The sequence below is a fragment of the Haliotis rubra genome, unplaced genomic scaffold, assembly GCF_003918875.1.
Source record: "Haliotis rubra isolate DU_JTF1 unplaced genomic scaffold, ASM391887v1 Scf624, whole genome shotgun sequence".
NCBI lineage: Eukaryota > Metazoa > Mollusca > Gastropoda > Lepetellida > Haliotidae > Haliotis > Haliotis rubra.
Genome location: NW_025767329.1, coordinates 43,406 through 271,475, shown reverse-complemented (window position 1 = coordinate 271,475; position 228,070 = coordinate 43,406). Strand labels below are relative to the sequence as shown.

General features: G+C 39.6%; 8 protein-coding genes and 1 long non-coding RNA gene across 17 annotated transcripts in view; 4 read left to right on the top strand and 5 right to left on the bottom strand.

Annotated features, from left to right (window-relative positions):
* Positions 1-7,880: 7,880 nt before the first annotated feature.
* LOC124256325 (mucin-17-like) lies at positions 7,881-27,141 on the top strand. Of its 8 annotated transcripts, none has more exons than XM_046690302.1 (9): positions 7,881-7,964; positions 10,677-10,747; positions 15,833-16,213; positions 18,917-19,032; positions 22,366-22,424; positions 22,873-23,024; positions 23,615-23,780; positions 24,731-24,924; positions 26,999-27,141. In XM_046690302.1, exons 2-9 carry the CDS (start codon positions 10,690-10,692, stop codon positions 27,016-27,018), a joined length of 1,146 nt encoding a protein of 381 aa, XP_046546258.1. In that variant the 5' UTR covers positions 7,881-7,964; positions 10,677-10,689; the 3' UTR covers positions 27,019-27,141. The 8 variants fall into 8 exon arrangements, with proteins under 8 accessions (XP_046546258.1, XP_046546264.1, XP_046546262.1 ...); XM_046690308.1 differs by having other exon boundaries at positions 10,677-10,750; positions 16,127-16,213; XM_046690306.1 differs by having other exon boundaries at positions 10,677-10,750; positions 16,097-16,213.
* Positions 27,142-28,547: 1,406 nt separating this feature from the next.
* Positions 28,548-37,992, top strand: LOC124256327. The gene is made up of 5 exons (XM_046690310.1): positions 28,548-28,836; positions 29,194-29,347; positions 33,751-33,992; positions 34,451-34,505; positions 34,925-37,992. Exons 1-4 carry the CDS (start codon positions 28,660-28,662, stop codon positions 34,478-34,480), a joined length of 603 nt encoding a protein of 200 aa, XP_046546266.1. The 5' UTR covers positions 28,548-28,659; the 3' UTR covers positions 34,481-34,505; positions 34,925-37,992.
* A 3,932-nt stretch (positions 37,993-41,924) lies between these two features.
* Positions 41,925-60,596, top strand: LOC124256318. Its single transcript, XM_046690294.1, has 15 exons — positions 41,925-41,944; positions 44,277-44,342; positions 45,440-45,636; positions 46,423-46,476; positions 47,986-48,101; positions 49,860-49,918; positions 51,079-51,158; positions 51,855-52,020; positions 52,421-52,606; positions 53,811-53,955; positions 54,527-54,680; positions 54,949-55,078; positions 56,428-56,821; positions 57,925-57,984; positions 58,547-60,596. The coding sequence occupies exons 1-14, from the start codon at positions 41,925-41,927 to the stop codon at positions 57,952-57,954; spliced, it is 1,797 nt and encodes a 598-aa protein (XP_046546250.1). The 3' UTR covers positions 57,955-57,984; positions 58,547-60,596.
* A 10,771-nt stretch (positions 60,597-71,367) lies between these two features.
* On the bottom strand, positions 71,368-115,270 carry LOC124256316 (TGF-beta receptor type-1-like). The gene is made up of 10 exons (XM_046690293.1): positions 115,146-115,270; positions 90,393-90,519; positions 88,921-89,096; positions 88,075-88,314; positions 86,265-86,495; positions 82,183-82,350; positions 79,754-79,834; positions 76,732-76,929; positions 76,197-76,327; positions 71,368-74,774 (listed from the first exon to the last, which is right to left on the bottom strand). The coding sequence occupies exons 1-10, from the start codon at positions 115,192-115,194 to the stop codon at positions 74,649-74,651; spliced, it is 1,527 nt and encodes a 508-aa protein (XP_046546249.1). The 5' UTR covers positions 115,195-115,270; the 3' UTR covers positions 71,368-74,648.
* Positions 115,271-130,548: 15,278 nt separating this feature from the next.
* Positions 130,549-136,069, bottom strand: LOC124256333 (fibrinogen-like protein 1). Its single transcript, XM_046690317.1, has 4 exons — positions 135,899-136,069; positions 133,831-133,930; positions 131,566-131,900; positions 130,549-130,967 (listed from the first exon to the last, which is right to left on the bottom strand). Exons 1-4 carry the CDS (start codon positions 136,061-136,063, stop codon positions 130,638-130,640), a joined length of 930 nt encoding a protein of 309 aa, XP_046546273.1. The 5' UTR covers positions 136,064-136,069; the 3' UTR covers positions 130,549-130,637.
* An 8,457-nt stretch (positions 136,070-144,526) lies between these two features.
* On the bottom strand, positions 144,527-155,265 carry LOC124256322. Of its 2 annotated transcripts, none has more exons than XM_046690299.1 (5): positions 155,202-155,265; positions 149,867-149,956; positions 147,063-147,230; positions 145,567-145,722; positions 144,527-144,794 (listed from the first exon to the last, which is right to left on the bottom strand). In XM_046690299.1, exons 2-5 carry the CDS (start codon positions 149,943-149,945, stop codon positions 144,640-144,642), a joined length of 558 nt encoding a protein of 185 aa, XP_046546255.1. In that variant the 5' UTR covers positions 149,946-149,956; positions 155,202-155,265; the 3' UTR covers positions 144,527-144,639. The 2 variants fall into 2 exon arrangements, with proteins under 2 accessions (XP_046546255.1, XP_046546254.1); XM_046690298.1 differs by lacking the exon at positions 155,202-155,265 and adding an exon at positions 151,777-151,927.
* An 8,272-nt stretch (positions 155,266-163,537) lies between these two features.
* Positions 163,538-164,749, bottom strand: LOC124256323. Its single transcript, XM_046690300.1, has 2 exons — positions 164,100-164,749; positions 163,538-163,578 (listed from the first exon to the last, which is right to left on the bottom strand). The coding sequence occupies exons 1-2, from the start codon at positions 164,518-164,520 to the stop codon at positions 163,556-163,558; spliced, it is 444 nt and encodes a 147-aa protein (XP_046546256.1). The 5' UTR covers positions 164,521-164,749; the 3' UTR covers positions 163,538-163,555.
* Positions 164,750-184,815: 20,066 nt separating this feature from the next.
* On the top strand, positions 184,816-187,211 carry LOC124256321. Its single transcript, XR_006892874.1, has 3 exons — positions 184,816-184,917; positions 185,012-186,271; positions 186,964-187,211. It is a non-coding gene; the product is annotated as an uncharacterized LOC124256321 (long non-coding RNA).
* Positions 187,212-213,350: 26,139 nt separating this feature from the next.
* Positions 213,351-228,070, bottom strand: part of LOC124256329 — a 17,687-nt gene continuing 2,967 nt past the window's right edge. Inside the window, exons 5-11 of the mRNA XM_046690312.1 lie at positions 227,573-227,653; positions 225,705-225,840; positions 219,211-219,270; positions 218,329-218,388; positions 217,997-218,053; positions 217,483-217,587; positions 213,351-214,806 (exon numbers count right to left, since the gene is read on the bottom strand). Of these exons, the coding sequence (XP_046546268.1) occupies positions 213,875-214,806; positions 217,483-217,587; positions 217,997-218,053; positions 218,329-218,388; positions 219,211-219,270; positions 225,705-225,840; positions 227,573-227,581 (1,359 nt within the window). The 5' untranslated portion in view covers positions 227,582-227,653 and the 3' untranslated portion in view covers positions 213,351-213,874. The remainder of the gene's footprint in view (positions 214,807-217,482; positions 217,588-217,996; positions 218,054-218,328; positions 218,389-219,210; positions 219,271-225,704; positions 225,841-227,572; positions 227,654-228,070) is intronic.

Below are 228,070 nucleotides of genomic sequence, written 5' to 3'. Positions count from 1 at the left end.
CTGGCGTGTCATTTATCCACCAATGAGCGGGTCATTCCCTCAAGGCAAATATTACTCTACACGATCCACTTCAATATTTACAATGAACCTACTCGATAGTGTTGAAATAGGTACGTTTAAGGAAATGATATTGTTTACGCACTGAAGCATTCTGTTTCGTGCATTCTTACCTTGACGAAACTTTCATGTCCAATATTCCATACGTGTAAATCCGACACCCGCATCTCTTTACTTGCGAAATATATTTGTTTTAGTGCCACCGGTCTTATGGTAACACAATTGTGTGTGCAAACATTTGCGCATACAGGGTCAACCGGATTCCTAAATTGTGTTTAAATATATTTCGATGTGGAATCTAGATGGGACTTTATCGCATTGTTGTTCATGTTAATGGTGTTTTTCAGACATTTACATGGCGCTGCAAAACGATATTTGACCTCTTGTTAAATTTGTCCGGTTGTAAAGCGACAATATATTATCCTGTTTAGAATTTCATACAACAAGTATTTAAGGGATTACACAATGTCCTAAACTATTCCTAAACCCCGTGTTGACCGACAAACAAACAGTTGATTTAACTACACGCTGCCGAGAATCTAAAACTGACTTGACTCTATTACAGTTAAACTTTTAAAGAAGTAGAATATGTAGCTGTCTGGCGATTAAAATAGACAAGATAAATATTCTCTTTCAGAATCATACAAGAGTGGTTTGAATGAAATGTATGTCAAGGAACTATTACGTGATCATGATAAGTTGGAACGCTGAGGTAGCTTTGTGGTTAAGCGTTCGCTTGCCACGCCGAGTTCGATTCCCTACATGAGTACAATGTGTGAACCAGATCTAGATTTGTGGTGTCCCACCGCCGGATGTTAATGGAATATTGCTAAAAGCGGCGTAAAACCTTACTCACTCACTCATGATACGTTACGTGTAGCAAAATTGAACCAATCGGGTACCAAAAGTATACAGCAGAAACAATACACAAGCAGTTGACAATACACTGACAACTGGAGGCCAGCCCTGATAAGTTGTTCATTGTTACATATGCATACATATACATGCATATGGTTGTCATTTGCTGGTTTTTATGAGTTTGGATAAGTAAAATACCTGATAAGTAAACAATTTTGGCGAGTCCCTTGAAATTTTACTTATCAGGTTTCCACTGTATCAGTTTGTGCGTGCGTGCGTGTGAGGAAGTCTTATTGGTAAACACCCCCCACCCCACCCCACCCCCTTACATTGCTGGCATATTGATAAATATTCGCGCACTCACGCACTTGCTCGTTTGTCACGTGATTCTCCTCCAGCCACGCCTCTCTCTTTCTACACCAACGTATGTTCCAGACAAACTTGATTTAACTGTTTCTACTTGACAATAAGGTGAGGCAAACAAAGATCTGAAGTGCGTCACAAACATTTCCAGGTGTGCAACAGAAGACAAATGGGGTCAGCTGTCTCCTCGAGCAAAGGCTATGTTATATTTTTGAGAAGACCAGAGTCTTCTCCGCAGCAACGTTTGCAAACCACCTCCGCCACACAAGAACAAGCAACGTTCAACTACAAAAACTGACATGTCCAAGTGTGTGTTGATACAGACCAGTAACCTCTGAACAAGTGTATTAGTGAGTGAGTGAATGGTGCTTTAGGCCGAGGTAAATATCCCAGGTATATCACGGCGGCATGGAGCACGCAAACCAGGGGTTAACAACGATACGTGGATATGATACTCAAGCGGCCGAATGACAGGGAGAATAATGCTCGCGCCATTTCCTTACGTCGAGAAATAGCATATTGTTGTGTCTCAGTGTTCCCTTATTTTGTGTCTAGTCAAGGAAAGGCGGATCATTGTATGGAGTTCATGGTTATTTCATGTAACAAGTTAGGAATGAAGGAATCTGTAATTATAATACACAAAGATTAACCTACGGATTGGTTGACGGCTTTATCTTCCAGATATGGATAGTACAATTGAGATGAGTGAGTGAGTGAGTTCAGTTTAATGCCGCACTCAGCAATATTCCAGCTATATGGCGGCGGTGTGTAAATCATAAAGTCTGGACCAGACAATCCAGTGATCAACAGCATGAGCATCAATCTATGCAATAGGGATTGACATGTGTCAACCAAGTCAGCGAGACTGACCACACGATCCCATCAATCGCGTCTTACGACAAGCATATTTTACTGAAGATCAATTCTAACCCGGATCTTCACGGGTCCGATGCACAGGGAGAATAATGCTCGCGCCATTTCCCTTACGTCGAGAAATAGCATATTGTTGTGTCTCAGTGTTCCCTTATTTTGTGTCTAGTCAAGGAAAGGCGGATCATTGTATGGAGTTCATGGGTTATTTCATGTAACAAGTTAGGAATGAAGGAATCTGTAATTATAATACATAAAGATTAACCTACGGATTGGTTGACGGCTTTATCTTCCAGGTATGGAGAGTACAATTGAGATGAGTGAGTGAGTGAGTTTAGTTTAATGCCGCACTCAGCAATATTCCAGCTATATGGCGGCGGTCTGTAAATAAACGAGTCTGGACCAGACAATCCAGGGATCAACAACATGAGCATCGATCTGCGCAAATGGGAACCGATGACATGTGTCAACCAAGTCAGCGAGCCTGACCACCCGATCTGACCACCGCGATTTGAGAGCGATGTGATAATATTGTTCTAAACCATCGCTAGTAACATGTAGGTCCGGGTTCCATTACCAACATATGTTCGTTTCCCATGCATATGGTGTCCCGACAAAATACGACGTAAAACCTCACTCACTCACTCACTCATTCATTCACAATAACAGGGAGGGATTGGGTGCAGTGCGTCCGTTAAAGTGTGTTCCTTCCAATGAAGATCCCGAGTGTTTAACTGACACACCAATTAAAGAGTGAGTGAGTGAGTTGTGTTTTTTACCCCTATTAGCAATATTCAAGCAATATCACGGCAGGGGACACCAGAAATGGGCCTCACACATTGTACCCTTCTGAGTGACGAGCGAACGCTTTAACCTATAGGCTACCCCACCGCCCCACCAACTAAAGAAACTTACACATTCACACTTACACAAACAGTAAATCAAGGTTGAAACTTATTATTCCACGTACATAGCATGGATCAAGACTCATGATGAAAGGCAACATCTACTGTCTGATTATTTCAGCATATAATAACACCAGATCTGATATACTAGGCAGCAAAAGAAACGTCAGTTTGGAATTTTCCTTCGCAGAAACGGATAACTGTAAATTCATTGAATGTTTTGATTGTATATTTTTGACAACATCTCCAACTTTACCTGAGCAAAGACATTCCTTCCCAAACTCAGAATTGAACCCAGGAAATGGTCTCAAAAATGCAACCTGACCTCGGAGATGGTACGGTGTTCTCCATGTTGTTCATGCAACTCATGCTGCACGTGCTGTTCACAAGGACCAGCCCTATAAAATGCACCCCCAAACCTGGTTGAAACATTCACATTACGACGTCAGCAGGATGCCGCGACTCACGACAACTCAGAGGAACCAGGCGCTAGGAAGACTTGAAGCTGGCCACACTGCACAAGCTGTTGCCAATCACTTCCAGGTCAACGTTCGGACCATCTACAGGCTGCAGCAACATTTCCGGGCCACCAACACCACAAATGATCGCCCCCGTACTGGCAGACCAAGGGTTACCACAAGACGACAAGACCGCCATGTTGTGCGACAGCATGTACAGAATCCCTTCATGCAGGCATCCGAAACAGCACGCCAGACAGTGGGAACACACGGAAGACCAATCAGTACTGATACAGTATGCCGACGTCTTAACAGCGGGAACCTCCATTGCCGTAGACCTTACCGTGGACCTATCCTCACCCCTCGTCATCGGCGTGAACTTTTACAGTTTGCCCTACAACACCAAAACCGGCGAAAACAGGCAATGGAGATCTGTTCTGTTCACAGATCAGAGTCAGTACTGTGTATCAACTGCAGATGGCAGAACAAGAATAGGGGGACGACATGGCCAGCGTTACTCAGACCAATGTGTTATGGAAAGAGACTCATGGGGAGGTGCAAGCATCATGGTATGGGTGGAATAAGCCTGAACCAGAGAGTGGGTCCTGTGGTGTTCCAGAACCTTGGTCCAGGGAGAGGAGGCGGCATCGCAGCGGTGCGCTACATCGACCAAGCTCTCAGACCCCACGTCATACCACATTTCGCACGTCACCGGAACAACATTTTCCAGCATGATAACGCCCGGGTCCATATTGCTAGACCTACACGGAACTTCCTACAGCAGAACGGTGTCAACATTATGCAGTGGCCAGGCCTTAGTCCTGATTTAAACCCAATTGAACATCTTTGGGCTGAAATTCAGAGGAGACTGAATAATGTCATACCAAGGCCGAACACAGCCGATTTATTGCGCCAGGCATTTCTTAGAGTTTGGTTCCAGGTGCCAATGGCCTTCATCAATCGATTGGTGCACTCCATGCATAGACGCTGTGCTGCAGTTATTGCCGCTCGTGGTGGTCACACTAGATACTGAAGTCAAGAGTCTGCATGGACTGCAAACGTTCACGTAATGTCTTGAAATTGTGCTGAGTTATTCATTGATATGTCAAGATATTGTACACAAAAAAAAGTTTTGGTCCGTTGATTATGTCAATTTCTGTAATGATTTGATTACAGTGCCTATCTAATTTTGAACTCGTACTGACGTTTTTTTGCTGCTGAGTATATTTGTGGCCATTTTTCCATATGCTACAAATATTGGAATATGTGTGGTCAAAATGGTTATGTGTAAAAACAAATTTCGAAATTGACGCAATATTAATACTATGTCGATCGGCTATTCAAACCAGATCAATCTTTGTTGTTCTCGACGACGTATAAAACCGAACAGCCTATTTCAACCTCACAGTAGTAGACTTTTTGAATCTAATACTCAAGTATATAAACTTAAATCGATTAATATGTTCATCAGGTATAGGGGCGGTGGGGTAGCCTAGTGGTAAAAGCGTTCGCGCGTCACGCCAGAGACCCGGGTTCGATTCCTCACATGGGTACAATGTGTGAAGCCCATTTCTGGTCTTCGCCGTGATATTGCTGGAATATTGCTAAAAGCGGCGTACAACCAAACTTGCTCACTCATCAGGTATAGCTTTCTTATTTTCTACTGTTTGAACGGCAAGCGGGTAAGATAAACACAAAATGTCACCCCGCCTGCTGCCCAATTTCTTATTGAATCACAACCACAATCACCTTATATACTGTTCTAAGAATAGATTGCAACTCTTATCTGCATTTCTTAGTCAAGGTTACACATTGGGTCACCACCAATCTGGAACAACGTAGAAACACCCTGTATTTATCGATTATTATGTTTGCTCGAACACTTTATCTTCACTCTAAAAAACGTTGAGTAAACAGTGACAAGATATAAAACACTATGAGAGTGAGTGAATGTGGTTTTACGCCGCTTTAAGCAATATTCCAGAAATATCATAGCGGATGGCACCATATATGGGCTTCACCTATTGCACACATGTAGGGAATCGAACCCGGGTCTACGACATGAAAGGCCAACGCTTTAACCACTAGGCTACCCCACCGCCCTGGGAGAAGGGTATGACTACCAAAACTGAGAAAGGAGTGATAAGTACTTTTATAAAGTGGAATTTTAGGCCGCAATAGAATATTTGAAAATACTCTGTAAAAAAATTGCACCAATGGGTTTTTTATCTTTAATTTATGGTGACTTTGCAATCAAGAACGTGTAGAGTAATTCGTGAAAAAAGAATCAACGATAAACTGGTTATCACGGTTAAATACATATGCAATAATGTCCACAAGCAGGAACTACTCGAAAGCGTCATTCATGAATTCAATATCCACAATTTATTGCCAGAGATTGCCAACAACTTCAGATAACTGATTTTCGACATTTGTTTGATTCTGTGAGTGAGTGAGTTGGGTTCAACGCCATTGTAAACCATATTCCATATATATCACTGCGTCACGGTTTAGTGTGGAAGAAACAGCCAAGCGATGCAGGTCTCAAAAGTTAACCATTTTTGTTATGGACCATTGCACGCAATACATCTAATTGCGGAGCCTTAGACGAAATTTGCGAGGAAATACGTGTATAAATCATGTCCAAGGCCTGTGCTTATTTGTCCATACATTTTCAACATGCAATTTTTTGGTTTGGTTTGTTCTTTAACGCTGCACTCAGCAATTTTCCAGCTATATGGCGGCAGTCTGTAAATAATCAAGTCTGAACCAGACAATCAATTGATCAACAGCATGAGCATCGAATCCACGTATTGGAATACGATGACATGTGTCTACCAAGTCAGCGAGCCTGACCACACGATCCCGTTAGTCGCCTCTTCAGACAAGCATGGGTTACTGAAGAAAAAAATCTAACCTGGACCTTCACGTGATCAACATCATGAGCATTGAATCTACTCAATTGGGATACGATGGCAATTGTCAACAAAGTCAGCGAGCCCGACCAGCTGAACCCGTTAGTCGCCTTTTACGACAAGCAAGGGTTACTGAAGAATTCTAACCCGGATTTTCACGGGTTTTCAACATGTGAACTCGAATGTATAGGTTAGAACACGAAAACCTGGTGTCTTATCATTGAAATGGTTGGCATGAATCTGCAGCGCGAAGGGTCTGAGAGCTCTCCATCCTTTTTCCACGGACATCATTTAAAGACCCTAAGCACCAAACATGTTTAAATAACTATGTTTGAATATTAATCATTTTTAAACGATATTCATGAACTTAATATTCAACCATGAATACTCTTTGTGAGTTGCCCGAGCACGTGAAATGTGTTCCCCGAGCCTTTCTCACGTCCACCTCGCTCTTTGAGGCGGCAAGGGTTTATGGAAAGCATGACAAGATGCAATTTCTACATGACCGGCTCCAGCACATACATTTTTCATACTGTAATACATAAAATATTCCACGGAATATTACTGACTGAGTTTGGTTTTACGCCGCTTTTAGCAACATTCCAGTAACATCACCGCGGGGGGACACCAGAAATGGGCTTCACACATTGCACCCATGTGGGGAATCGAACCCGGGTCTTCGGCGTGACGAGCCAACGCTTTAACCACTAGGCTACCCAACCGCCCGTCCACAGAATATTAAATGACACAACACGAATTACCCTCCTAGGCCTTTCAACTTTATCTTCCGGAAGAGAATACAGTTACTACTTGAAGATAAAGTTTAAACGTTAAGCTCGTGTCCATCCATGCATGCACGCACGTACGCACGCACGCACGAACACACACATATGCTATCGCCTGAAGTCAGGGGCAATTTAAAAAAACAATTGGTCCAAACAAGCAATCATACACTAGCATACTGATTGCAAATGCAAAGCACGTGCTTCATACAATGTCTCAAAAGCTAGGAATCTCATGGTCACGTTGGAATTTAAATTTCTACAGTTTTCTCAAATGATTTCAAATGCTACAATACAAAACATTATCTTTTGTAAACATGGCATACGGAAACTTTTAGATAATTGCAAGGTCACAATCAACGACAAAATCAACTAGATTTATCCAAAGAAGGTTTAACACTTAAAGACAAAATCAACAAGACCTATACAAAGTTAGTTACGCAATTTAACGACAAAACAGCTCGACTGAACAAAGGTTTACGAGCAACGCAATATATTATCCAACTTTGTGCCAATTCATCTTTGCACTTAGAACACACATCAGAACAAAACCGAGGTGCAATACCACCGTTGCTTGCATCGAAATGAATTTCGATTTTTTGCTCATACAAGGAAGTATGTCAAACTTCAGACAGTTCGTTTTTACCTCTGAGTTTAATCTAACCTACGCATGATAAATTGTCTTACAGTACTGGTGTTGGAGTGTTAGATAATCATCACGGATTGTTCAGGAACAGCAACGTGCAGAGAATCCAGGTGAGAACGGCACGATATTTTATACTTTTGGTGAAACTATGAATTATATATTTATAATAATGAAACCTCTGCAGCGGGTTTAATAAGCCTTGTCACAGTTGCGTCAATAGTAAGGAACAGGTGTTTAGAATTTTCATGTACAAATCAGGGGAATAAGTGTGACGTTATGATTTATGTCAGGTTAAGTCGAAGTCTGGATATCGTTTCAAAATTCAACCTTCCCTCTTTATTAATAACTCCTTCATATAAAACCTATAAAGAAAGTCGATGAGAATGTCTGTAAGGTATGTGTATGTTCAAGATGAAGTAAGTTCCGAAATCTGTGACTATTAACGTTGAGAATATGTGTAATAACGTTGAGATGATACACGCTCAAGATTGTTTCAAATGTGATGCTTCATAAGAAATATTTCTATTTCACACAGATACAAATAGAGATATGTCCATGTAAAATTTTGGAACCATATCTTGTATCAACTTTTCTTATGACATGTATCATTTATCTTATAAAAAGTGACCATTTTATAATAGTGAGTATACACACACACACACGTGTGTGTGTGTGTGTGTGTGTGTGTGTGTGTGTGTGTGTGTGTGTGCGTGTGTGTGCGTGTGTGTGTGTGTGTGTGTGTGTGTGTGTGTGTGTGTGTGTGTGTGTGTGTGTGTGTGTGTGTGTGTGTGTGTGTGTGTGTGTGTGTGTGTTATAGGTCGATCGACTTTCAAATAGATAAGCCTGAATACAGCTAGGGCAGCCCAACCCTACGTCTAGTACTTAGACGTTATCTCAGTCCTACTTGAAACCCATTTGACAACTGCTTGCTTGTTACGACTTAGCTATAATTCCCCGACAAGTCATCAATTGTCTTCAAGTTACCAACACGTGACAACCACCTGCAAACAGAGGAATGTGAAAATAAATCAGGACAGGTTTGGGAACTATTCTCTCTTTCGTTCAGTTAAAATCATGTCACAATTTACGAGGTAAAGAGGTGATAAATTCAGTTAATTATGTGTGATAGTTTATGTTGTCGATAGGATGAAATGCATTTTGTTCATTCTTATAGATGAATTAAAAATGAATGCATAAAAACTTAAGCCCAACATCGTTGGCTTCACAACAGCGGGAAACTGAATTTTAAATGTTAGATGTCAGGCGCGTAGCGAGCCATTATTTTCGTGTTAGCCCGATAGGTTGCAAAGCTTTATATTTAGATAGTATAGAGGGCTTATCCAACTTTCACAGACAAAATCATGTGTAAGCCCGGGCTTTCTTTTTATAATGGTAGCTACGCCCCTGGATGTCCCAAGTTAAAACAAAACGAAACTCGAAATCTATACGAAATAGAAAATCGGTGTAAAACCAACAAACAGGAAAGAAATGTTGAAACTCTATCAATTGTATTCCGAAATTAACTAAGTTTACAAATCAGTTCAAATCAATAAAAGAGATTACAATACCAGTATAAAATTGTGCAGCAGATGTGAAATCATTACTTTGTGTTAAAAGTCTAAATAGTGTAAACAAAATGCAGAATACAAAGGAAGTGACCTATCACAACCTTCTCACGATGCAACTCACAAAGGTGGATAAATGGATCCTCAAGGAACAATTTAATCGTAAAGAAGCAAAAGAAACGAAAAATTGTAGTTTATTCAGAGTAAGAAACATGGCTGATAACTAGGGGTGAAACGGTAAACCGCGGTATTAGTAGAACCGCAGGAGTTTGCCTTTGCTTCGGTATACCGTAATCCAATCCAAAAATTCGATTTTCGTACCGTCAGTTTATCAATCTTTTGAAAAACATTTTTAACCTTTTCTAAAATGTCCATAAATCGAATCATTTTGTCCAAATTTATCTAGGTTTGGCCCTTGTCAATTTTCTGCATTATGATCATATCTCATATACCGAACTGAAACGGACCGAACCGAAGGTCTTGTTCCGCACTACCGTTTCACCCCTACTGATAACTAGCGTCATTTCACGTGAACAGGTGCGGTCGTTGTCAACACAACTGTTGCTTTTAGGATTGCAACAACTGAATGCATTGATAACGTCGTCTGTAATCAGAAGAAATAGGCAGATGTACAGGCATGCACAAAATGGGTCAACATACGGTTATGTTGTAAACGTCTTTGGTGTGATCAGCATTTCACAGAATCGACACCAGACGTTTGGATCAGTGACATGCAGGATGCCGACAACATTCTCAATACAAAACTACTGTACCTTTGATTAGAAGCACATCGTATAGGGTCAGTGTGCGAAATAGTTTCAAAATTTTGCTAGCCAGTCGGGCTAGCTATGCCTGAAAGTTACTAGCCCTCAAAATAATTCACTAGCTCAAAATTTGAATGTATAAACTAAGCAAAAGATTGCAAAAAAGTAAAATGCCACAAAAAGCTATAAGAAAACACATGTCTGCAATATTGTGTAAATGCTCAAATGAGTCATCATTAAGCTATTAGTATGATGAACATCTTTATAAGACATAATCTTGCATGATTTAAAAGTGGATTATAACTTAACAAGTCGGAGAGTGTGATATAGTTACAAAATGACCCCCTGAAAATTCACTGGCCAGTCGTTCCAGTGACTGCGGAGATGTACTGGCCCGAGTGGATTTTTACTAGCTACGAGCTAACGGGTCAGTGGCTATTTCGCACACTGTTTCGAGTTTGCCTGAGATTAAAACATGTTCATTGTGTTTCAGGAATTCAAGAAGGATGGAGCTCAAACTTGTTTGCGTTTTACTACTGGCTTTTACGCTTTCAGCTGAAGCAGGTATGACTTTCAATAGTAACTGAGAAAATGTATAGATAACTGTCACGATAGATTCTACAAGTATTTCACATACATCTCGTTACTTCTAAATGTGTGTGAAATAATTACCATACTCAATGTGTGGAACATGTGTTGTAATTTATGGGGCATGATCAATGGCCTATAGCTATTTCATTGTTACTTCTATTTAGGACACTATCAGAATATCGAAATATGGGTTGAGGAAATCTATTAATGAACACGTTCGTGATAAAAAAGATATTTGCAATTTGTGTTATCTATTTTAGAATATCACCCGATTTCATAGACCGACATATAGCTGGAATATTGCTGAGTGGCGTTAAACAACTAACCAAAAACTTACCAATCAAAGACTTTGATGGATATCTCTATCATATTTTAGACACCGTTTGGCCATAATTTTCAAAAAGTAATAGGGCATACAGTTGCAGCTAATGAAGGGAATTAATGAAGTCTGATTCCCTGTGATAGCATCTGATATTCTTCACTTTCATTTTTAAAAGTCTCGAGTGAGTGAGTGAGTTTAGTTTTACGCCGCACTAATTAATATTCCAGCTATATGGCGGTGGCCTGTAAATAATCGAATCTCGACCAGACTATTCAGTGATCGACATCATGAGCATCTATCTTCTCTATTTGGATACGATGACATGTGTGAACGACGTCAGCGAGTCTGACCATGCGATTCCGTTAGTCGCCTCTTACGACAGGCATGGGCTACTTAAGATCAATTCTAATCCGGATCTTCACGGGTAAAATCGGTCTTGAATCGGCCACTGATAGTAAAATGACAAAATGAAAAAATTCTAAATCAGCGATGAACACCAGGTGTTCGCAAAGAGGGTAAATATTCATTTTTTGTTTTCAAACATAGATGAATATAGTAATACGATGTTCATAGTAACTAACTGTGTTTCGTATAAATGTGTAAGTGTTATGTTATTGAAAATGCAACATGATATACTCTTAAAAAAAGTAGATGATCTTTTAATTTAAGATTGCAAAACTTGGGAGACATATCGGAGTCAATCAACGTTGAAAAGAGAATAATGAATGTTTTGAGAGTGCATCACCACTTGCACTTTCTTATGACCATATATACATAGTTGTTTGTACAGTAATGGCTCTTGAAAGGTGATTGGTGTATGACGTGAAATTTGCATGTAAACGATTTTCATTTTCACACAAAAAAACCCGGCTAGAAACAAACTCTAACAACTGTGTGATGCAAGACGATTGTCAAAGTAAATGGTCTACAGTGATTTATTGACCCTTCTGAAAACCGTCAAAATCAAATTTGACATCCCATGCACATCCATCCCATGCGTTGTCAACGCTTATACTTCCTATCCAAAGTGAAAGTTCAGGTTCCCCTACTTTTCTTAAGGATAACATATCTGGTTATTCATTGTTTTATCTTTACTAAATCATAACACATGCTCATTCCTGGTTATAGGAGAAAGAGTGACACGCGCTAAAAGAGTTGACAAAGTACATATTGGACGTGACCACCATTTTCGTAGGCACAGGGCAGCAGTGGTGGCGCATATTACACACTGATGACTGAAAATAGTCTTTAGGATGTTAACCCAAAGACTGATCCAGCAGAGTTAGAGTTTACCGGATGGTTCTGATCCCGTCATAGGCACTGTACCATCCTACCCAAGACATGTTCCTATGGTAACAGCCGACCATGACAGTTTCAACTGCAACATTTAAAAATACAGTTGGACAGGAATCTAGAACGTTTAGTTACGGTAACATATAGGTCATTCAAAATGTAATGAGTTGTGACGCCATCTCGTATCTCCATTCCCAAACTGACGACGTTGAATTCGTAATCGTAGCTACACCGTTCTGGACGTGTGTAGACCTTTGCGCGACCATCCACGGTGTCCAGATATAACCTGTACACCAGTACACCTGTACTCATGACGTTGACGTGGAAAAGAATTACGGATATCTCTTGACGTTTGTCCAGGAGTTGTCTAGGAGTTGTCTTAGTGAGTGAGTGAGTTTAGTTTTACGCCGCACTCAACAATATTCCAGCTATATGGCGGCGGTCTGTAAATAATCGAGTCTGGACCAGACAATCCAGTGATCAACAGCATGAGCATCGATCTGCGCAATTGGGAACCGATGACATGTGTCAACCAAGTCAGCGAAACTGACCACCCGATCCCGTTAGTCGCCTCTTACGACAAGATAGTCGCCTTTTTATGGCAAGCACATGGGTTGCTGAAGACCTATTCTACCCCGGATCTTCACGGGTCTGTCTTAGTTGTTAATGTAACAGTTTAGTATCGATTCCGTATGTTCAATAACCAAATATGGTTGTCTTGTTCTCGTGACGTCATACGTTTACGACTTCGTGGACATGTTGCGCTGACGTCTTCAAAGACATATTATTGTGCTCTGATGACCATTAAAATGTCTGGCAACCTCTGCGTCACTCCTCCTTGATGATTTCCAACATTTCGTAGGCGTTTAGTTTCAGCCGTTGCATTGTGTAAGAGTAATTTAACGTTGAATAAAACTAATTTCTTGAGTATCTCCTTGCTAAACAATCAGTGTGTGCTGTTTACATTCAGAAACCACTTGTGTGAATACCGTGCTCGGTGTCCTCCCATTACGCAGACAGGCAGTTCGCAGACGCCTTATAACAACAACATTTACGGTTCAATGAACGGCTTAGCTCCTACCTGTGACCTACACATTATAATGGAATAATCCAAATAAAAACATAAGAAAAAATTGGAGCTATATTATTATCATATTATATTATTATGACAGATGATTGAAAAGACGTTAATTTGAATTTAATTTGCTGCAATAAGAACAGTTGATTTTCATAAACATTTCGGCGGTATCATATTGAAAACATTGTCAAAAAGACATATAAAGTAATAGGAGCATTTCAGAAATTAAAGTTCAGACTAAACAAAACAAAAACAGGTTTTCTTCAGGATTTACTTCCACCTGTCGTAGGCAACCGTACAAGCTATAAGTGAGTGAGTGAGAGTATGGTTTTAAGCCGCTTTTAGCAATATTCCAGCAATATCACGGCGGGGGGACACCAGAAATGGGCTTCACACATTGTACCCATGTGGGGAATCGAACCCAGGTCTCTGGCGTGACGAGCAAACACTTTAACCACTAGGCTACCCCACCGCCCCTATAAGTTAAGAAACTTGTACAAGACTGAGGCATACTCATCATCGTTAATTCCATCAGTCGAATGTAGAATAATCTGTCCTTAGCTATTAGAAATTTTGACTTTGCTGCATCATTTAAATCTTATAGCCAGGGGCGGTGGGGTAGCCTAGTGGTTAAAGCGTTGGCTCGTCACGCCGAAGACCCGGGTTCGATTCCCCACATGGGCACAATGTGTGAAGCCCATTTCTGGTGTCCCCCGCCGTGATATTGCTGGAATATTGCTAAAACCGGCGGAAAACCAAACTCAGTCAGTCAGTAAATCTTATAGTCATATGATAGAAAAATATTATTCACATGGAATAAGGATGTTAAATGTGTTGCACACAAGATTAAGATATATGATGAGTACACTTAATTATGATTTATTTAGAATAAATATAAAGAAACTGATGCATCATATCTCTCAAACAAAACGTTTTCTCAGTCAACTTCTGTTGTACATATCTTATTATTGGGAGAGAGCTTTTCTCAGTTTGATAACTTGTGCCCAATCCTTTTCTTGAATGAATATAATATGTTTCAATCAATAAACACAATAAAACCTTTTAGTGACAAACCTGTTTTAATATTCGATAGTAATTGATAGTAAAAACAAATTTGAGAAGAGAAGACAGATTATTATTTAAACACAACCAAGTTCTATTTAAACTCAAGCAAACCTCCCTGTAACGAACCTGTTTCAGGCTCACCCAACTCTGCTCATTTGACAGTGGACTGTTCCATTATACCCGTAGGTGTTACCCTAATTAACCTTCTACTTCAGAGTCTATCAATCGACTGTCTGTCAGATGGGTGTCTGTCAATTGGGAGATAACCCCGTGCTCCAACACGCAAACAAGCAATTTGTGCTGTAACATCCACGTGCAAATTGAAAACCATGACAAGTCGGTGAGATGTCAGCATGAATATGTATTGAAAGATGTATTTAGTCTATTCAATTTTAGAATATTCTTCTATCATTTTTATAAAGCACAGTTAGTTCCTTCCGTTAGTATATAAATGCCAACGTAAGAGAACCATAACTGCCCTAGATAACGTTCATTTCAGTTCAGACAAATCCGAATCAAAAGTTTAAGTTCAGTGGCAGGAGGCATGCCTTAGCTTTTGAGGTCTATTTTGCTGTATAAGTGGTATTCCATGCAGTTCCTTTTGTTTGCAATGCCATTTGCAAGTCAGCAGAAAAGTAAAGAGAGCAATGATGGATGCCATGATAATCTTTGAATGTTACTAAAGGTGGCTTTGCTGATAATCGTTTTTCAGACGCCATAGTCACGAACGTTGAAAAATCGACGAATCGTTATGTGGAAAATTGTTCTGGTAATTGGACATTTTTACATTTGGAGGTCATTTTGGATTTTCAAGTGGCCCATGCATTATTTATAATATCCATGTTCAGTTTCAAGTATATATCAATTCTGAAAAACATCTCCATATTTTCGCACCTTATCTGCTCCACTAGAATAATATTAAAATAAACTATGTTATTGAAATTTATTTGAAACAAAATATGCATGACGGCCGTAGTAAAGAAGATTTTATTCCGCTTATTACGTTGAATTGATACATATTAATTCAAACTGCATGAATGGTAGTGGTTTGACAAGAGAGAGACCAGTTGGGAAGGGTGCACTCACTGTTTCCCAAAAACCGGGTATTATCACTATTTAACAGAGATTCATAAACGCATGCTTATGGTAAATTTGGAATTGCACAGTGAAATATTCTTTTAGCACAGGTTTCCTAGTATTACTGGGATTATGGAAAAGGTTTTATTGTTTCTATTCGTCCCAAGTTTTCAGGACTTGAAACAGAATAACTTTGAATTAGTTCAATTCTTTTATCAAACAGGTGCCACAACTGAAAGCTCGAGCGCAACACCTTCCACAGAAGGCTCGAGTCCAGCAACTTCCACAACTGAAGGCTCGAGCGCAACACCTTCCATAGAAGGCTCGAGTCCAGCAACATCCACAACTGAAGGCTCGAGCGCACCACCTTCCGCAGAAGGCTCGAGTCCAGCAACTTCCACAACTGAAGACACGAGCGCAACACCTTCCACAACTGAAGACACGAGCGCAACACCTTCCACAACTGAAGACACGAGCACAACACCTTCCACAACTGAAGACACGAGCACAACAACTTCCACAACTGAAGACACGAGCGCAACAACTTCCACAATTGTAGGTTCGAGCGCAACACCTATCAAAACTGGAGTCTCGAAGTCAACAGGTACCACATCTAGAGTAACGAAGGCCCAAAGTACTGCAGCTAGAAAAGGTAACCCTTCTGAGTGTTTTGTTTGATAATGCCCATGGATACGAGGTTCAAGTTCCTGTAGTGAAGGGACATTCAGTTACTACATCCATACATTTCTTGTATTCGCCACATACAGGGAGTCTATTTACAGTAGAAAATAACATTTCATGATGATTTCACCTAAGAACAATATGTCATTATGACACGAGGGTCATTTGGCTACAGTCTTTGCGTCACAAAGGGATATTTCGTGAGGACATACAGTGAGGTAAATCGCTGGACAGTAAACAGCTACTGGAAGAAGTAACAGTAGTCAATACAAAATTTGGCTAAAATATACGACGTTTTAAAATATACTAAAGTGCAAATATACAAATGTTCGGTTTAAAGTTCATTTTGGTACACTGTAGGATATAATCTGGCAATAAGGCCTAGATACATCCTGTTGCTTCAAGGGCACGCCAAACGTCATAAATATGCGCGGATGAAAATTCAGTTTAGTAAGTCACAGACGTATGGTCGAACATGGCCGACACCTATATGTTTTATGCAAGTAGCTTGTCCTGATTCGCTCGAGAACAATCGCGTAGAGTAGACATACGTCGAGAACTCGTATCTTTGGTAACTCCACTTAAGTATCTGTAACCGGAAGTCGCAGTTCGAAATCCAATATACAGACGCGATAGGGTTTCTTGCAATGAGACCAATATCTACCAAGAAAGGTGCATCTGTTGTGGTGTTTAATTGCACTGATTAAATATGGGTGACTATTTCGAGACTTCCCATGTTAGAATTGGTCTTGAGCAACCCATGCTTGTCGTAAGAGGTGACTAAAGAGAGCGGGTGGTCAGGCTCGCTGACGTAGTTGACACATATCGCAATTGTGCAGATCGCAATTCATGGTGTTGATCACTGGATTGTCTGGTCCAGACTCGATTAATTACAGACCGCAGCCATACAGTTGGAATATTGCTGAGTGCGGCGTTAAACAACAAACAAACAAAGTTTAACTTGCTAACACAATAACTTTCACGTTCTCTGCCTTGAATTGTTTTTCTGCAGTCAGTTATTTTGTTGGTGTACTTTCCTGTAATGGTATTTGCTTTTTCATTTAAATCGTGACATTTACCAATATGTCTCCTGATAATGAAACCTTTCTTTCGCTAAGGATAGTAACACAGAATTATTATGGTTCTTGGAATGTAAGTCTTCCGTGAACATTTTATGGACAGTTACATGCGTGGTGACTGAATCTTACTGAACTGACCTGTCCATTTCTTTCATAGCTTCTAATTCCTGCTTTATATGTCGTATTAACTGAACTGTTACATTAGAATGTGAAAGGTAAAGCAAGATGTGCCAGTCATTCACACTTTTCCTGTCTTCATTACTAACTTTTGAGACGCTTATTACTTTTGAATTGTGATTTCATTTGTGCTTTTAAAATTGACGGGTGAGTATGTCGTTAAAACAATTCCGGAAAAACGTTTCACAAATATCCTTAATGCGAGGCTCGCAGAGTTCGTAGAAACACATGCATTCGGTGAAGCAAGAACATTTGCGAGTACAACGATTGTTAACAAATGGTTAAAATGAAATATATTCGTGGATGATTTTCTGGTTGCAGAAACGCCCACTACAGCACCCCAAAAAGACAACAAACCACAACTTGGTAAGTGTTTTTATGAATCGTTCTCTTCAATCAAAACAGTTTGCTCTAACAAACATTTGTGGACGTTTCTTTACACTGAAGTCAATATGCTCAAAAACATTCATTATGACTTATTCATTATTTAAAATATAGAATGTCATATCCCGTCAATATTAAAGTCATACGACCATGTTATGCTTAGTTTACGAATATACTTGCATGTGGCGATTCATCCATCTTTAGCAGAACAAGAACACGAACGGTTCAAATCGTTGGACTGTTGCATTTCTGATCAAATATATAGCAACAGTTGACGAAAGTCTTTTTTTCGTATTTCTTAGACGAAATAAAATACATGGTTTGCAAAATTCGGGATTAGATAACTTCAAAGATTCGTGCATTGGCTTATGGAGGACATTCATTTAAAACGTGCTTATCATCTTCTGGACATTTAGAGAGCAAGTTGAGAAAGCCTTGATTGCAAACATTACAATTACCCCTGAGTACGTTTTAAACACAACATGTAATTACGTCATCTTCTAAATTTCAACCAAGCATGTCTATAATTAAGCACATCAATAGTTTTGACATACGATTCAAACTGAAGTTCTGATTTCATGGCTGATTAAAAATAAACATGGGATTTTTTTATCTGGGAAACGACTGCCACAATCAGGAAATGCGTTGTCTAAAGACAACAAAACGTTTCTTCATTACCAACTTCCTGAGATATCCAAGCATGTCAGAAGCCGTAATCTAACAGCAGATTTGTGATTTGAGATTTGAGATCTCCACTTTAAGTATTTCCTATCGCAGGTGTCAGATAGAATTCGATAACAATATTTAGTACTTATGACATAATATTTTGTAAAGGGTGTATATTTTTCACGTTTATTCAATGCAGGAAGCATACAATGTAGCCCATAATGCAGGCACTGTTCGATTGTTCTGCCGGGCTCCAAACACTATCAACATGGTAGTTCTTTTGTATTTTGATGGTTAATTTTAACTTTCTTTCTCCGCAGAGACAGCGCAGTTCAAGATAGAACTTATGGTAAAAGTGAATGCAAGCTTCGATGATTTGCTGCAGAACGCCTCATCTGAATTGTATAAAAACCACGCCAGCGAGTTCAAGGAAAAGGTACCAATTAGAACATGTGAAGTGATAAGTCATATGCGTTATACACATCTGTAAATTCAATAGCATATTATATTGACCCACAAACAAACCGAATCGGTGTTACCCCTTTATTACCGCGAATGGAATGTTATAACATGGAAAGACAAATGTTTGGATGTATGATTACAATCAACAGTCAAAAACAAACAAAACAAAGGGAGGGATCGTCACAAACATAAGTTCATTCAGTCAGTAGAAAGTGTGTACACGTCGCGCATTGATGCAGGCCTGAAACCTTAGCCTCACTGGGGCCACTTAACATTGATGAAAGTCCAGGAAAGATCTTTCAATATTGGAAGGATTTGGCGGAGTTCCTGGAGCTTTATTGTATCACATTACGTGTTCAGTGGGTGACAAATCAGGGGTTCCTGTATGCCAGTGTAACGCATTCACATTGTTCTGATTAATATATTACCTTACAACTCAAGTTGAAATGTCATTCTAGGGCTGTTCTGTTGCAAAAGGGTAAAACGGCCATTTGTAAAATTTCATTTCGGTACCTCATAGCATCCACGTTCCCCTCAATCACGATCATTGCCGTCCTTGCTGCAGATGTTATCTGACCCAAGATCATAGCATCCCCACCTCCAAAAATATCCCCTTCCAGAAAACATGGCTTGATGTGCGCAGGTAGACACGTGTCCCACCATCAGCTCGGCGAAGAAGGAAACGTGACACATTAGTGAAGAGAACTCATCTCCACTCACGTGCTCCCTATCGCTGTTCCACTGGAAACGTCGATGTCGATGTTCTGGCGTCAGAATCGCCCGTTGGGCTCGGCGTCTGGCACGAATGCCGTGGATGCGTAGACGTTGTCGAACTGTTCTTGCAGACATGGTACGGGCTCTAAGGGTTGTTGACTGGAACCTGTGTCGAAGGTGATTCGTTCAAATATATCGTCTTGACGTTGGGTTGGTTACTGGTGGGCGGCCACTATGAGGACGGTATATAACTTGATGGTGTTGCTGCAAACGTCACCACCAGTGCCAATATGTGTTTCGATGGACGTTGGATCGACGAGCAACAGCACGCTGCGTTGTACCAGACTGTAGCATACTGTAAATCTCATGTAGATCTCCATCTGTCATCTTCTCTAAGGCGTGGCATGTCGAACTTCTTTCAGAACGCTGAATAGTTCTTTCCTGACTTCCACACTTTAAACTGCATTGAGTGAAAACTTCACTCACAAGATTACCATTGAAACAAGTTTTGCCGCTGAGTATATATTGCATTGTCAGGGCCATATACATGGCCTCCATCAGACGTTTTGTAGAATCATTATAATAGAGCAACAAATGTAAGAAACTGATTGTGTTAGATAAGAGTGGGCTAATCCTCGAAACATTACGCGGTGGGGTAGCCTAGTGGTTAAAGCGTTGGCTCGTCACGCCGAAGGCCCGGGTTCGATTTCCCACATGGGCACAATGTGTTAAGCCCATTTCTGGTGTCCCCCGCCGTGATATTGCTGGAATATTGCTAAAAGCGGCGTAAAACTAAACTCAGTCAGTCAGTCAGTCGAAACATTACGTTTTTCTTCTTCGCTGAATACAAATACACTGAAGTATAAAAGTACACACAAAACAGTGAATAGTTTATAAAGTGTTCGATTGTGACTTAGAAGTCCCAAATGTTGTGTATTTGGTTTCCTGAAAGTAATCCCAGGTGTGTACTTTCTTTTGTACGTCAGTTTTAAGCACATCAGTTTTTGCGACATCTTCAGTTTTTGTACGTCAGTTTTAAGCACATCAGTCTTTGCGACATCTTCAGTTTTTGTACGTCAGTTTTAAGCACATCAGTCTTTGCGACATCTTCAGCTTATGTTGGGGGTGAAACTGTACGCTCTTACCACTGTACGTTACGTATCGTGGTACAAGGCTTTCGGTTCGGTCCGTCCTTTCGTTTCGGTATGTGAGATATGATGAAAATGCATAATATTGACAAGAGATTGAAAAAATAACCATAATCTTTGTTATTTTGCATGAACAAAACTGAGTGTCCTTTTTGTGATTGGGTAGAAATGACCGTACAAAAACCGAAAATATTTGGATTGCATTACGATATACCGAACCGAAGGCAAAATACCGCGTTATACCGTTTCACCCCTAGCTTTTGTGCGTTACTTGTAAGCACATCAGTCCTTGCGACATCTTCAGGAATCTATTCTATAACATATGATTTATCTTCCAACTGAAACATTTCATGGAGAGCGAAAAAGATTCTGAGAGTACTAATGGGAAGTACCATCCTAGTCCCGTTGATGACTATATCATTCATCATACGCTAGACAAATACTGACTCAGTTGATAATCATATATATAACTTTTGTAATAAGTCCTATTGTGTTCCTCGCTTGTCTACCCGTGAAGATCGGGGTTAGAATATTGATCTTCAGTAACCCATGCTTGTCGTAAGAGGCGACAAACGGGATCGGGGGTCAGGCTTGCTGACTTGGTTGACACATGTCATCGGTTCCCAATTGCGCAGGACGATGCTCATGCTGTTGATGATTGGATTGTCTGGTCCAGACTCGATTTATTTACAGACCGCCGCCATATAGCTATAATATTGCTGAGTGCGGCGTAAAACGAAACTCACTCACTCAGCCCATGGATAATAGAAACGGTTCACGGATATCAGCAAATGAACTGAGATATCGAGGATATGTAATGGTACCTACAAAATACACTTAATCGCTGAACACCACCCTTAAATGTTATATTCATTGTCATCTAGTTCAAGGTCATTTTATTCTCAGCAGGGGAACATTGTGTTTATGTCACTGCAAGTAATATTCATAAATACCTGCTTTATTTTTTTCTATGTATGGTAAATGTACGCCTTAGTGTTTTCAATTTCAAGAAAAAACTTATTCATGTTGGCATTTCTGAAAGAAACATGACTGTTTTTCAGTGGACACAGTTCAGGAATAAAGCTGAGCATAATAAACACACGTAATGAAACACTTACCGCAAATATATTCGAGGAAACCTTTACACCGATGGCCCAGATTGTGATCATGTCGCGTCGTCTGCTCGAAGAACAACAGCGTATTCAAGGAAAAGCTAACAGTTAAGAGTAGCGTCCCTTGAATAAAATTTCCGCGATGCTACCCGACGTTGGGCCAACGTCGGGCCAACGTACGAAATCCGACTGCGACGTTGCCAACCATTGTCAACGTTGGGCCACCGTCGGAAAGCTATCTGGGACGCCTCTGTAGTTTGGGCCAGTCCCTCATTATTTCTGGTTGAAAACATTGTTTGGTAGATTCTTCTATACATTATACTTTTGTTCTAGATGATGCCAGTGTACGAAAACATACCTGGGTTCTTGTATGTCGAAGTAACTGGGTTCTCGTAAGTATCGCATTTGATTTCTTACAACGTCCTTCACTGCGGAGTAAACATGTATGGGTACGCCTCTCTGCCTTCTGCCGTCGGTAAAAATACCGGTTTCTTTCGTTTATTTATATATGATGATTCCAAGGAAGGTCCGGTGTGGTTGTGACATTATGTACCAAGTGCTGTCAGTGTTCGTTGGCTCTACTAATTCTGAACTGGGAGCCGGAGAGACGGTGTAGTTGGTATCCTATTCGTCAATACAGGTAACCTGACAGTTGACATGTTTAGGACATAGGCTATCTCCGTGTGATTAACACTTTCATCTACACGCCCCAGGTATAAATAACACCCACCATTGAGTTATTCTTGGTTACCGTGAGGTTTGAGAACAAGTTTTGATACTTGTATTGACAATATGTTTTATACCAATGCTTACGTGACACAGAAAATACATATTTTACAGTGAAGGGTCCATTATTGTCCATCACAAGGTAATCATCAAGCCTGATGCAGAAAACGGTAAAGAAGATTTATATAGGATAATCCAAACAAAGATGAATATCTTGACCATTTTCAACCGACCCGTGGAACTCAACGACATCGGCTTCAAATCACGTAGGTTTTTTTCTTCTACACCATACTGTCTTTCTGGTGTACCTTCTCATCTGATCTCACCAACAAGACCTACCTATTCCACGAGGGGCGGTGGGGTAGTCTAGTGATTAAAGCATTAGCTCGTCACACCGAAAACCCGGGTTGGATTCCCCACATGAATACAATGTGTGAAACCCATTTCTAGTGTCCCCCGCCTTGATATTGGTGGAATACTGCTGAAAGCTGTGTAAAACTACATTCACTCACACACTCTACCAACGTTATCCCGACCATTCTTGGTGATACTTAAAAATTACTGTCACTCCTAATTTGATCTGAACTGTAAATACAAAAGCAATTAACTACATGTATTAGTGATATATATTTCTGAATAATTTTAAAAAGAACGTTTTTTTTATAATTTCAATTAGTTAGAATATACTGATCTTTTGAAATGGTGTGATGTTTCCTTTGCTTTAGTACCTTGGAGATCAATTTCTTGAGAGAGAGTGAGCGAGAGAGAGAGCGAGAGAGAGAGAGAGAGAGAAAGAGAGAGAGAGAGAGAGAGATGCATTGAACTCTTTCATACATGTTAATATTGTCTATTTCAGTCTTGGACACTATTAAAGATAATTGCAAAGCTGGAGGTATATGCCTCAAAGGTTTTACGTGTAAAAATGGCAACACTTCAAGTACGACATGTCAATCTCCATGTACACCGGTTGACTGTCACCGGGGTACTTGTTACGTCAACACGGATGGAAAACCTACATGCAAGTACGTAGTTCCCCATAACAACACCTAGCCCTCACATACCTGCAGTATCTCTGAAAACGACGTTAAATACACAAAGAATACAAATACACCTGTGAATACTCTGGATTCAAACGGAATCCCCGTGCGCCATGCTTGTCGAAATAACCGACACAGTGTGGATCGTTGCTCATCCTATCGACCACTGGTTTGCCTGGTCCGGATTCCATTTTTGCAGGTCACTGTGATATAACTGGACATTGCTGAGTGAGGCTAAATAATATTCAAGCATAGCAAATACTAGCATCTCTTGTTCAAATTGGTAACTAAGCTATCATTTTCTTGGATATTTGTATTCATTCAACTACTTATAAAATAATTATTTCTGTTGGCCTTGTTATGCTATTAAGTACTGTGCGGAATTTTACTGTAAAATACGATTAATAGGAATGTCTGGGATTATTATTTCTTTATCGATCACGACGTACAACCATTCAACTATAACAAGGGGCGGTGGGGTACCTTAGTGGTTAAAGCGTTTGCTCGGGTTCGAGTCTCCACATGGGCACAATTTGTGAAGCCCATTTCTGGAGTCCCCCGCCGTGATATTGCTGAAATATTACTAAAGGTGGCGTAAAATCCAATTATAATACTTGGATAGAGTTCAATAAATAATCGGAACAGCGGGTTAAACAAAGGTCTTTTTCTGTTTTTCGTTTTCAAGAGTGTACACGACAATTGAGAAACTATGTCCATCTTCCATCCAAAGTCGGGAACTGCCTACATGTAGTAAGGTTTATCATTTGAAATGAAGTTACACATCATGTAAGGGTAGATAGATTCAAATTAGTGTTACAATCAAAATAGAACTATATTAAACGACATAATCACAACCAGCTATTTAGACAAAGCACACTTATATTCTTATATATATACCTTGTTATAGATTATACGTATAAGGTACATGTTTTCAGATGCAATTCATCGGACGATGTCGTGTACGGTGGTGACAAATGCGACGTACAGGGAACACGAATGTCCATGGGCACGGGGGGACATCGCTGGCATAGCTGGTGGAGTGGGGGGAGGAGCGATCCTGCTGCTCTCCATTGCCCTAGGTTGCATGTGCTGTTCAAGAAGAAAGGGGGAAGAATCCTGAGAAGGATATGTACGTATTGCGACATTTGTTCGAATCCCTGTTCATGGTTCACGATTTGTCAGCACCAAACCTATGGTTTCATCAAAGTTCTAAATATCTTCATTCTGTAATCCTATCGGGCTTCAAACTCTACTCCGCTCCACTCCACCCCATCCCCGACCACAAAACAACCAACCACTCCTAACCCAAAAGATTCGAAGCCTGACCTTCAGGTTGAGGAGCGGATTCCCCGACCAGAAATATATGATAAAAGCAAGAAAATATATCTAATTATAGGATAATTATATAGCGCACATATCCACGCAGCTAGTACAGACGCTGTTTTTTCCCCTCGATCATTGGATGTTAATGTCAATAGCACATCGTATTATCAATCTCAACTCCCTGGTGATCATAGACCTCTTGCAGCCACTAGGCGCACCGAGTTAATGTCACTTTCTCATCCTAATGAGGTACCCATTCACAGCTGGGTGGACTGGGACACATAGTCACAGTACTGTGTCCAAGTTCACTGCACGTTGCTGTACCCGCAACTAGGTGTTTGCATGTATTCATGTGGCCACCATCTGGTCATATACCAACGGATTCGTGGGTTCTTTTAAGTGCACAGGGTTGTGTACTGTACACTACGGGTTGTGACAACACTGAAAGAGTCTGCACACAAAGTTGACTCCAGGTTTTCAAGCTCGTTGAATCACTAGCCTGGCGCCTCAGACAGCTCGCCCACCATTCCCCACAGCTTACATAGACATACATAATAAGCGTTGTCTACCATTTTCAGAGTTATATAGTTCGTGCAATGGACTCCCCAGGATGGTTCCCCTAAGTCGGAGCGCTATAAATAGAGACCTAGACTGATGAATTAATATATATTTATTATTATCAGCAATGCCCCACATGGGTACAATATGTATTTAGCCCATTTTTGGTTTCCTCCGCTGGATGATGCGGGAATATTGCTAAAAGCGGCATAAAACTAGACTCACTCACTAATTTCAATGGTAGTTTGAGGTGAAGTGGTATTCATTTCCCCGAGGATACCGTAGGTCAGTGTTGCTGATAGAGTCGTTGTCCACGCAAACATGTCTTGTGGGACGTCACACAACACGTCATCGCGTTGTCCAAAACCTCACGATGGGGTTTGTTGTTGATTACCTCGCAAAATGAGTTAATTGGGGAACCCGTGAAGATCAGGGGTTGCATTGGTCTTCAGCTACCCATGCCTGTAGTAAGAGTCGACTAATGGTATCATGTGGTCAGGCTCGCTAATTTGGTTGACACATGTCATCGTATCCCTATTGCGTAGAACGATACTCGTAATGTTGATCGCTGGATTGTCTGGTCCAGACTCGAATATGTGGGGGAATTGAACCTGGGTCATCGGCGTGACGAGCCAACGCTTTAACGACTAGGCTACCCCGCCGCCCCTTTTCATAGAGAGTGAAACCGAGTTAAAGTACACTGGCTTTGAATGGCGCTCAAACACTGTTTATACTACTCATTTGTCTTCAGAAACTCCAACATGACAACCGGGAAATAAATTTCTGCACAAAGGTACCATCAATGTATAAACATGCCATGAAACGTCCTTTTGAGTCTGACACGTCACTTCTCATTATACCATTTGTAACTACTCGCCTCTTTCCGTGACCTACAAGAAGTCTTGTACCCCCTATCGTACGCCATTATTGCCAAGAATCGTATATCAAATAGCTCGTAGTAAAACGCATTTCGAAGCATGAAAATGGCGGCACCGTTGAACTTTGAAACTTCGCTAACTATCCAAAGCACACTTTAAACATAAACTTTGAGCTAAAGGATCAGAAACTTTCAACACAGAAACATACTTACAAAGGGAATGACTGTATAGTTGTTTTGTCCACGGGATATAGCTATATAGGATATTCTGCCATGGTTGGACATGCAGAGGTACTAGTACTAGACTATTTTCATCTCCCTGTCCGTTTGCGCTTAGACAGGGCCTAGTCGTAACCATGGCCACGAGAAGGGTACGAGGCGCCATCAGGCTTGCCGGATGACACGAGTAGTTACGAATGCTCATTCTACACCATATCAAATACAGGGCAAACGAAGACGAAGTAGCTCTGTCGGAGCGGATGGAGCGAGATATCTACAGCCACAGACAGCCTGGTCAGTTCAACTACGGTGCGGACATCAAGGACGAGTATCGGTATACCGGTCGGAAGGACGAGGGACGAGGATATGAGGAGGTAGGTTTGTACAGGACGAGGCGGAGAGGAACAATCATCACAAGAATGTTCAGCTATGAAATAATTAACGTGGGAATCAAATGCTTCATCTTCTTTAGGCTTATTAGGATTTAAAAGTGATTTAAAATAGTAAATAAAAACATCAGCTGATATTGGAAAATGTTCGTTTTTTCTTCGAAAAGAGCGTTTTAAAATGTTCCAAAATTCACAGCTGGGTGGACTGGGACATATAGTCACAGTACTTTGTCACAGTTTACTACACGTTGCTGTACCCGCAACTAGGTGTTTGCACATATTCATGTGGCCACCATCTGGTTATTTACCAACGGATTCGCGGGTTCTTTTAAGTGCACAGGGTTGTATACTGTACACTAGGGGTTGTGACAACACTGAAAGAGTCTGCACACAAAGTTGACTCCAGGTTTTTACACCCGGTCACCTCAAGCTCGTTGATTCACTAGCCTGGCGCCTCAGACAGCTCGCCCACCATTCCCCATATCTTACATAGACACACATAATAAGCGTTGTCTACCATTTTCAGAGTTATATAGTTCGTGCAATGGACTCCCCAGTATGGTTCCCCTATAAATAGAGACCTAGACTGATGAATTAATATATACTTATTATTATCAGCAATTCCCCACATGGGTACAATATGTATTTAGCACATTTTTGTTTTCCACCGCTGGATAATGCGGGAATATTGCTAAAAGCGGCGTAAAACTAGACTCACTGACTAACTTCAATGTTTGTTTGAGGTGAAATGGTATTCATTTCCCCGAGGATACCGTAAGTCTGGTCCAGAATCGAATAGGTGGGGAATTCAACCTGGGTCATCGGCGTGACGAGCCAACGCTTTAACCACTAGGTTACCCCACCGCCCCTTTTCATAGAGAGTGAAACCGAGTTAACGTACACTGGCTTTGAATGGCGCTGAAACACTGTTTATACTACTTATTTGTCTTCAGAAACTCCAACATGACAACCGGGAAATTAATTTCTGCACAAAGGTACCATCAATATATAAACATGCCATGAAACGTCCGTTTAAGCGTGACACGTCACTTCTCATTATACCATTCGTAACTACTCGCCTCTTTCCGTGACCTACAAGAAGACTCGTACCCCTATCGTACGCCATTATTGCCAAGAATCGTGGCAAGCCAATCAAATAGCGCGTAGTAAAACGCATTTCGAAGCATAAAATGGCGGCACCGTTGAATTTTGAAACTAGGCTTACTAAGCAAAGCACAATTTAAACATAAACTTTGAGCTAAAGGATCAGAAACGTTCAACACAGAAACATACATACAAAGGGAATGACTGTATAGTTGTTTTGTCCACGGGATGTAGCTATAGGATATTCTGCCATGGTTGGAAATGCAGAGGTACTAGTACTAGACTATTTTCATCTCCCTGTCCGTTTGCGCTTAGACAGGGCCTAGTCGTAACCATGGCCACGAGAAGGGTACGAGGCGCCATCCGGCTTGCCGGATGACACGAGTAGTTACGAATGCTCATTATACACCATATCAAATACAGGGCAAACGAAGACGAAGTAGCTCTGTCGGAGCGGATGGAGCGAGATATCTACAGCCACAGACAGCCTGGTCAGTTCAACTACGGTGCGGACATCAAGGACGAGTATCGGTACACCGGTCGGAAGGACGAGGGACGAGGATACGAGGAGGTAGGTTTGTACAGGACGAGGCGGAGAGGACATTTGAGGCATTGTCGTGTAATCTTCGCGTGAGTGAGTATGGTTTCATGTCGCTTTCAGCAATATTCCAGCAATATCACGTTGGTGGACACCAGAAATGGGCTTTACATTGTACCCATGTGGGTAACCAGTTCCCATATCTCTTCCAGTAAATAGTTGACTTGACTTCGCGTGTGTTTTTCACGAGCTTGTGTTGGACAAGATATGCTTAATTCATGTGATTAATGCTCATCAATTGTCCGTATTATATTATTGACTTTTTTTCATCTTTATTAATGAGTCTAAATATTGTCTAGATGTATAAACAGGGTTATTTCTTCATACCAGTGGCTGATGCATAAGGAAAGATCAGAACACGAGTCAAGTGGTAGAAGAGGAGAGAACGACTTCCGGGCACCCAACTACAGCGGCAACTGGGGACGTAGCCATGGTGACGACAGACGAGGAGACAATGCCAATATGGAACCCGACCCCATGTTTGGTTTGTTATCCTTCTGTCTCCAATTAATGATTATGGAAAAGAAAGAATTCCACAAACATTACCCAATTTGGATTTCAATAGAGCATCTGTGATAAATGAAATGGTTAGATAGATATGTTAACAGGTTCACTGTAAACCTTTCCCGTATTTTTTTACGGTAAACTACTGGCAGCTGGGCTTGCCAATTTTATACCGTAAAAAACACGGTATACCGTAAAAGTAACAACAATCTGTAATAGTATTTACCGTAAAATATAACAGTACACTACTGTAATAATTACCGTAAAATGAGCTCTGCATCTTCCTGTATTTCTACTTACTTTTAAACTTTACTATCAGAATATGTATGGTGAATTCAAAATATATATAACTCGACCCAACCTCAACCTAATTCCATCCAACCTCTGTAATAAGATGCTGCAACCTGATCCATATCTTTGTCAACAAAAGAAGACTCAAAGGACGTTTTAAGCAATTTTATTCAAACAAGAAATACATCTGAGTCCAAGCATAGGACAGACAAGTCACTGTAGGTAATGCATTACTCACCAGCTGAAAGTAGTTCATCTTGGGTGGTTCATTTATGGTGGTTGACATCGCTAAAATATTAAAGAATATAACTGGAGAATGACCCATGCATATGCTTTCATTTGGTGAAAGATGAAAGCAACGGTTCATGGCCGACTTAGGTAAAGTGTAATAAAAAAATAAAACATGTCTGACTGACTGACTGAGTTTGGTTTTACGCCGCTTTTAGCAATATTTCAGCAACATCACGGCGGGGACACCAGAAATGGGCTTCACACATTGTGCCCATGTGGGGATTCGAACCCGGGTCTTCGGCGTGACGAGCCAACGGTTTAACCATTAGGCTACCCCACCGCCCCCAAAAAATAATGAACAAGAAATTATATGTATTTCTTCTCCAGCTATTAAGTCTGCCTTTGTATATAAAATGTATCACCCCCACCCCACCCCACCCCCAAGTCACGTAACTGTTTTTATGATCCAATTCCTCCCCCTTAAGCCCCCATCCAACATGACATGACAGTCCCCAAATTATGATCAAATTGAAGGAAAACGAAACAAAATTTAACCTGAGCCATTTTATTGGCTCTCCTCGTATCAACTGCACTTTTTTATCCACTTCGCGGACATCCACCCCCACCACCGCAGCCCCTACTTTGTATGACCTGGCTAGCTATTCTCGGAACGTTCGTAGCCCTAAGAATTCTTAACTTTGATCGTAGCCAATGTGTTAAGAATGGGCTTAAGAAGTTCGTAGGGCTACGAACGTTTCGAGAATAGCTAGCCAGACCCTTAATGTCAACCGACAAGATCTATCATTATTACAGGATATGTTAACAAAAGACTTTGGCCACTCAGACCTCGATCCATTCAAAACCGGCAAGTTCATTGATGAGCTTGAGAACTTTCACACTCATGACTGTCTTCTTTTTTCCCTTGCAACCTTTTAATCGCCTGTCTGGATTAATGTGGACGAATCATCTGGACATTGAAGAAATGACATTGAATCATTGTTTCTGCAGTATTAAAAAGTCGTTAAAGCTTTTCACATCTCGGTCATGGTAATAGGACTAAGTGAACTAAATTACATTGTTAGGAAAAACAGAAAATCTGCAATCATTCCTTCAGCTTGATACTGGGGGTGGGTGTGTGTGTCAATGAGACAGGTTACATAAACGTTTAACACCTACAAGCAGACAGGACAAGGATATTATCAGTGAATCTAGGCTTCCAAACCATGATAAGTAGAACATGGCTTTTAGGGGACATAGCTCTGTACAACAATTTAAGGTGAATATGCAGAACTGCGCATGCTGCTCTTGCCTTTGAGGGTTTTTTAACCCGACTACCAATACTTCACAAGTTCTATCTGCCGCCAACAATTCAACAGTCTGTTAAGATACACGTATCATTACCTCTCTATGAACTCGAGTGAGGCAGCAGTCTAGTAGTCTATGTTAAACACATAGAAAGCAGCACACAGCATATAAAGTGCACCAATGAAGCTGGTAAGTCACACATCACAGTGTAGTACTGGCCTGAAAATGTCACCTGAAAAAGATGCACTATATATCACAGAGATGATACATTTGAAATAGATCTAACAATATACTGTTTTGTGCAAATTTGTTTTCAACTTTAGACCATTGAGGTTTGACTTTTGGTTTTGCAGAAAGTCTTATTTTGATATCCAAATAAATGAAAGAGAATCGCAAAATTCCTATATATGTGTTGTCAACCTAACATCTGGCAACACTATTGACAAAATGATTTCCTCTGACAACTCTACAGGGCATCTTGGAGCAATGTTACTGACATCACGTACATTACACATCATGGACGACCAGCATGGGGTTCTCTGGAGTGCCCATTGCTTCAACAATCTCAGGTGTTGAGGTTACCTGTAAAGTTAAATTATATGTACATAATAGAATCGTGCCATTCCTGAAAAAGACAGATTGCAGTTGTGTATTAGAGAGTGTAGATCTCGAACCTGTTGAAGACAGTGACCTACAATAGACAATTCTGAGTTTCCTATATGCTTGCATGATATTATGCCAGCAAAGACACACTAACTTGACTAAGCTTGAATAGTATCATACACGCGTGTTTTAAAAAATGCAGGCTCACAAGACATTACCGATATCTGGCTAATACCTACCTACCTACCTACCTACCTACATACATACATACATACATACCTACATACCTACATACCTACCTACCTACATACATACATTTGTATAGCGCCGATATCCAGTACAACTGCTCAAAGGCGCTTTGTTTTCCCTCGATCATTGGATATCCATCACAACGGCACATCGTATTTTTCAATCTCTTGCTCTTGCTGCCTACTAGGCGCACCGAGTTAATGCAGGAATGAGGCATAAAATTTCAATAAGCATTAAACCAATGTTACACTGACCGGGATAAGGGAATACTTAGAGTGCCTCCTCTTCCCTAACAATTTGGTAATTATCCATAAACTACTGGTACAAAAGTACAAAAGGTCCTTTCACAAGTGACGAAACAACATATGGGAACTGTATATTTGGAACATTTTAGATGGAGCTGATAATGGTCAACATAGTGCCTAAGTGTGGAAGTTTCAAAAATACAACATTTGCAACCAAACATAACCCTTGCGCACAACTGTGAAAACTCTAGACGGACAACGCATAGTCCCTGGCAACACTAGACTAAACAGCAGAAACTAACATACTATGCCTGTGATACTCGTATCCATGCCAGTAAACTGTTCAGATGCGGTAGTCAGATCCCTGGTCAGCCTGCCCCGAACAGCCAAAAATACAGCCAAAAGGTTGTTACATCAAGTGTAATTAAATAACGCATGTGTTAAAGGCTGAATTCGTATATATTTCTTCAGAGGAGGAGATATTGGATTTTCGTGTCAGTGAAGCTGTTTTTTCAGTAAATCAATGCTCGAAATCTCCTTAGAGGAAACTATGATAAATTCGGCAATACTCCATTGTATTTTAAGACAAGACAAATCAATGCATCATTTACTTGCATTGTCAGGCGGGAAAATCAAGGCTACAAATATCATTACGGCAAACAGTAAATTAAAGCCATCATCATTTATTTGCATTGTCAGGCAGGGCAAATCAATGCTACAACTCAAACCGAAACATTAGTCCCATTACCCAATTCAGACAATGACATAATTTTCAGCCGATCCGAATTTTCTCGTGTGAAAGTGAAAAGAGACACCACAAACAACTATGGTTACACTGAATTCAAATTCCTTGCTTCATACGAAATTGGTGTTTACAAATTAATGTTATTTTAAAGTTTAATAAAATCGTATTTCTATATTTTATGTCGAGGTTTAGGCACCATGTCGTTAACAAAGACGTCACAGACTGCCCCTGTTTGAATAGGTCGTACAATGATTCACAATTCATCTGGCTCACTGATTACACCTGTTATGTGTCTTTTGCTCATTAAATGTATTTTTGTAACGTACAATGTGATTGATATAATATCAAGTCCGTACCAGACCGCCAAACTTTTCTAGCGACCGAGCCTCGTTTAGAGATTTCCACGATTTCCAGATTTATGTTTGTCATAGCACGCTATACGAGAAAGCACGCAGCACGACGTGTTTGCAAGGGTTAGAAGGAGCATGGTGTTGCAATATACAAGTGATTAGACGTATTAAATAATCCTGATTAATATCTATAGATCCACTTGAATGAGTTGGTCTCAAAATTCTGGACTGGTTATTGTACTAAGATGCGCAATAGGACGGAACCCAGTCAGCAGGAAACGAAACTGCTGTGTAGTCAATGTTTTGACTTGTTCATTACCGCAAACAGAAAATTTAAGCCAGCGTCATTTATTTGTATTCCCAGGCAGGGGTGTGCGGACATCTGGCCTTGGGACCTCCCAGTATTCCTCCCCCGAGGATGTGCCTCCTGATTACGACCAAGATGACAAGCGCCAGATAATTCCCCACCCTCGGGACCAGAGCAGGGAGAACCCCTACACCCGGATGCCCGGTGATCAGCCGCCATCCAGACCACAGTCCAGTCTGCTGAGTAACAGCTACAGCCAAGGCGGCAATGTGTACGAACACATTGACACGGACGAACCGGTGAGTGAGCGAGTGAGTTTAGTTTTACGCCGCTTTTATCACAGCGGGGGACACCATAGATGGGCTTCACACAGTGTACCCATGTGGGGAATCGAACCACGGTCTTCGGCGTGACGAACGAACGCTGTAACCACTAGGCTACCCCACCGGTGAGGCACAACCAGGGTACTCTGAATAGTACACTACGATTAAAACGTTTTGGTTTTGGTTTTTTGTTGTTGTTGGGGTTTTGTTTTGTGTTTGGGGGTGAGTGGGGGTGGGGGTTTGTTATTGTCGTTCTTAAGTTGTTGTTTTGTTAGGGTTGTTTTGGGGGGGATTTGTTTTTTTCTGTTTGCTGTTAAACGAGGCATTCAGCAATATTCCAGCATAATGTATGTCTTTATAGTACAATAAATTGTATTCAATTGACGAAATGTATTATTCCTCTCTGACTTTCGTTACCTGTTGATACATTACAGTATGCCCTCAGGAGACCGAACTATCGCTAACAAGATGGTCAACAATACACTAACGGTAAGAACATACCTCAGTGAAAGCAACAATACGAGTGAGTGAGTCTGACTTCACGCTGTCTCTAGCAATATTCCAGCAACATCACGGCAGTAGACACCAGAAATGGCTTCACACATTGTACCCATGTGGGGAATCGAACCCTGGTTTTCAGCGTGACGAGTGGGAGTCGGCTACCCCATCGACAAAATAGCATCGTTGAAAACTTGCACACTGAGAATTAATCCATAGAATGCTTCCATGTGATCAGTATGCGATAAAATAAGATCAATATATCTTCTGACTCGAATAATATGTCTGGTGTTCTTGTGTTCTTGTTTTTGTTGTTTAACTGTTATTGTTTTTATTTTTGTTGTTATATATATTGTAATGTGTCTGTCACAATGCCATTGTTAAATTCGATGAATTGTTCATGTTTCCAGGCCAAATTACACCAAATGTGAGGATAATTCAGACAAAGATATATTCCGGATGACCTCGCCTTCGAACACAACTTGAGAAATGCGCAGAGGAATGCAGCAAAACTATTGTTCATCAAACGATTATTCCCTAGCAAACATAGGGGCTAAATTATTGGATCGGGAGGTCGTTCTTGCTGATATTGTTGATTGTATGTAATTGAACACCGACCATGAAACTGATCGCTGGTTTGTCTTGTCTGTCGTCTTACAGTTTAAGTCATGGTAAACGTAAACAAAAACTAGAACCTACAATACTGAATGTATGGATGTTTTCCCAATGTAAGGGAGATAACTCGTGTTTAACAATTTGTAACTCCACGAATGGGAACTTGATCATTAGAAAAATAGCATAAACGCTTCAACTAACGAAACGAGAATTATGAGTAGTATAGACAAGATCACACATCTTATAAGTCAGTTTAATATGAATATAATATGTATATAGACATATCTCCTATGTATAGAAACAATAATTTTCCCAAAAATATTATAACAGGAAAGAGCTCCTCCAAAATGTTCCCTGCTTCTTGATATCATTTTATATATATTCTCCTTCATCAAAGCCAACTACAGCCATCTCTTGTCAATATATATGCTTTAAGTAACTTACTCATAGTTTGTTGTACAGCTATCATTTGCCTCTCTGAATGTATGATCATCCACATTAAGATGACAAACATCTGGATGTGATCGATAATCAAGTGTATCTCTCTATTAAATAACAGAATATACCCTCGGCCCTTCGCTTTGAAACCCAGCTACAAGACGTTATCAATAGCGGTCCAATCAGATTACACACAAGAGCGATAGACATTCTGTGGTAGACATGTCATAAGAGATGACGTCACTCCGGGAATGATGATTTTCCGCAATTGAGTTGAGCATCTTACACAGTGGCGATATAATACACAGATTATGCCGGGATGGTTAACTGGCTAAAATTAGAAAAGGAAGCTTATTAAAGCATCCAATCTCATGGATTCAAATAGGGCATGCATATATATAGGGGCTAATTAATTGGATCGGGAGGTCGTTCTCGCTGATATTGTTGATTGTATGTAATTGAACACCGACCATGAAACTGATCGCTGGTTTGTCTTGTCTGTCGTCTTACAGTTTAAGTCATGGTAAACGTAAACAAAAACTAGAACCTACAATACTGAATGTATGGATGTTTTCCCAATGTAAGGGAGATAACTCGTGTTTAACAATTTGTAACTCCACGAATGGGAACTTGATCATTAGAAAAATAGCATAAACGCTTCAACTAACGAAACGAGAATTATGAGAGTATAGACAAGATCACACATCTTATAAGTCAGTTTAATATGAATATAATATGTATATAGACATATCTCCTATGTATAGAAACAATAATTTTCCCAAAAAAAAATATAAAGGAAAGAGCTCCTCCAAAATGTTCCCTGCTTCTTGATATCATTTTATATATATTCTCCTTCATCAAAGCCAACTACAGCCATCTCTTGTCAATATATATGCTTTATGTAACTTACTCATAGTTTGTTGTACAGATATAATTTGCCTCTCTGAATGTATGATCATCCACATTAAGATGACAAACATCTGGATGTGATCGATAATCAAGTGTATCTCTCTATTAAATAACAGAATATACCCTCGGCCCTTCGCTTTGAAACCCAGCTACAAGACGTTATCAATAGCGGTCCAATCAGATTACACACAAGAGCGATAGACATTCTGTGGTAGACATGTCATAAGAGATGACGTCACTCCGGGAATGATGATTTTCCGCAATTGAGTTGAGCATCTTACACAGTGGCGATATAATACACAGATTATGCCGGGATGGTTAGCTGGCTAAAATCAGAAAAGGAAGCTTATTAAAGCATCTAATCTCATGGATTCAAATAGGGCATGCATATATATATGCATGCATACATACATACATGCATAAATGCATGCATACATACATACATACATACATACATACATAAACTATTCTTTTAAACAGTAATGTATGCAACTGACCTATATGCAGGACCTATATGAATAAACAATATGTTAATAACAATACAATGCAAATAAGCACCAAATGTACATGTAAATGAATATATCCACAACAAATGTAAACATCTAGTACTCACGTTTGAAGGAATGCTTCTGATATACTGCAAAGTGATATTTAGCACACAACGAACCCAAGAATTTGCGAAACTGTACATAACTTCGAATGATAAATAACTATATTATGCTGTTTTAATGGATTCCCTTGTTGCAATAAAGAACCGTTTTAACTGTCAAGGTCAGTACTTCCCAGGTCATGCAAGCATTATGCTTCTTTCTCAAATGGGGACGGCATTGCGAATTTGCCGTTATGGAAGAGCACGTGGTGTAAAATACCCGGGAAGTATTGTCGATGTTTGATTTTAAGATCATAAAGAATTCCTTGAATTGTAATATTAAACAATGATTCGTTCTTCGCTGTGATCGTGTTATGTGTAACCAGTGTGTAATGTTTGTGTGGGTTGCTTCATTTGTGTATTCCGTTGTTTATTATACACCTAGTCAAGCAAAGAATGTCAACAATAAGTATAAAAAATATATTTGTTTTTGTAATGAGCTGAATGAGAGTACTTGTCATGTGTATTGGGAATGTAGAGAAAGACAACATTCTGGAATAAACTTGATGTTTGGATGAACAATCATATACAGAACACAATTAAAATAACAAAATACCTTGTTTGGTTTGAAACATTATACATTGATGGATTAATGAATCATATTATCATATCTGCCAAAATTATATCCATTTGCGGGATTAAACAACATGCTCCAGACCTTTAAAGGTATTTGGTTATTTTGACAGCCATTTCAATGTTGAAGAATTCATTGCAATTAAAGATAATAGCCTTCATAATTATGAAAAATTGGCTATCTATCTATCACTAATGGTATGTATTTTTGTATTCTGTGAGTCAAACTCTGAAAATGTGAATTGCTGTGTAACGATGTACTCTTGCGAACAATAAAAACATTTTGAAAAAGTATACTCAGTAAAGGTATTTGATGCAAAGTTATGGTTTTGTCCTTGCTGAAATTAATGTGTTACGACAGCCGTTTTGTTCAACAGGGTTCCATTCCACATTGTTGTCGGGACCCCACAAAGGGGCGGTGGGGTAGCCTAGTGGTTAAAGCGTTCGTTCGTCGCACCGAAGACCCGGGTTCTATTCCTCACATTGGTACAATGTGCGAAGCCCATTTCTGGTGTCCACCGCCGTGATATTGCTGGAATATTGCTAAAAACGGCGTAAAACCAAACTCACTCACTTCAATCGGAGAACGTTTTACAAATCAAATCAACATTCTTATTCCGAACATATGTTCACGACATCACTGACATCAGAGTGAGTGGGTGAGTTTAGTTTTACGTCGCACTCAGCAATATTCCAGCTATATGGCGGCTGTCTGTAAATAATCGAGTCTGGACCAGACAATACAGTGACCAACAGCATGAGCATCGATCTGCGCAATTGGGAACCGATGACATGTGTCAACCAAGTCAGTGAGCCTGACCACCCGATCCCGTTAGTCGCCTCTTACGACAAGCATGGGTTACTGAAGATCAATTTCTAACCCGGATCTTCACGGGTATTACACGGATAAACATGATCGAAGAGGTTAAAGGGATTCTATAAACTCCACAAAGAATATCTTTGAATACGAAAGGCAATGCTTTTGAACTCAAACGACTGAACGTTGAAACAGTGACTGATCACCTCATGTTTTGAAACTCCACCTCACACTAAATAATCCAATCTGGACCAGACAACCCAGTGATCAACAGCATGAGCATTGATCCACGCACATTGCGATACGATGACACGTGTCAACCAAATCTTACAAGAAGTTTGGGTTGGGAACCCGTTATAACCCGGATCTTCACAGGTTAGCTATGCTGGAGAACACCCTGGACCAGACCCGGAAATGTTTGACTTCGAGTTAGATACGAAGACGCAAAGTTCAGCTGTGTTTAGTAGCATATATAGAGACATTCACAAAATATCGACAATTCCCAAACAGCTTTGACTTCATGGCGAAAATACAGTTTCATACTGACCCGTGAAGATCCAGGTTATAATTGATCTTCAGTAACCCATGCTTGTCGTAAGAGCCGACTAACGGGATCGGGAGGTCAGGCTCGCTGACTTGGTTGACACATGTCACCGTATCCCAATTGCGTAGATCGATACTCATGTTGTTGATCACTGGATTGCCTGATCCAGACTCGATTATTTATATCTGGAATATTGACTGAGTGCGGCGTAAAGCTAAACTCCCTTTCATTTTGATATGACACAAACATGACACAATTAAACTCTTACCAAAACATAATGTTATGTCAGTGCTTGAGGGGCAGTGACAAATCCTTATATTTGGGATCAAATTTGAACATGTTTTAAACTAATACGACTCACATAATCACCCCAGCATTCTGTCCGCCATAACGTGACACTTTGAGATAGGACTGAAATACGGTGTGAATCGCCGTTCAACCACTTCACTCTTTTATCCCAATGGATTTACAACTTAGTAAAAAAGTACTAATGGTTTTATCTGTGTCAGAAAGATATTTCTGAATTAATTCTCTGATACCACATTAAAATGTAAGACTTAATTAATTTCTACCGGGAGAAACAATCATGTAGAGGAGGAAAACTTCAAGGGCCAGCTTTTGAGACGGCAAGCAGGTAGTTACATGATGTGAGCACTGCTCTTGATAATATGGTTATAATTCGCAACGCTGTACTCTATATATACTGTACTATGAATAGAACTCCTCTAGTTTTTTTTATAAAGTAACAGTGTCGATATTACAACAAAGCCCCGTGACATCAAAATGTCACGAATACATGTACATATAAGTACATTGCGCTTTTATTAGTTAAAACGTAAACATTGCAATGGAAACGTTTATTGGCCAATAAATTCTTGAGAGGAAAGTGGTCTCGTTCAAGCTAAGCTACAGGTAATATATACTGAGTCAAAAAAGAAACTTCACATTCTTTCTTCAGGGCACTATAAAAGAACAAGAGATGGTAATATGGTTAAATTGTTATTATTTCATTGCTGAGATCTGTGTGATGTACTCGATACACTGACAGTGCCATAATCAGTTCCATTAGGCTACACCGCCGTTCCAATGTCAAGTCACAAGAATAAAAATGCGAAATTTCTCAGTTCAATATCGTGTATGGCCGCCCCGCGCATTCACCACTGCAAAATACCGTCTCCTCATCGACTGCCTGATGCTTGTGAACACGTGGGGATTCTGTGCCATTGCTCTTGCAAGGCAGCGCCAAGTTCCTGCAAATTCTGAGGTTGGTTCCTAAGACCACGAAGCCTTCTCCCAAGTGCATCCCAAACGTGCTCTATTGGATTAATGTCAGGGGACCTCGATGGCCAGTCCATGACGTTGATTCCAGCGTTTTGAAGGAAATTTCGTGTCAACATCGCGGTATATGCGGCCGAGCATTATCATGCTGGACATGTAGACCTGGGCTACATGTCCAGCAGAAGTGGTGCCAGTTTGTTGTAGACGACCTCGCAAGTCATACACAGTACGACGGCTGCATCCCATTGCTCTTGCGACGTCAATAACTGATCTTCCCGCTTGCAACATGCCAACGGCACGTTCACGTTGCACATTTGACAATCGTGGCATTTCAAGTACCGTTAGAACTGTGGTTTAAAAGTGTTTTTTCAATTCTTGAGGCCAATGCATACACGTGCATATGAAGAAAACTTCGATGCGAAGATCACGTGATCGACTGCACGTGCACGTGGCACTAACGTCATTTGCACGACGAATCGATGGGTTTGAGTGGGTTTTGCTAACGTTTTTCTAGAGTCGAAAGATAGGGATCCCATTTCGGATACATAGATGTATCATCAGAGAAAAATTATTCATTATTTTTAAAATTACATTTTGCGAAGTTTCTTTTTTGACTCAGTATATAAAAAGCTTGACCGGATTCACTACGTCGATTGTACTTCGGATAGAAAATCTCGAACATGTTATAAGAAACTGAAGCATATAATCCAAAGCCATTTCCATAACATGGGTGCGTTTGGAAGCCGAGTTCGCGTTCGCTCGTCGCGCCGAAAACCCGGGTTCGATTCCCCACATGGGTACAATGTGTGAAGTCCATTTCCCTTTCCATATAGACAAGGAAACTCTGATTAAAGAAAATCAATTGAACGAAGCCGACTAGATAATGAATTATGTCCTCGTGAATGGCTATCAGAATGTGAGGGTTGTGAAGACCTTCTCTAACCCGGATCTTCACGGGTATTAAAACTGTGACTCATGGGGGATCGTATGAAAACACCCCTCTGAACAAGGAAGTAACGTGACTTTTTTAACCACCTAATTGACCCCTCATTCTTATCATGTATTTCTTGGACGTTTTCGGAAAACAATTGCAGTGGTTATGTGATGAAGGCAACCCGATTGTTCATCGTATACGTAAGTAGGAAATGACAGTTTAAGCTAACGAGCGCCTAGGAGGTTTGCTTGCTTGCTTGCTTGATTGATTGATTGCTTCAACTTGTATACATCACGACTCCGGGTAATTTTCATACAGAGGTAAATAGGTATCAGTTACACATGGAACAAACATGATAATGCCCCGGCACTCACAATTACATTACACTACCCTGAGCACAACATCTCTTCTTCATCTAAACGTTAATTCACCAGAAAAATAGTCTGGCGTGAATCTAGTTATGGCAATTAAATAAATAGATTATCTAAAATAAGTGATGACACCAAGAGTTAAACATGTCCTGCTCTAATAATAATAACAATGATAATAATTCATTTATATAACGCCAAGCATTACTCAAACGGTAACGTGCGTAAAATATGTGTGTGCGTTGTCGATTGGCTATCGCTTTCACATCACGTAAGTACCGTTGCATGAACAACACCCTCTCAAGGTAAGGCCATAAATATTAACGTGTAACCTTTGACAGAATATAAGAACACATATTGCATGATATATTGCCCAGTCCAGGGCGGAAACCTCCAGTGAGTGTTTTATACCCGCATGTTATATCATTTACCTTGATGGGGAGATCGATATACGCATTACAGGCTCCATCTGTGTTAAACTGTGTCTAACTGGTCTACCTGCTCACTGATCCAATACCTGACGACAGAGTTGTTGTCAGAAGGTAAGAACAACGTTATCTTTGATGGTAATATACGTTGCTAGTAGAACACCAGTGCCAATCGATCTACTGCTGGGTTGTCAGTTATATTTGAAAATATTCAACACTGTCTCAAAATTCATGAATCGAGTAACCATGGTCCGGAAATTTATCATCCTGTTAGATTAATTATCCGTTTTGGTAAATAATTCGATGGTATTCTATGGTGTAGAATAAACAGTTTCCCTTAAAAATGAAAACAGTCTTGCAGAGGTACAAACGGGATTTAGTAAATATTCTACCACTGATCACGGTTCACACTCTACAGGACCCGTGAAGATCCGGGTTAGAATACTGATCTTCAGTAACCCATGCTTGTCGTAAGAGGCTAACGGGATCGATGCTCATGCTGTTGATCACTGGATTGTCTGGTCCAGACTCGATTATTTCCAGACCGCCGATATATAGCGGGAATATTGCTGAGTGCGGCGTTAAACTAAAGTCACTCACACTCTACAGCCTAATCGAGTTGTTCAAAGTACGAAAGAGGCAATTGTTGAGCTGTTTTATAGATTATAAAAAGGTTTTTTTATTGTGTACGGAGAAATGGTCTTTGGTGTAAATCATCGGCCGGGGATTAATGGGAAATGAATTAATAGATCAATGCATGATGATATCGTATGCGACTGAGATTTAGAATCGTTGTTATTTTAACGTTGGAGTTAGACAAGGAGGCAGTTTATCGCCAGTCCTTTTTTCCTTGCACTTGAATGATGTAGAATCATACACAATGTTTTGTAGATATTGCCATAGTTTTATTTATACTTCTGTATGCGGACTACACGGCTCCTTTAATCCTGATATGTTAGACCTACAAGCATCAGTTAATCATTTTGAAACATATTGTTAATTGTGCAAATTAAAGATGAAACGAAGATTCCTATTTTCGGTGGTGCCAAAATTGACAAAAGAAGCAAATGCATTTGAATGAAAACTATGTGGACTTTGTGGATACATATAGATATCTTGGTTTTGATATCCAAACCAATAAACAATTTCTAAATCTGTTAATACTCTGTGTGACCAAGCAACAAAACATGTATATTATCTCAGGTAATTTCGCAATCTCACTTTAAAATGCCAACTCTATCTCTTTGACGCTATGGTAAAACCATCACTACTGAATGCATGTGAACTAAATGAAAAATGTAAGGTTAATGTACAGTTTCTCAGATGGGTTTTACCGTTAAAGAAAAGCACACCTTTAACAATGTTCGAATTCTATGGCGAACTTGGTAGAACCCACTTTGCCTAAAATGTTAAGTAAAGTTCTAAAACCTATGGTCAAATCTTATGTCTGGAAAATGTTGCAAACAATCGTTTGTCAACGGACTGATAAATGGTTGTTTTTTATTCAAATTATATGTCTCAAAACCTGTAACTGATACATACTGACAATATTGGAATGCAGATATTTCAAATTCTAGTAAGTGCTAGAAACATTATTAATAAACGTGTTCACAATTTTAGTGAGACCTATGATGACGAATATGGTGCTGACAAATCTAGAACCACAACCAGAGCAAGCAGGGATTCGAACTCACGATCACAGGTTTCTACTACGCCGTAGGGACAGCAGGGAACCTAGTGGTTAAAGCGCTCGCTCGTCACGCCGAAGACCCGGGTTCGAGTACCCACATGGGTACAATGTGTGAAGCTAATTTCTGGTGGCCCCCGATATTGCTGGAATATAGCTAAAAGCGGCGTAAAACTAAACTCACTCACTCACTCTACTGCCCCTTAGGAGACTTGCAACTCCCCAGACTACTGGGCAAGACGTGGGAAACATTAATCTCTTGATCAAAATTACTGTTTTAAACAGACAGTTCCTACATTTTCACCCAAACCGTACATTCGATGTAACTTCAAGAAAACCACATTTAGAAAACATTTTGCAGTTCTGTTAGTCAAAGATACCGTTATCTTATCGTGTGTGTTTTAACGTCTACGTGTCAACATGACCCCCACTGACATTGTAACACTTTATTTATAGTAAACTGGGTGTAGTATTTATCAGTTTAAGGTTTAAAATATTTCACTCAGTTTGCTTTGGTTCCAGAAAGATCTGCAATGCTCGGTTACAAGGATCTGTGTTTCGTGCTTCTGGTGTGTTGCTGTTCAATAGGTAAACTGTTCACTATTCACTGTGTCCTATTCAGGATTATACTGCCTCACAGTCACTGAACCATATTATTTTCCATACAGCCCAGCCCTCCTTGCAATGCTAAAGCTCTAAATTAAGCAAGTCTAGATTTCTTCAGGTTCAGGAATCTCGGGTCACCCTGGGGCTCCTTTTCAATTTGAATGGGTTTATTTGTTACTATGAAAGTTATATATATTCAGAGACTAAGCGTTAGTCTATATTCAGGATATACCATTCACTTTACACTCTGCACTGTTTACTATTACCCTTCTCTGTTCCCTATTTACTGTTAGCATAAATGTTGTTTGTGTTCGTTGTTGTTGTAAAATGGTAGAATTCCCTAATGGCACACCCCACTCCACTCCACTCCACTCCACTCCACTCCACTCCACTCCACTCCACTACACTACACCCCACTCCACTCCACTCCACTACACTACACCCCACTCCACTCCACTCCGCCCTCCAGGTTTAGTTATTAATAAGGCGTGCCCAATAACTACCATTCGCATTGAATATTCATAATTTTCAGCACGAAAGCGGCATTACATCTAACGCACTCACACACCCTCTCCCTGAATCAGGGCGGTGGGGTAGCCTAGTGGTTAAGGCGTTCGTCGTCACGCCGAAGGGGTTCGATTCCCCACATTAGCACAATGTGTGACGCCCATTTCTAGTGTCCCCCGCCGTGATGTTGATGGAATATTGCTAAAAGCGGCGTGAAACTTAACTTACTCACTCACTCTCCCTGAATCAGTTGGCATGTATTACTGTATATTTCAAGTTTACTCAGGGTTGTTCGACCTACCTATAGCTACGCAATCAGAATATATATAGTCAGTTCCTTAGGCTTTTGCTCTGTATATAATTTTAGTGATTTCAAATGGAGTCATGATGATGCAGATCCGTTGTGATGATATGATGTAACATGTACTATTATGCATTTTTGTGGTCACTTACAGACTTTTCCAAATCGTCAACATCGACGGTTATCAATTATTCATCTAGTTATACGGATAACTCGGTAACCGAGTCCTTATCGGTTGGGACAGCGACGCCTGTTATCGATTCCTCAACAGTTCCGGTGGAGACTTCGGTAACCGATTCCTTATCGGTAAGGACAACGACGTCGGTTATCGATTCCTCACCAGTTCCGGCGGAGACCTCGGTAACCGATTCCTTATCGCTTGGGACAGCGACGCCGGTTGTCGATTCCTCAACAATTCCGGTGGAGACTTCAGTAACCGATTCCTTATCGGTGGGGACAGCCACGCCGGTGATTGATTCCTCAACAGTTTCGCGGGAGACTTTGGTAACCGATTCCATAACAGCGTCGTCGGTAGTCGATTCATCGTACAGTCCAACGCCATCCTCGGTAACCGATTCCTCAACTAGTACAACGGAACCAGAGACAACTCAGCGTATGTTTCTCTTTGTTTGTTTGGGTTTTTTTTTTGTTTATTTGTTTTATTTGTTGCTAATACTCCAGATATCTGGCTGAGATATGTAATACTCAAGTCTTGACCGTTTAATCTAGTGATCGATGTCATGAGCCTATATTTACACAGTGGAGATAAGATGACATGAATCAACCAATCAGCGAGCCTGACCTACCGATCCCTTCAGTCGCCTCTTACAACAAGCATGGGCTGTTGCAGACCTACACGGGTCTAGGAAGACCTACACGGGTCACAGCCAGGACCTACACGGGTCTAGGAAATATAAATATATAATAGACTTGTCTTTATCAAAGTACATTGTCGGGGCGTAGGGGTAGCCTAGTGGTTAAAACGTTGGCTCGTCACGCCGAAGACCCGGGTTCGAATCCCCACATGGGTACAATGTGTGAAGCCCATTTCTGGTGTTCCCCGCCGTGATGTTGCTGGAATATTGCTAAAAGCGGCGTAAAACCAAACTCAGTCAGTCAGTCAAAGTACATTGTCATTGTTTACACTTGAGCCGATTACTAATGAAATATATATCCATGTCGAGATGTGAGAACAATGATATCATTGGTTGTCATCATGATTCAACAAAGAGTCACATGACCTTCGTGTTACAGCACCGCCAACAACGCGACCACCGCAGGACATCTCTACCTCCAAACCCAATCTGGGTAAGTGTTTCACCAGAGAGTTAGGACTTGGTTGTTGTTTAACGCCGCACTCAGCAATATTTCAGCTATATGGCGGCGGTCTGTAAATAATCGAGTCTGGACCAGACAATCCAGTGATGAACAGCATGAGCATCGATCTACACAACTGGGATACGATGACATGTGTCAACCCAGTCAGCGAGCCCGACCACCTGATCCCGGTAGTCGCCTCTTACGACAAGCATGGGTTACTGAAGATCAATATTCTAACCCTGATTTTTACGAGTCAGAAAGTAAGGAGTATATGATATACTCTTCAAAAAAAAGACTTGACATGCTGTTTTGGAGTTTACTTACTGAGTGCATATAACTGATTCAAACATGACATCATTGCTCAGTTACAGTAAAGTCATCACTTTACACATTTCCAAAACATGATTATCCAGAAAGTGTTTGGTAAAACTACCGAGGGCTATTAAAGCCACTTGGTAAGAATAAAATGTCCGTCAGTAACTGGTGTGACCACCATGAGCATCGATAACAGCTTGGCAGCGGTGACCCATAGAAGAAAGGGGATGCCGAATGCTGTCTTGAGGATTGTTTTTGAAGTGTTGTGTGCAGTTCTTGTAGTGTCTGAGGTGGCGGATTACGCTGGCGCAAGCGTCGATCAAGAGTATCTCATAAATGTTCAATGGGGGACAAATCCGGTGATCGAGAAAGCCAACAACTGAACATTGCTGGAGGAAAACCTGTGAAACACGTGCAAATTGAGGTCGAGCATTGTCATGCTTCAAAGATCAACCGTTGACGTTGAACTGGTCTTCGGGCAAAAAGTATGGCTCCCCATAACCAATTGCGCACTATTTGGTCGGAGATTCGGCGCAGTCCAGGGATTTGGATTGTTGTGGATGATGCGGCCGTGGTGTTTGAACGAAAATGTTTTAACCGGATGTAGCGATCCTGGGCGGCGGTGGTAACTCCAGGTCGACCTGACCTGGGTCTGTCATTAACACCCCAAGTATTTTTGTATCGGGTCCATAGGTTTGAGATGGTCTGTCTGGACACGCTGAAGTGCCTTGTCACATCATGCTACGATGTCCGTCCTTGTAAACGGCCGATGGGGTTGTGTCGTTCAGCTTCTGTCGGTCTGTTCATTCTCTTGTCGTCTATAGAGGCTTAAAAGCAATGCATGTGGGGTATCATTGATGTGGCTTTTTATAGCCTACAGTCATAGGCTTCAGCTCAGGGTGATACATTATTTCATGATGCTCGTGCATTTCATGTAGGGCGCGTTTTAGCGATTCACTTCAGACGTGAGTGTAGCGTTGCGTTTTTGTTAAACGTTTCTGTTTTTAAACGTTTTGTCGTCGGCACCCATTCCCCACATGCTGGGATTCAGCATGCATTGGTTTGTGTCAAATATTTTTCTACAATTCAAATTTGTCCTATGTCACGTTTGTTTTTTGAAGAGTATATATCGCCCAGCAATAGTCCCTATGTAACTTGTACCCTGTTGTATGTCCTTCACAGATACGGCATTGTTCGAATTAGATATGAAAGTAGAAGTGGATGCGGATTTCCCCCCAGAGCTGATGAACAACACATCGCAAGAGTATGAGAAATGGAATCGCGAGCTTATAATTAAGGTAAAGGTCCCAGTAAGGTGCGAGTGGAATACAGAATTTTAGTATGTTTTATTCCGCGGTAATATTGAACATCCTATATGATCTCCGAACTTTTGTTATCACTGGACCTGTGAGGATCCGGGTTAGAATTGGTCTTCAGCAACCCATGCTTGTCGTAAGAGGCGACAAGCGGGATCGGGTGGTCAGGCTTGCTGACTTGGTTGACACATGTCATCGTATCCCAATTGCGTAAATCGATGCTCATGCTGTTGATCACTGGATCGTCTGGTCCAGACTCGATTATTTACAGACTGAGTGCAGCGAATAGTGCTGGGTGCGGTGTAACACTATACTCACTCACTCACTGTTATCACTGAAAACCAACTGTACATATGTCTGCAATATAGGAACGTGTTAAGCATGAACTTGTGCACTCGTTTATACAGACGTTATTATGATGAATTTATTTTGTTTTTCTGAAAGGTAAATGGAAATCATTACGCAGATAATGATAGTGGGGCCTGGATTAACGAATGACAGGCTTTGGGGGATGTTTCCATGGATATTTGTTGACGTTACCAACATGGCCATCTCGAGGGCATCCGGAAAAAACGAGTTTCTATTTTCAACGTCATTTGAACGCCGCTCTCGGCAATATTCCAGCTATACGGCGGCGGTCTGTAAATAATCGAGTCTGGACCAGACAATCCAGTGATGAACAGCATGAGCTGTTTTCTTTCGATGTTACTTTCATTTTGGGTTACAAGTCCCTGTGCGTCATCAGAAAGCCGGAATATTGCGGCGCTACACAGCAAACAACACGCGCACGCATACATTCTTTATTATATCTTTTCATAAGTCTCCCTACACTCCGAAACCTTTGCCTCGGGGTTTATATGAATGCAATTACTTAAAATCAATGAGTTAATTTCATTTGTTATCCGATTATTTGTAACGCGCATGGGAAGTTAGAGTCGTTTAACCTCGTAGTGTTTATATGTAGCATATAAAAAATGTTGTACAGGGTTCCACACACCGACACAGTCTTAAAGATACAAAATACACACACATCTGTCGACCATGAATGTATCTTTTATCACTTTATATATCCTAGATTTAGCAGATATTCCCATTAACATCATTTCAGTGTGAGAATAACATGCGTAGACCCGAAACGTCCTGCTAAATATAAATCATGAATCTCCATTCCCGATGAAGATCCGGGCTTGAGTTTCTGCAATCCATTCCAGTCGTAAGAGCGAGTAACTGGATTGGGTTGTCAGGTACTTTGATGTGGCTGATACATGTCGCAACCCAATCACTAGACTGTTTCACCCAGGTGAGGTGAGGTGAGGTGAGGTGAAATTGGGTTTAACGTCGTGCTTGAGAATATTTCGCTCATATGACGACGTGCATGCGTGTGTATGTGTATGTGCGGCTGCTTGTACTAGCCCAGACTGAAGCTGGTTTTGTAGTGCTAGCCCACTGAGATACCATGCCGCAGTGAAGCATGAATACCCAACTCAGACACATTATACTGACTCCGAGCCGACCAGTCCTTGTTGTACCCATTAATGCCGAGCGCCAGACAGGGACCAACAAGTACCATATTTTAACGTCTTTTGGTATGACGCGGTCGGGGATCGAACCCGCGACCTTCCGCTCTCCGGGCGGACGCTCTAACCGTTTCATCCAGGTTTCATCCAGGTAGACCCTGTGATATTTATATAGTCTTATAATTGGTGAGTACGGCGTTAAACTGTGTATCTCTTGTTGTAGTTAACACCTGTCTACACACGCATCCCTGGGTTCCTGTACCTGGTCGTAACTGGCTTTACGTAAGTGTGTTGTTTCTCACTGTGACAGACCTTTCTATGATAAAGAAAAATTGCCTTCTGTACACAGCTTTATTAGGGCTTTTCAAACTGTACGGTTTGCATAATGATACTGAACCTAATTTAAAACCCTGTATATTCAGATTCTTGTCAAAGAACTGTTAAACCAGATGGTGGTTCTCTCATTTAACCTGCGAGCTAATGTTGTTTAGTTTCAGTAATACAGACAGTCCCAATAACATCGGACAGTTCTAGTAACACCGCCATTTCTGACTGACTGAGTTTAGTTTTACGCCGCTTTTAGCAATATTCCAGCAATATCACGGCGGGGGACACCAGAAATGGGCTTAACACATTGTGCCCATGTGGGGAATCGAACCCGGGTCTTCGGCGTGAAGAGCCAACGCTTTAACCACTAGGCTACCCCACCGCCCCCCGCCATTTCTAATTACAGTAACAGTCAGTTCTAGTAATACAGTCAGTTCCAGGAACACAGTCAGTTCTAGTAATACAGTCAGTTCCAGGAACATTGGGTTCAAGTAACATTGTCAGTTCCAGTAACACAGTCAGTTCTAGTAATACAGGCAGTTCAAGGAACACGGTCAGTTCTAGTAATACAGTCAGTTCCAGGAACATTGGGTTCAAGTAACATTGTCAGCTCCAGTAACACAGTCAGTTCTAGTAATACAGTCAGTTCAAGGAACACAGTCAGTTCTAGTAATACAGTCAGTTCCAGGAACATTGGGTTCAAGTAACATCGTCGGTTCCAGGAACACAGTCAGTTCTAGTAATACAGTCAGTTCAAGGAACACAGTCAGTTCTAGTAATACAGTCAGTTCCAGGAACATTGGGTTCAAGTAACATCGTCGGTTCCAGGAACACAGTCAGTTCTAGTAATACAGTCAGTTCCAGGAACACAGTCAGTTTTAGTAATACAGTCAGTTCCAGGAACACAGTCAGTTCTAGTAATACAGTCAGTTCAAGGAACATTGGGTTCAAGTAATACAGTCAGTTCCAGGAACATTTGGTTCAAGTAACATTGTCAGTTCCAGGAACACAGTCAGTTCTAGTAATACAGTCAGTTCCAGGAACACAGTCAGTTCTAGTAATACAGTCAGTTCCAGGAACACAGCCATTTCCAGTAACAGTCATTATTATTCCAGAAACGGTACAGTTATTGGCCACTATCAAGTCAACATCCGGGCAAACGAACCGGCCGATGATGTGTTGGATGCCTTCAATGGTACCTTCTTAACCGAGATGAACAACCTGACAATATTAAAAACCAAGTTGAACCGTTTACAGGGACAAACGATATCTCACAAAGTAAGTACCCAATATTTAGTTAGATACTCTTTAGGAACATTCCATTTAGTGAAACTGTTCCAGATTGTGTATCCAATAGTCCACTCGTTTGGTTTTTTCGTGTGAATCACACGAAAAGCGATTGAATCAGAGAGACGTACATTTGCCAGACAGTGTATACTTCCATCACGATAGGGCGTGGGGTAGTCCAGTTGTTAATACGTTAGCTCGTCCAACAGAAGGTCCGGGGTCAATTCCGTACCCTGAGTGTCCCGTCCTGATATATTGCTGAAATATTGCCTAAAGCTGCGTAAACCATTATTTACTTTCAGCAAAAGTACTCGCAGAATTGTAACCATAGATACGTCAGGAACTATCATGTGAGTCGTTATGCTAAATTGGGATATGTATCATTGGGCTCCCAACAGGGTCAGGAATAGAAACAAGGTGCAACATGTCAGAATGACTACTGCAGGTAATAAATAATGGGGAAAATTTATGGATGTCAAAATTTCTAACCTCATCAGGTGAATGGCAGCTGGGATGATGATTTTTGAGATTTTACGTTCTCTTTCCAGTATGATGCCATTTTCTGTTTGCTCGAAAGTAGGATGATTATGTGATCATGTTTCAGTTCAGGAAACCATTGGGGACAAATGCCAAGCGACAGGAATATGCCAGAGAGGTTTTAACTGTTCTGGTGGTAAAAGTGAACAGGTAACGTGCCTGTCAACGTGCCCAGGTGATGCATGTCAACATGGGCAGTGCCACATAAATTCGGACGGAGATCACGTGTGCAAGTAAGCAGAAAGAAATCTTTGCTTGTCCGTGCAGCTGGCAATGATAGAAACATCAGCTGACGTGGCTCTCTCGTTAATATGAATATTATTTAAATATGATTTTCATTTTGGTGTACAACGCCGCACTCAGCAATATTCCAGCTATATGATGGCAGTCTGTAAACAATCAAATCTGGACCACATAATCACGTCATTGACTTCGTAATCAACAGAGTTGGGATAAGTTGACATGCGTCAACCAAATCAGCCAGCCTGGTCCTGTTAGTCGCCTTTTCTGACAAACATGGGTTGCTGAAAAACCAAGAATTGCTGGTATCTATTCATTTAACATCTGTCCGCACTAACAGCCTGGTTTTAGATTCTATTTCGTCATTCCGCATGTAGACGCTATATTTTACAGGTGTGATATATCGGAGGATTTCGTATACAGCGGTGAAAAATGCGATATAAAGACAGAAAAGCTGTCAATGGAGATAGGCGCCATCGCTGGTATAGCTGGAGGTCTTGGAGGGGGAATAATCCTGCTGCTAGTGGTTGCACTGCTGCTGACGTGTTGTTCCAGAAGAAAGAACAAGAACCGAAAGAGGTAGGAACACGTTTTCTCTTTGCATATAACAAATGTTTCGAACATCCAGTTGTTTGTTGTTCCATCTTTGTATGTCATTCATATGGATAATGAGTGAGTGAGTTTAGTTTTACGCCGCTTTTAGCAATATTCCATTATTATCACTGAAACTGACTATGTTACTTGAACCCAATGTTCCTTGAACTGACTGTATTACTAGAATGTGTTCCTGGAACTGCCTGTATTACTAAAACTGACTGTGTTCCTGGAACTGACTGTATTACTACAACTGCCGGTGTTACTGGAACTGACTATGTTACTTGAACCCAATGTTCCTGGAACTGACTGTATTACTAGAATGTGTTCCTGGAACTGACTGTATTACTAAAACTGACTGTGTTCCTGGAACTGACTGTATTACTAAAACTGCCAGTGTTACTGGAACTGACGATGTTACTAGAACCCAAAGTTTCTGGCACTGACTGTATTACTAGAATGAGTGAGTGAGTATGTTCTAACGTCGATTTTAGCAATATTACAGCAATATCACGACGAGGGACACCAGAAATGGGCTTCACACATTGTACTCATGTGGGGAATCAAACCCGGGTCTTCGGCGTGACGAGCGAACGCTTTAACTACTAGGCTACCCCATCGGCCCTCAAATCTGAATAACTGATATTATAAATGGCAAGGTTACGTAAACAGTCTGTCATAAAAATACAATAGGTGATTGAAAATATGCGACTGTATCATGGGTTATTATTTGCTTACGTCGCTCAACACCGATTCATACGTCTATCTGACCCAACCAATCCACATAACTCTACTCTATCGAATCCCTTCCTAACCCAACCGACCCATACAACTCTGCACTATCGAATCCCTACCTATCCCAACCCAACCGATCCTCATAACTCTACTCAAATTAATCCGTACACAACCCACCCATGACACACATCTCACTCATCGCACGAAACTCCTTTCGGCAGGGCTGATGAGAACGCTCACAAAATCTTGACCATATTGTGTATTTAAATCATTTGTAAATTTGTCTTCCGAAAACATATGGAGTGTTTAATATCAAAATAGCCACAGAAACGTCAGTTATAATGTATCGAAATGTTCACATAAGGGGGTATTATAAATGTAAAGAATGCGTAAATACTATCTAAACATTAATAAAGGCTGTTCATCAATCCTAGCTCTGATTTTCCTCCCGCAGACACCACAGTGAGGATGAAATCCACCTGACTGGGTTAGAAGGGGATGTTTGGGGCAGGGACGTGGGGGAGGTCAACCCTGCCGCCGACACGAAGGGGGTGTACGGCTACCGGGGTGTACTTGGTGAACACCAGAGCTACCAATCAGTAAGTATTCACAACGGAACATCTGTTGTATCCAATTCTTTCTTACAACAATGTTTTGGTCAAAGATTTATACTTCTCAGAAGAAGTACCGAACACCGGATTTAATAGGAATATAATTAATCTGTAATGGCGGGATAAGGTGATGTGAAAAATTCGGGATTTTTTAATAGTATTATAGTTTTCTTTTAATCCTTTAATAGTCCGTACGAATTGGTCCAAAAATCGTTCGTAAGGGTATTTGTGACCAAGGCATTAATTAATAGGATTCCTGGAGAAGAGACTGAACTTACGTAGGTTCAAGATATGTACGACCCATCACCACGGGTATGATAAAACAAAAGATCATAAAGAAGAGTCTGGGATTAGAACCCAAGACCAACGCATCCTGGCAATATACATTTATTCACCTTAGACAGCTGGTCCATCCGTTCCCCAACATGATGGGAAGACCAACAAGAAACTACAATAAGGAGACTATACTAGATTTCGCCACCTACGGACGTTGACAGGTTACAGATGATTGGTTTGGTTGAAATGTAGGACTAACTCACGTGTAATCTCGATATAACAGTGGCTGATGCAGCAAGAAAAACCAGAACATAGTTCAAAGGGACAAAGCAGAGCAGACGACTTCCGGCAGGCTAATAATGGCGGCTATCCGGGCAACCGGTACCATGGTAATGAGAGACAAGAGTGGGAGCAGATGGAGCCTGCAGCCTTATTTAGTAAGTTTCATGCTGTTAGTAAGTAACATAACTATGTTTGGAATGTGTATTACGTCACGAAAAGCTTAAATACGTCTTGTCGTACAGGGCGCGGCAGAGAGGTCCTCCTTCCTTACACACAACTGTGTCCGTAAACATACAAGTGATTGTCCAGAAACGGACTGACAAGAAACAATCAGTCAGAATTTATTAATAATAAACGAGACAATATGTTTGAAATTTGTGAAGTGTACACAACCATGAAACGTGTCTCTAAACATGTTTACAGGTCATGCCCTGTCGAAGGGGTCATCTGGCTTGGGGACTGGTCACTACCACGACGACATTTCTCCCGATTATGACAACGATGACGATGACGGATATCAGTTTGTGGATGAGGACAAACATAAGGACAATTGGTAAATGTTCAGCATAGCTTAGTGTCCACTGTGTATTTGTCGCTAATTGATGTACGTTTTCCTAAAGTTGAAATATGTCTTAATAGTCACACATTATTGTAACTTCTTTTGACGACATTAGACGCTGATATGACGAAGAAAACATGTTTATGGATTAGCAACTTCTTGATTGCAATAGAGACCCGAGAAGATCTAGGCTAGAATCCGGCCTTCAGCAACCTATGCTTGTCGTAAGAGGCGACTAAAGGCATCGGTGGTCAGGCTCGCTGACGTGGTTGACACATGTCATCGTATCCCAATTGCGTAGATCGATACTCATGCTGTTAATCACTGGATGTCTGTTACAGACTCGATTATTTACGGACCGCCGCCATAAAGCTGGAATATTGCTGAGTGCGGTGTTAACCAACAACAAAATACTAACTCTCTGGTGAAAAAATTACCAGATTGGGTTTGGATGTCCTGCGGATTGCAATAGATGTGAGGTTTCCGTGGAGGTTCTAACACCGTTACCAAGCAAGTGAAACACTATTATTATACACACTAACAGAATATATACATGACGGATGGTTGACTGAGTTTGGTTTTACGCCGCTTTTAGCAATATTCCAGCAACATCACGGCAGGGAACACCAGAAATTGGCTTCACACATTGTACCCTTGTGGGGATTCGAACCCGGCTCTTCGGCGTGACGAGCCAACGCTTTAACCACTAAGCTACCCCACCGCCCCACATGACGGATGATTGGGTTTATACAGATGAGGAGGTTTCTGTGCAGAGTGATTATATTGCTGATAGTTGCTGTGATTATAGATAACAGGAATGAAGCCTAATAGCGAAACGGGGTGGTCGGGGGTAGCCTAGTGGTTAAAGCGTTCGCTCATCACGCAAAAGACCCGGGTTTAATTCCCTCAATTGGGTACAATCTGTGAAGCCCATTTCTGGTGTACCCCGCCGAGATATTGCTGGAATATTGCTAAAAGTGGCGTAAAACAACTCACTCACTCTAATGGACAGAGTGGTTACTGTTGATTAGCCGTGACTACATGACAATAATCTGTAGGGGTATAATAACCCTGATCTCTGTTGATTGTGGGGTTCAGGCGTTTCATGTCTATTTCCCGTAACAGGTTTCAGATCTTTAGTCTGACCGGTTGGTTTCAAGGATGTTGATGTTGGTTCAAAGGTTGGTATAGTTAGGATGGGTTTGGGTGTGGTCGGAAATGGCTTCTGTAGTCTTTTTTCTGCACGGATGCCTCATGTGCCTTGGTTTTCATGGACGTTTTGAACATCTATTATTGTTGACCGGTGTCGGGTTAAAAGTTCATCACTGTTTTCTATACTTTAGGGATGTGGGGAGTGATCGCCCTATAACCCACTTGCCCCGTGGTCAGAACAAATCAAGTGCGTTCAAGGACGACTATAGCCAGGAAGGTAACAACGCCAGCAGCCAACCAATGAAACCAAAGCCACGCCCCGTCACGGACGACTATAGCCGGATAGGTGACCACGGCAGGGGCCAACCAATGAAACCAAAGCCACGCCCCTTCAAGGACGGCTATAGCCAGGAAGGTCACCGCGGAGGGAATCAACCAATCAAATCCCAGCAACGGCCGTTCAAATACGACTACGGACAGGAAGATCTCGCGGATAATCAGCCAATGCAACTCCAACCTCGTTTGTTGAATGCCGGTTACAAACAAGGACAGTCCGTGTACAGTAACATTGAAACGGACGAGACGGTAAGAGCGATGCTTAGAAGTTCAGAGAAAGCAAAAAAATAAGGTGTTTTCATGGCTGTTAAATGGTCAAACAATCACAACCGTTTATGTTTACATGTATTTTTAGGCGTAAGTTACCTATGTGCTAATTTAGTCCCTAATAGGTTCAACGGATTTAGATGGTATCGTGTTCTTAGATAAACTTTTCTTTTTTAATTGCGAAACAGAATATACTGGACACGCTTTTACAATGACCCGTACATATCAAGGTGGCTAGGATTAAGTTACATAAACGGGTTTCACGTTTTCCCGCAACAAATCTGGCAACTGCTAAGACAAATTCCAACTGCAGAAATTTATTGATCCAAGAATCAAACTATCCAGTTCAATCAGCTGAAGTGATCACAATAAACATCCTTCCACATTCGTAAGAAATCTTACGATGTCGATTGTACAAGTCTGACTATGTCATGAGTATCTGTTTGACGTCAGCAGTATTGCAGTATTCAATCAACAACACAGCTTTCAAATCAGTGGAATATCGGGAAAACTTGTCTACAATCTTTAATTTGGGGAGAATCTGATTGGCTAACGAAGCCTCCGGAACATCCTGTGGTGTTTCATAGCATTGCAATGCGTTGAACTGCGTAGGACAACTTATATCTGGTTATGTGAATGTAGTGTATATTACAAACGATCATAGATTCAAATCGCTATTATTGGTTTGTATTACAAGGGGGTAAGCGCAGTAGTTTGAACACTGAAACAAATGCACGTGCGGAACGTGAAGAGCGTTAACTTAGACCAAACCTACTTGTTCTCGGTGTTTCATTTAATGTGCACACACCCTTGTATTACAAACCAATAATAGCGATTTCAAACTATGATCGTTTGTTAAACAACTTCGATCCTAAGTAGAATAAACCTCTGAGATTTAACTTTTCAGTTGGCGAGGTAAAATTATGAGGATTCGCAATCTTAATTCACTTTATTCGATTTACTTTTTTGTTTACAGTGAAATTCATCGGTACGTTTTCACTGCAAACAGACTGTAACTGATAATAACGTTTGTTTTGCTAAACTGTATTCATTGCGTTCCACTTACCATTAGTTGTTTCTTGCAGTACGCGATCAGAAGACCAACTTTACAGTGAACCTAATAGATATTCCCGGTATACTAAAGGGTGAGCTATTATGTTTTTAAAATATAAGTTTAAGAATGGGGCGGTGGGGTAGCCTGATGCTTAAAGCGTTCGCTCGTCACGCCGAAGACCCGGGTTCGATTCCCCAGATGGGAACAATGTGTGAACCCATTTCTGGTGTCCCCCGCCGTGCTATTGCTGGAATATTGCTAAAAGCGGCGTAAAACCAAACTCACTCACTCACTCAAATACATTTGAAGAACTGTAATCTATCACGACATACTCTCTCATACATTACACATTTGGGTCAGATGTCATATTAAGGAGTTTTGATAAGAAGAAATATCTGGACTCACCATTTATATATGTATTGCTTAAACACCTGGAAAAAAACTCTAGATACTGGGGTCAGTAGAGAGTGATATAAAAAACATTATTGATGTTTTGGGAATAATCAACCATAGAAATATGTCTATCTGTCTATCTATTCATGTTTTGGGAATAATCAACCATAGAAATATGTCTATCTGTCTATCTATCTATTCATGTTTTGGGAATAATCAACCATGACCTCAAAATGTCCATAATCAACTCTGTTTACCAGTCAACGGACAGACCAGGAGTTCCAAAGGAGACTTCCTCGAACACGGACGCTTCAACTGTTATCCACCTCTTGGCGTTTCAACAGAAGTATTGTGGAAAACTAACCGGATCAACATATCCCCGCATTGTGGCAGGACTGTAAGACGAGATACGTTTACTGTGTCGGTAACCATATCCTCTCTGGTAATTTTGTCCATGTACATAAAGTGCAGTGTGGTATATTTGTAACTGGCTGACACAATAACCCCAGTAAAACAAGAAAATTGCTTGTCTCGCTCTGAAACCATACAAAAACATGAAACTGCACCACATATAAAATTCGTATCTACATACGCCAGAACAGTGTGATAGCACTGCATCACATATAATTAGAATACCTAATAATATTCTTACAAATGTTACAAATATTGTAAATAAATAAATCTGTATCATTATACAGTTGACATTCTTATATAGTTACTACGTACGTAATAATACATAGCATACGCCAAAATAGTGTAATCTAATTGCATCACATATAGCTGAAATTCCTAATAATATATCTACATACGACGAGATTAGTTTAATAAAATGTCAACATATATACGACTGTAGTTGAAATACCTTAGAATATACCTGCTGGTGCCACTAATGCTGTAAATACATCTGTGCCACATACAGTTGAAATCCCTCAAAGTATATCTACATACACCAGTAATTGTGTAATAAAACTGAATCACATATAGTTGAAATTCCGAATATATCTAAAAACGCCAGTTATATTGTACGTACGACTCTGTCCCGATATAGTTGACATTCCTAATATTTTATCTACATATGTCAGTAATAGTGTACTAAGATTGTGTCACATATAGCTGAAATTCCAATACTTTTTCTTCACACGCCAAAACAGTGTAATAAAACCGTGTAAACTGACGTATACAAGAAAGTACACCTTTGCTGCTAAGGTTTCAAGAGATCAATGTATACATTTTCAAAAGAATTTTAACACTTTTCGAAATATACTGAGGGAAACAAATAAGGGAACGCCACTTCATGGCAGTGTTCCTTTATATATTTTCAGATTTCCTCCCACAGTGCTATTCAAAGCTGGTGATGAAAAATGGAAAATGTTAACGAAACATTCAGTTGAATTTTCCTGTGTTCCTTTATTTGTTTCTCTCAGTATATTTGCTCTGGGTTTTTGTAGGGGCGGGTGGTTAATCCCCAAACACCAAGTGTGTACTTTCTTATGTAAGTCTTTTAGTTGTTTATAGATATGTATTTTATTAGGACATTCATAAAATATACATTTCAAGCATAAGTGTAATAAAACTGCATCATGTACAGTTGAAATTCGTAATGGCATGCAAAGTACATATCTAGACTTCATCTGTGAAGGAGTGCTTCTCATATTATGCAAAGAAAATATCTATAGTTCAAATTTAAGTGACATTCCATGCAAAGCACATAGCTGGAACTCATGTTTGAAAACGTTAAAGGACATCTGCACCTTTCATGCAATGTAAATGTACAATTTATATTTTAAAGATTGCTTCACGTATCATGCATAGTAAGTGTGAAGAGTGTCTCGTAAAGACAGCCTCACATAATCAGGCAGTGCGTTATTATAGTTTATCGGCATTTTTAACAATTATCTAGCATTATCACGGCGTTGGACACCAGAAATGGGCTTCACCTACTGAACCCACGTAGGAATAGAACCCGGGGTGCCGTTGTACAAAGCGATGTTAGGGCTAAGGTGGTTGTAACTCCTATACCGTAACACAGACTTACGACTGTCGTAGAGCTAAGATGTTTTGTATAAGGGCATCCAGGTCTTCAGCGTAACTCATTAAGTGTAAATGTGTAAATCATATCTTTTACAGATTGCTTCAATTATCATGCATAGTAATGGTGTAAATTATACCTTTTACAGACCGCTTCACGTATCAAGTTTATCATATTTATCTCGGGCTTATCTGTAAAAGTGGTGTGATCTTGGTAAAAGGCTATATTCATGATTTGTTCCATTGATGTAATTTCATTCTGAAATAAATATGTAAATCGCACAAAGATTTGTTAAAATATATGAAATCCTATCTTACCTCTCACTCAAGTTAGTCATCCTGTGGTTCATCATTCAACTCTGTCGGAATCAGCAGTCCACTACGACTGGTTGGCCTTTGTGTGTTTTCCAGGGCTGCCGCACATTGTCTCGACGTCACCCAAAACATGATCACTTACAACTTCCAGCCAACTAGTTGCAGTATCTGACATCTTCAGCCACGCCCATCACACGAGTAGTGTCTGCATCACCCTGTACGTCGCTTGTTTATGTCATGGTCCAATGGCCTTATAACTACCACCCAACGTTTAATGTGATCCATTCTGTGGGCCTTAGTAGGTAATTAGACTGACTGACTGACTGAGTTTGGTTTTACGCCGCTTTTAGCAATATTCCAGCAACATCACGGCGGGGGACACCAGAAATGGGCTTCACACATTGTGCCCATGTGGGGATTCGAACCCGGGTCTTCGGCGTGACGAGCCAACGCTTTAACCATTAGGCTACCCCACCGCCCCCAGTAGGTAATTAGAGGCTGTTGTATTGTTACTGATACGATGTATTTTACTATTCCACTTTCAGTACGGCTTGCAGGAAGTCTGCCTAGTAAGTCCTCCTTAAGTGACATTCGACCGTTTGATGTTTCCCCTATGTACAAACCCATTTGGAAAATATTTGTTCAGCGGGTAAAATCTTTGGGGTGATCCAGAATAAAAAAAACAGCCGCCATTCTTGGTTGGAATGTGTTACGAAGAAACAACAAATACAGGTCTTTCAGTTAACGATTTGAACAGAATGGTCCAAATACTTTCTGGTAACGTTTTGACAAACAGTTCCAACAACACGTGTTTTGAAAATAACCAGATGTGCACGTGCAGCTCGAGAGAGTATCAGCAAGTAACTGAATGGAAGCACGCAAAATTGTGACGAACTGTGGCAATTCTAAAACGCGTCACAAGTTCTGATATCCCGTCGAATGACCAGGCTCCAGTAATTAAACATATACCATAAAAGGTTAGGGGATATTGGATTTACAAGATTGATAAAATGAAAATGATGAAGCCAAGGAGGAAACAGATGATGAAGACAAATTAAGGGAAAATGTGACAATTTATTCCATTCCTGTGGAAATGTTTCATCTGTATGGATATATATTACTTTTTCTCATATGCATTGGCATTGGTATGGAAAAATGGAACATCCCCTACCTTTTTTAATGGTATATTATGAGTGAGTGAATATATGGTTTTACGCCGTTTTTAGCAATATTCCAGCAATATCACGGCAGGGGACACCAGAAATGGGCTTCAGGTATATTATGAAATCAATCTGTATTATTCGGAAGGGTGACACTTCATATCAAATGGGGACAGATATATGAATATTATATGGGAAGTTTGGGATATTTGTTTAGTTCTAGGTGTTCTTTTCTTCTTCTCCGCGACACAACGGTAAGCATATGGAATATATTTTTTACCAGAACGGACAAAACCAATATCCGTCCCAACTTTAAGTAAAGAGTCTGCAAGGGATAACATATCCTTCCCACCCCCAGTCTGGTGTAATTCGGAAGTAGAGTTTAGCTACTTAAGACCTAACGTTCGGTTCGCTGGTATCGTATACCTTCAGTTCAGTGAAGACCGACTGACTGAGTTTGGTTTTACGCCGCTTTTAGCAATATTCCAGCAACATCACGGCAGGGGACACCAGAAATGGGCTTCACACATTGTACCCATGTGGGGATTCGAACCCGGGTCTTCGGCGTGACGAGCCAACGCTTTAACCACCGCCCCAGTTCAGTGAAGAAACCAATAATGTTGTTCAATGAGTTTCAACACCCCTATTCATCAAAAGGCACCACTTCACTGAACTGCACATAGAGCAAGTTTCATAAAAATATTTAAATTTTGGATATTTGTTCCGGAAATGTCCACTAAACCCATTTTCAATCAAGATCAACTCGTTTTCATAAAACAAAAATATTTAAAACACTAATCATCTAAAGGCTCGACTGCAGCAATGCAGTGTAGCCAGTTTCAACAAGAAATAACTAGTGAAGATCAGAGTTAGAATTGATCTTCACTTACCCATGATTGTCGTAAGATGCGACTTACGGGGTCGGCTGGTCAGACTTGCTGACTTAGTTAATACATGTCATCGTATCCCAGTTGCGTACATCGATGCTCATGCTGCTGATCACTGGATTGTCTGGTCCAGACTCGATTATTTACAGTCCGCCGCCATATAGCTGGAATATTGCTGAGTGTGGCGTAAAACTCACTCAACAAGACATATTCAACGATTTTTAAAAGAGCTCAGTTCCGGAACCAGAAAACGGAAAACAGGAGTACGGACGGACAGACAGACATGTTGTTACATAGCTTTCTCTCTTTGTGTGAGTGGGGGATGGGATGGGGGGTGTAACCTTTGGATATCACGAAAAATATTCCTTCACAATTACCCTCATAAACATGCACAACGATATAAAATTACGCCAGAATAGCATTATTATTTAAATACCACCTTAAATTGGGGTGCCAAAATTAAGTTGATGACGTCATGTCTGCAAGAAACCGAATAAGAGGACAATATAACATAACTACAAAGCAGCCGAGTAGCATAGCATTTTATATTTATTTTTCATATACAAATGACATTATACAGAGCAGCAGAATCATACATTGTATAGTATGACCAGAAATTATTGAGAATTTTAGGAATATGTTTAATTGGATTTCTAGTATAAACAACCTTGACCAGCTATCAAGTGCTTGGTTTCATTCAAGAGACACAACTCCGTTAATCCTTTTTCATTAGTTTGTGAAGAGTTATCCCCCTTTGTTTACTTTCTAGCAGTTGAGTGATCCTCAGTATGGATGATTAAGAGAAGAGGAAGTTAATTTTACAGTATTATAACAAGGACATCAGATCAGCTAAAGTGATTTCAAGTAGAACAGGCATCCCTTTGTCCACTGTTTATCGTGTTTTGAAAAATATTGCAAATGGATATGGCACGGAGCACCAGGGAGGCGCAGGTAGGCCCAGAAAATTGATTGTCGGTGACAGGAGGCGGCTTGATATTCTTGTTTCTAAAAACAAACGAATGAGTTTAGAAAACTTAAGGCTGGATATGATTGATAGAGGAACTGTGGCTGTCTGTAAGGAGACAATTAGAACTGAGCTGCATGCAATGGGTTGGCAGAAAAGTCGAGGAATTCCATCACCGATCATGAAACCTGAACAAAAGGAGCGAAGGTTGAACTGGTGCTTACAGCATAGAAATTTTCACTGGGACAATGTGATTTTCTCAGATGAAAGTTCTGTGTGGCTGTTTCCTAATACACTGAAATTCTGGACCAAACAAACTGAAAAACCTTAAATTGGTATCAGCACCCAAAGTACAGTCCGAAATTTAACATGTGGAGTGGCATATCTGTGTTAGGGGAACGCCCCTCTGTGTATTTGAAGGGAATATGAACAGTAAGCGGTACACAGATATTCTCGAGGGACATTTACTTCCATCTGCTCACGTGTTCTATGGGCAACGACCCATCACATCGTTCAAAGCATTCACAGGCCTGGTTTCGGACCCAAAATATGACATTATTAGATTGGCCAAGCTACAGCCCTGAGCTAAATCCAATAGAAAATGTTTGGGGACTTATGAAGGAAAGTGTCAATAAGAAAAATCTGACAAATATTGCTGAAATGAAAGAAGAGGTGGTCCGATATTGGGACAGCATGGACCACGACTTTCTAACTTCTTTGATCAGTAGTATGCCCCGCCGCATTAATCTACAATCTTTAAATTCTCAATAATTTCTGGTTGTACTGTAACAGATACAGTGAGTTCGCACAAGATCTAAAGTTCTACAGCCCAAATATTCAAAGTACGATCTGAACTGAGGTGTTATTCACAAAAATACTTTGTTCAAAATTGCAAGTTAAACTCTTCCTGAGATGTAGTTAGACAATATAGTAACGGTAAGTTCGGCAGTAATTACTCAAAATGTTGTCCCAAATATAGTTACCTCCGACTATGCCATTTTACATCACTTTTTACAGAACAAAATATATTGACTACTAGGACACGTTTACTATTTTCAAACATTTATAATTGACAGTGTACATTGAAGAACTTTTCATCCGGAATACTGAGTAACTGACATGGTTATGGCGTAACAATACTTTGTACACTTTTGGATTTGGACGTTTACAACTTTAGTTGAACCCTTGAGCGAGGGTATGCAATGAAAAACCAAAACTTAAATGATCATCAACATTACGTCCAAATTGGGCACACGTGAAGGACCCCCATCGGTACAGCAAATTGTTGTCCTACAAGAGGACCATCTGCTTTAGGTAGAAAAGGCTCATGCACCAGGCTAAGAGTTGGTCCTTTGGGCAATCTCGTCAAAAGGAAAATTACCCCCATGTTCTTAAGCACGCGGCACTTTTTTCAAACATGAAAACAATTAACCGCATTTAAACTGCCACTGAAGACCGGTGATCAAACTTGCTACCATCCATATACTAAACATCCAGTTTACTAATGAAGATACACTTAAAGATGTACAACAAAACATATCATATGCCATTAAAGTAACATTTGGTTTGACGTATTTTGAGTAATTACAGAACTATCTATTCTAAATCAGTAAATCCTAACAACATGGCTGTTGAATGCATAATGATGCCGACAAATGCACGTATTTATAGGTCACAAAGTCAGTGTCAGTGCTCAACAGTTGAACGCCTGACTTGTAGGATAAATAATACATACAGCCACATAAGTATGTTATTCTTCCATAATAATTAAAAAATTACTCAACATTTCGCTTTTTGCCGTCTAATTATCCCAGATAACCAACCGGACTCGTGCCATAATGTTTACATCAATTCTAACTGCGACTTATATTCAGAATTTGTCTTTAAAAATTATGGCACATTAAAGTAGTAATTAGATGTGTTATCTACATTGTATCTGTCGTTTCTTGCAGCAGTCAGCACTATTAGCATGAAACATTAGCCTCTAAAAGCTCAGGACAACACAAACCAGTGGTTGATAGCAATATAACATTAATTTAAATCACCTCTAATAATACATTTTGTATGACTTTTTAGGGAAAATCTGTCAAATTATCATCGGATCTGTTCACTGCCTTGCATGCTAATTACATATATTATCATACATTTAATAGTTACAAACACAGATTTGAAACATAAATATTGTAAGAAGTCATGGGTGTTTATCACTTCAGTGAACAGGCGTGCCTACTGAGCATGCGTGTAGCACTGACAGAATCTAGAGTGAGTGAGTTCAGTTTTACGCCGCACTCAGCACTATTCCAGCTATGTGACAGCGGTTTGTAAATAATCGAGTCTGGACCAGACAATCCAGTGACCAACAGCATGAGCATCGATCTGCGCAATTGGGATACGATGACAAGTGTCAAACAAGCCAGCGAGCCTGACCACCCGATCCCGTTAGTCGCCTCTTACGACATGCATGTGTTACTGAAGGCACATTCTAACCCGGACGGATCTTCACGGGTCGACAGAATCTAGAGACACAATGATGATCAATTTCAGCTCTGGAATCCTAGGTTTCTTGTGTGACCAAACAACAACTCTACACAGTGTATAGCAGTGCCTCAGAGGTACACCTGTACCTGTTAGTGTTGAAACAAAGGATATGGAGATTCAACTGAAGTCAAACACTATTGTGTCAAAGTTGAAGGGGTCTGAATGTTTTAATCATTTTCATTGAGATGGACTGACTGACTGAGTTTAGTTTTACGCCGCTTTTAGCAATATTCCAGCAATACCACGGCGGGGGACACCAGATATGGGCTTCACACATTGTACCCATGTGGGGAATCGAACCCGGGTCTTCGGCATGACGAGCCAACGCTTTAACCACTAGGCCACCCCACCGTTCCTTGAGATGTGGGAAACGAAATGTGGTAATACAATTAACAGAATTATGAGCTCCCAAGGAAGAGTCTAAAAATAAATAATAATGTCCTTAGTGCAGAACACTCGTTATGAATGCATGTCTGCAAGATATTACTCTTGAGGGTTGCATGAGCATCACATCAAACAACCAATTACAAGATTAATTCGTTTGGGGCTAGCAGTTAAAAGCCCATTCAGGCTCTCTATTATATGAGGTAAATACTATTAAAAAATCAAAACGCATAAAGTGAAAGTGAATGTGTACTACTTTTCAACATTATAACAAAATGGTAACTGTGACCATTCTTAAGCTTATCCCCTCGAGTAACCAGTTTGTAAAACTATTAGGGCTGTAAGGACACATCCCTATCGATGGCTTGCAGTTGTTGAGTCTCCGAAAGCAATTAATCGATGGTAGAAACGAAAAACCATCTATGCATTGATAGTATGTATGACTATCCATAATTTAGTAATTGACTTTATTTTTATTAAATATTTATGTTATTTTGTAATTTTTTATTGTTTAGTTGCAGACTTGCAGCTTCATTGAGTTTATGTTATAACTGTTTACTTCATCTGGGTTTCAAGTTTCTTGTCAGCTATTAAAAGACTGAAACTATTTCAACTTGATTTTTTTTTCACATAAACTATACATTCATTTGGGAAATGACTTCAAATGAGACAATTCAAGGAGAGAAAAACTATTGCAATAGTATGGCAATAGTTGGTCACAATAGTGTGTTGCAATAGACTATCACTATCGCAATAGTTGTTTCCCCCTCAATAGTCACCCCTAATAACTATGCTTTGAACAGCTTTTCAGTTGTAATTATAATCTAAGGTTAATTATCCTGGAAAGTTTGATAATGACTCAGGTTGAAGAAGAAAACAGCCTGCGCAGTTGGTTGTTTAATATTGTAAAAACGTTTTGATATTTTACTCACTTTAGACCATTACAACACAAAAATACACACACAGTTCTAAGCAAACACATCTCCTTTCACATAACACAACTAATGTGGACATCTAAACCTTGTGAAGGGGGGATTTCTCTGTTCATCATTTTTAAATTTATTGTTACAATTACACGATAAGTAAGTGGTCTTACAAAGGATATGAATTATTAATATATGAACACTGCCCGCAAAACACATACTGAAAATGGAAAGAGATAATAGACAACTGCTGTACAATGCAGCCTTTGTTTGCCTTTGTCAAACAACTTCAGAATTTCCAGTATGGAGACATGGATATATTTAATAAATTCTCTGAAATTAAATAGGAAAAATCTGTTCCCTTACCCAATAACATCCAACTCAATCACATTCACACAAGTCTATTCATCTAAACGTTCAAGAGAGCAAGAGCAGATACCTCAACCATAGTTTTCGTATGATGTAAACCTAATTATAAATAATGAACATCAAATCAAACAAAAACTTATTCAATTTAGCATAACCAGAGAGAAAGAAATTTTGGGCAGGGGAGTTTATGCTAATTGACACTTTTCTGACTTCACCGACTATCCATGGATAAACAAACACCTAATAAGCCACTGACTGCTGCTAGTCTCTATCCCAACTTGAAAAGAAACATGTCACATCATCCCTTCACTCCCAAGTTTCTCTGACAAGTTACAGGCGGTAGTTTGTGCAACATCACAATAAACTAGGTAAGTGACTATATATCACATAGGATATAAACGCAATATACACCAGCACTTATTTACATATTTACAGACACCATGAAGAGTATACAACACATAAAATCCATCTAGAGCATATAGCATAAACTGTTATACAAAACACATACATACCATTCTTTCACACATAATAGCTTTCTGAGACATTAACCCTTGCTTCTTACATATTGTGTTTGTGCACACCAGTAACACCGTATTTGCTGTAATAAGTACACTGGACATTTAAAATATTGACAAAATTGGGAGATCAAGCTGGAGCAAACCAACTTAGATCAGACATATATTTATAATAATACATGATGTAGTTACAAGGCAGATAATACCCCTCAGCACTGGTGCCTTCTGAAAAAAGAAAATATGGACAATTGAATCAATTTTCAGTGTTATTAGGTTATGGGGGGCTCTTACAAAGAATCCTAACAGGATTGTCTAGAATTCGGTCAGGAAGCACTTAAGGCACTTGATACAGCAAATATGGTGTAAACAAATACTGGGGTTATTTATGTAATTTGTCACTAATGATAACCAATTATTTGACTGTGTTGACTGTACAAAATGTCATGTTATCTCATGCTAAGTTTTTCAGTATAATTATCACATGATGAAACTAAATAACTCAATGCTAACTAAAAGCAGTATTAATGTTTGTCAAAGTTTCCTCAGGATACAAGCCTCACTCTGTCCTGATGCAACTTATAATCAACTCAAACATTCCATAAAGCATTGGGCATTGATAAAAGGGAGAATGAATAAACCCAATACTTTCACTATCTGATAGCCTTGGTGTTATATCTGACCTAATTAGTAAAATATTGTTAATATTGTTTAAAGGGCCACTGATCCAGAGCGATTAATGTTTCTAGCCAACATTCTAATTACGAAACCAAGCTGCAGGCTGGTCACTACCTGCTCCCTCGACCGTGACGGACACGGGACTGGGCTACTGTCCACCTTGGCAGAATTTCTTCAACCTAATCAGTGGGGCATTAGGAAGGGTGGATGTCCATCAGATGCCGTTATTTGAAAATATCCCCGGTAGTTCTTATCTGATTGTAATAAAGTATCCCAGCAGTGTAGGCTTTTTCAGATTTTCATATACTTGGATGGTATATTGACTGATCCTATTTCTGTGTTTTCTACCTCGATATTTAATCATGTAAAAATATGATGTCTATTACCTATGCTATGATATCAAAAACACACATTTGATATATTTGAATCCATAAACAGACCCACTTTGCCATTGCTAAAAAAAATCTAAAATTTTACTTAGGTACATAGGTATATACAGTTTTTAACTAAGTACACAGCAAATGTTTATATATATTTCGTATGTAACATTGAAGTTCCCTTTGTATCCTCAAAACAGTGTCGGCCCAAAAGGGTGTTTTTCAGGCAATACAGCGATTACTACTCTCTTGCTGTAACCCTTGTTTGGTGGTAAACCTACACTTATTTGTCATCATTCACCTGATGGTCAGTTAATGAATTTATAACAGGCATAATTAGTGATAATACCACTCGGATACCATTGATTGATTGCTCATTATTGGCTAACTAAATTACTTTTTTAAAGAATGGAGGACATCATGCAATTAGTTGCCAGGTGTGATATCTTGGGTGACCAATGGGACTACACACCAATGTTAAAAACTTGAAACGATAGATCATGTTTTCGCATATTAGACTGTTAAAAGACACATGACATGGAACAGGATTCTTTGTCAGCTGCAGATGAATGGCATCTCATTCCTTTATCTGGATATTGATGGATTCATTCCCCGAACAAGGTAATAGCCTGATATTGTTGCTATAACTTTAGTCTGTTTTAATTTTAATATTTGCATTTTGTTTTTATTTATTTGTTATGGCATTCAACAGAATCGGGTTTTTTTTTTGTGAAATATGATTCACGTTGGCAAGCTAAAAGATGTCTAGATATTACAGTCATGTTATAACAAAAATATAAAGAAGTACATTGACTTCGTTATTTCAGTCCTAACTTTTATTACCACAGGCAGATGGTTAAACTTAAAATGTTTTCATTTGTTATAAAAATAATGCCATTTAATACAACATTCAGATTGACTAGTATTGAACCCAAGCTCACTACTCTCCCCAAGACTCCCCATGTACTTTGTTAGCTTTACTTTCAAAACAATGCTATTATATCAGGCTTCTCACCAAATTCACGGTCAAACTATTTCTTAAATCAAATTCTACATCCATTTATGTTAACATTTTTATAAAGTCAACATTACTATGAAATCAAAATTTTACATCAAAATCAGCATTTTTCATCAAAGTGAATATTTTTTTTATAAGAAACCAAATTATTCATCAAAGTCTACATAATCTAACAAAAAATCAACATAAGATGGAAATATTATAGAGTAAAAAACATTTCATCTTTGTTGATCAGTCTATACTTATACATGTACTATCAATTACGCATGAGGGTGGTGCAGCAGAGGTAACGAACCAGTCATGAATTCTGGGATATCATCCGGGTACTCACGGGAGAAAAACAATAACAAAAGCAACAACCAGTCCTCGGAAATTGCTCTGGATCAGTACCCCTTTAAGGCTGGCTGTGGTTAAAGTCTCATCATAAGCAACAAGTAACATTTGACAAGAAAACCCCACACTAATACAGTACATTTGCACATTGATAATTCAGGATTAAATTAAACAGTATTTAGCTTCCTAAAAACATCTTCTAGCTGGTCAAATAATGTGCCTTACATTTTCAGCATACATTAAAAAACACTAATATATAAGAAACAGACATACTTAACCCATTCACAATAAAACTTGATAATATTCGTAAAAATATTTAAGAGCTTAACTGGACAACAAATCCGCACATAAAACAATTTCGATAAAGCTCAGTTCAGCTATGTACATAACATGAAGACCATGCAGTATTACAAACATACGCTGCAGATATTACGAACAACATTCAGCCGCATTCTGTCAATATTATGAACAAACATATACAATCAAACAATGATATGGTAAACGCTTGAAGTGAACAGCCTGTTGACTGAAACAACATATTATGGAAACCTATACAAAATGAGAAAAATGCATTGGATCCCAAAATTTGATTTGCTATTAAAAGTAGTTAAGTCCTCATGATTATACAAATAATTGTTTCACATCATACATTATAAATCACTAATTTCAATTAATATTCTCACCAAACCAAAAGGTCATAAATTATTATTTATTCATGGCTTGGTGTCATACAAAGGGTGAGGTGAGGTGAAATTGGGTTTAACATCGTGCTCATACAAAGGGAATCAGCCTGAATTACCAATATGGCCACCTGCTTCTTCCACTGGGTATCAAAACACTCTGACCTAACTCAGACAATAAACTTGATATGGAAAAGACAGGATTTGAAAACAAACAAAACAAATATCTTTCATTAGATCACCTAAAATAAACTATTGGGTTTTTTTCTTTGAGAGAATATGAGATAGCATTACTCGTGAGATTCATCAGCTTAAATGTAAGGAATTCACAAATTACACAAACATATTCAGTTGCCATTTATTCTGTCAGGCCATTCAGAAAATTAGTTAGTAATCTCATTGATGACTACAAACCCTAATAAATGAATGCTTTATATTCTGAAACAAATTCAAAGATCAACAAATCGCCTATGCTAAATGCCCATGTATAGTGCTTGCACCAAGAACCTAACGGAGCTAGTTTTCAGTTTCCCTCAAGCTAAGTGAAGTACTAATTTCCTAACAAGTATTTCTAATACATTTAAGTTATCCCGAGTACCTCAAATTAAACACACTTTAACACTGTTATAAGTGAAATATTATGATATCCAGAAACTATTTGTATTGACAAAACCAACTGATAGGTAATATCAATTTCTCATCTCTTTGCTATGCTTAAAGGTAACTCATGATTGACTGTGTGATTAAATGTTACACAAAAATATGAATAGCTCACAACATGACCATTCATGTATTACATATACTGGCACCATGAGAAACAGATTTATCTCACAAACGATTGTTCGTGTACAAATCATAAATACAGAACAACAAATAATAATGTCGAGTGGAACATCAAACATGGCACAAGTAATCTAGATGCTATGGCATGGTTGATAATATTTCTTTGGTGTGAACCTGTGTATTTCAAGTTTCTTGTGTGACACAAGTATTAACATATATTTTTCAAATGTTGCTGTCTCCACTCAGCACCTTGTTTCTTAACTCCTCTTTAGTGATATTTTGTTGAAACTGATAACAAAACAACCCACAGAAACTGTACTCGTCACATTTTTATATAATCACAGGTATTCTGCTAATCACAGGTATTTTGCCCCTATGTTACAAATAATCTGTTTTACAACTCTCAATGCTGGAATACTTAGCAAACAAATCTGCATGAATATTGATTCTAAATGAGTGAGTGAGTATGGTTTTACGTCGCTTTTAGCAATATTCCAGCAATATCACTGCAGGGGACACCAGAAATGGTTGATTTTAAATAAAGTGACAAAACATACAGAACCCTACCAGCTAACTTTGTTTTTCTTTGTTTATTGTTCAATGCCACACTCAGCAATATTCCAGCTATATGGTGGCGGTCTGTAAATAATCGAGTCTGGACCAGACAACCCAGTGATCAACAGCATGAGCATCGATTTACACTGTTGGGATGCGATGACATGTTGTCAACTAGTCAGCGAGCCTGACCATCTGAAGCTAACTTTGCAGTTAGAGATGGAGCAATGGAAACACCCTTAGTTCAAACATCTATGAACCTACTACATCTTTAGAATGGTTAAAAGGCCATGACATATCCTTTCAATATTTCTGTGATTTTTGTAAATCTCGAAAAGTCTCGTAAATTTACCACCTTTGTTTGCCGTGCTCACAAAGATCAGTTATAAACTAATATAGAAGCTGGTTTGGACCTGAATATGCCAAATACAGTACCTCGAGTGAGTGAGTTGCGTTTTATGCTGCTTTTAGCAATATTCTAGCAATACCATGGCAGGGGACACCAGAAATGGGCTTCACACATTGTACTCATGGGGGAATCAAACCTGGGCCTTCATCGTGACGAGCGAATGCTTTAACCACTGGGCTACCCCACCCCAGTACCTCAAGTCACTTGATGCGACACAGTTCATATCAGGAGGAACAAAGTCTAACAAGGGCCTCATGTAAACAAGGTTTAACTCCGGGTGGTAAGTTGTCTCCCTTTATCAGAACACATTACTTGACCACGTCCATCGCTAATCCTCCTCTGGAGTAAGCAGGGTCTCGCATTCCATGTTCTCAACACCCAAGTGATATCATATTTGACAACATGAGCAATCAAAGACACACTGTACTCATCAGCTGAATCAAAACGGGGTCGGTAGTGTGACCAAACCATCCATTTGTTCTTCAGTGAATGAATCCGCTAATCTTAATGATCCCCAGACCGTGAAATCATGTTGTGTTTTCTCAAATTATACAACAATTGTAGAATGTCATTTACTGATAATAATGGAAATTAAGCTATACTCCTTAGCTGCCATACCTCCATGTACCACTTATAAATAATGAATCAAGTTTGACATTTTGGCCTTTGTGGTTAACTTGTACTTATTCAAAACCTCTCATATTACTCTAATGTTGTGACCCCAAACATGCTCATCACAAAGCTTTAACTACTTGCTCCCCATAAGTGACTACGGTGAGTGGAAGTGTAGTTTGCTCTACAAGCAATACCGCAACAATGAGCACTGGATCTCACGAATGGACTTCACAAACCTGCATGTGGGGAATCGTACTGGGTACGCTGCTGCAAGGTGAACCTGAGACCCATTAGGGTAACCATCTTCTACTCAGAGAAGCAGAAATATTCTCTGAGGTTTGTGCATACAGTAATTATCAATCCACATATAAATGTACAGCTAAACCCTGATAAGATCTGAAGAGGCAGGAAAACTCTACTCCTCCTATTCCATATACAACAAAAGCACGTATTTCCTTCCTGACACTACTCACTACATGATACGAAAAAGTCACAATATTCATGCCTAGGTCATCTGTAACACGCCTCTGCTTTGTAGCTGAGCATGTTCTTTGTACTTAGTTCATCAACAAATCATAATGCAAACTGATTTGATGCGTACTGATAACATAGGCTCTTAAAACAATTTTACAATGTATAATACATGAAAGGAATATACATTCTTCTAATATCCCACTGCATTGTCTTTTCACCGGACTGGTCATCTGTACTACATTCTCCACTCTTGCCGTTACACACACACATTAAAGACTCGATCACACTGTAGAGAAAGTTCTCATTGGCTCGGCGTCTTTGCAGTCCAAAAGTCAATCGGTTACCATGGTAACATCAGATTCACACTTTCATGTCTTCTTGGGCAGCGAGACTTGCCAGTGTCTTTCTGATCCTGAGTGCTGTCAGTCTAGCAGCAGCATTGGGGTACCAGCACTCCTTCATCAGTTTAGCCATTACATGCAGGGCCTAAAATACAAGAAAATTGTAGTCAGTTTGGTTGGTTGGTTTCTTGTTTAACATCGCACTCAGCAATAGGGGTGGGTATTGCAGAGAATTTTCATATTATATATTGCGATGCGGAAGCATATATTGCGATATGTATTGCAATATATTGCAAGAATTATTTTTTTAACAAAAACTATTTATAATCGAGTTAATGCTTGATTATAAAGCAAAAACACCACAAAATCACTATGATTGATTAACCTTTAATAAAACTTTTAATCATGACAAAATAAAAATGTAAGTAACATTTGGCACTAATGAAACAGGGAAAAGAACAATTAAAAAACGGAAATATCCGAAGATTTCGAGTGTTACGAAGTTTTCCGAATGCATGTCAAAATACCAGTTTTCCATCAGCGTATCGCAATGCGTATCGTTTTCATGTCTGAACCGGTAAATACCGGTAAACCGGTTATATTACGCAGCCCTACTCAGCAATAATCCAGCTATATGGCAGGAGTCTGTACATAATCGAGTCTGGACCAGACAATCCAGTGAACAACAGCATGAGCATTGATCTAGGCAATGGGATACGATATGTGTAAACCAAGTCAGTGAGCCTGACCACATGATCCTGTGGGTCATCTTTTACGACAATCATAGGTTGCTGAAGACCAATTCTAACCCGGATCTTCACGGGTATGTAGTCTGTACAAAATTAGAAAATAAGGGAGGATAATACTTAAACCTAAACCATGAATGTTTGAGCAGGTTATTAAAACTGATAACTATACCATGTATATCAAAGTGGGAATATCAATCATAGACAAGTAAAGTGGAATTTGTCAGTTGCTTTTATAATACTGCTCCATCAAGTGGGGGGGCGGTGGGGTAGCCTAGTGGTGAAAGCGTCCGCTCGTCATGCTGAAGACCTGGGTTCGATTCCCCACATGGGTACAATGTGTTAAGTCCATTTCTGGTGTCCCCTGCTGTGATATTGCAAAAGGCAGCGTAAAACCCAACTCACTCAACTCACTCACTCACTCACTCACTCCATGAAGTGGGCATAAGCAGTACCTAAATGTTAGGGATGCCAAAGAGGGACTGTGAACTAGTGCAGTCCAACTGTCCAATTCAGGTATTCCTCAATTGCTAAACTGATAATAGATCTTTGTAGAATAACTTTGCTCATTGGCTTCTGTGAATAAGATTTTAAAACGCATACACGTCACAGTCCATTCAATAAAATGGTCATGTTGTATTACACACAGCAGGAATTGGCCAAGGCCTGTCCAATCCTTGCACATATTGGATGTAATATATGCACGTCATAAAATTTGGAATTGCTGACAAAGTTGGTTCTGAATGTCTTGGATTTGCTTTGACTGCAAATTAGCTCTAGTTTAGTCTGTCTATAGGGGTAAGACTTTACAATGTGCCTACCTCAAACGTCTGCCACCGATTAGGAATGGCCGGCCTATGCTTCTCGATACAAACTACCTTCTTCATGTCATCAAGGGAGGGGTCTGGTGGAACTAGGTCATAGTAAGGCATCTGATACTCCTCAAAAATGCCTGAAACATATATTAAGAAAAGATTACATATCAATATCTTGAAATTCCTACTGAATGATGCAACATAAGTACCAAATACACTGTTGAGCAATGAGTGAAATACTGGGATGGAAATGAATATGAATGAAAAACAAGGATAATGATCTTTGGAGGGGTTCACAAGAAACCCCAGCGCGATCAAATCTGCAGAATCCCACAGAAAATTCTCATCCCTGGAGATACAAGCTGTTACTGAAACTGACACAGGGCTTTGGAACTGTTTGGGGGACCATAAATATTGAAAGGTCTGATTTGAAAACAGAAGTCGATAAGGAGCCCGTCTGCCATCTTTGTATCCAAAGACTCAACCAAATAACAAACACAAATCTTCTAGAACCATGAGGATACAATGTTCATAAGCATACCTCCGATCATGCATCTGCGGGCAATCTCCCACAACACCAAGCCAAATGAGTACACGTCTGCCCTCTTGAAGGATTCAAAATGGTTCATGTTGATGGACTCATCCAGAGCCTCTGGTGCCATGTAACGTTTCGTCCCAACTCGGTTGTTGGGAGCAATGTCGACTTGGTCTGTCTTGGAGTCATGGCGTACTGCCAGACCTGCAATATATCATTTGTCACGACTGTTAGGTCAAGTCAATAGTAGCTGAAACAGGACAAAAATCACTACATTGTTGGCCGTTAGTTTCTTGGGACCTTGCCTAGTCTGGAATCAGTGGAATAATAGATGGTTGGTTGGTTGGTTGTTTAACACTGCACTCAGCAACAGTCCAGCTATATGGCAGCGGTCTGTAAATAATCAAGTCTATAACAGAGATCCAGTGATTAACAGCATGAGCATCAATCCACACAAATAGGATAGAATGATACATGTCAACCAAGTCAGCGAGGCTGACCACCCAATCCTGTTCGTGGCCTTTTATGACAAACATGGGTTGCCGAAGACCAATTCTAACCCGGATCTTCACGGGTTGGGTAAAGATGGTTCAGAGGAATCAGTTGAGTGTCTTGTGGTGTACTGCATGTATGTGTCTATGTGTGAGTGTATGTCTGTCAGTGTGTTTGTGTGTCGAGCACCAGAGAATTTCTATACTGCAACGTCCACCTGGTCAAATATTACATTGGTGGTAGTGGTTAAAGCATTTGTGTGTCACGCCGAAGACCAGGGTTCGATTCCCCACATGGGTACACTGTGTGAAGCCCATTTCTGATGTCCCCTACCGTGATATTGCTGGAATATTGCTAAAAGTGGCTTAAAACTAAACTCACTCACTCACTTTAATATAAAAATTTTATGATAAAATTAATATTTTATACTTATCCTGACTCATGCATATTTATTCAGGAATGAGAAAGCAAATAAGCATGTGTCAGGATAAGGAAAAATATTACATATATATCACATTTGTTATAATCTCACCATAGATCGACCACTGCATAATCAGACAACCAATAAATGATTTATTTTGACCTGTGGAAACCCAAGTAACGACTCACCTAAATCAGCTATACAGCAGCCATTTGCTTTGACTAGAATATTTTTGCTCTTCAGATCTCTGTGGGCAATAGCTGGTTTACCTGTAGAAAAACACCCAGTGTTACAAGGGAATTAAGAGTCATTAAACAGCATGTATTATAACTATACAAAATGATGAGGAAGAGATGGTAACTAAAATTATTATGTCTATCATGATAAAAAAAAATTCCATACTTGCCATTCTTGATAATAATTACGTAAAATCATGCTCATAAATATTATTTAGATGTTCAAGTGTCAGAATATTAATAAAACCTGTGAAGTTAGTGTGAGTGTTATCAAAACAGAGACATAGTATGAGGGCTGGAAGTACAGGAAGTACCAGATTCATCCACTTCGATTTAGAGTTATCGGCCCCTATTACCTCTAAACAAACATGGCGGCTACTACTTCCAACTTGTTTTTACTTCATATCAACTATACACTCATATGGGAAATGTCTTCAATTGAGACAATTCAAACAATTCAAGGAGTAACAAGAAGACAAAGTCATCAATATCCCCCGCAATGGCAAAATACTCTTCATGAATATGTCTACAACTTATGATTATGTCAAATGTTTTGATGTGTATATAGGAAAGTGGAAGGAGAGTATTGAAAGAGTATTTAAAAGTTCTGCTCCAGAAAGGAGCACTACCACCAATTTCAGTCTAAGTCAAACTTGTTGCCATGGAAACGCCAAAAATATTTATTCAGAATTCCAAAATTACCAAAAAGCACCAGTACACCACTAGACCAATCTATGTGCCAAGTTTGGTGAAGAAATAGTGAATGGTTTTAGAGATCTGCTCCAGAAAGGAGCACTTCCACCAATTTCAGTCAAAGTCAAACTTGTTGCCATGGAAACGTCAAAAATATTTAATTCAGAATACCAAAACTTCCGAAAGGCACCAGTACACCACCAGACCAATCTGTGTGCTAAGTTTGGTGAAGAAATAGTGAAAGGTTTTAAAGTTCTGCTCCGGAAAAGACAAATGTGCACGGACGGATGCGCGCATGCACGGACGGAGTCCATTTTAATACCCCCTGCAAAACACATTGAGGGGGATAAAAAACTATTGCAATAGTATGTTGCGTCCCCCTAGGTGCATTATGAGGCAGAAAAACACTCATAATGCTCAGATAATAGATCTCAGTTCACTTGGATGTACATATTATCCATGTAATGATGGTACATTATGCCAATGTCAGTTGGCCAATGTGCCAAATGTCAATTTAGGTCCTTGATGACTTCTAGTTTGGAATTTCTGTATACAAACCCCTTCAATATGCAATTTCTAACATAAATGAGACAGGACCAGTACCCCTGTCATATACAATTGAAACACTCGAGGAAGGCATATGTCATTTGATAGACAGAAAACACCTGCATGTATCGCACCAACTCTGATCTTGGTCAAAGAAACTATTCAATATTTTCTTGCTGGAGCATCCTACATCTAAGCATTCATACTTAATCTTGATGACACTACAACTGAAAGAACACTCCCTTCACCTTAAGGGGCTGTGGGTAGCCTAGTGGTTAAAGCTATTTAAGCAAGTGCACACCAAGACCTCGGTTCGATTCCCACATGGGTACACTGTGTGAAGCCCATTTCTGATGTCCCCTACCGTGATATTGCTGGAATATTGCTAAAAGTGGCTTAAAACTAAACTCACTCACTCACTTTAATATAAAAATTTTATGATAAAATTAATATTTTTATATTTATCCTGACTCATGCTTATTTTTCAGGAATGAGAAAGCAAATAAGCATGTGTCAGGATAAGGAAAAATATTACATATATATCACATTTGTTATAATCTCACCATAGATCGACCACTGCATAATCAGACAACCAATAAATGATTTATTTTGACCTGTGGAAACCCAAGTAACAACTCACCTAAATCAGCTATACAGCAGCCATTTGCTTTGACTAGAATATTTTTGCTCTTCAGATCTCTGTGGGCAATAGCTGGTTTACCTGTAGAAAAACACCCCGTGTTACAAGGGAATTAAGAGTCATTAAACAGCATGTATTATAACTATACAAAATAATGAGGAAGAGATGGTAACTAAAATTATTATGTCTATCATGATAAACAAAATTTCCATACTTGCCATTCTTGATAATAATTACGTAAAATCATACTCATAAATATTATTTAGATGTTCAAGTGTCAGAATATTAACAAAACCTGTGAAGTTAGTGTGAGTGTTATGAAACAGAGACATAGTATGAGGGCTGGAAGTGCATCAAACTAATGCATGCCCATCCACTTCGATTTAGGAGTACCAGATTCATCCCTATTACCTCTAAACAAACATGGCGCTACTTCCAACTTGTTTTTACTTCATATCAACTATACACTCATATGGGAAATGTCTTCAATTGAGACAATTCAAACAATTCAAGGAGTAACAAGAAGACAAAGTCATCAATATCCCCCGCAATGGCAAAATACTCTTCATGAATATGTCTACAACTTATGATTATGTCAAATGTTTTGATGTGTATATAGGAAAGTGGAAGGAGAGTATTGAAAGAGTATTTAAAAGTTCTGCTCCAGAAAGGAGCACTACCACCAATTTCAGTCTAAGTCAAACTTGTTGCCATGGAAACGCCAAAAATATTTATTCAGAATTCCAAAATTACCAAAAAGCACCAGTACACCACTAGACCAATCTATGTGCCAAGTTTGGTGAAGAAATAGTGAATGGTTTTAGAGTTCTGCTCCAGAAAGGAGCACTACCACCAATTTCAGTCTAAGTCAAACTTGTTGCCATGGAAACGTAAAAAATATTTAATTCAGAATACCAAAACTTCCGAAAGGCACCAGTACACCACCAGACCAATCTGTGTGCTAAGTTTGGTGAAGAAATAGTGAAAGGTTTTAAAGTTCTGCTCCGGAAAAGACAAATGTGCACGGACGGATGCGCGCATGCACGGAACGGAGTCCATTTTAATACCCCCTGCAAAACACGTTGAGGGGGATAAAAAACTATTGCAATAGTATGTTGCGTCCCCCTAGGTGCATTATGAGGCAGAAAAACACTCATAATGCTCAGATAATAGATCTCAGTTCACTTGGATGTACATATTATCCATGTAATGATGGTACATTATGCCAATGTCAGTTGGCCAATGTGCCAAATGTCAATTTAGGTCCTTGATGACTTCTAGTTTGGAATTTCTGTATACAAACCCCTTCAATATGCAATTTCTAACATAAATGAGACAGGACCAGTACCCCTGTCATATACAATTGAAACACTCGAGGAAGGCATATGTCATTTGATAGACAGAAAACACCTGCATGTATCGCACCAACTCTGATCTTGGTCAAAGAAACTATTCAATATTTTCTTGCTGGAGCATCCTACATCTAAGCATTCATACATCTTGATGACACTACAACTGAAAGAACACTCCCTTCACCTTAAGGAGTGGGTTGCCTAGTGACACTACAACTGAACATGGGCACTCCCTTCCATTTCTGGTGTCCTTATTGAACAAAAGCGGCGAAAACTAAATGCCAGTCTGGATCATTGCCCTGGATCATTGGTGGCAATGCGAAGAATTTCTCAGTCCATGAAGGTAACCAGCAGTTCATTCACCTTTTGGGGCGGTGGGGTAGCCTAGTCTTAAAGGCACAATGTCACACAGTTTTGACAATATTTTGGCCTATATTTTATATATTGGGGGCATATGCACTCACTTTAGCTTCCTAGTGATGCAACAAAAGACTTATTATCCCTGAAATTGATAAATGGAACATCGAGGCTTCCAACCAGCTTCCGAACAGCTTCCAAACAGATAACACTTGCCATATATGGAATGTGAACGATTGCTCCGGCCATCAAAAACTGTCGCACCCGGTTTTGTCCGTGTTTGCCGAACTGGTTTCAATCACAAGTTGTGTGTAGGATATTCATAAAGAGTGCTCCAAGGGACATAACTCTATGGGGTTTGCTTGATATAATGTTCGGCTGGTAGAGGGCTCGAGATTCAATTTAATGCAACGTTGCATTAATTCATTCGAACTTTTTAATTCAATATTGTAATCTAAATACATAATTTGGGGGGATTAAATTATATGGTAGCTTCCCTGAGGACTGATAATATTATTGAGAGAAATGCATTATTTATTTTTAGAGAAGTGTGGTGTAACATTGTGCCTTTAAGGAGTTCGCTCGTCACGCCGAAGACCCAGGTTCGATTCCCCACATGGGTACAATGTGTGAAGCCCATTTCTGGTGTCCCCTGCCTTGATATTGCTGTAATATTGCTAAAAGAGGCATAAAACTAAACTCACTCACTAACTAACTCACCTTGTTGACCAAGAATCTCCATATGAAGATGGGAGAGTCCATTAGCAGCTGACAGAGCCAGCTTAATCATCTGTGCAGGGGTGACAGGCTGTCTGTTGAGATAGTCGAACAAGGAACCATTCTCATGGTAGTCAGTGATGAGCCACAACTGTGTCCATGTGCCATTGTCTGAAACATACCCATAGAAGTGACGTCAAAGACACTGCAATTGACTGGATGCAAAATAGTGTGTCATATGCACATACAAATTGAGAAGACACAAAACCTCCAAAATGCAGGGATAAACCTAGGGTGCGTTTCAGCGGCATATCCGCATCAAAATATGAATTGCCGCTGACAGAAATTTGGGTTGTGTCTTGTGGACACAAAATATTTGAAAACGCTGCATCCAAAAAATACAAGTGTGGCCTAAGTAAATATATAAAGCAATAACTATTAAGGGAACCAGTTTTAATCCACATCCAATAATATCCCTGATTGGTTGTTGTAATAAGTTCAGCCAATGAAAGAGTGTTTCCAAATATCTTTTATTTTGCAACTTTTGGTTTCGGTTTTCGTTCATTATCATGAATGATCATGTCTCAGAAAAGAATTACGAGCTTATTAAAACAGTTTATTAACATACAAATTAAGTAAATACATTTAGCTGAAAACTTCGAACACACAAATCTAAAAGGGACCGACCTAAAATTAACCCGGTGTGGCACTTGGACCCTCCTATCAAGTATTGGGGCCCACCCAAATTTAACAAGGTGGGGCATTGGCCTACCAAAACAAAATTCCTAGGTTTATCCCTTAAAATGGTTGTTACATGTTATCTATGCTTCTATTCTGGAAAGAAATACTGTCAGTTAAGGGTGTCAGTGGCTCTGGCTTTTGATCTAAAATGTTTTTTTCAGAGATTGAAAGACTGGAAATAGATCAACCATAAAACAGCTAGTTCTATGATAGGTTGAAACTTCAAGAAAACCTATGAGGTAGGCCACCCCAATTGTAAGGGAAATTGAGATTCATTTCCACCCAGCAGTAAAATTGGGTACCTGGTATGATACGATGGTAGTCTGAATTTGAACCTTGAGCGCCTGACAGGCGACCGGTTGTATTCTCCACATGGAGTGTTCTGTACTCGTTGACCAGGGGTAATATGTCAGCGCTTTGAGCATGCAATTTGCATGGATAAACGCGCAATATAAATGGACTATTATTATTATTATTTGTTTATAAAGACACCATTAGTTAAACATAACAATTCATATCAGACTGTTCAAACTTGTGACCTACCACATCTCACAAGACGATACTTGCCTGTTTGCAACTACAAATTTATTTGTCTTGGAGTAGCGGTTCTACTAGGATTTCTACATAGTTTGAGGCCATTTCTTAGCCTTGGCATTTAAAATGTTCAAATCAACACTCCGTCGCTTCCTCATATTGAAGCCTGGCATATTTTTGACAGAACATGTACTCAGCTACTGAATCAGAAGAGCAGCTGTGAATGTTTTTGTTGGTCTGTCATCAACGATGTCAACATATCAACCACATTCACGTAAAAAACCACAGAGGTCACCATCCCTCTGAATTTATGACACTAAAATGTTAATACACGTAAAATACCATTCAGAAATCTGATCTCAATAAAACTGATAGGTCACTGAGGTTGAATTCGTTAACAGCAACACCTGTTAGAGCACTCAAAACAAACCAGATGTCAGTACGTGCGAGCAGAACCGAGGATTGTGCAGCTAAAGTGACCAATCATGCATGAGTTTAGGGTTAAAATGTGCCCTGCACTTGACAGTTTTGAATTAATGCCCGCAATTTCAGTTGCACAGAGCTGAGTAAACTGTTGTTCAATATCACTCTTGTGTCAAAGTAAGGGTATGTCAGGACAAAATTATTTTGCAACATGACACATTGTGTATATAAGCGTGTCAAAAGTCATGTTTGTCGTATATTTGATGTAATAATATTATGAATATCAACAAAAATGTTAGCATTAGTGAGCAGAAGCAGAATTCAGGAGTCCTTCGTTTGAAGACTATCTAAGGCTGTTACAGTTCACACACATATTTGTTGAATAAAACAGTATTCAATCGGACTGACTGACTGAGTTTGGTTTTACGCCGCTTTTAGCAATATTCCAGCAACATCACGGCAGGGGACACCAGAAATGGGCTTCACACATTGTACCCATGTGGGGATTCGAACCCTGGTCTTCGGCATGAGGAGCCAACGCTTTAACCATTAGGCTACTCCACCGTATTCAATCGGAAAAAGACTGGCCAACCAACCGTCCGAGTTTAGTTTTACACAATATTTCTGCAATATCACCGCGGGGACACCAGAAATGGGTTTCACACATTGTACCCATGTGGGGTATGGAACCCGGATCTTCGGCGTGACAAGCACACACTTTAACCACTAGGCTACCCCACTGCCCCAATCAGAAAAATGAACCAGTTCACTACTAGACTGATGTTTACAGCAAGAATTAGGAAGAAATATTTAATCATTACAGAGTTCTTTAGTAAAGTCCCCTTGTTGTCATGACAACAAAAATATTCAAAATACCCAAAAATTCCAAATCCGGCCAAATAAACAAGATGTTGTGGTTCCGATTACACCTTTTTAAAATTTAGGGTAGGTAGGTAGGAATTTTTTTTTTTAACATATTTTTTTTAGAAGTAATAGAAGTAAAGTACAAACTAATAACACATTTATCAATGTGTAATTGTTTATTTAATCAAGCTTGCAGCCATCATGTCAACTTTCTCTATCAGAATGACCGATGTTTGTCGGTGCCGGGAAAAATTCAATGGTATCTGAAAGCTTATTTTATTCATACCACTTAAAGGTCACATTCAACATTCAGATTCTGATACAATTTGGTATGGACTTACAGTAACAAATGATCAAAGATGCAAATTCAGCTTATAAAGTTGAAAAATAGCGCGATGAAAAAAACCCTCTGCGAAATTGGATTTCAAACGATTCACTAAATTCAGTTGCAACATCTGTGGTTTCAACATCTGTGCTGCGCTGTGCTGAACTGCGCTCATGGCACATGCACAGTGAAAATGTGTCTGCCTGCCTGTCTGCCTGTCTGCTAATGACAATATGCAATACATAACCTCGATCACTGACCACATGCAATTTGAACTTAACACCTATCAGGCTACACACCATAAACAAAACGCATTGATTTAAGGCTCATGCACCCGAGTTCTGTCTCTGTCACATTATGTCATTACACAGATATGCAGGTGTGATACTTGTACACATGACATGTTATGGTGTCTGTTGATTGCAAAATGTTATACACAAAAATGAGCATGTATTTACAAAAACCAACATCTCTACACACACAAAGAGCCCTGAGTGTATCGGCAAATGAAACAGCCAATGAAAGTCTTCGTTACACTTGAGTGCACATTCCCCGCTCTGACTGGGTTCGGTATCCTGAGTGCTTCGTTTCGAGGGAAGTAAACCCAAGTACAAAATATTGCACTTTTGATTTGCGATTGCACTTATAATTTTGTTTGTTTTGTCATAATCAGAAATGTATATAATATGTCATGAATAAGTGATAATTCTGTTTTAATTATGTTTGGTTTTTTTTAGGTTGCACGTGACCTTTAAAAAAAATAGGGTCAGTACCAGAATTCAAGGGTCTGTCCGGTTATCGGAACCACAACGTTTTTGTTTTTAGGCCTCATCTAAAGGCACCAGTTCATCACTAAACTGATCAGTATAGACCGTGTTGACAAGGAATATTCCTTACATATGATTATATAAACAATCAATATCTTTATTACAAGGATAGCGTCACTGTGGTGAAGATACTAACACTGTTATCAAGCAAGTGTTTGATATAGCAGTAACTGGGAGTTTCTATCTACACCACAATGTCCCATTTATTGTAATAAGAAAGCTGAATATTTACTCATAATTTGAAAAATCTGTCATTCAAACAAATGAATTGTAAATCCTGCAAGCTCAGGTTGCATAGAGTGATACCTCAAACCACTTGCCGAGGTGTCCCCCAATTTCTTAGGTCATCACATTGGGATTGTGATACCTACCTTTATTGTCAGCGGCAATGAAGCCAAGTATGTTCTCATGACGCAGCATCACAGTCTGGTAGATCTCAGCCTCGCGGAACCAGGACCTTTCCTCGCGAGATGAGAAGATCTTCACCGCCACACTTTCACACCTCCAGTTTCCACGCCACACCTCTCCATACCTCCCCTTGCCGATGATCTCACACAGGCGAATCTGTCGGGCAATTGTTCTCTGGACCAACAGGGGTAAGCCTGCAACAGCAGGGTTTTCATGGTAGGTATTTCAAATTTGATTAAACATGACAAACAACCAATTGTCAAGAGTTAAAGAGTATATATTTCACACACATTTTGTGTCCATTAGAGTGAGTGAGTTTAGATTTATGCCGCTTTTAGCAATATTCCAGCAATATCACAGCGGGGGAAACCAGAAATGGGCTTCACGCATTGTACACGTGAGGAATCGAACCCAGGTCTTCAGCGTGATGAGCAGATGCTTTAACCATTAGGCTACCCCACCGCCCCTACATTTTGTATGACTGTTAACAGTTTTTATATTTCAGCAAAAACTTGTCCACGTTATCTTGATAATTTGGGAATGTTGTTTCATACCACAATGAGCACCATTCAATCTACTTCATATCATTGTTTGGACCAGACAATCTAGTGATAGCATAAACATGAGCATTAACTCTCGCAATAGAGTGTCTTGCTATGGTTATATCTAAAAGTGGCCATTCAATCAAGAAAAACAATACTATTGATTGCCACTGTTTTAAAACGGCAAGAATTTACCTGATGCAAAAAATGTCATACTTTGGTACCACACAGAAAACAGATTTACTCAACAATAAATATAAATAGCAGAATCCACAATCTTCTCATGCTAGAGTTTGTAGTTGTAGTTGCACTATCACTGATTATGAATTTATTATTGAGAAAAAAAGCAGGGGACAAAGTTGGGTTAATTTAATTATCATTGTTTATTCAATCTTTCCTGTATCTCTAGGACCGATACTTTCATTTCTAGTATATTCAGTCTTTCATATCTCTCTGGGACCACTATTTTATAGCTTGGGATACATAATTTAAAACATGAACTTAAACAATTAAGTTGTTTGCGAATCACCTGAACCCCAAAATTAAAATCCATGTAAATCACTGGGTGCTGTTGTTAAAAACAACCGTAGTGCTAAGACTACCTAAGTCTATGTTAAGGTATGGGATTTACGGTCACCTTAGCGCTAAGACTACCTAAGTCTATGTTAAGGTATGGGAGTTACGGTCACCTTAGCTCTAAGATTACCTTAAGTCTATGTTAAGGTATGGGATTTACGGTCACCTTAGCGCTAAGACTACCTAAGTCTATGTTAAGGTATGGGAGTTACGGTCACCTTAGCTCTAAGATTACCTTAAGTCTATGTTATGGTATGGGAGTTACGGTCACACCTTAGCGCTAAGACTACCTAATTCTATGTTAAGGTATGGGAGTTACGGTCACCTTAGCTCTAAGATTACCTTAAGTCTATGTTATGGTATGGGAGTTACGGTCACACCTTAGCGCTAAGACTACCTAAGTCTATGTTAAGGTATGGGAGTTACGGTCACACCTTAGCGCTAAGACTACCTAAGTCTATGTTAAGGTATGGGAGTTACGGTCACCTTAGCGCTAAGATTACCTTAAGTCTATGTTAAGGTATGGGAGTTACGGTCACCTTAGCGCTAAGATCACTTTGTACAACAGCACCCTGAATAATACCTACTTTAGACATTCCTCACAACCATCTACCAAAGAAGCATCAAAAACAACCCAGTCCAGTTATTGCCCTACCTGATCCTGATCCTGAATGTGACCAATCATAGAGCTGGTGCAGTGAAGGTGGTTGCCCAGCAACCAGTGGATTGGTCTCCATACTACGCTCCACATCGTGGTGTGAAGGAGCACGAGTCTTCCGGTACTGTTGATACACGAAGAAACTAGCCAGGAAGAGGGCACACACAAGCACTATCGGAACAGCAATCAGCGCCATCAGCTGTACAGCATCTAGGTCACTTGAGCTTTTCTGTATACCTGATGAATGTGAAAGTGAATAAGTACAGCTCTTGAAGAAATCTGCTGCAAAACAACGTACTTCAAACAAGATTTTTCACTTTGATGAAGCGTTCAAACATGCTTTAAGTAATCAAATATGCTTTATAAAGTTTCATAATGATGAGAAAGACGATAGTGAGAAAAATAGCAAATGATTTGCCATTAATGTTGCTTTGATCAATGTAAAATACAACATGGTATGTCAATTAATTTTTATATATTTCAAATTAAGTTCTTCATATGAAAGGAGACCTAAATTCTAAAATGTAATTAACTCGGAAAAACATTCATCTTGTGAAAGTAGAAATGGCATTTCTGCAAATAAATAAATTCTTGACATTAAGTCTTAATAAAATTCTGATTCTATTTACCTAATTCTGAGACATAAACCTGATGAAGTATGTTTATTTTTAGATTCCAACTACATGAACAAAACGTTCATTTAAAAAAAAGTAAAACCTGATCACAGGATATTGCCAAAGTTTCACAGTTGACACACACAAAATATTTCTCAGAAGTGAAGTACACTATAAAATAGGATTGAAACAATCTAAAACATGCTTTGGGTGCATGATCTCAACTTACTTCTATTTCCACCAGATTCCTCTGAGGATAAAGGTGGAGCCAGTGTTGGGATTGTTTTCAAGTTACACATATCACTGTTGTCACAGCAATGCACATTGAAACTTGACAACTTCTTGCGGCTTGCATGACACACAAATGGTCGCATCAGCGGCTTTAAAGCAGATTTTTCTTTACAGCTGTCAAAAGACAAGTTTATACCAATTAAGTAAAGTATACATAAGAATAGCCAGGGCTACAGATAAGGGGCGTACAGGCGTAATGTACGCCTCAAAATCAATTAAGTACGACATAATATAAGATTTCAAGCGTATCGTGTACGCACATAAATACCTTTGTACGTCTAACATTTAATTTCCGTGCGTATCGTGCAAATTGAAATCTATTTCGGATAAATACTTGTCAAGTTTCTTTTGCGAAACACGATTTGACACATGAGGAATCCCTTGCGTTGCCATGCAACGATATGCGTCACTATTTTTCGATTGGCTAAAAACTACACTGTTCCTATTTATATCCAGTCGGACCTGACATTTCGCACATCACACGGTCGCTCAGTTATTTCTCACGCGTCTTCAAATACAAATACTGTACATGGTTGGAAATAGTGATCGATGAATCGTCCAGACAAACCACATCACCAACTCGCTCACACAAAAACATGTCAGTACTCCTTCAAAATTCTCAGTACACCTCCACTTGCAATATGATGTGTAAGTACACTCGCTTCCCCCCAAAAGTTATCTGGAGCCCTGATAGCGTACAATTATTATTTTTTCATCCAGAAATTACTTTGATTTGTCTATAACGTGTGTTGCGACCAACACAACATCAAACAAAACATCAGACAAAGACCAATTCTAACTCAGATCTTCATGGGTCAATTAAACTTGGCATGGTGATAGCACATTTTCTGTAGACACAATCGCAAAACCTGCTGTCCAGTCGGAAGAAAATAATGTTTACAAGGAGGGGCATTCCACAATATAAGGGGTATAACACAATGGACTGCTATCACTGCTTCACACATCTTCAACAAGAATCAGTCTACTGAATCAAGACTTATTGAGTTCATCCATCAGATGCTCTAATATCAGATAGAGATCCAGACACCTGAAAGATCTTGGCAAGACACTGGCATTTGTTTGATCAGCTCTATCTTTGGAAACATCTAACTAACATATTCAAGACAATTTGAGTTGCAGAGAGTTAATAACATCAAGACTGTAGACATTAAACATGTTAAACAAATTAAAAAAACTTAATAATCATCTGCAAAATTGAAGATATTCAAGATTTGGGATTTGGCAAAATCAACCATTGCTCCTTTAACCATTAATTGTGTATGTTGTCCAATGTTCTATATGTTGTCCAATGTTCTAAGCAAACTAATGGATGTTTATCTCAGCCCTAAGCATAGCTCAGGAAGGATGCACATTGCCAGCTCTTACACTGAAATGATACCGAAGACTTACATGTAGTTGACCTTGACCTCGCCTGCTTCTCTTGTGACCAAGGTCATGCAGACACCATCCGTCTCACAAGTGTCATTTTGCGTTTGACTGCCAGGCGTGCCACAGTAGGTGCACTTGCACAACAGACCTGAAACCAGAGAAAATCATCAATAATTAATATATTTATATACAAACATGACACACAAGATGGCAGTTTAACATTTTGAGGGTGAACAGACCTCCATACGCATGAACTAGTCAAAATTCAAATACTACAGTATCCAACAAGTCAATTGGAACTCCACACAAAGACTTTATTACTTTAAGTACAATGGTTGGATGACAAGTTCTGAGTTTGCCTCTCAAGAAGGAAATTGCTTAGCGATCCTTCATAATTTATGGCCAGGGGTGATGATGATTTTTATGGAGAAGCATGTACAATGTGAATTTAATCCTCCTTCCCCTCCCCCTTAAAATTTCTGTACAAAGGAAGTGACCCCCCTCCACTGTCATGTTTAAATCAATGACGACCCCCCTCGTACATGTGTGCAAAACTGATTACCCCCCTACCTTCCCAGAACAAAATTGACAACCCCTCCTTAAAATTATTATCCCTTAATAATAACATAACAGAGTCTGACCTTTGGGAGATGGACAAAGTTTGAACAAGAGGCTCAGAACTTAACAATCAACCCTCATGACAAACCATCGTGTACATGGAAGAATGTTTTACAACACTGCAGTCAACGATATCGCAGACATATCATGGCAGCCTGTAAATGATCCAGTCTCAAGATCAAAAACATTTCCTCTCCCACTAGGACACAATGACACAGAAAATCTCCAAACCTTACACGCAAACAGATAAGTCTCAGAACACATACACAGGGCTCCAGATCATTTTTCAACATCAGCAGTACATACCGGTACTGCTCATTTGTTCAATATAGGAGTACTGGAAAAACTCACGAGTACATTTCGAGTACTGAATGGAATTTAACGCAGTTTCAGCAATTTTGTGTTTCGTTTCATATATGCACCACAACATTGCTACTCTTGTGTAAATGGGGCAATAAACAATAAAATAATACGCTTTCAGATAAATAAGTCTGCAATTTGTAAATGATTCTGAGATCGGACACCATTGCTGTGGTGCGTATCTGCTACGTTTTCTAAATTATTTCCTACTGTATCATGCATATTTTTTGGCTGTACATAAGCTGATACGGACCTTATCTGGAGCCCTACATACAGGCACCAGAAAAGGGCTTCACACACTGTACCAGGGGTGGAAATAACTTTAAAATTGCTAGTGAGCGAGCGAGTGAGTGAGTTACTATTTAACGTCACATCGGCAATATATCAGCCATATCGTGACGAAAAAATTGCTAGTGTACTCCAGTACAGTGGCACATGTAAAATCACTTGCCCTGATCATTTTTCCACTATACCGGCCGTTTTCTTGTTAATTTTTTAAATAAACAACATTATTAACATTGGAAAGTCAACTGGACACCGGTACAGAGTGATATACAAATTTGCTTGCCCGACAACAAAAAAAGCACTGGACTCGGACGTCGGGCAATGGGTTATTTCCACCCCTGTGTACCCATGTAGGGTCTACAGCAGGATGAACTAATGCTCTGACCACAAGGCTACCCCACTGCTCCTCTGTCTTTAAGGGAGTCACATGTAATAAGGTGTCATTTCTCAAAAATCATGAGAATCAGTTAGTTTACTGTTGCGTTAAATCCAACATTAAAATTAACCTGGGTGTTTTCAACACATATTGCATTAGATATGCACAGTAACAAAACTGAACACACAGGCCATCCATCGAAGGTACACACAGTTGGAAGGTTCACATGGTTTTCATTTGAGATTGATAGTAAACTTTTCAATTTCTGAATAACAAGGGATATATCAATCAATCAATCAATTCAATCAATCAATCAAAATGTGCATTATCATTAATATTGTGATCACATTCTGAATGTGTCTCCATCTTGCTTGTGCAAAAGTACATTTAACAGCAAGGGGGGAGGGGGGCTGCATCATATAGGATTTAATATGAAAACGGCACAACTAGCATGTAAAGTATTATGTATGCTGGAACTTCTTTTAGATTCAACATGTTAACCATGACAATGGCACTCTTACAATATCTAGGATAATTAATACCAGATAAAACACATAACCCTGATCATGCTGAAAGTAAATTCTTTCTCCTTGAACATGCTGAAGACGAACTTATGCAAGCTTCCAACAAAGTGAGATGAATTGGTGTTTATTGTCATATTCAAGATTATTGCACTTCCACATCTATAGGTTTGCTCATGTGTGTGGCTGCTTGTCCTAGTCCAGATCCAGGGCCTAGATTTTCGAAGCTCTCTTAGCGCTAAGATATATGGCACTTACGACTGACAATCTTAGCACTAAGAGAGCTTAAAAAATCTAGGCCCAGATTAGAATTGGTCTTCAGCAACACATATTTGTTGTAAAAGGCGACTAATAGGGGTCAGTTGGTCAGGCTCACTGAGTTGGTTAACTGTGTAGATCAATGCTCATGATGTTTTGATCACTCGATTGTCTGGTCCAGATTCAATTTTCTTTTTTTTAAAAGACGGCGAAACATTTTGCTATTCCAACAGTATGTACTCCCCAATGTTGGGGGCAACCATATGTGACCTGTGCTCACTTACTCTTGTTTTTCATAAAAACTGAATTTAGAAAGTGTTGATGCTTCAGTTATCAAAATGTTAAACTGGTTTCCCCTCTTTTCTTTCAAAACTGGTGCCTGATATTACATAAATATGTGATTTTATGAAAAATATGCAAGTGCATTTTTAAAAAAATGTAAGAAAAAATAAAGATAAACCCTACCTACTGACCCTGTTTTATAATTTCATGTTACCCTAAACACACATATTTTGGGGGGGCCTTATCACATCCTATGTGTGTATTTGTCTGTTGTACATTTTTTACAGGCTCTATACAAAAATACACACAATCCTTTTTCATATAAGTGATTTCTAACCAGGCTAATGTCTAAATGAGCTGCCATTTCAACCTTAAAACTGTAATTTTAACCATAACCCTTGCATTTTGAACCAGAATACCTGTGAAAAACTAGAATTCTGGAACCATGGAAACATGGTGTAAAAGTTATCGTGTGACACCAACAGAGTCATTTTAACCTCCTACTGCTATGAATGAAGTCATTATGTGGAAAGAAACAGTGTGTAGACATATAGGTTATCACGCAAGTGTGTTTTGGGATGGGTAATATCCTGCATTAGGAATAATCATTGTATTTAGCGAGCCTTAGCGAGCTATATTACATAGTGTTTATTCTAAATGCAGGATATTAACCATCCTAAAACACACGAGTGTGATAACCTATTTATCATGCAATGTCTTCTTAGGCCCAACAAAAAAATATGTCCGTTTCCGGTAACCCGACCAACCCTATCCTAACCCACCCGACCCTAAATCTTTTTTAACCAAGTCAAAATCATGACTGGAGTGCATTTCAACTCATCATTTTCATCCAAATCGAGTATGATATTTTCATGTTTTTCAAATCATGGAATTAAACTTCATACAAAGGCGAGTTCATGTAGTCAGTAGCAAGTGTGTCAACCTTGTGCACTTAGGCAGATCTGGAACTTTTGCTTCAGTAGGGCCCTAAACCCCAATAGAAGTTCTGGGGAAGATCATCCCATATCCAAACGAGGATTTGGCAGATTTCCTGTTGGAGAGTTCAGCTGGAATAAGCCACACTATTGTCGTACGGGTGACAAATCAGGGGATCCTGTAATCCATGGTAACACATTAACGCTGTTCTGCTGAAGACACTGCTTTACAACTAGTGTTGAAACGTCACTCCTGGACCGTTTTGTTTGGCCTAGGAACGTGGTTCAAATCCATGTGTCTTGATGTTCGGTTGTTACTGGTGGGTGGGCACTACATGGTTAGTCCTCAACTTGATTATTTTGCTGAATGTCACCATGTGCAAAACACAGTTTCTATGGATGTGGAATCAAGTAGAAACATCTAATATCGCAAGGTACCAGACTAGCATATCAACAGCTCTCCATATGTCATGTTTCTCATGGCATGGCATGTTCCAACTTGTTCCATGTTGCTAGGTAGAGCTGTTAAACTCACTTCTGCACATCTTCAGTCTGCACTGAGTGGAAACGATAAGCATCTGGGCCTAGATTTTCGAAGCTCTCTTAGTGTTAAGATGGCCGTAAGTGCCATACATTAACATTAACTTACGTACGACTATCTTAGCTCTAAGAGAGCTTCGAAAATCTACGCCCTGGTTGTCTGGTCTTTCCTAAGGAACATTACTGGCCATTTTTCTTGAGTCGCAACTAAGTCATGCTTCTTTCAAATTTGGTGCAATTCAAACAAATGCTTTGTTTGACCATGTTATCTCATGCCATCTCTGGTTCAAATCCAAAAATTCATTCACAAGATTACCTACGAATAAATTCCATGTCACAATAACTTTTCCCTCTGAGTATATAAACTTCTACGTTCTAAAAGTGTTGTTGCTCGAACCATGTTCATACCACAGACAGGTGTACATGCCAACTTTCACCAGCAGGCCATTTAGATAGAAAATCTTGGCACAGGAAATATATAAATCTACAATAATTGTAAGAACAGCACTTAAGGATCTGGGCCCCGTTCCTCAAAGCGATCGTAGCGCTACGACAGTCATAAGTCTATGTTACAGTATGGGAGTTACGATCACCTTAGCACTACTATCACTTGAGGAACGGGGCCCTGATGTGGCATAATAAGCAGGTCAAGAGATTGTTTCACATTTCAGCATGTTCAGGTATTCATCAACCAAAAAATAAAAAAGAATATGATGATAAAAGCTGCTTTAGAAAAAAAAAATTAAGGTGCTTCTGATATTAATTGCATATATATATCATTACAAGGGTGACATGGCATTAAGGCACCCATACCTTTACAAACTGCTAACAAGGTCATAAATTGTCCAAACACATAAATGTCACTATTTTTCCCTTTATGAATTTCACCCTGTGGGTTAGACTTGCAAAAATCTGCAAGGAAATTATTACTAGTTAAAAACATGATTCCACATCTATTTAAGTAATATGTACATGCTGTCCACATAAACATGATAAAAGGCAACTAATCCTGTCAGCTCATCTTGACTAGCCTATTATAAGGATAGAATTACAACACTACCACTGACTCATCATCCAGCACAGCCTTGAAGTTGGAGCAAGACTTTATCATGGCTGAGTTTATGTCCATGCCAGAATATGTGAAGTTTTGATTATTTCAAAACTACTCATCTTGACTCATCAATGACTGAGTGAGTTTGGTTTTACGCGGCTTTTAGCAATATTCCAGCAACATCACGGCAGGGGACACCAGAAATGGGCTTCACTCATTGTACCCATGTGGGGATTCGAACCCGGGTCTTCGGCGTGACGAGCCAACGCTTTAACCACTAGACTACTCCACCGCCCCGACTCATCAATGACAAGTCTGGTTCAAATCAAACAATAAAAACAGATCCGGCAGCCTAAAGAGCGCACACAGAAATATTTTGTTTTAAAATTCATTGACTCAGGGTTCGAAATACCCCATATGTGCCATGGCATGGTAAATATTGAAATGGCACGGCTGAAATATGTTCTCGGTGCCCTTTTGACATGCCTAATGTTTTAGAGACATAACTCTCATTTAGTCTTTTAATCCCGAAAACAATTTTTTTTTCAAACTGAATAATACCATACATATTTGAATGCTCATAAACCCATTTCTTTATTTAACAATGCATAGGAGGATAAATCAAATAAATTCAGACATTACAGACAGATGTAATTATATTATATGAAGATGCAGGAGACAGACTGACTAAATTTTAGCTTGAAGATGAATAAAATATATAGTTCTTGTTGCCATACTAAAATTCCAAAGGGCACAACTGCCTTGTATATACACCTTATACACTCTGTCCCAATGGTATTGACCTTACTTGTTTCGGGGAAAGATGACTCGAGTCATCACACTCTAGACAGTTTCTATCAATTTATGTTGGAGAGTACCCTGGTAATAAACAGAATACTAAACTCGCTTCCATGAAATACCATTTTTATTAAACTCGTAAATGATTTAGTATCAAACTCACTTTCGCTCGTTTGATACCAAATCATTAACTCGTTTAACAAGAGTCATCAGAAGATGACATATCCCCCCGGCCCCCATATCTTTGAAAGAACAAATCATCTGACAGTTACTTAAAGTCCAGCTTGATTTTAGACTAAGTGCAAATCGCTTTCCATGGAAATCATGAAAAAATAAATGACAAAAATCTGCAAATAGCAAAAGGCACCACTTTGGGATCTGCCTCACATATCTGCCAAGTTTTGCTGAAAGATATTAAGAAGTTTTCGGTTGTGCTCCGAAACAAAACCTACCCTCCCCTTTGAGACTAAGTCCAAATTGTTTTCATGGAAACTGAGAAAATAATAAATCACAAATATCTGCAAATAGCAAAAGGCACCACTTTGGCATCTGCCTGACATATCTGCCAAGTTTTGCTGAAAGATATTAAGAAGTTTTCCAGTTGTGTTCGAAACGAAACCCATCCCTTCCTTTTTGAGACTAAGTCCTAATCATTTCCATGGAAACCGAAAGTAATAAATCACAAATATCTGCAAATAGCAAAAGGCACCACTTCAAGATCTGCCTCACATATCTGCCAAGTTTTGCTGAAAGATATAGAGAGTTTTTGAGTTGTGTCCGAAAACGGCTTCCCACCCTCACTTTTGGGATTAAGTCCTAATCGCTTTCCATGGAAACCGGAAAAATTAAAATGCCAAAATCTGTAAATAGCAAAAGGCACAACTTTAGGATCTGTTTGATATATCTACCAAGTTTTGTTGAAAAAAATATTATACGGTTTTTGAGTTGTGTCTCGAAACGAAAGCAATCCTTACTTTTGAGACTAAGTCCAAAATGTTTCCATGGAAACCGGAAAAAAAAAAATGACAAAAATCTGCAAATAGCAAAAGGCACCACTTAAGGTTCTGTTTCATACATCTACCAAGTTTTGTTGAAAATATTGAACGGTTCTTGAGTTATGCTCCGGAAACGGCTTCCCACCCCTCACTTTTGGGATTAAGTCCGAATCGTTTCCATGGAAACCGGGAAAAATAAAATACCAAAAATCTGCAAATAGCAAAAGGCACCACTTAAGGTTCTGTTTGATATATCTACCAAGTCTTGTTGAAAAATATTGAACGGTTCTTGAGTTATGCTCGAAACGAAGCCCACCCCTCACTTTTGGGATTAAGTCCTAATCATTTCCATGGAAACCGGAAAAATAAAATGCCAAAAATCTGTAAATAGCAAAAGGCACAACTTTAGGATCTGTTTGATATATCTACCAAGTTTTGTTGAAAAAATATTATACACGGTTTTGAGTTGTGCTCCGAAACGAAAAGCAATCCTTACTTTTTGAGACTAAGTCCAAAATGTTTCCATGGAAACCAAGAAAATAAAAATGCCAAAAATCTGCAAATAGCAAAAGGCACAACTTTAGGATCTGTTTGATATATCTATCCAGTTTTGTTGAAAAATATTGAACGGTTCTTGAGTTATGCTCTGAAACGGCTTCCACCCCTCACTTTTGGGATTAAGTCCGAATCGTTTCCATGGAAACCGGGAAAATAAAAATACCAAAAATCTGCAAATAGCAAAAGGCACCACTTAAGGTTCTGTTTGATATATCTACCAAGTCTTGTTGAAAAATATTTAACGGTTCTTGAGTTATGCCCGAAACGGCTTCCACCCCTCACTTTTGGGATTAAGTCCGAATCATTTCCATGGAAACCGGGAAAAATAAAAATGCCAAAAAATCTGTAAATAGCAAAAGGCACAACTTTAGGATCTGTTTGATATATCTACCAAGTTTTGTTGAAAAATATTATACGGTTTTTGAGTTGTGTCTCGAAACGAAAGCAACTCCTTACTTTTGAGACTAAGTCCAAAATGTTTCCATGGAAACCAAGAAAATAAAATGCCAAAAATCTGCAAATAGCAAAAGGCACAACTTTAGGATCTGTTTGATATATCTATCCAGTTTTGTTGAAAAATATTGAATGGTTCTTGAGTTATGTCTGAAACGAAAAGCAATCCTTACTTTTTGAGACTAAGTCCAAAATGTTTCCATGGAAACCGGAAAAAATAAAATGACAAAATCTGCAAATACCAAAAGGCACCCCTCATGGTTCTGTTTGATATATCTACCAACTTTTGTTGAAAAATATTGAACGGTTCTTGAGTTATGCTCCGAAACGGCCCACCCTCACTTTTTGGGACTAAGTCCGAATTGTTTCCATGGAAACCGGAAAAATAAAAATGCCAAAATCTGTAAATAGCAAAAGGCACCACTTTAGGATCTGTTTGATATATCTACCAAGTTTTGTTGAAAAAATATTGAATGGTTCTTGAGTTATGCTCCGAAACGAAGCCCACCCTTCTTTAAGACTAAGTCCAAAACGCTTCCATGGAAACCGAGAAAAATAAAAATGACAATTATCTGTAAATAGCAAAAGGCACCACCTTAGGTTATGTTTGACATATCTACCAATTTTGGTTAAAAAATATCAAACGGTCTTTGAGTTATGGTCCGGAAACAAAATGATTACGGACGGACGGACGGACGGACGGACGGACGGACGGACGGACGGACGGACGGACAGACGGACGAGGCGATGACTATATCCCACCGCATTATATGCCGGTGGGATAATAAAAATGGTATTACACGGAAGGTCGTTTAGTATCCTCTCTATATCAAACTTTATTTGTCAGATGATTTAGTGATATCATCCAAATTGATCCTCAGCAAACATGGAGTTGTATAATCAGACATATAACCCTGATTTATGTGGATAAAAAACATGGCTGGAATTCAAATATTATTTAGCAAATTTGTACTTATTTTGTTAACATAGATCATGTTTATCATCGATAAGTTTTATCAAATAGATAAAAGCTTGATCAATTTGTTTTAAAATGCACCTGTGCCATGTGGCCTCCTTTCACGATCTGACAACCGCCAAAAGGAATGTTTCAAGGGACTTATCTTGCTTATATAAGATTTATTCCATACTAACTGCCCCTTATCAGGCAAACTTGAAAAACTTGTGATACTGTTAAACACAGGAAGCTTTTCAAGTTTCTATTTTCACAAATTCTAAGAAGTTTTTGAGCAGGTCCAGATATACACGGTGTTTTTTTGTCAAATATTACTTACAGGATTAAATGGAGGTGAGGTAAAATGGGGTTTTAAGTCGTACTTGAGAATATTTCGCTCATATGACGACGTGCATGCGTATACATGTATGTGGCTGCTTCTACTAGCGCAGACTTTAGCTGTTTTTATAGTGTTAGCTCATTGAGATACCATGCCACAATTAAGCATGAGTGGGTGAGTTTAGTTTTACGACACTTTTAGCAGTATTCCAGCAATATCATGGCGGGAGACACCAGAAATGGGCTTCACACATTGTGGGGAATTGAACCTGGGCCTGAGGCGTGACAAGCAAACACATGAACCACTAGGCTCAGGGGGTTCAAAAATCCCATCGCCCGATGCCCGGGACAAGTCAGTTTTCATTTCGGGCAATCAAATAATGGTATCTTACTTGTCCGTGGGCTACTAGATAATTTCCACTTATGGTTTCAAACTGCAAATAAACATAGATTTAATTTCATATCTGTTCAAAATGTAGCTATTGAATTTCACAATGATAATAAAGTAGAGTTATCTTTCTTTGCTATTTATCACTTTTCAATAAATAGTCCAGTAAACATTAAAATCAAATATCATGTTGATTTATTCTTTCATAATTAAAACATCATAATTATGTCATAAAATCAGGGCAAGTGGAAAATTAGTCAGGACAAGTTACTTTCTTAAAGTCACTTGCCCTGTGTCAAGTTTGATGTCTTTCAGTGGCATTTAGAAGTTGTACATTGATGTCCAAGATATTTTTTATGGATTAAACTTCTTTTTAAATTTCTCTCACAACGTGTCAAGTTGCTTTTTAAAAACTTTTTGAACCCCTGAGGCTATCCCACCACAACCAATTAAGCATGAATATCCACCCTGACACATTATCATGATTATACCAACTCTGAGTCAACCAGTCCTTGTACCCATTAATGCCAAGCACCGGGCAGGAACAAACAAGTGCCATATTTTAACGTCTTTTGGTATGACACAGCTGGAGATTGAATTTGAACCGGCAGTCTTCCGCTCTCCAGGCTGACGCTCTAACCAAGACCAAATGAAACAGCTAGTGACTTAACATAACACAACATTTTGGCGCATTGAATCAACTATCCTTCATCAATGTTCATCCACTTACATAATAGACACAAAAAGAAACTGATTTTATCTTGTGCACAAATTCTTTGGGTTCTTAATATATTTGATAGCTTTCCACAACTAAATATGTTCCATCTACACTATTTAGCTAGTTACCTGCATTACACATATCACTGGTTATGCATACAGGTAATATGGTAAACTGCTAACATATCAAACTCTCCATCTGTAAATATCTGATGAAAGTTTATTGTGAAGTGCTACTTTTATAGTACTCAAAGTCAGCTTAAGATCACCACTTCATCAGGTAATATATCAAATTGTGAGAATTTGTTGAAAAAGTAAAAGACAATATCTCATGAAGCAGAGGTACAGATAAGTTGCGTATCTGCGTAAATTACGCAAATATTTATGTGAAAGCTCAATTCCTATTAAGTCTGTTGCGTACAAGTACGCTTGAATTTTTGTAAATACTCAATAAATGTGATCTTACATGCGTTCACGCGAAAATATGAAATCTTAGCCTAAGCTTGCGAAGGGTGGATAGATAAAATAACTGATGTATACTGGGAGGTTCTATTTCAGGACATAAACTTGACAACTTGCAGTCTTTCTTATCGTTTCTCATATTACAGATCAAATATAAATAACAAACACTAACATTAAAACTCTATCATGTTTTTATAATTAATGAAAAATGGAATAAAACCCAAATAAGTTTAAGTGATGTGAGTACAATTTATTTGGTTACTCAAAGGAAAATGAAGATACCCAATTGAAATGAACACGAGGGAGAACATAACTCAATGACCCAAAAAGTTATCTGTATCACTGCATGAAGACAATACAGTACAACCAGAAATTATTGAGAATTTAAAGATTGTATTAATTTGTAATTTTTTATATTTTTTTCACTCATTACTTACATATTAAATGTGAATATTAGCAGAACATAACTCCAGATTCAAAGACAGGTGAACAGTTAGTATTTTGTCAAGTCACCATAGGCAGCAATGCAGCCACGGGGCATACTACTGATCAAAGAAGTTTGAAAGTCGTGGTCCATCCTGTCCCAATATCTGACCACCTCTTCTTTCATTTCAGCAATATTTGTCAGATTTTTCTTATTGACACTTTCCTTCATAAGTCCCCAAACATTTTCTATTGGATTTAGGTCAGGGCTATAGCTTGGCCAATCTAATAATGTCATATTATGGGTCCGAAACCAGGCCTGTGAATGCTTTGAACGATGTTTTGGGTCGTTGTCCTGCTGGAAAATCCAAACATTTCCATAGAACAAGTGAGCAGATGCAGTAAATGTTCCTCGAGAATATCTGTCTACCGCTTACTGTTCATATTCCCTTCACACACACAGAGGGGCGTTGCCCCTAACACAGATATGCCACCCCACACGTTAAATTTCGGACTGTACTTTGGGTGCTGATACAAAGGTTTTTCAGTTTGTTTGGTCCAGAATTTCAGTGTATTAGGAAACAGCCACACAGAACATTCATCTGAGAAAATCACATTGTCCCTGTTAGAATTTCTATGCTGTAAGCACCAGTTCAACCTTCACTCCTTTTGTTCCGGGTTCATGATCGCTGATGGAATTCCTCAACTTTTCTGCCAACCCATTGCATGCAGCTCAGTTCTAATTGTCTCCTTACAGACAGCCACAATTCCTCTATCAATCATATCCAGCCTTAAGTTTTCTAAACTCCTTTGTTTGTTTTTAGAAACAAGAATACCAAGTCGCCACCTGTCACCGACAGTCAATTTTCTGGGCCTACCTGCGCCTCCCTGGTGCTCAATGCCATATCCATTTGCAATATTTTTCAAAACACAATAAACAGTGGACAAAGGGATGCCTGTTCTACTTGAAATCACTTTAGCTGATCTGATGTCCTTGTTATAATACTCTAAAATCAACTTCCTCTTCTCTAAATCATCCATACTGAGGATCACTGAAAATGTTGTCTGCTAGCAAGTAAACAAAGGGGGATAACTCTTCACAAACTAATGAAAAGGATTAACGGAGTTGTCTCTCTTGAATGAAACCAAGCACTTGATAGCTGGTCAAGGTTGTTTATACTAGAAATCCAATTAAACATATTCCTAAAATTCTCAATAATTTCTGGTCATACTTTATCTCATGAAAACATGTTTGTTGAATTTAAGTCCATTGTCATGTCTCACACAATACCAGAACACAACATGTGACCACGGTACGTCTAATTACTCTACAAAATGAGTGAGTGTGCAGTGATAAATCTACAAATTCAACTGCCTGAGTCCCGGGACTCACTGAGCTGAATAACTATGAGTCCCTCAGAACTTTTATGAGTCCCTAACAAAACTTAGTGCCACCAATATTATTCAAACTGGTTTATTGTTACTATAGGTTGCACAGTGAGTCTGACCGGTCTGGGATATTTCACAGAACAGAGCTGGTAGTACCTAAATCGTAACAAATGGAGACTCTTCCATTTTAACTTGTAGTTCATACCCTATCACATCAAACACAGATGTTAACAGATCACTGGCAGTGGTTGGAGAATCATAGTTGATTTTACCTTCCTTGAGAATTTCAGTGTCTTCATTTTGAATTCATATAAAAGTCAACAAAAGCGTTTAAACTTTGTCAGTGGGATGTTTTCACAAGCTAACCAATGAACAGATTTCATCAAGGCGACACCTGTTTTGTCTTGTTTTTCATACATACCAGCAGTTGCAACCTGGAAATCATCACAAAGTTTTGGAGCCTGAACGGACAGTTTATTATCATTATGATGAGATGTCTGGTCAAAGTTATATTTTAAAACTTTCTGCATTTAGCATCTTGTGTCATACCATTTTCAGTACATAGTTATTAAATAGTACAAAATATTAAATCACCTTCCCTGTCATATGTCAGCCATAACCGATGAGTATCAGGCCAACCTGACTGAAATGTCCTAACTTTGTGTTTTCTGACTGACAGTATCTATCTGGGTGGCATGTTGCCTGCTATATTATAAAAATAACAGCAGGGCTCTAGACCTTTGACAATCAAATGTTTTCTTTTACTAGAAAAATAAAAAAGTTACTAGCCAGACCAATGTAACTTCACTGTAATATTTTGTGCATAAAGTTCTACAATTCCAACCAAAGTTTTGTTTTATTTCTTCACTGTGTTCAGTGATTCAAAAACAAATTACATCAAAAGAAATATGCCAACTGGAAGCCACTTTAACAAGTATGAACACAAATAGTAACTGTCTTACTTTAACTATTAACATTAAACAAATTATATCATAAATGTCATCATAATTATAAATGAAATGATTCATTTATAGGATTACTTTCCCAGGACTTGAGATGCAGAACCTTAAACAGAATGACATTCTGTCTCAGCAGAAATTTAACCTGTCAAATGTCACTTTCACTTTCAAATTACATGCAGATAGATTTAACAGTTGTTAAGCTACTAACTAAAGCTTCCTGCTTTTCTCTAACTGGTACTGAGTGCTCACACTGTTGATTCAGAGTCACAATGTTCATTGACCAATCAGTTTGTCTTGAAAAACCTCATTTGCATATAAAACACCTCCCTTAGCCTGTTTGTGTCTATTTATAGAGTGTAAAACTGGGTTAGTAGTTCTGCACATGCTCGAGCAATGAATCTTTGGATCTCATTTGCATACCGCTTACCTCCCTTGGTGTGACCTAGAAGTCTATTTTTGGAAACGGAAATGAACTTGATATCCTGATCTAATGAAAGCTGCGATCGTTTTACAAATAATGTGTACTTATTAGCTCATGTCAATTATTTGGGAATGGAAGTTAATCTACGGAGATTTAGCCATGTATACTTTGATATTGCCTCTCCACAAACATAAACATTAGTGTTTCATCAAAAGCTTACGTCCAAGAGGACGCACATGTAAAAGAAATATGAGTCCTGTCAGAATTTGTTGCGTCAGACGCGGGACGCGGGGGTAGATTTATCCCTGGTGTGGTTTTATGTCGCCTATGGCAATATTTCCAGCAATATGGTGGGGACATGAGAAATGGGCTTCACACATTATACCCACGTGGGGAATCGAACCCAGGTCTTCAGCGTGACAAGCGAACACTTTAAACCACTGTGGTACTCGACCACCCTGCGTTGCCAGAAGGACAGGGCATCTGAGAAGGCATCTGCAGCTTCTTCAATAGGTTTGAGGCCTGATCACCAGGTGGGCCACTACATGCAGACACGTTTTCCTGCTCTTAGTAGGTATCATTGACCTTGGTTCCATGAGGATCTGGTCCAATTGCACCAGCATTCTGTCTCATGCACACATCCAGATCCCAGAATAGCGATGAAACTGTCCGCTCTGACCACGGTACATTACGTATTGCGGTACAAGGCCTTCCGTTTGGACTGTTTCAGTTCGGTATATGAGATATGATCATAATGCAGGAAATTGAGCCAAACCTTATATTGTTTAATAACATTGGAGAAAATAACCATAATCTTTGCAAGTTTGTTATTTTTAATAAACAAAACTGTTATTTTATGACTAGATAGAAATGATGGTACGAAAACCGAATTTCTTGAGTGCATTACAGTATACCTAACGGAAGAAAAAAATACAGCGGTTCTACTATAATACCGCGGTATACCGTTTCACCCCTAATTCAGAATGTTACTACTAGAAAGCACCCTAATTTTGGACATGGAGATCAGTTCTTCCAGCTCTTTGATCCAACCCTAAATCACGGTTGAGTTCCTCCCCTCTCCATTGTGGTCATGTTCAGACACCTCCACACTATACTCTGGCACACTATCTGTAAACTCAAGACAGTATCTCTATTCATCATTGGTAAGCACTGGAACCACTGGAACAGTTTTCATGATCTTTAGCCCAATCGTAACATGCGAGTGAATGAGTCAGTTTAGTTTTATGCCGCACTCAGCGATATTCCAGCTATATGGTGGCGGTATGTAAATAATCGAGTCTGGACCAGACAATCCAGTGATCAACAGCATGAGCATCGATCTGCGCAATTGGGAACCGATGACATGGGTCAACCAAGTCAGCGAGCCTGACCACCCGATCCCGTTAGCGTAACATGTCTGCCAACATGTCACGTCTGTGGATGCGAATGGATGCTTTTTATGTAGACAGACCAATCAGAAGAAACCTGTCTCCTGCAAGTCGCTCAGTAGCTGATCTGAATGTCTAGCCATTCTTCAGTTGTCAAAAAACATCTTTGACACTATTAAAAGGTGTATTAGTGCATTCAGTCAATGTGATCTTAAGAGGCCACTGTTATTGTGCCCTCGGATAATGATGTCCAACAACTATTACATAATAAATTCACCGGTTTTCAAGTACTGTACCAAGTGCACATGTACCACATGCCTCATCATGTTTGTTCAGAATCAAACAGCCATCCTATATGGAGTTACCCAATTCTAGCATACTTAGAGAATAACTAACAAGGTACGAGTGATTACGGGAAATATGCCCGAGTTGAAAAATGTTCACACTGAACATTATTCTAACGAGGGCATATTTCCCATAACCACTCGTACCAAGTTGGTTATTCTATTTATTACCCATAATGTAATTTAAACATTACATTACATACTAACATTTGTATAGCGCCGATATCCAGCTCAGCTCAGCTGCTCAAAGGCTCTTAGTTTTTCCCTCGTTCACTGGATGTCAATCTCAACGGCACACCGTATTGTCAATCTCAACTCCCTGGGGATCACACAACTCTTGCAGCCACTAGGCGCACTGAGTTACTGTGGCATTCCCATCCTTACGAGGTACCCATTCACAGCAGGGTGGACTGGGACACAAAGAAGAACCACGAAATAAAAGCCACCCGGAGACAGGACTTGTGACCCCAAACAGCTGATTCGTATTCATGCGCGTATTAAACCTAACTTATCCAGCGGTAATAACATTAACTACCGGGTACGCTATGGAAAAAAGAACCTCGTAAAATCGCTTTAAAATACAACAAAAATATTTTTATGGAATAATGTATTAACATTTGTTAATATGATAAAAATGATCTTTTAAATGCAATATCACTGAACTTAATAACAGCTAAAACGTTATTTGATCAAGTCAGTGCGCTGGAACATCGTTCATTCACGACTGACGTGTGTCTAGTGAGGGTATAGTGTTGAAACACACTTTGGCAAAAACCTGTCAATTTTGGGGAAAGTCAACGGTTAAAAGTTGGGAAAACTCGAAGACAAGCATCCCATGAATGCATCTAGAAAAAGTTTTCGCTCGTTTGATACCAAATCATTAACTCGTTTAATACAAGAGTCATCAGAAGATTACATATCCCCCGCCCCACATCTTTGAAAGAACAAATCATCTGACAGTTACTTAAAGTCCAGCTTGATTTTAGACTAAGTGCAAATCGTTTCCATGGAAATCATGAAAAACATAAATGACAAAAATCTGCAAATAGCAAAAGGCACCACTTCAAGATCTGCCTAACATATCTGCCAAGTTTTACTGAAAGATGTTAAGAGGTTTTTGAGCTGTGCTCTGGAAACGAAACGTACCCCTCCTTTTTGAGACTAAGTCCAAATCGTTTCCATGGAAACTGAGAAAAATAAAAATTACAAAAATCTGTAAAGAGTAAAAGGCATCACTTTGGGATCTGCCTAACATATCTGCCAAGTTTTGCTGAAAGACATTAAGAAGTTTTCGAGTTGCGCTCCGGAAACAAAACCTACCCCTCCCTTTTGAGACTAAGTCTGAATCGTTTCCATGGAAAACAAGAAAAATACAAATGCCAAAAATCTGTAAAGGCACCACTTTGGGATCTGCCTAACATATCTGCCAAGTTCTATAGAAAGATATTGAACGGTTTTCAAGTTGTGCTCCGGAAACGAAACCCACTCCTCCTTTTTGAGACTAAGTCAGAATCGTTTCCATGGAAATCAAGAAGACAATAAATCACAAATATCTGTAAATAGCAAAAGGCACCACTTTAGGTTCTGTTTGATATATCTACCAAGTTTTGCAGAAAAATACTGAACGGTTTCTGAGTTATGCTCCAGAAACGAAGCCCACCCCTCCCTTTAAGACTAAGTCCAAAACGTTTCCATGGAAACTGAGAAAAATAAAAAATGACAAAAATCTGTAAATAGTAAAAGGCACCACCTTAGGTTCTGTTTGATATATCTACCAATATTTGTTGAAAAATATCTAACGGTCTTGGAGTTATGCTCCGGAAACAAAATGATTACGGATGGACGAGGCGACGACTATATCCCCCAGCATTACATGCCGGAGGGATAAAAAATGGATAAAAGCTCGATCAATTTGTTTTAAAATGCACCTGTGCCATGTGGCCTCCTTTCACGATCTGAGAACTGCCAAAAGGAATGTTGAAAGGGACTTGTCATGCTTATATAAGATTTATTCCATACTAACTACCCCTTATCAGGCAAACTTGGAAAACTTGTGATACTGTTAAAAACTGGACGCTTTTAAAGTTCATATTTTCACAAATTCTAAGAAATTAAGAACTTGGGAAACTCTGAGCAGGTCCAGATATACAACAATTACCTATTTGCATGATATGTAACTTGCACATTGATCATCTTATTGTTCAGCACAATGTAAATGTACATGCATCTGAACCAGCCCCATGGAACAAACCCCAACCATACCATGTTGCTTCAAACAGTCACTCCAAGACGGGAAGGATAATGAATGTGTCACAGGTAGACGGTTGCTTCGTAACAATATTTAGCATGCTTAGTAGTGATGGTTTTTGCTCACAATATGAAGATCAACAAACGGAGCTCAGTAATCGATCAATAATCAAGTGCAATCATAAACCCTACCACAAAACACATGTGGGCAGTTATGGGACATAATCATAACATTGTGCAAACGAAACAGGCACCAAATTAATACAATCAAGATAACCGAGGATAGTTCCTGTTGAGACATGCACACAAGCATGTTGTTTACGTTGCAGTCTTCCCAGTCAGGAACCCGTGAAGATCCGGGTTAGAATATTGATATTCAGTATCCCATGCTTGTCGTAAGAGGTGACTAACGGGATCAGGTGGTCAGGCTCGCTGACTTGGTTGACACAATTGCATTCCCAATTGCGTAGATCGCTGCTCATGCTGTTGATTACTGGATTGTCTGATCCAGACTCGATTATTTACAGACCACCGCCATATAGCTGAGTGCGGCGTAAAACTAAACTCACTCACTCAAAACGGCATCAGTTGTTTTACCGAAGATAAAAATAAGAAACATACTTTCTGAAGATTAATTTGAAGTTTCATTTTTTATGAATATTGCTTAGTCTCAAACAATAATCAGTGACGCGAGTAAGATCGAAAGAATGACAGATTATTCGACCTATCGATCCAGCACTAATGTTTAAAAGTAGCTAGTCTATCTCAGTCCCTGCACCACATTATTTTCCCATCCACCAAGCCTATTTTGCAATGCTAAAGCCCTAAACGAAGCTAGTTTAAAATTATATATTTCTATCAAACTTATATATATTCAGAAACTAAGCATTAGTCCAAAACGTAGTATGCACACTGATTATTCGGCACCCATTCTGCAACAAATGTTACTAACATTTACCAAAACTGGAGTCAAACATTTCCCAGCTCTTACTATCAGTTAGAACTAATGTTACTGTGTATTTAGCAGAGGCCCAGATAAGCTGCGTATCCGGGTAAAATACTCATAGAATGACACATTGAAAAATAATTGTTGCGTACCAATTACGCATTTAAAATGTTAGATACGCAAAAAGTTTAAAACAAATGCGTACGGAAAATATATTTATAAAAATCGCTTGCGTAATGAAAAAGACATCGCTTGCTATCCAGTTGTACTGTAAGTATATGACAAGTGTTGTAATGTCAGTATAGGATGAGTGATTTTTTATGAAATAATCTCCATTATATTTAAGTTGGTTTTGATTAGGTATGACATAGGGCAGAACATACCTGCTTAGTAAACTTACTCAATGACGTAATACTTAGGTGAGTAAGGCCAAAAAAAACAAGAAGACAAAGTCATCGATATCCCCCGCAATGGCAAAATACTCTTCATGATTATGTCTACGAGTTATGATTATGTCAAATATTTAGGTGTGTATATAGAAAAGTGGAAGGAGAGTATTGAAAGGTTTTTAAAGTTCTGCTCCAGAAAGGAGCACTATCACAATTTCAGGCTAAGTCAAACTTGTTGCTATGGAAACGCCAAAAATATTTTATTCAGAATTCCAAAACTACCAAAAGGCACCAGTACACCACCAGATCTATCTATGTGCCAAGTTTGGTGAAGAAATAGTGAATGGTTTTAGAGTTCAGCTCCGGAAAAGAGCACTACCACAATTTCAGGCTAAGTCAAACTTGTTGCCATGGAAACGCCAAAAATATTTTATTCAGAATTCCAAAACTACCAAAAGGCACCAGTACACCACCAGATCTATCTATGTGCCAAGTTTGGTGAAGAAATATTGAACGGTTTTAGAGTTCTGCTCCGGAAAAGAGCACTACCACCAATTTCAGTCTAAGTCAAACTTGTTGCCATGGAAACGCCAAAATATTTTATTCAGAATTCCAAAACTACCAAAGGCACCAGTACACCACCAGATCTATCTATGTGCCAACTTTGGTGGAGAAATATTGAACGGTTTTAGAGTTCTGCTCCGGAAAAGAGCACTACCACCAATTTCAGTCAAAGTCAAACTTGTTGCCATGGAAACGCCAAAAATATTTTATTCAGAATTCCAAAACTACCAAAAGGCACCAGTACACCACCAGATCCATGTATGTGCCAAGTTTGGTGAAGAAATATTGAACGGTTTTAGAGTTCTGCTCCGGAAAAGACAAATGTGCAACGGACGGACGGACGGATAGACGAATGTTTTAATACCCCCAGCAAAACGCGTTGCGGGGGATAATAAATGTTATGGTTCCGATTTCCTACATTTCAGAACTAGGGTAGGTAGGTAGGGTTTGGTTTTTTTTGGCAAAATATTTTTACATTACTCATGTGTCAGAAAATGAATTTAATTTATTATGTGGTGAGTAAAATTGTTAGGCTCGGCGGGAATATTTAGGGTCGGTCGGGAAATCGGAACCACAAGTTTTTTTTTAGGCCTAAAGTGACTGAAATACGCACATATTTGAAAGCAGTGGGTAACGGAAAATGAAATACCCACTCAACATTCATAATACCCACTCCCAAAAAATACAGTGGGTAGGAAACCCACATGAGCTAAATCTTATCTGGAGCTCTGTATTCAGTGTGACATGCACTTCACTTTAACAGTACCAACAGCACCAGAGACTTTAATGCTTAGTTTCAAATTATTGCATAGAATATGCTGAATGTAGATACCAATCCCTGTATCATATCTGTGATTTTTCAATTGGGATGAAGTAGAACAAGTGTTTGCCACTGATATGGCAATGTCCCCCCGCCGCTAAAGGAAGGAATATCTATAACATAGTTACTACTTTTTATTTTTTGGTCACATACAAGATGCCTGAAATGACTGCTGTCTGCATAATCACCCAATGTAGGCTGTCGACATAAATGAAAACATTGGGATGTTTTATGAGATATCATGTTTAAATAAGTTTGAAAGGTGGTCAAAGTGTTGTGGTGACCTTGAAGATAAGGTCAAGGTCACCCAAATTGAGTGGTGGCTGGACCCGTAATCCCCCAATGTAGGTTGTCACCAAATGTGAAGACACTGGGTACAACAGTTCATGAGATATCACGATAACAAGAATTTGAAAAGTGGTCAAAGTGTCGTGATGGCCTTGAAGATAAGGTCAAGCTCACCCAAATCGACTGGTGGCGGGGTAATCCCCCAATGTAGGCTGTCGCCACATTTGAAGACATTGGGTACCACAGTTTATGAGATATCACATTAACAAGAGTTTGAAAAGTGGTCAAAGTGTTGTGTTGACCTTGAAGATAAAGTCAAGGTCACTCAAATCGACTGGTGTCTGGATAATCCCCCAAAGAAGGCTGTCACCAAATGTGAAGACATTGGGTACAACTGTTCATGAGATATCACGTTAACAAGAGTTTGAAAAGTGGTCAAAGTGTTGTGGTCACCTTGATCTGTGTGTCAGCTTCTTCATGACTGCACGGTGCCACCCAGCCTCTTTCACAATGATTAAGATTCAGTATATAATAAGGCTGTAACGATTCACTCGCATATTCGAGAATCGAACCGTAGCCCTTCATGAATTCAATTCGTTATTCGTGGTCACCAGAACCGAATATTAACGAATATTTTCGATTTTTTTAAGGGAGCATGTTTTACTTGAACCCTTTTGTCCTTTCCAAAGTGAGATATGCAAGAATGGAACATGTACTAGCATTGCAGTAGTGCAAGTCATTTTAGTTAGCCAAGACTGCACATGGTACTGTCGATTATAACTATTACATACCAAATTTGAGTGTCATCAGATCACTGGTTATTGCTGTGACAAATTAACACTGTCAACATGTCCGTTCCATACTGTACATCAATCACTTAACTACAATATTGTATTCGTGAATAATTATTCGTATTCGTTATCCAATATTCATGATACGCATCATATTCGCCACATAGTGTATTCATTGCAGCCCTAGTATATAACAAGTTATTCTGATGTAAAAACATCCAAAACTGTTCAGGAACCACTTTACCCCGATTCTCTAGTATTTCCTGATTGGCTGTATATAGCAGAACCTGCAAAGTGTCTCCACGTTTCATGTTTCTCCTCTACAACATCCTATCTATTATCATGATTATATCTGGAAACAAATGATTTGGCACTGTGAATGCAAAATGGCAGAAAATATGGACTTATGAAATAAAAGTACTGTATCGGGATATAAATCATATTGCACCTGTATTATCACAATATGTATCATATAGCAGCCTCTACTGAGGACTAGTGAAACAAAGTTCAAACCTTAGAGTGAGTGAGTTCAGCTTTATGCCACACTCAGCAATATTCCAGCTATATGGCGCTGATCTGTAAATAATCAGGTCTGGACCAGACAATCCAGTGATCAACATCATGAGCATCAATCTATGCATTTGGGATACGATGACAAGTGTCAACCAAGTCAGCGAGCCTCTCCACCCGAATTCCGTTAGTCAACTCCTACAACAAGCATGGGTTACTGAAGACCAACTCTAGCCCTGATCTTCACAGTTCTCAAACTTTGGAATAAAACAGATTCTTAGATTTATGGTATCATTGTCATGATAATCTGAACGATATGATCAAATGGATCAATGTGAACTGGCAAGTTCTGATTATGGTAAATGAGAGAGTTTAGTTTTACGCCGCTTTTAGCAATAATCCAACAATATCATTTCGAGGGACACCAGAAATGGGCTTAAGACATTGTACCCATGTGGGGAATAGAAGTCAGGTCTTAGGTGTGACTAGCAAACACTTTCCCCACTAGGATACCCCACCATTCAGTTCTGATTGTAAGTTCGTTATAAAAATGAAACAGGATGCAGAGCTGGAGCTGAAGATCAGTATAATTCCAACTCGGAAGTACTCATCATGCACAAGAACTTAAATTATAAAATGAAATATTTAATATACAAACTTCAATGTTAGTGTAATCTTAAAGATGTAACAACATTTGTAACAAAGTTCAGTGAAAATAGAATGTTTACTAATGCATTAAGGATTTGAAGCTACCCCTTTTTCTTCCTTCATTATGTGGTACATCATATCTATTTATAGCAGTTATAGTGGCGATTGGTTCATGTGGACTGTCTCCCAGAAGCTAGAATAAATATATATATTAAAAAACAGTATCCAACTCTACAATTTCACTGGCAATTTATAAGTTGGTGAGTAAATGGGAAAACATACAACTTCATGGATAACAATATCTGGTTATACCATTTAGCTATGTTTCAGCGTAGCTAACATTATTATAAAGCAGGAGTTACTGTAAAAATCTACATCGAAATGACTTTCAAATGCAGTATTCAAGAGGCTGCTATCTGTATGTAAGCTTTACTGCAATAAATCCTCTCTGAATCGAAAATGGTACATATCGCGAATATAGAGTATAAATTCAGTAAAATAATAACCAAATATCTATGTGACATCTTTTGACCACGTTGACTGTTAATTTATCACGACAATGACCATATTACTATCAAATTGAATATATAAGAGCGCTGGCTATTGTCCTTGGATACATTTCATTTTGCATACCTTTCTCGTTTTTGATAAATTACACCAAACTGAAAAAACCCACTCCTTTCAAAACAATCATGAATATTGGATTTTAGTGATCACGAATAACAAACTGAATTCATGAAGGGATAATGTTCATTTTACCGGATACGCGAGTGAACCACACCTGCCCTATTTCTTATCCAATCCACCTCGAGTCTTGAATGATTCTTTAGCAAGTTGAGTGAATGAGTATAGTTTCACACTGTTTTTTTCAATGATCCAGCCATCATGGGCTTCAGACATTGCATAAATGTGGGAATCGAACCAGGGTCTTCAGCATGACAAACACTTCAACCACTGGGATACCCCACCAACCTGCCTCTCTCTCTCTATGGGCTCCATCATGATATTATTCTTTATATTGTGGATATATAGCTTTGATTCAGATAACTCTATTTCTGAGAAAGAATGTTAGTCTAACTCTAAGGCCCAGAGTAAATAACAGACTGTATCTATATGGTATACAGGTTCAATTAAATTAACAGATAATAGTTATCATGGATAATGCACTTGCCTGTGCCAAAACCTCTACTAACACACGCTTGACTCTGGCATAATAATTCTACAGACTTTTAATTAAGTTGCAATCAGCATTTTGCTTTTTAGTCATTTTACTGCAGAGATCTATCAAGTCCTCTCTCAACTTCCCTGTACATCGAGCAAGGAATCACTTATGCTTTTATTTCCCACTGCAATATTAAAAGCATCAAATACGACAACTATCTGGTAAGCTGTCACATGGTTGTGTGTAGTTAAATATAATGTAATACGTGCTGTATCGCTTTCATCACTGAGAAATGTTGATTTATTGATAGCGATGTAGACAGCAGACGACATAATCTGACCTCAAAATCTTATCTTTAGTCATTCAAGTGATGCACATGGATCAGAGTCTGTGTCAGTTTAAAGCAAAGTCAGTGATGATTATATGCGCTTGTTCGATTATGCCTGTGATTCCACCCGTTTGGCGTTGTGTATATGTGCATAATCAAGGTGGCGGCCATTTTGGAAGCGATTAAACCAAACATGCTACGAATGCGAGGGAAAAATAACGACTTTGTATAAAACAACAGCTTGGGGTACGGGGACAGTCACCTACCTGTAGTTAATGGAAGAAAAGACAAAAGTAGGATTCCAAATAAATTCATGATTCTCGCGTATGATTCTGGTTGTCACATTTGTACGTATCCACCGGCCTTTATCTCACAACAGTACAATAACAACCGCTTCGCAGTGACCTATATTTATACCGTTGCAGACACAAATAGTTCGGCGAAGAAATAGTACTTTATTGAGTTATTTATCACAAACAGATATCAAATATATTATTCGTTATGAACAGTTCGCTATGCAATATATTGACACCCCTGTTTTGTGCAAATATGATGGTTTTGGAATTAGCTGACAAACCATTCCTGCTCTCGTGCGAGAGCGTAGGAATACATTTACCGACAACAACAGGGTCAAACGAAAGAAAGACACATCGGGTTAATTGTTTTTATTATGCTGCAAGAGAAAGCAACAAATATGTTTGTTTTATCCGAGCAACGCATTTTTCTTTGTCCGTTGCTTTTAATAAAACATTGTTGGTCATCTTGTTCACACATCGCCATTTTTCACACGTTAGACCTCGTTGGGTTTGTTTTTATTTTTCTGGAACCGCAAACATAAATTGTTTATAATATAGAATATGTTTTGTAGTTTAGGTTTTCATTAACTTTCGATTCTTTAAATACATGTAAAGTTTCATTTATTTTAATCACATGTACCTATTATTAACAAAATTGTTTTTTTCATATCAGGTTTGAACATAAAATCAACTGAACTGAATTCACGTTTGAACTCATTTATTCGATATGAAATTTACCCCTGAAAATGGTTACACAGATAAGTGTTTTCTTGTTGTTTGTTTTTTATTGTATGTTCTCTCGATCGGTACAGTTCTGATGAACTGCAGACCGACACGAGATCCAGCTGCATTTTATCATTTACATACATAAAAGGAATGAATCGACATATTGATCAAAGCTGTGGAAATCAGTGGTTGATTTGTGTGTCCTTTCTATGATAGTTCAGTACAATAAAGGCAAGATATCTTTTGCATGACAATTTCTTTATTCGAAATCGATGCTGGGTTTCGGCATAGACCCTAGTCTGTCTCACAGTCAATGAACCACATTAATTATTTCCCATACTGCCTAGTCCTCCTAGACTAATGCTTAGTCTCTGAATATATATAATGTTGATAGTAACAAACAAGCCCATTTAAATTGAAAAGGAGCCCCAGGGAGACCAGAGATTCCTGAATCCTGAGGAAATCTAGACTTTAGGGCTTTACCACTGCAGATAGGGTTTGGCAGTACGGAAAATAATGTGGTTCAGGGACTATAGTCCTCCCTGCAATGCTAAAGGCCTAAATGAAGCAAGTCTAGATTTCCTCATGTTCAGGATCTCCTAGACTAACAGTAACAACTAAAGTCTCTGAAATGAACATATTTTACAGAAAGCAAAGTTCATAGTAAAAATATATATATATATATAATGAAATGGAGCCCTGAGACTTTCTTCATTATCAGAAGCTGTGGAAATCTAGACTTGCCAAATTTTCTAGACTTGCTTTGGCTTTCTTGGATACATTTGCTTCAGGGACTCCTTTTCAATTTAATTGGGCTTATTTGTTACTGTACTAAACATTAGTCAGACCCTTGTACCGCTGTCTGTTGATTTAGGACATGTGTCGGCGGAAAGAACGTCCCTGTTTTATTGTTACTCATCGTCGTATAAAACGGAACAGATCATAGTTCAATAAACTTTGAGGCAATACCCGGACTGTCCGCAATACACACAAGGAATTGCAGTGTTAATCACCTTACCACCAATTAGCTTCCTTACGTGAGGTGGTGAGGTGAAATTGGGTTTATCGTCGTGCTTGAGAATATTTCGCTCATATGACGACGTGCATGCGTGTGTATGTGTATGTGCGGCTGCTTGTACTAGCCCAGACTGAAGCTGGTTTTATAGTGCTAGCCCACTGAGATACCATGCCGCAGTGAAGCATGAATACCCCACTCAGACACATTGTACTGACTCCGACCCGACCAGTCCTTGTTGTACCCATTAATACCGAGCGCCAGGCAGGGACCAACAAGTACCATATTTTAACGTCTTTTGGTATGACGCAGTCGGGGGTCGAACCCGCGGCCTTCCGCTCTCCGGGCGGACGCTCTAACCACTACACCACGGAGGCGGTAGCTTCCTTACGTATTGTATTGGAGTGGCTCTGTGTTAGACTTGCACAAGTCGCTAAGGTAATAATTAATAGCTTAAATGATAATATCTAAAATATACAACATCATCTATCAGACTTGCGCCCTTGTACTGTCCCCTTATCTAGACTTGCCTCTTTAAAGGTTACTGTGCATACACGGGCTTACCTTCAGTACAGCCTTGGAGCAAGGCTAGGCCTGTGTGTAGGGAACCATTGGGAGCATTTGTATGTGAGGGGGGTAATAAAGCATGGGTAGTTATACGTTGTCTGGTGAGGGTGGGGAGTGTGGGTATAGATCAAGTGTTAATGCACCATGATTTTATGTGATTTTATGTGACTATTGATGTAAACTACGTTTGCCTTTGTGTATTTTGTCATTTATGTAATATATATATATTGTATTGTATTTTATTGTATTTTATGGTGTCATAGGCCACTCTGTGACATTAATTTAGCACAGTGTACCTGTTATATGACCTGAATACTCGCATTCCGAATGTGTGACACATTAACAAAATATTTTCTGTCTTCTGTGTTAACGTGCGTGCGTGCGTGCGTGCGTGTGTGTGTGAAGAGGAAGGGAAAATATATAGCGGGGTAAGGAATTTTGGTAAAGGGGTGGAGAGAGTGCAATGTATTCCCATGTTTTGAAATTCTGAATGTAATTTGTGAGTAGTCGTTGTGGTCGCCACTGGACACGTGCCCACTGTATTAACATGGAATTCGTTTGATGGATAACCACGACACAGAATAATGTCCAACCAGGTCAACTGCTTCTGGTGGAGAGTAGGACACAAATAAAACCCTCGCTAGACTGCCTTTCTATCGTGTAAATTAAATGTGCTGCTATGAATATATACTACCCACATAAAGAAACTGTGCACACAGAAATTCCTTCAGAATTGGAATACAACACAGAAAAGACCACATGATGTAGACACTTTATAAGCTGAAGTATCGGGCCTCAACAACATTTCAAAAGAACATGAACAATATCCGTAACGATGACGTCAGAAGTTCAAAATTGAGTTGGGGGTCATACGTAGAAGTCACGAAGTCAATAACGGGTATGACCATCATGCACGTGAAGCACAGCAGTGCTTCGACGACGCATAGAGGCTACCAAATTTTCCAAATGAAGGCCTGGGGAATGGTTTGGGACGTGGTCACTGTCGTCTGGAACCTGTGTGTGGTATGAGTCACCCGAATCCATCTGTCCTGTCTTGGCGTCGTTACTCGGGGACGCCCAGAACGTGGGTGGTCAGCGACGTCATTACTGTTTCCCTAACGCCTGACCAATGCAGATTGGACATGTGCTGCCACCTGTTGTTGGCTCATGCCTGCTCGAACCATTCCAGTGGCTTCATGGCGTTGAGCACATGTTAATCTTGGCATGATGTGCATGTGACTTTTCATGTGAATTTGTGAACGTTTGAATGACCAAAGATCAAGCTTTCGACAGTGACATCAATTTCTGAGTTTCACATGTTGTGTGCAGCTGCACAGGATGCACGTGCAGTAACACATTGCAAGTCCATAGGCCACCATCAATGACGTCACGTCGCCTGGCACCTGCATGAGCGTTTGATTGTCTCCAATACTTGCTATGTTTACACCTTTATTTATGCATAAAGACGCTGTCTGCCTATCTTTATATTTTCTGTGTGCACAGTTTCTTTATGTGACAAGTATACTTGTACATCTTCCCTTTATGTTTCGTGTCAAGTTGGGGGTGGCGGGGTAGCCTAGTGGTTAAAGCGTTTGCTATTCACTCCGAAGACCAGGGTTCCATTCCCCACGTGAATACAATGTATGAAGTCCATTTCTGGTGTCCCGCCGTGATATTGCTGGGAAAGAGCCTAATTTATCTCTGGGTAAGGACGTGTTTCATTAGGGTTTCACCTTTCAAGCCATTGATAAACATTCAAAAGATTTTAAGGTTGACATGAGGAGGACACTTCCAAATTAGCCGCAGAAGTGATGATGCCCGATGTCATATCTCATCTTTACTTATATCATTTGCAGTATATTTTCCCCGAGTACTAATTAATTGACGTGTCTTTGCATGTGTTTGTGAAGAGTTTCCTGATGGGGTTGGAGACGCGAACCAGGTATCGTTACTATATGATTGTACAAGTGCTCCATATATATACAAATGTACTACCCATCAAAAGTTTGGACTCACTAGTGTAAATATAGCCACTTACTTCAGGCAACTGTTCTAAGCTAAATTTTGCAAAATATTCCATACTGTTTATAGGTACTGTTTACACATGAACTGATGTATTGTAAAACAAATTCTTAACGTTGAAAAGATTATTGTCATGAGTTCAATAAATGATAAAAATCAGTGAAAATTGGCGAATACATAACAAAACTTTACATCAAAACGCAGCTGTTCACATGCATGATATTTTCACATGCTTTTCAGCAATTTGATGCATGATCCTCGTGCAATTCATCTGCATAAAGTTTGCGGTTGGTTCCCTAAAGTTAGTGGAGAAACCAATCTTCGATGTAACCATATATATATACATAACATATAGTGAGTGTTTTAGTGAGTCTAAACTCTTGCGGACATTAAACAAACAATGTCAATTACACTGTGCGTGTCTATTTTCAACACTAAAATGTATATATTTGTGTATTTGTATGTCGTTGACCACCGTATTTAGAACCGAGTCCGATAAACATGTGGTGTTTGTGAAATACATAAATATGTATATAAGATCCCCGACACTATTTTCTAAATTGAGTTATACTTTACGCCACTTTTAACTGAATTGCAAAAGAGAAGACACCCACAAGCGCCAGTTTCCCATGACACTTCGCTTCCTCTTATGACTGACACCAGGACGCCAATTAGATGTGTTCTGTTCCAATTAGCGGCCTCATCAAGGATGACAACACACATCCCTACATCACCCATAAGCTGTAGTTTCCAATTAAGTTTATTCCAATACAACGTAACACTAAAACTGATTACAGCTTATAATATGCGTATGAGATAATATACAGATTAAACATGGAGTACAGACAAGAGGTGATTTGTAATGGAGTTTAACGTCGTACTTGAGAAAATTTCGCTCATATGACGACGTGCATGCGTGTGTTTGTGTGGCTGCTTGTACTGGCCAAGACTTCAGCTGGTTTATAGTGCTAGCTCATTGAGATACCATGCCGCAGTTAAGCATGAATACCCCACTCAGACACATTATACTTACGCCGAGCCGACCAGTCCTTGTTTTACCCATAATGCCGAGCACCAGGCAGTGAACAACAAGTACCATTTGTCGTCTTTTGGTATGACGCGGTCTGGGATCGAGCCCGCGACCTTCTGCTCTCCGGGCGGATGCTCTAACCCAGTATACGCAAAATGTATTTTTAGAAAGTGTGATAGTTTGTCTATGGCCGGTAGTGGCAGACGCGAATATAGCATCATACTGGACATTTGCATACAGAAGGGGGTCGTTGTAGTATTAAGAGCCGGTCGGGATGGGCATTTCATCACCAGCATGTGGTATCATTTCACAGTAAGCGAGTCACTCTCAGAAAGGAGGTGCTTCTTTAACTATGTGTCTTAAACATACAATACACATTATACAATATACCAGAACAATAACACAACATTACTCGTTAATATGGGATGTCATGTATTACGTATACGCTCTTCAAAAAAAGAAAAAAAAGAAACGCACAGGCGTTTTCAGGAGTTCATTTCGATACACCCGTGAAGGTCCGGGTTAGCATATTGATCTTCATCCTCGATAATCTCCGTTACGATCACTCTCCACTATACCCTGGATGCATCCACGGCTTGGTCCGATAATTTTATTACCTCCCTTTGCTGGCTTTTTATCCAATCAGGTGTTTACGCTGGGAAGTTGAGCGAACCAATCACAACTCAGTTTCGCTTCTTAAATTATCTAACCGCTTAAACTTGGCAACACAAGTAATGCACGGGTACTCTGAATGAGGTAGAAGGAGTTCTTTCATATATTTTTTTAAAGTTTCAGATCTGTCAATTTGTCTGTATTATTTCCCCCAAAATCTGAGTGGCCCTGCGAACAAACCTTCGCGACTGCGACCGTTATCTCTGTTGACACTGGCAAGCTCGGATGTAAGGGCGGCTTCGCTGATTGGCTACAGTGAGAATGCGGAGCAAAGTTATCGGGCCAAGCCGTGGATGCATCCAGGGTATAGTGGAGAGTCATCGTAAGGTATACCCTGGACATTATCGAGGATGATTGATCTTCAGTAACCCAAGCTTATTGTAAGTGGCAACTAACGGGATCGGCTGGTCAGGCTCGCTGACTTGGTTGACACATGTCATCGGTTCCCAATTGCGCAGATCGATGCTCATGGTGTTGATCACTGGATTGTCTGGTCCAGACTCGATTACTTATAGACCGCCGCCATTAGTAATAAGTGAGTAAGTAAGTGCCTCTGCTGTATGCCATAGAGTGACATCTGATAGTGTTCCAATATTGATTGAGTAGAGTTCTAACAGTAAACAAACATCGGATAACCAGTTCTCGTATGCTTCGTTTTAGCCACTGTCAAACGCAGGTGTATAATTTCTGTAATAGGGCAGTTCAGTGTCGCCATTGGAACTAGATTTGTGGATAAAACAACTAGTCTGTCACGAATGTTACTTGTCTGGGACTAATAGATTAGTGGCCATGTCTGTCCAGGTTTACTATGTCCATAGATGGATGGTTGCCAAAGAAATCAGAAATGCTCGCGCTCATTACATCAATGAGGAAATTTCTAGGATTGCAGACAATCCAAAACGCTTACACAGCTCTCTCCACAAGATCCTTGGAAAATCTAAGGAAATCTTACTTCCTCATGGCGAGGAAAAGACATTGGCAGAGGATTTCAACACCTTCTTCAATGAGAAGATCACGAAACTACGAGTTGATATTGATTCTTCCTCTGACGTTGTATTCTGGGAGCCCATTGGTACCCAGCTCAGTTCATTCCATCCAGTAACCGAATCTGAGGTCAAGAAAATAATTCTTTCGTCAAAACCAACTTCATGTGACCTTGATCCTATCCCGACAAAATTCCTTTTGAAAATACTGGATATAATTCTGCAAATCATTACCAAGATCATCAACCTAAGTTTATCATCAGGTTGTGTACCATCATGCTTTAAGCGAGCTGTAGTCAAACCTCTCATCAAGAAAACCATGCTTGACTCTCAGTGCCTAAAAAACTATCGTACTGTCTCAAATTTGATGTTCATGTCTGAAGTTCTGGAAAAAGTAGTCAAACAACAACTCTCGGATCATCTTTCTCAGCATAACTTGACTGATTGTTACCAATCTGCCTACAGGCAGGCTCACAGCACAGAAACTGCTCTAAATTATGTCTTGAACTCTGTCAGATCTGCAGTCGGCCATGGTGAATCTGCTTTGCTTGTCCTCCTGGATTTATCTGAGGCTTTCGACACAATTAACCATGAACTTCTTCTTGAGCGTTTGCTGAAAGAATTTGGTTTAACTAATACAGTTCTTGACTACCTAGATCCTACCTTTCAGACAGACCCAAGTCCATTCACATCGGCGGGGCGGTGGGGTAGTCTAGTGGTTAAAGCGTTGGCTCGTCACGCCGAAGACCAGGGTTCGAATCCCCTCATGGGTACAATGAGTGAAGCCCATTTCTGGTGTCCCCCGCCGTGATATTGCTGGAATATTGCTAAAAGCGGCGTAAAACCAACCTCAGGCAGGCCATTCACATCGGAACATCTTCATCATCCAGTCACACCCTAACCTGTAGAGTTCCCCAGGGATCAGTTCTTGGACCAATTTTTTCTCCCTGTATACTCAACCGCTCGGAAAACTTATGTCTGCTTATCATGTGCCTCAGCATTTCTATGCGGACGACAGCCAATTGTTTGACAGTTTTAAGTCCTCAGATCAAAGTCAGCTAGAGTGCAAGACCAACCTTGAAGCATGCCTCTCCAGCACAAGATCCTGGATGTCTGCTAACAAGCTGAAACGTAACGACTATAAAACAGAAACAATGGTCATCTCCACAATCATGACAGAAAAAAACGAAACCTTACCATCAAAGATATTTTCATTGGGCAATCTTAGATTCCCTTTTCTCCTCTTGTGAAAAAGCTTGGCGTTCTTTGGGACTCAAACCTCAGCATGGACAAGAAAATAAATCATCTAGTAAAGGCCTGCCACTACCATCTGAAGAACATCGGCAGCATCCGCAAAGTCCTAATAAAAGAAGCCACTGCCACCCTTGTGCGGACACTGATTTTATCCCGCATGGATTACTGCAATAGTTTACTGTTTGGCATCTCTTCGTCTCAACTCAATCGTCTTCAGAAAATCCAGAACAAAACTGCACGCATCATCACTCTCACCAGTCCTCGCTGTCACATCTCTCCCATTCTAAACTCTCTACACTGGCTCCGCATTCGTGAAAGGATTGATTTCAAGATTCTCTGCCTCACCTATCAGTCTTTCTACAACTCAGGACCTTCCTACCTTCAAGACCTTCTGACACATTTCTCTCCAGAAAGAACTCTGCGCTCATCACAACAACTGTTACTTGCTGTCCCGAGCTACAATCTAAAATCATTTGGCTCAAGAACCTTTTCATATGCAGCAGCTTCTCAGTGGAACTCTCTCCCTATCATCTCCTTCCCTAAGTACATTCAAAACACGACTAAAGACTCTTCTACTTCTCCGCTACAAGTGAGACTTCCAATCATCCGTACCTGCCAGCTGTATATAGTTTTAACTTGAGCTCAGGAAGCGCTTTGAGCATATCCCCGCGACGTGGAAAGGCGCTATATAAATGGCCTATTATTATTATTATTATTATTATTATTATTCTGTATTCACGATGTATATACACATGTATTGTAGCCAGTGTGTTGGGGAAAGCATTGTTAAGTTGGACTTATCTCATTCAGTTCGATGTCATTTTGAACAATCGAAATTAAGATTACTGCAGAAGGGAAATAATAGTGTATGGAATTTTCCTGAATACTTTCCATTATCAAATCAACAAGAATCCTCTTCTGTGACGCATTTTGAGCTGAAGATGTGGACTATTCACTTTTGGCTGGGCATTATCACAGATTTTACAGCAGCTTCATATAGTTCGACGACGATTCCTCAAAACGAAATGCCTGTTTTCAGAAGATGCGGTAAGAGTTGATTACATTTTAAGGTCGTATCCGAAATCCAACTTTGAAATGAAATCGCATCTCTAAATTTCTTCACATTTCTTCACATCATCACCATCATCATCATCATCGTCGTCGTCGTCATCATGTCTAGTTAACGATGGTATTCTACACATTCTATTTGTATCGTTGTCGTAGGTAAGTCTGATTCTCGTTGCTGGACAATAAATCTACAGAAACAGTTTAGAATACATTATGTCGTGTCTGGTGTCCCCCGTGATATATCGCTAAAAGTGGCGTAAAAGTAAACTCAGTCATAGCAAGAGATTTCAGAGAAGCGTCCTGTCAATATTCCGATAACGGTAGAGACCGCAGCACTAACACTCCACTGTCGACTGAACACCTGGTGTCAGGCAATGGTTAAAGTGAGTGAGTTGGGTTTTACGCCATTTTTGGCTATATTCCAGCGATATCACGCATTGTACCTATATGGGGAATCGAACCCGTGTCTTCGGGGTGACGAGCGAACACTTTAGCCACTAGACTACCCCACCGCCCCGGCATTGTTAAAGAAGAGACCCGTGTGTAACCTGATTGTCCGCTTTAGAAAAATACCTGATATAACCTCAACAACTGTTATATTTGAAACCCTTATGAAGTTTAGATAAGACGAATATATGGATGGCAACTTCTTCTTTATTGTATAACATAACGTTTCTGGGCTGCTTCTTGCCCCTTCTTCAGGTGATTCAATCACCTGGGCAAGAAGTAGCCCAGAAACGTTGAATCACCCGAAGAAGGGGCAAGAAGTGGTCCAGAAACGTTGTGTTATACAATAAAGCAGAAGTTGCTATCCATATACTCTTCTTATATGTTCACCAACTTCTTAATGCCTCTCATGAACGTCCTTATGAAGTATATTTTATGGATTAGTAGCAAGAAAGGTTTTACGTTCTCCGGACAGGAATCATCTAAATCACTGCCAATATCGAGAGAGAGAGAGCGTTTTCATGTGCACACCCCACCCCACCCCCACCCCCACCCAAAAAAAAAAAAAATAAAGGAGACAGAACCATCACTAGTTTGTAAACATGAAGGTAGGTTTAAACGATTTCAGCTAGTTTCGCCAGCTTCTTCTAGTTGTGACTATAAATCTAAGGGTCTAAGGGCATAGTTCGATGTAAAAGTCATCACTGAAGTCGTGACGATATATTTATGATGAACGTGCAGTTGCTTCGTTCCGCGTATAGTCCCACGTTTACACAAAGGCAAGAGTCATAGCATGTTATAACATCCTTGTATTGACAAATTACTGTCCATTATTTTTAATGTTCATTAGATGATAAAGAAATGTCGGATTTTAATCAGCTTGTAATTATTCCACAACCACTTGAGGTGAAAAAGCAAGCCTTTGGTAACGTATCTGTACACTTCTAGACATTATTTGCCCCCAAATTATCATCGCCAAAAACGTTGTAGTGAATGAGTGAGTATGGTTTTACGCCGTTTCTATATATCCCAACAACAACATCCTTGTGTGAACACCAGAAATGGACTTAACACATTGTACCCATGTAGAAAATCGAACCCGGGTTGTCGACGTGACGAGCGAACGCCTTAACCAGTAGGCTACCCTACCACCCCTAAAAAGCCCTATAGCCTATGGGGATAGCTGTTGAGTATCACGTATAGGATCTCGTTTATACTCATGAGTGAACCGTGGAAAGCAATTGAGTCTTATAGAACACACGTGAAGGTGGTCTGTCGGAAACAAGGACTGGATATCATGGACACTGTAAGAAAATACAACTCAGAATGAATTCATTGTTTTCAATGAAAAACTTAAATTGTGACAGCGGAAATGCATCAAGGAATCGATGTGAGTGTTTACTGTGTCAGCATCATGGAAATTACAGGCAGATTAGCGAAGTCTAAATGCAGTATAAGAATCTGAATAGGTCATGTCAATGATAAACATTGTTAGAACTTTCCCAAAGAGAAAATGCTTCAAAACACATCTAGGTTTTAAACTGCCTGCACATATTAAGTGTGGCATATCGATCTACGCTGTATGAAGTATTATTCCCACATGAATTATCAGAATGGAAGACGTTCCACGATGGGTTGGCTGGGCATCGCACCGTATCACTGAAGTGTTGTGTTTGTTCAAACTAAAAGTAACATGGTATTTCAAAAGCATTACTGTCAATGAGGAAAATCAAAGTACCAGAAAACTTAGTTGAGATGGGGCTTTCACGCGGTAAAACTCATGAATTCTTACAGAAGAGCTTGAAATGTATCATGATTATATATGGGACCGTTTTGAACAGCTACTCGATTCACTAGGACGCTTAAGAGAGGCTAGACTGAAGCTGCATTATTGATGTCAACGGAAGGACGAAACACTACCATTGTGTAACACATTGTCCAAGACAAGCACAGATTTAATGCTACAGAACTCAACGAACGCATTATGGAACAAACCATTACAAGGGCCAGGAGTGATTACCAGAAACCATAGGAGGGAAAGACGCCCTTATGGAACATTTATACTATGCAGTGATTGAGTGAACTGAAAAGTCTCGCTGACCTGAGACAAAGGATGAGCTCTCAGTCGAAGATGGCTGAAAAAATGCCCCTGCCAAAAGCTATGGAATAAGAGATTCTTATCAAAGGGTCACCTCAGCATTGAGAACAATCATCTGAAGTCATTGAAACTGACACAAAGGCCAAAGATGAATGAATGTTCATTGAAAGAATGTGTGTAACCTGTTCTATTGGCAAGAGCAGTCACGAGGAAAGGTGAAGAAGGTGTGAAACATGTCTTACTTACCTTTGATCAATCCCAGTTCACCCGAAGCTCCCAAGCCTGATGGAAATTCTGTTTCTAAGAAAGGTATGGACTCCCCTACTGATGTCAACACGAAATTATAGCAAGAATCAAAGACACGATAAGAGAACTTGCAAGAAAGAAGGGAAAGCCAGAAATCAATGACTGAACTGCAAAAGACTCGCCCCCCACCAAACCCTGGACAATCACAGTTCTGGATTCATCAACAGATAATTGGAGTCCCTCAATGCTCACAGAATACTAAACCAAGATCCTGTACATGTGTTCTTCACACAGAGGCATACTGAGGAGAAACAGACACCGCCTGAGACAATCTAGGAATAAAGAACAGACATCTAGCAACGGAATCAGCCAACAACAAGCTCCCCTAATACACACACAAACATGACGGACAGTCAGATACACAAAGTGAAGTGGAGACGTGAGAGCAAAACGTCCCCCCCCCCTCTCTCTCTCTCTCTCTCTCTCTCTCTCTCTCTCTCTCTCTCTGCAGAGAATATTGATTTATCACACAACTATGTGACGTTATGACGTGTTTATTAGTTGACAAAGCTTCACATGTAGTATGTCAATTGAACAGATGCAACAACACGCTGATAAGAACTAGGGATTAATAAGGTGAACACGCTGATTGGAAATACGGATTAAAAGGTTGAACACGCTTATTTGAAATACTTATTAAAAAGATGAACGCGCTGATTGGAAATACTCAATAACAAGGTGAACAATCTGATTGGAAATACTTATTAATGTAGGTGAACAAGCTGATGGGAAATACTTATTAAAATAGGTGAACAAGCTGATTGGAAATACCTACTAAAATAGGCGAACACGCTGATTTGAAATACTTATTGAAAAGGTGAACACGTTAATTGGAAATGCCTATTTGATTAGGTGAACAAGCTGATTGGAAATACTTATGAAAATAGGTGAACACGCAGATTGGAAATACGTATAAAAATAGGTGAACAAGCTGATTGGAATTACTTACTAAAAAGGTGAACGCGCTGACTGGAAATACTTATTAAAAAGGTAAACATGTTAATTGGAAATACCTATTTAATTAGGTAAACAAGCTGATTGAACATGCTTATTAAGATCGGTGAACGCACTGATTGGAAATACTTATTATAATAGGTGAACACGCTGATTGGAAATACTTATTAAGATCCGTGAACGCACTGATTGGAAATACTTATTATAATAGGTGAACACGCTGATTGGAAATACTTATTAAGATCGGTGAACGCACTGATTGGAAATACTTATAATAGGTGAACACGCTGATTGGAAATACTTATTAAGATCGGTGAACGCACTGATTGGAAATACTTATTATAATAGGTGAACACGCTGATTGAAAATACTTATTAAGATCCGTGAACGCACTGATTGGAAATACCTATTATAATAGGTGAACACGCTGATTGGAAATACTTATCATAATAGGTGAACACGCTGATTGGAAATACTTATTAAGATCGGTGAACGCACTGATTGGAAATACTTATTAAAAAGGTGAACACGCTGATTGGGAATGCTTATTATAATAGGTGAACACGCTGATTGGAAAAACGTATTAAAAGTTGAACACGGTGATTATATTGGACAACGAAAAACATTTCACAGTCTATGTATCAGGCGAGTGTTTAATGTATGTACATAACTTGACATGCACACAAATCATTAGCGAATCAACGGAGAGTGGCATCAAAACATGGTTCGCAAGACCTGTCAATCACGGTAAGAGGCGGGAGTTTTAACGGTCAGACTGTCAGCAAACGAGCCTGAAGGCCTTGCAGGTATCTTGTTTCATTCCTTTCCGTGGTTTGAACGATCCGACAATCCATAGTGGTGAAAGAGGTCCGCTTTGATGGGCGTGGCTTAATTTTTTACATTCATTGGGAAATGAATTTAATAACACGTGACCAGATCAGCCAATCGAAATGCAGGAACACAACGAAAAATCGATTATTTATGATAGAAAATATCCACTGCTGTGACACCTTTTTATTCTATATCCCCTAGTTTATAGTATTTCACTCCTTCTTTGCAATTACTATTGCAATTTAATCAAAAAAGGTATTCGTGATTTTGGTCTTCCGCATACATTTGTTTCAACCATTTGATGCAAAGATATCAACAATGATACCTTGGTACGTAGCAAAACACTTGAGATAGAGAGATACCAAATCATTAGAAAATGGGTACCCGGTGAAATAAGTCATGAGACTATTAGCCTTCTAGCGCCTCACAGGCAGCTTGTGTTATCCGGGGTAATAATAAGTCCATTTGTATAGCGCCCTATATCCAATCACCAAGTGGTTGCTCATGGCGCTAACTATATACATATTTGCAACATGAGTTCATTTAGATGTCATAGTGCTTCTTGAACAGGAAAGTTTTCAAGTTAGACTGGAAGCTGGCTATTGAGGGGGATTCTTTGAGAGACACGTGCAGATTGTTCCAGAGGATAGGTGACAAGTAGGAAAAACGTCGGTGTCCATATGTCTTCAGACGTGCATTTGGGATGATGTGCAGCGACTGATTGGCTGATCTGAGTCCTGGTTGGAACATACTCCCTTACAAGACTAGAGAGATAGGATGGAGCTGCGTTGTTAAGACATCTGTAAGTCATGCTAAGTATTTTGTATTCTATCCTAGCTGGGAGTGGTAACCAGTGCAGACTAATGAGGATTGGGGAGATGTGGCTGTGCTTGGTGGTTCTTCAGATCAATCTGGCAGCTGCATTTTGGACTTTTTGCAAACTGGAGAGCAGGTCTTTGTTCATGTTCCCAAGCAGACTATTACAGTAGTAAGCGGGACAACACCATAGATCTTACAAGATGGTGTGTTGCGTCAGTTGTTAATAGGTGGCGTATGCTGGAGATATTCCTTAAGTGATAACAGATTTTACATAAGTTGCTGACGTGTGGCTCCATAGAAAGTGTAGAATCTATCATGACACCCAGGTTTTTTACTGTAGGGCTCACGGAGATCTGAGATTCACCTATCTTAAGTGAATTCACGCTCAGTTTAGCTCTGTTGGCTGGTGAACAAACTATGAGAATGTCTGTTTTGTTATCGTTTAGTTTGAGTTTACTTGCGGTCATCCATGTCTTCACATTGCCTACACACACTTCAACTTCTGCAACTTGTGATTTTGCATAATTAACATTGAGTTAATAATAGCACTTTCAGCAAGATATTCATCCTGGAATGGTGCTAATAAAGTGGACTATTATTATTATTATTATTATCATCATTATATTAGAAAGCGTTTTTCATTCACTCTTCAGATTTATGGAATGTTAATTCATTTAAGACTTAACTCCATAAGTGTAGGGGTCCAATTGCCTGGGACGGGAACAGACATGTAGATCGGATCTGAGTCCTGGTAAATATCAGACCTGTTCTGTAGTTTCCCTGTCGGGTTACAACCGCCGCATTCGTTGTACCACCATCCAGACAGACGTATTTGCGCGCAGTTCTCGCCATTTTTGAGGTCGTTGTCGCGGTCGATAGAGGTGAATAGCATCTCATTCTGATCTTTCATGCAGTTGTCGAGATAATGGGTGAAATTGTGTTTGCTATTACCGAAATGGTGAATGTACGACGCCTTATAACCGCTTGACTCATTTAGCACCTGAAACAAAGTAACAGTTTAGGAATATTCTCATAAACATTATGTCATCAAAGATCATCCAGCTTCGTAACACCTGGACCAATGACCTTTCAAACAATCTGCTTTAGAATACCCTAGAGTATTGCTTGTCATTCACATTGTACACTATCGGGCACTTCAAAAATGGATTTTTCTAAATATATTGACCGCCCCAAAGGCTCAATGCCGCCATCAGGCAAGAATGTATATTTTCTTTTGTCCGTAAATCGAGACCGGTACTAATTTTGAATAACTTTAAATAAGAGCGCGAGAGTACGCTACCCGTTTACGTGTTTATAGTACGTAAGCTATTCCTGCAATTCCACTCCTGAATAACCCCTAATAGAATACGTCCCCAGTAAAACTCAAGGGCCAACTAATGAGGATGAGACGTTTCCAGTGTACGATCTTGTGGAAACATAGGGCAACGGCAGTACATCGATGGTACTCCAGGACACTTGACTCTTATTTACTTGGCCGAAGCATATTACAGGACGCCGTTTGCATGGCTTAAATATCATCTTCGGCGCAAAAAACAAAACAGTTTCATTCATCAATCCACCCAGACATACACAGATACCTTAAATTGTTTATAAAAGTGTTGATAGAAGTCACTGTTATGGTACATCTGGATGTTCAGCTTCATGTCCCGGTAGGTCGAGATGAGGAAGATCTTCTCGTTCCCCAGCCAAAAGTTCCCATCTAGTGTAAGATCTCCGAATCCGTCTCTGTATTCCTCCCAAGTCCGGTTGAAATCCACATAAGGGTACGTTGCGTCTTTCCTCATCAGGTACACCTTACCGCCATATTTCATGTTACACATGACCTTGAATGGCGAGGAGGCGGTTGGGGGAAGGATGTAGAAAAGGCCTTTCTGGTCAGTGTAATGAGGAGATTGAGAGCCCTCTGTACAGTCTGAAACACCAATGTGTATAAAGTGGTGTTTGTCAAATCCGGGCTCTGTGTGATCCGGTTTTCTCCATAACCCGGACTACTCTCTGATTCCCGGCAAAATTGTTCTTAATTTATCATTAAAGCTTGCTTTATAATCCGGACTCTCTCAATTACGGATTACGGACTAAGATAACAGTCCCAACAATCAACTTGCTATGAGGACAATGCCCTGTAATCCGGACTTAGCTGACTAAAATAACAGTCCGTTGAATAAACAGCTCCGTTATATGGAAGTAAGCGTTCTGTGCATAACCTGCAATATGTATTAGAGAAACCACTCCTAATCGGGTTTACTAGAGATTGTGAATCTAGTAAATCTCTAGTAAACCCGAGTAGGAGTGCTTTCTCCGACTTATCAACCGTTTTTGCGTAAAATATATTTTAAAATAATATATACGATCGACATCAATACGCCCCGAGCAGAACAACATTGATGGGACAGCCCGCAAATGATGGAACAGCCAGTGTCAACTGGGATGCGACTGGCCGCCAACACCTTGCCTTGCACGCGTTATGCACGTGCTACCCGTGTCCTGCACGTGCGCTGCCCGTAGTACCCGTCTTGTGAGGAATACACGTTTCATACTGACAAACAATCTCTTTTTATTACAGCCATCCTTCATAGCCTAGTGGATAAAACCGCCAAGTTAGAGAGAGAAGGGTTGCAGATTCGAAACCAGTTATCGCCACTATATATTGGAAGTTTTCAATAATGTGATATTTTACGATCAGTGACAAAGTTGTATCAATCATGAATAATATCCTAGGTTTAGAAATCATCGGTGCAGAGGTCTGGGAACTTACTTTACAATTCACATCCCGGGGATTTACAATACACATATCTGATTATATAGTCTACAAAACAACCATATGATTCGATTTCAAAAAGACTGTCTGAGATGACCCGTTTTACGTGAGGTAGGTTGATAAAGCGTTTTATTTTGGTCGCGGTACAAGGAACAGACCAGTTGATACCCTTTCAGGTCACCGGAGACATTATCGTAAATATCAAATTATGCTTCTAATGGTAGGTCTATTGTCCATACAAGATAACATGATGTCCATACATGGTTAAGAACCAATGATAGTACCAGCAAACTACAAGCCGGTGCAAAAAGTATTCGGACACATGACGCAGATCTAATTTCCATAGACTTACATGTTGCTAGTATTTCAGTGTAGGATAAATAATTTTCATGAAGTGAGTTTAAGATAGATCTTTGTAAAGTTTGACAGGCAAATTTGAAATCATCTCTGCTCTGCGCACATAATTTCAGTTCGATTTTCCGCCCATTATATTTAACTAATGACATCACATTTCTCAAGTTACGTATGGTTCCACAATGCACAACCCCGTAGGCCGCCATGTTGAAGGCGTTCACGGCACTGTACACATGTTGATTAAATTGTTGCCATTCGATAAATAAGCAACGGAACATTAAACAGAAATTATGCAATTGTAGGTAAGATGATTCCTCACAAATGTGCAAAATTTGACTTAGATCTTACGAAAATTAAATTCATGAAAAGTATTTATGCTACACTAAATTAACATGTAAGTCTATGGAATGAATACGTGACGTCAAGTGTTCGAATACTTTTTGCAATACTCTGTATCTTTTTCAGATCGGAACAAAAGTTCTGTATGTGAAACGTCCTATTTGAAACTTTGTTTACGTTTTTTCAAAATACAAATTCTTTGAACGTTAGATCCTGATATGTTTTGCCTGAGTTCGGAATACAATCTGGTGGAAAGAAAGCATACTTACACTTACAAATACTGTATATGCAAGACCCCATCAAGGATATAAACACTGTATTGCCTTAGTCAGTATACGTTTTATATCATACCTTTATCTGAGCCAAAGACTAGACAAATTAAACATCATACCATACATGAGTCTTTCACAATAATGTCCAATAAAGCCATGGTAGCAGCGACATGTCGAAGTGGTGGAGTTGTAGGTGCCGCCGTTTAGGCATGGTGAATCCTCGAAAGAAAACGATTTTAGAAAATGACAAAAAAATAATAATACAAATGCAAGGAAAACATAATTTAATGTTGAAACCTCTTGTATACTTTTTGCATATTGCATATAACTTAAGGGCGGAGGGGTAGCCTAGATGTTAAAGCGTTCGCTCGTCACGCTGAAGACCCTAGTCCGATTCTCCACATAGGTGCATAGGTGCCCATTTCTATTGCTCGAGTATTGTTAAAAGAGGCGTAAAATCCAACTCACTCACTGCATATAACTTAAAGTTCTTTTACCTAAAACAGTTTGGGAGTTGGGTTTAACGCCGCTTTGAAGAGTATTCTATATAGCACTATAGCACTGTCTGTCTTCTTAATGTGGGAGTAAATCCCGAAGTGAAGCAGTTCGAAGACGTTTATGGCCACAAAATAGGTTCCTGGCGTCCCTAAGGGACAGCGACCTGCGAGTAGGACGCCTGTCCCATCTAAAGCTTTTGGTGTGTCGTTTAACGCCGCACTTAGCAATATTCCAGCTATATGGCGGCGGTCTGTAAATAATCGAGTCTAGACCAGAGAATCCAGTGATCAACATCATGAGCATCGTTCTACGCAGTTGGGATAAGATGACATGTCAACCAAGTCAGCGAACCTGACCCCCCGACCCCGTTAGTCGCCTAACAAGAATGGGTTGCTGAAGGCCAATTCTTTCTAAAGAAGTTGGAATATAAAACGTAAATGCAAGAGAATAACCAGTCTTCATTAACCACAGAAACAGATTCTATTTGGCATAATGGGAAAAACAGCCGTGAAAATTGTATGATTGGACCACTGGAAATCAGTGAGGACACCAGGTGTTCGCGAAAACGGTACGCCCTGGTCTACCAGTACCCTCCACCATGCACATAATGCGCATAAGAAGTAAGCATTTACTGCCATACGCCACACATCAGTACTCCTGAGTAGCGTCGTCCCGGAAACAAACCAGACAATCAAGTGATAGATGAGCCAAAAGTTATTCAACTAGTACCTTCCGGAGTTACAAAATTACAACATAGTCTTCAGTAGCCAACCAAATTTGTTCATGAAGCTTTTACAATTCTGAAAATCGAATGAATGATTGAATGTATATTACCTCAATTTAGATGTTTTGACTTCATTATGATGGCCTCCATCAGTGTATGAAATAAGCCCAAAATCCAGCCTGACATCAGGGCTGGTAACTTCAAAATATTACCAGCCCAAAATGGATTTAGACAAACCAAATATGGTGGATTTACTCAGATGTATGGAACATCTAAACATTTTACCAGACCATCGGGCTCGCTAGCTGTAAATTTAGACCGTCCGTCAGAGATCTAGACCGTCTCGGGCGGTCGGACGGGCCTTATTTCATACTCTGCCTCCATTACTGGGCGACACGTCATATATTTACCATAGATAACTCGAACCCGGGTCTTCGATGTAACGAGCAAACGCTTTAACTACTAGGCTATCCCACCGCCCAGTGTGATCATGACAACGACGACAACGATGATGACGATCATCATCATAATCATGATCATGACCGTGATGTAAGGTGAGGTGAGGTGAGGTGAGGTGAAATTGGGTTTAACGTCGTGCTTGAGAATATTTCGCTCATATGACGACGTGCATGCGTGTGTATGTGTATGTGCGGCTGCTTGTACTAGCCCAGACATAAGCTGGTTTTATAGTGCTAGCCCACTGAGATACCATGCCGCAGTGAAGCATGAATATCCCACTCAGACACATTATACTGACTCCGAGTCGACCAGTCCTTGTTGTACCCATTAATGCCGAGCGCCAGGTAGGGACCAACAAGTACCATATTTTTAACGTCTTTTGGTATGACGCGGTCTGGGATCGAACCCGCGACCTTCCGCTCTCCGGGCGGACGCTCTAACCACTACACCACGGAGGCGGTCTGACCATGATGTGGATTGTGATAGGACACGATGACATTATTTACCGTTTTCACATTGTAGTGGTTCCTTTGCACATCAACACAGCCAGCATTGTCCAGCAGGTATGTGTTCAGATAGCAAGCGCTGGGCAAGTCTTTGCTTACGCTGAAGGATTGGCACTGGTCGCTTTCCAAGCACAGAAGAGCACAGGCAGGAACCGAATCAGCCATTGTTGCTTGAACCATTTCTGGGGGGAACGGTTGTGTTGAAACACGGGTCAACTGCATTGTAGTACTCAGAATTGAAACTTCCTTCAACTTCCACAAACATGAACAGGACAAACCCCAGCATCTCGACATGAAAGTTGCTGCTATACACAGGCTCTCTTCCACCAGCCCGTTTACTCTGACCTTTGACTGAATCAGTTCCGCTAGGTGTATTTGTTGGATGACAAAAACCTCAAACTTCCGTTTACTAAGATCGATTCTCACAGAAAACAATGCTCGATGGAGTTGTAGCGATGTCTTTATGAGAAAAAGAAAGTGATGTATTTACCTAGAGCGTCAATCGACTTTTGTTCGATCTGGTTGTTATTCTCTAACACGTTCTTGGTTGATCCTCTTTAGTCGTGTTTGCCAGCAACCTTCTGATGATGATTCTAGCATGATTATATCTTGCACTTAACAAACGAACAGTGAATGAGATGAGATGGTAATGGGAAGTTTGATGTATTGATTCTACAAATGCATGTGAAATGGAAAAAGACTTGAGACTTGGAGCTGTTCGAAATATAAACATCACTGAATGTCTATACAAACGAGTTGAAGGGGGTCAACGAGTACAGCCATTATGCAACATGAAAAGTGACTCACTACATTTATTCTTCCTCCTACTACAGGGGCGGTGGGGTAGCCTAGTGGTTAAAGCGTTCGCTCCTCAAGCCGAAGACCCGGGTTCCATTCCCCACATGAATACAATGTGTGAAGTCCATTTGTGGTGTCCCCCGTCGTGATATTGCTGGAATATTGCTAAAAGCGGCGTAAAACTAAACTCACTCACTCCTCCTACAATGGTGGCATTTTCCGACTTAATGTACTATCTTTATATTTAGAGGAAATCTATGCTTTTTCTCATAGATCTGAGGTACCAACTGTGTTCGAAAACTACAATTTTAGAGAACCTGAATTATACTATTCCAAAAAAGAACCGCATAACCCAGAAATCTGTTGCGAAAATGTTGCATTTTCTAACATGTATAACTCGTCCACAAATAGACTTTAGTACATGAATTTTTGCATCAGTTTAGAAGATGGATATGTCTATACAACCAAGTGGATAATTTTAGATAACGGAGACGTTGAGCGCCATGGTGACGGCGTAGCACGGGCCCGACGTCGGATCTCATGGCTCTCAGTCCAATCTCTCTCAAAATGTTCCGTACAGTTTGACCGGATATCCTCCGAAGTCCAGGCACCCTGGCTGTTGTGCTCTCACCCGTGGCAGTACGATCACGCAAATAGTACCCGGATGTACCGATCTTGGGCTACAGTGGTGACTCGAGGTCTGCCTGTACGGGGAAGGTCATTTGTTATACCTGTTTGGTTGTAACGAGCTGTAAGCCGTGATATCGTGCTCAGACCCAACATTCAGAAGATTGGTAATCTCCAGCGTGCATTTTTTCAATGGCGAGGTTCGGTGTCGCAGCGTCCGGACGTGGCGTAGTGATTTGACGTTGAAACTCCTTCAAAAGGAATGCCGATTTCCGAATGTAATCTGGATTTTTATAGCCAGACAGTGCATGCGCTTTGATGCACAATTTCAACTGGAAGGTGATTTCTGTTGCGTTGTGGCAATGCCTTTTTAATCCTTGTAAGAAATCTCATCAAAATCAACATTTTCAGGTAAAGTCGATTTTTACTTGTGCAATTGTGTGAAATCATGTTATCAACACTTTTGTTACATAGTTTGACGATTGTTTGAACACAATAGGTAATTAATAGATTTTCAAAAATAGAAAACGCCTATGCGTTTCTTTTTTGGGATAGTATATATTTAACAGCAATTTTCGACCGCTTCTCTAACGTTAGTTATTGTTCGAATTACACAGAAATAGAGTTATCGTTCTTGTTTGAAGTAGTTCTGATGTTCATACGCCATGTGCCGGAATAACATGAATTGGTCACGAACGGCAAGTATAATCGCCACTGACATTATGTGCCCAGGTGTTACAGTCTTTCCGTCCACCTTTTTACGCTGATGACACACAGTTGTATCTGTCCTTCGAGCCAACTTGTCGCCCATCATCCACTACAGCATTTGCGCAAATTGAGAGCTGCGTACAGGCAATCAAACATTGGATGAAACACACTGGCTGAAGCTGAATGGAGAGAAAACAGAAGTTCATCATTACCTAAAAGCGAGCTGCTGAACATCTTCCTCTACCAGACCTCCACATTGACGGTCAAATCATTGTCCCAAGTCCCGAGGCAAGAAACCTTGGTGTTATTTTTGACTCTCACTTATCTCTGGATGCTCATATGTAGTCACTTTACAGCAAGTCATTCTACCACTTACGAAACATCTCGCAAATCCGTCGCTACCTTGATGAGAGGACAACCTGTTCATTGATCCATATTTCATCTCGGATGGACTAATGTAACTGCCTACTCTATGGCCTGCCCCAATTCTCAATAGGAAAGCTCCAACGCATACAGAATTTTGCTGCTAGACTTGTTTCCAGATCACAAAAATACTCACACAGAACTCCTGTTCTGCAGAGATTACACTGGCTTCCCATATCAGACAGAATCCAATACAAACTCAACCTTTTTGTTTTCAAGTGTCTCAATAACCTAGCTCCAAAGCATCTATCTGACCTGATCACCAGATATCTACGGAAGCCTATTAGGGCCACGCTACGCTATTATTCAGCATCTTTTATGTTGAAAATTCAACTTACTATCTTAAAAATTCAACTTAGCATCTTGAAAATTCAACTTAGTATCTTGAACATTCAACTTACTATCTTACAAATTCAACTTGCTATCTTGAAAATTCAACATCCTTTCTTGAAAATTCAACTTAGTATCTTGAAAATTCAACTTAGTATCATGAAAATTCAACTTAGTATCATGAAAATTCAAGAGAATTAGTACTTCAATGAAATGTTCTTCGTTCATTATGCGCATTTCCAAATTCTCTGTACACGAATTGTGGCCGATGACAATGGAGCAAAGCAGAGACAATATCATCTCTATGTATTTTTGTAGTAGCGTTAGGATGGGGTTACTTCTGTCTGGCAAGAATTATAGGATTATTATAGGATGTTTATATAGCTGCAACTTCACGGGAGAAAAGGCCATTCTGATATCATGGAAGTGGCTTTGTTCATTTTGCAACAGTGTGACACATCGGGTAATTGTAATGGTTACAGGTGGATGCATCGTAAATGTCAGTCTAATGGACTCATAGTTTGAAAGGATGTTTTACGCGATCATTAAGTTGAAATTTCAAGTAAAATATCTTGAAATTTCAACTTATTAACTTGAAATTTTAAGATCGACATCTTGAAATTTCAACGTACATCTTGAAATTTCAACGTACAATCTTGAAATTTCAAGAAAAAAAGAAAAAAACAGGGCCTTATTATGCCACCGTAGATATCAGCCCAACCGAAGCGTCCGATCTGAAAATCTTGGTCTTGTTGTCCCACACTTTAGGTCCAGTACCAGGTTTGGGGATCGATCATTTCAGGTGGCAGGACCCACTCTCTTGCATCAACTTCCACTGGAGTTAAGGACAAGTTTAACAACCTGAAGGTTTTCAAATCTAAACTGAAGACATACCTCATTCTTGAGTTGTTCGGAGAGCAGTACTTTTGGACAGGAATTGGCACTATATAAATGTTTTATATGATGATATGATATGACAGCCGTCTCACCAATCCCGCTTGTGCTGACTCTTTGCACGGCGTTGATTGGTTGTCCATTATATAAATTACCTGATAGCACCCAGGCATCTATTACATTACATCAATGATAGAAATTTGGAAATATATGAAGAAATCGACTTGAGCAGCGTTCATTGATTTTGTAAAGCCTACGAGTGTGTTGACAGGAGGAAAATGTACACTAAGCTGTTGGAAGCTCACGTAAAAGGCAGCATGCTGAACGCAATTAATTTTATAGTCGAGTGCTGTGTAAGGCTTAGTCTGTCATGCAGACCCTGAAACAAATATACCCAATGCAGCTCATGCAAGTCTAGAATGTGTGGCAAGTCTAGATTACCACAGTTTATGAAAATGAAGAAATTCTCTAGGTTTCTTTTTATTGAATTTCATTTTAATTTAAAACCTTTTTTTCTGTAAAATATGTTTATTTCAGAAACTAGCTGTTAGTCTCTGTGAGACTCAACGGATGTCATTCAGAGTGGTTTGATATAAATTGTGGACTAAAACAAGGCTGTTTACTGTCGCCAATTCTGTTTAACCTGTACATTAATGATCTTTTCACATCTACCAACCATTTATCAGCGGGTATCGTTATCAACGAGGAAACAGTTGGAATCCTAGCATACGCAGATGCTATTGTACTTTTAGCTGAATCAGAAAATGACTTGAATCTTTTACTGGGTATAAATACATGGTGCAATAACAATTCTATGAACAATGTTTGCAAGTCGAAGGTTGTACATTAAGGACCGCATCTATAACTCGCACTGATGCTGTTTTTAAATGCGGTGAAGATACCCTGGAGTTGTTGGAGTTGTACAACAATCTGGAATTTCTTTTAATAGAATACCTTGATTATAATCATATGGCAAGATTTAAGCAAACCCCGCCAGTAGAACCCTGGGTGTTTTAATATCAAAGTACAACTGTGGAAGTCGCGGTGGCTGAGCGGGTCAGGCGGCTGACTTTATGTGCGATTCTGAAGGTGTGGGTTCGAATCCCGCATGGGGCTCAACCCAACAAAAGTACTAGAATTTGTACTATACAAAGAAAGTGTAATCCCAAGTATAACATATGTAACAAACTTACAAAGTACAAGTAAGTAGGAGGAGGGGTAGTGTTCAAAACCTTTACAAGCTATATGACTCTATTATGTAGTCAGCTATAGAGTATGGCGATTGTGTATGGGGAACTAGACTTGCACAAGTCTCTAAGGTAATAATTAATAGTATAAATCATAATTTCTAAAAAAAATTATAAATATTCCTCCAGACTTGCCTCCATGGGCTCAGAATTCAGTACAGCCTTGGAGCAACGTTAATGGGGAACGCATGAAATGTCATGAATCGAAACTATACAAAACAGAGCGATGAGATTCTTCCTCGGGGTACGGAAGAATGCACCGAGCAAAGCGATACACGGGTTGGATTCCACCAGTGGTTCGACAATGGGACATTGTGACTGGGTCGTATATGTATGAGACTCCGAAATATGGACTCAAGTCGACTGGTTTACCGAGTTTTCATTTTCACCTCTGGGCATCTCGAGCTCGTCGTAAGCGAAACCAGGTTTTTAGAATCCACCATATGTTTGATTTTATTGAAACCAGTCCGTCTAAAGAACTTAATCATACTTATGACAGGAACTACATAATATATCTCTGATATCTCTATATAAATCTTTTGCATAAACATACCACTTTGTACACCTCAATCAAAACATATCGTTTAATCTCCTTGATATCTGTACATCTCAATCTTTAATTCCATCTCACTGCCTCCTGTACGTACTATAGTCTTTTCATGTAAATCATACTCTGTCATTCACCTGATGAAAGGGCAAGAAGTAGCCCAGAAACGTCGATTGTAAATAATAAAGAAGTTGTAAATCCATGCCATACGTTGTTATGATACGTAGTAGCTAGTATAAAAGAACCATCAAATCAGTAAGAAATGCTGTCCAAGGCAATAAACTAAGAGCTTACTGTACTAAAAGGACTTTGGACCAGAACCTTACGTTTACAGTCGTCTTAGTAGTACACAGAGAGGCCATTGAACAGAACCTTACGTTTACAGTCGTCTTAGTAGTACTCAGAGGCGCCATTGAACAGAACCTTACGTTTACAGTCGTCTTAGTAGTACACAGAGAGGCGCCATTGAACAGAACCTTACGTTTACAGTCGTCTTAGTAGTACACAGAGAGGCGCCATTGAACAGAACCTCACGTTTACAATCATCTTAGTAGTACACAGAGAGGCGCCATTGAACAGAACCTTACGTTTACAGTCATCTTAGTAGTACACAGAGAGGCGCCATTGAACAGAACCTCACGTTTACAGTGATCTTAGTAGTACACAGAGAGGCGCCATTGAACAGAACCTCACGTTTACAGTCGTCTTAGTAGTACACAGAGAGGCGCCATTGAACAGAACCTCACGATTACAGTCGTCTTAGTAGTACACAGAGAGGCGCCATTGCCAAGTATAGATGCGGAGTAGCACCTCTTCGAACTGAGACAAGACGCTACAACAACACTTCTTTAGAAGAAAAAGCATGCCCATTATGTAACGACTTTAGAGAAGATGAAGCCGATGTTTTACTACACTGTCCAGTTTATATAGATGTCAGAGATGACCTCTACGATAACGGTATCTTAACTGGCACAGAATTTGCTAATTTTAATAATGCCCAGAAAGGTGGTTTTATACTGTCTGGACCAGAAGTGATTTTAGCTGTGGTCTAGACCTGCAAAACTATTATATCTACCCGAGTGAGTGAGTGAGATTAGTTTTACGCCGCACTCAGCAATATTCCAGCTATATGGCGGCGGTCTGTAAATAATCGAGTCTGGACCAGACAATCCAGTGATCAACAGCATGAACATCGATCTACGCAATTGGGATACGATGACAGGTGTCAACCGAGTCAGCAAGCCTGACCACCCGATCCCGTTAGTCGCCTCTTAAGACAAACATGGGTTACTGAAGATCAATATTCTAACCCGGACCTTCACAGGTCACATCTATCCGAAAACAGAAATTGTATTATATTAATGTATAGGTTTTAAGTATGTATGTTAAAGGTAAATGTTTTATATAGCGTCCAAATCGTTTTTATGTTGTGTGATATTTTATTTGGTTTTATCCTTAATCCTCAATTTATAAGTCTACTTGTTATATACTGTCGTGATAGTTGCAATGATGCTTTCCATGAAGCTAGTTTCAATGATAGTTTCAATGATGATATGTTAATATTTTATAGTTAAATAGTTTCTCACGACTCTCAGGGTGGCTTGTTACATCTTAATATACTATTCACACTTTGCTAAGGATCAAATCAGTATTTCAACAGAAAACTATGATGTGGGGTCAAATTTGGTTTAAATATCTAAGCCTATTGTAAGCATAGATCCAAGTTTTCAGTATGTCCCTGCACTTTGTGGATCCCATACCTGCTATTGACAGGTGTTGTGTACTTGTCAATGACCCGTGCCGTGATTTGCAAAATGGTTGATTTGTGCCATGAAAACCATTTTATGGTTACACATGTATCAAGTGCATACGGTTAGCTAAAGTGGCTGTTTTCCTAAAAATGTGTTACCATATCATTATTTATCCAGTTTTAAATGGATACAATTCCAAATTATAAATCTACGTTTAAGTAAAGTTGTGAATTTTTGTGATCCTTAGCAAAGTGTGAGTAGTATATATGTTCTTATGTACACTAGATGCCAAAAGAAACGTTACCCTCCTACCTTTATGAATTACTGAAAAACTATCAAAGATATTTAAGAAGGTTTTAGTTTACAAGAAAGCTTAATTGCTTCTTGCAATTCACGCAAATAAATTATCAAATGCATTCATATTTTGGTGAAATGCATCTTTTTCAGAATAGTTAAATTGTCCTATATTCGTCCATGCCAATATAAACCAATAATAGTGATTTTGATGTCCAAAAGAAAGGTTGAAATAAAATATTCTGCTTTGGGACAATTATAAAGCATTTAAAGTCACCATTTTTCAGCTATTCAAACAAGAAACAACTGTTGTAAATTGTGTAGAATTGTAAAATTATCATTGCTATGATTTCAGTCTTTTAAAACATTTTCCGCTGATTTGCATGAGTGAAAACAAGTAAAACGTGTCTTTGATATTATGAAAAAATGTTTAGGAACATCCAAACTTATCTTTAACATTTTTGCTTGCAAAGTAACATCTTTCCATTTACTGTTTACACATACCAATATCAATCGCCAAAACGCACCAATATTCAAGCAGTATTTACATCCATTTCATAAGTAGAATGATTCTATAGGGTATAAAGAGAGCCTAGAAGACATGATCTAAAACACACGTACGAGAAATTTGCAACGATTAACAGCTGAAGGGAGAGAAAGAGCCATTGGGATGGTGCAGATGGGGTCGACAATGCTGTTGCCAACGCCTTCGGATACCACCGTATCTCGGTTATAAGACTTCTTCAGGGCTTCAGACAGACTGGGATCACGGTAGACAGACCAAGAAGTGGATGTCCACGCATCACAACGCCAGCTGAAGATAGGTACCTCCGTCATTGAGGAAGGAGGGTAACGTTTCTTTTGGCGTTTAGTGTATATGTAAAATTTTATTTATGTTATTAACAAGGTGTGACTTTATTTAATAAACTATCTGTCTGTCTGCCTGTCTGTCAAGCAACACCATACAAGGTGTATTCAGATGTGAGAAAGACAGCATGAAACATTTGTCTATGCATTGAATGATACACTTTATTACATTTTAAATATAAAATATAAGAGGGCATAAAGGATAAGGTATAAGTGGAATCCAGATCTGAGTGTGATGGTCGGAGTGTGATGTCTTTATGGACGGTTGCAGCTGCAGGAGCTGCCGCCCCCGAGAATGAGGCCGTACTCATCGCAGTTGGAGCAGCACACGTTCACCCCGTTGATGTTGCCAACGAAGCTCTGGTTGCAGGCGCTGCACTGACTCCCTCTCCAGCAATCACCACGTTGTTCTGAAAACACAGACACGTCATAGCATCATCTCATACATAACAGGTTACTTTGGGTGTAAAAGTCAAAGGTCACTGTGAGAACCTAATGAATTGATCGCTGGAAATACAGATTAAAGAAGTTTAACTGTATAAGATGTAATCATTACATTTTCGTGGTGTTCATTGTAATTCCTGCATTCAGATTTGCTGAACTGTTCCCTGTTATTGCATTCATTTCCCAGCGAATGTGAAATAATAATTCGCTCCCATCAAAACGGAGTACTGTCACGACTATGAATTGTGGGAGAATCCCATTTACGTATGGATACGGATCCTTATGATTTGTACATCGGTTTTCCGATTCATACCCCAGTGAACCGAAAGGTGAGTTGAGGTGAAATGGGGTTTAACGTCGCATTTAAGAATATTTTGCTCATATGACGACGTGCATGCGTATGTGTGGCTGCTTGTACTAGCCGAGGCTTAAGCTGGTCTTATAGTGCTAGCTTACTGAGATACCATGCCGCAGTTAAGCATGAATACCCAACTCAGACACATTATACTGACTCCGACCCGACCAGACCTTGTTGTACCTATGAATACAGAGCGCCAGGCAGGGACCAACAAGTATAATATTTTATCGCCTTTTGGTATGACGGGGCCGGGGATCGAACCCGTGGCCTTCCGGTCTCCGGGCAGCGCTCTAACCACTACATCACGGAGGCGGTCAATGAACCGAAACAAATACACAGCCAGTTCTTACTTAAACAACGGGAAATTGACTGAGACTTACCACAGTTGAAGATAAAGCTTCCATTGGCAGCGTTAGGAACAACTCGTGCAGCCACCAGTGGATTCGGGCAGCAGATGGGCATAGTGTTGAGATGGAAGTATGTGGTCATTCCAGGGGCAGAACACTCTTCCCCTTTTCTGGCGCTACCAATCACCCCTGTGTCGATGAATATTCAAGATTATGATTCTTAACTAAGAAAGTGTAATTTATATCGACTATTCTCACTTTGTAATTTATATCGACTGGGCCGATTCCTCTTTAACAAAGGTGCGGTGGGGTAGCCGAGTGGTAAGAACGTTCGCTCGTCACACTTATGGCCCGGGTTCGATTCCCCCCATGGGTACAACGCGTGAAGCCCATTTCTGGTGTCCCTCGCCGTGATATTGCTGGAATATTGCTAAAATATTGCAAAACCATACTCACTCACTCTTTCAAAGACGCCCCAAAACAATCGTAAGTTCCATTTGTGAACATTGGTTAACGGTAGCCGTAGAAGGAGAGTGGAGTTGTGTAAAGGGGATCTTTTTAACTTCAAAAGTGAGTGAGTGAGTTGATATTTAACGTCACATCGGCAATATTTCAGCCATATCGTAACGGTTTAACTTAGAAAATAAGGAGCAAGTGAGTGTGTGTTATCTGGCTTTCACCACCCTCCCAGCAACATAGGGGGACACCAGATTCTGGATTCCAACAAATCTCATGAGGGAACTAAAAAATTGTTATATCCAGGATTCTGTGTGTCGATAGTAAGCAGCTGGTGTAACTCTCTCATTGCCAGGGGGCGGTGGGGTAGCCTAGTGGTTAAAGCGTTCGCTCGTCACGACGTCATAATACCAGACACGTCAAACAGCAAGGTCACCTATAATTACAATGATCGTTTTGGTTTGGTTTGGATGTTGTTCAACGCCGCACTCAGCAATATTCCAGATATATGGCGGCGGTCTGTAAATAATCGAGTCTCGACCAGACAATCCAGTGATCAACAGCTTGAGCATCGATCTACGCAACTGGGGTACGATGACGTGTCAACCAAGTCAGCGAACCTGACCACCCGATCCCGTTAGTCGCCTCTTACGACAAGCATGGGTTACTGAAAACAAATTCTAACCCAGATCTTCACGGGGTACAATGATCGTATTGCGCTGGAAAATTATTTTCAGTCACTTCACTTTGAGCTTACGGAATGTGAGCGTAAAGCACCACTTAGAGAGTGAGTTTGGAATATTTAGCAATGTTCCAGCAATATCACGGCGGGAGACACCAGAAACGGGCTGCAAACATTGCACCCATGTGGGGAATCGAACCCAGGTCTTCGCCGTGACGAGCGAACGCTTTAACCACTAGGCTACCCCACCACCCCAAAGCACCACTAAGCAATTTAGCAATTTACAGGGTGAGTTACATTTATTATTGAACGTCTTGCCGTCTCGCGTCATTTCGGCCATTTGATTACCAATGTAACCTAGGTTACGAGCATGCCGCTGACAGATACTTACGGTCAAAGTTACAGTTACAGTAGGCGCCACTCGTCGTGGATCCGAAGTTGAAGAAGCGACTGCGGCAGTTGGGGCAGCAGACCTGTACAGAATTCCCTGATGCAAAGGTCAACGTCTTCACCATGGCGCCTGTACAGCTGGCACACGCTGAACCCACACCGCATGTTGCTGTAAAGATTCAGGACCAAGAATAATTAGTAGGGTATGAGGAGTGAGTGAGTTGGGTTTTACGCCGCTTTTAGCAATACGCCAGCAATATCAAGAAACCAGAATGGGCGTCACACATTGTACCCGTGTGCGGAATGGAACCCGGGCCTTCGCCTTATGAGCGAACGCTTTAACCACTGGGGCACCCACCGCGACCATGGTTATTAGGGAAAGCATGGAGTTGCAAACGAGTCGTTACCACGCTTTATCATATAGTAGCTGTAACAAACCATTCCGATAAACATTGTATCACAGTAATCACGGGGGCGGAATGGTAGCCTAGTGGTTAAAGCATTCCCTGCATGGGTACAATGTGTGAAGCCCATTTCTGGTGTCCTCCGCCGTGATATTGCTGGAATATTGCTAAAAGCGGCGTAGAATCATACTCACTCTCTCACAGTAATCACGAACTTATGAATATGCAAATAAAGAACCGGAAGTACTTCTGAAATGATCTGTACAAAAAAACAACATTGCATACAATTCCCGAAAAAAATTAGATGAATTGAGATTTCTGGATGAGTAAACGCTTGTGCCAATCAATTCATTTGACACGATATTTTTAATAGGGTCTTTCACTAATGCCATTTTATTCTTACGTTATTTCGAAAGTTACCTCAGTGTAGCACGGCATCTGGTACATTTTGAACTGACATTATGTGATAATTTTTTTTATTACCATTCTGTTTTTCCATATTATATAAACTACGCTGTTAATGAACCAACGAATATCACGAACTGCTTTTAGGCCCGACCACTTGGATTGTATGTTTTAGTCAAAATGGGTAATAACAAACTGCGGTTGTAACGAACTAAAAGCGTTTAGCGTATATCGCATATTACGAATAACAAGTGAGTATAATCCTTAATGCTCGATATGTACGGTACGAAGATACACTCGGCTAATACTAAATAAGTGCTAACCATTCTCCCTTTGTGGGAAGCAACCTCCTTCTTTTCCATATAACTACTAACAATTGTCGAAACGAAAAGATATTGATGGGAGTGTGAAAATATTATAGTTTCAGTTTGTCAGAAAACTCCAAGGAATAAAGGGCCTGCAAGTCTCGCGAGGCGCAACTTCCGGTATTTAGCTGGTTCCCGGCTCCCTTTGCGCACCAACTTGCGGTATGTGAGACGGGGCCCAGCCTACTTCCGGTACCAGATTTCAGGAGACAAGCGTATATTCAAGAACCAGTTCTGATTCCAAATTGCGCGACCGCCAAATATGACTTTACTAGACCGGATCAAGTGTACAACCATGCTTGGGTGTCACAGTAGTCGACAGTCGTTATAGTTAGTTAGATCGGAAATTTGTTATTCCTGCAGGATTCCTTACTGTCAGCTGACAACCACGAGACCACGTAAAAGGCAGAAAGCTGAACGCAATTGCTTCCCTTTATAGGCAAGTCGAGTGCTGTGTATAACTCAATTCAGAGTGGTTTGATGTAAAATGTGGACTAAAACAAGGCTGTTTACTCTCGCCAATTCTTTTTAACCTATACATTAATGATCTTTTCACATCTACCAACCATTTATCAGCGGGTATCGTTATCAACGAGGAAACAGATTGGGGTCCTGGCATACGCAGATGAGATTGTACTTTTAGTTGAATCAGAAAATGACTTGATTTTTTTAATCAGGTTCATCGGTTCCTTATTGTCAACTGACAACCATGAGACAATTCGAAAAGGTATGAAACGTTGTTTGTCACCGAGGAATATAGGTAAGCATTAAATAAAACTTTGTTATTAAGGTACAAGGGATTATATGAAGATTAGCAGTAAACATCACTTTTTATCGTGGTTGAGAGGAATATAGATAAGCATTAAATAAAACTTTATTATTAAGGTACAAGGGATTTTATTAAGATTAGCTGTAAACATTACATTTTAGTGAGGCTGCGAGGAATATAGATTAGTATTAAACAGCACTTTATTATTATGGTACAAGGAATTATATTTAGATTAGCAGTAAGCATTACATTTAAACGTTGCTGCGAGGAATAAAGATAAGCATTTAACAGCACTTTATCATTAAGGTACAATGGTTATATTAAGATTAGCAGTAAGCATTACATTTTATTGTGGCTGCGAGGAATAAAGACAATCATTAAACAGCACTTTATTATTAAAGTACAAGGAATTGTTTTCAGATAAGCATTACACAGCACTTTAATCAACGGTACGAGGAATATAGATTAACAGTAAATAGCTCTTGATATCATTGTTACGATAAACATATCTACGCAAAATACATGTACATAGTCAATAGTAAACGACACTTTGTATTACTGGTATGACACAAAGTACACTGGGATGAAGGAAAGATATGCTTATCCAACAGTTTGGATTATTCTTTTATTCAAACAACAATCTGTGCTTGTTTTCTTCTTCTTCAGTTATGTGCTTTGGAGGTCGCCTTCGCCTGCTGGCATTTCGGCAGACCTATCCCTCCTTGGGATGCGTGGGGTGTCCCTCCTTGGGACTCGACAAAGGACATATAAATAGCTGTTGTGTTGCTGAAATGCTGTTAGGTGTGGTGTTAGATAACAAACACACACACACATAAAAATATCCGAAAGGTTCTTTACTTACTTTGGGCCGACACCGGGAACGACGTGTACAGCAGACAGGCCGTAACAACAGCGACAGCAACGAGGGATGGAAGAGACATTCTGGGCTAATCTGAAGAACAGAAATATGGCTCCTTCACTGCACTGTTTCAGTAAGACCAATTTCTTACAAGGTATAAGTTAAGACTGGTGAAAAACTGTTTACAAATCCGCCTTTTTCTTCAAATGAAAAGGTTTCAGAAATTGCACAATGTAATGTGACGTGTTAGTCTTCATAACCATAGGTGTCAACATGTTCTCTCATGTATGTACAACCCATGTCTGTCATACAGACCCGGAAACAAATTTATCCAAGAAAGCCCATGCAAGTCTAGAATATGTGGCAAGTCTAGATTTCCACAGTTTCTAAAAATGAAGAAAGTCTCTGGGCTCCTTTTCATTATATTTTATGACTATAATTTAGGAACTGTTTTTCTGTAAAATAAGTTCATTTCGGAGACTAGATGTGAGACCAGTACAACCCGTAAAGATCCGGGTTAGAATTGGTCTTCAGCAAACCATACTTGTCGTAAGAGGCGACTAACGGGATCAGCTGGTCAGACTTGATTGACACGTGTCATCGTATCCCAACTCGTATCCCTTCATTCAATCCTTTTTCATTAGTTTGTGAAGTTATCCCCCTTTGTTTACTTGCTAGCAGACGACATTTTCAGTGATCCTCCGTATGGATGATTTAGAGAAGAGGAAATTGATTTTAGAGTATTTTAACAAGGATATCAGATCAGCTAAAGTGATTTCAAGTAGAACAGGCATCCCTTTGTCCACTGTTTATCGTGTTTTGAAAAATATTGCAAATGGATATGGCATTGAGCACCAGGGAAGCGCAGGGAGGCCCAGAAAATTGACTGTCGGTGACAGGAGGCGGCTTGGTATTCTTGTTTCTAAAAACAAACGAAGGAGTTTAAAAAACTTAAGGCTGGGTATGATTGATAGAGGAACTGTGGCTGTCTGTAAGGAGGCAATTACAACTGAGCTGCTTGCATTGGGTTGGCAGAAAAGTCGAGGAATTCCATCACCGATCATGAAACCTGAACAAAAGGAGCGAAGGTTGAACTGGTGCTTACAGCATAGAAATTTTAACTGGGACAATGTGATTTTCTCAGATGAAAGTTCTGTGTGGCTGTTTCCTAATACACTGAAATTCTGGACCAAACAAACTGAAAAACCTTTGTATCAGCGCCCAAAGTACAGTCCGAAATTTAACGTGTGGGGTGGCATATCTGTGTTAGGGGCAACACCCCTCTGTGTATTTGAAGGGAATATGAACAGTGAGCGGTATACACAGATATTCTCGAGGGACATTTACTTCCATTTGCTCACTTGTTCTATGGAAATGTTTGGATTTTCCAGCAGGACAACGACCCAAAACATCGTTCAAAGCATTCACAGGCCTGGTTTCGGACCCAAAATATGACATTATTAGATTGGCCAAGCTATAGCCCTGACCTAAATCCAATAGAAAATGTTTGGGGACTTATGAAGGAAAGTGTCAATAAGAAAAATCTGACAAATATTGCTGAAATGAAAGAAGAGGTGGTCCGATATTGGGACAGCATTGTTCACGACTTTCTAACTTCTTTGATCAGTAGTATGCCCCGCCGCATTGAAGCCTGCATTGCTGCCCATGGTGACAAAATACTAACTGTTCACCTGTCTTTGAATCTGGAGTTATGTTCTGCTAATATTCACATTTAATACGCGAGTAATGAGTGAAAAAAATGAAAAATATTACAATCTTAAATTCTCAATAATTTCTGGTTGTATTATAAGTTGTTACCACGAAATGTACACACGAATCAGGAGCTAAAACTCTTGGAATACAAGAATCATTTTCCGACGGCTCTTTGCCGAAATGAACGTCTGAGTACTTACCTTGATATGTTGTAACGAGAAGCAGTGAACAATCAACACTGAACACAACGCACATATCCACTTTTATTATACTCGTGTTACATCCGGCTATATGTAGTTCTTAGAAGCTTACGCAACAACGGTTATTGCGACATCTCCCAACAGGGCAGGACACTGCCTGGAGTTATTACATCCGGGTTGCCAGCTTGTTGACGAACATCGGTCATTGCTTTCTTGTCTGTTTATGGTGTGTACGATTTTCCAAGAAAACTAAATGGTGACCTGAATTTGGTAGGTATCATGAAAACAATTTGTTTTGTGCGACGGGCTATGCTAAACGTATAATAAATATTAATATGGATTAATTCAATAATGTCACCGTGGATGATTAGTTCCATTTTGCTATAACATTAACGAGACCTTATACAATATGATTAATAATGGCTTTCTTTTAACGTAAACGATGCCTTAATAATTATGTATAACAATGGGTTTTTTTTAACATAAACAGTGACTTAAATAATATATTTAACAATGGTTTTCTTTTAACATAATAGAAGCGACAATACCCTTTCCACGATGCCTTAACGTATATGTTTATGTTTAAGAATGGTTTTCATTTAACATAAACAATGTCTTAAGAATTATGTATAACAATAATTTTGTTTTTAACATAAACGTTGCCTTAACCAATATGTTTAACAATAGTTTTCTTTTAACATAAACGCCCCACTTGTGCTCGTGTGTAAAAACCTTGGAGCTAACATTAGTTTCAGGCTCTTTCAGTGTTGTCACAACCCCTAGTGTGCAGTACACAACCCTGTGCACTTAAAAGAACCCATTTATCCGACGGTTAGTGACCAGATGGTCGACACACGAACACGAGACATCTAGTTGCGGATACAGTAAAGTGCAGTTTCATTGGACTATATGTCCCAGTTCACCCAGCTGCAAATGGGTACCTTGTGAAGATGAGGCTGTGTGATAACTCGCTGCGCCTAACAGGCTGCATGAGTTGAATACTCCCCATGGAGTTGAGTTGGTTAAAACAGAGACCATATCATATTATATAGCCAAACTAATGGGTGTTTTTTTTAACCCTGCAGCATATATTTTCCGACATTGTACTAAAACGTCGTAAAGTGTACCCTTTTCATACTAGGATCGGGGTAAAAATTTAAATATTAGGGTTAAATGAGAGTGAGGTAGTTTTCTATCATCGTTTTGAATAGTATATCGGTCATATCATACTGAGTGCAAATGTCAAATGTATTGATCAACAGCATGAGCATCGATCTACGCAATTGGGAACCGATGACATTTGTCAACCAAGTCAGCGAGGGCGACCACCCGATCCCGTTAGTCGCCTCTTACGACAAGCATGTGTTACTGAAGATCGATTCCGCCCCGGATCTTCACACGGGTCAGGCAACTGCAGAAGACACAAGCAAGATTATACCTGAGTAAAAAAGCAAAAGTTATTGTGTTACATACGAGTTACTGAGGTTCATATTAGAGGTGTGACACTGTGGACATCAGATATATTTAACACTGACATAGTCACTAATTCAAACACAACTTTACTCACATTCTCACTAACACTTTAATGGTTTTAATATAGACATTTGAAAACATAAATTATAGGAATCATTTTATTTAGATATGTTTGTCACACCCAAGTGAAAGCGTAATACCGGATATTAGAGCTGTCACATTAGACCACTATCTAAAGTCATTGAGTATTCATATATGCATAACTGCCACATCTAAGACACCGTTCGCCTCAAAGCTAAACGGAAGACATTAATCATTATTAAAAATTATATATTCCCAATTTATTGCAACATCTCCCCACCTTAGAAAGTTGTTGCATGGACGGAAAGTTTTATTGCGAAAACTTTCCCCATGTCGTCGTAACCTCGCTCTTCTGAGCTTTTATGTCAATGCGTAAAGGAAATACCCCTCGCTGAACAACATAGTTGAACAGTCTGGTTTGACAGATTGACTGTAACATATACCCGGTATATACACTTGAAAGCCCAAGGTAACAAAGCACTAGCACAAAGAACTATTATACAGCGTTCTCATCTGTTTACATATGTGAGGTAAATTACACACCATGTAAAAGCTAGACACGTGTAATTTGAATGCATCTACACACATATGGGTTTGCACAAGGAGCAAACCTGCTTGTTGTCTGGAGGCCATGTGTATGTGTATTTACATGTTCATATTTGAATAGTGAGTATTTGTGTGATGCGCAAACATGGCAATTATACACAGGTGTGTGTTTCAAATTCAATTTTAGGGCATCGGTTGCTTTGTTCCTTATCTTAACATGACGACGCCGTGTCTGGGAGAGTCAACTGCACCTTTCTGACACCCATACAGCCCGTTAAGATCTTGATTAGAATTGGTCTTCAGTAACACATGCTTCTCGTAAAAGGCGACTAGCGGGATCGGGTGGTCGCCCTCGCTGACTTGATTGACAAATGTCATCGTATCCCAATTGCGTAGATCGATGCTCATGTTGTTGATCACTGGATTGTCCGGTCCAGCGTTAAACAACGAACCAACCAACTAAATCATCGGTGGTGATGATTTCAAACGGGATGGCGCTTATGGGGTGGCGGAGTAGTTCTAAGAGTCGGTGAAGCTCAGTGCTTCACAACACAACTCACTGATTCTAAGAAACGATGAACCAAACATCCTTTCCCAGGACGCGCAGCGTATAACTTGGCCAATCTTGTTCTGTTAAACCTGAGACAGACTTACGTTTTGCTCCCATTGTTGTAAGTTTCAATCATGTCGACATCTTTTGGTGTGAGTTAAGTACTCACAAACATATTTATCACAATTGTCTGATTGAGAATCTTACATTCTGACAAACCCAATCTGAATCTAATAACTAATTCGAGTAACTTACCAGTACCAGAGGTTAGTATTTTTCGAGTTCAAGATGACTTTTAAACGATCTGTAAGATTCATATCGTGTACTTTCTTTTAAATTCCAATGCCAATTTTGAAAAAATATATTTATGGAGCGTTCCCTGATTTTGTTAAAAATATAGGAACATTTCCAACTGTCTGGGACAACCAGACAATGCCATGACCGTATTAGAATAAAAGGTTTTGAATGTGTGACGCCTATGTTACCTTACCAACGTTGTCTAAGTGTACGAGCATAGTGTAGGCTTTTTCGGTAGACGTTATTCTTGGGTGGCCTGAATGTTTTAACAGAATTTAAGGCATCTAATTTGTGAAGTTACATGTAGTGGATATCTGTCACATTCATCATATACAGTGGAAACCGCCTAAGTAAAGACCGCTTAACTAAACATACCGGATAAGTAAACAATTTTCTTTGGTCCCGGCAACTTTCTTCATTAATTATCACTATTAGAGTCCGGTTAACTAAACTCGGATAAGTAAACAATACAGCTTACCTAAACGTCTTCTCACGGTCCCTGGAAGTAAATTACTTAACAAAAGAGACTGAATAACTAAATTAGCGATCACCACATAATCCGACATGAGGGGCAGTCGTGTCAGTCTCCAGTCAAACAAACATCCTGTTTACAGCTCGCTGGCGTCAAGCAGTTGACAATACACTGACAACTGGAGGCCATCCCTGATAAGTGGTTCATTGTTACATATGCATACATATACATGCATATGGTTGTCATTTGCAGGTTTTTATAAGTTTGGATAACTAAAATACCTGATAAGTAAACAATTTTTGGCGAGTCCCTTGACATTTTACTTATCAGGTTTCCACTGTACCATAAAATTCGGCGTAGAGGGCCCGACCCTAAGGTATTTTTTTACATGCCAAAAAGTCAATTTCATCTGAACAATCGTATCTTTGGAATCCCATACTTTTGAACCGTAAAGTATAAATATAAAATTGGTTACATTTGAGAATCAAACAGTTTAAAAAAGACATTTGGGGGAACATTTCAAAGTTTTGAACAAACAGTAAATATTTGAATCAAAGCTTTTTTACAACGTATAGACAGATCTAATGTGAATTTCTTGAAGCTCATTGTATGAGAAAATACCAAACTTATATGTGTAGCAATTAACTAGGGTTGGAAGCAAGGAAATTTCCTCAGGTTGGGAAACACATGTCAATTTTCAATGTTTCAAATGTTTAGAAATCTATGTATCTTGCCGGACATCAAGGGTGTGTATATGAACGGATTCTAAATTTTCATGTTACCGGTGCTCAAACAAGATGATTACAGGTTTCCATCACGTGACATACTTGGTTCATGTTATTTCATTTTCACATATTTTAATACATTTGAAATCAACGTTCATGTGGTTAATCGTATCGCCTAAAGAGTCTGGCAAAGAAAGCAGTATTATGCAAGCTTACACGTCTTATTAAGCTGCACTCGCTTTTGCAAACAGTATCAGTTATAAACTGTGTACACCGTTGGCAAATGTTGTTAGGTGCGTGTTTCGAGGGATTGAACGGTTGCGCAGCCCCTTTGTCTTCGCAAGTGTCAGTACATAATTATCCCAATAGAAAAACCCTCCATATCTCACTTGGAGCACAGCCAAATACTCGAGACAAACCATTCAAATTTCAAAGTCTATTCAATTCCAGCAACACTGCTATTCAAACTGGTGACCGGACAAAATCCACCTGGACAAAATCCACCCGGACAAAATCCACCCCAAAATTGCCACCCCGGACAAAATCCACCTCTTCTTAAAAAAAAAATGGACAAAATCCACCCTTCTCAAATTGCTATTGTTAAAAGTTTTAGTGTGTCCTGATCTTTGATCAAGTTGTTTTGCTCAAGCATTGCAAGCATTGTTTTGATAGCATTTTCGTTTTCCTAATTGGCTGTTGTTCCTAGATGTTGTTTCAAACATTAAAGGTTTCTCCATTTGTCACATTTTGATCACTACTTAATCCTCTTTCATGTATCATTAAGTAGTCTCACACTTTGATCATTACGTAATCCCCTTAAAGAATTAAGATGTTTTTGCAAGCCTTTTTTTTAATATTGATTATGAATGACTGATATGAATAAAATTCATTTCTGTGACTAAACATGTCATTATTTTTTTTTTCTTAGGGTGGAATTTATTAGGGGTGGATTTTGTCCGGGTGGATTTTGTCCTAGGTTGCAATTTTGGGGTGGATTTTGTCCTGGTGGATTTTGTCCTGGATTCATATAAACTATATTATAATGACGGGCTGAAGAAACGTTACCACTTGAAATTGGCATGCAATACATCCTTTTTTCACCAAATCGTCCAAATATGAGTAGCATGGTTTTCGCGCAAAGCGAAAAGATTAAATGCCAAACGGATACAAAACCAATGCAAACGGGTTGTCAGACATTCATTCTATTAAAACACACCGAAAGAATGGCTCGCAGGGGCGGATACAGCTTTTTGAGAAAGGGGTGTGTGCACAGTTCAGAAAGGTGTGTGTGCGTGCGTGTCTCGTTTTTACCAGAGTTTCAATGGTCATTTAAAATTTGACAGGACAAAAGGGGGATGCGTACGCGCACACACACACATCCTCTGGATCCGCCTATGTTTATGTATGCGAATTTATGCAAGTCTTAAACATCAGACTTTAGTCACATACAACTTGGGTAATGTCTGTGTCGCCGCTTTTCTTGTTGCTCGGGAGGCACGAATAGGGTCGCCACAAAAGTATTATGCAAGATAACAGATCTTTTTAAGCTGCATTCACTCTTGCTACCATTATCAGTAACGCCTTGTGTGCACTGTTGGCAAATATTGTGAGGTGCTTGTTTCGAGGAAGTAAAAGGTTAGTGGTGAACAAAAGGCGATGCGCTGCCCCTTTGTCCTCGCAAGTGTCCCTACATATCTTGGAACACTGCCAAATGCCAGAGACTAACCACTCGCAATTTCAAAGTCTATTCAGCTCGAGCAAGACTGTTGAATAAAATATATATCTTGGAGTATATAACCGTAATACATACTAATTTTAAATATATACTAGCCACATAAAGAAACTGTGCATTGTCAAAATATTATCCCAGTTGATAAGAACAATGTCAAAGGTACATATAAACTTTAATGGAGGGATCATGAGACCATAACAAGTCGGGAGAATTTCAATTGAAAAGTCAATCACAATGACGTCACGAGTCCACAAGCGGGACAGGGGTCAAACGACCATGTCACAAGCTCAATAACGGGTATGTCCACCATCGGCATTGAGAACAGCAGTGCATCGGCGACGCATAGAGCCTATCAAACGTGCAAGGAAGGCTCTGAAGTTCTGTTGCAAGGTCAAGGACGTTATCTGGCGGATGAGGAAGACGGCGTAGACGTCGATCCATCTCGTTCCAAACATGCTCTATCGGGGAGAGATCCGGTGAATGTGCAGGCCAAAGCAGTAAGTCAACGTTGTGGTGTTGCAAGAAATCCATAGCAACCCTTGCCGTATGAGGGCGGGCATTGTCCTGTTGGAATGTTAACCCAGGGCTATGACGTTGCAGAAAAGGAATTGCCACAGGTCGAAGAATCTGATCCCTGTAGCCCACACCAGTTAAGTTGCCCTGACCAATCACCAAAGGAGTTCTTTGGCGTGCTGTTATCCCACCCCAAATCATCACGGAGTCACCACCACCACCAAAGCGATTCCTCTCCAAGACACAGGCCTGTGCATAACGTTCTCCCACGCGTCTATAGGCACGTTGACGTCCATCACTATGGGAAATGTTAAACCTGGACTCATCAGTCTGAAACCTGAGTAGATATAAATTTCATTCTACAGCACAGACGATCCCTCATCCCTCATCCTACAGCACAGACGATCCCTCATCCCTCATTCTACAGCACAGACGATCCCTCATCCCATCCCCAGAAAAATCACTCATTTCATGCTCCAATTAGCAAAAACAATGGAACCAATGACCAGAAATCCCACATCCCACATCCCACCCCCAAAAATCCCACATTTCATGCTCCAATTAGCAAAAACAAAGGAACCAATGACCAGAAATCCCACATCCCACATCCCACATCCATCCTAAAATAGTCTTACAATACAGCAATTAGCTAGTAATCCCACATCCCACATTTTATCCCACATCCCACATTTCATCCTAAAATAGTCTCACAATACAGTAATGAGCTAGTAATCCCACATCCCACATTTTATCCCACATCCCACATTTCTTCCTAAAATAGTCTCACAATACAGTAATTAGCTAGTAATCCCACACCAGCTTCATATAGAACAGTTAAGAAAGGGTGACATCCCACATCCCACATTTCATCCTAAAATAGTCTTACAATACAGTAATTAGCTAGTAATCCCACACCAGCTTCATATAGAACAGTTAAGAAAGGGGTGACATTCCCTCATCCAGAACAGTTAAGAAAGGGTGACATCCCACATCCCACATTTCTTCCTAAAATAGTCTCACAATACAGTAATTAGCTAGTAATCCCACACCAGCTTCATATAGAACAGTTAAGAAAGGGTGACATCCCACATCCCACATTTCATCCTAAAATAGTCTCACAATACAGTAATTAGCTAGTAATCCCACACCCAGCTTCATTAAGCGTAGTGATACACAATGTCTTCTTCATTAAGAAGTTAATGATTGATTTTAATGAGAAAATTATTTATCATGAATGGATGTTTCCCGCTATATTTGAATTACGGTTTGCTTAGTGTCACAACAATTGGAATGCTGACTATTCAATATATATATATATATATATATATATATAGAACAGTTAAGAAAGGGTAGCGTGACTGGATGATACTCAATGCATGGTGTACTCTATATATAGAACAGCTATGAAAGGACAGCGTGACTGGATGATTCTCAGTGGTAAATGTTGAAAGTGGATGCATAGGCGGTGTCTAGGTGGTGTTGGCGTGTTAATTGATGACTGACAAAACTTGACTAACTTCGTCTTCATCTGAATAATTATCCGAGTTCAATCCTCTTACCAAGATCAACAAATCATACAATGAGAGGACTGACACACAGAATTATCTCGTTATATATCTAAAACCCAAGGTTAACCTTTGTCATTGTTAGACTTCTATCAGGCACCCATAGCCGTTATTGTCCTATCACTCGCGGGCGGATAACATCTACACTGGTGGTGGTGAATTGAAATGAGAGACTAATTGAAACCCGCGAGGTGTTAAAGTTTCTCGGTTTGTTCTTGGCTGGGGCGAGTTTCCAGAATAGACTCAAACATCTAGCGATTTTGTTTCAAGACACATGCACGCTCTAGTCCATCACGACTCCATCTCGTGGTAGTAATTTCGTGCACTGAAATTCGCCTTGTGTCATCAGCAAGAGAAACGCTGTATCACGTTCATGCACCGGTTTTCTCATTATCCTATTGTGTCAAAGTGCTGACAAGTAGCTTGATCTGTAGGTCAAGATGGTTCGCTTTGTATTACTGTCTATAGAACTGAGATGCACAAGACCCCTCCCTGTTACGTTTCAGTAGAATTGGTGATGAAAAGAAATTGTTAGTACCGCGACAGTTCGTTTAAGTATGCATACGTGCCACATCATCAATAGCTTTTAACATATTTAAGGGTTTGCAAAATTCGTTTACATCTTAAAGCGCACCACTGTACGCAACGGATTTAGTTGGAATATTTCATGTAATGGGTGTTCGCGTTACATTTAATGCTACAAAAACAGAGTACGAACTTAAAATTGGAAATAATAATAACGCTTCGGATTTTATTTTAGATTTTGAAACAGTTTCCAAATTAAAAGCGTTATTTATCGACTTTTTCCAAGAAGCTAGAAATTTTAAATCTAAGACATACAACGTAACCACGTGTTGTTTGTTGAGTCATATTATAAAAAACTTTCATTTCACTTTCGATCGACTGTTTGAATCACTTTCCATTCAAAAGACAGACACTAGCTCTGTTGTCATATTGGATATCGATGACATGAAAACTATTGTTGAATATCTGATTAAAGCCGATGCTATTGTGGAGTTTCACCGATTCAAAGAAGAATTTAAAGATAACTTATAGAAGGTAAGTATATTCATTATTTATATAGAGTAGATGTTTCAGTACTCTATCTCTTTTTTGTTTAATCATTTTGTGCACTTTACCTCATCAAAAGGACTATCATGTACAGGTATCCTCAATGTTTCCACTCTTATTGAAATTTGTTATTATGATGAGTGCTGTATCAAGTGATAGGTCGTTAGATAGAATTATAGCAGTTAGGCTAAAACGAGAATTGTATTCGTTTGGAACGTACATTGTCTTTATACATATGCGATAGTGAGTTCACTAGCAAACTGAGGGAGATTTTGTTGCTAACAATAAATTTTAAGCCGCGTGATTAGTGATCTGTTGAAAAGCTGCAGAACCTAACACGCAAGTACTTTGCATCAACTTCGATCATCACATATGTTATCACAATCACGTATTATCTATCATGTGATACAGATTACTTTATCTGTCTGATAAGTGGTTTATAATTATGTTCATGCGATTGTCTTGAACAAAGGTGATATTCACAAATTTATACATCTTGATAGGTGTAATAAACCGCTCAGATAATGATCTTGTGTACCGTATACTAGGCGAGTATGAACAACTATTAAGAATTTCTACTGAGAACGAGAAAATTCACAAAAGTGTTCTTGCTCTCACACTTTTTATATCACCCACATCGCGATAGTGTAGGATAAATTTCATATTTATTGCTATATACTATTATTGCTAAGATGCGGGAAAATACCGCTGTGAACTTAGGGTTAATATATTGTAACAGGTTACCGTCCACATTTAAATAAAATCATGCGTATTACTTTAAGGTGTTAAGATTTAAAGTTCCTTTGACAATATCTCATCCATATCGTACATAAACACATTGTTTAACTAATGTAACTTAAAACTTATTCTGCACAAGTTTTAAAATATATGTACGTTTAAAATGAGTACTACTAGCATCATAATGTCTTATTAAGATGGACGGCATCTCTGTAGTTATTCTGTGAAGTAATCTAAAACGATATATGAATGGTGCTTGCGAGACGTTTCTCCGAGGAAACACGTGATCACGTGATCACGTGTGCACACAACTCACACAGCCATTGTTCGCGACTTGTATATATACACACACACACACACACACACACACACACACACACACACACACACACACACACACACACACACATGCCCCTCATCAGACTTACCCACTCACGACAGGGTACACACCAGCAATGAATAGTATTGATATAATTTATCATTCGGATGGTGAGTGGAGTTTGAAAATTTCGGAAAAAACATCACCATTTGAAACTATTATCTTAAATAAATTTTCTGCCGAAATCGTTTATAATTATTTAGGAAAATATTTGAAACGGGCAAGAGTAAGTGAGGTTGTCACTATTGGTATAAATTTTAAAAATTTTTTTTCAAAATTTTCCCAAAAACATTTTTCTGGTGTTGTCCTATTGTGCCACGGAGGTTTAACATTTATCTTGACGAAGTCGGAGATTGACGTACTTTTAATGAAAGTTTCCTCCTGTTTGTAAGGTATGAAAATCGTTTTGTGTTTAACCAGAATGTGTACGTGCAATATCCCTCACCACATTCCTTTCTTGTCACCGACATGAGACTGTGTGTCGCCACTGTCTTTGATCTTTGAACATCATGTGTTACATTGTTGCTGTTTTCACGTGCATTATTCTCGCGCGTGTACGTGGGTCGTATTTCATTGGTTGATTGAAAACAGTCAATCAAAATGTTTATGGTATAATAGGAAATAACTCGAATTAACCTTTCATTCAAGCAAAAAATGATTTGTTTGATGCTGTTTGCGTTGAGCGGAATGGTATCCCCAAACCGTGTAAGTCATGCGTTTCGGTCTCCTGGTTTGATCACGTTGTCTATGTGATGGTATGTTCAAGTCTAACTGACTGATATATTTTGCAAGCATACTCTTGAAGTAATACATTAACATTAATTGTATAACCTAGTTTTTACCCCCAACCAGCGTCACTGTGATGTTATACAGCTAAACATAGAACTAGGTCACTGTCGCCAGCAAGCCTATGTGTTCACTGTACTATTTACGGTCTTACCGTCGTGAAAGATCGTGTGTTTGTAGGCTGCAGTGGGTCATCCTGAGTGGGTTGAATAATCCTGTGACTACCACACTGTTGCTCTCAGCCAAGGAACACGACATTTACGCATATACTCCGTGTACAGAATACTTCATAATATTCTTAAGGCTGAAAACGTAGAAAACACTACCGGTCACCTCTTAATGTTTCCAAACGACTACATTTCTCAACAAACCTAGCTGTTCACACTGCTACGCGACTCGTCCGCCAGCTCTTTACACGAGCCTCTCATCCGCAGGGGAAAGTGTCACGTGACACCACCCTGAATTCTCACTATGTGACACTATTTAACACTCGTGTGGATAGCCAATGCAGGGCGACATGACTACCTCGCTCTTGCACGTGTCCTTCCCTGAACCTCCCCTCCGGTTGTGCAGAACTTAGTCAAAGAGTCTTATAATCTAAATGGGGATATCTTCTTAACGGGTTCCGATCGGATTCGAACTCTCACTACGACACACTTACAAGACACGTTAACTACCACACCGTAAAATACACAAACACTGCGACTCCGTCTAAGCAAACCGTAATTCTAGTGTTCTTGAAGCATGGTGAAAGGATAACAACAACAATACGGATGTTATTTGTATTTATTCATTCGGTGTGACTGTATTATCTTTAGAAATCTCCACAAGTTGGGTCTGTCACTTCTGATTTACTTTTGTGCGCTGTTGTTACCTGTAAACAAAATAAATAAATGAACATTAGATCACTTAATGGAAAGTGAGGGATAACGTCTCTACAGCAATAAGTAGTTTATTTTTCCTCCAATGAGAGTAAACACGTAGAAACTAGATGGAAAACGATGATATCAAGATAAATCAAGGAGACAGAATTGGACACTTAAATAGCACCTTAAAGTTAACAGTGATTTTTTACAACATCAATGAAAATTGCGTTAACAGACTGTAAGAACCTTCCAAGCACAGAATAGTTTGAGGTACAGTTACAACACGTCATTGAGTTGATAGCGTACGATACAAATAATTTACGACACTTCACTCAGTTGTTAGCTTACGATATAAAATATTTTAGGACACTTCACTCTGTTGGTAGCTTGCGGTACAGTTATGTATCACTTCATTGATTTGATGGCTTACGCATACAATATTTTACCTCACTTCCTTGACAGCTTGCCGGTAAAGAATAATTTTCAGCATTTTAGTATTTGTACATTATCAAACTGATGCATCACTTACCACGAACATATGGCATGCTTCTGATGGTGGTTGCTTTCCCAAACATTGGAGTAACTCTCCCAGTTTGTTTCATTGGTGTAGTGGGGATGCTGGTCATTCCTATATCCGGTGTTGTTGTCGGTGTGGGAGGAGGTGGCATCAGTAGCGGTGTTGATGCATGTTGAATCTCGTCAGGTGTATCAATTTCCGGGATGGGAGGGATGTCTGGTAGTTCATCCATCGTTAGCGCAATATTTTCAGCCTGTTGCACGTACTGAGGTGCATCAGTCAAAAGTTGATTGAAGACATCTAATGTCATAGATATGCTCTTTCTCTGGTGTCTAGCATTCCAGTTCGTAAGGTGAATGTACACAGTTCCATTAAACAAATTGATAGACAAAAAATGTTTGTCTGCAAACTGAACATTAACTGAATCAGACATGATTTCAGCTTGGTAAGTCGAATGAACTGCAATGACAGAAGTGAGCAGACTTCGTAACTGTTCTCTGGTGAAAGCTGTATTTATAACACATCATGATTTAGCACAAAATGTGCAGTACCTGGTCATGTCCAACCACAGTTAGCCACTATTACCAACCTACCTCACTGACTTGCAGAAAAAGAAGTAGTGACTAAGGTTGACACGTCACTTTTCAAACGTGAACCTAGACACACCCTCTTTCATTCCAAAACACGTTTTATCAATACGCCTACATGTACCGAGCTACCCACACCGACTTACAGAAAAGAAGCGAGTAACCGTGATGCAGCACTCTTTTTTGAGGAATAAAATGATAGGGTTATGTACAACTGGAAACACACTTCAACAGACCATCAGAAGAGTTGAGTCAGTCTCGGAAAGCATTCTTGTCTTAAGAGTGTTAGGACGTTTTGTTTTTTCTAACAGCGGACGTGCAAGCAACAGACAAGTAAGTAACAATCAGAATATTTTATCATTGGTTTTTTCTTTTATCATTTTAAACCATATCATTGTTAGAAACGTTCTATCATAACTTTTATTATTTCAGATAAACAAAGTAGAAGTTTTCAAGAAAAAACATGCAATAGTGGATCGTATTCAAATTTTTAGTAGGTGAATAACTACGGGTAACAAAATGTCTGAGCAAACTACATGCCCTGTCTTCCAATGTGAAATTTCTCTCTCTCTCTCTCTCTCTCTCTGGCAGAGAATATTGATATATCACACAACTATGTGACGTTATGACGTGTTTATTAGTTGACAAAGCTTCACATGTAGTATGTCAATTGAACAGATGCAACAACACGCTGATAGGAACTAGGGATTAATAAGGTGAACACGCTGATTGGAAATACGGTTTAAAAGGTTGAACACGCTTATTTGAAATACTTATTAAAAAGATGAACGCGCTGATTGGAAATACTCATTAAAAAGGTGAACAATCTGATTGGAAATACTTATTAATGTAGGTGAACAAGCTGATTGGAAATATCTATTTAAAAAGATGAACAAGCTGATTGGAAATACCTATTAAAATAGGCGAACACGTTAATTGGAAATGCCTATTTGATTAGGTGAACAAGCTGATTGGAAATACTTATGAAAAATAGGTGAACACGCAGATTGGAAATGCCTATTTGATTAGGTGAACAAGCTGATTGGAAATACTTATAAAAAAGATAAACGTGCTGATTGGAAATACGTATTAAAATAGGTGAACAAGCTGACTGGAAATACTTACTAAAAAGGTGAAATCGCTGACTGGAAATACTTATTAAAAAGGTGAACACGCTGATTGGGAATGCTTATTATAAAAGGTGAACACGCTGATTGGAAATACTTACTAAAAAGGCGAACACGCTGATTGGGAATGCTTATTATAATAGGTGAACACGCTGATTGGAAATACGTATTAAAAGTTGAACACGGTGATTATATTGGACAACGAAAAACATTTCACAGTCTATGTATCAGGCGAGTGTTTAATGTATGTACATAACTTGACATGCACACAAATCATTAGCGAATCAACGGAGAGTGGCATCAAAACATGGTTCACAAGACCTGTCAATCACGATAAGAGGCGGGAGTTTTAACGGTCAGGCTGTCAGCAAACGAGCCTGAAGGCCTTGCAGGTATCTTGTTTCATTCCTTTCCGTGGTTTGAACGATCCGACAATCCATAGTGGTGAAAGAGGTCCGCTTTATCCATCGCTGTGACACCTTTTTATTCTATATCCCCTAGTTTATAGTATTTCACTCCTTCTTTGCAAAAAGGTATTCATGATTTTGGTCTTCCGCATATATTTGTTTCAACCATTTGATGCAAAGATATCAACAATGATACCTTGGTACGTATTACAACACTAGAGGTAGAGACATACCAAATCAGTAGAAAATGGGCACCCGGTGAAATAAGTCATGAGACTATTAGCCTTCTAGCGCCTCACAGGCAGCTTAGGTTATCCGGGGTAATAATAATAGCACTTTCAGCAAGTTATCCATCCTGGAAAGTGGACTACTATTATTATTATTATTATCATTATATTAGAAAGCGTTTTTCATTCACTCTTCAGATCTATGGAATGTTAATTCATTGAAGACTTAACACCATACGTGTAGGGGCCCAATTGCCTGGGACGGGAACAGACATGTAGATCGGATCTGAGTCCTGGTAAATATCAGACCTGTTCTGTAGTTTCCCTGTCGGGTTACAACCGCCGCATTCGTTGTACCACCATCCAGACAGACGTATTTGCGCGCAGTTCTCGCCATCTTTGAGGTCGTTGTCGCGGTCGATAGAGGTGAATAGCATCTCATTCTGATCTTTCATGCAGTTGTCGAGATAACGGGTGAAATTGTGGTTCTCATTACCGAAATGGCTCATGTACGACGCCTTATAACCGCTTGACTCATTTAACACCTGAAACAAAGTAACAGTTTAGGAATATACTCATAAACATTATGTCATCAAAGATCATCCAGCTTCGTAACACCTGGACCAATGACCTTTCAAACAATCTGCTTTAGAATACGCTAGAGTATTGCTTGTCATTCACATTGTACACTATCGGGCACTTCAAAAATGGATTTTTCTAAATATATTGACCGCCCCAAAGGCTCAATGCCGCAAGAATGTATATTTTCTTTTGTCCGTATATCGAGACCGGTACTAATTTTGAAAAACTTCAAATAAGAGCGCGAGAGTACGCTACCCGTTTAAGTGTCTATAGTACGTAAGCTATTCCTGCAATTCCACTCCTGAATAACCCTTAATAGAATAGGTCCCCAGTAAAACTCAAGGGCCAACTAATGAGGATGAGAGGTTTCCAGTGTACGATCTTGTGGAAACATGGGACAACGGCAGTACATCGATGGTACTCCGGGACACTTGACTCTTATTTACTTGGCCGAAGCATATTACAGGACGCCGTTTGCATGGCTTAAATATCATCTTCGGCGCAAAAACAAAACAGTTTCATTCATCAATCCACCCAAACATACACAGATACCTTAAATTTTTTATAAAAGTGTTGATAGAAGTCAATGTTATGGTACATCTGGATGTTCAGCATCATGTCCCGGTAATTCGAGATGAGGAAGATCTTCTCGTTTCCAAGCCAAAAGTTCCCATCGAGTGTAAGATCTCCGAATCCGTCTCTGTATTCCCCAAGTCCGGTTGAAATCCACATAAGGGTACGTTGTGTCTTTCCTCATCAGGTACACCTTACCGCCATATTTCATGTTACACATGACCTTGAATGGCGAGGAGGCGGTTGGGGAAGGATGTAGAAAAGGCCTTTCTGGTCAGTGTAATGAGGAGATTGAGAGCCCTCTGCACAGTCTGAAACACCAATGTGTATACAGTGGAGTTTCTCAAATCCGGGCTCTGTGTGATCCGGTTTCTCCATAACCCGGACTTCTCTCTGATTCCCGGCAAATTTGTTCTTAATTTATCATTTAAGCTTGCTTTATAATCCGGACTCTCTCAATTACGGATTACGGACTAAGATAACAGTCCCAACAATCAACTTGCTATGAGGACAATGCCCTGTAATCCGGACTTAGCTGACTAAAATAACAGTCCGTTGAATACACAGCTCCGTTATATGGAAGTAGCGTTCTGTGCATAACCTGCAATATGTATTAGAGAAAGCACTCCTACTAGAGATTAGTGAACCCTGAGGTAGGGGAACATCCCGACTCTCAGGGTTCACAATCTCTAGTAAACCCGAGTAGGAGTGCTTTCTCCGACTTATCAACCGTTTTTGCGTAAAATATCTTTTAAAATAATATATACGATCGACATCAATACGCCCCGAGCAGAACAACATTGATGGGACAGCCCGCAAATGATGGAACAGCCGGTGTCAACTGGGATGCGACTGGCCGCCAACACCTTGCCTTGCACGCGCAATGCACGTGCTACCCGTGTCCTGCACGTGCGCTGCCCGCAGTACCCGTCTTGTGAGGAACACACGTTTCATACTGACAAACAATCTGTTTTTTGACAGCCATCCTTCATAGCCTAGTGGATAAAACCGCCAAGTTAGAGAGCGAAGGGTTGCAGGTTCGAAACCAGTTATCGCCACTATATATTAGAAGTTTTCAATAATGTGATATTTTACGATCAGTGATAGCAAGACAAAGTTGTATCAATCATGAATAATATCCTAGGTTTAGAAATGATCAGTGCAGAGGTCTGGGAACTCACTTTACAATTCACATCCTGGGGATTTATAATTCACATACTATGTATTTACAATACGCATCCCGGGGATTTACAATACACATCTCTGATTATATAGTCTACAAAAAAACATATGTTTCGATTTCAAAGAGACTGTCTGAGACGACCCGTTATACGTGAGGTAGGTTGATAAGGCACGTTATACGTGAGGTAGGTTGATAAAGCGTTATATTTTGGTCGCGGTACAAGGAACAGACCAGTTGATGCCCTTTCAGGTCACCGGAGACGTTATCGTAAATATCAAATTATGCTTCTAATGGTAGGTCTATTGTCCATACAAGATAACATGTCCATACATGGTTAAGAACCAATGATAGTACCAGCAAACTACAAGCCGGTGCAAAAAGTATTCGGACATATGACGTAGATCTGATTTCCATAGACCTACATGTTACTAGTATTTCAGTGTAGCATAAATAATTTTCATGAAGTGAGTTTAAGACAGATCTTTGTAAAGTTTGACAGGCAACTTTGAAATCGATTTTCCGCCCATTATATTCAACTAATGACATCACATGTTGAAGGCGTTCACGGCGTTGTACACATGTTGATTAAATTGTTGCCATTCGATAAATAAGCAACGGAAAATTAAACAGAAATTATGCAATTGTAGGTAAGATGTTTCCTCACAAATGTGCAAAATTTGACTTGGATCTTACGAAATTAAATTCATGAAAAGTATTTATGCTACACTAAATTAACATGTAAGTCTATGGAATGAATACGTGACGTCAAGTGTTCGAATACTTTTGACAATACTCTGTATCTTTTTCAGATCGGAACAAAAGTTCTGTATGTGAAACGTCCTATTTGAAATTTTGTTAACGTTTTATTTAAAATACAAATTCTTTGAACGTTAGATCCTGATATTTTTTGCCTGAGAATACAATCTGGTGGAAAGAAAGCATACTTACACTTACAAATACTGTATATGCAAGACCCCATCAAGGATATAAACACTGTATTGCCTTAGTCAGTACAGCTTTTATATCATACCTTTATCTGAGAATAGACAAATTAAACATCATACCATACATGAGTCTTTCACAATAATCTCCGATAAAGCCATGGTAGCAGCGACATGTCGAAGTGATGGAGTTGTAGGTGCCGCCGTTTAGGCATGGTGAATCCTCGAAAGAAAACGATTTTAGAAAATGACAAAAAAATAATAATACAAATGCAAGGAAAACATAATTTAATGTTGAAACTTCTTGTATACGTTTTGCATATTGCATATAACTTAAGGGCGGAGGGGTAGCCTAGATGTTAAAGCGTTCGCTCGTCACGCTGAAGACCCTAGTCCGATTCTCCACATAGGTGCAATGTGTGGAGCCCATTTCTATTGCTCGAGTATTGTTAAAAGCGGCGTAAAATCCAACTCACTCACTGCATATAACTTAAAGTTCTTTTACCTAAAACAGTTTGGGAGTTGGGTTTAACGCCGCTTTGAAGAGTATTCTATATAGCACTATAGCACTGTCTGTCTGCTTAATGTGGGAGTAAATCCCGAAGTGAAGCAGTTCGAAGACGTTTATGGCCACAAAATAGGTTCCTGGCGTCCCTAAGGGACAGCGACCTGCGAGTAGGACGCCTGTCCCATCTAAAGCTTTTGGTGTGTTGTTTAACGCCACACTTAGCAATATTCCAGCTATATGGCGGCGGTCTGTAAAAAATCGAGTCTAGACCAGAGAATCCAGTGATCAACATCATGAGCATCGTTCTACGCAGTTGGGATAAGATGACATGTCAACCAAGTCAGCGAACCTGACCCCCCGACCCCGTTAGTCGCCTAACAAGAATGGGTTGCTGAAGGCCAATTCTTTCTAAAGAAGTTGGAATATAAAACGTAAATGCAAGAGAATAACCAGTCTTCATTAACCACCGAAACAGATTCTATTTGGCATAATGGAAAAAACAGCCGTGAAAATTGTATGATTGGACCACTGGAAATCAGTGAGGACACCAGGTGTTCGCGAAAACGGTACGCCCTGGTCTACCAGTACCATCCACCATTCACATAATGCGCATAAGAAGTAAGCATTTACTGCCAGACGCCACACATCAGTACTCCTGAGTAGCGTCGTCCCGGAAACAAACCAGACAATCAAGTGATAGATGGGCCAAAAGGTATTCAACCAGTACCTTCCGGAGTTACAAAATTACAACATAGTCTTCAGTAGCCAACCAAATTTGTTCATGAAGCTTTTACAATTCTGAAAATCGAATGAATGATTGAATGTACATGTATATTACCTCAATTTAGATGTTTGGACTTCATTATGATGGCCTCCATCAGTGTATGAAATAAGCCCAAAATCAAGCTTGACATCAGGGCTGGTAACTTCAAAATATTACCAGCCCAAAATGGATTTAGCCAGACCAAATATGGTGGATTTACTCAGATGTATGGAACATCTAAAAATTGTACCAGACCATCGGTCTCGTTAGCTGTAAATTAAAACAGTCCGTCAGAAATCTAGACCGTCTCGGGCGGTCGGACGGGCCTTATGTCATACACTGCCTCCATTACTGGGCGACACGTCATATATTTACCATAGATAACTCGAGCCCGGGTCTTCGATGTAACGAGCGAACGCTTTAACTACTAGGCTATCCCACCGCCCAGTGTGATCATGACAACGATGATGATAATCATATTATGATAATCAATAATTATTTACCGTTTTCACATTGTAGTGGTTCCTTTGCACATCAACACAGCCAGCATTGTCCAGCAGGTATGTGTTCAGATCGCAAGCGCTGGGCACGTCTTTGCTTACGCTGAAGGATTGGCACTGGTCGCTTTCCAAGCACAGAAGAGCACAGGCAGGAACCGAATCAGCCATTGTTGCTTGAACCATTTCTGGGGGAACGGTTGTGTTGAAACACGGGTCAACTGCATTGTAGTACTCAGAATTGAAACTTCCTTCAACTTCCACAAACATGAACAGGACAAACCCCAGCATCTCGACATGAAACTTGCTGCTATACACAGGCTCTCTTCCACCAGCCTGTTTACTCTGACCACTGACTGAATCAGTTCCGCTAGGTGTATTTGTTGGATGCAGAAACCTCAAACGTCCGTTTACTAAGATCGATACTCACAGAAAACACGTCTCGATGGAGTTGTAGCGACGTCTTTATGAGAAAAAGAAATTGATGTATTTACCTAGAACGTCAATCATGTGCTATTTTGTTCGATCTGGTAGTTGTTCTTTAACACGTTGTTGGTTGATCCGCTTTAGTCGTGTTTGCCAGCAACCTTCTGATGATGATTCTAGCGTGATTACATCCTGCACTTAACAAACGAACAGAGAATGAGACGAGATGGTAATGAGACCTGACATTTGTATGAAGTTTGATGTATTGATTCTACAAATGCATGTGAAATGGAAAAAGAATTGAGACTTGGAGCTGTTCGAAATATAAACATTACTGAATGTCTATACAAACGAGTTGAAGGGGGTTAATGAGCACAGCCATTATGCAACATGAAAAGTGTCTCACTACATTTATTCTTCCTCCTACTACAGGGGCGGTGGGGTAGCCTAGTGGTTAAAGCGTTCGCTCCTCAAGCCGAAGACCCCGGGTTCCATTCCCCACATGAATACAATGTGTGAAGTCCATTTGTGGTGTCCCCCGTCGTGATATTGCTGGAATATTGGTACCAACTGTGTTCGAAAACTACAATTTTAGAGAACCTGAATTATACTATTCCAAAAAAAGAACCGCATAACCCAGAAATCATTTTCTAACATGTATAACTCGTCCACAAATAGACTTTAGTACATGAATTTTTGCATCAGTTTAGAAGATGGATATGTCTATACAACCAAGTGGATAATTTTAGATAACGGAGACGTTGAGCGCCATGGTGACGGCGTAGCACGGGCCCGACGTCGGATCTCATGGCTCTCAGTCCAATCTCTCTCAAAATGTTCCGTACACTTTGACCGGATATCCTCCGAAGTCCTGGCACCCTGGCTGCTGTGCTCTCACTCATGGCAGTACGAAAACGCAAATAGTACCCGGATGTACCGATCTTGGGCTACAGTGGTGACTCGAGGTCTGCCTGTACGGGGAAGGTCATTTGTTATACCTGTTTGGTTGTAACGAGCTGTAAGCCGTGATATCGTGCTCAGACTCAACACTCAGAAGATTGGTAATCTCCAGCGTGCATTCTTTCAATGGCGAGGTTCGGTGTCGCAGCGTCCGGACGTGGCGTAGTGATTTGACGTTGAAACTCCTTCAAAAGGAATGCCGATTTCCGAAAGTAATCTGGATTTTTATAGCCAGACAGTGCATGCGCTTTGATGCACAATTTCAACTGGAAGGTGATTTCTGTTGCGTTGTGGTGATGCCTTTTTAATCCTTGTAAGAAATCTCATCAAAATCAACATTTTCAGGTAAAGTCGATTTTTTACTTGTGCAATTGTGTAAAATCATGTTATCAACACTTTTGTTACATAGTTTGACGATTGTTTGAACACAATAGGTAATTAATAGATTTTCAAAAATAGAAAACGCCTATGCGTTTCTTTTTTGGGATAGTATATATTTAACAGCAATTTTCGACCGCTTCTCTAACGTTAGTTATTGTTCGAATTACACAGAAATAGAGTTATCGTTCTTGTTTGAAGTAGTTCTGATGTTCATACGCCATGTGCCGGAAAAACATGAGTTGGTCACGAACGGCAAGTAAACTGAGGGGCAAAAGAAACGTCCCCAAAGTAAAATTGTAAAAAACATTTCTTCTGTTTTCGTTATGGCGGAAATGTATTTAGGAACACATCTCCCGAACGCATCCCCACGTCTCACAGAAAGGAAATCCACGTGGAGTTTTTTGTAAGCATGAAAATTGCTTTTATTCACGTTTTTTGCATGCTTCTGTGGAAACATACCCGTATGAAAGTACAGTATAAAAATTATGCTCGACTGTTCGAATTCATCACTTCAATACGTTGGACACAAAGAACATGCCTCGACTCACGGCAGAACAGAGAGACGAGCTATTGGGATGTTGCAGCTGGGTGCTTCTCACAGTCACGTTGCAAGAATCATGGGTTGCAGCAAGAAACCATCACCAGACTGATGACACGCTTCAGAACAACAGGTCGGACTGCAGACAGGCCTAGGACAGGGAGACCACCCGTAACCACCCCTCAGGAAGACCGCCATTTACGGGTGCTTCACTTGCGCAACAGATTCCTGACTGTGACGTCATCAGCAACAACCAGCCTTACCCATCCAGTCAGTAGAAGGACCATATCCAGACGACTCCGCCGATTCGGTATCAGAGCCTACAGACCATTCCGGGGCGTGACGTTAACGCGTGAACATCGACGTCGTCGATTGGCTTGGGCACGTAGAGTTCGGCAGTGGCAGCCGCGGAACTGGCGCCGGGTACTCTTCAGTGACGAGAGCCGCTTCCAGTTGAACAAAGCTGATGGTCGGGTACGAGTCTACAGACGTCGGAACGAACGCACAGCACGTTGTTGCGTTCAGGAAGTTGAGACGTTTGGCGGCGGTAGTGTGATGGTGTGGGGAAAATTTGTGGCGAGAGGAAGACTGACTTGTTGGTGATAGAGGAAACCTGAATGCCCGTCGATACATTGATGTTGTTTTACGACCTGTCGTGTTACCCTTCCTCCAGCAGAATCGAGGCGTGTTGTTTCAGCAGGATAACGCTACTCCCCACACTGCTGTTGTTACCCGGAACTTCCTGAACAACAACAACGTAAACGTCATTCCTTGGCCAGCAAGATCCCCCGATTTATCACCTATTGAGCACCTATGGGATCATCTCGGCCGTCAGGTTAAGCAACGTCAACATCCCCCACAGACAAGAAACGCTTTGGCTCAAGCTCTACAGGAAGAATGGCGTCGCATCCCACATCACGTGATCAGACGTCTTGTGCACTCTGCACGACGTCGTGTGGCAGCATGTATCGCTGCAAAGAGGTGGACACACTCGCTACTGAGGAGTTGGACACTCAAAGACACTCTGTCAGTACTGATGTGCATGTGTTGTCATGATCGAAAACCGGACATTTGAACCTCCTGTGAAAAACGTCACAAAAACTCTACTTACAGCAAATTGTTTCAATTGTTCTGTAATGACAGTCTGCATAATATGTTCAAAAATTATATCAAACATTTCAACATTGAATTGCACGTGTTTGTATCATTTTATGATACAAAAATGATCGGGGACGTTTCTTTTGCCCCTCAGTTTATAATAAACAAAAGTTCATCATTACTTCAAAGCGAGCTGCTGAACATCTTCCTCTACCAGACCTCCACCTTGACGGTCAAATCATTGTCCCAAGTCCCGAGGCAAGAAACCTTGGTGTTATTTTTGACTCTCACTTATCTCTGGATGCTCATATTTAGTCACTTAACAGCAAGTCATTCTACCACTTACGAAACATCTCGCAAATCCGGCTCTACCTTGATGAGAGGACAACCTGTTCATTGATCCATATTTCATCTCGGATGGACTAATGTGACTGCCTACTCTATGGCCTGCCCCAACCCTCAATAGGAAAGCTCCAACGCGTACAGAATTTTGCTGCTAGACTTGTCTTCAGATCACAAAAATACTCTCACAGAACTCCTGTTCTGCAGAGATTGCATTGGCTTCCCATATCAGACAGAATCCAATACAAACTCAACCTTTTTGTTTTCAAGCGTCTCAATAAACTAGCTCGAAAGCATCTATCTGACCTGATCACCAGATATCTACGGAAGCCTATTAGGGCCACGCTACGCTATTATTCAGCATTATTATGTTGAAAATTCAACTTAGTATCTTGAAAATTCAACTTAGCATCTTGAAAATTCAACTTACTATCTTAAAAATTCAACTTAGCATCTTGAAAATTCAACTTAGTATCCTGAACATTCAACTTACTATCTTACAAATTCAACTTGCTATCTTGAAAATTCAACATCATATCTTGAAAATTCAACATCCTTTCTTGAAAATTCAACTTAGTATCTTGAAAATTCAACTTAGTATCATGAAAATTCAAGAGAATTAGTACTTCAATGAAATGTTCTTCGTTCATTATGCGCATTTCCAAATTCTCTGTACACGAATTGTGGCCGATGACAATGGAGCAAAGCAGAGACAATATTATCTCTATGTATTTTTGTAGTAGCGTTAGGATGGGGTTACTTCTGTCTGGCAAGAATTATAGGATTATTATAGAATGTTTATATAGCTGCAACTTCACGGGAGAAAAGGCCATTCTGATATCATGGAAGTGGCTTTGTTCATTTTGCAACAGTGTGACACATCGGGTAATTGTAATGGTTACAGGTGGATGCATCGTAAATGTCAGTCTAATGGACTCATAGTTTGAAAGTATGTTTTACGCGATCATTAAGTTGAAATTTCAAGTAAAATATCTTGAAATTTCAACTTATTAACTTGAAATTTAAGATCGACATCTTGAAATTTTAAGGTCGACATCTTGAAATTTCAACGTACATCTTGAAATTTCAATGTACAATCTTGAAATTTCAAGTTACTACTTGAAATTTCAAGAAAAAAGGAAAAAAACAGAGGGCCTTATTATGATATCAGCCCAACCGAAGTGTCCGATCTGAAAATCTTGGTCTTGTTGTCCCACACTTTAGGTCCAGTACCAGGTTTGGGGATCGATCATTTCATGTCGCAGGACCCACTCTCTGGCATCAACTTCCACTGGAGTTAAGGACAAGTTTAACAACCTGAAGGTTTTCAAATCTAAACTGAAAACATACCTCATTCTTGAGTTGTTCGGAGAGCAGTACTTTTGGACAGGAATTGGCACTATATAAATGTTTTATATGATGATATGATATGACAGCCGTCTCACCAATCCCGCTTGTGCTGACTCTTTGCACGGCGTTGATTGGCTGTCCATAATATAAATTACCTCATAGCACCCAGGCATCTATTACATTACATCAATGATAGAAACTTGGAAATCTATGAAGAAATCGACTTGAGCAGCGTTCATTGATTTTGTAAAGCCTAGGAGGAAAATGTACACTAAGCTGTTGGAAGCTCACGTAAAAGGCAGCATGCTGAACGCAATTAATTTTATAGTCGAGTGCTGTGTAAGGCTTAGTCTGTCATGCAGACCCTGAAACAAATATACCCAATGCAGCTCATGCAAGTCTAGAATGTGTGGCAAGTCTAGATTACCCCAGTTTATGAAAATGAAGAAATTCTCTAGGTTTCTTTTTATTGAATTTCATTTTAATTTAAAACCTTTTTTTCTGTAAAATATGTTTATTTCAGAAACTAGCTGTTAGTCTCTGTGAGACTCAACGGATGTCATTCAGAGTGGTTTGATATAAATTGTGGACTAAAACAAGGCTGTTTACTGTCGCCAATTCTGTTTAACCTGTACATTAATGATCTTTTCACATCTACCAACCATTTATCAGCGGGTATCGTTATCAACGAGGAAACAGTTGGAACCCTAGCATACGCAGATGCTATTGTACTTTTAGCTGAATCAGAAAATGACTTGAATCTTTTACTAGACTATAAATACATGGTGCAATAACAATTCTATGAACAATGTTTGCAAGTCGAAGGTTGTACATTACGGACCGCATCTATAACTCGCACTGATGCTGTTTTTAAATGCGGTGAAGATACCCTGGAGTTGTTGGAGTTGTACAACAATCTGGAATTTCTTTTAATAGAATACTTTGATTATAATCATATGGCAAGATTTAAGCAAACCCCGCCAGTAGAACCCTGGGTGTTTTAATATCAAAGTACAACTGTGGAAGTCGCGGTGGCTGAGCGGGTCAGACGGCTGACTTTGTGTGCGATTCTGAAGGTGTGGGTTCGAATCCCGCATGGGGCTCAACCCAACAAAAGTACTAGAATTTGTACTATACAAAGAAAGTGTAATCCCAAGTATAACATATGTAACAAACTTACAAAGTACAAGTAAGTAGGAGGGGTAGTGTTCAAAACCTTTACAAGCTATATGACTCTATTATGTAGTCAGCTATAGAGTATGGCGATTGTGTATGGGGAACTAGACTTGCACAAGTCTCTAAGGTAATAATTAATAGTATAAATCATAATTTCTAAAAAAAATTATAAATATTCCTCCAGACTTGCCTCTCAGGAGGATTGAACTACTATAAATCCATGGGCTCAGAATTCAGTACAGCCTTGGAGCAAGGTTAATGGGGAACGCATGAACTGTCATGAATCGAAACTATACAAAACAGAGCGATGAGATTCTTCCTCGGGGTACGGAAGAATGCACCGAACAAAGCGATACACGTGTTGGATTCCACCAGTGGTTCGACAATGGGACAGTGTGACTGGGTCGTGTATGCATGAGACTCAAGACGACTGGTTCACCGAGTTTTCATTTGGAGTCACCTCTCTGGGCATCTCGTCGTAAGCGAAACAAGGTTTTTAGAATCCACCATATGTTTGATTTTATTGGAACCAGTCCGTCTAAAGAACTTAATCATACTTATGACAGGAACTACATAGTATATCTCTGATATCTCTATATCAATCTTTTGCATAAACATACCACTTTGTACACCTCAATCAAAACATATCGTTTAATCTCCTTGATATCTGTACATCGCAATCTTTAATTCCATCTCACTGCCTCCTGTACGTACTATAGTCTTTACATGTAAATCATACTCTGTCATTCACCTGATGAAAGGGCAAGAAGTAGCCCAGAAACGTCGGTTGTAAATAATAAAGAAGTTGTAAATCCATGCAATACATGTTGTTATGATACGTAGTATCTAGTATAGAAGGACCATCAAATCAGTGAACCTACAGGAAGAAATGCTGTCCATGGCAATATACTAAGAGCTTACTGTACTGTTTAAAAGGACTTTGGAACAGAACCTCACGTTTACAGTCGTCTTAGTAGTACACAGAGAGGCGCCATTGAACAGAACCTTACGTTTACAATCATCTTAGTAGTACACAGAGAGGCCATTGAACAGAACCTTACGTTTACAATCATCTTAGTAGTACACAGAGACACAGAGAGGCGCCATTGAACAGAACCTCCCTCACGTTTACAGTCGTCTTAGTAGTACACAGAGAGGCGCCATTGAACAGAACCTTACGTTTACAGTCGTCTTAGTAGTAAACAGAGAGGCGCCATTGAACAGAACTTCACGTTTACAATCATCTTAGTAGTACACAGAGAGGCGCCATTGAACAGAACCTTACGTTTACAATCATCTTAGTAGTACACAGAGAGGCGCCATTGAACAGAACCTTACGTTTACAGTCGTCTTAGTAGTACACAGAGAGGCGCCATTGAACAGAACCTTACGTTTACAGTCGTCTTAGTAGTACACAGAGAGGCGCCATTGAACAGAACCTTACGTTTACAGTTATCTTAGTAGTACACAGAGAGGCGCCATTGAACAGAACCTTACGTTTACAGTTATCTTAGTAGTACACAGAGAGGCGCCATTGAACAGAACCTCACGTTTACAGTCGTCTTAGAAGTACACAGAGAGGCGCCATTGCCAAAGTATAGATGCGGAGTAGCACCTCTTCGAACTGAGACAAGACGCTACAACAACACTTCTTTAGAAGAAAAAGCATGCCCATTATGTAACGACTTTAGAGAAGATGAAGCCGATGTTTTACTACACTGTCCAGTTTATATAGATGTCAGAGATGACCTCTACGATAACGGTATCTTAACTGGCACAGAATTTGCTAATTTTAATGATGCCCAGAAAGGTGGTTTTATACTCTCGGGACCAGAAGTGATTTTAGCTGCGGTCTAGACCTGCAAAACTATTATATCTATCCGAGTGAGTGAGTGAGTGAGATTAGTTTTACGCCGCACTCAGCAATATTCCAGCTATATGGCGGCGGTCTGTAAATAATCGAGTCTGGACAAGACAATCCAGGGATCAACAGCATGAACATCGATCTACACAATTGGGATACGATGACATGTGTCAACCAAGTCACCTGACCACCCGATCCCGTTAGTCGCCTCTTACGACATGCATGGGTTACTGAAGATCAATTCTAACCCGGACCTTCACAGGTCATATCTATCCGAAAACAGAAATTGTATCATATTTACGTATAGGTTTTATGTATGTATGTTAAAGGTAAATGTTTTATATAGCGTCCAAATCGTTTTTATGTTGTGTGATATTTTATTTGGTTTTATCCTTAATCCTCAAGTCTACGTGTTATATACTGTCGTGATAGTTGCAATGGTGCTTTCCATGAAGTTAGTTTCAATTATGATAGTTTCAATGATGATATGTTAATATTTTACAGTTAAATAGTTTCTCACAACTCTCAGGGTGGTTTGTTACATCTTAAGTGGCTGTTTTCCTAAAGATGTGTTACCATATCATTATTTATCCAGTTTTAAATGGATACAATTTCAAATTATAAATCTACGTTTAAGTAAAGTTGTGAATTTTTGTGATCCTTAGCAAAGTGTGAGTAGTATATATCAGACTTACACACTTACGACAGGGTACACACCAGCAATGAATAGTATTGATATAATTGATCATTCGGATGGTGAGTGGAGTTTGAAAATTTCGGAAAAAACATCACCATTTGAAACTATTATCTTAAATAAATTTTCTGCCGAAATCGTTTATAATTATTTAGGAAAATATTTGAAACGGGCAAGAGTAAGTGAGGTTGTCACTATTGGTATAAATTTAAAAAAATTCTTTCCAAAATTTTCCAAAAAACATTTTTCTGGTGTTGTCCTAACTCAGTTGTTAGCTTACGATATAAAATATTTTAGGACACTTCACTCTGTTGGTAGCTTGCGGTACAGTTATGTATCACTTCATTGATTTGATGGCTTACGCATACAATATTTTACCTCACTTCCTTGACAGCTTGCCGGTAAAGAATAATTTTCAGCATTTTAGTATTTGTACATTATCAAACTGATGCATCACGTACCACGAACATATGGCATGCTTCTGATGGTGGTTGCTTTCCCAAACATTGGAGTAACTCTCCCAGTTTGTTTCATTGGTGTAGTGGGGATGCTGGTCATTCCTATATCCGGTGTTGTTGTTGGTGTGGGAGGAGGTGACATCAGTAGCGGTGTTGATGCATGTTGAATCTCGCCAGGTGTATCAATTTCCGGGATGGGAGGGATGTCTGGTAGTTCATCCATCGTTAGCGCAATATTTTCCGCCTGTTGCACGTACTGAGGTGCATCAGTCAAAAGTTGATTGAAGACATCTAATGTCATAGATATGCTCTTTCTCTGGTGTCTAGCATTCCAGTTCGTAAGGTGAATGTACACAGTTTCATTAAACAAATTGATAGACAAAAAATGTTTGTCTGCAAACTGAACATTAACTGAATCAGACATGATTTCAGCTTGGTAAGTCGAATGAACTGCAATGACAGAAGTGAGCAGACTTCGTAACTGTTCTCTGGTGAAAGCTGTATTTATAACACATCATGATTTAGCACAAAATGTGCAGTACCTGGTCATGTCCAAGCACAGCTAGCCACTATTACCAACCTACCTCACTGACTTGCAGAAAAAGAAGTAGTGACTAAGGTTGACACGTCACTTTTCAAACGTGAACCTAGACACACATTTTCATTCCAAAACACGTTTTATCAATACGCCTACATGTACCGAGCTACCCACACCGACTTACAGAAAAGAAGCGAGTGACCGTGATGCAGCACTCTTTTTTGAGGAATAAAATGATAGGGTTATGTACAACTGGAAACACACTTTAACAGACCATCAGAAGAGTTGAGTCAGTCTCGGAAAGCATTCTTGTCTTAAGAGTGTTAGGACGTTTTGTTTTTTTCTAACAGCGGACGTGCAAGCAACAGACAAGTAAGTAACAATCAGAATATTTTATCTTTGGTTTTTTCTTCTATCATTTTAAACCATATCATTGTTAGAAACGTTCTATCATAACTTTTATTATTTCAGATAGACAAAGTAGAAGTTTTCAAGAAAAAACATGCAATAGTGGATCGTATTCAAATTTTTAGTAGGTGAATAACTACGGGTAACAAAATGTCTGAGCAAACTACATGCCCTGTCTTCCAATGTGAAATTTGCGGTCATTGTTTCAAACAAAAATGTCATTTGTTAAGACATCAGAGACATTGTGGACAAGTGAACACATTGTTTACCTGCAACCATTGCCATCGAACCTTTAATCGGAAAGACAATTTAAAACGCCATGTCAAAGTTGTAAAACAGAAAGATTGATTTGTTGTTGCTTTCACAAGAAAGTGAATCAGATGATTTTGAAGGAATCTTAGGGTTAGAAGAATATGAACCCATGGACGTAGACGTTAAACCAAATACACATTACTGTCTCATTACCAGTTTAAGTGGGTTAGTCAGAAACAAGCAATGTAATAACCGCACTCAGTTCATCTGTCGCAAATGTCTTTGGTGTTATACATCACAACAATGCTTGGATAAGCATAAAGACTACTGTTATGACAAGGCACAAAGAGTCATTATGCCTAACCCGAAGGATGCTGTGTATCAGTTTGGTTTACGTTCCCAAAGCAAAACAGAAAGAGCCAAGTTTGTTATCATAGCTGATTTTGAGTCCTTGCTCATTCCAGAAAGCAACCCAGGTAGTTCACGACTAAATAAGCATGTACCTTGTGCTTATGCCTACAAAGTGGTGTGCACGGAGGAGCAGTACTCTAAACCTGTACAAACCTATGTAGGAGAACAGGCGGCTGAACATTTTATTGAAAGTATTTTAAGGGAATATGATAACATCCAGACTTTGTTGGATTCTATCAAACCAATGGAACTGTGTGAACAAGATAAGATAACCATCGCCAATGCTACTCATTGTGGCTTGTGTGGAGAACTTTTGAGTACTGACCGAGTGTTAGACCATGACCACCTGACAGGACGTTTTCGACAAGTCTTGCATAATAGATGTAACCTGAATTTTCAGTTACGCAAGAAAGTGGTTGTCATGCTTCATAACTCTGAACGTTATGATTCTCACTTAATACTGGAAGTAGCACAACACTTTGACGACAGAGACATTACAGTCATCCCTCACAATTCAGAACAGTTTCTGTCTTTTACAGTAGATAACAATTTGGTCTTTTTTGGATAGTTACAAATTTCTGCAAAGTTCATTAGATGCACTGACTCAAAACCAATTGAACAAAGGTGTAGATTCATTTGCCTATTTGAAAGAACACTTTCCTCATCATGCAAACATGTTAACAAGGAAACTTCCCTTTCCTTATGAATACATGGATGACTGGGAAAAATTGAATGAGGTTTGTTTACCTCCCCAAGAATCCTTCTTCAGTTCTTTGTCTGATGAAAATATTGATCAGGAAAACTATACCTTTGCTCATGAATTATGGAAGGAGTTTGACTGTGAATCCATGAGAGACTTTGTTCGGTTGTATGTGAGTGTTGATGTGCTGCTATTAACAGACATCATAGAGACTTTCAGAACAGGGTGTTTGACAGACTATGGTCTTGACATTTGTCATTATTACTCCATGCCTGGGTTCTGTCTGGATGCTGCCATGAAAATCACAGATGCCAAACTTGATCTGTTCACTGATGTTGACACTTACAATTTTATTGAAAATTCCATTCGTGGTGGTGTGTCTATGATTAGCAAGAAATATGCAGTTGCTAACAATCATCACCTATCAGATTTTGTTCCTATGATAGACACCTCCTTTCTTCTCTACTTTGATGTTAACTCCCTCTATGCAACTGTCATGTTACAACCCCTCCCCATTGGAAACTATCAGTTCATCAGTTCTGAGGAGTATGTCAGCATTGACTGGTCAACTGTAGATACACAAGGAGATACAGGCTACATCCTTGAAGTGGATTTGTTGTATCCCAAACAGTTACACAAAGCTCATGCCGCTTTTCCAATGGCTCCTACACATGATGATATTCCCTACGATGAGTTTTCACCTGCTCACCAGGAACTGTTAACACATTTTAACTCACCAAAAATCATCGCCAAGAAATCGTCCGGTAAAAAACTTTTCACTACTCTGAAAGATCGTTCCCACTACGTGGTTCACTTCAAAACGTTGCAGCTGTATCTGAGACATGGATTGATATGTACAAAAATACACAGAGTGCTCAAATTTAGACAAGGAGCATGGCTGAAACCTTACATTGATCTTAATTTGGCTAACCGCAAAAAATGCCAAGGATGAATGTGATAAAGATCGGTATAAACTCATTAACAAATGTGTGTTTGGACGGTTCTGCATGAATAAACGAAAACATAAAACAGTTCAGTTGGTGACACAGAGGTCCAAACTTCGAAAATGTGTAGCTAAAAGTAACTTCAAGCAGGTCAAAATATTTTCAGAAGACGTGACTGTGGTAGAGTTGGAGAAATTATCCGTACATTTAGACCAGCCCATTGCAGTTGGTTTCACCATCTTGGATTTAGCCAAATATGAAATTTACTCCTTCTTTTATGATGTCATGCAAAGACAGTATGGACCAGAAAGACTTGACCTTTTGATGACGGACACGGACAGTTTGTTCATGCATGTACATGCACCTCCACATGAGCTCCTTTTGGATCCTTATGTGTTCATGAAACTCAATTCGCATTTGTTTGACACTTCAAACTATGCACCTGATGACCTCAAAGGGTTATATTCGGATAAACATCGCTAGGTGACTGGTAAAATGAAGGATGAAGCAGGTGGGAGCATCATATTAGAGTTTGTAGGGTAAAAAAGCAAAATGTACTCTTTCCTGATGCAAAAATCAAAAATCGTCATCGCAAAAAAGACAGGCAAAGGCATTAAGAAATCTGTCATCAAGAAATTTCTCAGACATGATATGTATAAACAATCATTATTTGATCAGAAGAGGTTCAGTTGTTCCTTTCACTTGATTCGATCACACAATAACACTTTGTACACAGAGAGGCAAAGCAAAGTGGCATTGACACCAGTTGACAACAAGCGGTATCTGTTGGACGATGCTATTCACAGTGTCCCATATGGATATTCACCGAACTAAAACTTTGTATATACTCCCTATGTATGTGAAGACATCTTCACAGGAAAACAGTAGTCAGCAGGTATGTACTTCATTTACTCATTCACCATATATTTATTTGTTCATTTATCTGTCTATTTATTTAATTATTCATTTATTCATTTGTTCATTTTCAGCATCAAAATGGATATGAAGAGATATGTATACAGGTTGATCGATGTCAATGGTGAAACGCTGCGTGAAGGTCAAACCTTAAGAAGAACACGTATGGCAGCTTATCAAGCAGCACAGAGGGTTCTACAACGATTAATGGAGCGAGGTGTTATCACTGCAAACACTGTATATCCTGTGGAAGTGCATGAAATTTCCACCACAAGACAGTCTCTTGAGCGTGCACGTGACTTGAGACAAAATCGTCGGAAGTTTGAGACTATTCTGGAAACTCTCTACCTGAATGAACTCCAGAGAAGTGTCACAAAACTGTGTCAAGACAATTGTTATGGATGTGAAATTGATCATCCCTCACAAATTCACCACCAGTGTGTGATGATGGATAGTGCTGAAAAGGTGGACCTCTATTTTGAGGATGCTCTGAGTGGAATACCTCATCAGAACATTTTAGAAAGAGCACGACAACAACGTACACAACTCAGACTAGACTTCCATGACAGACATACCGTCTGTTATGAAAACATTGATTATTTGAATTCTGGTTTGCTTTCCAACATAGGAAAAGAGAGACTGGAGATGCTAACCAAACTCAACATGAGTTTACCATAAACAAGACAAACTAGTCATTCAGTAATCCATTTTTATTTCCTTGTACATAATATGTATAGAATGATGGATGTACATTAAAAAGGCTCGATTGCCCTTACTTTTGCTGTACCTGGCACACCGTCAGATGCTTTGCGTTTTAAATATAAAGTATTTACAGTTTTCTTCTTTTTGTCTTTCTTTTGTCTGCTTTTCATGAGATGTTTAGGAACATGCGAATGTCTTAAAAGTTTATAAAAGTCTCTATATCCTACTGGACGGCGACTTTTAACACCTGCTTTCATGATAACAAAACGGATCAAGTCTACTATGTTCGAACCATGCAACACCTCACCATTAGGTAACACAAGTTGTAAATCTTCTGTCAGTCCTATTTGTCTGTTTAGAATGTTTTCTTTCACAAATATCCACAAAGTCATTAACTTGCCGATGGTTTTTGTAGACGAAATACCTCTAATGATCTGTTCAGGTACACGAAGCATGATGTCTATGTTATCCTTCACAACAGATGCATGTGCTTCTTCATCACCGCTGTTACTAGATCCATTATTATGATTCATAATCTTCAGATCTTGTTTCGTTGTCAGATGATCCTGAATCGGTGTCTGATTCACTGTCTGAGGAGGAATCTGTTCTTCTTGATTGTTCATCAACCTCTGGTAGGTCTCTCTTGTCAGAAGAACCATAGGCTTGCTCATAGTGAATCGATGAGAGGTATGCTTGATAGGATCTTATGCAAATGGGTAGAACCGAATGATGCATCAGAATCAGCTCACGTTTCTCGTGGTTGCTAACTGTCTTGCTGGCTAAAGATCGAATGCACTTCTTGTAGCGTGTCAGTCGTATTTTAGCACTGTCTGGTAGAGGTATGATTCCTCTCAGAATGTTAAATATAAGAGTAATCACCGACATAAACTGTCCATGTGATGCATGTATTAACAAAGCCTTTCTTTGTCCAACACCGGCTTGCTCCAACATCAGAAGAAAATTCAAATGTTTTTCTAGTAGTTCACTCATGATGAGATGTGATGTGATGTGATGTTTAATGTTCGATGTCCCACTTTCGAATGTACAAGTATAGGATAGTCAACAGGATTTATTACTTTCTAACCTTTCTTGGGTTCAGACACCATGTGCATATAGCTACAGTGAGGAGACAGTCTGAAGTGTTCGGTCGTTGGATCATCATCAGGTAACCATTGATGTAGGCGAAGCTTGCATTTGAAGCAGTAGACTTTATCATATTATCCTGTGTAAATAAATCCTGCTTCAGCCTTGGCTTTTGGCGACTGCTCCATTTGAACAGGCCATTTGCTGAATGACTAATCACTCACTAAACTTTTGTCAATAGCTCTCAGTGTGAGTCTCTATTTCAACACAATCTGGGAACACATCATTAAAGGATCCACACTCATCCATGGTTCTGTTCAGTTCAAGTGATGAAAGTGAAATGATGAAAACACTCATAGAGAGACGGATATATATCATCTTGGGCATAATTCTATGACTGCGGTAAGTAGACTGTACATGCTTCATCAGGAAATATGTTTGTGCGTAAACGTCCATAGGGTTCATCAGCATAGGGTGAAGCATCCAAAACAAGATACCAATATTTATTTCTCCCCACTGCATCTTGGAAGGATTCCGTAAAATATTTGCTCTGTCCTGGAAATATTTGCGATGCCAAAATTTTATATTCATGCGCTGAACGTGGGTTAGATAACAGAACAAAGTAATGGGTGTTTAAAGACATGGTTCTGTTACATTCGCCTTTAGGAAAGGCTGACTGTTGTATGTTAATGACTGTGATCCCCAGATGATGAGATAGTGTGGTAAAACAGAGGGTTCTTACAAATGTGCTGCATGAAGTCATCTACTACCAGTACACACCGTTTATCAGATTCTGAGGAATATGATTTTAACTCCTCTTCCGTAGGTAGTGCATCTTTAAATCGAATGTTGGGAATCACCCTCTCAAGTTCGCTGTAGACATCCTGCCACACAGCATAGCAATACACAATCAGGTTGGGTGGTGGATCGAACATGCTACCAGCTTGTTTTAAGAGTCGTGCAACCCAAAATGTTTTTCCACTTGAAGAACCACCCACAACCGATATTGTGGTGGGAGTTTGAGCGAGCTTGTCGATGACGTTGTGTCAGGATAGGCCGTATGGCGGGACGTCGTGGTCTGATCCCGTGATGACGTAAACGTTGTCGAACTGTGTTGGGGTGGATACGGCGAAGTCCTGGGATGTTTCGGGCAGTCATCACTGCAGTCTGAAACCTGTGGCAAAGATGGGTCACCCTTATCCATATGTCCTGTCTTGGCGTTGTTAGACGTGGACGTGCAGAACGTGGCCGATCGATGACGTCATTTGTGTTCTGGTAGCGTCTCACCAGTGCAGCAGTGGTGTTCCGGTGGCAGTGGAAATGTGCAGCCACTTGTCGTTAAGACATCCCCCACGGACCACCCCAATGGCCTCATGACGTTGTGCGTTGTGAGTTTAAATCCTTATGTGTCTACACAGGTTTGATAAATTTGGATTTTAAATTTTTGTATGCACAGTTTCTTTATGTGCCTAGTATATATCAGTAACTATTACTGTAGAAACCCGAATATACACACAATGAACCAACCTTTTCACTGCCATAAACAAGGAACAATTAGAAAATTAACAATATTTGTCTCATTTTATACAACGCCCAAAAAGATTTTTCAAAAATGACATATTAGTGTAACATTTTCATGTAACCGGTCAAATGCATAACATATCATAAGTTGTACATAATAATGATATAAACAAATACCTCTATATATCGACCAGGCTTCTTCGAACTTTCCACAGCCATTTGAATCGATCAAAAGAGAAAAGGGTATCTCTCTCTCTCTCTCTCTCTCTCTCTCTCTCTCTCTCTCTCTCTCTCTCTCTCTCTCTCTCTCTCTCTCTCTCTCTCTCTCTCTCTCTCTCTCTCTCTCTCTCTCTCTCTCTCTCTCTCTCTCTCTCTCTCTCTCTCTCTCTCTCTCTCTCTCTCTTTTTGCAGTTACAGTTACACTCACAGTCACGGTGTGTTTCGAACTCATCAGCCAGATGTTTTTCTTCGTGATTTTTCAAAAGCACATGGATGTTCAAGGGAGATAACCTTTTCCATATTCATAGCATACCACTACACTAATGAACAAGTCTCTTCACAAACTGTCAAAATCATGAGAACTATCCAACAACGGTCGTATATGGAGAAAGTTCGAAGAATGTTACTGTAAAAATACAGTAATAGAAATACCAGTCATCATTAAAAATTACCGTCTGTCTCATAACCAGTTAAGATGATCAGAGAGATTATCACAATATATGTCATCATTAACGGGCCAAGATCAAAGTATGTCATTCATCCCCTTATCATATCATTGTTATAGACACGCGACGTCATTGTTATATAGGTAGCGCAAACACTCTCTTCTATAGGTATCTGCCGGTTTCAATTTACATACATACATTGAGATCATTGAGACAGGTAGCGACGCAAGTTCTCCTCTATCACACATTCATTGTTGTTTGTATACCCAGTGATTGGTGCTAGAGTTAAAGCACATTATTTAGACTTAAGTATCATCTGTAGTAGAAATGTCATACCTAGCGTCGTATATTTATTACTTTCTTTATCTCTTTCATAAACAAAGGTGAAACATCTTAGTGTTGTAAACGATAATTTGGCATACGATTCGTTATCAAGAAGCTGTAAAACGAAAATCGTAGTATCGTGGTCGAACGTATCTGCCTTTGTTAAAACAAGTTTCAAGCCTCCTACATAACCATACGTTTTCATGAGAAATCTGTGGTTGTCCTTTTGTACAGGCAAAAAATCGTTTTTGTCTCTGAGTAAATGTACTTTGTCCAGGTTCAGCCAAATGTGAGGTGGGTGGGATGAAATTGGGTTTAACGTCCTGCTTGAGAATATTTCGCTCATATGACGACGTGCATGCGTGTGTATGTGTATGTGCGGCTGCTTGTACTAGCCCAGACTGAAGCTGGTTTTTTTGTGCTAGCCCACTGAGATAACATGCCGCAGTGAAGCATGAATACCCCACTCAGACACATTATACTGACTCCGAGCCGACCAGTCCTTGTTGTACCCATTAATGCCGAGCGCCAGGCAGGGACCAACAAGTACCATATTTTAAAGTCTTTTGTTATGACGCGGTCAGGGATCGAACCCGCGACCTTCCGCGCTCCGGGCGGACGCTCTTATCACCACGGAGGCGGTCCAGCCAAATGTGCATTCAAAGAATATCGAAATCTTGTTCGAGCTATTTGAATTATCTTCATAAGAGAGTTTAATACTGGTCTGTTGTCCAAATGTCATGTCTTCCATACTTTGTCCTTGTCTGTGTCTGCCTGTGAAGGTCCGGGTCAGAATATTGATCTTCAGTAACCCATGCTTGTCGTAAGAGGCGACTAACGGGATCAGGTGGTCAGGCTCGCTGACTTGATTGACACATGTCATCCCAATTGCGCAGATCGATACTCATGCTGTTGATCACTGGATTGTCTGGTCCAGACTCGAATATTTACAGACCGCCGACATATAGCTGGAATATTGCTAAAAACTAAACTCACTCACTCAAGTTGCCTACCTTTTACCATCTAATCTAGGCCAAGCACTACCCTGGGTGTTTGGTCTTGTAAGTGACTAAAATTCAATTAAAATTACAGACCGCCGCCATATAGCTGGAATATTGCTGTGTGCGGCGTAAAACTAAACTCACTCACTCACTCCTAGATTGTGACAGTCTCAGAACGATGTTATTTTCCCTTCCGCCAAGCCCTAAGTTATGCATGTCTAGATTTTCACAAGTTCAGCTTCTGTTATCATCTGCAGGAAAACTCAATGCAGGGTTCGGGTTACAGGGTAAACATACCACACTCTCAAATCTGGCGGGACCAACATTTACATCTGCCGACTCTTAATTGGCAAATAGTGAGGCAATAAGATGGGCTTGGAGTCCTGCACCGTGTGAGTGAACTATCTATGATGCATGTCTATAATCTAAGCAAGTCTAGCTATATAGGGCTTAAAGTCACTGCTTGGAGAAACGTTCCTTAAGAATTGTATTTGGCAAATATAAATATTTCAGTGACTAAATTATATTCTGACTGGGGCCTAACCTATTCGAAAACAAATGGCAACCTATGCTTCATTGTGACTATAACTAAGACGTCATTCTAAAACAAGGATTTGTTTCCTGCGAGTGAACTGACACAGGATTTCGGTGTCAAATATTTGGAACTCAAGCCAAAAGTGATGTGGTGCTGTCTGGAATCATGGCCTTTTTGTAATGCTTTGGTTGCACTAAGTGACAGGTGATTGTTAAATGTAAGGTGCATGACTTTCGACTATATGTATCTGATGCTTTTAAAGAACAATCTCAGATGACTCGGAAACTTTGCTCGTGTTCTTTTCCCTACACTGTCCACACCCGCAAAGATCAAATTTCTATATATGTCTGTAAGAAAATACTGTAAAGGATATGAGAAGGTTGAATTTAGCCACCAGATGAAGTGATCACAGCACTCTGGTCAGACTGCATGGAGAGAAGGGACAGAGCCTTAACGGGCAAGATACCAATAAATATGCATGTCAATTTAACCTTTATCTGATTTTGTGGAATGCGATGTTTAATTGAGGATGACTCCAGGGCCCCGTTCCTCAAAGCGATCGTAGCGTTAAGATGATCGTAACTCCCATACTTTAACATAGACTTACAACAGTCGTAGCGCTACGATCGCTTTGAGGAACGGGGCCCAGCACCTGTAGCCCAGTGTAGATGTTGTTAGTCTCCGAATCTTCAAAATCATTGAATCTAAATCATCAATCTAAATTAAGTTTCTTTGCATTTTATCAAAATTATATATGTCAGAGACTAACTGCAAGTGTTATTCTGACTATGCCCTTGTCGGTAATGGAAATCCGGCCTTCGATATGGCGGACGCTTTAACCACGAGCGTACCCCATCGATTCTTGATACTGTGAAAGAAATATACATTGGTGTCATTTATTATACATTCGAGATTGAACTCAGTTTTGTCAACATATACCCTTCAGTTTATGTTAGTGAAATGATGTACACACTGCCCATTCAAAACAGGCATATCCATCCTTAAAATAATACTTGTTTGTAACCTTTGACCAATTTGGTTTTTCATTTCGAAATTTTCACTTTGAGTTCTCTTTCCTGGAAATTCTGTATGAATGTGCATTTAACAGCTCCATCCAATAACAATACTGTATACAAATTTTGGTTTTGGTACTTGATAGATCAGTTAGTACACATGATAGTATACTCCATGATACAGGGATGCCAAAATGATAAACATACATATATAACGACAATTGTATCACAAATCAGACAGCGCAATCGCAAAAGTGAAAACGCATCAGCAACATAAATGCTCTCAGGTGGTAACCTTTCAATTAACTGACAGTACAACTTAATTTTCTGTGCATATTTGCTCTGTAGAAATGTTGAACACATAAAATGATGAGAGAAAATAAATTATGGTGGATTTTCCCAATGACAGTATGAAGGTGTACGCAAGGTGGAGTTAAAAACACCAAACAAGATATAAAGGTGTTGTGGCATTTGTTTTCATAGAATAATATTGGCATAACATGTTGTAATGCGTCTAATATGTATGAAGCTATTCGTGCAAAATATTAAGTGAATGAATTTATCATTGTACAAAATTGCCACATAAATATAAATAGTACACATGTTTATCCCTTACTAATACCACACAGCTTTCTTATATTTGAAAATTTTCCGGACTCAACCAAAAAAGTTGTTTAAGAAACCATCATCATTGAAAACGCAAAAGTTGTTATCTGTCGCGGCGGGGTGAAACTGCAGAAACGGAACAGCCACTATCTCGTCGTGCACGGGATACACATGCCTGATGAAAAATGAAGTTGAATGCGGGATGGCCTAAAAGTCGGGCCAAGAAAAGTCGGGCCGGGCCGGGCCACTGGGTAATACTAGAAATGGATTGCAGAATATTAAAACGAAACCTGCACATTTGGGTCGATACACTTCCCGCCTTCACAAATGCATAGTTTGATTGAAAATGTATAGTTAATGGTGAAAAACCCCACACAAGAACAATGACTACATACCGAGATTCCCGTAGAAAAGACACCGTCTTGTTGTTATGTGTTTTCCTTCATATGTCTATGGGGGAAGGTTGCTTACTTCTCTTAGCGTGTGACATCCGGGGGTCCTGGGCAGGAAGTGACAGTGTTTTGACTGCTTTTCTTTCCTTAATTAAGATATTGGGGTTCCCTAATTAACCTTTATTGTCTCAGGCTGAATCAGCACGGGATGTTTATGTTAAAGAGACGTGGATATCAGCGAGTGTCAATGGGCAAATATGACATGATTACGTATATTAAAAGAAATATCTGAAATCACAAAATTTTGTAATATGTTATAAAGGATCAAACAAAGTATGCATTCAAAAACACAAAAATACTTATGTGTTTTCATTGTAAACAATACCAGCCCAAATCAGATAGCCAGCGCGTATGCATATGCTTATATTTACGAATACACATGAAACACAAAATGGTATTATATCTACCTAAATACCACGTCATAAAGTAAAGTAAAAGTGAAGCACTTTTCTCGCTCCTTTCCCAATGATTTAGGAAAATAAAGTCCTCGGAAAACAAAATCTGCAATAGAAATTGTTTAGTCTCTGTTCAGCCCGGCTTGGCCGTGCTGTCAAAAACACCTTAAACCTCACACATGTATCTTGAAATGTGTTTATATCCATAGATTAGTGTTATATCTACCTACATATCACTTCACAGAGTCTCAAAGCGTAGTATTTGAAGCGAACACCTTGCTCAAAGTGAAGCCCTATTTTCTATACATTCTCAAAAAGACACAGTATCATAAGCTTTCGGTCCGGCTTTGGCCCGTATCTCAAACGCACCTTATAATGATGTATCTTGAAATGTGTTTAAATCCATAGTATTGTTGTATCTACCTAAATATCACTTTGTAATGTTATCAAATGCAACATGTAAAGAAAACTGGTTCGTTAAAGTTAGCCCTTTTCTCTCTCCATTCTCAACATAGCCTCAATCAAAAGTGTTTAGTCTCTGTTCAGCCCGACTTGGCCCGTGCTGTCAAAAACACCTTAAACCTCACACATGTATCTTAAAATGTATTTAAATCCATAGATTGGTATTGTATCTACCTAAATATCACTTCACAGAGTCTCAAAGCGTAGTATTTGCAGCAAACACCTTGCTCAAAGTGAAGCCCTATTTTCTATACATTCTCAACAAAGACACAGTATCACAAGCTTTCGGTCCGGCTTGGCCCGGGCGGTCAAACGCACCTTATACCTCACACATGTATCTTGAAATGTGTTTAAATCCATAGATTGGTATTGTATCTACCTAAATATCACTTCACAGAGTCTCAAAGCGTAGTATTTGAAGCAAACACCTTGCTCAAAGTGAAGCCCTATTTTCTATACATTCTCAACAAAGACACAGTAGCACAAGCTTTCGGTCCGGCTTGGCCCGGGCTCTCAAACGCACCTTACACCTCACAGATGTGTCTTGAAATGTGTTTAAATCCATAGATTGGTATTATATCTACCTAAATATCACTTTGTAATGTTATCAAATGCAACATGTAAAGAAAACTGGTTCGTTAAAGTTAGCCCTTTTCTCTCTCCATTCTCAACATAGCCTCAATCAAAAGTGTTTAGTCTCTGTTCAGCCCGACTCGGCCCGTGCTGTCAAAAACACCTTAAACCTCACACATGCATCTTAAAATGTATTTAAATCCATAGATTGGTATTGTATCTACCTAAATATCACTTCACAGAGTCTCAAAGCGTAGTATTTGAAGCAAACACCTTGCTCAAAGTGAAGCCCTATTTTCTATACATTCTCAACAAAGACACAGTATCACAAGCTTTCGGTCCGGCTTGGCCCGGGCTCTCAAACGCACCTTACACCTCACAGATGTGTCTTGAAATGTGTTTAAATCCATAGATTGGTATTATATCTACCTAAATATCACTTTGTAATGTTATCAAATGCAACATGTAAAGAAAACTGGTTCGTTAAAGTTAGCCCTTTTCTCTCTCCATTCTCAACATAGCCTCAATCAAAAGTGTTTAGTCTCTGTTCAGCCCGACTTGGCCCGTGCTGTCAAAAACACCTTAAACCTCACACATGTATCTTAAAATGTATTTAAATCCATAGATTGGTATTGTATCTACCTAAATATCACTTCACAGAGTCTCAAAGCGTAGTATTTGCAGCAGACACCTTGCTCAAAGTGAAGCCCTATTTTCTATACATTCTCAACAAAGACACAGTATCACAAGCTTTCGGTCCGGCTTGGCCCGGGCGGTCAAACGCACCTTATACCTCACACATGTATCTTGTACTGTGTTTAAATCCATCGATTGGTATTGTATCTACCTAAATATCACTTCACAGAGTCTCAAAGCGTAGTATTTGAAGCAAACACCTTGCTCAAAGTGAAGCCCTATTTTCTATACATTCTCAACAAAGACACAGTATCACAAGCTTTCGGTCCGGCTTGGCCCGGGCTCTCAAACGCCCCTTACACCTCACAGATGTGTCTTGAAATGTGTTTAAATCCATAGATTGGTATTATATCTACCTAAATATCACTTTGTAATGTTATCAAATGCAACATGTAAAGAAAACTGGTTCGTTAAAGTTAGCCCTTTTCTCTCTCCATTCTCAACATAGCCTCAATCAAAAGTGTTTAGTCTCTGTTCAGCCCGACTCGGCCCGTGCTGTCAAAAACACCTTAAACCTCACACATGCATCTTAAAATGTATTTAAATCCATAGATTGGTATTGTATCTACCTAAATATCACTTCACAGAGTCTCAAAGCGTAGTATTTGAAGCAAACACCTTGCTCAAAGTGAAGGCGTATTTTCTATACATTCTCAACAAAGACACAGTATCACAAGCTTTCGGTCCGGCTTGGCCCGGGCGCTCAAACGCACCTTACACCTCACAGATGTATCTTGAAATGTGTTTAAATCCATAGATTGGTATTATATCTACCTAAATATCACTTTGTAATGTTATCAAATGCAACATGTAAAGAAAACTGGTTCGTTAAAGTTAGCCCCTTTCTCTCTCCATTCTCAACATAGCCTCAATCAAAAGTGTTTAGTCTCTGTTCAGCCCGACTCGGCCCGTGCTGTCAAAAACACCTTAAACCTCACACATGCATCTTAAAATGTATTTAAATCCATCGATTGGTATTGTATCTACCTACATATCACTTCACAGATCTCAAAGTAGTATTTGCATAAAACACCTCTCAAAGTGAAGCCCTATTTTCTATACTTTCTCAACAAAGACACAGTATCACAAGCTTTCGGTCCGGCCTCCGGGCGGTCAAACACCTTATACCTCACTGTCTTGAAATGTGTTTAAATCCATAGATTGGCATTAAAGTATCTACAAATATCACTTTTGCTCAAAGTAGTATTTGAAGCAAACACCTTGCTCAAAGTGAAGGCGTATTTTCTATACATTCTCAACAAAGACCACAGTATCACAAGCTTTCGGTCGGGCTTGGCCCGGGCTCTCAAACGCACCTTACACCTCACAGATGTATCTTGAAATGTGTTTAAATCCATAGATTGGTATTATATCTACCTAAATATCACTTTGTAATGTTATCAAATGCAACATGTAAAGAAAACTGGTTCGTTAAAGTTAGCCCTTTTCTCTCTCCATTCTCAACATAGCCTCAATCAAAAGTGTTTAGTCTCTGTTCAGCCCGACTTGGCCCGTGCTGCAAAACACCTAAACCTGCTGTCTTAAAATGTATTTACCTTTGGTAATCTACCTCACACTCATGTATCTTGCTCAAAGTGTGCCCTTTATACATCCATAGACAAGCTTGGTCCGGCTTGGCCCGGCGGTCAAACGCACCTTGTATCTTGTACTGTGTTTAAAATCCATCGATTGGTATTGTATCTACCTAAATATCACTTCACAGAGTCTCAAAGCGTAGTATTTGAAGCAAACACCTTGCTCAAAGTGAAGCCCTATTTTCTATACATTCTCAACAAAGACACAGTAGCACAAGCTTTCGGTCCGGCTTGGCCCGGGCTCTCAAACGCACCTTACACCTCACAGATGTGTCTTGAAATGTGTTTAAATCCATAGATTGGTATTATATCTACCTAAATATCACTTTGTAATGTTATCAAATGCAACATGTAAAGAAAACTGGTTCGTTAAAGTTAGCCCTTTTCTCTCTCCATTCTCAACATAGCCTCAATCAAAAGTGTTTAGTCTCTGTTCAGCCCGACTTGGCCCGTGCTGTCAAAAACACCTTAAACCTCACACATGTATCTTGAAATGTGTTTATATCCATAGATTAGTGTTATATCTACCTAAATATCACTTCACAGAGTCTACCTAAATATCACTTCACAGAGTCTCAAAGCGTAGTATTTGAAGCAAACACCTTGCTCAAAGTGAAGCCCTATTTTCTATACATTCTCAACAAAGACACAGTATCACAAGCTTTCGGTCCGGCTTGGCCCGGGCGGTCAAACGCACCTTATACCTCACACATGTATCTTGAAATGTGTTTAAATCCATAGATTGGTATTATATCTACCTAAATATCACTTTGTAATGTTATCAAATGCAACATGTAAATATCAGATGGATGCATTTGGAGAAAGTTAGGCGAGACACTGTGGATTTAATGAAAGCATACTTCTCCCACTTCTCTCTCTAATATTTCTATTGTCTGTATGCGCGTTGAGGAAAACAGGATTATCAGAAACGCTTGAAGTTTGCAACATCCGGAAACGGCATCTCCGAGTAACCTTTGGCAAAGCTCTCACAGTGTCATTGCCGTGGATGTGTTTTCATACTTTCGTATGTTCAAATCATATAACCATAACATCTCATACGGCAAGTCATTTTAGCTGATACCTTCTGATATTTATTAAATTACTGATATGTTCAAATCATGTCATGAATAGCTTCAGCCGGCTATCTATATCTGTACTAGTATGAATTGATGTTTATACTGTGGAAACTGTACGGAGAACATCCTGTATTCTGAACCACCTAAAAAAACCTACCTCTTTCAAGCATTTCATGTCATATAATTGGGTGTAATATCTTCTGATATCTATTAAGTTAATTATATGTGTAAATCATATCACAAATAGCTTCAGCCTGCCATCTGTATCGGTACTAGTATTCTTTAATGTTTATACTCTGGAACATGTACAGTCAATAACACTGAAGGCCCCTGAACGGCAATTAAGGGCAACAATGGAGTATGTTAATTGAATCACAACACCTAGCTGATTGCAATTAGACAAGAGACAATTAATTTATAAGCAAGCTGGATACAGGTGTACGTAACAGGTGTATTAAGTCACTAGCCCGCACAGAGCCAGATTGAACACTGGGCTTCACTTTAAGCAACGTGTTAGATTCAAATACATGTACTAAGCTTTGAGCCTCAATAAAGAGGTATTTAGTTAGAAATAATAATAATAGTTTATTACAGTGTCATATGTTAAATGTAGTAATACATTTTGGCATACATTTATACAAACACCGGGCCAGTTCTGGCCTAAATGACACCAGATAAATACACTTATAAAACAGTTTTTCACGGATATCTTCATAATGGGCACATAATATCACAAAATGTACCTCATCTTCAACAGAATTTGTAGCACACATTGTGCATAATCTCTCATGGATTGGGGTGACAGGCTTGGTATACCGTCCTTTTCCTAGGTTTAGAGGTAGGCTTCCACAGCGCAGCGATGCCATCAAGCTTCTCTGTTGTCTTGTGATAGATAATCTTGTGTAGTGACAAGTGTTAATGTCTTGTTTATACAGTCTGTAAGTTCTTAATTTGTTGCCATTTGGCTGGTTTTGATCATTAAATAAATCCTGATACCACTTAGCTCTGTCTCTTGAATCAAGTACTTCTAGGGCTTTATATAACAGTTCTGTTCTGGTTAACTTTGCACAGTAATCATATATATCGCTAAACCCATGAAGTTCAAGCTTTTTCATAAACTCTAGTGTTCTGTAGTTCCATGATGATTTTTTTCGAACAGACCAATTATGTAAATTTCTACAAAGCGAGTTTGGTTCCGCAGTACATAGTTTGGGAAAATAGCGGATCACTTCAATCTTTATCTTTGAATCTGAATACCTCCAACCCAAATCACCTCTCACCGCTACTGAGGAAGAATTTTTCCTCACACCAAGGAACAGTCTTGCAGCTTTATTCTGAAATTTCCCAAGTTCTTTGTGTTGATTTATCCCCAAACACTGTCACTGTAATTTATGACTGGTTGCACATAGTTGTCATACAACTTGATGAAAACATCATGGCTAAACATCCAAGGAAATTGAATTTTGACATTATTACACCCAGGGCCCTGTTGGTAGATTTGCACACTTCCCTCAAAGATTTTTTTAGTCACAATGCTCATCGAGCCGCATACCTCGATACTTATATTCAGAACAGTAATCTATATCCATGTCACCACAGGTGAATCTATTAGTTGATCGAGGAATAGACATTGGTCTGCAATGCATTATCTTGGTTTTGTCCTTGTTTATGGATAATCCCCACTTAGATGACCAATTGTAGAGACAGTGTAGAAATTGTTGTAACTTAGTAGCATCTGGAGCTATCAACACAATATCATATGCATAGAGTAATATGGATACGTTAATGTGGTCTACATCCACTCCACATTGGCTGTTACCTATTTCGGGACCTAAGTCATCAATATACACAGAGAAGAGTGTAGGAGAAAGACCACATCCTTGTTTTACTCCAATGGTCACACATTAAACCATTCAGTTTTTTCAGTGTTAATTTTTACACAACAATGCACATCTTGATAGAGTGACTGTATTGCACACAGAAAATATCCATTTATCTTAAAGCGGCGTGTCATCTTTCACCACAACAAATGTCTCTGAACAGAGTCAAAAGCTTTTAATACCAATTAATCTATTGCTTTAAACACATTTCAAGATACATCTATGAGGTTTAAGTTGCGTTTGAGAGCCCGGGCCAAGACGGACCGAAAGCTTGTGATACTGTGTCTTTGTTGAAAATGTATAGAAAATACGCCTTCACTTTGAGCAAGGTGTTTGCTTCAAATACTAGGCTTTGAGACTCTGTGAAGTGATATGTAGGTAGATATAACACTAATCTATGGATATAAACACATTTCAAGATACATGTGTGAGGTTTAAGGTGTTTTTGACAGCACGGACCAAGTCGGGCTGAACAGAGACTAAACACTTTTGATTGAGGCTATGTTGAGAATGGAGAGAGAAAAGAGCTAACTTTAACGAACCAGTTATCTTTACATGTTTCATTTGATAACATTACAAAGTGATATTAAGGTAGTTATAATACCAATCTATGGATTTAAACACATTTCAAGATACATCTGTGAGGTATAAGGTGCGTTTGAGCGCCCGGGCCAAGCCGGACCGAAAGCTTGTGATACTGTGTCTTTGTTGAGAATGTATAGAAAATAGGGCTTCACTTTGAGCAAGGTGTTTGCTTCAAATACTACGCTTTGAGACTCTGTGAAGTGATATGTAGGTAGATATAATATTAATCTATGGATTTAAACACATTTCAAGATACATGTGTGAGATTTAAGGTGTTTTTGACAGCACGGGTCGAGTCGGGCTGAACAGAGACTAAACACTTTTGATTGAGGCTATGTTGAGAATGGAGAGAGAAAAGGGCTAACTTTAACGAACCAGTTATCTTTACATGTTGCATTTGATAACATTACAAAGTGATATTTAGGTAGATACAATACCAATCTATGGATTTAAACACATTTCAAGATACACCTGTGAGGTATAAGGTGCGTTTGAGAGCCCGGGCCAAGCCGGACCGAAAGCTTGTGATACTGTGTCTTTCTTGAGAATGTATAGAAAATAGGGCTTCACTTTGAGCAAGGTGTTTGCTTCAAATACAACGCTTTGAGACTCTATAAAGACGTACTTAGGTAGACATATCTCTATTCTAGAGATATAGACAGAAATCAGGATGCATGTGTGAGATTTAAGGTGTTTTTGACAGCACGGGCCAAGCCGGGCTGAACAGAGACTAAACACTTTTGATTGAGGCTATGTTGAGAATGGAGAGAGAAAAGGGCTTTTAACGAACCAGTTATCTTTACATGTTTCATTTGATAACATTACAAAGTGATATTTAGGTAGATACAATACCAATCTATGGATTTAAACACATTTCAAGATACATCTGTGAGGTCTAGGTTTTTTTGACAGCCCGGACGAAGTCGGGCTGAACAGAGACTAAACACTTTTGATTGAGTTTATGTTGTAAAATGAGAGACAAGGGCTTCACTTGAACGGAGCAGTTTTCTTTACATGTTGCATTTTATAACATTACAAAGCGATATTTAGGTAAATATAATACCAGTCTATGGAATTAAACACAAGATACCTGTGTTACGTTTAAGTTGCTTTTGACGGCTCGAGCCAAGCCGGGCGGAAAATTGTGGCCGAGTTAATGTTGAGAGTGTGGGGAAGAGATCGTATCATTTCAATGTGGGCATGCTTTAAATGCGATGAATAGTGAATTTATGGGGTGGTATGTGATTTGATATAGATGTAAAAACATTTTCGGGCTAACGGAAATGTGTATCGGGATTGGCTGAAGTATTTATACATCTTAAATCCCGTTTCGTTTAACGATTCCACTTTTAGACGTAACCTCGGTCAGCCAGTTCACAGGCTTCTCGTCTTCCTGGATTTTAGCCGATTTACTCGTAATAAAGTTATTATGGTACGCGTTTGTTGCTTCCGATTGATCATTATTATCATGAGTGTATGTTGCATTAATTAGTTGTAGACATGGTTTTCGTTAATGGGTTTATTAGCCAATAATAGATTTGGCCCGCCTTGGCCCGGCCCGGCCCGACTTTTAGGCCATCCCGTTGAATGCTGACGTGAAACAGTTGATGATTAAAGTGTACGATTTTTTCCGTGCTGAAGCCGAAAGGGGCAAACCATTTTATGCCATTAATAAATTCCGTAAGCGGGCAGCAAAAGCTTTAGGAGTATCAGCAAGGGTACTGACACATGTTCTGGAACACAAACATTGTGAGGGTGATGCGAAGCAGGTAGGGGTCGTGTCAAAATCACACAAATTAAAACATTTGGACAACTTTCAAAAGAACCTTGTAAGACAGTGTATCAACAAGCTCTATTCTGAAAACAAATACATGTCGCTGAAAATTTTAAAAACGCATTTGAATCAAGAACACAACCTCAGAGTATCAAAGTACACACTCTGGCGACTCTTACACTCTTTCGGGTATCGTTATAAGAAAATTTCGGGGGAGAATAGGTCAGTACTTTGTGAACGCCCTGATATCGTTCGCTTGAGAAATAATTTTCTCAGGGTTATAAAGGAGAAGCGCGAGGAAGGGTTCGAGCCAGTGTACTTGGACGAGACCTGGGTCAATGCCTCGCACACTGCCAGCAGTCAGTGGGTACCCGATTGGTGTGATAAGGGGTCACGTAGAAAGTTGCCTCTAGGGAAAGGAGAGAGACTAATCATTCTCCATGCTGGTTGCTCCAGCAAAGGCTTTCTCCCAGGCTGCGACTTGGTATTCAGGGCAAAGTCCACAGATAACAGAGACTACCATTCCGAGATGAATGGTGCGGTTTTCCTCGATTGGGTTAAAAACAAGTTGGTACCATCTCTACCAGAGAAGTCTTTTATCGTAATGGACAATGCCCCATACCACAGCGTGCAGGACCCGGACAGTAAAGCCCCGACAGGGAACAGTCGAAAAGGTGATATGATATCATGGCTCGACAAATTTCAGATCGCACGGCCTTCAAAGGCAACGAAGCCTCAGCTATATGAGATCATAAAAACCCACAAAGGTGAACCTTTCTACAAAGTTGACAGTTACATAAAAAGTAAGGGTCACGATATTCTGCGACTTCCACCCTATCACTGTGACCTTAACCCCATTGAAATGATATAGGATAATATTATTTCTATCGTTTGAAGTATGAATTAGAGGGAAATTATTTTCTCCTAGCGGTATGAAGCGTTCACATGGGTTATCTGCCCGGTAGTTGGCGTGTTATGGGAGTATATAAGGGTGTAGATATTTGAATTTGGCATTCTCGATTAGTGCACTCCCGGCCTTTCAGCATTTAACATGTTTGTATCCTAATATTGTATTTCTATATGTTTCAGATGCTCATGATCATCGTTCGTGTGATGTGGCATGAGTGCTTTTAACCATGGTGGTTTATGGCTGTCGAGCCGTTATAATACGGTAATATGGTATTGTGTGCCATATGTCGGCTGTCGAGCCGTTATAATACTGTAATACTGGAATGTATACCATATGTCGGCTATCGAGCCGTTATAATACTGTAATACTGGAATGTATACCATATGTCGGCTGTCGAGCTGTTATAATACGGTGATTTTGGAATGTCGAGCGGTTATACTACGGTAATATGGGAATAATGTATTGGCTGTTATGATATTGTCCATTGAATACCTCCTGTGTTTTGATGACAGAAATTGTCAGCATACTGTATATTATGAATCTCAGGTGTATGCTTGAATGTTGTGTAAACAATGCTTATATTTATGTCATTTATGCTGCTGTTGTCAGTTGTGCATATGCTCACATCAACCTACATAAACGTATCGCTGGATTGCAGCTATGTCCATGTTTAATGATAACGATACTGTAAACCCTCCAGTTTTGGTGCTGCTGCTGCATTCGTTGGGGGAACACGGTTCCAGAGTTTTTTCTCTACGGGAGTTGTTATCTCTGGTTTACGTGTCGGGCTTCAGCATGCATTTCGTTATTCACGCATGATATTGTTGAATGTAGGTTTTGTGATGAAACAATGTAAATAAATTGGCCGCGGAACGCACGTCGGTTCCTGTTGTTCAGTATGTGCTTGTTGTGTTTTATGTAGACGGGAATGGGGGCGACTAGGAGAATTGTCAAAGGAGATGTTGCCAGATCAAACACAACTTTTAGATTACTTGACGCAGAGGTTTTGGTTAACATGAATTCTGACGAAAAATTAGACGCCATTTTGTCACAACTAGAGAGAAATAAAGCCACGTTTGAATCGGCCCTCGACGAACGGATTGGGGTTTTGAGGAAAGAATTCGTTCAGACATCTAAAGACATTAAGAGGCTGAAAGTAGAAAAAGATTACACTTGGCGACGTGAAGGTCACAAAATTCAGTTCAATTTTAACGAAGAAACTGCGGATGCTTTAAAAGAAGTGTTGGCCGCCATTCAGGGCAAACGTTTTGAGGAAAGTGAAACGTTAGTAACGTCAGAGTTGGAAAGAATTCTTAAAAGAAACAAACTCATCAAAATAGCTGACTCGTCTGAAGGTGGGTGGGAGACAGTGAGGAATTACGTGGCAAACGATTTAGCTGACGATTCCGATGATGACCGGAAAATCACGAGGGCAGATAACAAAGCGTTGCGTAAATTACGCCAGAAGCGTGGAAGAGGTGCTCCATACCCGAGCAGGTCAACCCGGAGACAGACACTGATGTCTCAGCACATGCAAAGTGTCCTTCACTAAACTACTCCTCTGCTTCACCAGCCTAGCACTAGTCATCTTTTTCGCGGGAAAAGCTGGAAGCCTGGATCATGTTTCACGTGCGGAGACTTCGGCCACTTCATGAGAGAGTGTCCCTTTAATTCGAGTTTGTCAGCCGGAGCGTCAACTTCCAACACCCAGGGAAACCAGTAGTGCTGGTCAAGACTTGTCAGTTGAGTATTTCTCTCATGACGGTTTTGTTGATGATGTATGTTCTATTAAAGCTCACTGATGACTATTATGAATATGAACAAGGCACGTCTGAAATTGTTGTAAGGGGCCGTCTCAAAAGCAATGTTAAATTTTGGAGAGATATCAAAGCTTCTCAATTTGTCATTGATCTTATACAACATGGTTACAAGATTCCATTCGTCAATTGTCCACCTCCTATGTTAATATCTAACAACCAGTCAGCATTAAAACATAGTGATTTTGTTACGCAGGCTATTGACGATCTATTGAAGAAGCAACTTATTTGTGAATGTGAAACCCCGCCATATGTGGTCAGTCCACTCTCGGTATCGGTACAATCCTCCAGGAAGAAAAGATTGATTCTGGATCTTCATAGAATTAACTCTTATGTGCATAAACTGAGCGTCAAATACGAAGATTGGAAATGTGCTTTAAATTATATCAACGAAGGAGACTGGTTGATAAAGTTCGACATTCATTCCGCTTATCATCATATTGATATAATTCCCCCTCATACTCGCTTTCTCGGGTTTTCATGGAAAGACAATTCTGAATGTGTACATTATTACAAATTTTTGGTTTTACCGTTTGGGCTTACATCTGCTCCTTACGTTTTCACTAAGGTCACTAGACAACTTGTAAAGAAATGGAGGTACGAGGGTAAGAGAATTGTGACATTTTTAGATGATGGAATTCTTGCTCGATCTTCTAAACATGGAACAAGTTCGTTTGGATAAGCAGTAAAGTTAGATTTGATCAGTTCTGGGTTCGTTCCTAAGGTGGAGAAATCTCTCTGGTGTCCGTCACAGTCGTTAGAATGGCTTGGATTTCATATTAACACTTCTTCCATGATGTTAACTATTCCTGATAGGAAAATTGAGAAAGTGTTGACAGCAATAAGGTTGTTGTTGTCAAGTCATACACAGAGGATTCCTGTAAAAAGTGTTGCTTCCATTGTTGGTCAAATTGTGTCAATGAAACTTGTTATTGGATCCGTTTCACAGCTTATGACTAGATCTCTTTGAATTGATGTTGTTGCCGCTGCAACCTGGAACAGTAATATTTACATATCTGCAGGAAGTGTTACACAGCTCACGTTTTTGGCTAACAACATACAGAAGTATAAAAGCAGAGAGTTGATTGCATCTACAGTCATCAAGAGATTAGTCTATACTGACGCTATTAACACGGGGTTCGGCGGATATTGTGTGGAGATAGACGGTTTATTTTCTCATGGTCAGTGGTCCAGATTCCAGTCTATGCAAAGTTCTACATGGAGAGAATTAAAAGCTGTGCATATGGTGCTCAAAAGTTTTGTGCCTCAGTCAGCTAAACAGAGTGTCAAGTGGTTCACTGACAATCAGAATGTGGCAGCTATAATTGAGAAAGGAAGTATGAAAGTTCACCTGCAGTCAATAGCTCTTGAGATTTTTTAGTTGTGTACGCAACACTGTGTTGATCTTCATTTTCAATGGATTCCGAGGAATGAGAATCAAGAGGCGGATATCCTAAGTCGTTTGATTGACTATGATGACTGGGGGATTTCTAAGGCCACTTTTCAATGTGTTGACAACAGATGGGGACCGCATGAAGTTGATAGGTTTGCTTCCTATTGCAACGCAAAAACTGAAAAATTTAACTCTATGTTCAGTAATCCAGGATCTACAGCTGTGGACTGCTTTACCGTCGAGTGGAGTGGGACTATGAACTGGGTTGTCCCCCCTATCCAGCTTATTCCTAAGGCAGTGAAACATTTGCCTGTGTGCAGAGCTAAGGGAACCCTGGTAACCAGCCAATAGGACAATGGCCAAAGCCCAGACCAGATTTCACAGGGATCTTCTACACAGCTCACAGATATTTCTGTCTTTTCTACAATAAGTTGGAACATAAATGGCCTGTCTAGTAAACTTGGTAATAGTGATTTTAAAGCCTATATATTAAGTAACTTCAAGATTGTTTGTCTTATTGAGACCTTTGTTAGTACACTCGTAAATCCACAGTGGCTTGATGGCTACGATATTTACTACAGTCCAGCTGTAAAGCTATCGGAACATGGTCGCTTGTCTGGTGGCATATGTGTTTGTATCCATCAATCACTTTCCCGATTTACCAAAATAATCAACACGAATGTTGATAATCTACTTTGCATAAAACTAAAGAAAGAAGCGTTTTCACTTAATAGGGACATAGCTTTGTTATGCACATATATCCCACCAGACGGGTCGTCATATTACACTAGACATAACACTGATTGTCACATAACTCAGATTGAGATTTCGTCTTAGAAAATCTGACTGATCTCCAGGACTCGGATATAGTTCTTTGTGGTGACATGAACGCGAGAACAGGAGAAGGGAATAATGTTCCAGATGAACTTGATGCACGGAGTGCTGAATACATGCAGAGAGACACTGTCTGCCATGATGACGTCAATGTGTCAAACCGGAAGTCACATGACAAGGTGATTAATAAATTTGGGCGTATACTACTTGACCTTTGCTATGCTCTACAACTTTATATTGTAAATGGAAGAGTTGCCTATGACATGGAAGGGGAATGTACATATATAGGCCAGCAGGGTTGCAGCGTCAATGATTATTTTATTTGCACACCATCCTTCTTTCAGTTTATTGAAAAACTAAACATTGGCGATCGATCTGAGTCTGACCACTCTCCATTAGAACTAACCTGTAATTTCGCATGTACACTCTCCACTAGAAATCCTTCTAATCTAGAAGAGAAAGTTGTGTGGAATGATTCACTTAAGGATACATTTTTATCCATCTTGCGACCTAAACTATCTCTGTTGCATGATGTAATCACCGATGCGTTTGATATCGATATAGAACTAGCAATAAGCGACTTTGTCAAAATTATTTTACAGGCCGCACAGTGTATGAGGAAGACGACTAACCTTGATAGGAAACCTATAGTTAGACTTAACAAAGAGTGTAGAGCAGCTAAACAACGTGCTAGAAAAGCACTTAGAAGATTTAGACGTAATCGTTCTGATAACAACCGAGCCTTATACTGTAGGGAACAAAATAAATATAAAGCTTTTTGTAGACAATTCAAAATAAACCAATCCAAAAACAACCTTAGAAAATTAAACGACTCTTTACTTAACCATCCCTTTTCTGGAAACGAGTCCGCTCACTCAAACAAAAATCAGGCCCCAGTAATCAGATATCAAAATCAGAATGGCTTGTCCATTTTAAGTCAGTCTTTAAGAATAACAATATCTTTCAGATCATCCAGAATGAAGACAACTCTATAGATGACTCACCCGCTATACTCGATGACATAGATAGACAGGTGCTAGACTGCCATATTACAGGCAGGTGCTAGACTGCCATATTACAGACAGGTGCTAGACTGCCATATTACAGACAGTGAAATTTTGAATGCTATCAATAGTCTTAAATGTGGTAAATCACCTGGTCTCGATCTGGTTCTTGTGGAAATGTTGAAATGTTCAAGTTCTGAAATTCTGCCATTTCTTAGTAAATGTTTTAACAAAATATTCAATGATGGCTACTTTCCAGAAGTCTGGTCACGCTCAATTATTGTCCCAGTTCATAAAAAGGGAGATGTAAACAACCCAGACAACTACAGAGGTATATCATTAATGAGTATTTTAGGTAAAGCTTTTACATCTATTCTCAAGTATAGACTTACACTGTGGGCAAACATGCACGATAAAATTCCCGAATGTCAAGCAGGATTCAGGAAGTCTTATTCCACATCAGACCATATTTTCACCATATATGCAATTATACAGAAATGTTTATCTCGACGCAAATCTAAATTGTATGTCGCATTTGTTGATTTTAAAAAGGCGTTCGACTCAGTTGATCGTTCCAAACTATGGTTTTGTCTTAGAAATGCTGGCCTGGGAGGCAAAATGTACACCATGCGTACGTCATTGTATTCAAATATCAAATCATGTGTACGCAGTCAAGGTGGTTTATCTGATTTTTTTGATTGTCCAGTCGGTTTAAGACAAGGATGTATTATGAGCCCTATCCTGTTCTCTTTCTTCATAAACGAGTTATGTAATGATATTTCGCTGCAAGGTAGGCATGGTGTCCAGTTATTTCCCGACATTATTGAAATATTTATGTTACTTTTTGCAGACGATGTAATTCTAGTATCTACCTCAATTATTGGGTTACAAAACCAACTAAACATACTAGAAAGATATTCTTCAGAATGGTCGCTATCAGTAAATCTTGAAAAGACTAATATTGTTGTATTTAGAAAAGGTGGTCCCCTCTCTTCCAAGGAAAAGTGGTGTTTTAATTCTAAACCCGTTAATGTCGTAAATCATTATAAATACCTCGGTGTGAAGCTTTTCTTTACTATGAACTGGACACATTGTGCTGCAGATTTAGCTCTCAGAGCTAAGAAAGCACTGTTATACCTCATGTCCGTTTAGAACAACGTTGGTTTCCTTACCCACAACGTGTTTTTCAAATTATTTGATGTACAAATTCAGCCCATTCTTTTGTACGGTTCCGAAATATGGGACTTCCAAACTTTCCAAGCGCTTGAAAAGATACACTTACTGGCCTGCAAGAAATTTTTAGGCGTTACACAATCTACCCCTAACGACATGGTATATGGAGAATGTGGGAGATTTCCAGTTTTCATTAATGATCAAATTAGATGCTTAAAATACTGGCTAAAGATAGAACAAATGCATGATCACCGTCTCCCGAAAATTTCCTACAATATGCTTCCCACATTTAGACAGTAACGGCAAAGAAACTTGGGCTTCCCATATAAGGAACCTTCTTTGTTCTAAAGGTTTTGGTATCGTCTGGTTAAACCAAGGCGTAGGTAATGACAATGTTTTCCTGAACCAGTTTAGAGATCGCTGTATATGTATTTTTCAACAAGAATGGCACTCGAGGTTAGAAGAAAGCTCCCGTTTTGATTGTTACAGACAGTTTAAGTCCCTTTTAGAACCAGAAAGATATTTATCCCTCGTGACTACAAAGAATCTGAGACTGCTACTTGTAAAATTTAGATTAGATTAGGCTATTAGATTTAAAAGTAAATGAAGGAAGAAGACTGTCCATTGATAGAAATTATAGATCATGTCCATTTTGTAAAAAAGGCATTGAAGACGAATTACATTTTCTTGTTGAATGTCCAGCCTATGATAAAATCCGTTCTGATTATCTCCGTAAGTGTATTACAATCAGAAGTAATAATGCAGCATTTTACAAAATTGTTTCCTCATGAGATGTCTCCATTTTAAAAAGATTATCACTGTATATCCATCATGCTATTATGTTAAGAAAACAATTGTTATCCTCCTAAATAAGAACCTTCTTTGTAACCGATGTATATGGGCCGATGGCCTTACATACAAATAAACATATTTTGACTTTTGACTTTGGTAGTGCCTGAATGGCATTCAGCATGTTTTTGGCCTTTGATATGTTGCAACTCAGCGTTTATTCCACAAGTCTAGGACGTTATGTATCTACCATCGTCAAAACAATGTTATGTACCAAGTAGAATACCAGGTGGCATGTTTGAACATGATTTACATTTTAATATGTTGTCACTGCTAGTTCATTTTTCCTGATTGTTTTCTATATGTTACAGATGTGTTCAAGTCCTTGTATAAGGAGGACTTGGAAGAGTTGCCACTCAATGTTAGGGAGCTGGCGGGAGCTTTACCAGAGTTGATATCGCACGCTAGAGCTGAGTCAACTAATAAGTACCAGAATGGTTTTGCTGCGTGGAAAAGGTGGGCAGAGTTGAATGATATGCCTTGTCAGCTACCAGTTTCTCATCTACACTGTGCTACATATTTGTTGTCGGTTGTGCAGCAAAGTGACACTATATCGCCTGTTATGTCAGCTTATTATAGCTTGAGATATGCTCATTATAGCATGGGGATGGATAGTCCCACTGATAATGCTTTGGTGAAGAATATCCTAGAAGCAGCCAAACGTAAATTAGCTAAGCCTGTAACGAAGAAGGAGCCTGTTGATATTGATATTCTACATAAAGTGTACGATTCCAGGAGTAAAAATGCATCATTGGCGGATTTGAGAATATTAGCTGTATGTTTACTGGCTTATTCTGGGTTTTTGAGATCAGCAGAGCTTTTAAATATAACAAGATCAGATATTGTCTTTTTTCATTCTCATATGACTGTTTTTATTGAGAAGTCGAAGTAGTAGAATGAAAGTCTCCTTATCCCTGGGCCTTTAACTTTCTTTGCTATTCTCTGCTGCGGAACGCACGTCGGTTCCTGTTTTTTCAGTATGTGCTTGTTGTGTTTTATGTAGACGGGAATGGGGGCGACTAGGAGAAATATTATTTCTATCGTTTGAAGTATGAATTAGAGGGAAATTATTTTCTCCTAGCGGTATGAAGCGTTCACATGGGTTATCTGCCCGGTAGTTGGCGTGTTATGGGAGTATATAAGGGTGTAGATATTTGAATTTGGCATTCTCGATTAGTGCACTCCCGGCCTTTCAGCATTTAACATGTTTGTATCCTAATATTGTATTTCTATATGTTTCAGATGCTCATGATCATCGTTCGTGTGATGTGGCATGAGTGCTTTTAACCATGGTGGTTTATGGCTGTCGAGCCGTTATAATACGGTAATATGGTATTGTGTGCCATATGTCGGCTGTCGAGCCGTTATAATACTGTAATACTGGAATGTATACCATATGTCGGCTATCGAGCCGTTATAATACTGTAATACTGGAATGTATACCATATGTCGGCTGTCGAGCTGTTATAATACGGTGATTTTGGAATGTCGAGCGGTTATACTACGGTAATATGGGAATAATGTATTGGCTGTTATGATATTGTCCATTGAATACCTCCTGTGTTTTGATGACAGAAATTGTCAGCATACTGTATATTATGAATCTCAGGTGTATGCTTGAATGTTGTGTAAACAATGCTTATATTTATGTCATTTATGCTGCTGTTGTCAGTTGTGCATATGCTCACATCAACCTACATAAACGTATCGCTGGATTGCAGCTATGTCCATGTTTAATGATAACGATACTGTAAACCCTCCAGTTTTTGGTGCTGCTGCTGCATTCGTTGGGGGAACACGGTTCCAGAGTTTTTTCTCTACGGGAGTTGTTATCTCTGGTTTACGTGTCGGGCTTCAGCATGCATTTCGTTATTCACGCATGATATTGTTGAATGTAGGTTTTGTGATGAAACAATGTAAATAAATTGGCCGCGGAACGCACGTCGGTTCCTGTTGTTCAGTATGTGCTTGTTGTGTTTTATGTAGACGGGAATGGGGACGACTAGGAGAATTGTCAAAGGAGACGTTGCCAGATCAAACACAACTTTTAGATTACTTGACGCAGAGGTTTTGGTTAAGGAATCCCTTACCAAAATCACGACTGAACTTGGCAAAACTGTGTCAACAAGGTAGCTAACGTCATTGAACAAGGTTACTGGTCTCGGGATGGCTTACAACAGGCAACTGTGGCACCACTTGTCATCCCTTTAAGTCGTGACTATGACACTACAACGGATGAGGAACCGACAGGTCTCCCGGAATAGATTTTGAGATGTCCCCCGCCATGACTGGCTGTTCCGTTTCTGCGGTTTCACCCCGCCGCGACAGATAACAACTTTTGCGTTTTCAATGATGATAGTTTCTTAAATAACCTTTTTTGGTGGAGTCCGGAAAATTTTCAAATATCAGAAAGCTGTTTGGTATTAGTAAATGATAAACATGTGTACTATTTATATTTATGTGGCAATTTTGTACAATGATAAAATTTGCAATTCATCGATCCGTTTCTGACTCAAACGGACTGTAAACCACATCGACAGGCATCCTCTATTTCACACCACGTGAATAGGTTCGTCAAGCGTCAAATCGCTCAGGTACGAAGGGACTTGGCTATGATACATTTTGTCCGTCTGTTTGAGTTTTGAGTGAGTGGGTTTTTGAGTGAATGTATCAACATGGTCTCTTGTGGTGTACCTTGGAACCTTTGGGCTGTGGATCCTGGCACATCTAAGAAATGCAACTCTATTCAGAACATGGTGGTTTCATAAAACACAAGTCCATCAAGTCCCATGTTAATGACAACGGGGGATTTCACGTCAGGGGACTGGCAAATTACATATGACAAAATATACATTTGCGCGAAATATATTTATTCACAGAGAGATTATTTATAAGCTGGGGCGTGGTACACATAATGAAAAACTATGATTTTCTTCTGCCCCTGTGATATATTCTGGACCTGGATCCAAGCAGGGATATATCTGAATGAAACTGAGGGGAAAACATTCTCTTCCCACAGAGGTTACTCCTGTCATATCTTCCTACGTAACCTCTGTTCTAATACGGCCATATTTCCCAGTTCTCGTAAAATCCCCTAGCGGCAAAAGATCGCAACACGAATTATCTCCCTTCTTTCTATCCAATCAGAACACCTGTTACATCGACTTAGATTCAACTTGACTAACACAAGCAAATGTGGGGCCACAAATATCCCCCATCTGCCAGGGACTTGTGTTGATGTTACACACAAGACGTTTAATGGCTAGCTTGTCCGTTGTCAACGAGGGCGACGGAGACGCCACTGTTCCGCCATAACATGACTGAGTTCTGTCTGGAAGAAACGTTTGCGCATCGCGCAGGGGAAGAAGTTTAGTTTTCTCGAAGCATACGGAAATTACCGAGGCCTTGCGAATGATCACTTTTGAAACAACGTCGCTGATTGCACAACTAAATCTGATTGTCTCCAATCACGAGCCTTGAACGCTCACACCATGAAAGGGCCGTATTAGAACAGAGGTTACGTAGGAAGATATGACAGAAGTAACCTCTGTGGGAAGAGAATGAGGGGAAAGAGCGTGTTATATTCTCATAATATTTAGGGGCGATGGGGCAGTCTTATGAACAAAGCGTTCCCTCATCACGCCGAAGAACAGGTTCGATTCCCCACATTGGTGCACCAATTGGATGGATTGGGTTTGGATTGGTGCAAGCAAACTTATGCTTGTCGGAGCAGGCTTTGTGCTTTGGATGATTGCATGCCTACGACGTATCCGACAGCGTGGGTTGTTGATCATACTGGCGACCAGTACTGGTTTCTCTGATTGAAACGGAATACATTCACTACCGCCCCCTTCCAACCGTCATAAGGGGTTTAACATATTCACGGCGTATCAAACAACCTGTCACAATGTGTCCGGCTACTTCAATGATGTACAAATACAAATTTTACAAACAATATATCCTGACATCTGAACTATAGAGACATTTGAGGGCACATTCGATTGAAAGAAACCGCGACATTAGTTTTTAAAAGCTTTACTAGTTATGGCAAATAATCTGACTTCAAGTTCTTCAGTACCCAAGCTCTCAGGATAGCTTTCTGGGGGGTGCAGGTATTCTGGAGAGAACTGACTTGATTGTAGTACCATGCCAGAGTTAGACGAGGAACCAGGTCCATGATGTATCGGAAACTTCGTCTCATCTTCTAGGACGAGTGTGACAGCTTCATCACCGTCAATAGACAAAGCTTGCGTTTCAGTTAACGTGTATGTGTAAGGCACTATAGACGAGGCCCTTAGTGAAGGAACAGCGTTCTCAGGTTCAACCTCTACTTGATTCAACACCAACCACTGGACACTCTCCGGCACCCGTGCTGAAAACCAGTCAGGACATGTTTGCTGGTAGGCCTTAGCTTCATCGACGGCTTTCACCAAGGCCTTTCCCTCTGCGGATCTTAAGATGTCACTCTTACCGAGACCGATGTTGTTGCAACCATGGATGTGATTCACAAGGTCAGGAAAATTCTCGGGTAACTTGTATTGAAGACCTGGGTTAAAGGGAATGACGTCATTGGAGTCGGTGTAGTTAAAATACGTCATGATTGCGGTGTACAGGAAATCCTGCTTTCCTTCCTTCGAGCGCAGGTGTGACGTTGAAAATGAGAAAGGGCCATTTTCTCCTGCCCGAAAAAAGGTGTCCTTGTTTTGGGCAGTGTAGGTCCAGTAGGCTGCTTTGGAGTTCACAAGAACAACAAAATCGGACTTGTCCATCTGCGTGACGATCCATTCGTACAAGCCAGTTTTACTAATGTCTGAGATGAACCACTTGGGGTATATCACATCACAGTAGCAATGCTTGTTGAGAAGCGTGGCAAGTGCTTGAACAGCTTTAGTATGTGCTCTGTGGTCGTCATAAGCGAGGAGGTAGACCCTTCTCATTGGAAACCTCTCGTCTGAAAGTAGATTGATACGCAGTTTTAGATGTATGCTTAGCAAAATGGAAATATACGTTTTAATATTACATTTTAGAGTTTATTTTAGAGTTTTTATTAATACACAGTCTACGGAGGAAACAAAATGCAATAAAAGACGTTTTGGCTTTGTTCAACAAATACCTAGTCCAGACAAAATGTTCAATGTATGTCGTTTCATTTAAACTTGTTTCGCGGTTAAACTGGAATTTTAATGTTGAGTCTTTTATATGTACCCAGCAATGAATTAGTACCTGGTGGGATAAATCATATGAACCTTCTAACGCCTCACAGGCAGCTTGGGTTAGCACTATCATAGTTCTAAAATACGTCATATTTTCCTCAATCTTATATAAATAATTGTGACTTTATAAAATAGGACTAAACAGCACATTTTGTATATTTTATTCAATAACGAGAATTCTAAACGCTGTCTCAGTTAGTGTTGATCTTCATTTTCCAAGTTGTAAGATAATTAGCATTATGTGTTAAGCTTTAAGACTACATGCATGGTCCGGCCCAAGTCTATAATCTGTCAGTATCAATATACGCTCGTCTTCATTCCCAAGTTTTCTTGATAAGCCTTATGTACTAACTGTTAAGACGACATGTCCGGAGAGAGAAGTAAACATTACTCTATGATAACACGCTCTCCGAGAAAACTGTTAGATAATTTTGGTCATTTCTGCACTCTCAAGTCTTTCAAAGCTACGAGGTAATCTTAAGATTTAGATAGTCAGCAGTGTAGAATAGCAACATTTGTAAGTATTGTTTAATGAAGTGACCATTGAACGCGCGACCATATCACGAACTCTGAGAGCATCGGTGGTATATATAACGGCCTTTATTCGGGGTATTTCACTCATGAAATGCACCGAATAAAGACTGGCCACTAATCGATGTTTCTCTTGGTTATTTGAAGGTAAGCCATGTTCAATTCATTCATTGTATGTTCTTAAAGTATGTTCATATTTTCTCTGTTTTCTATTACGTTTCATACTGTTAGTTTATGCCAGTATCATCATTTAAACTATGCAGTATTGAATAAGTACAACAAGGAATATCTGTATCATAGTTGTGCCAGACCATGTAGAACCAATCTAACACAATCTTACATCAAAATAGTCTACAGTATAATGTAGTAACGTTAAGACATAATATAGGTTCAGTAAATCACAATTACATATGATCGGACTCGTGGAAGCAAAGCAATTCTTGCGCACATGTTGTATATTTTATTGCGTCTTTGCAGTGAAAGTGAATGTCAGTGAATGTATTTCTAAATGATTATTATATGTGTTAAACTCAAATGTTCCATGCTACCTATCATCAACCAGTGTTTAAACAATGTACATATTATGTGAGGTTACAATACGGTACACGCAAAACCACTGAGCGCACATAAACATTGTTGTTTCATTCTGTTGCTCACATATTGCTACGTTCTCAGTACTGTAAAGCTTTAAGTATGTATATGTATACTTATTCAATAACATGCCGTTCGGCATATTATCTTTAGTAATTCGCGACAGTCTAGATATTCAGATGTGGTCATATGATTCAACTAGCAGACTGAACATTTATATTATTTGTGTATTCTTATTATTCTGCTTAGGTTGTATTCTGTCGGGATGTAGTAAAGTAACGCCTATCATTTACGACTTTCATAGAAGATTATTTTAGCAATTGATAGCACATGTACTACGTGTCTTACTGAACAGTTACCTCATCATTCTCTACGCATATTTCTCAGCTGCGCTACATCATGTGTATTATGTTTCCAATATAATATGAAGTGTCCTCACTTCCGTGTAATCTTGGCAATTGTTATTGTAAGCTATATTGTCAGTAAGGTTTATGTAATTATTAATTCACATGATTTTCATATTAAGTATTAATTGTCCAAGTTTGAAATATTGCTAATGTTTAATTATATAACATGACTCATGAAATGCACCGAATAAAGACTGGCCACTAGTCGATGCTTCTCTTGGTTATTTGAAGGTGTTGCGGTCCCAAGCTAATTCCCCGACAACAAATTCTAGGTATTATAATTATCTTAGACCAAATATAAACCCTAAAAAGGTTACTTTATAAGGTCAAGGTTATTATAGCACCTTGAGCATGCACGAGTGCGTGGAAACATGCGCTTTATAAATAGCCATTATACAGAGATTATTACACGAGCACGTGTGTCATATGACTTATACGAAACGAGTGTGAAATTTTGTATTGCCCGAGCCAGAGCTCGGGAAATACACAATTTTGCACGCGTTTCGTATAAGTCGTATGACACACTTGCTCGAGTGTAATAATTTCTCTTTAATCCATTTTTTCCATGTAGTTTTGTGCAGTTAAACATGGTAAGCAAGTGTAACGGCCCACTTCATTGACGTCACGTTCAATTGTTTAATGACGTCACAGACGACGAAATACAGAAACAATGGTTGCTAGGCAAAAGTGATATGTGCTTATATGATATATATTACACTGGTTATGTTCCATCATACGGATAATAATATTCAATATTATTGTATGTACACTGGTTTTGTTGTGACTTTGCATTTCGACACATCCAAAAACATCCCTCACGTGGTAAAATATCTTCCGTATTTTCAGAATCGCTGAATGAAAGAACCAATTAGGTATATTACATACCTTTAATTTGCACCTTCTTTCGTGCAAGTATGAAGATCAAAATGGCGGCAAACAGAACCACCACACAAACACATATTCCTGTGGCGATTATCAGTGTCTTTATTTCTGAAACAAAGGCAACAGTTAACCCAGATCACTTTCTGAAACAAGATAAGATCATGACCTTTTCACATATTAAAATTCCTTCTCGGTTCCTTCATTCCTAACATTGATTTCGATGAAATATCGTGGCATTTTAACATTATAGATTTCTAGAAGTATATATAAACTAAAGCATATCCATAAAAAGTCGTGGGTCCTCCTCAGAATGTGTAGACCCTATATTTTAACATGGAAATAATTCTCTTAGTTAATAGGGGATGAAATCGTCGGCCATAAGGACCTGTAGAAAAAAAAGCTGTGGGTTCCGAGTGGTTTTCAGTCGGTTTAGGGCCTAAGGACCGACGATAATTTAGAACGCTGCCTGTCTGTCATATGAATGCGCCGGTGAAGCGATTCACCCGCTAATGCTCACCGTTGTTACTAAGGCTTGGCGAAATTGGTGCTGTCTGTGCTTCACGTGGTCTCTCACCTGTAATTAACGAAAGACGACGATGAAACACACAACGAAGTAAGCCATCATTTCTGCATGATAAAGATTGCACTATGTGTCCTCACTCTCTGGAATATAATTATAATCTAAAAATTATCCTAAACATGTGATATAATCATGTCCTAAATAAAAGACTTTACCCACAATACAAACATGTCATTATTTTTATGAAACTTAATTTCCAACAGAAAAAAAACTTCCTATATCTGTTAATATGTGTTAATCAACATAGCCTACGAAGTGTAACTACTCACTTTGATCGTAAGGAGTTTGTAGAATATTGGGCTCTGTTGATGATGCATCCGCTCCATCACCTGTAAGTAGAACGTAACATTTTGTTTGTTTGGTTCACATCGCACTCGGCATAATCCCAGCTATATGACCGCGGTTTGTAAATAGTAATATACTACAAACAAAAAATATGGGAACACCCTAAAATTTGATAGTCATATATAAACTGAAACGTGGTGAGGTCATTTATACTCTAAGGTAAATGCAACTTTTGGTGTGCTTAATGGGCACTTTAAACGACATGGCTGACCATGCAGTGAAGTAACTGATTCAATATTCGTTGAGTTCGAGTGAAATGAAACATTGTGAAAAACAGCAAAAAACAAGGTTGCTAAAATACACAAGCACCATGTTTGATTCAAATGCCCGAACACAACAGCCTAGTGCATGTGGAAGACAGACTTCCCATTTACCTTAGAGTATAAATGACCTCACCACGTTTCAGTTTATGTATGACTATCAAATTTTAGGGTGTTCCCATATTTTTTGTTTGTAGTCCGCTTATATGGCGCTCATATCCAGGCACATTGCCTGCTCAAGGCGCTACGTACATTACTATCCCCGGTCATAGGACACTATCGTACTTTCTGACCATACAGCCATGCTGCCTGTTAGGCACAATGAACTAAACACTGACATTGCCAGCACATCCTCACGGGTACCCATTGTACAGCTGGGTGAAGTGAGACAACGTGGATCTAAGTATCTTGTCAAATGATACTGCGCAAATGTGCCCACCTCGGGTCCCGAACATAGGTGCTCCACCGGGGTTCGAACCCGGGCCTTCAGCGTGATAGACAGACGCCTTGCTACTGTACTGTGGCCTACGAAGTGTAAATACTCACTTTGGTCCTTAATAGTTTGTAGAATATTGGGCTCTGTTGATGATTCATCTGCTCCACCACCTGTAAGTAGAACGTAACATTTTGTTTGTTTGGTTCACATCGCACTCGGCATAATCCCAGCTATATGGAGGCGGTTTGTAAATAATCACAATCCAGTGGTTAACATCATGAGCAACGATGTTCCTAAGTGGGATACGATGACATGTATCAGTCAAGTCAGCGTGCCTGACCACCTGATCCAGTTTCGCCACTTACGACAAGCATAGGTTGCTGAAGATCAATGCTAACCCGGATGTCTACGAGGTATAACCTAACATTTACAATGTACCTCATCCTTGACTACCGCAGAGTACTACCGGTGAAGATCCGGGTTTAGAATATTGATCTTCAGTAACCCATGCTTGTCGTAAGAGGCGACTAAAGGGTGGTCAGACTCGCTGATTTGGTTGACACATGTCATCGGTTCCCAACTGCGCAGATCGATGCTCATGCTGTTGGTCCAGACTCTGGTCCAGACTCGATTATTTACAGACTGCCGACATATAGCTGGAATATAGCTCAGTGCGGCGTAAAACTAAACTCACTCACTTACACCGCAGAGTACAGTTTATCTCACCTATGAATTCAATCTGTACATGGCCAGATATCGCTATGTTCCAATATCTATCTAACAGTTATGAACCTACCATTTTATAGATGATCATATCAGTTCATATTTTTTAAATTAAGAAACTGTATCCTGAATCATTGAAAAACTTACGCTACTCTCCAAAATCTTGATATAATTACTTGGATCTACATTACTTTACCTTTGTCACGTGGGTCTCCATGGGTGAAGAGATCTAAACATCATGTGGGATTAACATTTTAAAACGTTGAGGATCGTAATCAGGGCCCCAATATCCTGATGAGTTTTAGGCGATCACGTCTCCATGACGATGTCACTACTGTCCTGGGGCAAAGGGTTGCCTAGTGGTTAAAGCGTCCGCTCGTCACACCGAGGACCCGGGTTCGAATCCCCACATGGGAACAATGTGTGAAGCCCCTTTCTGGTGTCCCTAGCCGTGATATTGCTGGAATACTGCTAAAAGCGGAGTAAAACCATACTCACTCATTCACTACTGTCCTTTAGATTACTTCTTGTGCTTTTTCGTTAACAATACCGATATTTTGTATTAAAACAATACCCTCAATAAAAGTATATGGCATGCATTTCTTACAATAGTAATGCGGAAATATTATGTATTTTTAAAACACAATAACATACGACTGATTTTAAATAATCTCATTTTTCCCCGGAATAATTTTGTTATTAGAATTCGACACAGGTAATTATAAACCACAGATTCGAACAAGCGATCATCGGATGCTCGAACCATAAAGGAACAGAGCTTGCATAGTGATTACCACCCTCGGACGAACGACCTAGCCATGCTAACACGAGTCCATACCAAACCCATATATGGATACCCCGCCATGATGCTGTAATAGGCGAGTGCCGTAAGTTCGACCTTTGGGTCGAGGTGAAAATCTTTTGATTTTTGATGTTGAGAAAACAGTGTTGTTTTAAGGGAATAAGACACTGGTTTTCTGTAAAATGTCAAATGTGTCCACTCAGGCAACGAAATAGGATATTTGTACCAGCGGATAGATATGTGAACCAGCGGGTTTAGTGAGTGGGTTTAGTTCACTCAATTCATTAGTAGTGAGTTATTCAATTTCTTACATAAACTTGCATGCTATAAGAATGGTGGAACTGACAGTTTTCATCAACATTTCCACAACTTCAGTTATATATGGGATATTGCAAATGCACAATAGGTATCTTCCTACTTCTCGTGGTGGAAGATACATGATTTATAAATATTTATGATTTATATATTAATTATGATTTGTATTATTTAATTTTTTTCCAAGATTCAAGATTCTTTATTCAGTATCAAAGGCATCCAGCCCAGAGTACACATATATAGTAAGTATAGTCAAGTTATTATAATATACTATCGAAAAAAAGAAACGCATATGCCAGAAATCTGTTGCGAAAATGTTGTATTTTCTAACATGTATAACTCGTCTACAAATAGACTTTAGTACATGAAGTTTTGCATCAGTTTAGAAGAAGGAAATGTCTATGCAACCAAGTTATAATTTCAGATAACGAAGACGTTGAGCGCGATGGTGACGACGTAGCACGGCCCGACGTCGGATCAGCTAGCTCTCAATCCAATCTCTCAACCAGTTCCGTACAGTTTGACCGGATATCCTCCAAAGTCTAGGCACCCTGGCTGCTGTGCTCTCACTCATGGCAGTACGATCACGCCAATGTAGTACCCGGATGTACCGATCTTGGGCTGCAGTGGTGATTCGAGGTCTGCCTGTACGGGGAGGGTCATTTGTTATACCTGTTTGGTTGAAACGAGCTGCAAGCCGTGATATCGTGCTCAGACTAACATTAAGACGCCTGGCAACAAAACGTTGATAATCTCCAGCGTACATGCACTTTCAATGGCGATGTTCCGTGTTGCACCGTCAAGACGTGGTGTAGTGATTTGATCTTGGAACTCCTTCAAAACGAGTGCCGATTTCCGAAAGTAATCTGGATTTCTATAGCCAGACAGTGCATGCTCTTTGCTGCACAATTTCAACTGGAAGGTTATTTTTGTTGCGTTGTGGCAATGCGTTTTTAATCCTTGTAGGAAATTTCATCAATATCAACATTTTCAGATAAAGTCGATCTTTTTTTACTTGTGCAATTATGTAAAATCATGCTATCAACACTTTTGTTGCATATTTTGACGATTGTTTGAACACAATAGGCAATTAATAGATTTTAAAAAATACAAAACACATATGCGTTTCTTTTTTGGGATAGCATATAATAGAATAGAATACAGTGCTAAAGATTCTACAGTGCTAGGACATTGTATGGTCCGTCGTAACTTTCTTGAATTTGTATACATTGCATAAATAAATTGCTTGTACAAACACTTGGTAACATTTGTTTCTCAACTTTCTCATAGAAATGAAATGACATGATAAAGCACACTTGTCATAAACTGCAGATACATTCAAATTCGCGTCACAATGCATATCATTAACAGTTACAATGGTTAAGTTTCCCCATCACCAAAATAAATGAAGCAGTCAAACAAATTGCCAGTTGTCTCCCTTAGCTGTTAACATTCCGCTGTCTGATTTGTGTGCACTTTAGAATATACAGTTCTAATGATTCTAACATAGTATTATCTGTCATAACTTTCTTAAATTTGTCAACATTACATAAATTGCTTGTACAAATGCTTTGTAAAAGCTTGTTTCTCAACTTATTGTACAAATGACATGAAGTGATAATGTGCACTTCGTCTTCAACTGCAGACACATTCAAATTACCAAGGCAATATTTACATATTCTGTCATACCCAGCAACACCTTACCACCGACCAGTTTCAACAGCTAACTTATGATTCCCTCATCGGAATCTGCAAAGAACAATTCTTACATTTTTGCTTTCAGGTTCTAACAGAGATTTGATTATGAAATAGTTATTAAGCTTACTGGTTTCACCTATGGTATATGTCCATGTTTGTTTCCAGCAATCTTGCAAACGTTCTCTACAACTGACTGACTGAGTTTGGTTTTACGCCGCTTTTAGCAATATTCCAGCAATAGCACGGCGGGGGACACCAGAAATGGGCTTAACACATTGTGCCCATGTGGGGAATCGAACCCGGGTCTTCGGCGTGACGAGCCAACGCTTTAACCACTAGGCTACCCCACCTCCCCGTTCTCTACAAAATGTGAGACAACACCAACACCTTGTTCCAGCCAAACTATACCAAATCCGTGGATATTCAACAAATGTTTGATTCTTGTTGCCCATGTGGATCTACCAACTCCACCAAGCTGATACAACATCAGGATATCTAGTTGTGGGCATGTATAAAGATTTTAACCAGTATTTTATTGTTACATGTAGTGGATATCTTCCGAACTTTCCATATAAAACTGCTGCTGGAGTGTTTGAATTGACATGAAGAACTTTTCTGAGAAATTTACGGTGAACATTTTCTAGAGCCTGAAAACTTTCAAACCCCCAAACTCCTGATGCATAACATAAGATGGGAGAAACCATCCTGTCAGATAGAAACATAGACTCTTTGATGTAAAGCTTAGACTTTCTTAAAAATCCCAATAAAATGTACACGGCTTTTCTCTTTGTTGTCCTAGGGTATTTCTGGCCAAACTCCGTGAGAGTTTAGGAGGGAAGAACACACCAAGATACTTATAGGCTGACACTGCCTCAAGAGGAATACCCTTATAATGCCACTTTTCCTTTTTTGTTATTACACCACCTCTTCGAAATGCCATGACTTTAGTTTTATCTAAATTAATCTTCATCCCATATTGACTGCAAAATCTTGCTTAACAATCCATGTGATGCTGTAATCTTCCCACATAATCTCCAACATTGGCAATATCATCAGCAAACATTAACAAGGTAATATTTTCAGCATACTCATTCACAAAAATACCCTTGCAATTGTTTATCTTGTGATTATCTACCAACTCATTCAAAACCAAAGTGAGCAATAGTGGACTTATCATACACCCTTGCCCGGTTCCAATTGTACACTCAAAGTACTCAGATAAATAATTCCTATTTACAAGTACACAAGACTTTAGCTGACTATACAGAGATGAAATAACATTGAAAAACTTCCCATTCACACCTCTCTGCAATGATACATATTGCCACAAGTGATGCTGAACACTGTCAGGTGCCTTTGAGAAATCTATAAATAAGCAATAAAACATCCTTTAGACTTAGATAGATATTCTTGAACGAGATATTGCAATACAAAATATTGTCCAAGGTACTGCAGCCTTTCCTATAGCCAGCTTGTTCCTCATACAATTTGTCCTCAGCTTCACACCAGTTTGAAAGCCTATTGTTCAATATTTTGGTAAATACCTTTCCTAAAACTGATGACAAAGATATACCCCTATAATTGTTAGGTTCTGTTTTTTCACCTTTCTTATGGATGGGGAATATTATTGCCTCTGTCCATGCTGAGGGGTAGACTCCAACTGATAATATTTTGTTGAACAACATATGAATATATGGCAAAAGTAAATGAGACACACTTTTTAAATGCTCGTTCAACATTCCATCAGGCCCTGGGGGCTTTACCATTGGGAAGGCCATTAATCACAGAACTAATTTCTTCCATGGTAATAACCTACTCTAAACCAGCGTCAACATAGTCACTACAGTGTGTGTGATCGTCACAGCTGCTGAGATACTCATGTACGTGTGTACAAATATCAGAGTAAGTATCAAAGTTGATGTTGTTTAGCAGTGACGAAAAGTGCTCAAACCACTCCTCTGGTGAGATTGCTTCACGACCAGGCTTCCCTTTTCTATTAAATCGTTTAATATATATTTCCACAAGTCTTGTGTTGTTACACTTCCATTACTAATGACTCTCATCACTTCTGGTTTGTCTGTCATGTCATACTTGGCTTTTTTGTGTTTACATAGATTCTTAAACATGTTTCTTGATGATGTATAGTTCTTCTTGTCACTGTCAGAGCCAGATGATCTAAACCTATCTAAACACCAATAATTCTCACGCTTGTGAGTCTCACATTCCTGGTCCCACCACTTGGGCTGACTTTGAAAGTGCCATACGCCCCTCATTTCAGACTGCATATCACTTGTAGCTGCACATTCACAAATAACTTTAGATAATTGCGCACAGCCTCATTGCTGTCATAATTATCCAGGCTGTCCACAAATAATCTTTGTAGCTCACTGATTTTACCTGCTAGGTTACTGATATATACTTGAACTAAGTTTGGTTTCCACTTGAGTCTATTCCATGGCCTCAACACCTGTCCTGACCTATTATGTAGTTTCACCTGAGAGTCTAAACTAAATGTGCATGTTAATGGTAGGTCAGATTCTGGCATGGCCAGTATGTTAAAGTCTGACACACTTTTGTACAAACTCGTGGAGACTAAGACATAGTCAATGACACTTGTTCCAGTGTGTGAAATAAAGTAAAATTTCCATATTTATCGTTTCCTGCTCGACCGTTAATTTAATTCATAAGAAAATGGTCATTTGTAGTGCTATTGTATGTAATGTTATTTAAAGTTGCTTATTATAGTGCTATAAACTTTTTTATGTATATATTATGTTGTATGAATGTGTGTTATTTGGTATGTAGACAATAGAAATTACCGTCCAAATGAATGTTTAAATCAAAATGACATTTTACAGCGTGAATCTTGTCAACTTATTTTCCGGTGAACATTTTAGCATTAACCATACCGTTGTAAAAACAGTGACTGCCCATTGTCTAGAACCAGTCGACCTTATAGATACACCCCTGCAAACCGACCAGTTTGTTTTTACACCCATCCAAAGGTCGGTCTTACGGGACCTAAGCGCTGTAATATCTGTCACAGCGGCGTAAAATAACACTTACGTTCTCCTGCATTACCAATAGTAATGTTCTTTATCCGTGTTCGCAAGCACTCCTTGCGCTGGTGACTGCCAGATTCTTGGACAGAGAAGCACAAGGCATATTTGTCCTCGCGCCAGTAGGGATCTATTGCTTGGACCTAGAAAACAACACAAAATCTGTCAACACCACAACCATTACTCGAGTAGTGTTGTGCTATTTAACTCTTACTATACGGATTCGGTCGATGAGTTGAATAAATAATAAAATGATTTGTTCGTTAAAATGTAGGGGTTGTGGGGTAGTGCAGCGGTTAAAGCGTTCGCTCGTCACGCCGAAGACCCGGGTTCGATTCTCCACATGAGTACAATGTGTGAAGCCCATTTCTGGTGATATTGCTAAAGACGGCGTAAAACTAAACTCGATCACTCACTGAAATGTAATTTGCGCTCTGTTTTAGTTGGGTCCAGTCCAGCCTGATAACTGTACGAATCTACACCGAAACGTTATGACGCGATACAACAGAAACTGTTATCCATAAAGTTAATTTGTTACTTATCAAATCCATTATTGTTGTCAGTTCACTTTTCAAGGTTGGAGGAATTATATAAACCAAACAAATATGTCTCACCCATTAAATCTATTAATTGTGTAATTGAAGCGAAGATATCAACACTTTCCGTAAAATACTGTACAACACACACAATATGGAACAAACGGAGGGTGAAGATATCAAAACTCCCTGTAAAATACTGTACAACTCACTCAATATGGAACAAACGGAGGGTGAAGATATCAAAACTCCCTGTAAAATACTGTACAACTCACTCAATATGGAACAAACGGAGGGTGAAGATATCAACACTTTCCGTAAAATACTGTACAACAAACTCAATATGGAACAATATTCCAGCAATATCACGGCGGGGGACACCAGAAATAGGCTTCACTCATTGTACCCATGTGGGGAATCGAACCCGGGTCTTTGGCGTGATGAGCGAACGCTTTAACCACTAGGCTACCCCACCGCCCCGCATCAGGAAATATACTCAGGATGAATGGGTACCACGTATGAAGCCCATTTCTGTTAGATGATATTTCTAAATCGTGATATTGCTGGAATATTGCTTAAAACGGCGTAAAACTAAACTCACTCACTCACAGACCTTCAAATTGCATATTGTGTAAACATTTCCTGTTGATATGTTCATGGTTAGAAATTCTCGGAATCGGAATCACACAACAACACATTGTCAAGACGCTCGATAATGATCACTTCCTTTACACACTCCCAGATACTTCGGGGAGGCGTCCATCACAACAACTGTAGTCGTCGTGGACATATAACACTGACCACTTGGACAACACGTATAACCACACTTAAACAATTTGTTTCGGTCATCTCAATGTGCCCTACTTGTTCATTTAAAGTCTGCTGTCAAGCAGTTGAAGTGTGAGGTGTCATGACAGTATTCGGTCGAAAATCTATCACCCTATACCATATCACTCTATGTTGTATCACCTAGATTAGTTATTGTTCAAAAGCAGGACCATCTGCTTGAATTTTATGCGTATTTTATACCAAGGGTCACATCAATTTAGGGACGCGTTCAATTCATGATGTGAATGTAGATGTCTAGTTTGTAAGTTAGTTGGTTTTAAAATTACTTTGAGCAATAATTCAGTTTCTGTCATGTACAAAATCACCCCCTAGTACATGTGTACAATATTTATGACACCCCAACCCCAACCACCCCACACCCACACCCCTTCCCAGAACAAAATGGGTGATTCCTCCTTTAAATCATCACCCCCTAGCTATAAATTATGAATATTTTAAGTGAAAAAACAAGTGTCATAAGGTAACACGTTGATTTGAATCGGAACCTTACCTCCAACATATACCTGTTTTCGGGAATATTTTCAAAGATAACAGTCCCGGATGTAGCGTTTTTTTCAGCCAGGTGGGAAATCTGCAAAATAAAGGAAAATAAACATCCTACTGAGAAACAGTATCGAGACAATGATATTAGGCATGAAACCAGAAACCTGTTCCGGTCACATCGAGCAACAATTCCACCGGTTCAGTGCTATATAGTTACGAGTAAAGGGTTTATCTCATAGACACGGCCACATTATAATACACGTCATAAAACAATGATGTCTATAGTGAATACAATGACGTCATAAATCATTGGTATTCTGCGTGACGTGGCAACCGGTGAAAGTTTAGTCTGTAAAACATCAATAAAAGTGGATATCACACTAGTTTGCCTTCCATCCATCAATTACTTGATACCTACTGGTAGAAATAACGATTTCGGGTGGTCAGGCTTGCTGACTTGGTTGACACATGTTATCGTATCCCAATTGCGTTGAACGATGCTCAT

Bases quoted from the DNA above. Each gene is read 5' to 3' on its own strand.
- LOC124256325 (XM_046690302.1), top strand. From the start codon at position 10,690: ATGGAGCTCAAACTTGTTTGCGTTTTACTACTGGCTTTTACGCTTTCA. The intron at 16,214-18,916 runs GTACCACATCTA...CTTTCTCCGCAG, and splicing joins TGGAGTCTCGAAGTCAACAG to AGACAGCGCAGTTCAAGATA. The intron at 23,025-23,614 runs GTAGGTTTTTTT...TGTCTATTTCAG, and splicing joins CGACATCGGCTTCAAATCAC to TCTTGGACACTATTAAAGAT.
- LOC124256327 (XM_046690310.1), top strand. From the start codon at position 28,660: ATGCTCATTATACACCATATCAAATACAGGGCAAACGAAGACGAAGTA. The intron at 29,348-33,750 runs GTTTGTTATCCT...TTGTATTCCCAG, and splicing joins GGAACCCGACCCCATGTTTG to GCAGGGGTGTGCGGACATCT. The intron at 33,993-34,450 runs GTGAGTGAGCGA...GATACATTACAG, and splicing joins ACATTGACACGGACGAACCG to TATGCCCTCAGGAGACCGAA.
- LOC124256318 (XM_046690294.1), top strand. From the start codon at position 41,925: ATGAACAACACCCTCTCAAG. The intron at 41,945-44,276 runs GTAAGGCCATAA...CTTTGGTTCCAG, and splicing joins ATGAACAACACCCTCTCAAG to AAAGATCTGCAATGCTCGGT. The intron at 46,477-47,985 runs GTAAGTGTTTCA...TGTCCTTCACAG, and splicing joins TACCTCCAAACCCAATCTGG to ATACGGCATTGTTCGAATTA.
- LOC124256316 (XM_046690293.1), bottom strand. From the start codon at position 115,194: ATGAATTTATTTGGAATCCTACTTTTGTCTTTTCTTCCATTAACTACA. The intron at 82,351-86,264 runs GTAGGTATCACA...GGTATGTTTCAG, and splicing joins CATTGCCGCTGACAATAAAG to ACAATGGCACATGGACACAG. The intron at 74,775-76,196 runs GTAGGCACATTG...CTTGTATTTTAG, and splicing joins ATCGGTGGCAGACGTTTGAG to GCCCTGCATGTAATGGCTAA.
- LOC124256333 (XM_046690317.1), bottom strand. From the start codon at position 136,063: ATGGCTGATTCGGTTCCTGCCTGTGCTCTTCTGTGCTTGGAAAGCGAC. The intron at 133,931-135,898 runs GTAAATAATGTC...TTTTCTTTCGAG, and splicing joins ACCACTACAATGTGAAAACG to GATTCACCATGCCTAAACGG. The intron at 131,901-133,830 runs GTATGATGTTTA...TTGGTGTTTCAG, and splicing joins TTGTGAAAGACTCATGTATG to ACTGTACAGAGGGCTCTCAA.
- LOC124256322 (XM_046690299.1), bottom strand. From the start codon at position 149,945: ATGTCTCTTCCATCCCTCGTTGCTGTCGCTGTTGTTACGGCCTGTCTG. The intron at 145,723-147,062 runs GTAAGTATCTGT...TCATCGACACAG, and splicing joins CTGTAACTGTAACTTTGACC to GGGTGATTGGTAGCGCCAGA. The intron at 144,795-145,566 runs GTAAGTCTCAGT...CTGTGTTTTCAG, and splicing joins AAGCTTTATCTTCAACTGTG to AACAACGTGGTGATTGCTGG.
- LOC124256323 (XM_046690300.1), bottom strand. From the start codon at position 164,520: ATGTCTGATTCAGTTAATGTTCAGTTTGCAGACAAACATTTTTTGTCT. The intron at 163,579-164,099 runs GTAAGTGATGCA...TTTTGTTTACAG, and splicing joins AAGCATGCCATATGTTCGTG to GTAACAACAGCGCACAAAAG.